General features: G+C 52.6%; 1 protein-coding gene across 11 annotated transcripts; it reads right to left on the reverse strand.

Moving 5' to 3' along the window:
- Positions 1-27,660: 27,660 nt before the first annotated feature.
- ARHGEF10L (Rho guanine nucleotide exchange factor 10 like) lies at positions 27,661-185,930 on the reverse strand. 11 transcript variants are annotated; one of them, XM_055353810.2, is made up of 28 exons: positions 185,690-185,930; positions 144,541-144,620; positions 137,545-137,730; positions 136,711-136,744; positions 122,956-123,047; positions 121,581-121,664; positions 117,202-117,374; positions 112,007-112,123; positions 108,978-109,086; positions 105,730-105,836; positions 103,209-103,286; positions 101,974-102,153; positions 100,645-100,761; positions 99,100-99,192; positions 97,645-97,818; positions 92,826-92,971; positions 90,295-90,476; positions 87,292-87,407; positions 86,606-86,733; positions 84,996-85,096; positions 76,650-76,771; positions 70,615-70,701; positions 69,287-69,510; positions 68,681-68,835; positions 60,793-60,941; positions 37,795-37,969; positions 30,245-30,367; positions 27,661-28,682 (listed from the first exon to the last, which is right to left on the reverse strand). In XM_055353810.2, exons 2-28 carry the CDS (start codon positions 144,575-144,577, stop codon positions 28,150-28,152), a joined length of 3,822 nt encoding a protein of 1,273 aa, XP_055209785.1. In that variant the 5' UTR covers positions 144,578-144,620; positions 185,690-185,930; the 3' UTR covers positions 27,661-28,149. The 11 variants fall into 11 exon arrangements, with proteins under 11 accessions (XP_055209785.1, XP_030867720.1, XP_030867716.1 ...); XM_031011860.3 differs by having other exon boundaries at positions 117,202-117,371; positions 185,694-185,929; XM_031011856.3 differs by having other exon boundaries at positions 185,694-185,929.
- Between the last annotated feature and the right edge of the window lie 85,494 nt (positions 185,931-271,424).

Raw genomic sequence — 271,424 nt, forward strand, 5'->3', positions numbered from 1 at the left:
TTAGGCTGGGGCCTAGTAGATAGTGAGAGCTCAAAGAATTCAGCTAAGTCTGTATGTGGACATTGTATACTGTTACTTCTCTAGGGTCAGAGGAGGCATTATTATACCTGTTGTTCAGATACAAAGCCCAAAACCAGAGAAGATAAGGAACTTCTTCAAAACCACAAACCTGGAAATGGGTAGAGCTGGGATTCAAACCCAGGTCTGTGCGACTCCAAAGTTTATCTTCGGAACACGATGGCAGACTTTCCCTTCTCACTCAAACTGGTCCTTTTTTTTTTTTTTTTCTGAGACAGAGTTTTGCTCTTGTTGGCCAGGCTGAAGTGCAATGGCACGATCTCAGCTCACTGCAACCTCCACCTCCTGGGTTCAAGCAATTCTCCTGCCTCAGCCTCCTGAGTAGTTAGATTACAGGCACCCGCTACCAGGCCCAGCCAATTTTTGTATTTTTAGTAGAGACAGGGTTTCGCCATGTTGGCCAGGCTGGTCTCGAACTCCTGGCCTCAGGTGATCCACCCACCTCAGCCTCCCAAAGTGATGGGATTAGAGGTGTGAGCCACCTTGCCCAGCCTCAAACAGGTCCTTTAAAAAGAATCCCTACAGAAAGCTTTCCTGGATTCATTAGCAAAGAGCTAAGCCCTTGTCCCCTCTTCACCTCCAACCTCATAACCCAAACTCTGGCCTCATTCCCCAAAGGACCCTGTCAGTGCTAGAAGTCTAAGAGCAGGGACCACACCTCCTATTCACGCCCCCTAATGGAGTGAGATGAGCATGAGTCGGGGAGGTTCAACCCCACGCTGCCCCTCTCACTGGCTATGTGACAGGGGTAAGTGTCTTCACCTCTCTGAGGCTGTTTTCTCAACTGTTTAAGGTGAATCATCACATAGGGCTGGTGGGAAGATCCGATGAGATGGCATATAGAGAGAGAACACAACAGTAGGTGCTCAGGATTCCACCCCGCACCTCGGACAGGAGTGGGGCTGGATGTAGGGGTGGAAGGAGGCTGGATTTCCCAGCCCCACCATGGAAGGAGCTAGCTAGCCTCCAAGGCCCCCATGCAAAATGCATCTGCTGCAAGAAGCCTCAAGGTGGATCATTCAGCAACTCCACAGGCAGAGCCAAGGTCAAGGCCAGTGGGCTCGAGATTTAGTTGCTGCAGCAGAACATTGGCCCATGAACTTCTCAGAGTGGCTCAGCCCTTTCCAGGTGCAGGCAGTTCACAGCAGCAGGGAGCAGGAAAGGGGGCTGACCCTGAACTTCTTTCCTCCTCCAGACCAGCTCTGAGCCCCCAAACCTCTCCAGCCCCGCTCTCAGCACCAACACCCCTCACGGCCCCTGCTGGCCATGGGAGAGAATGATTGGGAGCAGAAAGTGTGGAACTGGACTGCCTAGGTTCAAAGCCCCGTCCTACCGTTCCCAGCTGTGTGGCCTTGGATGAGTGATTCCCCTATCTGTGCTTTAGTTTCTTCCACTATCAAAGAAGGTTTCACAACAAATAACTGAGCAAATCCATGTAAATCAGTTAGAATAGGGTCTGGCACCTAGCAAATGCTCAATAAATACTAGCTGTTCTTATTTGGGGTTCTAACCAAGGTTTCTCCAGAGTCGTCTTCGTGTACCACCCCACCCCCAAAAAGTTCAGGCAGCTGGGGCATTCTGTGCTAACTGCCTAGCTTCTGACACAGGCAGAAGATGTGGAAGAAATCAGGAGGTTCGTTTAAAAGCAATGGTTATTACCACAAGCCAGCTAAGGAATCCCCAGACCTCCATGAAAGCGTGGGGATCTGAGACAGAGGGAGTCTATGCTGCCAATCCCAAAGGAAGCAAGGAGACCCCAAAGTCCCTGCGTCAGCACAGCATGAGAGCAGAAGAAAAGACTGCCTGACCGCCTGTGGGGTCCACGCAGAGGGCCTGACTGCCTGCCACATTCTCACAACCCAGACAGAGAATGTTTTCTATACACAGAGAACCGTGGGACCAGAAGAGCCTTTAGGATCAGGAATGGAGAGGCACAGGCGGTGGCCAAACGGATCAAAGACTGACAACCACACCACACCAAGAACCTCATAGGTGCCAGTGCAAGATGCAGTCCAAAGGGGGAAATGTGGTGGGGGTCCCTGAGCTGACAGAGACTAGGTTTTTGCCACTTGGTCATCTCAGAGTCTTGAAATAAAAATTAAACTCAGTTCTAGAACAATAAAGAGGGTTACATTTTTCTTACACATGGCAGTTGGCAGACTGAGATGGATACTAATGACATGTAAGCATAAAAAATCAAGATCACGGTGGTGCCAGGTTCTCCCCGCTACGAGTAACACAGCCGTGGACGGCTTTCTATATCATTCAATGTCCATCTCTCCCATTATCTGAACATGAATTCCTGGAAATAAAATTTCTGGAAGTCAAAGGGTACAAAATGCTCAAGACTCTTAAAACAATGTAGAAGCTCTCGCTTCCAGAAAGCTCAAATTAATTTCTATGTTATCAGGCAGGAATAAACAACCTGCATCACTCCACACTCCCCAGCATCAAGAAACATGGTTTGTTGTTTGTTTGTTTATTTGTTTGTTTGTTTGTTTTTGAGACGGAGTTTCACTCTTGTTGCCCAGGCTGGAGTGCAATGGCATGATCACGGCTCACTGCAACCTCCGCCTCCTGGGTTCAAGCGATTCTCGTACCTCAGCCTCCCGAGTATCTGGGATTACAGGCATGCGCCACCATGCCAGGCTAATTTTTGTATTATTAGTAGAGACAAGGTTTCTCCATGTTGGTCAGGCTGGTCTCGAACTCCCAACCTCAGGTAATCCACCCACCTCAGCCTCCCAAAGTGCTGGAATTACAGGCGTGAGCCATCACACACAGCCCAAGAAACATGGTTTTATTCACCTTTGCCAATTTGAGGGGCAAAAATTAGCCTCATCTCCATTTGTATTCTTTGGTTTCCAGAGTGAGGTACAACAGTGGATTTGGGGAAAGAAGTATGAAGACTGTGTGTGCCTTGTTCAGCGTATGTGTACACACAGGATTTTTGCTGTAAGAAACCCACAATGGCAAGCTGGATCTCCTCTCCAGGGAACACACCCTCCCCCAGCAGAAAACGCCATCCTGTTTCCTGGCTGCTCTGATCGTCAGTTTCCTCCTCCATGAAATGGGGGGAATAATATCTCTCTCGTAGGAAGAAAGGAGTGGGTATTTATTTGTCATTTGCCTCCTTGATATTCTCTTTTCTTTTCCTTCTTCCTCCCCTTGTCCTAAATTTCTTGCCCATGCACTTTGGCCTTGAGAGTGCTTGACTGGCTTAGACCAATCAGTGTCTCCCACCTCTTCAGCCACAGTGATTGGCTCAGGAATGGGCTTGTGTCCCTAGTCTGACCAACCATAGGTCAAATCCTGAAACTGGGATTTGAGTTATTGGGTGGAATAGACGCTCTCATTTACTCACAGATGTGGAGGAGGAAGCTGCTGGTGACTCTCTTGGAGGCAGGAGGGACATGCCTGCTGTGAATGATGCTGACACTGAGGAAGCAGAGCCTAGAAATGGAGAAAAAGAAAACTCACTGGTCCTATTCATACCAATCAATGCATTAGCAGCTGGATCAATCCTTGCCTGAAGCAGACACGACCTGTTTTTCAGTTATGTAAGCCAGTGAATTCTCTTTATTATTTAAGTCCTTTGAATTGGATTTTCTGACATTTGCAACTAAAACTGCAGTAATCGGGATGGGTATTAATGCAGAAAACAGGGCCCGGTTTGGCACAGAAATGTCATTTGGAAGATCACAGACTTGTGCACAGAGGGATAGAGCAGGCAAACTAAGAGCATGGGCCTCCATATCAGGCAGATCTGGGTTCAAAGCTCAGTTCCATCTGCTCTGTGCTCTGCTGTGAGAACCTGGGCAAGGGACTTTACCTCTCTGAGGCTCAGTTTGCCTAGCTGTAACTTAAGGATAATAACATCTGTCTTCTCATGGTTTGTAAGAATTAAAATAAAATCCATGTAAAGCTCTTTACATTTCCTAGCCTGTAATAAATACTCAATATTTAGTAATTATTAAAGATGTTGTGACCGTAATTTTATTAAAGATGTTGTTTCCTATCTCCCATGCTTGGCTATGAGCTCCTTGGGGGTAGGGGAGGGTTTGAGTTGCCTTCTGTGTCTACCACACCAATCTGAATTATCACTTAATTGTCAACTGTGTTTTGTGTTTTGCCTCCTTGAACCCAGGAGCAAGTTCTCTAAGGACAGGAGTGAGGACACATGGCTTAGCTCTGCAGTGGGCAGATGGGTCACGTGCCCCACGCTCTCCTAGATGCGTGAATCATAAGCCCTGCTGCGTCTAAGAAGCATAACACCCAGCAGGAGGCCATCACCATGCTCCAGTTTTGACCAATGAAGAAACTAAGGCCTGGTATGGGGAGGTCAAAGGCCCCAGGGCCACCGTGGCAGGTGCCAGGACCCGCATCAGAGCCCAAGTCTGTCTGACACCAGGGTCCAGGCTCTCTACACAGGCCTGAGCTGGCATTCAAGACGGTGAGGGGCATCGGTGAGCTGGTGATTCACCCAATGGGAGAAGTGACAAAGGCAACCCCCGAGCAGACAGGACTGAGGATTCAGGAGCAAACATCGACTTCATTATGGTTATTGTTGGCGTGATTGATATACAGTTAGACCTCAGTTCTGGTTGCTGCAGCTTGAGAGAAAGAAATGGTGGAGCCGATGAAGAGTAAATGGCCAAGAGGATTGGTGAGGAGGAGGCCTAGGCAGGTGGGGGAGAAAAGGCTGAGGAGTCGAGGCCTCTCAGTCTGGGGTTCCGGCCTCTAGCTCCTGGGAAGCTGGACAGGAGGGTGAGGAGCCTCTGCCCCTGACTTCACATCCTCCCCTCGAGGCAGTTCCTTTAGGTCCAGTAGGAGCCCCCTCCCAACTCCCACACAGGCTGTGAGCACACAGTGGGGGCAGTGGCTAAGGGCCTAAAAAGGCCTAGAAAGACCTAGAATATTCCAGAAATTGATCCAAAAAGAGATATGGGGGGGATTCCCTCACCTCGGACACCAGAAAACAGGCTTCCTGGTGACTCAGCAAAACCACTGCAGAAACTGGGTCTCTGAGAATTGTGTGGCTCACCCAAGGCCCCACAGCTGGGCAGAGAAAGCCAATTAGACTTAGAGTCCACGCTCTTTCCTGGCACCAGGAGCCTCCTTCTCAGAGGACATAGGCAGCTGCGCACCCCTCTGCCCGCCCTCCCTCAAAGGCCCTGCCCAATGGGGACCAGGGCTGCCTACACTGAGTCAGGCAGTGTTTGGCACCCACATTTGTCTCTGAGGCCTGAGATGGGAAATCCTGGTCTCCTACCCCCTCTGCAAGGCCAGGGCAGGCCTGAGAGGCTTAGCATAGCCATTGGACGGATGAGGAAACTGAGGCTTATAGAGGAGCATGATATGTTCTTGTTCCTCAGCCAGCAGGAGGCGCTGTAGAAGTTAGATTCCAGGTCTGTTCCCACCTTCTGGTCTCCCCAGGCAGCTCTGAGCTTCTGCTGCAAAGCCCGAGGCTGGAAGCCCCTCCCAGCAGAGCCTGTGTCTGACAAGGTGGGGAGGGTCTGGAGCTTCCAGGCGGTGAGTTTCTCAGGATGCGGAAACACCAAGGTGAGGAAGCCAGACACTCTCTCTCCTCCGAGGAGGCTATCGGAGGCAGAGGCGACAATTTACAAGCACCTTGGGATGATGGGGGAACCATCTCTGCAGACACCCAGCACCTCTAAAAGCAATTTAACTTTGCGTCCCTTCCCCTCCTCAGCCTTCCTCTCTCCCCACAACTATCGATCCCCCAGGGTCTCCTCTGTTCCTCCCAGCAACATATCCAGCCCCCGGCTCAGCCACCAACCAGCCACACCACCAGCAGCACCTTCACCTCTGCAACCCCGCCTCCTCATCTGAAACTGCAGATGACAATGGCTGCACCCCACAGGACTGTTTTTAGGGTGGCTCCTGGCACTTCGCAAACACTTGGTAATGTGGGTTTCTTTTTTTATTATTTTTTAAATTTATTTATTTATTTATTTATTTTGTTGTTGCTTACTCTTTTTTATTTTTTTTAATTTTTTATTTCCATAGGGTTTTGGGGAACAGGTGGTATTTGGTTACATGAATAACTTCTTTAAGTAATGTTGGCTTCTTTCCTGGCCAGAAGCAGCCACAGGCTCAGGCCCTGCAGCACCCCAGGCCTGTGCATCCCTCCCCTCTCCCTGTGGCTCCAGAGAGACCCTCGCTGTGCCTCTGGTACTTGTCTTCCCTCCCTGCCTTCCCAGAACCCAGGGTCACACATGTCCATTTTCTTGGGAGTCATTTCCCCCAGCCTTGCTCCCTGCTGTCCAACCAGGGCCTGGAGCAGGGCCCAGCCTGTTCTCAGAGCTCAGTGAATAACTGTCTAGCGACTGACCAACCAACAGGGAACACCAAATCCAGCAAGTTGCTGCCAAGAACCCCCTCCTCCAGGAAGACCTCCCTGACCTCCACCCGGGCCAGGTTAGGGGCTCCTCATACAAGATTCCGTGACGCCCAGAACTGTAAAATAGTTATAAAGTGTAGGTTCTGCAGTCCAAGTCTCAGCTGTCACTGATTAGTTGTCTTTGGGCGAGTGGCATAACCTCCCTGTGCTTCCATGTCCTCACCTGTAAAATAAGAAAAACAATACCAGTGTCTGCCAGAGAGCATCCTCATGAGGCGTCACGGGACACGTATAACACGCAGAATGAGACCCAGTGCATTCCGAACACTCACAGGCGTGAGCGGTGTGTGTGGTCGTGGGGAGGGCGCTGTATTGTCTCATTTATTTGACTGCCTTCTGCCACCTGCCTGTGAATCCGTCAGCACCTGTAGCTGAGCCCGTCAGGTGTTGCTTCCCATCCCATTGCCGTCCCTGTGAGCCTGGCTACTGACCTCAGCCTCCCCTCCAGTGGCTGCATCTGCAACTCTTCAGCAGCCCCCACCACCACCGTGCCCACATCTCAGGGAGCTGAGCTGTGTGGGAGTCGACACCCCAAAGCCTGGCCCTTGGCCAATGACTGACAGGCCCCCGAGTCAGGACCAACTCCAGAGTGCCCTATGGTATGAGGCTGAGGCCACTCTCTCTGGGGCTTTTCTGGAAATCACACCCTGGCTTGGCTGCTCCCACCTCCCCAGCACCTCCCCCACTTCCCCTACTCCCTTGCTCTTTCTCCTGGGAGCACCGATTGTACCCAAATCTTTATGCCCCGTTGCAGCCACCTAAGACAGTGACTAACATCTGTTCACTTCTATCTCATGCCTAGCAGTGCCCAGATATGGACTTGGACAGTGTGAACAGAGCAATGTCATCAGGAATAAGACTGAGGGAGTCAGCCTCAGCCAAGGGAGGAATCCTAAGAGGAAGAAGTGGAGGCTGAGAGCTGGTGGCCTCCCCGTTCCAGCCACCTCACCCTAAGCATGTGCAGCCCCCTCCCTTGCCTGCACGGAGGAGCCATTTGCAGCCATAAATGTTCAATGGAGCACGTGGTCTTTAGTGCACGGGCCTCGAGCTGCATAAACAAGGTTGTAAAATTTAAAGGCAAACCAGGCTGGGATCCCATGGGCAGCCACGCTGACATCACAGACGGAGGTGGGGCTTGCGTGGAGGAGCAGGAGGCAGCCATGGCAGCACTAAGGCTGGGACAGAAAGAAGCGGCATCTGGCCCCACCTGATGGCGGCTCACGTTTATTCGTTTTTTCGCCGTTGGCCCGAATGGAAGCAGGCCCTCCGTGAGACTGTGCCACAGTTCCAGGGATGTAGATAGATCATCTTTTCCAAAGAGAATCAATGCTCCTCTCTGCTGGTGAACCAGCGACCCAGCACGGAATTGTACATGTTGGGGATGAACCAGCAACTCAGCACGGGATTGTACATGCTGGGGCTTCAGCTTCAAGTGAACAAGATGAAGTTCTTGCCCGCCTGGAGCTTACATTCTAGAGGAAGGGGGAAAAAAAAAACACGCAAGTAAAAAAAAAAAAAGTAAACCAAGAGAGTCATGATAATTTTAATACCAATCAGTGATAGAAAAATGAGATGTAGGCCAGGCATGGTGGCTCATGCCTGTAATCTCAGCACTTTGGGAGGCTGAGGCGGGCAGATCACTTGAGGCCAGGAGTTCGAGACCAGCCTAGGCAACATGGCAAAATGCTGTCTCTACTAAAAATACAAAAATTAGCCGGACGTGGTAGCACACGCCCGTAATTCCAGCTGTTCGGGAGTCTTGAGTCAGGAGAATCGCTTGAACCCGGGAGGTGGAGGTTGCAGTGAGCCAAAATTGCACCACTGCACTCCATCCTGGGCAACAGAGCAAGATGAAAGAAAGAGAGAACGAAGGAAGGAAGGAAGGAAGGAATGAAGGAAGGAAGGAAAAGGAAAGGAAAGGAAGGAAGGAATGAAGGAAGGAAGGAAAAGGAAAGGAAAGGAAAGGAAGGAAGAGAGAAAGATGGGATTGGGAGGGAAGCCTACTTCAGATGGGAGAATCACAGTGGAATGAGACTCCAGTAACATTTGTGGGACTTCTGGCCTCCTGAGTCCTCAGGAAGGAGGCGTTGGCCACAGAGTTCTTTGCTGCTGAGCAGAGGCCAGGTACTCTATCAGCAGGCTGTTCCATCAGCAGCCCACTCCAGCCTTCTTCCCTGCCTCCCTTCACTGCAAATCAGGCAGCTGTTTACAGATCAGGCCCATCTTTTCTTTTTTTTTTTTTTTTTCTCTAGTGTCAGGATCTCATTCAGTCACTCAGGCCATAGTGCAGTGGCATGATCGATCGTAGCTCACTGCAGCCTCAAACTTCCTGGGCTCAAGCAGTCCTCCCACCTCAGCCTCCTGAGGATCTGGGACTAAAGGCACATGCCACCATGCCCAGCTAATTTTTTAAATTATTTCTAGAGACAGGGTCTCAATATGTTGCCCAGGCTGGTCTTGAACTCCTGGGCTCAAGTGATCCTCTTGCCTCTGCCTCTGCCTCCTGCCTCCCAAAGTGCTGGGATTATAGGCATGAGCCACTGTGTCTGACCTGGGCCCATCTTACGGAGCATCGCTGAGTTGGGAGTTCTCCTGGTAGAAGCCCAGCTTCTGGACTCCCCACATCATCACTGGTTATGCATGTGGACTCTGGAGCCACGGTCCAGGGTTCCATTCCCACCTCTGCCACTTACTATCTGTGTGCCCCTGGGCAAGACACTTCCCTTCCCTGAGCCTCATTCCCTGCACTGTCAAATGGAAATAATGACAGTACTCACCTGGGAGAATTCAGTGAGGCAGGGCACGGTGCGTACTCAGCCTGCCACAGAGCTATTGTTTTTGCTGTCATTATTCACTCCTTCCTGTGACCAGGGACGGCTCTACCGCCAACATAAGCTGATCCAGCAGGCTGGGAGAAGGGGTGAAGGCAAAGAGTGGGGGACTCAGGGGTGCCAGCTGCAAGAGTCTGGCTGAGTGAGGAAGAGAAGCACCCAGTCGAGTGGGGATGGAAGTAGCTGGCATGGTGAGGAAGGGGCTTGGGCAGAGAGGCGAGGCCCTGAGTGCTTGAGGATCAGGACAAGAATGAACATGGAGCCAGGTGGGGGCTGCATGGCCTCATTCAAGAGATACCACAGCAGATTCTGCAGGCAGGGAGGACAGTCCCTTCCAACTCTGGGGTGCCTGTTGAAAGTTACCCCAATTTGTGAGATGAAGGAGGCAGCAAAGGGGGACAAACGTGTCCGATAGGCCTGGGCCAAATCCTGGCTGCAGGGTCGTGTGAACTTGGCCAAAGTAACTTGCTCTCCTTAGGCCTCAATGGCATCATCTGTAAAATGGGGACAATCCTAGGATCCATCACACAGTCATTGCGAGGACTGAGGGAGACGATGCATGAGGTCTGTGCTCACTGGGTGCAAGTTAATAACAGTCACAGTGAAGAGTCTCTGGTTTTAAGATTGGGTGAAACCAAGACTCAAAATTTTAAGATTCTAAGTGAGAAGTTTAAGCCTAAATTCTTACTAGAATGTTGGGTCTGTGAAGACAGGGGTTTGGTCTGTTTTGTTCATGGCTTTATGAACGGTACTTGGCACCCACGGCCTGGCATACAATAGGTGGGCATATGTGTGTGTATTCACATGTGTATTTGGTGAGTGAGTGAATGAGTGAATGAATGAATGAATGAATTGGCAAGGCTGACCACTCTCTGTCCAGTTGCTCAAGCCGGAAATGAGGCTACCTGCACCCCATCCCCCACTCCTCCTAAGGAGCAGGCCTCCCGGCAGCTCCCTGTCTTCCTTCCCGTAATGACAGCCACCCTCGCTCACCTGGAGCCGCCACAGCTCTGTATTGGCCTCTCAACTTTCAGTCTCGCCTGTCTTCTCCTCCCATCTTAAAAATCTCATTTACAGAAAGAAAAGAAGTTCATTTACCAAATTGGGGGCATTCTGCTGCAGGGCTGAGCCATTAGCAGGCACAAAAGAAAGTCATATCTCAGTCACTTACAAAATTAACAAGGAGGAGCTTGGAGCAAGGAATCTGTCTGTGCTAGAATAAAAAGGCCTCCCAGGTACTGCAGGTCGCAGCACATCCGCCTGCTCAAGAAGTCCTGGAGTGATAAACTGGCACCTGGCAAAGTGAGGACTTTGGCAGGGGGAAGGAGGAAATGACCAGCGGTGATCATTCACAGCCCTGAACAGGGGCGGAGCGGGAAGCCCACAGCAGTCACAGTCACGCTGACAGCTCCACTCTCCTCCACTCCAGGACACTTGGAACCTGAGTCCAGCCACTCCTGCCTTATTAAGCAGCCTGCACAGGGCCCTGGGAAATGTCCTCATTAGGTGGCCACACTGGCTTGTGTAAATTAATTTGATAAAGATAATGAAGTTCATCAGAGCAGAGCTGACCGCGTTTCCAGGAGCGACTGTCCTGAGGGCTGAGCTCTGAGGACCAGGAGCCAGGAAGTGGTGAATGGGCTTTGGCAGCAGTGCCTCCAGGGCACACTGTCCCCCCAGCCCAGAAGCATTTTATCCTCAGCAGGCTGAAGGACCCAGGGAATCCATGTTGTCCTAATGGTTTCTGGAAACAAGCGGGTCTTCAGTCTTGGCTTTGCCATGTGCCACGGGTGTCTAGTCACCTGGTTTCTGACAGCCTCAGTTTTCTCAGCTGTAAAATGAGCATAACAGTCCTGCCTCCCAGCACTAGTTAAGCAAGAAAACACACATAGGCCAGGTGCAGTGGCTCACGCCTATAATCCTAGCACTTTGGGAGGCTGAGGCGGGTGGATCACCTGAGGTCGGGAGTTCGAGACCAGCCTGGCCAACATGGCGAAACCCCATCTCTACTAAAAATACAAAAAGTAGCCGGGTGTGGTGGCGAGCACCTATAATCCTAGCTACCTGGGAGGCTGAGGTAGGAGAATTGCTTGAACCTAGGGGGCGGAAGTTGCAGTGAGCTGAGATCACGCCACTGCACTCTGGCCTGGGCAAAAGAGCAAGACTCCATCTCAAAAAAAAAAAAAAAAAAAAAAAAAACAGAAAACACACATAAAGCATTTGGCACCTGCCTGGAGTACATAGTGGGCCCTCGATACATCAGAGCAGTTATTTTCGTCACTGAAGTGAAACAATGGAAGCCCCCCTCTCTGAGCCTGTGGCGTCCATTTGGAAAGTGGCTCTTTTAGCTAAACCTTTCAAGCCTGGTTTTCGTAAGCCTCTCTCATGCTGCTCTGCTCCTTTTGGGGTTCAAAGCGTTGATGAATTTGGCCAAGGTCACACAGCTGGTAAGTAGCAGATGTAACATTTGAACCCAGATCTTCCGACCCCACAGAAAGGCCCATGAATATGCTAAGAAGGGCAGCGTGCAGATGTGTGGGCCTGCAGATAACGGGTAGAGCCAGCGCCTGTACATGTTGGATGATTCTGTTTCCTCTCTGATCCGGATTTACCAACATGGTCAGCTGCAGAGGAGATTTAAACAACCTTGAGGTCGCATTGGCCACACACAGTGGGTGGAAAGACTGTCAGCTTAGGGGTCAGGAGAGCTGGGGTTCAGGCATAGGTCAGTCACAACCAACTGTGGCACCTTAACCAAGTTGTATCCCTCTCTGAGCCTCAGTTTCCCCCATCTATAAAAGAGAAGGAAGGTTTCTGACCCTGAACAGCTCCCAGCCTGATTCCTTCCACAGATTCTCCTCTGAGCCACCTGGTCTTTGGGTTGGAGTACCTGAAATTTGTCACCATGCATCCTGCATCCTGGCACGGTGTCATCCCATGGGGCTGAGTTCACTGGAGCCATCTGCATTCCATCTCCTCAGAGAGCAGCCAGAAGACCTAAGGGTAGACATCAGGGGTTCCCTGATTCTAAACAGTCTAGTATTGCAGGGATGAAGGATCCTGAAACTGAAGTTCTCCTTGGGATGTAAAATCCAAGGAGAGCTGGGGTGACAACTGCTGCTCAGCAAGGAAGAATAACAATGATAGTGCAAAGCATTTGTTTCCCTTGCTGTAAATGAAAGCGATGAATTGGGTGTCTAATTAGCAAAATATTCGATAATTGGTGTAATCTGGTACTATTCCCTTTCTGACAGCCTCTGCCGTGTTGTCCCATTTCAAGCTTGAGCTGCCGGTAATATCGGGCAGATAATTGTAATACTGAAAATGAAAAATCAAATCAGAGTCATCGGAGGCTCCCATTAAATTGATTTAGGACTGGAAAAATTAATGGGATTCCCTTTCCTCCCCCCTCCTCCCCCGCCCAGTCTCTGCTTCATTCTGTCCCAGTGCAGGGACACCGTACCTTGAGAGGGAATCGGGGGCATCCTGAACCGCAGATCCCACCTCAATGGGTCTCTGCCTCTCAGCCTCTGATCTGCCACCATCTTACCCTGAAAAACAGTCAGGAGGCACCTCCCTGGAAGGCAGCGGTGAGCGTTTGGTAAGAGGAAAGAGGAAAGCACCCAGCACTGGGGCCTATGACAGAGCACGTGTACATTTCCTTTCCTTCCCCATGAGAACTGAGCCTCTGAGACAGAGAACAGCACAGCCCGTGCTATTTCTAGCTAGATAAGGAGAAGAACAGAATTGGCATGAAATGGATCCCATCAGTTGCAGTGACAGAAATCAACTCAAACTAACTTAAGGAAAAAAGAACATTTATTGGCTCATGAAACTGGGAAGTCCAGAGGGAGAACTGGCCCAGAGACGCAAAGAGCCCAAAGGTGTCACCACCACTGCTCTGTCTCTGTTTTGGCCCCCTTCCCTCTCATGTGGCTGGGACTGCTCCATACTGAGCGGGGGTGGGAATGGAGTGGGGGACATGACCACACCGATTCAGGGTTTACATCTTCCCAATTTAGCAATCCCAGAAAAATCTGAGTGCTTCTCTCACCCAGCATCAACATGTGAAAGCCAGAGAAGGGCCCTGATTGGTTCCTTTTGGGTCACATGCCCATCTCTGGACCAATCACTATTGCCAGGGGTGAGTCATTTTACTGATCAGGCCTGGGTCCCACATCCACTCCTGTGGGGGAAGGGACAGTGTATGTTTTTTATTGGCATCCCCACCAGGTTAGCAGGTGAGGGGGGATTTCAAAAGGATGCTTTTACTACCAAAAGAGGAGAGATGAGTTCACACAGAACAAACCACCCCAAAACTGAGCATCTTAAAACAGCAAGCTTTGTAATGATCTCATGATTCTGTGCTCAGCTGGGCAGTTCTTCTGCTAGACAAGATGGCGTCTGGGCACTTGACCAGGCAGCAGTGTCTGAGATGACTCCCCAGTGTGTGCTGCCTGGGTGAGGCCAACTGGGGGTGCCAGGCCTCTCTCTCAGGTCCTCTGTGTCTCCATGAGTATGCCCACATGATTTCTCCGTCAGGGTACCTAGACTTCTTTTGGGATCAGGGTTCCTAAAAGCATGAAAGCAGAAGCTGCCAGGCCCAGAACTGGCACAGCACTCCTTCCATCATATTCCACAGTTCAAGCAAAGACTAACTCAGATTCAAGGGGAAGGAAAATAAACTCCACTTCGCAATGTGGGGAAGTGGCAAAAAACCTTCCACCACATTTAACTTACCCTGGGAGGGTTCGGCACATCAAGAAGCACCTATGGAGGTCCTGCTTGGGGCCAGGCCTTGTATTGGGGGCTGGGGCTGAAGTTCCTTCCCTCAAAGGACACAGGATCTCTTAAAGGACACAGGATGTTCTCATAACGAGCTGCCCCACCACCCTGCCACATTGCCATGGAAACCTGGAGGTTCAGGGGCTCCTACTGTTCCTGCCTTCCTTGTACCTGAGGCAATCCAGTGAAACAGAAGAAGAGAAGTCCTTTTTCTGGGAAAGAAGGGAGGTTCAGGAGGTTCTGAGGAAGGCATGGAGGCCACTGCACCCATGGCTCCTGGGACTGCCAGAGGTTGGGTTTCTTACTCTCCTAAATCAAGACAGTAAAGTTCTGGAACCAAATCGACCTGTGTTTGAGTCTAGGGCCTCCAAAGACCAGTCACATGGCCTTGGATAGGTCACTTTGGGTCTCTGAACCTCAGTTTGCTGATCTCTAAAATGGATTTGAAAGCAGCACACATCTAAGTCTCTGAGGAGACAATGGGCTAACTGACAGAGCAGGCGCGTCACCGTGTTTGACAAACACCACTATTTTAAGTTCACCTTGATTTAAAAACTGCCCAAATCCGGCCCCAAAACATCAGCCTAATAGCTAATGTCAGCATAACCAGAAACATTCCAATCCTAAGATAAACCCCCCTCCAACGAGAAACACACCAACCCCAAGATAGCCTCCGCTCCGACCAGAGACATTCCAACATCTCAATCAACTTTCCCCCACATAGAAACATTCTGAGCCTGCACTAAGCTCTCCCCTTCCTAAACCCTTAAATGTCCTTAGTCTGTAAGAGAGAATGCTCCTGACCAAAATCGGCCAGAAGCCCCTCTCAGATTTACTCTCCAAAATAAAGCTGTCTTTGACTGTTGAGCTGCTTTTTGTGTTTCTTTCCTCTTTCTTTAACTGTTACACTAACATTCCTGAAGACTCTGGTGCAGTGCCTGGCACATAGTAGGTGCTGAACAACCAGGGCCTATTAGAACAGGTGCCACCATACCCCGTCTACACCTGTCTGCAATTCTGAGGTCTGTGCTGGGCAGCTGAGGATGCCCTGTGCTGTGGTTTCATCTCAGCTTCTTTAGCTCCTTTGCACCCAGCTGCCCAAAGCTCCCCTTTCCCCCGGTCCAGAGTTACACAGGAAAGAGCTGACCCCGGGGTCCCTCCCTGCTCTAACCATCCTTTGGGGACCACCCAACCCTCTGAGCTCCTCCATCCCTGCCTGTGCAGTTCAGGCCAGCTAAGAAGGGTAGACTCAACACACTTATTTTGTTTTACACACTTTGAGTTTGGGCCTCTTGAACCTCACACCCACAGAAACATGCAAATAGGATGTAAATAGGCCCTCTGGTGTATGCAAAACAGTCTATAAATGCATGGCCCTCAGAAAGGAAAAATGAAGCAAAACAAGAAAAGATAAATAAATGAAATAAATGCACGGCCCTGGATTTGCCAAAAAAAAATGCCTGGTCATCCAATTTAGCATAAATAACAGGAGAAGAAGACTGTATCTCCTCCTTAGAGTTAGGTTCAGACCAGAAAGAACTCACAACACCTTCTGGAAGGGAGCTGAGGGATCCCTGGCGACCCTGGGTCACAGCACTCCCCTGACAGCCCAGTTCCTGAAGCTACAAGCCCCCAGCCCTGGGTTTGAGAACAGAGTCCAGCCTCACAATGGTGCCCAATTCCCCTGCAGCCGAGCACCTGGATCTCTCCACCTTCCAGATGGGGTCCTCACAGAGGATGGTCCCCAGCCCCAGGCTCAGTCCCATCATACCAGCCCCACCCACACACAACCATACACTCACAACAGGTCAGGCCCACCATTAATGTTATTACCATTAAAAATAGTTGCTGTTCTTTGGGAGGCCGAGATGGGCAGATCATGAGGTCAGGAGATAGAGACCATCATGGCTAACACGGTGAAACCCCGTCTCTACTAAAAATACAAAAAATTAGATGGGCGTGGTGGTGGGCACCTGTAATCCCAGCTACTTGGGAGACTGAGGCAGGAGAATGGCGTGAACCCAGGAGGCAGAGCTTGCAGTGAGTGGAGATTGCGCCACTGCACTCCAGCCTGGGCAACAGAGCGAGACTCCATCTCAAATACATACGTAAATAAATAAATAAATAAATAAATATAAAAAAATAGTTGCCATTGATGGCACACCTCCCCTTCACCAGGCCCTGTGCTAAGCACTGTGTACACATCATCTCCTCTAATCCCAGCAGCAGCCCAGGATAAGTCCTGTTACCACCATCTTACAGAGGGGGAAACTAAGGCCAGTAGAGGGTAGAGCCCCAGGAGTGGAGCCAAGTGGGAGACTCCAGATCTGTGAGGCCCCAAAGCCACCAGCATTCTCTTCCCTGAACTCTTTTTTTTTTCATTATTTTTTTCTTTCTTTCTTTCTTTTTTTTATTTGTTTGTTTGTTTGTTTTGAGACAGGATTTCACTTTGTCCCCCAGACTGGAGTGCAATGGCACAATCACAACTCACTGCAGTCTTAACCTCCTGGGCCCAGGTGATCCTCCAATCTCAGCATCCGAGTAGCTGCACCACAGGCATGCGCCACCACCCCCAGCTAACTTTTTAATTTTGTATAGAGACAACGGTCTCCCTGTGTTGGCCAGGCTGGTCTCAAACTCCTGGGCTCAAGCAGTCCTCCCACCTCGGCCTCCCAAAGTGCTGGGATTACAAGTGTGAACCACTGTGCCCAACCAAACTTTTTCTTTTCAAGCCTGTCTTACCTATGAAGCTAGAGGCTCAGATCCAGGAAGGTAGGGCTGTGTCTGTCCTCCACTGCCCAGGTGCCAGAGCCCAGCCCAGAGCCCGGCACACAGTGGCCAGCAGTAGACATTTGCTGAATGAATAGGTAGCACTTACCCAAACCCAACTGGGTTTTCTGCAAATTCGCACCACCCACTCTCTAGACCACTGTATGGGCCATGATGGGATGTGTATTTGACAGTACACTGCCTACTATAGTTTGTCCTTGTATTCTAAAAATGCTTGGTGAGTGGCATCAGTGTTTGTATGCCCTAAGCCAGCAGAATGGAAAGAAGTTTCTACACAGACAGCGGCGCTTTCCAGCAAGCTTAAGGGGGACTGTGCCACTCTTAAGAAGGTGCTAAGGGCGGCCGGGCATGGTGGCTCATGCCTGTAATCCCAGCACTTTGGGAAGTCGAGGCAGGAGGATCACTTGAGATCAGAAGTTTGAGACCAGCCTGGCCAATATGGTGAAACCCCGACTCTATTAAAAATACAAAAATCAGCCGGGCATGGTGGCGGGTGCCTGTAATCCCAGCCACTCAGCAGGCTGAGGCAGGAGAATCGCTTGAACCCAGGAGGCAGAGGTTTCAGTGAGCCAGGATCACACCACTGCACTCCTGCCTGGGCAACAGAGTGAGACTGTCAGGAAAAAAAAAAAAAAAGAAGGTGCTAAGGGCTCAGCAAGATGCCTATGCCTGGGTGTGTGACCCTCCAAAGAGGGGCCTCTCAGAATACAGGTAGACACCTGGCAGACCCTGCGCGAGACGGTGATAATCAAGTTAACGAGGGCCCACTAGAGGCCGGGAGCTGAGTATTTTACATGAGTTAATTCATTTCATCCTTGAAACAGCCCCTGCAGTGAATGCTGTGAAAAGCCCCATGTTCTGGAAGAGGAAACTGAGGCCCAGGGTTTGCAAGCATTCTGCAGCTTGTATTGACACGTCACCTGTTCTCACACAGGGTCCTCACACAGCAAAGTGTTGGAGGGTTGGGGGTTGCTGGGAAACAGGCTTTGTTTTCTGACTGAGGATAGGGGCAGCAGCTGGGGCACGGTTAAAGCTATGGTATTGAGTCCATAGCCCTGGGTCCGCTTCTGTTCTGTGTGACCCCGGGCAAGTGACTTCACCTCCCTGACCTCCGTTTCCTCTGTAAGGTGGGGACAATAATAGCACCTCCCCCTGGGCGTGGTTGTGAAGACTCCTGTCATGGAAGGTGGAATACACGCATCCCAGTGCCGGAACCCAGCCAGAGTGCAGCACATCTGGACAGGATTGGGCTCACAGAGGATCACCCAGCAAACCGGTGACAGAGCCAGAACTCGAACCCAGGTCTCCCGACTCCAGGACCCTCTGGAACCTACAAGCCCGGCACCTGGAAGGGCCCATGATGCAGAGGGGGTGCCTCAGTTCCCTGCCTCAGGCGGAGAGCCCAGAATGACCGCTACTCACCAGGAAAGGTTTTGTGGTTTCTGTGGAGATTAAGAGTTGACAAGAAATAGCTCGGGTAATTATATTAATTTTCCTCAATTTACACATTCTTGCTACTTGCCATTTCCCCAGGAACGTGTAAATGAGGAGTTTAGAGCGGTTGGCAATGCCGTAATTAGGTCTGCATTGTTAAAAAGTGTCTGTTGCATGTCTTATTATTGGGTCTCTTTCACGGTTGGGCGACCTGTCTCCCATTCAGACTGGGAGCTCACCAAGGGCACAGGGTTTATCTTCCACTTCAGCCCGGAGATCGGATTGGAGCATCCTCTGAGGACAGGGAAATATCTCCCCCAGCAGCTTAGAGTCTCCCCCTGGGCAGAAATTAGATCTTCCCCCATGGGAGAGCAGGGTCAGGGCTCCCTAGCAGACTTGTGGCTTCCCCATCAAACCCGGTGATAGGAGCTGTGCGTCCTCCAGCAGCCTGGGAGCTCCCTAAGAACAAGGCCATCTCCCCCAGCAGGTGGGGAACATCCCGGGTCAGTGGCTCTGTATCACCCATCAGAGTGGTAGGACTGTGAAGACTAAAGCTCAGACCTCATCCTCCTGTGACCACCCGACCACCCCATGGCCTCCTGCATGAACACACAGGCTTGTGCTTTGGAGTCTAAAGAAAGCAGGCATGGAGGCTGGAAGCGGTGGCTCATGTAATCCCAGCATGGTGGGAGGCTGAGGTGGCAGATTGCTTGAGCCCAGGAGTTCAAGATCGGCCTGACCAACATGGCGAGATCCCGTCTCAACAAAAGATTGGAAAAACTAGCCAGGCATGGTGGCATGTGCCTGTGGTCCCAGCTACTCAGGAGGCTGAGGCAGAAGGATCTTTTGGGCTTGAGCAACACAGCAAGACACTGTCTCAATAAAAAAAAAAAAAAAAAGCAGGCACTGGGCCCTTCAGAAGGCATGCTTCAGAGGCTCCATTACCCCCAGGGAACCGCAGGGAAGCTCCTGGGCTTTTACAGGGCTGGAGCCAGCTGGGGGGCCACACAGAACAAATTGGTGGCAGGAGGGCCAGTTCCACTCTGAAAGGGCAACAGACCTGTGGCCAGGAGCCTGACATGGCTCTGGCCCCAGAGAGTGATGGCTGGGGTCTCCTCCTGAGCCCAGGTTTAGAAACAGATCACACCAGCTTGGAGTGAAACATAGCCTGAAGCCCCAGCCTCAGCCCTCCCAGGACCAGATCTCCCCAGCACCTCTTCAGTCCTCCCTTCCCCAGCCCCAGCTCTAGCCCCAGCCCCAGCTCATGGCCCAGCCCCAGCCCCAACCCCAGCCCATGGCCCAGCCCCAGCCCCAGCCCCAGCCCTCCCCAGGGCCTCCCTCAGTCCTCCTTCCCTCACCCCCAAGCCTGTGAGCACTCCAGCAGGCCACTGCATCCTCCGAGGCTTCATTTCATCTGTCTCCCTTTCTGGTTAATTTTGAGGATTCCCAGAGATAATGCTTGTAGAAGCAGCGGCAGGGCCTGGAGACGCACTAGAAACCGCTCACACCTGAGGCCCCCTAGGTGCTCACAGCTACCCCTTAAGGAAGCCCTCAAAAGCCCATTTGTTCAGCTGAGGACATAGAAGCCCAGGAGGTAGCACTCGTCTAAGGCCACACAGTCAATATGTAACAGAGCCAAGATCCAAACTCAAATCTGCTCCAACGCCTACATCTGCTGTGCTACACCTCCCTGCCTCCAGGAAGCCTTCCTTGGTTGACTCTCCTTGGCACCAGCATCCTGCCTATTGGACTACATGTTCAGAGAGGACAGGGACACTCTTACATCCTCAGTACCTCTAGCCTAATGTCAGGTACAGCAAAGGTGCTTAGTTGTGTAGTGGGGGTGATTTGTTGCAGACATAGCCTGAAGTTTATGTTTATCCTTTATTGTATGAGTCCTTTCTCACAGTGCTATAAAGAAATTCCTGAGACTGGGTAATTTATAAATAAAGGAGGTTTGATTGACTTACAATTCCCCATGGCTGGGGAGGCCTCAGGAAACTTACAATCATGGTGGAAGGGGAAGTAGGCACCTTCTTCCAAGGCAGCAGGAGAGCATCTGAGAGCAGGGAGGCCGGGCGCGGTGGCTCATGCCTGTAATCCCAGCACTTTGGGAGGCCGAGGCATGTAGGTCACAAGGTCAGGAGATCGAGACCATCCTGGCTAACACGGTGAAAGCCGGTCTCTACTAAAAATACAAAAAAATTAGCCGGGCGTGGTGGTGGGCACCTGTGGTCCCAGCTACTCAGGAGGCTAAGGCAGGAGAATGGCATGAACCCTGGAGGCAGAGCCTGCAGTGAGCCGAGATCACACCACTGCACTCCAGCCTGGGCAACAGAGAGAAACTCTGTCTCAAAAAAAAAAAAAGAAAGAAGAAGGGCAGGGAAAGCTGATCTCGAGAACCATCAGATCTCACGAGAACTCACTATCACGAGAACAGCATGGGGCAAACTGCCCCCATAATCCAATCACTTCCCACCAGGTCTCTCCCTAAACACCTGGTCTTACCACTCAAGATAAGATTTGGGTGAGGACACAAAGCCTAACCATATCACTTAGAAATCTTGATGAGTTGATGTTTCCCCACCTCCACCTCACTGAGTCGGTGCCATTTATTACATGTTGTGGGGTGAGGGGTAGGAAGAGTGTTATGGCCTTAACATTTGTGTCCCCTCAAAGTTCATGTGTTGATGTTCTAAACCCCAATGTGATGATATTTGGAGGTGGGGCCATTGGGAGTTGATTATGTCACGAGGGTAGAGCCCCCATGATGGGGTTCACACCTTTATAAAAAGAAGAAAGAGGCCGGGCATGGTGGCTCACACCTGTAATCCCAGCACCAGCACTTTAGGAGGCCGAAGTGGGCGGCTCACCTCAGGTCAGGAGTTTGAGACCAGCCTGACCAACATGGTAAAACCCTGTCTCTACTAAAAATACAAAAATTAAGCAGGTGTGGTGGTGTGCACCTGTGATCCCAGCTACTCAGGAGGCTGAGACAGAAGAATTGCTTGAACCCAAGAGGCAGAGGTTGCAGTGAGCCGGGCTCGCACCACTGCACTCCAGCCTGGGTGACAGAGCAAGACTCCGTCTCAAAAAAAAAAAAAAAAAGGAGAAAGAGAGACCAGAGCTTACACTCTCTGCCACGTGAGGACACTACAAAAAAGCAGCTGCCTGCCACCTGGGAGGAGCCTCCCAGACACTGAATCTGCCAGCTCCTTGCTCTTGCACTTCCAGCCTGCCGAACTGTGAGAATGTTTGTTGTTTAAGACGCCTGGCAAGTGGTATTTTGTTAGAACGGCGTGAGCTGAGACAGGGGGATATAACCTAGAACAAACAACCAACTTTGAGTTCCAAATTCCACATGTTTGTGTCCACAGCAAGACTATCCTCTTGAAAGTCTGGCTTTGTTGGGATGGAAAAAATTTTAAATGATAAAAGCCACAGCTTGCTACGGGCACTTGCTATAGCGCACGGGCAAGCCTGCCGGCTCTCTCCACCTTAGTCCCCTCTCTGGCTAACAAGGAAGCAGACAGAACTGACAGGGACTCACGCCTCCAGGGGCAGCTCAGCCAGGCACCCAGCTGGTGGGGGTCAGAGGAGAAAGCTCTGCACCGTCTCCCAGAGCCCCTCAGCAGACTTGAGCCCGAGGTACCCACTTAGTAACATGTTCAATGCCTCCCCCGGCACTGGCTGCCTTCTCTTCCCCATTTCGTGCCCCCATCAGGGTTCCCTGGTCTCCCCTCCCAAATAAATGACCTGAATCAAAATCCTTGTCTCAGGCTCTGCTTCCTTTTACAAAGCAAGAACAGAGCTCAGCGCCTGAGCACACAGCTCCTACAGGCCGAAGGGCAGCTTTCTTTTTTTTTTTTTTTTTTTTTTTTTTGAGACGGAGTCTTGCTTTGTCGCCCAGGCTGGAGTGCAGTGGCGCGATCTCGGCTCACTGCAAGCTCCACCTCCCGGGTTCACGCCATTCTCCTGCCTCAGCCTCCCGAGTAGCTGGGACTACAGGCGCCCGCTACCACGCCCGGCTAATTTTTTGTATTTTTAGTAGAGACGGGGTTTCACCGTGTTAGCCAGGATGGTCTCGATCTCCTGACCTCGTGATCCACCCGCCTCAGCCTCCCAAAGTGCTGGGATTACAGGCGTGAGCCACCGCGCCCGGCTAAGGGCAGCTTTCTCATTAGGAAATCCCTTTGTAAGCAGCAAGTTGGCAACGGGATGGACTGGAGGGACCTGCCTGAGGTTGGACTCACCTGGCCTCTAGGAGTCAATCAGAAAGGTTGAAGGGAGCACGAGAGCCCACGGGCAGAGGTCTGATCCCCAACATGCCCCCCAGGGTGGGGATAGCAGGGCAGAGGAGGGGTCTGGGGTACACAGGTCTGTGAGTGTCCTGGGGGTGGAGGCTGGTGGGGGTGTGGAAAGGTTAAGGGGGACTGAGATAGGGTTGGGGGGTACAGAAGGTGAGGTGCCCAAGACCAGAGACAGGCAGCACTGATGATGCCAGCCTGACACCAAGGATGCCAGCCTGACCTCCATGGCAGGGGACCGAAGGGCATGGAGACCAAAAGAAGCCAGAATAGAGAGTAGGGACATCTCCAATGCCTCTGCCACTGTGCAGACACCTGCACCCTGGTTACTACCACTGCATCCTATTAGTGTCCCCCGGGTTCATACGCCAGGCGGGGGACAGAAGGGAAGGAAGGGGAAGGAGATGGGCCTAAAAGACTGTCAGTTCACCCCAAATAGACTGTGTTAGCCCCAAGAAGCAGCTTAAGCCCCAGAAATGACTATGTCACCTTTAATGAAGAATTAGAGGCCAGGCACAGTGGCTCACGCCTGTAATCCCAGCGCTTTGAGAGGCTGAGGTGGGTGGATCACCTGAGGTCAGGAGTTCGAGACCAGCCTGGCCAACATGAAAAACCCTGTCTCTACTAAAAACACAAAAATTAGCTGGGTGCGGTGGCCGGCACCTGGAACCCCAGCTACTTGGGAGGCTGAGGCAGGAGAATTGCTTGAACTCGGGAGGAGGTTGCAGTGAGCCAAGATGGCGCCACTGCACTCCAGCCTGGGCGAGAGTGAGACTCCGTCTCGAAAAAAAAAAAGAATTAGAGTTTTCTGCTATGGGGTGTCCAAACTACGGTAAGGTCAGTTATCGGAACACAGTGAGAGGGCCATTTCTGTGCCCCCCACCACAGGCAGTCAGGCTCCAAGGAAGGGGACTGCTCAGATGCTGGATGAGGACAGCCTCTGCTTCCCTCCCACCTTTAGAGTTCATGGCTCAGGGCCAGAAGTGCCCAAAGAACAACCCCCACCTCCATCTGAGAGATGGGGGTGTCAGGCCTTGACCTCCCCAGGCCTGAGCACAGAGACAGGAACAGAGGCCTTTGGCAGTAACCCAGCATGGCAGGCTGGGCTCCCCCTGGGGTGGGGTTGGGGCAACCTGTCACCAGCCGGAGATTCTCAATCAGCCGCTGCTCAGGATTCCTGCTGGGAGACCGGCCTGGCTCACAGCTGCCTCCTGATAACTGGGCTTGTCTGCAGCCTCGGCCTGCTCACCAGGGGTAGAGAAAGTGATTCTCCCCCTTGGGCAAGGGCAAGGGGATGAAGGCCCATGAACTGATAAACTCTGGGCCCTCTGAGCTGTGGCTTGCATGGCTGGGGCATCTGTCATGGCCCCTCCTTCCCTCTACCCAATCACTGGGGCCTGAGAACCACCCAGGACCCCGCTGCTCACATGCTCCTCTCCCAGACCCTCCCTCCGCATCCTCAGGCTTCCCCGCCACCACTTCTGTCCACATACCTCTCGTAAGGGCACAGAAGGCCTCCGTGTGGCTAAATCCGAGGTAGGCCTCAGGCTCCTCCTTAACCTCAGCAGCATTCAGCACAGATCACCCCCTCCCCTTCCAACCCTCACCCTGCCCTTCCGGTCTTCCACCTTCATCCAGGCATCTCAGCCTCCCCCGTGCTTCCTGATCAGCTCCTGGACCTCCCGACACTGGCCTTCCCTGGACTCTGTCCTCACACCTCCTCCGTCCACTCCGCTCCCTTGGAGGCTGCATCCGGGCTCAGGCACCCCTGGCATGGACCTCTCTGCTGACTCCAAATTCACACAGTCAACTGTCCTCCCTACGTCTCTGCCCAGATGCTCAAAGGCAACTTAAATGTAGCCGATCCAAACCCCATTCCCGCTCTTCCTGTGGAAAAGCTGCCCCTCACAGCCACCCTGCCAGGGAAGCTGGCAGCTCTGACCTTCCAGTCGCCAGGCCAGACCTCAGGGGCATGCTTGACTCCTCTCTTTCCTTCCCAGCCCATCTATCTGCAAACCCAGTGGGCTCTGGGACATCAGAATCCACCCGGAAGCTGACCGCTCTCTATTGCTGCCCCCCACCTCGCAAACCTGGCTGACTACAACAGCTCTCAACAAGGGGGCTCCTGGCTCCCACACTGCTGTCCCCCTCTCCATGGATTATTCTTAATTTAGCAGCCAAACGTGATTGTTTGAAAACATCAGACAGATGGTGTCATTCTTCTGCTCGAAACCATCCAGTGATTTCCCACTGCCCACTGCCTCCCCTCCCCCGCCCGCACCTGCTCCAGCCACACTCCTGCCCCCACACTTTGCTCCTGCACTTGCCCTCAGCCCGAAATGTTCTACCACCCGATGTCTGCTCCACCTTCAGGTCTTAGCTCGGACGTCATCTCCTCAGTGAGGCCTCTTGACCACCTTCTTTGACATCATGAGCCCCCTCCCCAGCCCTTCCCATCCCCCTTCTCCAGAGCACAAATATCATCTGACATATTTTTCTCCCGGTCTGTTCCCTCCTGACCCTGCCAGTAGAATAGACAGCGAGGTGTGCCTGGGATTTGTCTTTTTCACTACGCCCTACCCAGTGTCTACTTGAAAACGGGTCCGGGCACGTAATCGGCGTTCAATGAATACTGAATGACTGATGGTCCGTTCCCATGGCAGGGACTCCCTGAGACACAGATTAAGGCACTTGCCTGACGTCCGCCAGCTGGTAAGTGAGGAGAGCACAGTAGCAACTCTGCTCTGTTTGTCTCCAAAGTTTTGCTCTGGTGGGCGAGTAGTCTGGTGGTTAAGAGCCGTCTTGGTGGCAGACAGACCACAGTCCCGGGCCTGACTTTTAGGCTCTGAGGCTTCCTAGGCAGGTTGCTTAGATCCTTGAGCCTCAGACCCCTCACCTACAAAACGAGGCAAACAAAAGCAGCCTCAGAGAGCAGTTGTACCGACGAAAGGAGCTCAGGCACCCGGAGCGCTCTGGGTATTATTACTCTTATCAATATCTAAGGCCAGGCCTCCACTCACATGCGATGCACGTCCTCAGTGGGTCTCGGGAGCCGTTCACGGCGCCCCCGACCCTCCCTCGCTCTGTTGTCGGAGGCACGGGAGATGAGCTGGTGACTGATGTGATAATTTCACTGAAGTAGCAAAGTCAGTCGTTTTCTCCGTGACGTGATTTAACGGGCTCCATTCGATCTCCCAGGTCCCTTTTAGCTGAGCGATCTGTAGGTCTAGGATCTAACAGGCCCACAGAGATCCCAGATGCCAGCTCCAGCACCAGAGGAGACTCCTCAGTAAGAACCACTGGCCTCAAATCGTTTGGAGCGAGGATATAAGGAACCATCACCAAAAATGCCACCGGAGGGCTGTTCCAGATGCTTTCTGTGGTTCTGGTACATCGAACTCTGTGACACATCATCCCCTCCGTTCTAGAGATACGGAAATGGAGGGACGTGCTGGGAGCCATGGAGGGACGTGCTGGGAGCCACACAGACACGTTTTGGTGGGGCTGGACTTGATCACAGGCCTGCCAGACCCTAGAGTCCAGGCTTACTGCTTGTCCCAGGCAGCCTCGACTCACTGGTCTCTGTCTCAGGAAGTCTTGGTTGACATTTGATTGATGGGATAAACACACCCCCTGGGAGTCCCATCCAGACAGAGTATTTATTCAATAATCCACTTGTGCAATAAAAATGGAACCAGCGTACTTTATTCTCTTCCAAGAGAGATGGACAGGGCAGTGATGGTTCTTTTGATACAAAATGGGATCCTGAGGCCCAAAGGAGGTGGACATGTCTGAGCCGTAGTCAGTGTGGGAGCCAGACCTTCAGGTGTACTGGTTCCTCTGGACCAGCTTCCTTTCTCCCCTTCCTGGGGACCCACACTGGCTACCTCCCTCTGGGAATAGCCAAACTCTGTCCACCCTCCACCTGAGCACGGGCTGCTCCTCCATCCCCCTTCCTCCTCCGCAGCACCCTCGATCTCCCCAAGCCTTCGCTCGCTGGTATTTATGCTTGCCTTCCCCGCTACATCATGCACTTCCTGTGGGCATGGACGGCTGCAGTCTTGTCCACATAGCCCAGTGCCCAGCAAATAGCAGGAACTCAAGGGGTTTGCAAAACGAGTGAATGAATGACTTCTCTAGTGGGCGAGAACCTATCATGAGGTTAGAACCCGGCTGGAATGTCCACTCCTTGGTGGATTTTCCACTGGGTTCCCAGAACTTCAGTGGAAAGATCTCAATGCAAGTACCGGTGGGTGGTGGGTAGACAGATGACAGAGAGGTAGAGGGTGGAGAGATGGAGGAAACACTTCCCTTTTGGGTGGCGGCTTTTGATTTTGATTTTCTTTCCTGCAAGCAGCTCTAGAAATCTGAGGACGAACTGAGACAGAAGAGAGGAGCCAGGGCCAGAGGCAGCCCCACCCGCCCATCCCACCTGCAGCCTGGGCTCTGCTCCTGCAGCTGATGGACCTCACCTGAAGCCCACCCTGTCCTCCCTCTGACCCCAAGTCCTGGGACATGGCTGCCAGCCTGCAGAGAAGCCCCTCATCTTCCCCTCGCTGCTGGCTTGCACTGTTAGACACCAAGGCCTTCTGCCCCCATGCTACTCCAGACCTGGGGTGAACCAGTCTTTTTTCCAAAACATATTCACAAAAGAAGCTCCCAGAGCCCCTTCTGGAGCAGAAGTGAGCTTTCTTCTATGGTAGAAATGGTCATATCTGTGCCGTCTCATCCTTCACCACTCACCACTCAAGCCACATCTGAAATGTGGCTACGATGACTGAGAGATTGAATGTTTGATTTTTCATTAATTTGAAAATTAATTAGCCACCTGTGGCTAATGGTGACCAGATTGGACTGTGAAGTTCTAGAGCTGATTCCCGTAGCAGCTCCACCCTCCCACCAAGCCTAAGAGTGGCTCCTGGGTCCCAAATAAACCCTCTCAACCAATAGCTGCTCTCTCTATCTCTTTCCCATCATGCTTTAAAAAAACACAACAAAACCTCAATCCAAGTCCAGATGTAACTCTTGTCTTTTATTCCAGCATCTCCCAGAGCTCCAATATGTACAGACTTTATTTATACACATATAATATACACCATATATACGTATTTATAGATATTCACACACCAGCCCACACACTCGCACACACTCACACGCACACACCCTTCCAGGAGGGGCGTGTGGCTGCCTTGGAGTCCCGCTAGGGCCCAAACAAGTGATATTGGGCTTGCCAGGCAGTTGTGAGGTTTTGTGTTTTTTGCTTTTAAAAAGAAGGCCATTTCCTCCAGATGTGTCCTCCCTCTCCCCAAGCCCTAAAACTCCTCCCCAAAACACTCTGAAAAAAATTTTTTTAAAAGAAGAGGTTTTCCTTTGCTCTGCCCAAGTAGTTTCTGGAGAGTCCAGGCCCATCCACACGTCCCGTGCAGGTCCTAGAGCACGAGAGCCGGGCGTGGCCTTGGTCAGGGCTGCAGCTGTGCCCTCTGAGGGGAGAGGGGAGGCGCTATAGCATCAAGGGCACCTGCCAGATGAGGAGGGTGCTGTCCGTCTCCCCACACGGGGCCTGCCTCCCACTGCTGCCCAGAGTGCTGCCAAAGTTGCGGTAGCCCTGCCCGCCGGAGATGATGGCCACAGAGCAAATCTCCTTGCGGTGGGCGTCGCGGGCGCAGGGCCGGCTGCGCACCCAGACGTCGGGGTCGTCGGCCATCTCGTAAATGGAGCCGTCCTCTTCGCTGTGCTCCAGAGCTGCGCCATCAGCAGGCGCCGGCTCCCGCATGGAGAGCAGCGGGCCCGGGAGGTGTGCGGTGGAACGCAGGCGGTACTGCAAGAGGATGCCCTTCTTGCGGGTCAGCTCTCGGCCCACGTGGCTGTCGGGCATGGGCTCGTGTGCCTGCCCGTCTGGCTTGTCCTCCTCAGCCCGGGGCCCCTCAGCCTCCTCCTGGTCACTCCGCAGGATGTCAGGGGCCAGGATGCTGGTAGCCACAGCCAGGAAGGCCACAGGCCCACAGTGCCCGTTGAGTGAGACCATGCCTTTCCCTGCAGAAAATGGGGCGAGAGAGAAAGGGGCCCAAAGGCCCAGCGCATTAAGGGAAGCACCTGAGTCTCTCTCCTGGAGAACATTCTGGGTGGGTATTTGGGGGGGTCACTTCTGTCTATGTTGGCACCTCCCCCGAAGGCCACGGGGTCTGGCTATCCCGCGCTCCTGCACAACTTCCTCAGGGGAGCAGAACAGGAACCACCTTATACACCACACGGGGGAGCCTCAGTGTGAAATTCCAAGAATTTCCTGAGCCTTTGCCAAGCAGCTGCCTCTGCCTAGAAATCCTTTCCTGTCTACTTGATTCTGCAACTCTTTCGGCAAGGCCCAGCTCAAACTCCTCACTGTGAATCCCTCCTGAATTCATGCATGGGGAGCTGCTCGCCCCAGTCTCTGTGTCCCCAGCCCCCGGAGCACCCTCATCCCAGCACCTGTCACCCAAGCTATGATGACCCCCAGGAGACCATCAGCTTGTTGAGAGCAGGGTCTCTGCCCGATTTCATCCCCGCATCCCAGGATTCCACCTGGAAATATACCCTCCACAAATGCCCCCTGGATGGACAAAATGCCCTATTTGAGGAAACCTTGAAAATAGAAAATCTCAGAATTTAGAAGCAACTTTTTTTTTTTTTTTTTTGAAATGGTGTCTCACTCTGTCCCCCAGGCTGGAGTGCAATGGCACAATCTTGGCTCACTGCAACCTCCACCTCCCGGGTTCAAGAAATTCTCTTGCCTCAGCTTCCCAAGTAACTGGGATTACAGGCACACACCGCCATGCCCAGCTAATTTTTTTATTTTTATTTTTAGTAGAGATGGGGTTTCACTGTGTTGCCCAGGCTGGTCTCAAACTCCTGAGCTCAGGCAATCCACCCACCTCGGCCTCCCAAAGTGCTAGGATTACAGGTGTGAGCCACCGTGCCCAGCCAAAGCAATTCTTCTTTATCAGAAGGACTTGAGGTCTGCGCAGGGAGCCGGCCCATCCCCAGGGCTTCCTATCGGCCCTGCTCCCTTGCTGGAAAAGACCACAGTCATCATTCTCAGGGTGGTGGCAGAGGGGGCCCCGGAGCTCCACGCATCCAAGTGTGGGGTTATTCTCTGATCCTGCCCTTGTTCTCCTGGGCCCAGTAGTGCAGATCAGAGCAGACCTTCCTCTGATCTATGTGAACACATTCATTTGCACATGGACCCCACGAGCAGGCTGGGCCTGGCCCCAGAAGCACCAGTTATTTCTCTCTCTGGAGCCTGGACATCTTGAAACTGCTATGGGAAGAAGCAGAAAGGGCCAGTGGAGCCCCTGCCATTAGGCAGGTGTCTCAGCCAGGCCCCAAGCCACTCTTGTGTCCATCTGCCAGATTAGGAAACTGACACTCAGAAAGGTGGGAGACTGGGGCCAGGACGATTCAGTTCTACTGGCCACCATGCCACCTGAGATGAGAGGAAGCTGGAGACTGGAACTCCATCCCTATACCGATGAGGGCATAATACACCCTCCCCGCCAAGCCCCACCGGCCACCTGCAGCTGACCCCCTGGTCCTGCCAACACCAGCTCCCAAAGCCTCACCTGTGATCTTGGGGATGCCTTCCAGCCGCGGCACAGGCAGCAGGACGATGACACCCTGGTCAGTGCCCACCCAGAGCAGACCCTGGCAGATCAGGAGGCTGGTGACACACAAGTGCTTCTGGCCTGCAGAAAGAGAGGGCAGCTGAGCAGTGCCCTCCTGGGGAGACGGCATGGGCTCTGGGTGTCACCACGAGGTGAAGGCCTGGCACAGCGGGCTCCTCCCCTGAAACCAGCAAGAAGTTGGGCAGCGGGGTGGGTAAGAGCTGGGGCTTTGGAGGCTGACCTGCCTGGGGTCTGGCCACGAGGTCCTGCAGCTGAGCACTCCCCTAACCAGCCTCAGTTTCCGCCTGTGTAAAGTGGGGCTGCCATGCGGATGCACTGGGGGACACAGCGCCTGGTCTGTGTGCGCTCTCAATACACGGCGGCCAGGTCATCTGGCACAAAGGGTTGTACAAGGGCCATCCATGCAGGGATCCAGCCAGCCAGCTATGAGCAAAACCAGGGAAGACTGGGGAGGTGCAAGCTTCTCATCGGCGTTGGTGCAGATGGAAGGCATAAGTAGGGCCGGGTGGGGCTCGAGAGGCATCGAGGTGGGTCTGCTGCAGCCCCTCAGGGCCTGCCCGTGTGGGTGCTTCTTCAGATGAGGTCACAGCACACCCTGCAGGCCCTGGGCCCAAGAGTGAAGCACAAAACTCGCTGGTGGGAAGCAGCATGTTTCTGATGCCAGTCCAGATTCGTTCTTTTTAGCTCTCCCCTCAGCTCTGTCTCTTCATTTTAGCAAGAATAGCAATATCAGGGAGGGCATGGGGGCAGTCCCCTGCCCCTAACAGAGAGGATGCCAGGTGTGGGCTGCCCAGCACGGTGGCTGAGAAGAGGGCTCCAGAGCCAGGCGCGGGACTCACACCTTGGCTCTGCCACTCTCCAGCTACACGACCTGGGCCCATCCTAAACTCCTCTGGGCCATGGTGTCCTCACTTGTAAAAGGGGCCAAGGATAATACAGTCACATGTCACATAATGACCTTTCAGTCAACAACAGACCGTGTATATAATGGCAGTCCTATAGGACCGTATTTTTACTGTCCCTTTTTGATGTTTGGAACACAGATACTCTCCATTGGGTTAAATGAATGAACGTAAAACAACCCCGTGCCTGCACATGGCAAAATGGGCGCTACCTGCTGTCATCGCTGCTGCTGCACTGTTGCCAACAATTCTAGCAATGGGAATGGGCACAAGGGAGAGGCTGGGAGTGCAGGGGGCAGGAGGCTTTCTGAGAGGGCTGAGAGGCGTGGGGTACAGGCTGCCGGCTCAGGGACAGACCCCCCACCATGTCACACACAGGGTGGACGGCTCTGCCACACTTCCTTAGGCTTCACTGGGCACCTGCCTTTCTAAAGGGCTGTCTCCTTCTTGCCCTAATCCTGCTGCCCTCTGGGAGAGGCTTAGGCTGCATTCCAGAAGTTTCCCACTTTCTGCTGCTTCTGGTCCATGGATCACACTTGAAAAACACAGCTTTGGAGTTTCCAAAGCACTCGTATACCTGCTCTCATCTGACACAAGCCTTGCAACAGCCAAGACGTATGCAAGACACAAATGCCGGCCCCATTTTCCAGGCACGGATGTTAAGGCTCAAAGAGGTCCCCCACCTGGTGAGTGCAGGGTGGGGTGGAGTTGAGGTCTGCTGCTCACCACTGCCCAGTGCTTCCATCACATCTCCCTCCTTGGGCATGACACTTCAACTCCATACATGTGGGTGTATGTGCTTCCTCTGCAGTGCAGGCACAGAGAGAAATGGTGTGGCTCTCTCACCCCAAAAGGCAGGTTACCGACTCAGGGTACACCCAGCGTTGCCTGACACAGTGTGCCATCCCTTCACCAACCCATTTACCTCCCAGATGCCTACTGCATGGCAGACCCCACACTAGGTGCTGGGGGCACAGCTGGGACCATGTACATAGAGTCCTGTCTTAAGGAACAGACACTCAAGAACTTTCTTTGATGATGGACATGTTCCCTACCGTGCTGTCCAATTTGACAGCCATCAGCCACATGTGGCTTCCGAGCACTGGAAATATAGCTAGTGGCAGAGGGACTGAATGTGTTATTTTCTTTCATTGTAATAATGGCTACTGTATTAGACACAGAGGTGCAGAGAGGAGATACAGGAACAAAAACAGAAACAAGGGATGTAAATGCCAGGCAGAGGATTGAAACAGGGCGACGGGGCAGAGCCAGTGGAGGATTCCCGGGTCTTCAGGCCTCCCTCTACTTCCTGGAAGGATAGGGAGGCAGGCGTGAGGCTGCCAGGTGACAAGGCGGAGGTGGCCACACCAAGACCTGAGCCAAGGCCCAGGAGATAGGGCATGCAAAGGCCCTGTGACAGGAATGAGCTCAGCCAGTCCGCCAAGCAGAGTGAAGCCAGTGCACCTGGGGCACAGAAGGCAGACTCCAGATGGTCAGAAGAGGGGATGTGTCAGGGCCAGGACTGGGGCTCGTAATTCTGGCTGCAGTGAAAAGCTACCGGAAGGCCTAGGCAGGGGAGTGGCGTGACCTGATTTGAGTGGAACGTTCTAGCTACAGTTGTGGAGGGTGGGAGTGGGAGGAGCAAGGAGCCCAGCAGGGGCTCCCGCAGCTGCCCAGGTGGGAAGGGCGGCGGCAGTGAGGTGAGGAGAGCCCAACCTGTTTGAGACCTGTTTGGAGCAGAGCGACAGAGCTGCTGGGAGAGGGGAGCAGGGGTGGAGCGGAGGAAGGAACCCAGGATAGCGCTGAGGCTCCTCTGCCTGGAGCAGCTGGGTGCATAGCAGTGCCATGGACTGGGATGGCAAAGGAGCAGGTTTGGGGGTTGAAGCCCAGAGCTCCTGGTTGGATGTGTGGTCTGAGACACAAATTAGACACACCCGAGTGGAGCTATCAAGCAGGCGGTGGGATTCGAGTCTGGCAACATGATGCAAACTCAAAAAATCACATTCATAGCGTCCATGCAATGTGGAAATGCAAACTAGGCTGAAAAAAAAAGCCCACTAGTGACTTACAGGCTTGGCCAACAGGGACTATTTCACAAACAGTACCTGGGTGTCTGTGGAGCTGGGACTATTTCCCATACCTAAATCCATTCCAAAAGTGAAGGCTCAGAACTATGATGGCAGCCTCCGGTCCAGGGTCAGGCCCCCAGCCCTCCTGGAGGTGGCCAACAGGGGAGGCTCAGGCCATGAGCCCCTTTCAACAGCTGACTTCTCTTCTTAGCCCTGGTCAAGGTCTGTGATGACCTTATTTTGCTATTTGTTTACTTATGACAAGCTTTGTGAGGGCAGTGACTTATCTGTGTGCTCATGGTTAACTCCCCAACTCCTGGCCAAGTACCGTGGCTCATGGTAGACTCTCAAGAAGTATCTGTGAGTGAATGAGTAAATGGATGGACGGATGGACAGATGGATGGATGAAGGAAAGGAGAAAACTTGGAAAAATCATTTCTCTCATCCATCAATGAGTACTACAAACCGGCCTTGCTCAACTTTATAATTATTAGAAATATTAAATATATACACACATATATATATACATATAATATATATACACAATTGAGCAGAGCTCTTAGTCCATAGTATACAATCAATAAATAGAGGCTATTAGGATAATGTTTATGATTATTAAAAGGATCTGGATGCTAATGTCTTAAGATCAGCTCCATCAGAGCCATAAACCCACAAGAACAATTAAGCCAAGAGAGGGGACAGTGGTGAATTTTTCATTCCACAAGCCTCATCGCCTCCCTCTCCAAGACCCCCAGGGCATGGAGACCGGCAGGAGACCATTTCCCGCTGCCCTGCATCCTCCCAGCCCCCACTGGACGGCAAAACCGACAAATGGGAGGAAGGCAAGCAAGAAACCGAAAGAGATGCCGGAACTGAGAAATGACTTCATCTGCAGACCTCATTCTGGGGCCTTCCCCCTCCCCCTCCACCTCAAGGAAAAGAGCAAGACACTTCACAAACAGTCCGAAAGAAAAAAAAAATTCTAATGGTGAATAAATATTTTATCACAGAGACTTAATGCAGCAGTGTTCAACTCACCCAAGCCATCTATCTGGAGATATACAACTTTAAAAAGCTCAGGCTCTCGGAGAACATTTTATTAATGACCTGTCTGGTTAAAAGGAGGAGGGAGTTTAGGTTAAAAAATGCATTAATACCAGTCGAGTACTCGAGTGGAAGAAAGGGGTCAGGGGAAGGAAGTGTGATAAATTTTTAACACACCCTAAAAAAATCCACACTTAGTAGAGGAACAAATTTATTACTAATTATGCAATTATTTCATTTGCTGGTATGGGGGAAGAAAAAAATACTTAAAAGCCTTTTTAAAATATCTCTAATAAAGAATTTAAGAATCCTGCTGTGTTGCGCTTCTGCAAAGGCACAACGTGGGGTGGATCTGCAGCTGCCCCCCACGCTCTGGTCCCCAGCATGGTGGCTGGGGCTGGCTCTGGCTCAGCTTGGAGCTCAGGGAGCCACTCTCAGATATGAGGGGTCAGGAGGAACTGGTCTGGCAGGGCCCCAGGCTCCACTGGGTTACTGATTGGGAAAGTTCAGGCCTGAGGGAAGAGGGAACCTTCGGGAAACCCCACACTCTGGAATCTCAGCCTACATCCAGCCTTCTCCAGGGTTCAGCCTCAGGGAGGTCTGCCAAGAGAGGGGTCACCTCTGTCTGCACTGATGCAGCTGATGCGACAGGAATGGCACACTGACCTGGATGGTCTTAGGAGGGGCAAGGAGCCCTCGTAGGAGATGCAGGGAGGTGATGCCGTAAAGACGATGACGGCAAATGTCACCATCATGGACCGCTGCTGGCTTGAGACAGGGACTGTGGGCACTGTCCTCACACTGTCTCACACAACACCTACACCTGCCCTGCGGGGTAGGGACCGAGGATGGGAAGCGGGTGCTCCGAGTGCTCCCAGTCAGAGCTGGAAGACAGGGGAGGAGGGATTCCAGGAGGAATTCTGGCTCCAGGCTCTGGTATACCCCACCCAGCATGGCCAAGATGACCCAAATCTCAGCCCTTTGTTGTATGAATGGGGAAACTGAGGCCCAGGACAGGGACACAACCGCCCAAGGCTACACAGTAAGTGTGAGGAAGCTCTAACGAGAGTCCGTGGGGCTGCTCCTGGCTCTGTCCACATCAGCACTGCGATAGCAGACCGATCATTTCACCTCCTGAGCCCCAGTTTACCTGGCCCTCAAATCATCATCATAACAACGAATGCCCTTCCTTCCTTAAAGGGTAACTGCAAAGAGTAAGTAAAACAATGGGCGTGAAGGTGCGTGTGAAACACAGTAAAGTCAGGGTTGTACAGGCAGGAGCGGCTGTTCTAACTACAGCCAGGTCTGTCCACACATCCTGCCTCCCACCACTTGATCAGCTTGACTCTCTCTCACTCTCCTCTGCGCCGACAAGATGAGATTCCAAAGATTTTTAAAAGCCCATGAGATTATCCATTTCTTCATTGTTCCACTAACTTGAAATAATTTAGCTATCAGAGGAAATGTGGAGATAGTTTTGTGATACAGAGACATTTTTATCATAGTTAAAATGGATTGAACTTGTATAATGGCTAAATACTATGAAACAAGAAAGGGAGGAAGGAGGGAGGGAGGAAGGAGGGAGGGAGGGAAGAAGAGAGGGAGGGAGGGAAGAAGAGAGGGAGGGAAGGAGGAAGGGAGGGAAGAAGAGAGGGAGGGAGGGAGGCAGGGAGGGAGAGAGGGAGGGAGGGAAGAAGAGAGGGAGGGAAGGAGGAAGGGAGGGAAGAAGAGAGGGAGGGAGGGAGGCAGGGAGGGAGAGAGGGAGGGGGAAGGAGGCAACCCAAACACAGGTCCCACCAAGCCTCTCACACACCCCAGGAGAACGTGAGTGAAGGGTTCAGTCTCATCGGGCACCTGCCACCCTGCCGGCCCAGGACAGCCACCTTCCCAGCCCACCAGCATTTATCCTCATAACAGTCCCTGAGCTGGGACCTACATCCCATCTTACAGAGGGATGAGGGGCTCCGGGAGATTAAGGGACTTGTCTGATACTATGTGTTGGCCAAGCCAGGCCTCAAGCCAACTCTCTTTCTCCATTACATACAGTAGGATGCTGGACTGAGTCCGGCCTGATGTGACTGTGGTCCTGCCTCTGGTCTACTGCATGACCACGAGCAAGACGCCTGGCCTGCTGAACCAATCTCAGTGTCTGCATCTGTAATGTGGGGACAATCCCCAGCTCGCAGGGTTAGGGTGAAATGAGATCCTGTACATAAGCACTTGGGGCCTCATTACCTCAGGCCCAGGCAGGGTGGCAGTTATTACACCATTGTGACTGCCGTGGACTGTGTTGTTAGTAACCGCCATCCCCGTGTGATCAGTTCAGACTCAAGGACCATCGTGACTGGCTAGAGGGAAGCAGAAACCAGGGTGATTTCCAGGGCCTCGGGAGGGAGTTAGGGACCGGGCCCCTGGGGTAGGCAGAGGTCCCTAAGGCTCCTGCAGTGCTGGCTAACATGCCTGCCCTCAGTATGGCCCCAGAAGACAGGATGCTCAACTCTGCTGGGCATATGGCCACTCCCAGCCTCTGCCATGGCCCATCTGCCAGGTCCTGTGACAATCAGCTCCAGGCCCCCACCTGCCACACGGGCTGTGTTTCCCTGGCCCGAGGGCCCTTTGGCTCTCCCAGCTGCTGAACCCAGCCCTGCCTGGGGCACTGGGACAAGATAGAGCCACTGCACCCTCCCACACTGGCCGCAGGTCAGTCTCTCTGGGGGAAGCTGGGCCAAGGAGGGAAGCAAGGTTAGCTGATGCCTGCTGGCCCCGTGGTCTGCTCTGAAGCCAGCTGGGGTGAGGATGGGCATGGTGCCTGCATCTTGGGCAGCAGATGGTAAGGAAAGGCTGAGAGCCAATTCCATGGAGGCCTTGGGGGGCATTTGGTGAGCTCCAGCCTTAATCCTTCGCCGCCATTCCCCTCCACCATCAATCCTGTCCACTTCATCTACACACAGCTACGCAGGAGGGGCCCCAGCCACAGCAGATGCCATCCAAACCCACAGACTAGAAGGCCCAAGAGGGGAATTTGCCTTTCTCAGAAAAAACTCCAAGGACAGAGACCACCCGTTGGCTTTCTCACTTTCCCATCACCTCATCCTACAGGGGATTTGAGGCAGAATTGGGTGTTTGGTCAACCTGGGGAGTGGGGCAGAATGAAAGGCCTGGGTTCCTGCCCAGCTTGGCCTTTCCTTAGCAGCTGCCTGACTTTGGAGGGTCCACTGGGCTGGGGGCCATTTCCTGAGCGCCCCAGGCTGCTGTGATGCGGTGGCTGGGCACAGTGACAGGCAGGGGCTTTGAGATGACAGTCCTAGGTGTGAATCCCAACCCCACCACTTCCTGGGGAGTGCCTCAAATTAAAGCCCCAGTTTTCAGGGCTGATGAGGGAAAATGGGATGGGCTGCCCAAGTCACACCGCTACCTGGCCGTGGAAGGTGCTCTGTGACTGTCAGCTCCCCACTGTCCGCGGCAGCCTCACCTGGCAGGAGGAAGGTGGTCCTGGTGGCGATGTTGATCTCTTGCAGATGCTCCAGGGTCTCGGTGTGGAAGAGGCGGATGGAGGTGCCGGAGGAGAAGGCCATCCAGACGCCGCTGCCCGCCTTCACCATATGTGTCACGCTCACCGCCTCGTCCTGGTGCGCCTCGAAGCTTTGCTGTGGCACAAAGGGAGGAGTGTCGATGCTGGCTGGGCCTGCCAGCTGAGCCTCCCTACAAGCCCCCACCCCTGGGCCAGCCATTCTCACATTCTTCAAAAGCACAAGCTACTCAGGGAACCTTAGAAGCCCAGCTATGAGGTTGGCCAAAGTTAAACAACTGGAATCTTGGAAGCCCAGCTGTGCTGTGTTGGCCAAAGTTTAACAACTGGCAGGGAATCCTGGTTTGCAGGGTTTGCCAATTTCCGTGGTGTAAACATTCTAACGTGGCCAGTCGCAAACTACCAGCATGATATCACCGAGTGAGGAGCAGGAAAGACATGCACATGCTCACTCACAAGCAGACAGGACCAGGCATGGTCCCAGTGGCCCCTCAGAGCTTTACCTTATGGAAGGGAAAGATGGAGCCGAAAATCATGAAAGAAGTTGTGGTTTGTGTAAATGATTTAAAGTGACAAAGGCAACCGAGAGAATGACCGGGGAAGGAACGGGGGTAATATGGGCCAAATCCTCATCTTTCACAGCAAGGAGACAACAGGTAATGTCCCAAAATTGATACATCAAGAAGCAGCAGAGTGAACAAGTTTGGGTCCTGAGGAAAGTGCCGGGTGGATTAAGAAAAGAACAGGTGAAGAGCATTCTCTTGCGAAAAGCAGGACTGAGATGTGCAGTGTGGACGAGCCTTTCAGGATAAACCACTCCATGCTTTTTTTTTTTTTTCTTGCAAGTGTATGTACCATTTTGATCTTAAAACAAATAAAAACTTTTTTTAAAAAGAAGATACAAATGATCAGGCTTCCCATCCACTGCAGGAGAAAGTCCAAGTTCCTTAGCTCAGCATTCGGGGCCCCAGCGCTGCCCCCACTCCTGCCCTTCCTTGTGGGCTCCCTACGTTTCAGGCCAGCCAATGCTCAGGATGTACCACACAGCCGCACCCCTGCCCTCGCCATGACTTGCACACAGCACGCACCGCCCCCCCCCGACAACTGTCCTCCTCCAACATCTGAAGACTCCACTTCAGGGTGGCGTCCTCAGTCCAGGAGGCAGGCCCCACCCCGCCACGGACCAGCCGCTTCCTTCTGAATGGCGTGCTCTGCTGTCTAGCCTGGAATACCTACACCATTCTGTGGTTCTACTTGGCCACTTCCCACATAAGACTGTGGACTCCAAGGACAGAGCCTGGGCCTCATGCCCTTTAGTGCCCGTCACCTGCTTGGTACAGGGCCCAGCACAGTAAAATTTGGTCAAAAAAATGAATGGATGGACACTTGAATTCTATCTACAACACTCAGATGTCACTAACTCAGGCACATCAGACTGGAAACAACCCAAATCCCCAAGCCTTGGGGACAGTCAGGTAACTCTGTGTATCCAGCTCTGTACTGTCCTCCCTGCATTTAAACTCACACTTACAGACACTGCATGACGGACACAGAAAAATGTGAATGCTATAGAAAATGCAAAAAAAAAAGAAAAAAAGAAAAACAAAACAAAACAAACACACCAAAAGCTGGGGGAAGAAGCGGGACAGGGGAGGGAGAGCTGCACCCTGAGGCTTACTCCAGGAACAGGATGGGGTGATTTTCCTCTTTTCCAGTTTTCTGGCTTTTCTCCTTTTTCCATAAAGAATTTGTCCTGGGAGGAAGCCCAAGACTGCAGGAGGATCCTGGATGGGGCATTTATTTGAGATCCAACCTGCTATTAAATCTGACTTCCTTGGCAGCTTCACAGGCCCAGGCCTCAGTTTCCTCAATTGTAAGTACAGGCTGCTATGAGGATTACAGGGACCTAGGTGAGGAGAGCTTGGCACAGGCCCAGTGCCTAGTAGGGTCTCATTTATTCAGCAGATGTTCTTGAGTCCCTACTATGTGCCTGGTGTGGGTGTAAGTGCTGGAAATGTCGTGATGACTGCAAGACCCACTCTTGTGAGGCAAACGTTCCCAGGACAGGAGGCAATTAAAACAAAGAAAGATTACATCAGATAGTGAGAAGCACTGCACAGAAAAAATACTGAAAGCCATTAAGACTGGGGTCAGGGAAGGTGTCTCTAGGAGGTGACATTTAGTGAGAGACCTGAATAATGGGGAGGAAACAGCCCCTCAATGATTGGGAGGAGGGGGAAGAGCATTCTAGGCAGAGGGCACAGCAGTGCAAAGGCCCGGAGGCAGGAATGAGAAGCAGAGGGACCCGTGGTGGGGGGCACAGCAATGGGACAGGCCAGAGCAGGTAGGGCCAGATTGCACCAGGCCACCTTGGAATCCATGGGGAACAGTTTAGATTTTATTTGCCCACTGGAGGGGGTTGAGCTGGTAAGTGACAGAGGCAGTTTTACTTTTAAAGAAGCTCAGTCTGACAACAGTGTGGGGAAGGCTGGCTTCTTGGTCCAGCCCCGGAAGACCTCGCGTGGGCTTAGCAAGTGGAGAGGGAGGGACAGGACTCAGCTTATTTTGCCCTGGAGGATGGCCCCAGCTCCTCCCCAGCTCAAATCACTAAGCAGTTTCCCACTGAGTTAAGGAAGCTTGTGAGGGGCGGGGGTCCCCATGGGGAGCTAAGCCAGTGAGCTCCAGGCTCATTCCTGATCAGAGTGTGGGGACCAGGAGGGCAAGACTGTGAGCTGTCCAAGGAAATTGCTTTTTCTGAGCCAATCCCTGATGGCTGAGCTGCGAGTAGCAAGGGAGGCAGGGGTAGCAGGAAAGGCCAGGCTCCCCAGAGGAGGGGAGGGGAGGGGAGAAGAGACAGCAGCATGGTTCCTCTCCCCAGGGTCAGGCTGCTCTTGGAACAGGGGTTCTACTGCACAGCCCACCCCTGACCAGGGGGATGCCCCCAGAGCAAAAGCTGTAGTTTCCTCAGACCGAAAGTTCACCAAAGGCAGGGGTGCGGTGTCTCCATTGGGTGGGGGCCCCCCAGGAGCCAGGACAGAATCTTGTATCAAGCTGGGCATGCTCAGAGGAAGCGAACTGCCTCCTATCTCAGATTGGGGGCTCAGGCTAAGGGCTCCAGAGGTATCGGGGGTCTCTTCCTCTTTTCTTAGCCACCCACTCCCGGCCCTCAGAGAAGGCCCAGGTGCAAGAGGCTCAGAGCCTCTGATTTTTGGAAGGAGGCCACGCCTCCTCACAGCCTGTGCAAAGTCAGGTTTAGTAGTCCATGCTGTGTAGGGGAGAGACCATGCCCCCATCTCTCTAGCCCTCCGCCCATATCTGCTGCCCACAGCCCGGGCCGTCCTGGCTCTCAGTTCTCTCTTCCTGCGATGTAAGTTCCTTCAAGGAAACATGCAGAATGATTTTGTTTTGCCGAACCAGCCTGTAGGAGGAATCCAGGAGGGAGGAAACCTCCCATGAGGCCTTGCTGGGAAAAGCCAGCTGAGGCAGCATCAGCCCAAATCACAGATGAGGACACTGAGGCCAAGGAGACCCCTTCGGCACCTGCTGTCGGCGAGCAGTGGGGCAAATGGATGGGGTAGCAGGAGAGTCAGTGACACCCAACATGCTTTGTCTGCAGGCTTTTCCAAAACACAGCACGCAGCTCCTTGCTCACGGATGCACAAACATGCACACACTGAGAGAGGTATCTGCATGCTCACACGCATGCAGCCAGCCTCCAGCTCGACTCCCGAAGAAAGGTCAGAAGTATTTTCAGCCTCCGAAAAAGCCAGGCGCACTGAAACCCAGAGGCCTGGGACCAAGGAAAGCTGCACCTGAATCTGCAGCCAGCCAACCCTGTGTGCTGCTGTCAGAATCTAATTAAAAGAGAAGTCGGTGGTAGAAATCCAGGCTCATTTCTCCAGTGGCATAACAAGTCTGTCTCCAGGCCCGGAGGGCTTTGCGGAAGGCTTGTGCAAACCTGCCGAGCCCAAAGGCGGGAGGCGGACGGGGGAAAGGGCAGGAATGAATAGGAAGAATGGCACAGCACCTCCAGCCCCAGCCCCAGCCCCAGCCCCAGCCCGGCATGTCTCAGCTACCTCTGGGCTCCTGGGTCCCCTTCTCACACCACGAGCCTGGAGTCCTGCCTGAGCCTCCTGGGCCCACAGGGCAGGGAGTAGGTGGAGCTAGAGAGACATGCCAGGATCACGGGTCCCAGAGGGGGCTGAGGGACTGAGCCTGGCACCCAAGTGAGAGCAGGGTACAGTGAGCACCCTGGTGAGAGCAGGGGGCAGTGAGCACCCGGGTGAGAGCAGGGGGCAGTGAGCACCCCGGTGAGAGCAGGGGGCAGTGAGCACCCCGGTGAGAGCAGGGGGCAGTGAGCACCCCGGTGAGAGCAGGGGGCAGTGAGCACCCCGATGAGAGCAGGGGAGAAGCCCCCGCTGCCCACTGGTCTTGCTGCTGCCAGGCCATGCAGCTCATTTCATTTTCCAAATACAAGGTATCCATGTATCCTGAGAGAGCTCAGAATTCATTGCCAGGGGAGGCTGTCAGCTCATCAAACTCTGCTCTCCTCCCAACCTGGAAAGGGTGAAACCCTGCTAACCCAGCACCCCAACCCCAGGCCACGCACCTCCAGACCTGTGCCCTCATCCTTGGATGGTCTGGGAGGCCCAGAAGTGTGGGGTTGGTGGGGTCAGGGGCTGTCCTACTCTCTAAGAGGCCTCTATCCCCCTTATCCCTGAAAAAGGCCACCTGCCCACCCACCACCAGGAATGCCCAGTGCTTCCTGCCCCCTCAGCCTCCATGATCCAGACACAGCTATTTACTGGGTGAGCGCTCACCCTGCACCAGAAACCGTGCTGTTAGGTTTATACACTAGAGCAGCCATCTGCAAACAATGCCCCTCAGGCTACAACCAGCCTGCACCAGTTTTGGTAAATGAAGCTTTATTGGAACACAGTCACACCCGCATAGAAAAGAACCCATTCAAGTAGCTCAGGATCATGGCATTCCAACTGTACACCCCTGTTCCCTGCTGAAGGATAAAATGATCTGCAAGGGAAACCTCAACTTCCTTGGCAGGCTTGGAGGTAGTGGGGCAGGCACAGTGATTCTGAACCTATGCAGTGGGACTGAGATACACTGATGTTATTGGGAACCAGGGTTTGCACAGAGAGAAGAGAGTCCGGTGTGGAATGGAAGAGACGAGGGTAGACTCCAGGATCTCAAATCTAAATCAGAGGTATCAAAACGAACCCCAGCTCGAGAGTTCTTCCCTGGCCCTGTCCACTGAAAGAGCCTGAAGGCAGTGACTCTAGCCAGGGTGCCCTGGAGAAATGCCTAGAACTTCTCACAGATGAAAAGCAAGGAAGGGCTCAAAGAACAATGGGGATGTGTCCAAAGGACCTAGGAGCCAACACGAAGGGGTCCCCGCTGGCCAAATTCAAGACAATGTGAACATCAAAAATAATGATGGTCCTGATTAGAGCATGCTGGATTTTTTTTTTTTTTAATCCAGGAATTTGTAGTGATAGTAAGGGCAGGGTGTGGAGTGGGGTCAGGTGAATCTCTGTAACTAGTGACAACTAGTCAATGCAGAAGGCAAGGCAGAATTAGACAATGGTGAATTAGCAATCACCAAGGATCACCCATGGATGACAAAGCCCCAGGGGGAAAGTTTGTGGAGGAACTGGATATTCACATAGTCTCCAAGAATCACCCAAAAGTGACTGAGTAATCACAAAGGGAAACCAGCACCTTTAGAAGGAGAGATCCAGCCGACGCTACCCTAACCAAGTGATCAGGATGGGGCCAGCTGCTCTTCTTCCTCCCCGAGGACTGCTGTGGGAGGTGCAGGGCTCCCCTGACCCCCAGCCCCGCAGCACCTGGCCGAACACTGGCACCTCATTGGGAGGAAATAACCAGGCAATTCCAGACTGTGGAACTTCTATGAGACGCTGGCTTGGACTTGTCAACAAAGTCAATATCATGAAGAAAACGAAAAAGCAAAGGGATTATTCTAGATTAAAAGGAGACTTAAGAGACATGAAAACCAAAGGCTGCCTGTGATTTCAGGCTGGATCCTGGATGGCATTTGGGGGAGTAGCTCTGAAAGATATTTTGGGGACAACTGGGAAAACCTGCACCTGGACAGTATTTAGATAGCATCAGTGCATAGACCTAAATTCCTGGGTGTGATATGCCATGCAGTTACGTTGGAGAGACATGCCGAAGTATTTAGGGGTAAAGGGTAATGATGCCTGCAACTGACTTTTTTAAAAGTGGGTGTATGTCTCTGTGCATGTATAATATGGGGGAAGATTGTAGCAACATGTTAACAGTTACCTGGGTGAAGAATATCTGTGTATTGTATTATTCTCTCACCTTTCCTGTAGTTTGAAATTTTTCGAAGTAAAAAGTTATGGGGGACCAGGCGTAGTGGCTCACGCCTATAATCCCAGCACTTTGGGAGGCTAAGATGGGTGGATCACTTGAGGTCAGCAGTTCAAGACCAGCCTGGCCAACATGTCTCTACTAAAATTACAAAACTTATCTGGGCATGGTGGTGGGCACTTGTAATCCCAGCTACTTGGGAGGCTGAAGCAGGAGAATCACTTGAACCCGGGAGGCAGAAATTGCAGTGAGCCGAGATCACGCCACTGCAATTCAGCCTGAGCAACAGAGTGAAACTCCGTCTCCAAAAAAAAAAAAAAAAAAAAAAGTTATGGGAGAAAAGGCAAAGTAATTTAAAAAAAAAAAAAAGCTGGCAGTTGGAGGGGAGGGGTCGTGCCTGCCTCCTCCAGCTCCCAGATCCCCACTACCCAGTGACTCAGTCTCCTCTGTCATCTGTACACGGGGACAAAAAGAGAACACGCCTCTGGGGCACGGTGAGGATTCCAGGGAGAGCATTGGCGCACTGTGACCTGGAATGAACCCAGGTGAGCTGAGACAAACCCGTGTGTCCTGCGCCTGCCCACGGAGCCCCTCCCTGCAGCCCCCCATCCACCCGCTGCAGGCACCCACACAGTCAGTTTCAGGTGGGTGATACTGCTCCAAATAGTGCTGACACAGCCCAACCTCCAGTCCTACAATATTTATGTGTCTCCAGGTGACGCTTCTGTGCATGGTTTCCATAAATTCCCAGGGTGAGCAGCTCAGCACTCAAAGTCATTAGAGCTGAGATGTCGCCAAGGGGCCGGAAGGCTCGCTGGGCACAGGGGCTCTCAGGGATTGCCAGCTCCTGAGGAAACAGCAGGATGCTGGTGGGGCTTCTACTTCACAGGTACCCACCGTGTGTCAGGACTTTCCAATGCCTGACTGGGCACTGTGCGTGCAGTGTCCCACCTCACAGAGACTCTAAGAAAAGAGAGCGAACCAACCCCGGGTGGCCCAGATGGGCAGGGGCAGGGCGGGGCAGGGGCAGGATGGGGCAAGGCGGGGCAGGGCGGGGAAAGGTGGGGCAGGGTAGGGCGGGGGCAGGGCAGGGGCGTGCACCTCACTTCAAGCTCACATGCTGTCCTCTGAGGGTCTCATGGGCAACTCTCAATGCTGAGCACCAGAGCTGAATGTGAGCATGAAGGGGCTGTGCCACCCATTCCCGGCCCGGTCACCACCGAGCTGGCCCTGCGAGACACAGTCGTGGGCCCAGAGATCACCCACGATCACCTGCCAGCACCTCACCAACTCTGCCTCCCTTTAATCCCCACAGACACCTGGGAGGTGGGTGCCACCATTCCATCCTCATCCCATAGCTAGGACACAAGAAATGACCTGTGCAGGGCCACCCCACCAGCAAAGGGCACGGCTGCGAATTCAGACCCGGGGTCACATCCGCTCTGCACGGCTGCACTGAGCATGTGGAAGGGCCATCTTCTACAGGCAATTAGCACAACTCCCTTTCCTGTCTTTATCTCATTCTTATCAACACTTTACAGCTGAGGAAACAAACTGACAGGCTAAATGATGTGCAAAGTCGCGCTGCTTAGGACATGGGAGGAAAGCCAAATTCAAACCTACGGTGACCAGTCCTACCCGGTTTGCCCAGGACTGTCCAGGCTGCGGCACTGGAAGCCCCAAACCCCAGGAAATTCCTCAATCCTGGGCAAACCAAGACACTTGGTCACCCTAACGGGACTCCAGTGCCAATACTCAGCCTCCAAGCCATGGATGGATCCCTCTCTGTGGGCTTTGTCTGATTCCCCAACACTCCTGCCCTCAGAGTCTGACCTGGTTGAGGCCAAGAGGTTGTGCACCAGGAGCAGATCTGCCCTGCCTGACGCTTTTCTCAGGGAGGCTCCAGGTGCAACGACCAGTTCACCTCTTCCCAGCAAACTGGTTAAGGTCTCTGGGTCTCTGTTCGTTCATCTGTAAGGTGGGTGTGAGGTCATCCTTTGGAGCAGAGACTTCACTGGATGCTGGACTCTCCTAGCTCAGGGCCATCACGGGAGCCTGCAAGGGATGGAGGGATGGATGTCCCTGCCAGCTCCAAGACTGGTAGCCAGACCCCAAATTTCCTTTAACAATCCATTTTGGAATTGATTGTACAAAATTTGGTATTTTTGGTGTGTCTTTCTAGAAAGATCATTAACTATTTTTACTAGCATTTCAAAGAGGTCTATAAATCACCCTTGCCTACCTCCAAAAAAGTTAACAATTCTTACAGTAAGGCCTACTTGTTACTAAGCACACAAGAAGGTGGACACAGATGTTGGGGTCAACTCAACAACCCAGACCAAGGCATACAGAAAGTGCCACTGCAGAGAACACTGTCCTGACCTGGCTGTGCCAAAATTTTGCCTTTAAAAACAAAACTAAACTAAAATCCAGCCGGGTGCGGTGGCTCATGCCTGCAATCCCAGCACTTTGGGAAGCTGAGGTGGGCAGATCACCTGAGGTCAGGGGTTCGAAATCATCCTGGCCAACGTGGTGAAACCTCATCTCTACTAAAAATACAAAATTAGCCAGGGGTGGTGGCGCATGCCTGTAATCCCAGCTACTTGGGAGGCTGAGACAGGAGAATCGCCTGAACCTGGGAGGCGGAGGTTGCAGTGAGCCGAGATCACACCATTGCACTCTAGCCTGTTCAACAAGAAGAAAACTCCATCTCAAAAAAAAAAAAAAAAAAAAAAAACCTGAAATCTATCAGTGCACCTGGCTATTCTGGAGGAAGTGGAATAGAAAAAGCATCTTGAAGTATGGGCTATTGATATTCTCCTCATTAGTCCTGTTTAATTTCCTTTTGTTTTCTTCAATTATGACAGCCAGCCTAGCGTTTCTTCTCCAGCATCGACACTTTAGGACGGAGGGTTGGGCAGCCAGCCACCTGGGCCATCTGGGCCACCTGGGTCACCTGGGGCCAGCAACCACCTTTGCTGCGAGTCTTACCCTTGGCAGCTACTCCAACCTTGCCCTGTACAAGCAGGTGCCAGGGCTGAGCTAGTGCCTGTGCCTGCCCACCACCCTGGGGACCCAGTGAAGACTGAGCCATAGAGAGGGGGCCAGGCATCTTCCGGCTCCTGCACGTGCTGGGCTGCCCACAGCTCAGCTCAGCTCAGCTCAGCTCACCTGCAGCCCCCATGAGGAAGGAGGGACCACCGAGCCTCTAGTCAGAGAGGACAGGGAGGCCCAGCAGGGGAGTGACCAGTGCAGGCAGTGATGGCGCCCAGCCTGGGTCTGCATGACATTCACCGTGGCCTGGGATTGTCTTGTTATCTGTTTGCTATTTGCAAGAAGCAATAAACCCACAGGCCCAGAGGCAGACCTACAGGGTTCAGCTCCTGACCCCACCACTTCCTGCCTTGGTTTCTTCCATTTTAAAGTGGGTGTGATAATATTAATAGTACCTACTGCACAGAGCTGCCGTAAGATGACTCAAGTTGCTGCTAATGGAGAGCTCAAAGCAGCCTCTGGGACCCATGAGTCTTAATACAGATTAAGTGGGTGGTGGTGGTATCTCCCCCCATGATCTCCCTCCCCTACCATGCCCATATCAGACAGGCAGCTCCATGAGGGCAGGGGCTGCTGCCGGAACCCAGTGCCAAGCACAGGGACTAAAGCTCCAGCCAGTGCCCATCCTGGGCCAGAGGGCCTGGAAGAGCCGGGGCGGCACCGATCGAAGGAGACACCGATACAGAGATAGAAGCTGAGATCAGCAGAGAGTGAGCGTGCAAACCAGACCATCAGGGAGGAAGAGACGAGTGAGTGCTGAAAGAGAGACAGACAGACAGAGGTAAGGCAGAAGAAAGAATGCCTGTGCGTGCACGAGGGTGCAGGTGAGCAGGTGCAGTCAGGGTTGTTTCTCTGGATTCATTTAACATCTAGAAAGTGAAGCACTGAAGGCAAAATCAGGTCCCTGGCTGAGCCCCCGGCACACAGTAGGAGTCAAAATTCCTATTGGCTCCTTGCCTGACGTAAAGGGATTTCCTATGCCCTGCTGATCGCAGGCAAGTGACTGCCTCTGCCCATCTCCTTTCCTTGGTCCTGCTCGCTCACTCAGCAAACCTCATGGAGCGTCCGTGCCTGCCGGGCCCTGAGGACACAGCATGGCCAGGGAGATGCACAGAGTCCTGTTTACGGCCCAGTGCAGAGAGTGCAATGGAGGAGGGAGTGAGGACTAAGGGAGCCCAGAGGAGAACTAGTGGAGGCAGTTGGGCTCCATGGAGAAAGGGGCAGGAAGTCAGAGTGACCACGAAGATTCTGTCCAATCAGAAGACAGCCTGAGAGTCCCAGCAGGGAGAGCAGTGGGTGCAAAGGCCTGGGGGAACAGAGTGCTCAGGCAGAGCCTTTGGGGGACTGGGACCTGTCCAGTGGCTGGAGAAGGGGAACCCAAGGGATAGCGACCAAGTGCAGCCTGGGGGGCCTTGACTTTGGGCCACAGGCAGCCTGGATAGTTCTGATGCAGGGTCAGATGTGATAGGAGCTTTGTTCTATCACGTCTGCCTCATAGCAGTCAAGCCTCAGCATGAGGCCCAGAAAGCGCCCCCAGGCACTGGCTGTAGCTGCCCTGCTCTGCTCTGAGCTCTGCATAGGGGAGCCACGTGGAGCCTGCAGGCCTCGCCTGCATGATATTGAATGGTGGAATCCAGACACCTCACCTGGCCCTCCACCACCCCACACCTGCACCCACACCCGCACCCATGCCTGCACCTACACATGAACGTACACCTGTACCCACACCTGCATCTACACCTGCACCCACACCTGCACCCACACCTGCACCCACACCTGCACCCACACATGAACATACACCTGTACCCACACCTGCACCTATGCCTGCACCTACACCTGCACCCACACCTGCACCCACGCCTGCACCTACACCTGCACCCACACCTGCACCCACGCCTGCACCTACACCTGCACCTACACCTGCACCCACGCCTGCACCCATGCCTGCACCTACACATGAACATACACCTGTACCCACACCTGCATCTACACCTGCACCCACACCTGCACCCACACCTGCACCCACACCTGCACCCACACATGAACATACACCTGTACCCACACCTGCACCCATGCCTGCACCTACACCTGCACCCACACCTGCACCCACGCCTGCACCTACACATGAACACACACCTGTACCGACACCTGCACCTACACCTGCACCCATGCCTGCACCTACACCTGCACCCATACCTGCACACATACCTGCATCCACACCTGCACCCACACCTGCACACACCTGCACCCACACTTGCACACACACCTGCACACACACCTGTACCCATGACTGCACACAAACCTGTACCCACACTTGCACACAAACCTTTACCCATGCCTGCACCTATACCTGCACCCACACCTGTACCCACACCTGAACACACACCTGTACCCACACCTGCACCCACACCTGAACACACACCTGTACCCACACCTGCACCCATGCCTGTACCTACACCTGAACACACCTGCACCCACACCTGCACCCAGGCCTGCACCTACACTTGAACACACCTGTACCCACACGTGCACCCACACCTGCACCCATGCCTGCACCAACACCTGCACACAGACCTATCCCCACACTTGCACACAAACCTGTACCCACACCTGCACACATCCCTGCATCCACACCTGCACACACACCTGCATGCACACCTGCACCCATACCTGCACCCACACATGCACACAAACCTGTACCCACACACCTGCACACACACCTGCACCCACACCTGCACCCACACCTACACCCACACCTGCACCCATACGTGCACAGTATCTGCTCAGCACCCATTTGCCCGTGCTTAGCCAGAGGGGGCATCACCAACATCTTGAGGCTGAGACTCTAAGTTCCCCTTGGTGACAGTGCGGGGAGGTGGGGAGGCCACAGGGTGGGATGGCTCAGCCAAGGCGGTTGCCCTGCTTCCCACATAGGCTGTGAGAACTGCAGGGAAGGGTGGTTCTGTTTCCACATGTAAATCCACATCCAAGACTGCTGGGCGGTGGTGGGCATGAAAGGTCAGAATTGATGCGACCAACACAAAGCTGGGACCAACCCAGAACAGGTAGGGCTGGGGAGGGGGAGCGGGAGAGTTGGGGTTTCCAGGCTTGATCAGACCCCCAGCTCCCAACTGGACACTGCTCAAAAGACTCAAGCCACAGTCAAGAACTTATATGATACAGCCACGTGTTGCTTAACGACAGGAATAATGCCGTTCTGAGAAAGGCATCATTAGGCAATTTTGTCATGTGATCATAGAGTGACCTTACACAGATCTAGGCGGTAAAGCTGACTGCACACCTAAGTCATGCTGTACAGTCTGTTGCTCCTAGGCCTCACACCCGTACAGCATGAGACGGTACTGAACACTGCAGGCAACTGTAACACAATGGTATTTGTGAATCCGAACATATCTAAACATAGAAAAGGTACAGTAAAATACGGTATTGTAATCGTATAGGACCATCATAATATGTGTGGTCTGTTGTTGACTGAAAGTCACTATGCAGCACGTGACTATGTTAATATAACTGACCAGTTTCCCTCCCTCTCACAGGCATGCACAGGCATCAGCTCACGCTTCTCAGGGGCCCTCCCACTAAATGCCCTCCAGAGAGCCTGGCCCACCCCGCTCTCACTCCCCTCTCTCGCTCCCCTCCTGGGTTCCTTCCTGGGCTCCTCAGATCAGTGGCAGGTATGTCTGCCTCACGGCTGGGCATGTGTATGGGGCTGACCCGCATCCTCTCCTGTGGGTGAGACTCCCTCATTGGGGCACCTGCTCTGCAGGACCTGTGCTGTCACTGGGCTGGTGTCACCACCCACTCTATGAAGCTCGCTTCTCTCCCCAGGTACCTGGGAGGAGCCAAGAGGCCGGTCTTCACCTGTGGTCAGCAGCCCCCATCAGGGCCCACTAGTCATGTAAACACCATGGACCAAGGGTCCCAGGGGTAACTGGAGCCCTGGAAGGCTCAGAGTCAGGCAGAAGGGAACAGCTGGCGTGGGAAAAAAGGGGAGATTTGGGGGAGAAAGAAAGCAAAGGAGAGAGAGAAGCCAAGTCAATGCCTGTACTTGCACTGCAGGACAATACGGAGAGAATAAGACACTGGCCCTGCTCACAGATATTTTGCCATCTGGAGGGAGGATGGTGTGGGCATACGCACCCACAAGACCCAATGGAACACGGGGCTGATGGGGCAGAGGATGGCAGACCAGGTGGGGGTTTCAGAATCAGAGGCACCCTGAGATCCTGGCTCCACCAACGAGTGTGTGGTCCCGGGCACCCTGAGCAAGTCCTGTGACCACAATGACACAACAACTGACACGTGGTGCTTCCTCCCACCAGGCACAGCCCTGGGACCTGCATGTACACGGAGCTGCTTAGTCCTGGGGCAGGTTCTATAATTATCCCCCATTTTACAGGAAGGAAACTGAGGCCATCAGTGGGAAGGCCAGCCAACCCAGCCCCTGAGCCCACAATGACCACCATCCAAGCCCATTCAGACAAGGCATGCAGGGGCAGCCGGGAATGCCTCCTGCAGAGGTTGCCTGCTGTGGACCTTCCCTGCTGCCCCGCTGCCAGACTCACAGTGGACCTTTGCGTAGTGGCCACTCTGCCTGAGTGTGCATTAGGCACTAGCCTACACCCTCTGCACATGTGACCTCATTCATTCTTCCCAACCACCCAGGGAGGGAGCCTCCCTAATTACACCCAGGGCCTGACCTCCACTGCATTAAGCCCTCAGCCTAGCAGCTGACATTCAGCGGATCCATGTCCATGGCTCTATTTGTTCCTTGCCAAGTTCCAAAAGGACTGGGCAGCTGCCCCTTGGGCATCTGCCCTCCCCCTCTCCCTGCTGCCGGGCTCAGAGGGGAGGGGGATGTGGAAGAGACACACAGAGTGGAGGGGAGGCGAGGATCGGGGGCTGGCTGCTGCCAGCTAAGACTGGGGGGTGGCTCACAAGGACAGGACTGCCCCTGCCGTGCCAGCGCCCCTTCCTCACCTCCCGTCCCATATGTCCTCTCCACGATGTCTGTTCATCTGCCTTCCCTGTACCGGTTCCCTTTTTCCTCCAGGTTCTCTCCTGCTCCAGGTCAGGCTTCACCAAGCCTGTTCCCTGAGCCATCAGCTCCCAACTTCTTTTTAAAATCATGAAATCTTTTCATCACCTAAATCTTCTGGTTGGGGGGAAACCAAGTGCTAGACACAGGAAAGATCTGAGCTCCTCCAGGTGAGGAGAGAGGGGCCTGGAGGCCTGACCCTAAGCCATCTACTGTCCCACAAGACATGCCTTGAGATGCTCTTCACCCCCTCCAGGCCTGAGTTTGCAACCAGCCAACTTATTTCTGACCCTCCACATAAGAAGGCCCTATGGGGTCCCAAACCCACCCCTACCTCCCATGCCTCACAAACTTCCTGAAAGGGAGTCCTTCTGAACATCTAACTTCAAGCCTTCCTGATGCTGGAAAACGCTCATCTTCCTTGTGAACTTGTTCTTGTCAGAGCCTCCTGGGAAGTCTCCACAATCTTTAGAAAATCCATTTCTCAAGTTTTGCTTGCCAACTTTTAATTTAAAAAACATAACAGGGTGACAACCACAATGACACACACATTAACAAAAAAAATTAAGACAAACTGCCGAGCAGAGCCGACTCCGTGCAGTGATAGGACGCGAGACCCTGCATGCTCTGGCAGTGGCTCAGACACCGGGCGCTCCTCCTCGGCAGCTCCTGGGTGCTGGGAGGGCCTGGTGCATCTTTTCACCCTCACGCCAATTTGCATACCATTACCCAAGAAGCCCTGCGCCTGAATTTCTCTTTTGCAAATTCCCACCCGTTTCATGTCATAAATAAGATAGGAGACAGAAAACTAATACAGCCCAGTGATGCATTATTCATGCCGCGTCACACTCGTATGATAGATTTACAACAGCTAATACATGCAAACTAAGTTTAGGCACTAAACATGAAAATTAAGGGTGGGGAAGGCGGCTGGGGCGGGGGGTGGGCAGGGGAAATCAAGGGGCTGTTGGTGTCCAGGAGCCCAGAGAAGTTTCTTCTCTGTCCTGCTTAGGGACAAAAAGCATGAGAGCCGGTATGAGAGGCCAGTGCAGAGGTACCGGCAGGAGGCGTCAGATGCAGAGCAGATTGCTGACAGCAACGCACTTCAGGAAGCACCTTCATGCTCCGAAGCTGGTTAAAACCAAGCCTCGGTCAGCTGCTCTGCAATGCCCCCACCACACTTGGGGAAACATCACAGACAGAGCCCATCTCCCTGAGGGGCTTCTGGCTTTAACCACCCTTTACTGAGCACCTGCTCTGCGTCAGGCCTGGCCTTGGGCCATGGGGATAGGATGGTAACAATGGGAGCCAGCCAGGCCCAGTCCCACCCTACTCAGCTTCAGTCTGGTTAATCCCATAACCGGCCCCAGGATGTCAGCATGTAGCTGTGGTGTGTGTAGGAGGTGAAATGGTCCAGACAGGCTTCTCCAAGGATGGGAAGCCCGGGTCTAGTGGGGGAGGGGCTGACCCAGTTAACCCCACCACAGCCCCCTAAGGCAGGAACCGGGCCTGGGGTCCAAATGCTGATGCCACTTGCCCTGAGTTCCAGCACTTTCCAGGCAGGACCCAGGCCTGTGCTTCTTGCAACTGCACCAGGGAGGCTGAAAATCTGCTTGGGGGAAGGGGGTTGCCATAGAAACACCGCAAGGCTGGTGCGGGGGCAGGTCCAGGCAGGGTTCTCACCCTTGAGTGACACTGTTGTCCATCTGTCCCCGGCTGCCATCCAGGCAGGGACTATCCCCACTGGCCACAGACCCTCTCGACAAGCCCCTTCTGCGAATTCCTCCCTCCCTTCTCTTGGGAGGGGCCTCCCTGCCCTACTTCCTTGAAGGCACAGTTCTTCCCAGGACACTTCCCTAACTGCCCCAGCGCAGAAAGAATGCCTAACCCCCCGAATCTCACCTTCCTGCAGAGTCCTGCAAGGGCCCTGTGACCGCCCTGCACAGGCAGCTCCGCCGTGGAGGAGGAAGGTGCCGGCACACTCACCCCTAACTGGCTGAGAGGCTGCGCCGTGCCTGGCCCTGGGACTCACTGGTTAACAAGGCAGTGAGGCGCCGGTGCAGACGGACAACTGCACTCAAGGAGATAATTGCAGAAAGTGACCAACACTCTGAAGGCAATAAAGCCGGGTGATGTGCTGAGACCATGAAGGGGTAGGGATGACTTGGCTGGACCAGTCAGGGTGGCTTCACTGAGGAGGCGGCAGTTAAGCCGAGACCCAAGCTCTGCGAACGGTGCTCCAGGCAGAGGGAACAAGAGGTGAAGGCCTGGTGGTGGGAAGGGGCCAGCACGGCTGCACACTGCAAGCCAAAGGGTCTGGCTTCTAGTCCACATCCCCATCTGTAAAATGGGCCCAGCGGGTCACTCCTCAGCCTTGCGGAGATCCAATAGCATAATGTGTATTCACAGCCCCGCCGGGTCCCCAACGCCCCACGCTGTCACTACTGTTGTCCTCCCACAAGCCAGGGTGGCAGAGACGCCAGCTCACACCTTGTAAGGGAGCAGCCTTGCAGGGCACTGGCCCTCCATGCAGCCGAGCACACCTCATGTGCCGCAGGCCTGCTATCAGCCTGTTCCCAATAAGTTTTTTTAAATTAAGATGCAACAATCATTCCACAGCCAGCTTCCCCCTCCAGCGATCGGTTAAAATGAACTCCAGACGACTGGATTAGACTTTGAAGGCGGTGCGATCTAGATCATGAACGCGGAGGACACGGTGTTGACACGGGCCCCGGTGAGCGACATTATTATTTAACAGGCCTTGCTTCTGCCTCTGCTGGGATCAAGGAGCTGAACAAGCAGTTGGTGGGCAAGCGTAAAACCCAGAGACAGACCACGGGTGCCAGCTCTGCAGGGAATGGTGGCACAAAACAGGTCAAGGCGGCCCAGCAGGGACCAGCTGGACAAGGCACAGAGTCCAGGCCATGTGGGCCTCAGGGAGGCAGTCCTCAGCTCAGGCGCCCCACCCCTGGAGGCCTTCTGGCCACTCGAGGGCTGCCTCTGGCCTGGGCGTGGCTCGCGGTGGGTGCTTTCTTCTGGCCAGAACATCACTTCCCCTCTTCCTTCATAGTCACACACCAACTCACCCGCATAGCCGAGCTCGGGGATCCTGGCCTCCAGACAACTGTCTCCTGCTCCTGTCCTGCGTCCGGCTGGGTCTGGCACCCCTCTCGCCTCCTCTGGGATCCCGCCTCCCCTGGGCTTTCCCTGTCCCTGGTCTCATAACACTGGGCGGAAGCTGACAGTCCCAGCTCTGTCTCTGCACACTGGACTCCGAGCTCCTGGACTGCTGAGCCCACCTTGCTCATTTCTGTGCCTCCAGCACCTCATACAGAGAGCCTGGAATTGGGAGCCCCTGCTAGGTGCCAGTGATCCAGGCACTGTGGAAACAAAGATGAACACAACACAGTCCTCGGCCCGGAAGGCGTGCTCATGGAAACAAGAGGAGCTCCCGGGAGTTACATCTGACGCAGACAGAAAGCTTTGGGGGGCCCAGGCAGCCCAAAGGAAACTGAGCCTTCTGCCCACCAAGGTGGGTGGGTTAAGCACAGGGGTTAAGACTCAGAATGCCTGTGTTCAAATCCCAACCCTGCCTCTTCTAGCTGTGTGACCTTGGGCAAGTTACTTAACCTCTCTGTGCCTCTGTTTCCTCATCTGTAAAGTGGGAATAATCGTATTCATCTCAAAGCGTGATTTGAGGATTAAATGAGATCCTATAGGTAAAGTGCAAAACTCATTTCTGGTCCAAAGGAATCGCTCAATATACATTGGTTTACTTCCTGAGGGTGGGAGGAGTCAGAAAAAGCCCCTTAGAGGTAACACAGTCCTAGATTAAGCCCCTGTGTTTTCACATTTGGTCCTGGGCCATGCTAGCCACAACCTCAGCCAAAGCACATGCCTGGGTCTCCTGGCTTGGAGCATTGAACGGCTCTAAGAATCTCAAACCCCATAGGGGGTTTTCTCAAGCCTGGGGCAGATTCTGCCACATGGCTGCCAGCAAGGAATGCCCTTCCTCTGAAGGCAGGCGTTCTGCTGCAGACATCACACGTGAGGCACAGCCCACAGATGCTGAGCCCTAGGCACACATACGAGACCACAGCCAGTGAGAGAGCAGCAGCAGCCCCGGCTCCAGGCGGCTCCGCAAGGCCTGGCTGGCCATGCAGTGGCCACTGTGGTGAGCGTGGAGCCGGGCAGCCCAGGAGCAGGTCAAGCAGTCGTTAGCAGCAACCAGACGGAGCCATTTCCAGATCTCCAGCGCCAAGGTGGAACCGGCTTCCCCTGTATTCCAAGCAGCAGGAGCATGGCTTTATTAAATATGCATAGCGATCACCTTGTTACTGTGCCGAATGGTTGTATGTACTGAGGGCAAGCTGCCCGCACCGCGCAGCGAACAGAAACTTTTCCATTTCCCTGGCTGCACACGGGGGCGTGTGCTCCCTCTGGCCCCTGCTGCAGAGGCTCCCTGGCCACCCCTTCCTCCATCTCGCCTCCCTCCAGCCAGCAGCCCTCCTGATGCCCCCCGAAGTGTGCAAAGCAGGTGAAAGGCCATATTGATCCCCTTCTTTACAGCAGCTGGTCCAGAACTAATCTTAAATCATCACAGCCTCGTGCTGTAGCCTGGTGGCCACTGGGGCCCCAGGGATGGTCGCGCCAGAGCTGAGCTCTGTGGGCTGGGAGTTGACTGCACTACGGCTGGCAAGGGGCAAAAACAGGTGAGAGCCAGGCAGGGCCTGACCCGGGCCCCTGTCCTTCCTTTGGCCATCCGTCCCATGCTCCTGGACGGCTGTTGGCAGGAGGAAGGCTGTCTTCCAGTAAGGCGAGAGGATGGCAGACCTGCAGTGTGGGCTTCATGCCCCACACCCACTGACAACACCGACCCCGGGAGCAGCTTGATTTTCCAAATAAACGACATATACAGCCATGCGGATTTAAGATAGGTAAATTATCACAATGACAGCAAATAATGTTCACCCTCGCCACGTGCCAAGACCGTGTGAAACGGCCCTTTCGCTTGAATGTTCTCGGTTTGTCCTCCTGCTAACTCCCCACTGGTACTGTTATCATTCCATTTTACAGATAAAGTAACTGAGGCCCAGGAAGGCTCCATGACTTATCCAAGGTTGCCTAGCTTGGCAGAGGCACAGCTACGGTCCCGTCTGAAGCAGCCTGCTCTCCAACTGCACACCGCCAAGGAGGTAGGGTGCCAGCTCCCCGGAGTTGGAGGTGGCCGGGACACGGGCAAGGGCTGCTGTCTTCAATGATGCCTCCCCAGTCCTACCCCCTCCTGAAGTCTCAAGTGCTCCTGAGCTGCCAGAAGAGCCTGGGAGGAGCCCCACAGGCCCAGCTCACAGGGGCAGCTCTGTGCCCTGGGGCCGTGCCACTCACACCTCCCCTGCCAGCAGCCGGCAGCCACTTCTCTGCTCTCGCAGGCCCCTGCCTATAGTTTCTGGCTTCCCCTCCCCCCAGACCCCTTCATTAAAAGATTCTTCCTTGGAAACCCCTCTCAGTTCACCCTGCCTCCTGTTTCCTGAGCTGCCTCCTACCTGGTGTGTCCCAATTCTCCTACTGGCAGCACTGAGAGAATGTCCTCTGACCAAAAACAGGGGGCTGAGGGCCTGCACCCTCCCATCCCATTCTCTCTCTGTTCTGGGCTTCTTCCTGTCTCGGGCCCCACTCCCCCCATATTGAGAACAGGGGCTGGGTCTCCCTCATCAGACTAGAGGCCCTCAAAGGGCAGGCTGTGCCTCCTCCGTTAGACTGGAGGCCCTCCAAGGGCAGGCTGTGTCTCTCTCCACAGACTGAAGCCCCCACCTCCAAAGACAGGCTGTGTCTTCCACATCAGACTGAAGGTTGCCCCAAGGGCTGGGTCTCCCCCAGCAGATTGGAGACCCCCAGAGCAGGCTGGGCCTCCTTTCCTCCTCACACCACTGCCCTGAATGGGCACCCAGCACACTAGGCCTACAGGCCGAGCACCTGTCCACCAGTATACTCCTGGGCTGAGTCAGACGCTGTGCTAGGGTGTCTGCAGGAGACCGCTTGCAGAGCAGTCACACCTGCTGTGAGGACAGTGCTCAGACACTCGGGGGCTACTGGGAGAGGCAGGCCAAGGGGTCAGACATGTCCTTCTTCCTGGCTTGAGACCCAGATGGGTCAGGGGACCCGAAAGGGCCTGGGAAAGCTAGTGCTCCTCGCTCACCTTCCTCTCAGAAGGCCGAGGAAGCGCAAGGCCCTTGGAGGAAAGAGATGGGGTGGGGTGGGCTGGGGTGATAGCAGGGAAGCCCCCAGCATGAACCAGGGGCTGGGAAGGGATGGGGTGGGTTGGGCTGGGGGGATAGCAGGGAAGCCCCCAGCATGAACCAGGGGCTGGGAAGGGAGTCTGCAGCTGCAGTTGCTCCAGCTGTTCTTGGGGGAGAAAGGGGACCGAGGAACCGGGAGTGCTAAGGCAGGAGTTTCCCTCCTGTTGGTGTCTCACTGTCCCTTGGCCCAGCCCAGTAGCACCAGTGAGGTTAAAGGTCCTCACTGCCAGGTCCTGGCATGAGTCCAGGACATGAGGTTGGAGCTCATGCTGCCCATGAAGGGTGCCCAGCCCAAGAGTCACCATCAGCCCCCAGGCCCCTGCTCCTCAAAGGAGCAAAAGCTCACCCACTGGTCCTGCACATGGCACTGCCTCTCCCTTCTGTCTAAGGAGCTGGGCTGGGTAACTCCACCTCCCCTTCCCAGCACCCAGGAAGAGTTGCTGATCAATTATCTCCTGGGCTGGCACTGGCCAGGTACCATGGCTTCCAAGCATCATCTCACTCCATGAGAGATGGTTAATTTTATGTGTCGACTGGGCCACGAGGAGCCCAGATATTTGGTTAAACGTGGCTCTGAGTGTGTCTGTGAGGGTGTCTCCAGATGAGATTAGCATCTGAATGGTAGGCTTAGTCATGCACATGGCCTTCCCAGTGTGGGTGGGCCTCACCCAATCTGCTGAAGCCTGAATGGAAAAGGCTGGGAGGGAAGAATTCGCTCCCTGCCTGACTACCTTCCACTGGTTCTTTCCTGCCTTCAGAATCACACTGAAGCATCAGCTCTTTTGGGGTCTCAGGTCTGCCAGCTTTTGAACTGGAAGGCACACCACCGGCTCACAGGTTCCCAGGCCTCCGTATTCACACTGAACTATGCCGGCAGCTCGCCTGGGTCTCCAGCTTGCTGTCCACAGATGCTGGGGCTTCACAGCCTCCACCACCCCATGAGCCGACTCTTTATAATAAGTCTCTTCCTATATACGTGTGTATACATATACATGCGCATACACACACTCACATACGTCCCATTGGTTCTGTTCCTCTGGACAACCCTGACTGATACAGTAAGGAAAAGGATTCCAGGAACGGGACACTTATTCCCATTACAGACTGGAAGCCTCGTGCTCCCACAGGAGCCAGCACAGAGGCGCCCAGATGGAAGTGGCGGAACTGAAAGACGGTCTGGTAGGTCCGGCTCCAACGACAACACCTCTGTGCTGCTACAACACCAGAAAAGCAAGCCAGGGAGAGGGGCGGACCGCATCCCCCAGACTCAGCCCCCAGTCTCAGAGCTCATCCATAAGGCCCCGTGCCTCAGTTTCCCCCTTTGTCAAATGAGAGTTGTGTCATCTGGAGCCCAGCCCTGATCATCTGTGCTCTTAAGATCCCAGGACTCCACTTAGTGTTTCTGCCAGGCTGTTGAGCAGCTGATTTACAGCTGCATGAGAGAGAACTAGGCAGGCGAATGAAGACCGCCCCTCATGAGGAAGCGCCCTGGGAGAGCTCCACTCCAGGCCAGGTGGCGACTCATTGCAATCGATAATCCAAACAAATCAAATATCACCAAAATACCTCTTGGGGAACCATGCTGAGTCTCCCGCCCAGGATGGACTGCAGGTGTGGTAAGGTGAGCGGGCAGTGCTATTGGTCAGAGACAGGCACGGGCCTAGGCTGAGCCAGGGACGAGCCCCCCAGACCAGTCCCTCATCCTGGGGGCCAAGGCATGGGCAGTGCTGGAACCAGGGCAAGGCAGGACCCAGGCAGCCTCTCCCTCCATGTGGTTTGAAGAGCCCAGCGGATGGCTGCATCCACCCTGGCCACACCCTCAGCATTGCCCGGGCTCTGTGGGTACAAGTCCTGGGTACCAGTCCAAGGACAGGGACCCCAATCCCACTTCCACAGGCAGCAACCGACACAACTCAGGATCCAGGCCACAGTGCAGTGCGGCTGGGCACTTTCTGCTCTTGGTAGCCTTGGCGATGTGTGGCAGAGGAAGAGGTCAGGCCCAATAGGGACCTTGGGCCCCCTCTGCTTCCGGACAAACTCTGCCCAATCAATCCCTGGGATGCCACTGGGAGCTGAAAGCGGTGCCGGGGTGGACATAAGAAAGGGTCAGCAAAAGGAAGGCAGGCCTCCAGGGCCACAAGCCAAAGGATAGTGCAGTACCTGAGGCTGCAGGGTGGTGGCTTCCAGGACAGTGACCCGGGGCCCACAGCTGGCCCACACGGCATCCTCCAGGCTCAACAGGGTGCGGACAGGCCCGGGCCCCACAGTCAGGCACACGGGAGGGCTCTCCAGGTCCCACAGGACACCTCCTGCAGGGAGAGAGGGGAGGCAGGTCAGGGGCCAGGAGCGGCAAGCAGGTCCCCTGGGAACACAGGCCAGCAGCAGGGGGCTCAGCGGGGCCCCCCACACCCTCTCCCCACTCTCCAGGGCCTTTCTCTCTCCATCAGCTGAGTGGTGGCTGTCCCCATCTGCCTCCAACTCCCACCATTCATGTCCCACACACAGCCACCCCTACTCTCAGATTCGTCCCTTCCTTCCTCCCTCCATTCTCTTTCCCCCTTCCCTTCCCTGCCTCTCTCTCTCTTTCCCTCTCTCCCATTCATTCATTCCGCACACATGTAGTAAGCACCTACTCCACCCATGCCATGCACTGGGTGCTGGGAAGACAGAAAGGAATCAGACACAGGCCCCGCCCTCAAGGAAGCCCCACTGGTCAGAGCAACCAACAGGTTAATCAACAGTTATCACATGACACGCCAAGCACAAATGAGCAGGCATGCACAAGGGCCTTGAGAACTGCTGAGATGGAAGGAACTAACTCTGCACTGGGGGAAATCCAGGGAGGCTTCTCAGAAGAGGCAGCATGATATGGCGGAAAGTGTCCTGGACCCGGAATCGGGAGACTTGGGGTCTGGCCCTGGTTCTGCTACTACTAACTTGCTAAGGACCTTGAGCACATCTCTACCCTTCACGAGGCCTCAGTTTCCCCATCTGTAAAATGGGGTGGGGAGCTGACAAGATTGTCTCTGAGGACTTTTCTGATGCTGTAGCTTATCTAGACTGAATCTTGATTTCTCATGAATCTTCTGGCCGACTCTAAGGCACTTCTGTCAAATTTACCAAGATCTCTTTCTCCTCCAGAAACACCACTGCTGCCACGTGAGGTGGAGGGTGGTTTGTTTGTTTGTTTGCTTTCTTTGAGACAGAGTCTCGCTCTGTCTCCCAGGCTGGATTGCAGTGGCACAGTCTTGGCTCACTGCAACCTCTGCCTCCCCGGGTTCCAGCGATTCTCTTGCCTCAGCCTCCGAAGTAGCTGAGATTATAGGCGCCCGCCACCACACCCGGTTAATTTTTTGTATTTTTAGTAGAAACGGGGTTTTGCCATGTTGGCCAGGCTGGTCTCGAACTCCTGACCTCAAGTGATCCACCAGCCTCGGCCTCCCAAAGTTCTGGGATTACAGGCATGAGCCACCGTGCCTGATCCAGAGGATGTTCTGAGAGGCAATGAATCCCCAGTCTGCCATTCCTGAAAACCAAACAGACCTAGGAGCCTGGCCCAAGCAAGGTCCTCCCCTCCCCTGGGATGATCAGCGCACCCAAGAACCATTTTCTCCGGCATCCAAGCGGCGCGCGCCAAGATTGTTTCTTCTCAGAAGTCACACCTGATGCCACACAGAACCCTGGTGGCTGCCCTGTCTTGTCAGGGTGCCAGGTGGGAAAGGGGGGTTGAAGAGGAAGCTGGGTCCCAGCCTGGAGCAGCCTGGGCCATGGCACGCTCTGGAGAGACAGGCAGCAGTGGCGGGGGACTGGAAGGCAGGACACAGCTAGCTGTGAGCTTGTCAGTGCCCTGATACCCCACCTGCCCTCCACTGGGTCCCTGGTAAGAGTACAGAGCAGCCCATCACAGGCAGACCCTTCCCCTCTGAGCCAGCTGCTTGGTGGCACGATGGGGCACAGTGGTCTCCAAAGCCGGAAGGGCCCCAGGGTACATGATGGAAGCCACTGCTGGGGTGTGGTCACAAGAGCCAAACTAGACTCCCACCCCCTCCCCATCCTTCCCTACCATACATACCCTGGCCTATCCCATGCTCTGCCTGGCCCAGTTTTCCCTCCCTCCCCACCTCTTTCCCATCTATAAAACAGGTTCCCCTTCTGCCCTTATGCCCTACTTAAAATGGGCAGACTCCAAGCTCCGCAAAGAAGCAGGGGAACAGGGACTCCCCTCGACCTCCAGGCACACAGAGCGCTCTGCCCGGCCAGCCAGCGTGAGCACCAAGGGAAGCAGGCAGAGCAGGGCAGTCCTCGGCCTCAGAACTTCTGTGTGAACTTAGACGGGGGCTTCGCCTCTCTGGACCTCAGTTTCCCCTATCTGCACACTGGGCATGATAACCACGCCTGCCCTTCTCCGGATGTTGCAGGGAGTCAATACAATATGCAAGAATATTTATCTGGGCACACAGTCAGGGTCTTGACAGCGGTTGTTACGCAGCGTTCTGTGTCCACACACCAGGCCCTCCTTCCTTGAATTATTTCCTTAACTCCCAACAAGCATGTGTGGTAGATACTATTATTATCCCTGTTCATAACTGAGACAACCGAGACACAGCGAGTTTAAATAACTACCCCAATTCACTCAGCTACAGAGGAGTCTGTGTCCGTGGCTCTTACTGATTGATGCCATTTGCCACAACACAACAGTGTGTGGAAGCAAGTGTTGACTTCACTTAACCAACGTGACAACGGCGACCCATGGAGCTAAGGCCTTGCACAAAGACACCCAAGGGGTGACAAGCCAGACGGGTTTTGAACTCGGCTCTGTCTGACTCTGGGCCTGGCCTGCTTCTCCAACCCCACTGCCCTCTCAGGTTTCTGAAGGCCTCTGCAGCTGAGCCTGGTGTCCAGGAGGGGCGAGTGACCCGAAGGCGGCCAGGCCTCCGGATGCTGGCCCACAGCAGGAGGCTGGAGCCAAGAAAATGCAAGGCTTTGAGCGCCCCCCAGTGGCCAGAGGTGAGTAGTGTTCGTGGCTGGAAGCTGGAGTCTAATTAGGCTGCTATGGCTGACATGGGGGCTGGGACCCCTCCCAGGGAAAAAGCAGCTAGGGATGCTGAGAAAACACCCCCCCAAAACTGGAAAGTGGGGCTGTATCCAACAGTGATAGCCACCGGAGCCCTTGCATCCACTCCCCTGGAACAGAGCCTCGCTGTGGCAGCCTAGGGTAGGAGCTAGGGTCTAAAACCCTAAGGACTGCATGAATGCCATTCCTGCATTTGCTGGGAGTCTCCAGAAATCCTCTAAGAAGTCGACTCCAGGGCAGAATGATGAACTGTGATCAAATTTAATAATGCTAATACTGATAGATCAAAAAACTCATAAAGGCCGGGTACGGTGGCTCACGCCTGTAATCCCAACACTTTGGGAGGCAGGGGCGGGCGGATCACCTGAGGTTGGGAGTTCGAGACCAGCCTGGCCAACATGGTGAAACCCCTTCTCTACTAAAAATACAAAAATTAGCTGGGTGTGGTGGTGTGCGCCTGTAATCCCAGCTACTCGGGAGGCTGAGGCAGGAGAATCACTTGAACCCGGGAGGCCGAGGTTGCAGTGGAGTGCCACTGCACTCCAGCCTGGGTGACAGAGTGAGACTCTGTCTCAAAAAAAAGCTCATAAGAGACACTGGACAGGAGTCCCTGAGTAGAGGGCCCATGGTGGGATCCTGAACAAGAGACTTCCCCTTGCTGGGACTCAGTTTTCCTGTCTGCACCATGAGGACAAAACTCTGTCCTCTGAGATTATTTCCAGCTCTCACACACCGTGATTCTGAGATCCTAAACCCAATTGCTGTGAGCTCTGGTGAGAGCCGCCCCTGCCTGATGGGAGCCCCGCCCTTTCCACCCCCTCCTCACCTTACCCTCCAGTGGCTGTGGGGAAGCACGCACATGTTCTGGAAAACAGACCCACACACACAAGCCAGCCCCTGTATGACAGCCCATTCCTCTGGGCCTGGCACCAGCTCTGGCGGCCAGCGCCAGGGAGATGAAGGCCCTGTCTCAGCAAAGGCACCTTCAGGAGGCTGGCATCCCTCCTCCCCCAGCCAGCAGTGGAGAAAGCCCCTGGGTCTCCCTCAGGGGTCGAGATTGGGCTGGAGCCAGAGAGCAGGTCCCAGAGTGAAAGTCATCACGGCTGAGAGGGGCCCAAAGGGCAGCCCCTGCCTGGTGACAGTAAATAGCGACTGTGATGATGATGACTGTGATAAAGGGACACGTGGGAGGTGCCAATCCTCCAGGCTGTGTCGTGGCACTCGTGGGAATTGCCGTGTCTACCCTTCACAACCATTCTATGAAGTGGGGCTGTCCACACCCCCATTTCACGGGTGAGGAAACTGAGGATTAGAGGGGCAAAGCAAAGGCCCAAGCTCTCACAGTGGGGACTCAATCCCGGCAGCCTGATGCCCAACCCATCCCTTACCCATTACACCATCTGCCTCCTCAAGGGGGGACTCCGAACGACAGCCCCAGCGCCCAACCAGGGATACTCCCGCATCCCCACCCAAGGCGTGGCAATGCCCCTGTGCCTTCTCAGAGGCAGGGGAGAACCCGGGTAGCACGCAAGCAAGGACAGTGGCCAGCTGTCTCAGCTCCGGGCCCCAGCACCCTGCTGCATGCCTGACACCTCAGGGGCACTGGCTTCTTGAGCAAATGAAGGAGTGAATGAATGAATGAGAACAAGCAGATGCTCCTGAGGACAGCAGAGTGACTGCCATGGCCACATTGTCTTGGCCTCAGTTTCCCTGTCTCTCAGCTGCAGGTGGGACTCTGAGGCCGCTCCAGCTCTGCCAGTCCATTCCTCCATGTGGCCTGGTCACCCTGGAGTCTGGACAGTCAACTCTCAGCTGCTGGTTCTGTGGGATCTGTCCTACAGACCTATATGTGTCTGGTCCTGTCCTTCTCCAATAAGCCAAAGCATGGCCAGGAATGTCAGTTTTAGCAGGAATGCCAGTCTTGGTCTCAGCCTAACCCGGCAGGACAGTGAACATGTCACTTCAAACACCAGCAAATATTTCATGGAGTGCCTGCTTCTAGATGAAGATGAGGGGTCTAGATTTTCACAATCCGTGGACCCTCCACACCAGCAGGGCCACCATGGTGGGTTCTGAGGTTGATACAGAGCCTGCGAGGTTGATGCCGGGTGCAGTTCCAAGCCCTGGCTCTGCTGCTGGGATGGGTGGGGGTATCTGAGGGGTATCTAAGGCCTCAGTGAATCTGGACGAGGGCCAAGCTGATGCCAGTCCCACAGCTGGTCATGGACCAGGTGGATGATTCAAGACCCGGCCGCATGTAATCCAGGTGGAAGGTGATGGGGGTGAATCCCGCCCACCACATACCATGTAGCAGGTCCTGAGAACACAGCTGCCTGCTTGGGCCACCTCTGAAAGATACCACTGGGTACGGGTGGGGATACCAGGTAAGGCAAGCCCCTTCTCAGGGGCCTCCTTGGCCACAGCCAAACTGGACACCCAGAGAGTAGGTTCACTGGGAGAGCGTGACCACCAAATTCACCTGCCCAGGTGGTGCCTCAGCCTCCCAGCCAGCCAACCTGCCTCCCCTCCTGTCTACCAGCCAGAGGGAGCCCAGTGCTTGGCCACCTCTAATAGCCTCTCTACTCCCTGACACACTGAGACAAGTTGGAGCCCTCGCAAACAGCTCTGTCTGCCCCCGGGTCATACCCAGTGCCACTTTCTCTTCCAGCTGTCCAGCAAAACAGCTTCCTCTCCGGGTTCCCCCACCAAATCAAGCATTCTCCTGCCTCCGGGCCTTTGCGTGTACTGTTCCCTCTACCAAGAACACCATTCCCCCAACTCTCCACTTGCCTGGCTTCTTAAGATCTCAGCCCCAGGATCCCCCTCCTCAGGGAGGCCTTTGCAGCACACCCCGCCCCACACTTGGGTAGTGAGGCTCTCACACAACACTCTTTCCTTTCCGTAGGAGCCCTCGGCATCATGTATAATCTTATACTTCTGTTTGTTTACTAACCGATTCCCTCTCCCTCTATAGACTGTAAGCTCCATGAGAGCAGGCGGCCTGTCCATTTTGCTCACCACTGTGTCCATCGCATATAGTACGTGCTCAGTAAGCGTTTGGTGCACACGTTTGCAAGGCAGGAAAGCTAGTAGAACATCTCAGCCTTCAGACCCCATGGCCTCCACTCTACCTGGACAAGCCAAAGCCCCCTCACGTCTGCAGAGAGCTCAGCCTGGGAGGCAGGGTACTGGGTGCAGGTTCAGCTCAGTCAGGGGGCTCTGGACAGTCTGCTCCCATCCAGAAAATGAGGGCGTGGGGTTCAATGGCCCCAGTGGCTCCTTTGGTCCTGACTAACAGGCTCCAACCCCAGACTAGAAGCCAATGGGTGGACCCCAAACCCCATGTTTTGGGGTGAACTGTGCCTCCTCATCTGTATGTTGAGGTCCCAGCCCCCAGTACCTCAGAATATGACCTCCTTGGGAAGTAAGGTCATTGCAGATGTAATTAGTTCAGATGAGTTCATACTGGAGAGGGACAGGTCCCTAATCCAATATGATTTGTGTCCTCATAAAAAAGTGAAATTTGCACACAGACACACAGCCAGGGAAAACACCATGCAGAGGCTGGAGTTCTGCTGCCACAGGCAAGGAAACACCTGAAGCAGCTGGGAGTAAGGCCCTTCCCTAGTGCCTTCTGAGGGCACGTGACCCATCCAAACACGGACCCCAGGCTTCCAACCTCTAGGATATGCGACGCTACATGTCTGCCGTTTGTGGTCCTTGTCAGGGCAGCCTCACCTCCTTCCAACCCAGGTGCCCAAACTGGTGAATCGAGCAGTAAGAGGGAATGGGCCAAAGCCAACCCAAGCTGGGGACCAGAGCGCCAGGGTGGCACAGGCCGGGCTCACAGTGTTCTGTGGGAGCCGGTTGGGAGTGGTCGCTCTAGAACTCCCCATGAGTCTCTGCAGATCTGAGCCCATATTTACATTCACACGCACGCTGTCTGACGGTGAGAAGGGTTTTTTCCCTCCCTCTTCCCCCTTTAATTAAAAACTATAAATGCCTTATCAAAAGCTAATTAAAAATACCAACACAGTGCCAAGTGGCAAAAAAAAAAAAAAATTAGCTCAGTACAAATATCCGTTTATAACCCTGTAACAGGCTGTGATGACACGGCAATCACAGCCTGGCTGGCGGAAAAGGCAGGGGAGAAGAGACGCTGCGGGCCCTTCAGGCTCCTCTGCCCCTTCTAGGGGACTGGGGGCTGGCTACACTCTCTACTCAGCCCCCTTCATCAAATCGGGGCTGAACAAGCCCAGAGGATGGGGACCACAGCACTCCACATGGCTGGGGAGAAGATGCGTCTGGTCTCCAGTCAGCATCATCTCAGTAAAGCAAAGGAAATTCTCAAGGGGTGCATGAGAATTAAGATAACACACATGCATTAAGCACTTTACCCCTGCCCTGGAGCACAGCAGTCCAAACACGGTTAGCCCTGCCCTCCTGCCCTCCTGCCCTCCTGACATCGTAACCTGTGCTAGGGATGGCTCAATAAAACAACCCAGATGGAAATACTTGACTCCACTGAGCCCTTGGCCTGGCCCTGTGCTTTGCCCTCATGGAGTTGTCTAACCCTCCAGGACCCAAGAGTGGTGGGCACTGCCCTTATTCTCATGAAGAGTCCCAGGCACCAAAGAAGGGAGGCCACGCAACAAGGGATACAGCTGTCATCGGGCAAAGCCTGAATGGGAAGCCAGGTCTCTCCAACCTGCGAGTACCTCTCTTATCCACTAGAGTCTCCTGCCAACAGGTTCCACTGCCCACATGGTAGTGAGCACCCTATTCCAGCAGGTATTCACATATGGGGGACCACCCATTGAACCCCAGTGGGGCTCAGGGATCTCCAAATGCCCTCAGCACTGAGATTTCCCAATTCATTCCTGCCCAGCCTCCTGTATCCTCTCTTGGTAGAGAATCTGGCACCCAGCTGGCATCCAGGACTGCCCCCCTTCCCCCATTCCCCCCAGTCCTCACCGCTGGTCCGAGGGTAAGCAGCAAGGGTCCCATCCTGCAGGCCAGCGAGCAGGTGGAAGGGGCTGTGTCGCAGGCAGAGCACAGGCTGCAGACCTGGGGTCCTGCAGCTCGCCAGGCACTGGGTGCCAGTGTCCACACTGCTGTAGAGGAGGATGCTGCGGGGAGAGGTTGGAGAAGCGGTCATGACACACTGAGCACTCCCACCCACTCACTGCCCCCATGCCCTCCTAGGGAGAGGGCCCCAGGTTGCTGATCCCTCTCAGCCACGCCTTTCGGCTGTGTGGCCAGGCCATAGCTCCACCATGCGGGAGCTCACTTTTCCATGGTTTTCTGGGATGGTACCCTCCCTGACACCTCTGTCACGAAGAGGACTCAGGGAGGCTCCAGAGCCAGCCATTCTGCCTGGGAGGAGCCAGGCAACTGCACTGCAGGCAGCTCCCGACACTTTGGCTCCCACACTGGGCAGCTCTGGTGCCCACCTTCCTGGAGACCAGGGGCAGAGAATGTTAGTGGGCAACAGGCAGATCCGGAAGGCTACAGGGACAGCCCCCACCCACTGCCCAGCCCTGCAGAGGTTGCTCTCACCCCTCCTTCCGGGCCCCTCACCTGCCATCCTGGAGCCCGAGGCAGATGGTTGGATGCACTGTGGCCGAGGGGTCAGCAGCTGTCGGGCTCTCGTCTCTGCTCTCCGCCTCCTCCTCCAGCTCCGGGACATACTCCATGCAGAGCACAGGGGCTGCCAGTGGGAAGGACTTGACGGTGCGGGGCGAGGGCCGGTTCAAGGAAAAGATTTCCACCTGGCCCCCTGCGCCTTCCTGTCCGCCCCCGACCTGAGAGCAGAGACCCAGAGAGGCCATCAGGTGGGAACCACAGGAGGGAGCAGAGGAGGACCTCAGCCCCTGCTTTCCCAAGGACCCCATCCCCTGAGAGAAGCATCCCTTCTCCTGCCCACACACATCCTGCCTTCACAAAGGTCATTTATCCCCAGCTGCCATGGCAACAAATAAGCTTACAGGTAAGGAGCTAAGGTGGACTAAATACTCAGTCAGCTTTCTATTTCCTCCTCTGCAGGGTGCATTTCAACCAATATAAAGTAAACATCTACTCCATCCCTTTAAAATGCCCTTCTCTGTGTTGACCATTGTTTTACCTCTGTGTCTAGCATATGATAGATACATACTCAATATATTCTTGTTGGATGGATGGATGGATGGGTGGACAGATGATAGACAGATAGATGGAAGGATGTATCGGTGAATGAATGGATGGGTGGGCGGGTGGATGGATGGACAGATAAATAAATGGATGGATTAAATATATATTCTTGTTGGATGGATAAATGGATAGGTAGGTGGGTGGGTGGATGGATAGATGGATAGGTGGGTGGATAGATGGATGGATGATGGATGGATGGATATACCATGTGCTAGATCATGGGAAATGATGAGGAACAAATCACTCTCAGAAGGGAAGCAGCAATGACAGGGCACAATTTGCAGCACAAGGAACATAGTGGAGGGTACCTCACTTGAATCAAGGGAGGCTTTGCCAGGAAGCCCAAGGATAGAAAGGTGGGCTGGAATGTCTGCATGAGTAGGGCACTAGCCAGCCCTGCCTCCTGACTCCAGGGGTGAAGATCCTGAGACCCAGGTCCTCTGCACAGCTCCCCCTTTCACTTCCTTCTCAGCCCTGTCACCATTTGCAAAAGGCACACTCTCTTATTAGCTCCCTGGTTTTCTGTTGCCCCAGATGAGATTGCACCTGCCAACTCCAAATGCAGTGCCTGGCACCAGAGGTGCCCAGGAAGACCTTGCTGGATGAAGCTGCATGAGATGAGGCAGGCAGCTGCTGTCTCCAGCACCCCCTCCCAGGTGCCGCTCTCCCTACTCCTGTCCTGAGGCCAGAATGCCCAGCTGGGCAGGGCGGTGACTCACCCAGAGGTAGCCCTGTGGAAGGGAGGTGCTGACGGCTGAGAAACCCAGCAGGGGACAGTTGACAGGACTGTGGACCAGGGCCCCAAGCTGCAGAGACAGAGACGGTACATGTGAGGTTAATCATCAAGGTGCCCAGATGCCAATATTTGGCAGATTCCTGGGCCCCATCCAACTCTCCCTGGATTAGAATCCCTGTGGGTGGGGGCCAGGAAAGCAACATGCTTCACAAGTGCCTGCTTCTCCAGGCAGTTCCTACACGCTCACATTTGTTCTTCCTTTCCTAGAACCTTCCGGCTAGAAGAGGCCTGCAGGAGGCTCTGTATCAGCCCAGGGTCTCTGGAAGTGAGCAGCTTCCAGATAAGATTTCTTGAAAGCCACCCACACCTCCTTATTTTACAAACAGGGAAATGAGGGTCACAGAGGGCAGGTGACTGCCCTAGACCACAGAGGAGGTGAGTGGCAGGGCTGGGCGGCTTGTGAGGGCCACGCACAGAAACCAGGGCTCAGCCTGTCGCCGCTGTCACCAGTAACCACCTTCCGCCTGCTCCCCCCTGAATCAGCTGCCGCAGACCCCATGTTGGGTGGCCTCTCTCTGAGGCCTGTCTCCTGAGCTAGACCTCGTCAGTCCCTCTCTCTGGCCAGGACAGCAATTCTAGGAAATGGCCTGGCCCACTCATGGGCCACACTGAAGGAGAAGACAGAGTAGAGACTGCTCTTGGCTGGAGGGAGGATGCAGCCGACCACTGGGCCCTTTTCCAGGTAGCTGCTGCCCTCTGCTGGTGCTGAAGGCCCCAGCCGTCCCTGGACCCATTGTTAGAATATTCTAACAAAATTTCTAATGGCCATGGGCGAGGGCCCTAAGAGGTCACCTCATCCAGCCTCCTCATTGCGCAGATGCCAACTTGAAGGTCAGAGGGAGGCGTGCCTGGCTCAATGTCACACAGCATGTTAGTGGCAGAGTGAGGGCTAGAATTCAAACCTTCAACATCTGGTTCAGGGCTCTTTCTATTCTGGTTGAATTTTACCCCAGAAGCCTGGCTGCACACCAGAGGCCTTGGCACTCTGGGGCCCCAGTTCTGCCTGCTGAAAAATGTGTCCTCACATTCAGAGCAGGGGGCTTCACTAAGCCCGGCCTCTGGGCTCCCTGTCTTCTCTGCTTCCTGGTGGCAGCATCTAGTTGAGGGTGCACGCCCTTTCTGCTGGGCTGATGCTCTCTCTGCTCCCTTGGTGGAGAGGAGGCCACGGCAGCCCCTGCTGAGGCATTTCCATGGCAACTCCAGTGGGTCCTGATGTCAGCTGAGTCAACAGAGCCGGGTCGAAGATGGTGGAAAATACTCAAATGGCTCCTCTCCTTCACAGGCAAGGCCCTAGCCCCTAAATGTCTTGCCTGTGCCAGGAAACTGGGAAGTCAAGGCACCCTATGCAGAAGAGAGGAGGGGAGCAAGAAGCTGTGAAGGGAAGCAGCTTTAGGTACAGCCAACACGGCTCCAGCCCCAGCTCAGTGGTTACCATCTGGATGGTACTGAACAAATCAGGTCCTCACCTACAGAGCAGAGACCCTGAAATCTCTCAGGGTGGCCGTGGGGACTGGAGAGGGAAAGTGTAAAGCACCCGGCCCAGGGCCAGTTACCCAGTACCCTGCAGCTGCTAAGGCTTACCAAAGGCCTCTCATGGGATATTCTAGCACTTCACACACCTTAGCTCATTTCATCATCAGAGCAAGGCTATGAGGGCGGAGCCATCACGGATGAGCAGGAGACAGGGTACACGGCCAACAGCAGTTCTGCCTGAGGTCGGTGAAGGTCAAGACACAGCCCAATGAACTGGTGAGCTTTGGCCTAAGCAAGCCTGGCCACAGACCCCCTGTGGGTCTGGGCTACACCCATTAGGCTCCCAAGGTGCTCGAGTCTTAAAGCATCTCAGAGCAGGCAGCACCCCCAGCCCCATCCCCAAGGCCCTGTCCCCAGGTAGGCTCTGAGACTGACCATCAGGGAAATGGGTTTGCGCTGAACCCTCCCTGCCCTCCTGCCACCCCTCCAGAGACAGCATTCCCCCTTGGATGGAGCCAGGGGTCCAAGAAGAACCTTCGACACCATAGTAGTCAGGCGTTCAGAAATGCCACAGAATAGACTCCGGTGTCCTCACCTTCCTGGGGACCAGGGTGTCCTCAGGTGTTTGCTTCCATTTCTTGACCCCTGAGCGCACCCCATGCAACTGGCTAAGCACTTGACCCAAATCATATCCTTTAATCCTCAAGGTGACCCAGTCAGGAAGGTGCTGTGACCACCCTAGTTTAAGAGACCATGAGCTGAGGCAGCATTCCTGATGTCACACTGTTGGGACTCAACCCAAGGCAGGTGGCCCCTGCTGATGCTCCTTCACACTCCCAGCTGATTCCCTTGAGTCAGAAGGCCTTGGTGTGGCCCAGCATGGGCAGGGGCCACTGTCAGCACAGACAAGAGACCTACTGCTGCCTCCTGCCCCAACACCCCTGATCCCTTGAAGGAAAGAAACCAACACATCCTCATCCACTGGTACAGAGTGCCGACCCTGTCTACACTGTGGCCAGCAACTCCCTCTGCCCAGCCCAAGCCCTCCCTAGACAAATAGTCTGGGCCACTGCTTGCCATGAGGCCAGCCAGAGCTGGAGTCACCCCCTGCCCCAGGACCACCTGGAAACGTGGTGAGCTGGAAGGGGGCCTGGGCAGAGGTTCACACAGTCACATCTGCTTCTGCAGTAATTGGACAGGGCCTTGGTACTCCCAGGCCCTAATTCACCAGGCTGCCAGCACACAGCTGATGGGGCACATTTGTCTGGACTGGTGGTGGGGTGAGGTAGGGTGTGGGCAGAGGGGGACGGCGATTTGAGGCCTAGCTAGTGCGGCCAGGCAGGCTCTGCTCTGGCTTCTGGGAGCTCCACAGGCCCCTTACCACAGAGAGTCACTCGCCTCCCTCCACTAGCCCTGGCGCTCCTAAGGAGACGGTGAGCCGGGGCCAGCAGGACTGAGGATGCTTCTGGCCTACATATTCCTGGGCCCTGAGAGCTCGCACTGAGGAGGTTCGTGGGCCCTGGTTCCCCAGGTTCGAGGTGGCAGAGGCTCCCCACCTGGATGGGGGTTTCTTTTGGGGAGGCCTTGGAGGCAGTGGCCAGTTCTGTGACTCCACCACTGGGGTCTGATCTGTCAGGGCTCAGCCTGCATCCTGTGCTCTCAAGAGACCCAAGGCCCTGGGGGAGACAGGAGAATCCAACGCCCACCATAAAGTCACCCAGGGCCAGCCTTCTGCAGGGATGCGCTAAGGCCAAGCTGGTCGCAGGCACAGTGGGTCCTGATACTCCCTACTCCATGGTCGCTGCCTCCAGCCCAAGGCCCCGGGGCCCACAGGTAACCCCCCATCTGGCATACGCCATCTATCACCAGTTAAGCCTGTCCCACCCCAACACATCTCCAATGTGTCCACCTCCCTTGCCCACGGCCTCCACCAGGGCCAGGACTAGGGTGATAGACTGGGGCACCTAGCTTGGGTACAAAATTTAAAAGGGCACCAAAAACTCAGTCACAAAAATATATATAGAGAGAGAGAGTAAGGCAACTTTAAAAAAATCAATATTAATGCAAAAAATCCACACTGAATAGTTATTTAAAAGTTTAAATACAGACAAAACCTCACCCTACACTTGAACGACCCTGGCTCACTCGCCTCACCCTAATCCTGGCCCTTTATGTATCAAGAGACAAAAAGAGTGGCCAAACCACAAGGAAAAATTTGCTGATTTGATTATATTTACGCACTGCATTAAAATAGTATTTATTGTAATTATTGAGATTTTTGACATCAGCTGAAATTTTGTGCCTGAGGCAAAGGCGCCTTACTCCAGTCACAGCCCTGGCCTCCGCCCACATCAAGTCTTGCCACGTCTCAGCAGGACCCTGAGCTGAGCTCTGAGCTGCTCCCTCCAGGTCCTTTTTTTTTTTTTTTTTTTTTTTTGAGACAGGGTCTTACTCTGTCACCCAGGCTGGAATGCAGTGGCATGATTTCGGCTCACTGCAACCTCCGCCTCCCGGGTTCAAGTGTTTTTTCCACCTCAGCGTCTCCAGTAGCTAGGACTACAGATGTGCACCATCAAGCTCAGCTAATTTTTGTATTTTTGGTAGAAACAGGGTTTCACCATGTTGGCCAGGCTGGTCTCAAACTCCTGACCTCAAGTGATCCACCTGCCTTGGCCTCCCAAAATGCTGGGATTACAGACGTGAGCTACCTCACCCAGCCGACATCCATTCCTTTTGTATTATTTACTTATTTATTTGAGACAGGGTCTCACTCTGTCCCCTAGGCTGGAGTGCAGTGGTACAATCACAGCTCACTGCAGCCTCAACCTCCTGGGCTCAAGCGATCCTCCCACCTCAGCCTCTCAAGTAGCTGGGACTATAGGCTCATGGCACACCTGGCTAATTTTTTTTTATTTTTATTTTGTAGAGATGGGGATCTTACTATGTTGCCCAGGCTGGTCTCGATCTCCTGGACTCAAGTGACCCTCCCACCTCAGCCTCCCAAAGTGCTGGGATTACAGGCATGAGCCACCACGCTCAGTCCCGGTATCCATTCTTATCTGCAATTCACTCTCACACACCAGCCAGAAGGATCCAAAAAATGCAAACTATATATCAAATCGTGCTAGTCCCTAGCTTGGGAAACATCTGTTTCCAAGGCTTTTCACTGCTCTGAGAACAAAATCCAAAGCTGACCCAGCCTGCAAGGCTGGCGTGGTCCAGCTCACCCACCAGCGGACCTCGGGGCCCACCCTCTCTCCTCCTGCCTCGCCTGGCTTCCCCCACTGTTCCTGCTGCATCCTCTGTGTGGGTTTGTCTACTGGGAATATTGTTCCCATCCCTGGGCTGAATCCTTCTCGCCATTCAGTTCTCAGTTTAAATGCCACCTCCTCCAAGAGGCCATCTCTGAACCTCAACCCACCCACGTATCTATGTGGCCCCGATGTCTTTATTACACACCTCACTCTTTTCTATTTCCTTTGGCTTGCTGGGGTTTTGCCTCTCTCTCTCCCTGCTAGGATTCAAAGCTACATAAGGGTTGGGACCTTCTATGTCTTAGTCACCACTGTATTCCCAGGGTCTAGCACACAACAGGTGCTCAGAAAATTGCATGACAAGTGAACAAATGAACTCATATCTCAAGGATTTGTTCTTTCAGCTGTTTAGATCCCCAGTCTACAGCCCAATCGGCGCATCTCTTGGGGCTCACCAATCTGGGCCTGGGTCCCCAACTGGTGCTCCCATCCCTGGAGCTGAGATGACCTCATCTCCCTGGGAAAGGGGAGGCAGTAATTGCTCCAGATGGAGGGCGAGCTAGGACAGGGTATAAGGGCAGGTAACCCGTGAGGGCTGAACATCCTCATGGTTAAGACCCTGGGTGTTGTGATCAGGCAGGGCAAGGTTCAAATTCTTACCAGCTATGTCCTTTTTGGAAAATCATAGCACCTGTCTTAGCCTTAGTTTCCTTATCTGTGAAATGGATAGAGAAACATCTAATCCCAAGGTTCTTATAGATATCAAAATAAGAGAATAGCAGGAAAGAACCAGGGGGCACAGCAGGTGCTTAATACACGGGAGGCCTGATGGCGCTGGAGCATTCCATGATGAGGGCAATCCCTGCGCCAAAGCCGGCTCCTGCCTGGTGGACCACAAAGCACCCAACCCACAGTGGCTGGCACAGCCGCTTCGGCATGATCTGGAGCCATGCCATCAACAGATGAGATCACTGCTGTTTATTATCTCAAAATAATGGAATTTTCCATTCACTTGACCCACAGTGGTTGTTCGCCTCCATTTTTTTGGTGGGAAAGCTGATTCCCGAAGCAACAAAAAGGCTTGACCAAATCTGTCAGTAAGAATTTAGAAGCCACAGCTGGAACCTGAGCCTTCCCTGCTGTGGGCGCTCCCTGGAAACTCTGGTTCTCCCAGGCGAGGGGGAGCCGCAGCCACCTTCGAGGTCGGCTCAGCAAGATCCACTCCACTCACCTGCAGGCTGAGTGCCCGGGAGGAGAAGGCAGGGATGCAGCAGGCCAGGATCGGGCACCAGAACGGGGCTTTGCTCTTCTTGTCCTCATCCGGGCATAGCCAGCCTGGCTGGTTCTCCTCCCCTACAGCGAGAGGAAGGAGGTGGGTAGAGCTGGTCAGAGTCCAAGGACCAACTGGGCCATGAGGAGCCCTCCAAGCCCCAGGGAGCCACTGCAGGCCCCAGAAGCCTGGCCCCATCCAGTCACTCCCCACCCTACTCCTGCCGGACTGAGATGAAATCCAGCCTCAGGAGTGATGCCGTGGCCAGGGTCTCAGGCAGGGAGCTGAAAAACAAGGTCCCAGCTTGACCACCCTACTGCTGAACAACCCTGTGCAAGTCACCCCAACTCTCTGAGCCTCAATTTCTTTGCCTAGAAAATAGGAATGCTAGAAATGCCTTGGTCCTGTGGTTGTTGTGAGGATCAAATGAAATAATAGATGTAAAAGGGTTTTTAAAAAATGTTAAGATGCTGAACAGAGTCCAGACCCCTGTTGCCTTGAATTTCTGTTGCAGAGTAGGAGACAGACCATGAATGATCAGAGGACAGGAGGTCGCCATTGCGGCACTCGCACTTGACCATGGTGGTGATGGAAATGCAGAAGAATCACGCTCCTGCTTCCTTCAAGACAACCCTGAAATTAGGAAGCCGCCTGCCTCCAGTTCACCCACCCTAGCTGTGCCCCAAAGCTCCCAGGGACCTGTTACAAGTACAGATGCCTAACCCGATCCCAGACCCAGGACTCACCACGGGAGGTCACCATGCTAAAGAGTGTCTGCTAAACCTCGTTCTCTGTGGAGGCTCCTTTACATGGCTCGGGGCTCTGCTCACATGTCCCCTCCTCCGAGAAGTCCTCCCTGACCACCCTGACTACAGTGGCCCCTTCTCTCAGGAATCACTCTAAAGACCCTGTCTTACTTTCCTCGCAGCCTTCATGATGATCTAAAATCATCTGTGGTCCATTTCCATAAGTCTCTAATATCAAAGCTGTAGTCAGTGGGGGTCTGCACTGTCTCATTCACCACTGTCCCCTGACACCCAGCACACTGCAAGGCACATAGCGAGTGCTCGGAAAACATGGCTGGAAAGAATGAATGAAAGGAAGGAGGGAGGAATAAACCACCGTCCGTCCTGAAGAATTCTCCCTGCGAAGGATCCCTTCCTTCTTTACACTCCCTATGAGGACTCCCTTCCAGGAAGCCCACAGCAGGGATGAGCGTGATGAAGACACCACCTACTATGCACCCACACATCAGGCACCACACTGAGCGCCACCGTCTATGCCCTGGTTAGTCTTCACAATCGCTGAGCACAGTCAGAATCATTATTTTCACTCCACAGAGGATGACACTGGCACTTAGGGATTTAGTAATGTGGCCAGGCCACAGCCATGGCTAGGGGGCAGCACCCAGATTCAGGCCTAGATGTGACACCCAAGACTGAATTCTCTGGACTAAACCAGGCAGCCTTCAGCAACCGCACCCACTGATGCTCCGTCGCAAAGGCCTGTGGGCAAGGTGATGCTAGAGTAGCTCTGTCGCAGGCAGCCAGAGCCTGCCCCTCCCCTAGGAGGGGCCAGGTCAGCCGGAGAGTTCCCGCCAGCCACACTGGGGCCCCCTGACACTACAGTCATCTTTGCTCGGCAGCCAGGCTCATCCTGCTAAAACTTACACCTGGCCTCGCCGTTCCCCTGCTTGGAAACATCAGTGGAGTCCCAGTCCGCCCAGAATAAGATCCAAACTCTCCTGGAAGAGCTGCGAAGGTCCCTTCCCTCCCCAGCCTCCTCCCTCGGCCACCGGCTCCACCGCGCTGGACTGTGCTCAGCAACCTCGCCGGGACGGGCCCAGAGGTTCCCGCTGTCCGGAATGCCGCCCCTCAGCTCCCCAGGGCTGGCTCCTCTCCTTCTCAGAGAGGCCTGCACCGCCCATGTCTCCATGCCCTGGCCTCCACCACCTGTCGTCTCAGCCCATTGGAGGGTATCACACCTCTCACAGCTACTCCCTGTTCCTCCACCAGTGTGGCTCTTCTTCCTTTGTTGTGTGCACATGTGCACGTGTGCACGCGTGCGTGTGTGTGCACATGGAGGTAGGGGCTCCCCCACCATGCCAGTGTTCTATGAAGGCCGAAACCTCCCACCCTATTCCCTCCTACACCTCACCCAACCCACCCACGCAGGGCTAGACCCACCACAGACCATCACTACATTCAGGGACATGAACAAAAAGTCTCTTTTCTCAGAGCCTCATTTTCCAGGTTTGTCAGATGTACCCACGACATGAACGTTAATCTGACTCGCTTTCATCAAAGAGACCCTGCCGGGTCAGAGAGAAGGGCTGGACATGAGTGAGGAAGGACCACCCTGAGAGCAGCCCTCATGCCGTCACTGCTCAAGAGAGGTGGCACCTGAATGCTGGCACAGCAAGAGGAGCTGGGATGAGGTGGCAGGTGAGGATGCTATTTGAGAAGTGAAAGACATTCCCAAATGTCAGGCTTGATGATGTGAAGGCGCCAGCACCCGGCGGGCTCACACCCTCCGGCCTGAGTCACTGAGCGGTGAACTCATTCCCGAAATGGGCCCAGAGGCATCCTCCATGTCTGGTCCTCTACCCTGCTGGGCCCTGGAAACAGAGTCATGTAAGACCTGATCCCTGCCACCAGGGAGGAAAGGCCTACATGAGAGACCCTCAGGGAAAGGGCACGACCACACAGGGCACGCGCGTTGCCATAACAGACACCTCTACATGCCCCGCACCTCACAGTTTCCACACTGCCTCACTGCATCCTCACAGCCATCACGGGAGATACGTCCTTCCATCCGCACTCCACGCTGGCCAGCAGAGGAAAGGGGAAAGCAGGGGAAGATCCAGATGCCAAGGAACTAACCCACGGGGGCGCCTTGCACGGTGCCTGCGACGCACCTTGTCCCGGGGCAGCACGGCTCTCCTAGCCTCTGCTAGTGTGCCAGGGCTCGCCATGCTGCCTCTTGGACAAGCCCCTGGGCAGCAAATAAAGATAGGCCAGATTTGAGAGCTTGTCCCTGCTCTCAAGGAACTTACAATCAAGCAGACCCTCACCTCTACCAGCCAAGAGCTCTGGTCTGGACCCCCAATTCCTCACCCCACAACCTGCAGGAGCTGGGTGAGCGAGCATCTCCCCGCCCTAGCCCCCGTCACCAGGGCGCCCAGAGCTCAGCTCCTCTCTTTCCTCCCCGAACACCCACAGCCCATCAAGTCCTGGCAATTTATTCATACGTATTTTTTTTAATGATCTGACCTTCTCCTTCCAGATGGTGCCTTCCCTGCCTGCGACTGGGGACGTTACAAGAAAATGGAGTCGTTGCTCCCCATCTGCCACTGCCATTGTTCCCGTCACAAAACCAGAGTGGCGGAGACCAAATTAGAAGGCTGCTGTCGCTGAAAATTGAAAGCCCGCTTGGGATAAGTGACATTAAGAACTGGCACCGACTGCAGAGCCGCGATTTCCAGTTGACGCTAAGTGGGGGCTTATTTAGCACCCGGCTCTGTTTGCCAACACCCCCTGGGCATGAGAGCTCCCCATGGGACACAGGGAGCAGCTCCAGGGTTGCAGATCCCCCGCCACCCTCAGAACAATCCCCTCTGATCTGCTAGAAGGGCCTGGGCAGATCCCACCTCAGTCTCCAACTCACTATGTGACACGGAGCCAAGTACTTACCCTCTCTGAGCCTGTGGCCTCATCTAGAAAATGGGGGAAGGAACGCCAACCATCTGGAGTTGTGAGCACTGGAAATCATATATATCATGACCAGCAGACACCAGGCACTCCGGAAATAGCAGCCATGGTGGTCACTGTCCTCGCTGCTCATGGTCTGACTGTTGCTATTACTGAGGGCAGCTGAGCCCACCGCAGGCCCTGCCCTGCTTCTCCAGCCCGACCTGCCTCCCAGACTCCTATTGGGCTCAGTCCCAGTATCGTGCCTTTACTGCTCTTCCCGAACTTCCCAAACTTAAAGCCACCTTCAAGATACCGCTCACACCTCCCCAGCACCATGGAGATGCTGCTGGCCACAGCCACAGATGTCAGGATGGGCTGGACCTCAGCAGGCATCTCATCCAACCACCTGTCCCCTACAGAGAGGGCCACTGGTGTCCAGGGAGGCCAAGCAAGCAGCCACAGTCTCCCAGCTGGGGTAAAACCAGGGTCGGACTCCAAGGCCACGCCCTCAGCCCTACTCCTGGAGAGGAGACCCATCCCTTCCAGCTGCAGGGTGTGGGCAGATCCCAGCACCAGCCTGTGGGCCAGCAGTGAGGGTTCAAGGACATGATGAGGTCTGGAACACACTTCACACTCTGCCAGGGCTGTGCTCAGACCCAGCAGCTGGAGTCATCCCGGAAGGAATACTGGCGTCAGTGTGATGACTATGGGCCAGAAAACTAAACCAAATGAGAGGCAGCAAGGGAGGGCCCAGCCCTGCGCTCAGGCTCATTGCCTCAGGCCACCTGGTTATGTCCCTGTGAGTTTGGCATTAGCCATGGCCTGCTGGGCCCATGTCCCCTTGAGAGGTGGGAATGAGGAGGGCCATGGGTGGGAGGAGCTCCAAGGGCCCGGGGAGGGTAAGAGGCAGCAATGCAGCTTTGTGAGCAGAGCAGGTGGTGGCGGCGGAGGGTACAGGAGGGAAATGAGGGAGCCCCCTACCTCACCTCTTCATTCTCTGGGACCTTCCATCTGCAGCCCTGTTCTGGAGCTTTTACCAACAAGAGCCTAACCGGTAGAAAGAGGTAGGAAGATATCCTGGCCCTGTACTAAATCGCGTGTGACCTCAGAAAGGCCATTCCCCATCTGAAATGCAGACACTCCTTGACCTAGGAGCCCCTCTCACAGCTCCTATGTGCCAAGGGCTGGCTGTCTAGGCATCTTCCATGCACCATCTCCCCACATTTTCACGAGAGCCCTGTGCAGGGGGCACTGGCATTTTCCCCGTTTTCTGGTGGAAAATCCAAGGCATCTCAGAGTTAGTTTGCTGGGATCACAGAGCTGGTCAGCGGCAGAGCTGGGAACGGAACCCACAGGGTCTGGTTCCATTTCCCATGGTGCTGAGGACCACCCCTTACTGCCTCTCAAACCTTCCTGTGTGCCAAAGAATGCAACAGGGCCCTTGGAGATCTAGTCCAACTCACAAATAGGAAAACTGGGTCTCAGGATGGAGTCTGCCTTTCCCAGGACCACAAGGCATGGTGGTGGCCATGCTGGGGTTTCAACGGGGTCCCCAGATTCCCCAGGGTTCCCTGCCCCTCCAAGGGGCAGAGCTGATCCCCTCTCCCAGATCGCAGGCTCCCCCACCACATCCCTCTCCTTTCTCAATCTTCAGATTATGATCCTGACACACTGTAGTCAGGGAGGGAGGAAGATATAGAAAATAAAATAAAGGAATAACAGCCTTTGTGAATAAATGTTTTTAACATATTCTATTTCTAACAGGCTCATATTATCGTCCCCTCCCAAACCAGCCACTGCAGATAAAAAAAAAAAATACTGGCAAAATAAAAGAAACAAATTATTCAAGCCCCAGGGGAACCCAGGCATTCAAATAAGATTTCAAATGACTCTTCTTCCATTAAAACTTTTGCTGCAGTGAAGCTGTGTGGAGATAAGGCAGCCCAGCATCTTCACAGGCTGCCAAGAGCTGGGGCTGTCCGAATCGCCGTCTCCCATCCCTCCAGCACCAAGCCCCATGCAGCAAAGCACATGCAGTTCAAACAGGACATTCATCTGCCTTTAAAGCAGGTGTAACATGGGGCTCAGGCACTTCTCAGGATGGAAGTGATGCATGGGGTGGGGAGGGGAGCGCATGGCCCAAGGGGCAGGGAAGCCACATTAGCCTTTCTGAGGGCCAGGATTCCCAAAGTCTTCTGCCAGGGACAGGACAGCTTCTGCTTAAAACACTTTCTGCACCCTCCAAAGGCCTTCTGGTCACCAAGAAACATCCAGCTGAGGTCAGAGCAATATCAGCACTGGATCCAAGAAGGGATGGGCTGAGTAGAAGCCTCTGGTCCAGGTTCCTCCACAGGCAACCCCTCCCATTCCTGCCCCCACCTCCACACCTGCCCCTCCCATGCCCTCTCCCCACAGCAGCCAGAATGACCCACTTAAATGAAAATCAGATCGGGACATTATCCAGCTCTCAATGCTATAATGCACAGCTTCCCATCATGCCCAGAACAAATCCCATACGGCTCTCCCCGGCTTCCCAGAAAACCTGCCCACAACACACCCCCCTACCTCCCTCCCCTTCATCTGCCAGTGCTGGCCACTCTGGGCTTCCTTCTGTCCCTACCTCAGGGCCTTTGCACTTGCTGTCCCCATACCTGGATCACTCTGACCAGATCTTTGTGCAGCTTCTGAGGTCCCCGCCTCAGGGGTCCCCCAGATGGCAGCCCCAGCCCAGCTCTATGCCCTGCACAGCATAACACCTGCTTGCAGATTTGCTCCCCATTTAATGTCCACCTGCCTGCCCCTCATAAATCTAAGTTCCTTGAGAGCAGAGATCTCTCTGTTTTTGTCATTATTCTTCCCCCATGCCCAAAACTATGTAGAGTCTCAACAGTTTTTTCAATTAATGAAAACCAGTGACATAGGTCCTAACTTCTTTTTTTTTTTTTCTTTTTTGAGACGGAGTCTCACTCTCTCACTCAGGCTGGAGTACAGTGGCACGATCTTGGCTCACTGCAACCTCTACCTCCTAGGTTCAAGTGATTCTCCTGCCTCAACCTCTCGAGTAGCTGGGACTACAGACATGCGCCACCATGTCTGGCTAATTTTTTTTGTATTTTTAGTAGAGATGGGGTTTCACCATGTTGGCCAGGATGGTCTCGAACTCCTGACCTCAGGTGATCTGCCCGCCTCGGCCTCCCAAAGTGCTAGGATTACAGGCGTGAGCCACCGCGCCCAGCCAAAGGTCCTGACTTCTTTCCAGAAATGTCTTTTTGTTTGTTTTGTTTTGCTTTGTTTTGTTTTTGAGATGGAGTCTGGCTCTGTTGCCCAGGCTGGAGTGCAGTGGCATGATCTTGGCTCACCGCAAACTCGAACTCCCGGATTCAAGCAATTCTCCTGCTTTGGCCTCCCGAGTAGCTGGGACTACAGGCGTGTGCCAGGCTAATTTTTTGTATTTTTAGTAGAAACAGGGTTTCACCATGTTAGCCAGGATGATCTCGATCTCCTGACCTCGTGATCCACCCGCCTCAGCCTCCCAAAGTGCTGGGATTACAGGCGTGAGCCACCGCGCCCGGCCTTCCATAAATGTGTTAAAACCTATTGAAAATGTATGCTTCTCTATAGAAAGATCATACCAGAAACAAAAATAAAAAAACATTCCTGCTATTGGCTGGCATCAGCAAATGGGAACTGTAGTACATCACAGGGAATAATAGCTCTGTCTGGAGGGGACATAAGCCTCTCACCAACTCAAAAAATGGACAAGTAAAGTAATCATAACTTAATGAATGCAGTCTGCAGACAGACTCTTGCCAAGCCAAGGAAGCAGAATGGATGGGGATCGAGACTGGGCTTTGGAGTCAGGCCACCCAGGGTCTGCAGCCCAGATCTGCCCCTTCCTTCTGTGTGACCTCAGGCAACTCCCCGCACATCTCTGTGCCTTAGAATCCTCAATGCAAAAAGAGATTCTCAACAGACCTAACTCTTAAGTCTACTGTGAATGTGAAATGAAAAAGATGCACAAAAAATACTCAGAAAAGTGCATGTAAATATCCGTTTATGTATCTGTATTCATACCATGGGGTGCACAGGAAGAAAAACATAGTAACGAGGTCTTTGGTCTTTGAGAATCAGTATAGTCCAACCTGCATCATTTTTCTGGGTAACAGCTTTATTGAGATATAATCCAGTTACCATAAAACGCATCCTTTTAAAGTGCACACGCCACTGATTTTTGGTGTAGTCACAGAGTTGAGCAATCACCACCATCTAATTTTAGAACATTTTCATCACCTCTACCAAAAAACCCTTAGCAGTCATTCTCCATTACCCTCTCCTCTCAGGTCCCTAGCAACCACTAATTTACTTTCTGTCAAGTTGCATCAATTCCTAGATGGGGAAGCTGAGGCTCAGAGAGGGGAAGTGACTTGTCTAGGGTCACAAAGCAGAGCCTCCGGCTCTGGCCCCAGCTGTTTCTCCACCGCACCGCCTCCCTCCCACTCAGAAGCCTCCCTGCCCCCCGCTGACCCTGAACACCCATCCTGTACCCTCACTCACCCCAAACCTCCCCGTTCCACACCACTGCCCCCTGAGGCACTCTCCCTGGGGCTATACTCACGGAGTCCGATTTTGGCCAAATGTAACCTGTTGACCCAGGAAATCTTGCTCAGGGGGTTAGGGGTGATGAAAACCACCATGAAGCTGATGGGGCGGCCGGACCTGTGGTGAGAAGGGTTAGAGTGGATGTGTGAGTACCCACACAAGGGCCAGGCTCCCCCAGCTGTCACGTAGTACTTCCTTCAACCCACACGCCCTGGAGATCAAGGAGGTCTGGTCAGAGCATCCCCAAAACGTGGCCAAAGAGGTCAGTGGCTTGGCAAAGCCTCGGTCCCCTGGGGGAGGAATCCCTCCGCCCACAACGGCCCCCAGAGGGAGGTACCTGGCCAGGGTGGCCGAGCCACGCTCCCCAGCCTGGCTCCAGGAGCCTCTGGCTTTGTGCCCGGCAGAGCCTCTGCAGGCTGCGACTCCACCTGGTCAGCGGTCAGCTGTCCACAGGTCTTAGACACCTTACATGTCTGACCACGTGCCTCTAGAGGGAGGAATGGGTCTCACTTGGGTCTGTTCCCAGCACCTGGCATGGGGCAGTTGCTCAGTAAATGTTTGCTGAGTGGACACAGGAATGAATGAAGAAATGAATGAATCGGGTTAAGCACCAGTTTGGGGCAACCAGAGGTTGCTGTTGTCACCACGCTGTCCTCTCACCTCAGAACAGTGGGGGCCTTCTCAGCCCTTTGGGAGGTGGGCAGGGCAGTGTCACAAGCCTCTAGGGTGCACATGGAGAATGAGAGGCAGAGAGAAGGGAGATGGAAGAAGGGAGATGGACAGGCCACTCAACAGGGAGGCAGCAGATTCAAAGCTGCTGACTCCTGCACATGGTCCCCTGGGGGACTGAGCCCATGGTCCTACCTCAAATGATAGTGCTCCAACCTTCTCTTCCTTGCAGCCACTGTGCTTGTGACACTCTATCCCCACCTTCACCCCACCCTGGAGGCCAAAACCTGGGCATTGAGCCCCCTCATTGCACTGGCCTGGGCTTCAGAGTCAGACCTCATCAGGACCCAGCTCTGTCTCTCACGATGTGGCCTTCAGCCTCTCCTGAAACTCTCTGAGCCTCACCTTCCTCATCTGTAAAATGGAAATAAAAAGACCCAACTTACAAAGCCTCAGGAGGACCAGAAAGATCCCGTTCCCTGTCTCTGCCAGGCCGAGCAGCTATGTCTGTCATCAGTTCCACAAACCTCAGTTGGGGTCTACTGTGCACAGCTCCGGTGGTGGGCATTCTGGGGCTAAGGTGGTGCTGGGGGGAGGCTGGGTCCAGAGAGAGGAAACCCAGGGCCTGGCCTGGGGGCCTAGATAGGCTGAAGTGACTGAAAAGGACACAGCGCAAATGGAACTGACCAATGGCAGAGTGTCTGAGTATCCTAACAGTGGGCCAGGCTTATCCAGGACATGACCAGGGTGTTCATTCATTCATTCATTCCACAGTCTTTTCATGAGCACCTACTACGTGCCAGGTGCTATCCCAGACATGGCCCACGATGCCTACATATCCACTCCCACCACGGCATCTCGACAAATAAGAGGGCTCCAGGTACCCTCTCCGGATCCCCTGCTCCACTGGAAGCCCAGCAGAGGCAGCAGCCCTCCCTCCAAGACCCCTCCTCTCACTTGTCGGGTTTCCCAGGAAGCAGGAGCCTGAGACGGCACTTGTTGGCCGAGTGGATCTCTTCCTCCTTCACCCGCATCAGCCTCTGCAGGGCCAGGCACCAGTCTTGAGCCACAGTCATGTTCAGGTTCTAGGGTTCAGGAGGCCAATGAGGTCACCACACAGCCCACTGGCTCCCCAGAAGCCACACCAGATCCTACAGGAATCACAGCACCCCAGAGGAAGAGAAACTGAAGAAGTCCTGGAGCCTTACTGAGGCTGCACATTTAGCCCCACGCAGGAGGCCAACTCGCCATGCCCCAGGCTTCCCAGCCCTGGGCTCAGATCCCACCTGGAGCCCTCCTCTGAGAGGGACATGCCGTCGCAGCCAGCTTCCCCTCCACGCTGGGTAGAGGCCCAGGAGGGGCCACATAACGGAATGGCCACTGTGCAGAGAACAAACAAAGGCCCCACAGCCAGGCTCCACTCAACCCAAACCAGAGGATGCGCCCGAACCAGCGGCCGCAAAAGAGACTTCCAGGCAGGGACATGGAGCTTCAGCAGTGACAGTTGCCAACAGGAGCTCAGAAACTAGGAGCACATTGGGGACATGGGCCAGGAGAGGAGCCCCTCCCTACTCAGCTTTCTGAATCCAGGCACTGCCCACACTGGGGAGCTCAGGCCAAAAAGGTCAGGCCAGGCCACGTACCTGGTAGGTGCCGTGCAGCGTGCTGATGAGAAGCGTGATCTGCTCCACCACGGCCAGGTCCTTCTGCAGGTCCTGCAGCTCCTGGAAGAGGCGTGGGGGGCCAAGGTACACCTTATCTGGGCAGAGAAGAGACCAACTCAGGCACAGGTGAAGGCGCTAACAAGAAGCCAAGCATCTGCTCACAACAAAAAAGATCCAGAGGCCGGGCGCGGTGGCTCACGCCTGTAATCCCAGCACTTTGGGAGGCCGAGGCAGGCAGATCACGAGGTCAGGAGATCGAGACCATCCTGGCTAATACGGTGAAACCCTGTCTGTACTAAAAAATACAAAGAAAAAAATTAGCCGGGCATGGTGGCGGGCACCTGTAGTACCAGCTACTCAGGAGGCTGAGGCAGGAGAATGAGGTGAACCTGGGAGGCAGAGCTTGCAGTGAGCCGAGATCACGCCACTGCACTCCAGCCTGGGTGACAGAGCAAGACTCCAACCCAAAAAAAACAGAAAGAGTTCCAGAAAGTAACATCCAGTTCCTACCCTGACCAGAGCACCCAGACTAGCTGGGAAGCCAGATCCTTTCAAGAGTAAAGTCTAACACCTGAGATCCAGGCCACAGTCAGTCTGTACAAAGGGCTGTATGAGACCATAAGACCAAGAGCAAGCTGTGCCTGGGAGAGAGGAGGGGCCCGCATGGGGCTGGAAGTGTGGTGGGCACTGCCAGGAGAGAAAGACAAGAGCGTGTGCAAAGGCACTGTGGCTTGAGGCAGCCCATAAACAGCAAGTTGTTCAAAGACATCCTGAGGACCTATCGTGTGCCAGGTTCCATGCTAGAGACTGGAGACAGCAGTACACAAGACAGCGTCCTCATTCTTCCGGAGCTTATGACCTTGGCAGGACAAGTGGCGGAGGAAGCAGTCAGTTAACGATTGTGGGTGGGAGGAGGTGGTCGGGAGAAAGATATCAGTGTGATGGGACAGTGATGGGGTGAGGGGGCCCAGATCACCAGTGATGATACAGATGGAGTAAGGGTGAGATGGGGGTAGGGGGTGGCAGGTAGAGATAGAGCAGGAGGGTCCAGGAGGACCAGATGGGGAAGGCCTTGAACGCTAGGCCCCTGGGCTAGGAATTTGGACTGTATTCTCTAGGCCGTGGTTTTGCACACTGAGGTCTTATGAAGCCCCAGGGGAGTGGAGGGGAAGCCTTATTTGGGGTTTTCATTTAGATAATTATCTGAAAAACAGGTGCGTATCCTGAGTCACCTGTGTGGAATGAGTTTAAAGCCACACTCTGGTGCCTGGTATCAAGGCTTCCATGGACTATGGCACCTGAATGGTCACCTGGTAACAAGCAAAGAGCATGGCGAGCTTGGGACGTGGACAATGCGCTCACATCAGAGGGGCTCTGCAGTGACCCAAACTGGGGAGCTCATGGGAAATGCAGATCCCCACAGGGCACCCTGTGGCACAGGCACGAAAGCGCAGAGGAACCTGCTCTACCAGGGCCTGTGCCACATCCACACTGTGAGCAAATTGGTTTCAGCAAAACAACATCATCCATCACATTACATTAATGCTGTTAATTTGAATGTTATGGTTTTGTAGCTTTATTTTTATTCGATTTGTGATTTGGTTTTGGTTTTATGGTTCTTCAAGGGCTATAAGCAGAAGGAGTTGATTACAGGGAGTTTTGCGTTTGTATATATTTGAATAACAATATAATGAACGGTTCCACAAGAACTTCTTTCCCCTTTCGAAGGGGTCTGGCAGTACGTGACTCTGGTTTGAGGAATGCAGCCACAGACACATCATTGTCACCGAAGGAGGGATCCCCTAAGCGTCCCTGGAGTGCATGAAGGATGCTAGACCGCATGACCAGCAGAAAGGAACCCTGTGCCCCAAGCGGCGGGGAAGGAGTGCAGTTAAGCCAGGGCAGAAGGTGCCTCCGAGGAAGGCACGTGGGGCAGAGGACTCTTCCTACCCAGCAGAGCTGAGGAAAGAGACAGCATCTGGAAGTGGGCACAGCTGTCCCGGACCAGCACCCAGACAGCAAGAGTAGGTGGTGCAATCACTCCCTCAGAATTTCCAGAATTGTGGGTGGCCCATGAGGCAGCCTCCTGGGTCAGACAGCAGACAGAGGGGGAAGTGAAACCCCAGTGCCTTTCTCACCCACAGAAGATGCCTCGGGCACCAGAGTTCCTTTCTGCTGCAATTTAGCATCCTGCATGCATTCAAGGAACACTTATTAATGCCCACCGTACCCTAGGCTCCTGGACAGGGCTGCAGCCAGGCTGAGAGGAGAGACATCAACCGATCGATCACCCATAAAGGGGAAAATGTACCAGAGGTCTCGAGAGCACAGGAGGGGCGAACTGGCCCAGCATGAGGGCATAAGAAAAGGCTTCTCTGAGGAAGTGCCATTTGAGCCAAGAGCAGATGAGACAAAAACAGGATGGCAGGAGAGTACTTGGCAAAAGGCACAGGCTGGAGAGGGCATGGTGGGAGGGAGCGTGGCCCATCCAGGAGCCCAGAGGGGCTGGCATGACTGCAGCAGAGAGAAGGGGCAGAGGGAGGTGTGTGAGGCAGGTGGGACACCCTCAGGACCGGCAATGGGAAGCCACTGGGGCAGGATGACGTGCACTGATCTGACCTGCATTTGGAAGAATCAGCCCTGGGGATGGGCAGAGGATGGACAGGGAGGGGGCCCAGGTAGGAGGAGGGAGGAAGAGCAGCCAGGTAGCTGGCACAGCAGGACAGAGTGTGCGGCAGCCAATGTGAAGGTGGAGCAAAGTGTGTGGATTGGGAGATGCACCTGCGCACACCCAGGTGAGGCCATGGCTCTGCATTTTGGTCCAGGGTGGGGCTGCAAAACCAGCAAGAGCTTCCTGGCCAAGCCACCCATCAGCCTGTGTAGGGGTCCCCAAGACAGGGCCAAGCCTGGGTAGGAGCAGCCCAGGCTGTGGCTGGTGAGGGCGAGGGTGACGAACGCAGGGCACAGAGAGGGGGTACTCACTCTGAGCCTGCCCTGAGGCGGAGGCCTTCTTGGCGCCTGAGTGCTGGATGAGCACATTGTCCTTGTCATAGGTGCCACCGTCCTGGCCCACCTCCACCACCTGCACCTGGGGCAGTGCCGTGTTCCACTTCACAACGTACTTGGGCCCCAGGGGCACCAGGCTGCTGATCTCCAGCTGGCCCCTGTTGGAACAGAGAGGACAAGGCCCTGGAGAGGCCGCAGCCACCCTGCCCCAGGGCTGGCCCAGGGCATTGCTCCTCCACACCAGCTCAGCCAGGCTTCACGCAGCCCCAGCACAAGACCTCAGACCAAAACCAAGCCAGGCAGAGCAGGGAGCCCTCGCCAGGGTAGAAGCACCAGGCGCCTAGGCCCCAGCCCCATATCCAGAATCACATGCCACCAGAGCCCCAGAGCCCCAGAGCCCCGGAGCCCCCTGAACCACGTACCTGTGGTTGGCAGGCCTGGGAAAAAAGACAAGAAGGAAAGGGAGGTTGTTATTACAATGGAGTGGCTAATCTGGGGGCTGTGACCCCGCTGGGGGCCAGCCATGGGGCTGGGCATCGGGAATAGAAGGAGAGACAGCCTCTTGCGGGGAGTGAGGGCATCAGAGGCCAGGTGTGGACAGAAGCGGGCCTTCCTCCATCTCTGGGTCTCACAACAGCCCCGCTAGGAAGCTTAGATGATCCCAGACAAGGACACTGATCCTCAGTCAAGTGAAGTGACTCAGCCCAAATCACCCAAACTGATTCCCCAAAACCGAGCCACTAGCGCCCCGCTTTGCACTTTGCGCTGGAGCAACATGAAGGCAGAGAGGGTATTCATCACACCGCCGGCACCACACGGTGCCCAGGATATAAACGGGACTGAAGAATTACCCTCTTTGATTGAGTGAGTGAGTAAATGAATGAATGGGTCAGCCATAAGCCCTGCCCAGACCCATCTGTGACAGAGGCTTCCTTGCCTGAGTCCCCATCCAGGCCCTGAGCTCCCGGAGGCAGGGGCTGGATCTCATTCTAGGTGTGAACTGGCACAGAGCCAGGTCTCGGTCTACATTCAATGGATTCATAGACGGGCGGACAAATGGGTGGATGGTGAATGAGTGCACAGGTCCTGAAACAGCCCTGCTTGTCCCCTTCCAGGACTCGTGATCGGTAACCACGGAAAATCCCCAAACCTACTCTGTGGCCAAACCCAGGAAGGCCCAAGCTGACTCGGTACAGAGCCTAGAACTGATTCAGCTGGGAGGCGGGAGAGCTATGCTGGGATTCACATTCCACTGAGGTGACTGTTTCCCTCCTGGATTTCGGTGATTGTAGCCATACTATTGCTTCTGTGATGCTTTTTAAAGTGGTGTCGAGGCGGGGCACGGTGGCTTACACCTGTAATCCCAGCACTTTGGGAGGCCGAGGCAGGCCGATCACCTGAGGTCAGGAGTTTGAGACCAGCCTGGCCAACATGGTGAAACCCCTCTCTAATAAAAATACAATAAAAAAAAAAATCAGCCAGGTATGGTGGCACATGCCTATAATCCCAGCTACTCGGGAGGCTGAGGCAAAAGAATCACTTAAACCTAGGAGGCAGAGGTTGCAGTGAACCGAGATCATGCCATTGCACTCCAGCCTGGGAGACAGAGCAAGATTCCATCTCAAAAAATAATAAAATAAAATAAAGTCTTGTCAAATATTGAGAGCAGAGGTTCTCCTAAGAGCCTGGCTAGAAAAACCACAGCTGAAGTTCTCAGGGAGCATTTGATACAGGGTCCCCTGCAGGACCAAGCAGGGGATGCGAGCGGGTGAGCCGGGCAAGGCAGGAAGGCTGGAGAATGGCAGGGCCCAAGCCCCAGTGCCAGGCCCACGTGGCATTGGGCAGCCAGGCCCCAGAATGTCAGATCTCTCCTATGTCTCACCCACGGTGTGGGCTCCCTGTGTTACTAAAACATAAGATACCCAGGAGCCTAAAGCAACTGATGGGCCACATCTTCAGGCTCTGGCCTAAAGCCTCACCCTCACCCCACATCAGGGCTCCGGCTCCCAGGCACAGCCCAGCAGCCAGGCTCTGGGCATTTCCACAATCCCCGGCCCAGAACCAGCAAACCAGGCTCCTCTGGGCCGATGAGGATGCTCCGGTCTGTGGGGGAAAGGCAAAGGCTCACATTGAGAAATTCTGTGATCTGGCCAGAGCAAAACAGATTTGAGTTAAAGCCACAGGGATCTGGGGTAGACACAAGGAAGAATCTCTTGAATTTCAATGTGGACAAAACCACTGTTTAGTCACCAACTGCAGAGTTCCAAAACAAACAACTCTGTACCATGGACAGCTGTGTGCCCGAGGCTGAGGGCTGCCCCCGTTGACTGCTCCAGGTACTTCCCAGCGTTGGGGACCAGTGGCAGAGGGATGGGAGAGGAATATTGGAAGTCTAAACCAAGCTCACATGGGGTCCCACTGTAGAGCGGCCAGCCAAGAGACTGGAGTAGGGCGGGATGGGGTCTCCAGGGAGGGGTGATTGCCCCCTCCAACCCAGGCCCACTTACTTGAAGTTGATGTTGGCGCAGACAAGCATGTCGTTGAGCAGGAAGACCCGACGCTCCTTGGACTTAATTAGCTGCCCGCGGTCACCGTACACGGTCTCTGTCAACGTCTCACACAGGAGCAGCTGCCGCTGGCCTGAGGTCAACAGCTGGAGGAGGGGCAGGGAAGGTCAGCATCAGCATCGCGGCCCGGCAGCTTTACCATGCCGGAGACCCAGAATCCTCCCATGGTGCAGAAAGGGAGACTGAGGCTAGGAGAGGTGGAGGAGATGAAGCCACTCCCTCCATCCCTGGGTGACAAGATGCACTGGGGAGGAAGACCAGAGGACCACACATCAGGGCCTCCTCTCGGAGGCCATGGGGAGACTGAGCATTCACCAGCACCCGTGTGGGCCCACCAGCCAGTGCCCCCTTCTCAGGTGAGCCAGCCATTGCCAGCCCCTCTCTGTAGGGATTCTGCCTGATTGCCACTGCCAGGGACACAGCTCTGGAGTTACAGAGGTGGCTCTGCCCCCGTCCCCACTCCTGCTGTGAAGCCCTCGGGCAGGTCACTTCGCATGTCCAAGCCTTAGTTTACTCAGCTACAAAGTGGGGGCAGATACCTCTACTGCTCAGATCACACAAGGTAATGAACATGTGACCGGGTCTGGCTACGTGATTCTTGGGGTCCAGGGCAAAATGAAAACACAGGCTCTTGTTCAAAGTGACTACGAATTTCAAGATGGCCGTGGCAGAACATGAAAGCAAGCATGGGGCCCTTCTGGGCACCAGCCATGTATGATGGCACAGGTCATGTGTGATGGCACAGGTCACGTGTGACGACACGGGTCATGTGTGATGACACAGGTCATGGCCTGAGAGGCCAGCCCTTTATGTGTGCTCCATAGACAGCTACTGTCTGTGATAGTCTTCACAGTGGAGCAGGCATGGCCTTGTGCAGGGGACCCCATCCTGCACCCCAACCTGTTGAAAGCCTTGGCCTGTCTCGCCTCTTAGGTGGCCTCATGACAGAGTTGGAACAGACCTGCCAATCAATAACACCACCCTCTGAGGACAAAGACTTTCACACCCCAGGCATCCAAGCAGGCATTTGCCAACCTCAGGCTGGATGTCAAGACCCCCGCTGCTAGTGTCAGGGCCACCAACCCATCCACGGACCCCTGGGAAAACGTCTTTTTTCTAAAGGGGATTTTTTTTCTGGGAGGGAGGGAGGATATTCAGCAAAATTCATTCCCAAAACCCGTGACTCTGACGACAACCATTACTCTCCCCTTCCTTCCCCATCCTGTCTGGGAAAAGGACAGATCACCCCGAGCCTCCCCGGGACAGAAAAGGACAGATCACCATGAGCCTCCCCAAAGAGAAAAAGACAGATCACCCCCAGGCATCCCCAGGACAGAAAAGGACAGATCACCCTGAGCCTCCTCAGGAGAGAATGCTGCTCTTCTCCAAAGCATCATCTTTCTCAAGTCGGCACACAACCAAAAGTCCCAGTGGGACCAAATGCCCAGGGTGTGCCAGGCACTGAGGATGCCGCTTAATATTCCACATCTCATTGAATCAGCTCAGCGGTCCTTGAGGCCATCCCCATTGCCCAGGTGAGGAAACTGAGATTCCAGGGGTAAAGTGACTTGCTGAGACTCACCCACTGTTGATTGACAGCACAGCACAGAGCCAGGCCACATTCAGCATTCCCTGCATTGAGCAGCTAGTGCACAGTGTGACAGGAGCCAGGGGAGGCCCCACCACTCCTAACATGCAGGAGGACTTGGGGTCCCCCACAGCTGCTAAGGCCAAGCTCCGCCTCACTATTTCCACAAGGAAACCAAACGCCAACTCAAGAGACCACTACTCAGACCTTGAAGACAGCAGGGCCCCCCACCCCAAGGGCTGCCAAATGTGCCACGACCTAAAACTTGGAAGAGGAAAGTCCCGTGGGCTCTGGCAGTCAGCGCTGCCCCCTTGGCAGATGAAAACCAACAAAAAGAAAAAGAAAACCAGGATATTGCACAAACGGCCCTCTGGAGGCTCCTGCCTAGGCTATTTTGAAACAGCTGGCATGGTTCCGTTTCGGGTTACACCCAGTTTCGTTTCTGCTTCTCCCTGGGTGATGGTGATAGGGACATCACTGAACAGGTCACAGAACTGGCCAGGACTGTCCAGGGAGGGCCCTGGAGGGGGAAGCCCAGGGTGCGGCCTCCACCACACTCTTCCTAACATCTCATATGGTCCAACCCATCCTCACCCGGCAAATGGAGACATGGAAGCTTAGAGCCTCTAGTCCTTTGCCCAGCATCAAAGAGGTCTCCCTTACCTCCAGCCAGGGCCCACCTCACAGAGCAGGAGAGGGCAGAACGGCTCTTCCCAACCACTACAGAATTTATTTCCTCCTCCCAAGAGGCCTCTCCCCACTGTGGCTGCACAGGTGTATGAGGCAAAGCAAGAGAAAGCCTCTTGGTCACCGAAGAGGGAGCCGAAGGTGGGGAGAGGAGAAGATTCCTGAGCGCAAAGGCCAGCACAGGTGGCCATGGCGGGGCTGAAGGCTTTTTCTCCCGAGACATTCCAAACTCGAGGCTTGTGTGGGGGATGGCTGAGTTAGTCCTGCCTGGAACCAGGGGGTGGAGAGTGACCCTGCCCCTCATGCCCAACCTGAGCCACGTGGATGGGGACATCCCCAGGAGAGGGCGCTGTCCCCTGCCCATCTCGTCTTCCCCAGCCCAATCCTCCTGGAGCAGGTAAAATAAACTCAGATGCCTTAGGGGCCAGCAGGTAACATCAGTGGGAAAGGTGGGTAGGAACCAAGGGGAAGTGGGCAGCTGCCACTCGGGGGGCTGGTGCCACGTGGGAAGGTGGGTCGGTGAGCCAGCTCTTCCTACCCTCCCAGGAGACCCACAAGTCTGAATTTTATAGGATCTCTCTCAATTTTTAAATGTTGGCAACTACTGCCATGTTCTTAAAAATACTGTGTGGGCCAGGCACCGTGGCTCATGCCTGTAATCCCAACACTTTGGGAGGCTGAGGCAGGAGGATCACTTGATCCCAGGAGTTTGAGACCAGCCTGGGCATCATAGTGAGACCCCATCTCTACAAAAAAAAAAAAAATTAATTAGCTGGGTGTGGTAGCTCGTGCTTGTAGTCCCAGCTACTCAAGAGGCTGAGGCAGGAGGCTCACTTGAGCCCAGGAGCTCAAGGCTGCAGTGAGCCGTTATTGTACCACTGTACTCCAGCCTGGGCAACAGCATGAGGCCCTGTCTCAAAATAAAATTAAATTAAATAGAATAAAATACTGTGTGGACCACAACACAACCTGCAACCTGAATTTGGCCTGAAGCAAGAGAGTCCTAAGATGTGGGTTGCCTGAAGCTTGGCACTGCAGGGGACCCTACAAGACGCCTTGTCCCCGCCCCACTTCACAGGCATGGGGTGGAAAGCAAAGATGCTGATGCAGGTTAGACAGCGTTCTATACTGTAAAGTGTAGCGCACATGGAAAGGGCCACTGTCCCTCTGGGCACTCCTTCCTGGACTCTTAGAAAGGTCTTCCCCATGCTGCTGAAACCTCCCTCCTGGGAACGGCCAGCCATAGGCCTTAGTTCTGCTTCTAGGACCCCACAGAGCCAAGAGGCTCCCAGTTTATTCCCCAGAAAATTTGAACCTCTCCCTATGACCTCACACAGTATCCGTTCTCCAAAGAACAGTCCTGCAATGTGCCCAGGGCCTGGGCACCCCAGCCTGAACTATCCCAGACCTCCCCTACCCTCCAGTAGGTGAACAGGGGGGCTGGGGTGTGGGACCTCCCAGAGACCCCAGCACAGAGCCAGGTAGTTCATGTCATGTGCTGAGAGGGAAGAAGAGGGACTCCAGTGACCAACAGGTGACTCTGTGAGGTGACCTTGTGCTTTAAAAACAGGCTCCTCTACAGACTTATTTGCAAGTCTTTTGGTTTTTTGTTTTTTTTTTTTTTTCCTTTAGAGACAGAGTCTCCCTCTGTCACCCAGGCTGGAGTACAGTGGCACAATCTCGGTTCACTGCAACTTCTGCCTCCTGAGTTCAAGTGATTCTCCTTCCTCAGCCTTCCGGGATTACAGGCATGTGCCACCATGCCTGGCTAATTTTTATATTTTTAGTAGAGACAAGGTTTCACCATGTTGGCCAGGCTGGTCTCGAACTCCTGACCTCAGGTGATCTGCCTGCCTCAGCCTCCCAAAGTGCTGGGACTACAGGCGTGAGCTACCACGCCCAGCCCAATTTTCTTTTTTTTTTTTTTAATAGCATGTTCCTAAGCGGCAACCGCAAAACGTGGCATGGACTTTTCATCTTTCTTCTTGTGTTAAGGACAATCACGAAGCCGCTTTGCCAGCTCCCTCTTTTGTGGCAGCAGCCCTGGGGCTCCGGTGCTATTAAATGCTCCTCGTTTCAAAGGGAGCAAGTGAGGTTCAGAGAGGGTGGGTGATTCCCTTGAGGGCACACAGCAAGCACCTGTGGCAAAATCTGGATCTAAACCCAGATTCTGACTCTCCAGAGCCTGCTCATTTAACTAGGCTTTGATTTCTGGAGACTTTACTGGAAATCACACTGATGCACAAAATGAACTTTTATCCTAAAATAACATGAACAGGAATGAACGTGGGGGTCCCGCTGAGGATCCAGTCCCCAAGGTCACATCCTTGGAAGAGCAAGACCTCCCCTCCCTCAGAGAACACTGCCACCTAGTGGGTGGCGTGGGGCAGGGGCATGGGCAGGAGCACAGGTGAGGGCAGGCAGGTGAGGGCAGGCAGGTGAGGGCAGGCAGGTGAGGGCAGGCAGGTGGGAGGCCCAGCTCACCTTGTTGAGGCTGCTGCGGTCACTGACGCTCTTGGTCAGCTGCTGGATCTCAGCCACCTGGTCAGCCAGCCGCTTCTGCTCGTTCAGCTTCTCAGCCAGCGTCTCCAGCTCTGTGAGGGCCAGCTGCAGCGACAGCCTGTCTGGATGGCCCCTGGGGGTGTTCTTCAGCATGTCCTGCCAGGTCAGAGCAGAGACTGAGCAGCCCACCCGTGACCAACTCTACCCCAGCCTGGGGCAAAGCCTCACCCTGCGCAACCCCCTACACACACTGGGTCTGCAAAGGGCCCGGCCTGAGGCCAGGACAGATGGCACCAGATGCAGAACAAGACCTCAAGAAACAGCTAATGCATGAAAAAGAAAACAAAAGCATGGATCTTTCTAGGAATAGACCCACATGAACTGAAAGCGGGGTCTCAAACAGATATTTGTCCAGCCATGTTCATAGCAGCATTAGCCACAGTCGCCAAAATGTGGAGGCAAAAATGTCCGTCGACAGACGAACGGGTAAACAAAATGTGGTCTCTCCATACAATGGCGTATTATTCAGCCTTGAAAAGGAAGGAAATTCAGACACATGCTAGGACACGATGAATCTTGAAGACCTCATGTTAAGGAAAACAAGCCAGTCACAAAAAGAAAAACATTGTATGATTCCATGTATACGTGTTTTCCTAGAGCAGTCAGAGTCATAGAGACACAGGGTAGAATGGTGGTTGCCAGAGGCTGTGGGGAGGGAGAATCGGGAGTTGTTGAATGGGCAGAGTTTTGGTTTGGGATGATGAGAAAGTTCTGCGATGGGTGATGGTGATGGTTGCAGAACAATGTGAATGCACTTAGAAATGGTTATGATGGTAAATAAATAAACTTATAGATCAATCACTGATCAATTGATAAATGGTATGGTTACATAAGAGCCCACTCCCACAGGCCAGCAGCACTGAGAGTGGATAGGAATGTGCCACCGGACCCCTCAGCCTGGTAGCCACCCTCTCAGCTCCCTGATGAGGGCCAGCCCCTGCCCAAGGACCCTCAGTGGTTGGGACAGTGTCCCAAGCTCTCCAGGACCCTGTGTGGGGCTAATGTCCCTTAGGAATCCCCTGTTCTGAAGCTCGAATCTGAAATGGACAAGCTCAGCATGTTTACTGAGCATCTCCTCCATGCCAGGAGCCCTGCGGGTCCCGGGATTCCCTGTGCCTTCACTCCCTTCCTGCAACCCAGGCTCAGGTCACCAGCAGTCCCTCAGCGTCCCCCACAGACGGGCGTGCAAACTGAGCTGTCAGTTACAATCGATTTCACTCTAGAAGTGGAGAAAGATGAGGCCAGAGTCCCACAGCAGGTTGGGTGGGTTATGGATCACGGACAAGAGCCCGGACCTCCTCCCTCCCACCCCAGGAGGCACCTCCCAGCCCACAGGCAAACCCTGTGGGTTGAAGCTGCTGGAATCCTGAGCAGTACCTGAAGCAGGAGGATGAACTGTGGGAACCTCTGGATGGGCTTGACCATCAGCCCGTAGAGGGTGACACGGTCTGGGCTGCACACCTGCCGTCGCTGGTGGAGACAAGGTTCTGTCATTCGCTGACCCCCTGCAGAGAGGGCCCAGCGCCCCAGAGTCCAGACACTGTCCCCATTCTGGGCTCCTCTCCCCAGGCCCTAAGACCCTGCCCATCCCTGGGCTTGCAAGAAGAGCTGAGAGAGGTCCCTGGTTCTGCAGCCAGGGATCCCTCTCCCACCAGTGCCCCTGCATGGCCGCGCACCCTCAGGAGACTAAAGCAGTCATCTTAAGGTCTCTGAACTAAAGGCATAACTGGGAAACTCAGCAATTTATTCAAGATGTCAGACTTCTAGAAGTGGCCAAGGCAACCATTCCCTCCACTTAAACTAAACGCAGACAGGTTTGGGCTAGGGTAAGGGGCGGGGCACAGGGGGACCTTCTGTCCTGTCTCTTGCATCCATCCCCCACTCCATCCACACACCTGCTACCTGGTCCTGGCCCCCATATGCTGCAATCCCACAGTTTCTCCACCTGCCTCCACTTCCATCTGCCCCAGCTCAAAATCCTTCAATGGCTCCCCATTACCTGAAATATTACATCCTAGGCCCTGGGCCTGGAGGTCTAGAACCACCCAACTGAACTCAGCCGCCTCTTAGTGTGCACACTCAGGCCTTCTCTCCTGGGACTCCCCAACAGGCATCAGTGCTCCCAGAATCCAAACAGACCTGCCCATCCCTCTCCTCCTGCCTCTAACTTTTGCTCCACTATCCTTACACCTGATATAGGCTCTCCTCTGTCTTTACTTGGCACAATCCCACCATCCTCCGCCAGGGCCCATGTCAGATGGCGGCTCCTACTGATCCCCTGTTCTCTTCGATGGGGACAGTGGGTTCCTCCACCGAGGCCGTGGCATCTAACCTGTGCTGCCGGCACATGTGTGCGTGTCCTGGCACCTAGCCCAGCTGCATCCTCTGCCAGCCAGCAGGCTCCCTACAGGCAGGGGCTCTGACTCACCAGACTACGCTCCCAAAGAAATCAGCGGAGGCTGGGCACATGAGAACTCAGAAGCTTTTCGAAGCCTTTAACCTTTACTCTCCCAAGCAATGCCCAAGATACCCCTTTAAGGAATTTCCTCACCCTTTTATAAATGAGGAAAAGGAACCAGCTTAGCAACCCCGGAGCCACAGCCCACCACAGGGCCAGCCAGGCAGACCCACCCACTCACCAGGGCACAGGAGGCAAAGGGTCAGCAAGATGACACAGGTCTCCCCTCCACCCTGCCAAAGCTCCAGGATCCCAACTGCTTACAGACACTTGGCTACGCTCCTCCCAGGGGCAGGAGGGAACGATTTTCTTACCATGGGACTGGGCTGCCCCAAAAGAAAGAGGGGAGCTGTCCAGGCCAAAGCTATGATGTCATACCCAAAGCTGGGGCCAAAATGCTCCCTTCCTCCTGAGCAACCTCCCTGCCCACCCTGACCAGGCACGGTACCACCGTGGAGGCCCACCTTGAGGAACTCGAGGAAGGCAGGCTTGGTGAGGCAGGCCTTCTTGATGATGGACATGGCACTGGTGAAGTTGTTCACGTAGTCACTGTACACATCTAGCACCATGGACTTGGAAAACTGAAACAAGGCAGGTGTGGGCCAGGGAGGCCACCTCAATGCAGGGAGCAGAAGGAAACGAGGCAGGTGTGGGCCAGGGAGTCCGCCTCAATGCAGGGAGCAGAAGGGCAGCCTGCACTCACCCCACACTCCCTTGGGGCCTTGAGCTGTGCAAATCCATCACCCCCACTGGGGTGTGGACATGGAGCTCAGAGAGGTAGAGAGGCTGGCCTGAGGTCACAGGTGGGATGGGGTGGTGCCACAGGAGAGCCCAGGGGGCCTTCGCCTCCCAGGTCTCCATCCCCAGTGCAGCAGCCCAAGCCCACAGGTGGAGGGAGGAGAAGGGCGGGGGGAACACCCCTTCTACTGCATTCACGTTCAGGAAATCGAATGCCCCTTGCCCTCCACCTTTAAGGAAAGTGCTCCTGGCCTCTCACCGGGCAGTGTGCCCAGAGTTGAGTTACCAAGGGAGGGATGGTCGGCCTGGAGTCAACCAACTCTCTCTCCAGAGCCCCTTGATATACACCCGGAACATCAGATCTATTCAGTGACTCTATCGAGCACTGTGGCTTTCAAAAAAAAGTTTTTTTCTTTTAGCAAAACCTAGTTACCTAAAACACATTAAAGTAGAGTGCTACCAACTTGACCTTCCCTCACCCCATGAACATCTGGGGTCCGCAGACTTCAGCTAGAAAAGCCAGAAATCCAGTGCACCCCTCATTCCACAGATGGGAAGCCTGGGCTCAGAGTGGGCCCTGGACCTGCCCTAGGTTGCAGAACTGAGCTGGGACCACAACCAGGTCCCCCAGATCGTGAGCCAGTGCCCTTTCCCCAGCACTGCGGCACATCCTCTCCGAGCCAAAGTTGTGGTCTTTCACAGCATTTCACACTGGCTTGAAACCCCTCAAGTGCTCGGTAAGAGAGCTTGTGACCGGCCAGGTGGCTGCCCACAGTGACTGGGAGGCCAGGGGGTGCTGCCACCTGGGAGGAGCCAGGACAGCCACCTAGCTTCATCAGCACCATGGCCTGCCAGGTATATCCAAGGACACCCTGGCCACTTCAAGGTGTCACACTCACCCCTAGATCAGGCCCAGAAGACCCTGCCACCCTCTAATCCCACTGACTTGAACAAGGCAAGCAGGCAGAGGCAGGAGGCTGGACTGCATGGCCCCAGGGTCAGACTGGTTGTGGTTTTACCTTGGTGGGCTGGGGAAAAAGTTTGGGGACACTTACCGAGGCCACGAAGAGGTCCCCGATCTTCTCGGTGGAATCCCACTCAGCCACGCGGGAGGACAGGGCGATCTGGAACATGGAGTGGCAGTGCAGGATCTCCTTCACACGGAAGAACACCACCTGGCACTTGCGGGCGCTCAGTGCCTTGGGCTCCATCTCCATCAGGGGGTTGCGGTAGTCCTGCCAGGGAGGGCGGGGTGAGGCCACAGGCCAGGCCGCAGCCTCTCTCCCTACCTGCCCTCATGCAGAACTTGGCCAGCCATGAATGGGCCTTCCCGTGGCACGGGGGGGAGGCACTCATCCCTCACTCCTCATGTGTCCTTCCGGAAGGATCTCCATCACCATAACACCCCTGGCCTCACTGGCCACACACAACACCCCCATGCTTCTGTGTTAATTGGTCGGGAGGAAGAGGGTCTTTTTATGCGCCATCTGCCTGCAAGGAGCTCCTTGGAGGCCGGCCTGAGGGCGAAGCTCTGCCTGTCACTGAGCCCGTGAGTGGTAAGGTCACTACAAGCTCCCTTGGCTCCCACACCCCACGTTACTCTCCAATCAGCTTTGTCAGAGACAGGTGATATATTCATCTCTACCTGCCTGATGCCTAGGATCCCTCTCTGAGGATCCAAACTCAAGAGGGGAAGAGAGGGTATCATTAGCAACAATTCCCTGCCCTGGTGGCCTTACTCTGGTAGCCCACAACCTCCTGGAAAAGTCACTGTCTCAGGGATTCAAACACTGTCTCAGGGATTCTCAGGTTGGCACATACTAGTCACTTCATGCAAGCATCTGCTCAGCAACCCCTGGGCCTCCTGATGCAAAAAAGAGGACTCAATCCTACTCCTCTCGATGCAAGAAGGAGGACTCCATCTTACACATCTTCCCAACTAAGGATCCCAGGAGGATGGGAAGACATGGCCCAAGCCCCAGGAGCTTCCAGAGTGGCAGGAGGACACAGTGCCTTCCAGTCATAAATGGGAGTATATGCCCTCAGCTGTCCAGGAGTCATTTCAAAGAATCCCATTTTGTTCACAAAGAAGTCACTCCCGTGAACACCAGGGCATCAGGAATTCTTGCTGCCTACATTTGGAGGTTCTACTGTCCCCATAAAGCAGTGCTGGCTTATGGTCCTGTCCCCTTAAAACTGCCCACAGTCCCCAAACACTCCGTATAAAGTTACCCTCCAGGGCCCTCCCTGCTTCTCCCCAGAGACCCTTGAGAACTCCCTGAAGTCGCACCTGGAGTATCCGCTTCAGAGACTCCACGTAGCTGCCTTCGCTCTGCACGATGGAGCCCAGGATATGCCTCCGGACCACCTGCTCAGGCCAAAAAGCACGGTCAGCGCACATGACACCTGCTGCACAGGGCCAGTGCCTGCTGTGGCCCAAGTGACAGGAAGGGGAGCTGACAACTACAGGACAGAGAAACCCATCCCTCCCAGGTCCCACCTGGGACCACTGGGCCTGGTGGCCGCTCTTCCTTCGAGAGCCCCTGCCAACTCTAAATAAATGCCCTGCTGCCTGGCTGCAGAATGGAGGAGGAAGGGCACATCCCAGGGAAAGCCCCTCTGTGCACATACATCTGGGGTTGGGGTAATCACCACGCTCCTCCATGGTGGCGGGTGACCACCTCCATCTTTGGACAACTCTAATAGAAAATCCTAGGCCAGGCAAGGTGGCTCATGCCTGTAATCCCAGCACTTTGGGAGGCAGAGATGGGCAAATCACCTGAAGTCAGGAGTTCGAAACCAGCCTGGCCAACATGGTGAAACCCTGTCTCTAGTAAAAATACAAAAATCAGCTGGGCGTGGTGGCACGCGCCTATAGTCCCAGCTACTTTGGAGGCTGAGGCAAGAGAATTGCTGGAACCTGGGAGGCAGAGGTTGCAGTGGGCCAAGATCGCGCCACTGCACTCCAGCCTGGGCAACAGGGCAAGACTCCATCTCAAAAAAAAAGAAAAGAAAATTCTGTCTTAGCATTAGCGTGAACCGAATCTCAGCTCCCTTCACTTGCGAATGAAATCCTTGAGCTATCCCTCTTCCACAAGACAGGCCTTGGGGTACCGTCCCCCCACAAGGGTGGTCTCTGCTTCTGGCTAAACATCCCCAGTCCCTTCTCCTTTCCCTTCCACCATCACCCTAACCCTCCAGAAGCCTGGCCCACGGAGCGGATCACAACCCCTCAGCTGCAGCCTGCAGTACCCCATCGAGCATGGTGTGGCTTGCACCTCCCTCAGCTGAGGATCTTTCCAACACAGTCACCTGGCTCCCACCCCAGACCTTCTGAAGTTCTACTGTCCTCTGAACAAGGTGGAACCTGGATACCAGGGACTTTGAAATCTTCCCAGGTGGCTCTATTGTGCAGCAAAGTTAGGACGGTGCTCACAGGAGGTGTCACATGTGACAGGGGTCCGAGGGGGAGCCCATCCCTCTCGATCTCAGGTTGGGAGGTGACTGACCCCCTACTCTACCCCCACAGCTGTCCTGAGCGTCCATCAGGAGCCCACCACCACCAGAACCGCCGGCTCCCTGCCCTATTCCCTCTGCTGCCTCCTCCTGCCTCCAGCAGGCTCTTCTCCCATCTTCCTACTGCCCTGCCTGCAGCCAGGCCTGGCCATGGCCTGGCCACACAGTCCCAGCAGATGGCAAGACCACTGTCCCATTGTTGATCCATTGTCAACAATCCCCAGGTACTCAAGTGGCACCCAGAGCAGAGCACAAGGACATCTGGGGCCAAGTAACTCCCCGTAGTGGGGCTGTCCCGTGCCTCGTAGGATGTTCAGCAGCTTCCCTGGTCTCTACCCACCATCCTACAACACATCCTGCTCAGTGGCCTCACAGCCAGAGGAACCAGGGATCTCGCACCCTGTTTCATGGCTGGCAAAACACAGATAGTGAAGGGACAACATGACTGGGCTGAGATCCCAGAGCAAAGCTGCCCGACCTCAGCACGATGCTTTACAAGAAGGAAGCCATTTTTTTTTTTTTTTTTTTTTTTTTTGAGACAGAGTCTCGCTCGCTGTGTCACCAGGCTGGAGTGCAGTGGCGCGATCTCGGCTCACTGCAACCTCTGCCTCCCAGGTTCAAGTGATTCTCCTGCCTCAGCCTCCCGAATAGCTGAGACTACAAGCGTGTACCACCATGCACATCTAATTTTTTTTGTTTATTTTTTGTATTTTTAGTAGAGATGGGGTTTCACCATGTTGGCCAGGATGGTCTCGAACTCCTGACCTCAGCTGACCCACCTGCTTCACCCTCCCAAAGTGCTGGGGTTACAGGCATGAGCCACCGCACCCAGCCAAGGAAGCCATTCTTAAAGAGCCTCACTTCCTGGTGGGAGCTTGTGGCAGCTCTGAGGCCCAGGGTGAGGACAGGTGGACAGATGGCAGGGACTGGGCACCTACACACCTGCAGCCTCACCTGAGTCTGGATCCCATCTCATTCTTCAAATGACACCTTAGTCAGAAACAGCCAACGGGACCGCTCTGCATGCCATGGAGTTGGGGGAGGCAAGCGTTCTAGATGCCGGGAGCCCACCCCCCAAAACCAACAGCACAGAGCACGCGGGGTAGAAAGTGGAAAGCCTGTTCAATAGCTGAGGAGAGAACCTAGGAGGCCCCTATCCAGCTGGGCTCTGCCAAGAGCCCCCAGTCATCATATCCCCTGTGAGATCCAGACCAGCGTGGCCCCAGAGAACAGGCTGGAACCCCCAAGCCACCCCTTCCCCTACAGACCCCCACCTGCCCCACTCCCCCACAGACCTGCTGAGGGCTCAGGCCCTCTGGCATGGGGCCCAGCTCTGGGGCTGGGGGCTTGATGTCCGAAACGCTGACCTCCAGGAGCCCCATGTCCTCCTCCTCCGAGTCACCTGGAAAGTCAGATGGGCCGATGACACAGCTAAGGCAGGGACAGCACACCCTGCTCAGGCCTCAGGAGCTGAGAGCCCCCCTAGACCAGCCTTGGACCCAGGTCCTAGGGTGCAAGCAGCTCCTGGGGCCCCGTGGGGTTAGAGCCGCCCGGTAGCTCCTTCTCAGGAGTTCCCTGCTACGTCCCAGGGCCTGGAACAGTCCATCAGTGAATAACTGTGAGCAAGTGAGCGAGAGGGTGAATAGGCAGAAATCAAAGCCGCGTCCTGTGGGGCCTGGGTTCTCGGCATCCATGCTGCCAGAAGCCACTGTCCCTGCTCAGGCCCGCCCGCTCTGGCCTGGCGAAGGCTAGCCGCCCATGTCCCCATCACTAGGAACTAAAAATAGTTTTCTTCTGGAAGTCTAAAAGGGGGAAGAAAATAAGCCCCGAGAAGAACAGGGCAGCGTGGTTTGGCACTTTCATTTTGAAATAAAAAATGCAGAGCTAAAGGGAAAAAGTTCAACAGGAGCCTGACATGGAATCCCAGGCGTGAGTGGAGCTGGACCTCAGACGGAGGACGGAATGAGATGCACAGAGGCCCAAGCCTCTGAGAGTGGGAGGAGGTCAGATAGTGAGGGAGGCTCTGGAGAGGGTTCCAGCCCCCACCAGAGCAAAGTACAGGTGCTGGGAGAGGGGATCCCAGCTGCTGAATGGCTCTGACTCCAGCGGTGGCTGTGGGCAGCAGGAAATGGGAGCTGTGGGGAAGCTGGGGAGGAAAGAAGAAGCGGCAGCAACCCCAAGGGTGGGAGGGGGTAGAGACACCCCAGTAGGCCCTTACCTGAGCAGGAGACAGAGGAGGAGGAGGAGGAGGGACAGCGGATGATGGCGTGGGGGTGGGGGTGGTGCAGGCCCTCCTGCCGGGCCCACATCACGCCCCGGGCATCACTCCGCACCCACCCCAGCCGGCCTCGCAGCTTCCTCTTCCCCCACGAGCTGCTGGGTAACATTCTTGGCCTGTGATTCGAGCCCTGCCACGGCTATTAATATCGCCTCTGTGGGGAGGGTCACTTCAGGAAGGCGCTGGACTTGTGGGCGGGGTGGGGAGGCCTGAGGAGAGCCCTAGCCAGCCTGTGGTTGGGAGAGTGACCCAGGAAGAGTTCCCAGCCAGCTGGCCTGGCCACGTTGTCCTGTCTTCAGACCATCTCAGTGAGTTTAGAATGGCCACTTGGCCTGCTCCCTCCATCATCAGGGGTTAGTGCTCCCCAAAATGCAGAGGGAACATTGGACATTCACTGAGCACCCAGCCTGTGCCAGGCCTGTGCACACCTACCCTGGCTTAGCACTGCACCAAGTGCACGGGTGGGGCTCAACCCATTTTACAGATGAAAACCCATTTATGGTCTGCCGCCCCAAGAGGGGAAAAAGTGCAAGGTGACACAGCCAGAAAGCCGCAGAGCCAGGGTCTGAACAGGCCAGCACGAGGCCGTCCTGGCACCAAATGCCTCCATTTAGGGACTGACCGCCCACCAAGAATAACGTCTGCTACATGGGGCTCTCTCTCCTCGTACTACCTCGGACATCCTCACCACAGCCGTACAAGACAGACAGCCACCCCACTGTACGGATGAGGAAACTGAGGCACAGGGAGATTAAACTACAGAATTTTCTAGGATGACACAGGCTCTCAAAGTCCTGCCTGGCTCGAGGCCTGTGTTCCTTCTGCTGCATCAGGCCATGTGCCGAGGGCAGGCAGCAGACAAAGCCTCCTTCCTTCCAAAGAGAACTGGCACCCCAGAATTCCATCAGCTGTGAGCCCACTGTACTGGGATTCCTTGTCTCCTTGTCTGTCACCTCTAAAGATGTGAGATGGGCAGCAGGGGCCGGTCTTACTTGACCCTGTCCCACCAATGCCTGGGAACACATCAGGGGCCCTGACCTAGACATTCTCCAGAGGAATGGACTGGAGCCTGGTGGGGACCAGGAGCAAGGGTAGGCACCTGAAGGGGGGTTCAGGGGAACAGGGGCAGGACTCATGTTCACAGCTGTGTCCCAACGCTTTAGGACAGTTCCTAGCACATAGTAGATGCTTAATAAAACTTGTCGCATGAATGATCAATTGATCAAATCTGACCATGGGACGCTTCTGCGTAAAACCCTCTAATGGGGTTTATGCAGCGTCCTTAAGACCAAAGGCAAATGCCCAGCAAGGCTGACAGAGCCTGTACTGACCGGACCCTGGCCTATCATGCCCGCCCTCACTTCTGCCACCTGAGGCTTCCTGTATCCCTTCCAGGCCTGTGTGTCCTCAGCCCTGTCACAACCTCTCTGTGCCTATTCCCTCATTTGCTGCGTGGGAATGTGAGAGTTCTGTGCGCCTTGTGTGGTGAGGATAAGGATGAAGTGAGGAACTGTAGGCTCATAGGGCAGCACCTGGCACACAATAAATACTCAATCAGTGCTGACTAAGAGCATCTCTGGAACATCTCGTACTTTCCCACATCCGGGGCTCTGCACACCCGCTCGCTCCTCTTCCCAGAGCACCCACTCCGCTCTGCCTGGTGACCTGTGCCTCCTCCTTCCCTGACCTTTCATCCCCCAAGTCCATCCTCATTTCCTCCATGCCCCCCAGGGCACCCCAGTGGACCACTTGTCAACCTGTCCTGTCATTTCCCATGCCTGTGCCTGTCTCCCACGCTGTGCCAACAGCTGGCCCCGGAGGCACTGCTGATACACGCATCGTGGGTCCCTGCATGCAGCACAGGCTGTGGCGCTTAGTAGGATTCAGTAAATGTCAGCTGGTTGGAGAGATGGGTGGGTAGATAAAGGAAGGAGGGAACAGGAACAAAAAAGATGAGGACAGGTGAGCCAGACAGCGCAGGGGGCAGGAGGCCAAGACGGCCGTGACAAAAGCAGGAGCAGGGACGCTGAAGGAAGAGGCCCAGCTCTCCCAGAAGGGACAGGCCATGCCTGCCAGAGGAGGGGGAGGCACACTGGGACCTACCAGGATATTTGGGACTCAGCCCCCAACCCCCACCACCAGAGGAACCAGACGCCAAGTGGTACCCACCCAGCATGACCTCTGGGGTGTAAAGCAAAATCCCACCCTCCCCGACCCCCAGCCCAGAGCTGGGCACCAGACCCTCCTACTCGGGCAGCGCCTCACCGAGGACGTCCTTCCTGTGCAGGAAGGAGACTTTGCGCATCACAGCCATCCGCGTCTTCTCCAGCCCATCCTTGGTCCCGCTCTTGGCGGCCTTCATGAGCTGGGTCATCTGAGCAAAGGTAGAGAGGCTCATCAGGGAAGGGACGGCCTGGGATGCCTGCTACCGAGGGCCACCCGCCTCCCCAGGCCTCGGCCTGCAGAGATCAGAACCACCCAGACCCTTCCCTCCCAGGTCCATGAGCAAAGGCCAAGGACAACAGTGGGGGTGAGAAGGTGCGTTCATGCCCGGGGATCTCCCTCTTTAGGGGCAACAGGAGGCTGTAACCGATTTTTTTCCCTTCAGGGCAGACTATGTGAGCAGATTTCTAATCCAGGAGATGATGTGACCTGGTGAGGAGGGGGCCGAGGGGTGCTGGAGACCTGGAGCCCTGGGCCACCCACCAATGGCATGACTCTGGGCACGTCACTGAACGTCACTGAGCCTCCATTTCCCCAGGCAAAACTGAGGAACAGCAATACCGATCCTTGCCAGGGTCTGTGAGCACCAAACATTCCGGGTCTGGGAAAGCTCCCTGAGCAGAAAAATGCGCTCCACGAATGTTGAACATGACCTTAGGAGCGACTAAAGGAGGTGTGTGCACACCCCCATCCCATCCGCCAAACCCAGGTGAGGGACCCATCCCTTGCCTCCCCCGAAACAGCCAGGTTTCTTACTGAGCCACCGTCTGGGAAAAGGAGAAAAGGCTGAAGTTGCCAGAAAGAAGAGGCAGCTTCCTCTGGCAGTGGGGAGGGGATCCACGGACACGAGCGTAGCAAGCTAAGCAGAACATGAGACGTAAGGAGACCGCGTGCCCAGAAGAGGGAAGTGGGCATCCGAGGTGCTGGGGGAACCCAGGCCTGACAGAGCTGCTGTCCCCTCAGCCAGTCCTTTGTCCTCCCAAGCCCCAGCCCTAGCACCCGCATCTTCTCCAGCATACAGCAGCACCAGCCAAGAGAAGGCTCTGCAACGACAGAAACACTCTGTAACTGCCCTGTCCAAAATGCGAGCCACGGGCCACAGGCGACTATTGAGCACTTGAAATGTGCTGGTGCGAGGAAGCACCCAAATTTCTGATTATATTTACTTTTAGTTAATTTCCATTTAAAGAGCCACACAGCTATCATAATGGACAGTGCAGTCCTAAGAAAACCTTCTCCTTCCTAAAACTCTCTGCTGAAGGTGGGGAGCACTAATCTGCGGGGTGGGGTTGTCTCTGGTCTCTGCTCTATCACCTCCAATAACCCTTTGGTCCCCACTTAAGTATCCAAGCACTTCTTGGGGGTCTGGGCAAGGAAGGGTTGCTGAACAGCCACCAGGTGCTGCGCATGGGGAAGCAGGGGTGGTGGCTTTTAAGGAACAAGGCTGACTTTCTGGAAGGAACCAGCAGCAGGGAAAAAGAAGGAAGTTCCCTGCCTGCCCTGCATTTCTACGGGACAATCCTAGAGAAGTTGTGCTTGGCCTTTTCTGGGGTTGGGCAAGGGGAGTGATCATAGAGGCCTTTGAGAATCTAATGAAAGGGATGGCACGGACGCTCATCTTCTTCTTGTTGGGGGGCGGGAGGAGGGGGTCACACCCTCAGAGATCTGAAACCTCTGTTCCAGAATCCAGTTCCTGTCCTGGCAGAAAGCCATCAGTGGTGCTGTCCTGTGAGCTCCCAAAGTGGTCTTTCAAGGGATCATCTGAGGCCCTTCTCTTGGCATTTTCCTGGGCAAAAAAGAACAGGCCAACACCCTAGAAGGTGTCCCCGAGTACACCTGCCGAATCCACCCATTCCCACAGTGTGTGGCCGAAGCGGGGGAAAGGCCCAGTCTTAGACTCTGCCCTTCGCTAGCTCTGGGCCCCTCTCTAAGCCTTGGCTTCCTGAGAGGTTAGCCCCGCCCCCACCCTGGGTTGCAGGCCTCTCGCGGGTATCTGTGAAAGGTCTCGTAAACTGTAAAGGGTCTGCTCTCCTCCTCCTGGAAGGCTTCACATTCCAATAAAGTGGGCAGCACTGCAGGATGGAGGACGTCTGAGCTCTGGCACACCGCAGACCCAAGTTGGAATCCCAGCTCTGTCGTGAACCACTGCTGTGGCCACTAGCCGGGTACTTGACACTAAAAGATGCAGAAAGGCAGCTACTGCCCAGAGTGCCACAAGGACAGGGTGGTCAGGCGTGTAGATAACGACAGCCACTGTCCACTGGGCTCCTAGACCCAGCACAGCCCCATACACCCAACAGGCCTGATCGTTGACCGTCAAAGCCACCCTGGGGGCCGGTACTGTGAATTCCCCCATTTCAAAGGCAAGGAAACCGAGGCTCAGAGAGGCCAAGGGGCCTGCTCAGGATCACACCATGAGGAAGTGGTGAGATTGGGATTCAAACCAGGCCCACAGACCTCGAAAGTCCATGCCTTTAGCCAAGACACAGAGCTGGTGCTCAGTTAATGGAAGCTACTGTTGTCGATAACATCATCCAAAAGTTTAAGCAAGTACTGTGATTTCTCCTGCAGACTTCCTTATCTTGGATTCCTCTGAATAGTGTGGAGAGACAGGAACATCCAATGTCACCAACACTCACGTTTTTCAATGTGTAACACCAACTGTGCAGATTATGAAATGTGCAGATTCCTGAGCCTTGTCCCGGACCTACGTAAGTGGCACCCTTGGGGCTGGAACTCAGGAACCTGCATTTCTAACACAGCACCCCAGGTGATTGCAAGGGTCCTAAAGTTTGAAAACCCTCCTGGGAATTCTTGTGGACTATCAGGGTTTCACTTGCAGGTGGGGAGAAAGATAGGGGTGAGAACATGGAAGGGAACATGTGGCTTAAGGCATCTGCCAGTTCCAGCACAGATGCAAGGGTGGCCAGGGTCCAGGTCTCAGGACAGCCCTGGGACTCAAGGGTGGGCCCGGGAGGCTTCGTGGTACCAGGGCAGCAGGAAAACCCCTGGAGGTAGCTGCAGCTGGAAACAGCCCCCATCCAGGGCTTGAGGGGACAGACAGACAATACCTTACAATCGTACTTGTGCTTCAGCTCCTGCATGTCTCTCCCCCCAACTCTCAAAGCCAAGATGTCTCTCTTAGTCCTGGCGTATCTCTCCTTTAGCCTAGTCAGGTCTGGAGAAAGCTGGAGCCCCAAGCAGCCAGGCAGAAGGAAAGCAGGTGAGAGGAGCAGGCGGGACAGGAAGGAGACAAAACACAGACAACAGGGGAGAAAGGAGACTCAGGTAAAGTGCGGACGGACAGCTCGGGCAGGCGGGATGCGGCACCCCAGGTCCCAGGCAGCAGTCCAGCCAGATCCTGGCCGGAATCTGCTCCGGCTGTGTCCAACCCCACCATGCCAGGCAGCTGGGGGCCGGGTCTCTGCAGCAGGGAATCTGGGCTGCTGGGGCGGAGAGGCGGGAGGGGAGTAAATCGAGGTCTCCTGTCTTAGGGAAAAGGGAAAATGCTCTGAGGGCAAGAACTGTGTCTTCTCCCCGGCCCTGTGGCCCAGCACAGGGCTTGTAACATAGGAGCTTCTCTGTAAGTTTGTGAGATAGACAGATGGCAGGTGGATGGATGGATGGAATGAGGTCGGGGGATAAATGGATAAGTGGGTAAATCCACAGAAAGATGAATGGAAGGGTAGAAGAAGCGTTTGGCAGATGGATGGGCAACAGACAGGCAGGTGGATGGGTAGACGAACAGGCTCACAGAGGGATGGATGGATGAATAAATAAATGGATGAATGAATAGATGCACAGATAAATAGATGGATGAGCAAATTGATAAATTTGGTTAGGTGACTATATAGCTGGGCAAATGGACAGATGGATGGATGAAGAGACAGTCAGATGAAGGAATAAGAGGACGGATGGACGGATAGGAGAATGGATTCAGGCAGTGCTGTGCTGGCAAATATTTAACAACCAGTTCTCCAGGAAAAAGGGCCCTGCTTTGAAGCATTTCCATGGTGTGAATACTTCCACCAATTCCAAGCTACCAAAGTGACATCACTGAATGGGAATTTGTAAAGAGATGCTCATAACTGGCTCCTGAGTTCTTGTGAGCTGACACTAGCTGCCTCTGGCACACTGCTGGAGAATGAATGGAGGGAGGATGGGTGAAGGGTAAAAGGGAGGGAGGGGGATGGGCAACTGGATGGAAGAATGGATGCTCAGCTTACAGACTATCTGGAGGATGGATGGATGGATGGATGGATGGATGGATGGACAACAGATGGGAGAACAGGTAGATGGACAGAAGAACAGATAGATATTCAAATGCACGAACCATATGAGCAACAGTGATATTTGGTAAAGTACACAAAAGACCAAGACAGGTGCTACTTCTAGAGAAGTAGACAGAAGGATCAAGAGTGTGAGTTCTGGAGGCATGTAGGCTCCTGCTCAAATCATGGCTCCCTGCTTACTAGCTGGAGAAGTCTCTTTACCTGAGCTGCAGCTTCCTCACTGGTAAAGTGGCCATAATAGTAGCTACTGCATAGGGTTGTTGAGAAAATTAAATGTACATGCAAAGCCCAGAGCTTATTAAGTATTCAAAAAATGGAAGCCATTATTATCTTTTAAATTGCAAGTGCTCAATATTTGTTGGATGGGTGAATGGATGAGTGGATGGGTGGATGGATGGATGGATGGATGGATGGATGGATGGAAGGATATACAGACAGATGAGGCACCTGTGATATTGCATTCTACATCATTTAAGTCTCTCTGAGCTTCACACAGGTTTTCTGATCAACAAAATGAGAATCTTAAGGACAATAATACTGACCACTTAGGGTACTGGGAAAATTAAATGACACTGCTTTGTAAAGTGTACCATTCTAGGCAAATGTTCAATATTGTTATGCAAAGAAGTATGCATGCAGGACAGGTGTCCCTCTGAGAGCTACCCAGACTCCCAAAAAACTGAGGAGTTTGGGGTTTGACCTGAGTCCTGTTCATCCATAAAATAGTTTCACATAATAAAACCATAAAGCCCCTGGGCCTTCTGGTGCTCCATTACTTCTCTCAGGGTCAGAAGAACTAGGAAATGTTAGGATCAGAGGCCACTTGCTGAGTTGGCCAGATCAGAGCAGTGGGTAGACCAGGCTGGGCCAGGGCTGGCGTTTCTGTAATGAATCTATGAGTACTGCCCAGTCCCCGTCCAGCTGGATCAGAGACCTTGATTTCAAAGAGGTCACCACTGGAGAGTGGGAGAGTTCAATGCAATCCATCCCACAACTGGAAAAAAAAACCCACAGATCCTGGATTGGCACCAGCAGGACCACTTGTTCACATAACAGGATGAGACAGCTGCTTCTACTTGGGTCCGTGCCCCTCTACAGACCCCATGGTCACTTTTTTTGGCAAGAGTCCACCTGCCTAGGGACGGCCTCTTCGGATCTCTGAAGAAGGGGTTCCATTAGTTCTCTTGCAGCTGGGCAGGGTGCCTGGCCATGGTCAGACTCCAAGAACAGGACAAAACACATCCCCAGACCCCTGCTGTCAGCTTGTGCCCACAGCACACACAGCACATAGCCAAGCAGCAGTGGCCCTAAAACATGCAGCTGCTGCAATGCCAGCGGGTGAGCAGGTGCGCCCCAAGCAGCTCAGGAGGGTGAAGCACCACAGGCAGGCTCAGTAGAGTCCCTGGCAGAAGTGGGTACCAGAGGAAAAGCCCTCTGCAACCTCCTGTCTCCCTAGGAGCCTGCTGATCAGCGAGCAGGTGGGCCTTGGCCACGGCCAGAGAAAAACTCCAAGTGGTTAGAAATCCCAACAACTGTGCCACATAGTTTTTCTACTGAGGAAGGGTCCAAAGCCCCCAGCCTGAGAGTGTGAGGGACACGAGCTCACAGGCAGCCCCCAGAGGTCCCAGGGCCAGGCCATGGTGAGTGCAGCCCAGCATTTCTTGGAGTGCTCTGTGGGCCCCTTATACCCCCTGGGGGCAGAGAGCTGCTTAAAAGGCAGATTACTGGGCCCCACCCAACCCCTGAATCAGAGTCCCTGGTGAGGCCCTGGCATCTGTGATTCAATCAGTTACCCATGTGGTTCTGATGCCCGTGGAAGCATGGGGACCACCGCTGGAAAGCCTGAATTCAGCATTGTCATCCCTCCTTCCCTCTGAGAGACACGCATGGTTTCCTCCCAGTCCCAGCAAGAGGGCCGGGGACAACATGGGAGAGGAGGAGGAACGCCAGAGGCTGAGGCTAAAAGGCTGGGCCAGGACTCGAGAGCCCCATCTGGTCACACTGCCCAGAGCAGGGCTGGGACGCACGGGTCCTGCCATATGGAGAGGCTACTGGGGGGAGTGGGGGCTTCATAACCAAAGCCCCCTTCCCTAAAGCAGTGCATGCTGCCCCTTCTGAACTGCAGGAAGCAGCAACGAGCTGTTCCTGGGCTTCTGCCTGGGCCGCTCCTCCAGCCTGGATCACCTGTCCTGTCTCCTCTGGCTCCTAAGCCCAGCTCCAACTCACCGCTCTCAGAGGCGTCTCTGATTGGTCTCATCAGTCCCTACCCCTATCAGGCACACAGCCAGGCTGGACACAGGCTGATGTTTACGTAAAGGCATTTTTGTCTTCATTATGTTTTGAAGGGCATGATAGTTTAGCTTTGAAAATTGTACCACACTGATCATGATGACCAGCATTTTGTCTTCATTTTTGACAAACTGTTTCCCATTCAGTGTCTCCTACGGACCGTAAAGGTTCACTGAGCACAGATTAGGTCTTCCTGTTCCAATGTATCCCGTCCCACAACTGAAGATATGGACTACGCACACAGTAGGTGTTGTAAATGCTTCGCTTTTTGGCTAGCAAGACATTAAGGCTGTTTTCCACAGCTCACCCCTGGAGGCCCATCCCTGGAAACAGCAGGCTGAGAGAGACCTGCTCAGTCCCAGGCTTGCTCAGGACTCAGGGAGCCCATCTTGGTCTGAGGAATGGCTGCCTGAGGACTCAGGTGTGGCTGTTCCTCCAGCCAGCATGCCTCTCCCAGAGTGGATCCCCCAAGCCCAGAAAAGGTGGGAGGCACTGGGAAAGTCCCCTCTCTTGTCCCCACCCTGCCCATGCAGGAATGGCCCCAGGTGGAGCTCTCCTGCCCCGCTACATCTTTTAAAAGGAGCTTGAGGCTGGGCATGGTGGCTCACACCTGTAATCCCAGTACTTTAGGAGGCCGAGGCAGGTGGATCACTTGAGGCCAGGAGTTTGAGACCAGCCTGGGCAACATGACGAAACCCCATCTCTACAAAAATACAAAAATTAGCCAGGCATGATAGTGCACGCCTGTAATCCCAGCTACCTGGGAGGCTGAAGCAGAAAATTGCTTGAACCCAGGAAACAGAGGGTACAGTGAGCCGAGATAGGGCCACTGTACTCCAGCCTGGGCGAAAGAGTGAGACTCTGCCTCAAAAGAATAATTAATAAAAATAAAAATAAAAGTAGCCTGAGAGGGACGCCGTCCCCTCTGCTCAGTCAGGGCCTGTAAGAAGCTGTCCCCATGAAACTGCAAATCTCAGCACGGACAGACACTGCCTCTTGGTGGCTTCTGCAGAACAACAGGGAAGGAGCATGGGAACCAGATGACCTATCCTCCTCGCAGCCTCAGGGGCTCCCTTTCAGGAAATAAGCAGAATGGCCTCTACTCCAGGCAGAAACACGAGGAAAGCTGAATGCATGGATGGCACCGTGTGAGGCCCTGGAGAGAAGCCTTCCAGGCCGCTCTGGCTTAGCCACAGCAGCCCCCACTCTCCACTGCCCCAGAGCAGAGAGGACTGCGTGGGCTGAGGCCTGGTCTGAGCATCGGTCCCAGAAGGCGGGGAGAGCAAGTGGATCTGATCCAGGCTCCACCTCTAAGCAAGTGGCTGGGCTACCTGGAGTGCGGCGTTGAGAGGACTCTGAAGCCCAGTCTGAGCCCGTGAGCATCAGGATCAATCGACCAGGTCTGCCATAGCAAGGGGGTGGGGGGGAACACCTGTGCCAGGTACCAGCCATGCCCATCCCGGGCTTAGGGCTGCCAACAGCAATGTCTACGAGTCACCTCCTGTTTCGGGATGACCTGGGCTTCTGGCTCCCCTCTCACCACACATTCCCGGGAATCCCTGGGACCCAGACGTGAGTCCTAGGCCTGGCCCTCACTACCCTGCTCCCTCCCTCCCTCCCTCCCTCCCTCCCTGAAGGGGTCTCCGTGCCCTGACTGAGGTGAGCGACACCCCCGGTCCCCTCACCTTGGGCTGGAAGGACACTCGGTGCTTGGTGGGCTCGACCTCCGGCTTGGCCTCCTCCCCCGAGTCCTCGCTGTAGCTCTCGAACTCACTGGAGCTCCAGCCTAGGTCCTCCGCCTGCCGAGGGGCCCCAGCCCGGTGCGCATCCTCGTAGAGCAGGTTCCTCTCTGCCCCTGCTGGCCAAGCGGCAGCCGGTGAGCCCAGGCCCTGAGGCCAAGCCTACCAGACTTCCAGCCTCAGACCCAATTTCTGAACCCAGGTGGGGCGAGGGGGGGTCAGGGAGAACGTGGGGGCCCTGGGGCTCCAGCTCTACCTCCTCAACCATGAAACGAAGATGATAATACATCTTCCCCCTCGTAGGGCAAGGAGGGCCTGAGAAAATGGGGAAAACCCAAGAAATGGGTCAGACGTGCACAAGCCCGCTCACTTCCTTTTGCTCCCAGCACTGCTTTTGTATGGTCTCAGCGCTCATTCTGAGCCTCCTTGGCAATTTTGTTTGAGACAGGGTCTCATTGTCTCGCCCAGGCTGGAGTGCAGTGGTACAATCATAGCTCACTGTGGCCTCAAACTCCTGGGCTCAAGAGATCCTCCCATCTCAGCTTCCCAGGTAGCCGGGACTACAGGTGTGCACCATCACACCCAGCTAATTTTTTAATTTTTTGTAGAGACGGAGTCTTGTTATGTTGCCCATGCTGGTCTTGAGCGCCTGGACTCAAGTGATCCTCTTGCCACGGCCTCCCAAAGTGCCAGGGTTACAGGCGTGAGCCACCACACCCAGCCGAGCCACCACACGTGGCCTGTTTCTTACTGGAAAAGAGAAGACCCGGAGCCAAGTCCTGGCTCAGGCCCTTAGCATCCTCAGGAATGAAACAGAGATTGTTGGGGCCTCAGGGCTCCTCACCCCAAATCTGAGTTCACGTGCAGCCTGGGATCTTCCAGTAGGGGGCGCAGCTGGCCCAGAGTCCAGGAGCTCCTTTCCTTCCTAAGCCTGCGGGAAATGCCTTGGACTGAAAACTTGGGGACAAAAAGCTAAGAGTCTGGAGGGACAGGTCCCACAAGGGCCAGGGCACTCGTGGGGCCCATTCAACTGGGCTATGAGATGCCGCTTGAAGCCTGAGGTGGGAAAGCCACTGTCCCGAGGCCGGAACACAGGGTCCCAGCCCCAGCTCCGTCACTGGGGGATCTTGGGCAAGGCCCTTTGCTCCACTGGGTTTCATTTCTTCATGTTACCTGGAGAACTGCAGACCTCACGAAAGTGGGGTCAGACGCCAAAAAGTACATGAAGATGAAAATGCTTTTGTCATCACAGAAGAAATATAGCATTGGGAAGGGTTTTTTTGTTTTTGTTTTTGTTTTTTTTAAAAAAAGGAATCTGACTGGTCACAGTGGCTCACACCTGTAATCCCACCACTTTGGGAGGCTGAGATGGGTGGATCGCCTGAGGTCAGGAGTTCAAGACCAGCCTGGCCAACATGATGAAACCCCATCTCTACTAAAAATACAAAAACTAGCCGGGTGTGGTGGCACGCACCTGTAGTCCCAGCTACACAGGAGGCTGAGGCAGGAGAATTGCTTGAACCCGGGAGGCGGAGGCTGCAGTGAGCCGAGACCGTGCCACTGAACTCCAGCCTGGGTGACAGAGAGAGCCAACATCTCAAAAAAAAAAAAAAAAAAGAAGAAGAAGAAGAAGAAAAGAAATCTGCTCAGAAACAACCGTGCCGAAAAACTGCGAGCTTTGGTCATCAGAGACCTCTCTGCAAAATGCGGCTAATAATAAGTGGACGAGTTGAGTAAATAAAACAGGCACGGAGCTCTTGGCAAAGTGCCTGACACATAGCACGCACTCGGCTGAGAGCAGTAGGCCGTCACTTATGGTGGCTCTGGGGGAGCTTGGGTATCAGTCCATAGACCCAGGGCCCCCCAGCTTCACCCCACAGGAAAGGTGGGGTGCGAGAGGTTGGGGGCAAGAGCGTCAGCCAAAGAACAAAACAGATGTGCCAAAGCTTAGTGGGAGACGGGTCCCAGAACCAGGAGGGAACATGAGGCTATTTTTAAGCAAAAGATAATGGTAACTAATGTCTTTAGAGAGTGGAGCAGCTGCGACCTTCAGAAGGCCAGGCTGATTGTCCTGTTACTGCAGTGGAGGCCCCTCAACTAGTGGCCAAAGAGGCAGAGTTCTCAGGGTAGCCCTGAGGAGGAACCCTGGCAGCATGTGGCAGGTCCATGCCTCCACAGGGCTGAGCCGTGCACCCAACCACCTCCATCCTCGGTGTGCCACGGCTCCCAGCAGCCCTGTGCAGACAGCAGGGTGCGAATGATCACTCCTCCTATTAGACAGATGGGAGAGATGTGGCTGGCCACAGTAAGACAGCGAGTGGGGTCAGGGTTCTGCACCACCTTCCGTTGAAGTCCCCGCCATCTACACATATAGAAATATCCTCTCCAGTGGAGACAGAGTCACAGAACTCTTGTGCCTGTGTGCAGCCCGAGGGCCAACTCCTCAGCTTTCAGGGACCACATAAGGGTCCCCTCATGCTTCCTGCTCAGTGTCCTCATCAATTACCTCATGGAATCCACGCTACCACCCTAGGACTGGCTATTATTGCCCCAGTTCTACAGATGGGTCAACTGAGGCCCAGAGACATTGGTCAGGACCCCGTGTGACCCTCCCCAAAGGCCTGTGAGCTGGGGATTTTCCTGCTTTATGTGAAGAAGCCAAGGCACAAAGGCACAAAGCCCTGTGCCCAAATCAATGGCAGAGCTGGCCCGAGCTCCTCTCCAAGCTCCTGCTGAGCCCACATCAGCCCCAGGCAGGCCAGTGCTGGGACCCTCGGCAGGCATAACACTAACAACAACAACAACAGCGGCCCTGTGTGAAAAGCATCTCCAAAAGTCCGCCCTGCACTGAGCTCTGTGCAGCCTTGTGGCAATTGATCCTCCCACAGCCCAGCATAGGGGGATCCTGGGGTGGGTACTGTGGTCCTCATTTGCAGGCTCAGAGCTAGGGTGCAAACACAGGCTGTGTGACACCCAGGCCATGAACATGCCACATCCTCCCAGAACCTGAGGACAGTGAAGACAGAAGCCAGGGACTTAGTGACTTGATTGAATTCAGGTGGGAAATAGGCCAAATGGGTTAAACAACAACTGAGGCCCCTCAGCCGCTCAGACCTCCCAGCTCTGGGACTTTTCTGAGACTCGTTTGCCTCCTAATACAGTGGGAATCCATTGCTCCCTGGACTCAAGTGAGCTACAAACAGGAAAATGTGCTCCAAGCACATCCCAGGCTTGCTAAAAGGATAAGCATATCCTTGGCCCAGGTGTCCCCGTTCCCGAGACAGGAGTCAGGAGTGTGGCTCTGGGGCCCTCAGGCCTTGCCGTGTTGTCTGTGTCTCTCCCATTGCGCTCTGTGCTGCTCAAGGATGGTTAGAGCTGCCCCATCAGACTCGGAGCTCCTCAAAAGCAGGGGCTGTGCTTCCCCATTGGACGGAGAGCCCCTGAAAACAGGAAGAATCGCATAGTAGGAAAAGAAGTCGTCTGTTCAAATCCTGGCTGTGTACTCTGGGGCTGGTGATTTAACCTCTTCATCATGGGAGCCATAAATAAGCCTGGCCCTGCTGACCTCACCGGGTCGTGGGATCAGTGGGATCAAATGTGCCTCATCTGTCATAAAATGCCACAGAAATCCTCCTGGGGTAGGGGACAGAGCATTGAACTTGGGGTCAGAATGACCCACATTCAAATCCTAGCCCTGCCTCTGCCGTTCCCTTGTCTGTAAAATGAGAAGGTAACATCCCAAAGTCTTGAAGCCATTACATGATTGAAAATATGCTTGGCCTAACGTGTCCAAGCAAAGACGGCTCTTCCTGTTAATTGCCAATGAACAGTCCTCTCTCCCATCAGGTGAGTTCCAGCAAGACTCGCCCCAGGCCCGCCCCATCTCCCTTCTGCGGCCACAATCGCCTGCCTGCCTGCCCACCTCAGCCCTCAACCCAGAGCAGGGCGCAGGGCTTTGCAAAGCTTTATCTGCTTCACCCTTTGAGTGTAACACTCTGTCATCTTCCCCAAAAGCCCCGGAAAGCCTGGAGTATGGCCCCATTTTCCTGAGGGAGGAACCAAGGCTTAGAAAGGTGATTACCTGCCCGGGGACCCACAGCCGGAGCATGGCCCTGCCCATGATGCCCAAGCCCTGCCCGGCCCCGGTGGCCACGCCCTCAGCCATCTCCAGATTCTCCCCGATGACTACAGTTGTTTCTAAAGACAAGAAGGAGGGGCACTTGGCCAGGTGGGGACAGAAGGAAACAGAAAGAGACAACCCTCCCCGGTCCCAGCCTCCCTCCCCTGTCCCCAAGAGAAACAGGGAAGCACTGCAGACACCATACCGGGCTGATGCGCATCTGGGCTCTCGCAGGGGACGTCGTCATAAATCACATCCTCTTCCAGGGCGGGGAAAGTGAACCGGTCAACTGGGAGGGAAGGGGGGAGAGAGAGAGCACCAACGTGGGCTGTGGCAGCCTGGCCAGAGGTGCTGCAGATGACATCAGGACTGCACCAGCTGGTGGCACGCAGCACCCTCCTTTCTGATAGCCCAGCCCAGCCCTTAGCTCCACCAGCTGCTCTCAGGGGATGCCGGCTCCCTCGCTTCTCCCCGCCCCCCACCCCCTCCAAGGCGCCCTCCCAGTGACCGCACAGACCCCACCTGGCTCCCTGCTGCCCGCAGGCCTGCCCATCTGGCTAATGGACAGCTGCTTCCGGCCCCTGCAGGGAGCATGACGCAGTCCAGCACCTGTGCCCTGGCCCTAGCATCCTCAGTCACCCAGGACCCCGGGGCTAGACCCTCGTCACTGAGCAGTGCTAGGACTTGGAAAACTAGCCCCCACCCCTGATGGGAGCCGGTCCTTGACCCACAGGCCTTCCAGGAAGAAGTCACGAGACCCACTGGCCTGTGATGCTTCCCTAGGTCCTGGGCCCCTAGAGCCCTGTCAGAGCCCCCTCTTCCTCCCCACACCAGCTCCCAGGCCTGCCCACCTCTCTCTAGACCCCTAATTCCCACCCTCAGACTTCCTGTCCTACAAGACCACGATAGCCTCCAAGCAGGCTCCACCCTTCCCCACCTGGTTTCCTACACTGCCCCCACCCCAGCGCAACAGGACTGAAAGGCAAAGGCAGCCACATCACTGGCCTTCCTTCTGTGGCTTCCTATTGCCTTGAGAACCTTAAGCACTGCCTCTGGGGCCCTGAGGAGCTGCAGGGCCCGCAGCCACACCTCACCCCATAACGCTGCCCCACACCCCACAGATGAGGCCCTTGCTGCTTCCCGGGAGTCAGGGGTCCTCCTGCCCTCAGGCCCTTGTACAAGTTGGCCCCTCTGTCTGGGACCCTCTTTCCCGAACCCCTGCTGCCTCCCTCTCTTTCTGCAGGGCTCATCTGGGCAGGCACCTTCCCATGGCAAGGTGTCTGGTTCTGTTAACAGAGGGACCTCATTCTGGTCCCCAGGGCACTCCCACCACTGGGCCGCCCTGGCCTGTTGTGGGAACTTCGTAAGTATTTGAGGAGCAGATGAAAAACCGGGTGTGTCAACTGATCCTGGACCTTGGCTCTTGGGGGCGGTGGTTGGTCCTCCAGGGCCGCAGAAGCCCCCGGTTAGGATGAACCCTGGGCTCACAGGAGCCCACATCAGCTCTCTTGGGTTAGGAAGACTAGAATATCCTGGAGCTTGCTACCTGGGGTGGGCGGTGGGCCGGAGGGGAGACTTACTGCGACGGGAACTCTTCCGCTTCCAGCTGGAGTGCCGGGCCCCGGAGAAGGCTGCGTCCGCTGCATCCCCATTGCTCACCCAGGCTGGCACCCTGCAGGCAAGAGATGGCACTGCAGAGGTGTCCAGAGGTGGCTCCCAGAAGCCTCTGGCAGCCCCTCACCTGGTCAGCGGGACATGATGGGCAAAAGTGGGCTGAGGGCCAGGCTGCTGGGGAGACCTGAGGTGGAGTTGGCCTCAGACAAGCCCCCAGGCTCCTCATCTTTAGAAGGCGTGCACAAGGTTGGGCTGGAACTTCACGAGAGCATGAAGATCAACCTTGTTCACAGTGATAAGCACCAAGCACTCTCCACAAGGGGGCTGTCTCGTCTCTCCCCCGTGCAGACTCAAAGGGAACCTCCACCTCTCCACTCTCCCACATACAACAGAAGGGGCAGGCTGGGGGATCCCTGCCTCTTGAAAGAAACAAGGACTTGGCTGGGCATGGTAGCTCATGCCTGTAATCACAGCACTTTGGGAGGCCAAGGCATGTGGATCACTTGAGGTCAGGAGTTCAAGACCAGCCTGGCCAACATGGTGGAACTCCGTCTCTACTAAAAATACAAAAATTAGCCAGGCGTGGTGGTGCATGCCTGTAGCCCCAGCTACTCAGGAGGCTGGTGCATAAGAATCACTTGAACCCAGAAGAGGGAGGTTGCAGTGACCCAAGATCATGCCACTACACTCCAGCCTGGATGACAAAACGACACTCCATCAAAAAAAGGAAAAAGAAACAAGACTTGCAAAGCTTCAAAAGACTATAAGTGGGAGGTAGAGCTTAGTCCCTCATGCACACTTGAGGATGGGCTGGCCCAGTGAGTCCCTTCCACAGAGCAGACATGCAAATGGGAAACAGCAGAGAAGCCCAGCAGACACGTCCCGAACCAAGAGACCCAGGTGAGCATCTGTAGAGACGCCACGCAGGTGCCATGTGTCCTGATAAGACGTCATAAAATGGGTACTTCACCTCCATGGTGTTTTTATCCAAAACCCATAACCCCAGTCTAATCACAGAGAAGACACCAGACAAAACCGGAGTGGGGAACATTGTACTGAATACCTGGCATTACTCCTCAAGACTCTTTTGTTTTTTTAGTGGTTTTTTTTTTTTTTTTTTTTTTTTGAGACAGAGTCTCGCTCTGTTGCCCAGGCTTCAGGGCAGTGGTGCGATCTCGGCTCACTGCAACCTCTGCCTCCTGGGTTCAAGCAATCCTCCCACCTCAGTCTCCCAAGTAGCTGATATTACAGGCATGCGCCACCACACCCAGCTAATTTTTGCACTTTTGGTAGAGATGAGGTTTCACCATGTTGGCCAGGTTGGTCTCAAACTCCTGAACTCAAGTGATCCACCCACCTCAGCCTCCCAAAGTGCTGAGACTACAGGAGTGAGTCACCGCACCTAAACATCACTCCTCAATATTCTCAAGGTCTTGGAAATCAAGGAAAGACTGAGAAACTGCCACGGGCTGGAGCAGGCTACAGAGACATGACAGTTAAGTGCGATGTGGGATCCCAGATTGGATCCTGGGTCAAAATATAAACATAAGTAGGAAAACTGATGAAATCCACACAAAATCTGTTTAGTGAATGGTAATGTGCCAACGTAGGTCTCAGCTTTGACAACTGTGCCAAGGCCATGTGAGATGCTCACAGCAGGGAACCTGGATGAGGGGTATGTGGAGCTCTATGTACCATCTTCAGAACATCTCTGAAAATCTAAAGCTATTCTAACGTGAATTTTTTTTAAGTCCAGGTTCAAAAAAACAAAACAAAGACCAAAGACCACTTATGCCAATCTAGAGGGCAGAGGCCTTAGACTGTCAAGAGAACAGCATCGTTGCCAAAGAATCAACTTTAACTTCCCTTCCTGGCACCGGAGCCTGTAGCAGATGAAGAGTAGGACAGGGCAGGGGAAGAGGGAGGGGAGGAGGCTTCGAGGAGGGATCTCCGCTGTTGAGCACCTCCTGTGAGCCAGGCCCTCTGCCTCACCTTCCCAGCACCACACAGGATCCTGGCATCTTCCGCATTCTGCAGGGAAGTAGAAGAACCTGCCCAAGATCACTCTGCCAGGGAGTGGCAGGGCCAGACCATGAGGCCAGCTTGTCTAGCTCCCAAGCTGGGCTCTGAGTGGCGCCCTCCACTGTCTCTCAGATAATAAGCAGAGCGGTGGTGGTGGCGAGAATGCTCCTGCCTGTCCTATCCGGTGCAGCAGCCACCAGCCACGTGGCTATTGAGCACTTGACATGTGGCTAGTGGCACTGAGGAACTTAATTTTTAACTCTATTTGATTTCAAGTAATTTAATTTTAAATAGCTACACATGACTAGTGGCCACTGGACCGGGTGGTGCAGGTCTAAGTCACCTGCCCTACTAGAGGAGCAAGTGTCAGCTCACATTTCACTGCCAGAAGTCAGCAGTGTCACCCCAGGGCAAGGAAGGCAGCGCATTTGGTCCTGGGGAGACACTTTCCACCAATGACAGGAAGTAAAGGCCAAGAGAGGACAGGGCTTCTCTGGACCAGGAAGGTGGGTGATGGGCTGATGGGAGCCACCTGAACCCCGATTTCTAACAGCTGCTTCGCTGAGCCGCCACCTCCTCAACACAGAAACATCCTGAAGGCGCCACATCAGCTGCTCGGAATTGCTCAGACAGAACCAAACTGTTCCGGCTGGAACAGACGTGAGCTTAGAAGAGGTTGGCTGGACAGTCTCCTGGCCACAGGTCCTCTTTGCTCTGATATGTGGCCATGACAGTGACCGTGACAAAGCATCCGCCATGCACTGCTTGCTCTGCTTTACATGTAATTGCACGTTTTTTTTTCTTTTTCTTTTTCTTTTTTTTTTTTTTGACAGTCTCACTTGGTCACCGAGGCTGGAGTGCAGCAGCACGATCTCAGCTCACTGCAACCTCTACCTCCCGGATTTAAGCAATTCTCCCATCTTAGCCTTCCAAGTAGCTGGGACTATAGGCACGCGCCACTATGCCCACCTAATTTTTGTATTTTTAGTAGAGATGGGGTTTCGCCACGTTGGCCAGGCTGGTCTCGAACTCCCTACCTCAGGTGATCTGCCCACCTTGGCCTCCCAAAGTGCTGGGAGTGAGCCAACAAGCCCGGCCTGCACATTTAATTTTGCAGGAACACACCGGAGGCAGGTGTTGTTACCCCTATTCTACAGGTGGGGAAACTGAGCCTCACAAAGTTTCAATTACCCAGAAATCACTCAGCTAATTAGTGGGAGCTGGGATCTTACACTACGTCTACCTGCAAAGCTTCTATTGTTTCAACCAGACCACCTAGAAGTCGAGAACTTGCATGTAGACATTCACCTACATCACAGGCTTGCTGTGGCATATGGTTACCTCAGCTCTTGCCTGTTTAGCTACCATTTTATAAAAAAAAAAAAAAGAGAGAGAGAGCAGTAGCCCTCGGCACACTCAGAGGCGCAAGTTCAAGTCTCCATCTGCTATGGTATGAATGTCTGTGTTCCCCTGACAAAAAAAGTCCATGTGTTAAAATCCTCACCCCCAAGGTGATAGTATTTGGCGGTGGGGCCTTTGCAGAGGTGATTAGGTCATAAGAGCAGAGCCCCCATGGGTGGGATTAGTGCCCATATAAAGGAGGCCCTAGAGAGCTCCTCTGCCCTTTCCACCATGTAAGGACAGTGAGAAGGTGTCATCTATGATCAGGAAATGAGCCCTCATCAGACACTGAATCTGCTGGCACCCTGATCTTGGACCTCCCAGCCTTGTGAACTGTGAGAAATAAGTCTCTTAGGCAGAGTGTGGTGGTTCACGCCTCTAATCCCTGAACTTCGGAAGGTTAAGGTGGGTAGATCACTGGAGGTCAGGAGTTTGAGACCAGCCTGGCCAATATGGTGAAACCCTGTCTCTACCAAAAATACAAAAATTAGCCAGGCATGGTGGTACATGCCTGTAATCCCAGCTACTCAGGAGGCTGAGATGGGAGAATCGCTTGAACCCGGAAAGCGGAGGTTGCAGTGAGCTGAGATCGTGCCACTGCACTCCAGCCTGAGAGACAGGGCAAAACTCCATCTCAAAAAAAAAAAAAAAAAAAAGTTTCTCTTGTTTATAAGCCACCCAATCTATGGCACTGTCTTACAGCAGCCCAAATGAACTCAGACACTGTCCAAGAGAAAGCGCAACACCCAGCTCAAAGGCTGCAGCAAGCTTTAACCGAAAGAATGCAGTTTAACCAAGAGAACACCAGAGAAAGCCCCACGTAAACTGTAAAGGTGACGTGGAGGTGGGCAGAGGCATCACTGGGTGAGGTCAGGCAACTTCAGGAGGGATCTGGAAACACCTGATGAGCTGACTTATAGGCAGGGGGAGGCTTCTCCTCGCTGCACCTTATCAAAACCCAGTGAGCGACCAGCCCAGGTACTGGCTCTGGTGTACTGGGCTGGGGAATGGGGGTCCCCACAGCATAGAGAGGTCACTTCCTGCCCACCCCCACTACCCAAGTCACCTGACCAGCAAGTGGCACAGCGGCAGTTTGAACCCCAGTGATCTGTCTGCAAAGCCTTGCTCTCAGGACCACCTCTGCTGCCTCCCTAGACTGGAGCAGGTGTTCCTCGGGCCAATGAGATGGGGAAAGGGCCTTCCCAGGCAGGGGAAGAGGAATAAAGTTGGGGGAGCAGGGACACGAGCAACGTTCCAGCTCAAGACACACATGCAAAGAGGGCACGGCAAGAAATGAGGCTGGGGGCGTCTCCTGTACCCGTGACCCTCCCTGCTGCCTGCCAAGGCCCTGGACCCACCCTATACCCACCCGGAGCAGCCTCTCCCAGCCGCTGTCCATGGAAGCCATGCAGGGCTGCCGTGTCTAATTCTCCCTGTGAACAAACACTCCTTCAGGGGCCTCCGGGTCATAAAAGAGCCATAAAAACCAGTAAGAGGCAATTATCTCACCCTTATCTGAGCTTCCTGCTCTCCTAATGCCTCTCAGCTTGCAAATGGGAGTAAGGCCAGCAACCTGAATGCAAAGGAAAGAAGCTGAATCCATGGTCCATGGTGAGGGGCGGGAGATGGGGAGGAAAAGGCAGACAGATGCAGAGGCAGGGAAGAGAGGAAAGGACCCCTCCCAGCACCCCCAAGCAGCAACCTACATTGCCGGCAGAGGAGTTCAAGTGCACCAGAAGGCCACCTGGTGTATTTCTGGTCCACAGAGCTCCAAGCACCTTTGTGCCCCACCTCTTCTCTCTCCAAAGAGCAGCAGGGCAGGGAGGGGTAGGTCCCCGTGTGCCACCACGCCCATCTACTTTTTTTTGTATTTTTAGCTGAGACAGGGTTTCGTCATGTTGGCCAGGCTGGTCTTGAACTCCTGACCTCAGGTGACCCACCTGCCTCAGATCCGCCTAGTACTCCCAAAGTACTGGGATTACAGGCATGAGCCACCGCGCCGGGCCCCCAGCCTGTTTTAAAGATAAGAAGCCCCACTCCAGAGAATGGCACCCACCACCCCTGCAGGGGCTGGTACAGGCCCCAGTTTCTCAGTGAACCTCCAAGGGTCCCTTCCCAGAGGCTGCACCATGTGGGTGGTCGGGGAGGAGACCCCCAAAACCAGAACAAGCTAAGGACTCCTGGCCAGCATGGTCCGCACGCACAAGCATTCTGGGGCCCTTGCCAGGACAAGGCATAACAAATATGAGAAACGAAAGAACTTCACCTTTGGGGATGGGACTAGAAAGGACTGGAATGACATTTGCCTTATAAGGCCTCAAGGAAAACCCAAGCTGCAGCACAGGGAGGGACAGGACAGGAGAGTTTGTGTAGGACAGCCCCACACAGTGTCACCGCCCGCCTCGGAAACTCCCCCCAGCATGATGGCCCGATCAAGAGACACGAAGGAAAGGGAAGAACACGCAGCCCAGGTTCAGCCTGCTGCCGGGTCCCTTTTTGGCCCTGGCCACTTGACCTGGTTGTACAGCATGTCAAAGCTGAGGACCTTAGAGAGCATCTGGCTTGGCAGCCCACTAGAGTCAGCAGGGCGCCCCTAGAAGATGTGGGTGCCAGGGCCCCCGCCCCAGAGACTCTGACTGTTGGTCAGGGGTAAGCTCCCTGCAGGCTGCAGCATGCAGCCAGGGTTGAGAACCAGGGCTCCCAGGCGTGAGGGGGGAAGAAGTAAGCACCCCGGGGCCACGACCTGGGATATGACTGTGGCTCAGCCACTTGGCTGTGTGCACCAGGACAAGTTACTGAATGTGAACCAGGGTGAAGTATCAGTCCTACTTCCAGCTGTGAGGATTCAGTGAGATGATGCAGATAAAGCACTTAGCATTTCTCCGTGCCTCAGTTTCCATATCTGTAAAATGAGGCAATGCTACCTCCCTCGCAGGGTTCTGGTACGGAGTAAATAAAGAAGGCATGTAAATCCTCTGGCACAGGGGCTGGCACGTGGTATGGCCTCGTGTGTGCTGCTTCCCCGCCCCCTCCTTCCCTCCACCTCTCCTCCAGGCACCGGGGCCTTACCTGCATATGTTCCCTCTTCCCTCTGTGGCCGCCCATCCTGTGCACAGAGGGCTTCCAGGACCCCATGTGTCTCTCCTGTGCCACCCCACACATGGTCACAGATCCCCTTACTGGATGAGTAGAGAGCAGTGAGAAGCCCCCCATGGGAAGTCTCAGAGCAGCCCTCAGGTGGCATCATATCACAGACCTCAGCAGGGAGTGAGCATCGAGGCCTCTGGGGAGCCATCTCTGTACAGGTGGCCCCCCACACACATGCTGGGCCAAAGCCCAGCCTCTGGCCTCCTGCTCTGTGGCATATGCACCTCCCTCCCTGACATCTCAGGGGCCCCAGGGCTCGGTCAGACATGGAGAAGCCCTGCACCCCTGGCAAGAATGTATCGAGAGCCATGTGGGTTGTTGCAAAACAATACAAGTTCCCCCGGGGAAATGCTCATGATATGTAATTAGCTTTAAAAAAAAAAAAAAAAAAAGGTGAGCCACGAAACAGCATGTGCAATAAACCACAGTTCTATAAAAACAATCATGCATACTTGCACACATGCCTAGCAAAGAAGCTGGACAGAAACACACCATGGTAGGATTAAAAGTTGCTTTTAGTCTATCATTTTCTGTACTTTCTAATTTTTCTACAACAAACTGTATTTTTTTTAAAAAGGAAGAGAGGGGAGGAGGTAGGGAGAAGGGATGGACTGAAGAGCATCTCAGGTAATGCTAAGCAATGCATAGGCCAGGGAGGGGTCCCTTGTGCCTGCAGTCAGCCCCAGACAGATCCACACCCTTTGGAGAGAGTGACAATGAGCAGCTCACCGAGTAAGCACCTAATCTCTCCCATCTCATTTCATCCCCACCAACAGTGCCATCCGGTGAGTCTCATCACCCTGCTTTACAGAGATTAGCAACTGAGGGGGCCGGGTACGGTGGCTCACACCTATAATCCTAGCACTTTGGGAAGCCAAGGCAAGCAGATCACTTGAGGTCAGGAGTTTGAAACCAGCCTGGCCAACATGGTGAGGCCCCGTTTCTACTAAAAATAGAAAAAAATTAGCCGGGCATGGTGGCGGGTGCCTGTAATCCCAGCTACTCGGGAGGCCGAGGCAGAAGAAGCACTTGAACCCAGGAGGCAGAGCAGAGGTTGGAGTGAGCCAAGATCACGCCACTGCACTCCAGCCTGGGCGACAGAGACTCCATCTCAAAAAAAGAAAAAGAAAGAAAAGAAAAGAAACTGAGGGTTAGGCAGAGAAGCCAAAGAGCATGTCCCGGGTCATGCAGCTAACATGTAGGGCAGGCGGGATCCAAACCAGCTCTGTGTGGGAGACGGTTGCGCCAGACGGATTAGAACACAGGTTCTGGAAGCCAGCTGGGGTTAACTCTGGCTCTGCCAATCTTTCTCTGTGACCTTGGGCTGATGTCATGTCCTCTCTGTGCCAGTTCCCACATCTCTAGAATGCAGATTATATCAGCGCCTGTCCTGTGAGAGTGTTGCAAGGATGAATGGCACTGGGGAGGGAAAGCTCTCAGAGCGCAGCATGTAAGAAGTGCTGGGTACATTCAGGCCATTATGATCTGGCCCTAGAGCCAAATACACACACAGGCACATAAAAATAACACGGCCTGGCAGAGCATGTCAGCCCCCATCGCAGTCACTCAGTAAAGAGGTGCTGGGTGAAAGGACAGGAAGACGCAAGGGAAGGGCAGGGGAATACCGGCCAGTCAGCAGAGCACCATCCTAGATGCACAGAGAGGGCCATAGAGGAAGAGCAAACAGAGCCCCTGGCCTGAGGCTTTGAGCCCAAGCACCATGCCTGCCAGCCCAGCCCCACAGACAAGTGACGCCCTCTCCCAGGTCTGGTCTGCAAAATGGTGCCCACGATAATTTCCTCTTTCCGGGGCTGTCGTGTTAGTTTCCTATGGCTGCTGTAACAGATGACCACCAACTTAGTGACTTACAACACAAATCTGTTCTCACAGGTGTGGAAGTCAGAAGGCCATCAAGGGGTTCGCAGGGCTAAAAGCGAGGTTTCGGCAGGGCTGTGCTCTCACTAAAAGCGAGGTTTCAGCAGGGGCAGCTCCAGGGGAGAAGCCATCCCCCACCTTTTCCAGCCTCGAGAAGCCACCTGCATTCCTTGGTCACAATCCAATCCTCCATTTCCAAGGCCAGGAGCGTGGCATCTTCCCACCTCTTTCTGACTCTGGCCCTCCTGTCTCCCTCTTGTCACAACCCTTGTGGTGCCACTGGGCCCACGGATAACCCAGGATCATCTCCCCATCTCAAAACCCTTCACTTAATCACATCTGCCAAGTCCCTTTGCCACGCAACGTCACAGATTCACAGGTGCTGGGGATGAAGACGCAGAAATCTCCAAGGGGTGGAAGGGCCATGATTCTGCCTCCCACAGTTGTGAGAATCAAAATGAGATGTAAACTGTAAAGTCCGTGCACGTGTAGGCTGTTAGTATTGTTGCACCCTCTCTGCCAGGCACTGGGATAAAAAACGAGTGAGGCAGAGTCCCACTGCTGCAGGGATACAGGGAGGAACGTCACAGGATTCCTTGAAGGCATATTTATACCATGAAGAGATGCGCCAACCAGGTACCCTGCATGTGCCTTTTTCAATGCAGAGGCGGTGTGGGTCCTCAAGGCGCCTGGGATCCAAAGGTCCTGGCTCTGATTGGAAACTGGGAGCCCTTGTTTCTACCCTCGGAGGAGGAAAAGAAGGAAAGAAAACACAAAAACCAGCTTTTCCAATTTATGGATTTGGCAAGGGACCTTTAAAGAAAGATTTTTAATGGAAAGAAAGACCTGGTCCCCATAACCCTCCCATGGGGGACTCCATGGGCGGAGAGCCGGTATCTGCCATGCCTCACGTCCCGCATGGACCCTGCGGGACAGGACACAGGAGGCTCAAATGTTCCGGATTTGGGAAACAGCACATGTAAGGAGAAGCCCAGGATTCCAAACAACTCCAGACTAGGTCTGCGGCAACCTGGAAAATCTTGAAGATTTCCTCCAGACGCTGCGGACCCACTCCAGCCTTGCTGACCTGCCCTTCCCATGAGCCCCTATGTCCCCCACACCTAGCAGTCTCAGAAGCCACAGGCCACGAGCGCCCTGTTTCCATCCTGTGCCAATACTGCTTTGCTGAGCCTGGTCTCCTCTTGGCCTGATCCTCTCAGCCCCGATACATCCAGGGAGGATGAGTCTCCCTGTCCTCTCCCAGAATACGGCTGCCCCATCCCTTCCCCTGGCTCCAGGCCCCAATGAGAGACACTAGCCAACAGGCAGTACAACTATCTTATCCAGAAAAGCCCAGGAAGGGGTAGGCCAGGTACCTTCAGGGAGCCCATGAGAATCCCTGCGACCAGGGCCAGGAGCCAAAACCCTGACCCACAGAAAAGTGCTGAGGTCACAGGGGGATAAAGGCAAAACTAAACAGGAAAAGCAAACAACTCCAGAGGGGGCCGGAGTCCATGGGGCTATTGCACTCAGAGGTGAGGGGTGCAGGCCTGAGTCCAGGAAAAACACAGGAAGCCAGCGATCTGTGGCGCTCACGTTTCCCAAGCACTGCTGGGTACTCAGGGCTGCTCTTTCAACCACGACTCCCCCAGCGAGAGCTCAGGGTGGAGATGAGTGCACGTGCTTCAGAGTCCACCAGGAGAAGCAAACCCTGTGGGCCTCGGTAGACAGCTCTGAGGACAGACAGGCCTAGTCCCAGCCCTGCCATTTACTAGCTCCATGAGATGTGGGTAAATTACTTCAGTTCTCTAAGCCTCAGCTGCTCATCTGCAAAATGGGCATATTCAATAGTCCCTGTCTTCTAGGGCTCCTAGGGGTACAAGTAATAAGATAATACGGGCCAGATGCAGTGGTTCATGCCTGTAATCCCAGCACTTTGGGACACCAAGGCAGGAGGATTGCTTGAGCCAAGAGTTCAAGACCAGCCTGGGCAACAGAGTGAGACCTCCATCTCTACAAAAAATATGAAAGTTAGGCCGGGCGCGGTGGCTCACGCCTATAATCCCTGCACTTTGGGAGGCCAAGGTGGGTGGATCACCTGAGGTCAGGAGCTCAAGACCAGCCTGGCCAACATGATGAAACACCATCTCTACTAAAAATACAAAAAATTAGCTCGGCGTGGTGGCACACACCTGTAATCCCAGCTACTCAGGAGGCTGGGCAGGAGAATCACTTGAACCCAGGAGGCGAAGGTTGCAGTGAGCCGAGATGGCGCCACTGCACTCCAGCCTGGGCAACAAGAGCAAAACTGTCTCAGAAAAAAAAAAAAAAAAAATAGCCAGGCGTGGTGGCACATGCCTGTAGTCCCAGCTACTCGGGAGGCTAAGGCAGGAGAATCGCTCAAGCCTGGAAGGTCAAGGATGCAGTGAGCCGTGATCACACCACTGCACTCCAGCCTGGGCAAGAGTGAGACCCTGTTTCAAACAACAACAAAAAGAGATAATGTACACAGAGCACTTAGCACAGCCTGTGGCTCAGCACAGCACCATCAGCACCAGTGAGGTCAGGTGGCTCTAGCCATGTGGCCTTGGGCCACACAACTACTCTGCGCTTCCTTTCCCTGGCCTCTGTCTTGGCCTCTCAGCTGCCAGAGTCAGAATCCAATAGAAACCCTATTGACATGCCATTCGTTTGGGGGTAGGGGAGTGGGGTGGTATTCTTTGGTTGGTTTTGTTTGTTTGTTTGTTTGTTTTTGAGACAGAGTCTCACTTTGTCACACAGGCTGGAGTGAAATGGCGCAACCTCGCCTCACTGCAACCTCCACCTCCCAGGTTCAAGCGATTCTCCTGCCTCAGCCTCCCCAGTAGCTGGAATTACAGGCACCGTTCACCAGGACCGGCTAATTTTTGTATTTTTTGTAGAGACGGGGTTTCACCATGTTGGCCAGCCTGGGTCTTGAACTCCTGACCTCAGTGGTCCATCCACCTTGACTTCCCAAAGTGCTGGGATTACAGGCGTGAGCCACTTCACCAGGTCTGACATGCTGTTTGCTTTCTCCTTGCTTCCATGGAACACAGACCCTCCTTGTCCTTCTGTCCATCATTCGTTCAACAAGGACGTCTTTGGCACTTACCCCGTGCCTGCCACTCTGCTAAGCCATGAGGTTTGGCAGCAAACAAAACATCCCCCTCCAAAAAATCAAAAAGTCCCTGTCCCCATAGAGGCAACTGCTGGTGGAGAGACACACCTGCACACCCCTCCGCCCTCACAAGATCTCCGTGTTGGGGGAGTGAAGAGCCGGCTCTTTTTGCTCTGCTCTCATGTCAAGGGAAGGGACCTCATCAGGAATCACACACCAGGCACTGCCGCACAAGCCTCCCCAGGAGAGACCTATGGAACATTCCACCGACTGCTTAGACGCCACTCTCCCAAGAGCTCAGAGATCATCTCTGAGTGGGCAAAAATCTTTCCTCAAAAAATGTACACACAATCAGATCATTCCTATGAAGCCAGCCACACCCTCTCATCAGGGACCAGCGCAAGAGCTCCTGGAGGCAGAGAAGCACGGTGGCCCAGCGCCTGGCCTCGGTGTCAGAGGGGCCTTGGTCTCTCTTCTGAATGAGCATCTACTTATCTACATGGAACCCTGAGCACATCACCTAACTCCTGGGGTCTCCAGGAGGGTAGCTTGAAGGAAGTGAGTGTGCTGACCACCCTGTGTGCCAGCCCTGTACCTCTGCTCAAGGGCTTCCTCAGCAGGCACTCCCCCTGCCCCTCTGCCATCCTGAATGGAGAATTTCCATTCACTTGCTGAGCCAGGACCTGGCTCAGAAGTCTTCCCTGACGGCCCCATCCTTGCTCCCCTCCAGTCAGTGTCCCAGCTCCCTGGGCGTCCGTCTGTCCCACTCTGATGCATCTGCATCTCCCACCAGACTGAGTTTCTCCACAACTTCACCCCTGGCCCACCCTGGAGATATAAACCCTTGGAAGACTGCAGCCATCACGGCCCTTCCCAGCCCAGGTGCAGGACGAATGGCTGCTGATTCATTTTAGGTCCCTAATCAGGAAGGAGAGGCTGGCCCCTAATTCTGACCTTAATTACATAGTAGCAAGCTCAGGAGAAACCCTCCCCAAGTCCACCCACTCTGGACAGCAAATGAGCACATGAAGGACTTCTCCTCTGGGGGCCTGGGCCTGCAACCTGCATCTCTGAAACCTCCCGTTGGGTGACACCACCCTGAGAATTAGCCCCTCTTGCTCAGTTTGGGGCACCCCAGGAAGACAAAGCAGGGCTCAGACATGCCTCCCCTCACCAGGGTAGTGAGGATTTAAACTCAGGGTTCCAGATGCTTGGGCCATTCATTTGGAGCCTAGACCCCTCCACTGCTTAGGCAAGGAGGCTCTAAGCACCTGGTCCTGAGAGGCCTCAGCTCCCACCACCTCCAGTTGCCCAATTACCCTTCCAACCCAGACCTGACCTGCAGAAGACAAAGAAGAACTGTGATAAAAAGCAAATGCCTTGATTAGGCACCTACCACGAGGCTGGGCATCTTACCCGATGGCCCATTTTACAGATGAGAAAACCAAAGGGGGACTTGACTGACATGAGGACCTGTGGCCAGTGTGGGGGCCACAGCCAAGACGCAGGCCCTCACCCCAACATCCAGGCTCCTAACCACTAGGCTACACTGCCTCTGACAGGCTCCCAGGCACTGAGGGCAGGGTCCCTAATAGCAACTGTCATAGGAATGGGAATGATATTAACAAGACAAATGGCAACTGCAAAAATAATTACAATGGGCTGCACCCCCCCACCATCAAACCCCCCCAACCTCCCCCACTACACACACACACACACACACACACACACACACACACACACACAGACACTGGGGACCCTCCAGCCGTTCACTTCTCAAAGACCAACCCAACAGAGGGGGTGCTCTCATTGTTTCCCTTTCAGCCGCAAACAGACTGACACTTGGAGAGTTTCTGTGACTCCTCCAAGGCCACACAGCTAGGAAGGGACAGAGGTAGGGTTTGGAGCCAGGCCTGCCTCCTGCGGTTTCAGAGGTTTGTGGGCAAAATAAAGGAAAAAGTACCATGAGTTTCTGGAACTGACCTCTTCCCCCAGGGCACAGGGCCTCAGTGAAATGCTTTCCTCCTTAGCCAAAGACCAGTCGGGTCCCCTGGGCCTCAGCTCCACCCCATCCCCACCCACTGCCCGGTGTCTCCCTGTTTCCAACCGCCAAAGCAAAGGAGCAAGGTTCACTTACCCTGTGCCGGGTGGAGCAGCCGCTGGGTCTGGGTCTGCAAAAGAAGAGCAGACAGAGAGCCTGTCAGGCCAGAGGCTGGCCCCAAGCACTCAGGCCTTCCCCGCCCCTTTCCCAGCCTCCCCAGGGGCGCCGCAGACAGGGCCCGGCCAGTCTGGGTGCCTGCTGAGCCCCGCCTCCCTCCCCCAGCCCTGGATCAGTCATCAGCTCCCCTACCTGGCCTGCACCACCCCCACCCACCCCGTGGCCCACTTCCCAACTCCAGCCAGAACCCGTGGCAGCCACCCTGCCTGCTCTGGGCCTGCCCTCCACCCCCAGCTGCTCCAGGAGCCCGCTGTCCCCAAGCCTGCAGGAAGTTCCAGCTGGTCCAGTCCCCAGATTCTCTCTCTCGGATAACAGACTCTAAGAGCCCAGAAGCTGCCATTTAACACCAGCTTATCAGGGCCCTCCTGCCCCCCAGGGTTGCCAGCTCCCCAAGGCAGACAGGAGAGGGGACCTCTGGGAGGCTGCTCTTCTGGCTGGTGTGGATTCTTTAGGAGAAGCTGCAGGGAGGACTTCAGAGACACAAGCTCTGGGCAGCAACTGTCTCCAAAGCAAAACTCAGGCCAACCACTTCCATTTACAATGTGCCAAAGTGCGCCAGATGTTGCAGGAATGCTAGGAATTTCCAATTCGCAAGGGAAGCCATAGACTGCAGCTTCTTCCCACTGGCTTTTCCCTTCCTGCTTTCTGGGGACAGCGGAGGGGCCACCAGGCATCCCTGAGAGCCTGGAGCTTCCGCCCAGTTCTCCATGCTCCCTGTAGCCCCAGGACCGGAAGTTCCCAGAAACATCTTACCAGTGACAGGGATGGAGTCCAAGTGGATCAGTGGGGGGTCTGTGTCCCTCTCAGGAGCAAGGCTGGGGACGCCCAGGGCTGCGCTGGTGTCCTCTTCATCATCACTGTCGTCAAACTCAAAGGCCTCTCCTGGGTCATCCTCTGCCTCGGAGGAGGGGCCTGGGACTCCTGGAACCAGCTGATCTCCTGGAAGAGAGAAGGAGTTGGCCAGGCTGCAGGATCTCTGAGGTTTGGTCAATGGAGAGATGGCTGGGGTAGGTGGGCATGGCTGGAACTGGGTGAGCACCCCAGGTCTCAGCCAGGGAATGAGAGCCATCAAACTCAAGCCACAGGGCCCTACAGTGCTGGTAAGGCCAGGGGGAGGGGGTTGGGTTAGGTCTCTAAGCAAGTGGCAATTGAGGGAGGGAAGGGAGTGTGCTCCTAGGGCGAGCCTGTGCACCTCAGTACTTCAATGTATATCTTTCCTCTTCTTATTTCGTGTTTCCCTGTTTTGTGAGCAAGGGGTCTTTTTAAATGTGTGTTTATGTGTGAGCACAAGCTTATTGTATGTTTGTGTGTTGATGTGTCTGTGTGCTTTGTGTGTGCAAATGAGCACAGATAGCGCATCCTTCTCACTGCACTTTATTTGGTATGTGCAGCAGCATGAAACACAGCTGCCTGGGAATGCCTGGACTTGGAGGCAGCCAGCTTGCAGGTACTAGGGCACAGACTGGCTGGGGCAGGGGAAGGCACCAAGCTCCCAGCATGGAGGTCAGCTTGCTAGGCCTCATTCCCTGCTTTTACCCTCCTGGGGAACCCCCTTCGTGACTCTGAACTCCTGTCCTCCTCTCCCATTAAAGCTCAACTCAAGCAGAGAGACCGTCCCCGCCTACCCTACTACAGGAGGTGTGGCCTCTCCTTCTCTGCCCCTGCCCCTTGTTTGTACTCCCCACCAAGCTCGGATCCCTGAGAGCAGACATCTCACCTGTCTGTCACCTCTACTGTCTGGTCCTGGACCGGCCCAGACCAGGAGCTCAGCGGCTTTTGTTACATGAGTGAAGGGATGAATTCTCTATCCTAGAGAGCATGAGAAGCCATTTCCAGCCATTTCACCACATGGAGGTTCCCCAGTCCTCTTCCTAGAAGACTTCCTTCCTAAACTCTGGGCTGAATGGAACTTCAGGAGTTCAATAACTCCATCCCCTACCTTATGCAAACCATTGCAAAACCAATGGGCAGTTAGGTTCTGTTTTTAAACATCTGCCAAGCTGACCGCCCTAAGCAGCCCTCTTGTGGGCACATGCCACACAGCTTAGGCATGAGCTCTGCACTCACATGGCCCTGTCTGAGCTCCCTGCTAGCTGTGTGGTTCTGAGCAAGTCACTTTGCCTCTCTGAATCTTGGTTTCCTCTGCAAACTGGAGAATAAAAACAGCACTGTCCCCATAAGGCTGACATGAACATCAGCTGAGCTGCAGCTTAGGGTTTCTCAACCTTGGTACAATTGATACTTGGGACTGGATAATTCTTTTTGTGGGTGGAGAGGGGGGCTATCCTGTGCATTGTAGGACGATTAGCAGCATCCCTGGCTTCTACACCCTACAGGCCCAGGGGACCCTCCAGCTGTGACAACCAAAAATGTCTCCACGCATTGCCATATGTCCCCCTGGAGGGTAAAATCACCACTATCAGAGAACCACTGGGTAGGAGTAGCCCTCGGCACAGTGCCTGTATATGTAAGGATTATGACAACAACAGCCACAGACCCTTGAGGACAAACAGGATTTTCTAGCCCATGGGTCTGCGGACCCAGCCGTAGCAAATGCTCAATAAACATTAGATGGATGGATGAGTGATGGGTGAGGAGGTGGCTGGAACAGAGAGATGGACAGATGGTCCAGCAGATGAACAGATGGACAGATGGACATATCTGATTCCAACAGTCTCTTGGACTAGAAAAATCCAGTCACTCCCCTACAATGACCTGGAGGTTCCCAGAGCATAATATTTTGGGGGCAGATGTAGGAAACCCCTTCTTCAGCTGCTCAACTGCAATGGAAGCCCAGAGTACGCCCTCCCTCCCCAGAATGAGAAGTACCCAACTTCCTCTGAGGCCACAGAGGAGGAGACACAGCCACTCCTCCTGGGGCTTTGGGGATCCCACAGGCCAGGTCAGCAGGGGTGGACTCTGGGCAGCGATGTGGCCTGTAGAGCAAACTCCTTCCCCAGGTGTCAAGAAACAAGTCCTGAGAGAGCCCGAGCTGTGCCCCAGGCAGCTTCCTGATCCAGCCTCAGGATCACCTCCATTTACCCAAGACCCCAGAGACAGAAGCAAAGCAATGTGCCCACAGTCAGCAGCTAAGAGGATGGGGATGGACTGGAACCCAGCTCCATTCACCCTCCATACTCTTCTACTAAGCCCTCAGACATTCTGCCCTGCGCTGACATAAAGGGCTTGGGTGGGAGCTGGATCTGTGGTTTTCGGATGCAGTTCCCAACCCCTGGTAGCTCATAAATTTAATTAGGGGATTCCCAATCAGCATTGTATTTGGTGTTTGGATTGATAGCTTGTTTTGTTTCAGATGTTTCTGAACATTGTATTCTAATATTAATAAAATCATATGGGGTATCTTTTTGATATTATAATACCAAATAAAATACATTTGGTATTGAATTATTTCAGATGTTTAAAAAATAATGTATTGTGATACTAATGAATTCACCTTGGTATAATTTCAATATTGGTTTTGACACTTCTGTTTCAGTTACATATACACATTGGGTAGGGGTGTGTGTGTGTGTGTGTGTGCACGCACACGCGCACATGTGCGTAGAATCTTCTGCTCATCCCTTGCTCCCTCCACTCCAGCCACACTGATCTCCTTCCTGTACCACAAATGTGCCAGGCATGCTCCTGCCTCAGGACCTTTGCACCCGCAGCCCCAGGGCCTAGCACGTTCTTCCTTCGAGTATCTTCTCCTGCTCTGCCCTCCTTCAGATCTTTACTGCGCATCATCTCTCTGCATGCTGCGGCATCTCTACTGCACGCTGCCATAGAGACCTGCTGAGACTCCCAGTTTGCCCTGCCTACTTTACCTTTCTCTATGGCTGTTGTCAGCATATGATGCTATATGCTATTTGTGTTGCTGTCTGTCTCCTCTACTCGAATATAAGCTTCACGAGGGCAGGTATTTTTGTCTGTTTTGTTTGCTGTTGCATCCTCAGCATCTAGTGTAATGTCCAGCATATAGGAGGCATGTGATAAGCATTTGTCCCCCTGTAGTCATGTCTATGGGTGGTAATTTTCAAAGTTTAAAACATAGGCTGGGTGCTGTGGCTCACGCCTGTAATCCCAGCACTTTGGGAGCCTGGGGCAGGAGGATGGCTTCAGCTCAAAAGCTTGTGACCAGCCCAGGTAACATGGTAAGACCTTGTCTCTACTAAAAATGAGAAAATTAGCCGGGTGTAGTAGCATACACCTGTAGTCCCAGCTACTTGGGAGGCTGAGGTGGAGGGATCACTTGAACCCAGGAGTTCAAGGCTGCACTGAGCCATGATTGTGCCACTGCACCCCAGCCTGGGTGACAAAGCGAGACTCTGTCTCAAAAAAAAATAAACAAAAGTAAAAATTTTTTAATAATTTTAAAATCAGCTGGGTGTGGTGGTATGTGCCTGCAGTCTCAGCTACTCAGGAGGTTGAAGCAGGAGAATGGCTTGAGCCCAGGAGTTTGAGGCTGCAGTGAGCCATGATCACACCATTGTACTCCAGCCTGGGTAACAGAGCAAAATCCTGTCTCAAAAAAAAATTTGTTTAAATACTGGAATAAATGACCACAAAGTCCCTACCCACTATTTTGGGGGTACCAGCTACAGGCCCATCCTGACTTATGCAGGGTTTTCTTAGCCTCTCAGTGCCCACTGGTCCTTGCCTAAGTGAATCTGCTGGGCAGGGAGTGGGGGTGGGGGTCTCCCTTTATATGTGGATGGTGTCACTGCAGTGACTAAGGTTTTAGAGTCAGACCATCTGGGTTCAGCTCAGACTCCAGCTCACCCAGGTACCAGCTGGATGAGTGTCGGGTTATCTGACCCCCTCCTAGTTTCCTGATCTGTAAAATGAGGACAATAACAGCAACTACCTCACAGGGTTGTTAGGAGGAGGGAATGAATGAACATAAATAAAGCACCTGGTGCAGGGTGCGTGCTCACCAAATGTTAGCTTTTCTAACGATGATGATTCTGCTTATTATTATCACCATCGTTACATCATCACTGTCATATTATTACCACCATTATCACTGTTATTATTATGATTACAGCCTTGTCATAGCCCAGTCCCTGCTGCTGGGTAAGAAGGGCAGTCCTCTCCAACTCACAGGCAAGACCCGGCCTCAGGCAACCCTGCCCCCAGCCGTGTCCAGGGACTCAGGTCATTTCTACACCTTTTTTTTTTTTTTTTTTTTAAATGAAGCTCACTCTGTCACCCAAGCTGGAGGGCAGTGGTGCGATCATGGCTCACTGCAGCCTCAACCTCCTGGGCTCAAGTGATCCTCCTACTTCAGACTCCCAGGTAGCATCACCATGTCCAGCTTTTTTTTTTTTTTCATTTTTTGTAGAGACAGGTTCCACTGTGTTGTCCAGACTGGTCTCAAACTCTGGAGCTCAAGCAAGGTTTCTCAAAGTGATAGGATTATAGGCATGAGCCACTGTGCCTGGCCTGCACCTCCTCCCTTTAAGAGTACAAATAGCTTCAGTTATCCATGCATGCAGTGAGCAGCTCCCAGCATCCAGTGGGCAGGGAGGGGGAAGGAAAGGTAAGACACAGTCCTGGGGTTTGGGGTAGGTGACTGTGAGCTCCCCTCCGGAGCTCACTGTGAGGCTGACAGGACAGAGCCAGCAGGAGAAAACCTAAAACCTCAGAGACTGAGACGGTGCCAAGAGGAAGGGGCTGGGGCTCTCTGGGGCTTCAGGAAGGGCTCCGAGGATGAGGCTGCCCTTGTGCTGAGACTTAAAGGATGAGAAAAGGCCTGACAAGCTCCAACTAAGGCGTGGATTCCAGGCAGAGGCCACAGCAAAGACAGAGAACACCAAGTGCCCCGGGGGTGCTGAAGACACGCGCAGGAATGAAGGTCATTAGACAGTTGACAAGGTGCGTGGGGAATCCCCTACTCAGGAATTTGAATTTAATTTGGGAAGGTAATGGGAAGCTCTCAGAGAATGAGAAAATGGCAAAGAGCTGGGTTCACCCAGATGATACTAGCCAGCAATATTAGAAAGAGCTGGAACAACAAATATTTGTCAAATGTTTGCTGAACAGAACAGAATTGACTTAGTCATAAATTTTTTTTTCTCACTCCCCATGTTCCGATTCAGGCCTCTTGGTGGGGAGAGGAAAGGGAACAGGTGCCCATGGCAGCAGGGGCGGGATCGGGCAAGGCCAGGCATGCTGGGACCCAAATCCCAGTCATGAATTGGGAGGTGAGATGTGCTTGTCTCCAAGGCCGCCTTCTATCCTCCCCCCGGCAATCAGGCACTGCTCCTTATCAGAAGGAAAACTCAGGAGGCCCATCCCAGCACAGCTGAGAGCTGAAGGAAGCCCTTCCTAATAGCCTGCACAGGTGGCACAGCCAGAGCTGGTCACTCATGCCTCTGATGTTCCTGGACAGACCCGGTCCTTGTGAGAACCAATACAAGCGAGTCCAGGAGGTGAGGGACCCTAGGAAGCCACCCATTGCCACAGAGAAGACAGGTCTGCTGGGCTGCTCCCCACCCCCAGCCCAAGAAGAACCCCGAGGCTCAGGGAGGAGGAGATGCATCATTTGGCTCTCCCAGGGGTGCAGGGCATGGCACACGCTGTCTGTCCTGCTGACACCCACGATGATAAGCACTCCCGTCAGTGAGCAATTGATTACCCCATGCCTATGCCTGACATATATTTAAACCTTGCAACAGCCCAGGAGAGGGTATCATTGTCCCCATGTTTACTGATGATGAAACTAAGCCACAGAGACAACATGTCACTTAAGCAGCCCCACAGTCTAAGTGGCAGGGTCAGGATTCAAACTCAGATGGGGCTGATGACAAAGCCCTCACTCATTACCATCTGCAATTCTGCCTCTCTCATAGTGATACAAGAGGACAGGAAGCTGCCGCCGTGGGTGAAACAGCCCTGGGCCCAGTTCCTCCCGGGCGGGGCCTGGATTCCACCTGCAGTGTCTGAGGCCCCAGTGCCAGGGTTGCCAAATAAAATACAGGACACAGACTTGAATTTCAGATAAACGATGAATAATTTTGTTAGTATAAGTATGTATTTTTCTTTTTCTTTTTTTCTTTTTTTTTTTTTTGAGACAGTCTTGCTCTGTCACCCAGGCTGGAGTGCAGTGGTGTGATCTTGGCTCACTGCAACCTCCATCTCCCAGGTTCAAACAATTCTCCTGCCTCAGCCTCTCAAGTAGCTGAGATTACAAGTGCCACACCATACCCAGCTAATTTTTGTATTTTTGTAGAGATGGGATTTCACCATGTTGGCCAGGCTGGTCCCAAACTCGTGACCTCAAGTGATCTGCCCGCCTCGGCCTCCCAAAGTGCTGGGATTACAGGCATGAGACACCATGCCTGGCTGTATTTTTCTTTTACTTTCTCTTTTTTTCACTAAATGCGGCAATGCTACCACTGTTCAATGGCCTGACCCTATGGCGCAACCCTCTCCCCCAACCTCAGTTCCTCATCCCTGACTTATAAGCTTCAGCCTGAGACCCCCGTGTGTTCACCTCTCCGGCGGATCTCAGGGAGACAGGAAAAGGATTGACCCTTGCCCAGAGCCTCCTCCATGAGCAGAAAGTTACTTCTATTTTGTAGACAAGGAACGTGAGATAGAGGATGCGGCCCAGGCAGGGCCAGCAGCCAGCAGAGCAGACTTCCCACCCGGCGCCATGCTGCTCCAGAGCAAGGCCCTCCGCCGGCCCCCGGCGGCCCCCTTCTAAGAAAGGATGAGAGGGACAGGAAGCCCTGGGTACGGTACCTATGGCAGGCTGTGGAGGAGGGTTGGAGGAAGCCATCAGACAAGGTCCAGCTCAGACCAGCACCGTCCCAGCTACACACCTGTGGAAAGAAGACCAGAAATCGCATTAGCTGGAGTCAGGGCTGCAGTTTCAGCTACTGAGACAAGTCACTGGCTCACAACCTGTGCTTCAGCCCAGTGGCTCTCAGAGCACAGGGCAGCCCCAGAAAGGCCCCAGCCTCCAGCCTTCATAAATCATTAACCCATAGAAACACCAGCAGCTGTGCAGCTGAAATCCTTCTTCCCAGAAAACCCTGCAGCCACAGACCTTCCTGTTGCCAGTGCCAAGGGACCTGCAGGGACCTGCTGGGTGTCCGTCCTCATCTGCTGGGTGTCCGTCCTCATCCCCTCTGGCTTACAGGTGAAATCTGGCCCCAGAGTCCAGGGTCATGCTCAGCCCCCAACCTTCCAGGAATCGGATCACACCTGACTGTCATAAATGGGGCTGGATACTTCCTCTTCCTGGCTGCCCAGGAAGCATGGGCTCCCTTAGGTCTGCCCACTCCTGTCAGTCCCTTCCGGTAGCCCTGCTGAAGGCCACTCTGACTCTGCCTCTTCCTGTCCCGCCCCATGGGTTGACCAGCAGGCAGGAGGTAACCTGGCCTTGGCACATGGGTGTGAGGAAAGCGATGGCTCCAGAGGCCAATGGCATAAGACAGGGACAGAATCCCAAATGCTCAGCGTGGGGGCACCGTTCCTCCTGGCCCAAGGTGGCACCGCCCTCCCCTCACAGTGGGAGCTCACATAAGGAAAAGGCTGATGCCTCCGGTGGGCTTCCTGGGCCCTGGAGCCAACCCTGCCCCCGCTCCCTACTGTCACCTTCAATTGTGCACTGGGGGCTGTCCTCCTAGACATCTTGTGGAGGAGAGAATGCACCCTGGAGGGAAAGCACCCAGCCCTCTGGTCTAATCTGCCCAGGCCACAAACTGGCTGTGTTCCTGTTTTCCTTTCCATTCCTAAAGGCTTTATTTTTATTAAACTGGCTTACTAAACAAAAATGAAATGCAGGTTAATGGCAATATTAGTAACAGTAGACATTCTTGCATTGCCAACGATATCTCAGACATAATTTTAAGCACTTTACAAATATTAACATCTATTAGTCCAAATTATAAATGAGAAAATGAGACCAAGAATGGTTAAGTAACTTGCCCAAGATCACACAGCTAGGAAGAGCCAGGGTTCGAACCCAGGCCATGGGGCTCTGGAGTCTGTGCTCAGAAGCAGCTACTACACTCTAGCACCTTTCAAGACTCAAACGATACAACAGGTAGACAATGAAAAGTTAGTCTCCGAGCCGGGCACAGTGTCTCACGCCTGTATCTCAGCACTTTGGGAGGCCGAGGTGGGCGGATCACTTCAGGTCAGGAGTTCGAGAACAGCCTGGCCAACATGGTGAAACTCCATCTCTACTAAAAATACAAAAATTAGCTGGGCATGGTGGCACACGCCTTTAATCCCAGCTACTCAGTAGGCTGAGGCAGGAGAATCACTTGAACGTGGGAGGCGGAGGTTGCAGTGAGCCAAGACCGTGCCATCGCACTCCAGTCTGGGAAACAGAGCAAGACTCTGTCTCAAAAAATTAAAAAAAAAAAAGTTAGTCAACCTCCCACCCTGGTTGCCCTAATCCCCCAGTCCCCCAGAAGAGATGACTGTAACTGACTTCTCAAGAATCCTTCCAGAACTCTCCCATGCATGGGCCAACTTGCATATCTGCAGATATGCCTTGTTTCATACAGAAGGAGCACACAGCACTCACAGTGCTGCAACTGCCTTTTTAACCTAAATCTCAGTGATGATTTCAGAATAGTACTAATACATAGAAATCAACCCCACTTTTTTTAACAGCTGCGTAGTAGGTTTGGTTTTGTTTTGAGGTAGGTGTTTTTTGTGGGGGTATAATTTATATAGCCCCCATCGATAGGTACTGAGGCTGCTTTGGTCTCGATTTCCCAGGCTGGAGTGCAGTGGCACAATCATGGCTCACTGTAGCCTGGAACTCCTGGGTCAAGTGATCCTCTCGCCTCAGCCTCCCCAGTAGCTGGGACTACAGGCACACACCACCATGCCTGGCTAATTTTTTAAAGTTTTTTCTAGAGATAGGGTCTTACTCTGTTGCCCAGGCTGGTCCCAAACTCCTGGGCTCAAGCCATCCTCCCTTGTTGACCTCAACAAGTGCTGGGATCACAGATGTGAACCCTGACACCTGCCTGCATTTCTCACTGTGACTGATGATACCAGTTACTCTCTGCTAAGCGTGTGACTGTGCCTTTTAGACCCACGCTGAAAACTCTCAGGACTAAACTTTTACTTCAGCAAAGGATTTTGGAAAACAAACCTGTAGCTGCACGGCACTCCTGCTACAGGGCCCCCTCCCAGTGGGCTCATTCAGAACCTCTGAGGTCTGCTCAGCCTTTCTCTGAGGGCTCTGGTGCCCCAAGAGTTCCAGGAGGGAAGCAGCAGAAAGACCTATACCCATTTTACAGAAGGAAAAAGGGAGGCACTTTGCCCAGCCTCCTGTCCAAATTGCTCCTTAAATACAATTTGTTGATGATACAGAAAGAGGCTGCTACTTTACCCTGGGGCCAAAACCCAGGATCCTTCCCTTCCAGGGCAGAAAGTCCAATGTCCTCCCCTTTCTTCACCCTTCGGGACTGATTCCTGCCCTCCCCTCCAAAGCCCAAGGCTTTCCCCAGAAAGGAAGAGAGACACCAACATGTATGGAGCCTGACACTTTATTAGCATTATTCTATCTAATTCTCATAACACCCCAGCTTACGGATGAGAAAACAGAGGCTCAGAGAAGCAAATATTTGCCCCAGGTCACAGAAGCAAGAGGACAAGGTGACCACACTAGGATTCCAGCCAGTGAGCACTGACCCTAAAGCCTAATCTCAATCCTCTAATCGCGCTGCCTCCCTAGCCTTTGGGGCTGGAATCTGGAAGGTGTTTGCTACAGGCTAATGCGGGGCTCTGAAGTGTCGGGACAAGGACGCAGCCCAGCAAGCCCTGCCCATACCCATAGGCCTATGGCCACCATTTTGCACACACAGGCCGCTAGTCTCAGAAGGATGTGGACAAGAGAGTGGGGATGGCTCACAGCAGCCCCCTGCCACCACTACAGATCCTCACGGGGTTAGAAAAGAGTTCAGGTTCCCCAATACCACCTGGGTTCCACTCAGCAGCTATGAGACCTTGGATGAGTTAATCCTATCTCTGGGCCTCAGTTTACTCATCTGCAAAATGGGGATTAAAAAGTACCCACTTCAGGCCAGTCATGGTGGCTCATGCCTGTAATCCCAGCACTTTGGGAGGCCGGGGCAGGCAGATCACTTGAGGTCAGGAGTTCGAAACCAGCCTGGCCAACATGGTGAAACCCCATCTCTACTAAAAATACAAAAAATTAGCCAGCCGTGGTGGCACATGCCTGTAGTCCCAGCTACTAGAGAAGCTGAAGCAGGAGAATCACTTGAACCTGGGAGGTGGATGTTGCAGTGAGCCAAGATCACACCACTGCCACTCCAGCCTAGGCGACAGAGCAAGACTGTCTCAAAAAAAATAAATAAATAAACAATAACCATTCTCATCTTTAAAAAGAGAACTAATACAAAAGCATGGCATGTCAGAACCAGAAAGTAGCTCCAAGAGGGCAGTGTTGCTCTTGCTTTACAGATGTGGAAACTGAGTCCAAAGGAGGAGGGCACTGCCCACAGCACGGTGACTCTCCAGGGGTGACACCAAAGGCCATGTTTAGAGGATAGGATTTGGTGCCAGGATGATTCAGGTTCAAATCCCAGCTCTGCCACTTGCCACAGCAGCGGTTAATTCCTCTCTCACTGGGGCGCTGGGAGTAAGACCAGCACCTGCCTCCTGAGCGTCCTGTGCTGATGAAATGAGGACCCAGCAGTGGGTGTGATGAATTCTACCCTCCGTGCCCTCCACGGAGTAAGCTCTGGGTAGACAGGGGCCTCTGTTACCATGGGGACCCTATCCAGGCTATGCTTGGGTGGTGGAGTTATAGGAGATTGTCTTCTCTTGGAGGTCACCTTTTTAACAATGACCACCAAACCCAAGGGACAGGCGGACACTGAACAGCTCCCCTTCCTGCTACTGTGTGGAATGGCTGAGGAGGAGGCAGTGCTCAGACAAGGGAGGAAGAGGGGAGGCCCCAGCTCCCGGCTATGGGGTGTGCCCACCAGAGGCCCGGAGCAGGTTAGGCTCAGCGACGGGACCACCCAGAGCAGCCCGGTATTGGCACCTCCCTCTGCCCTCAGCTGCCCAGCTCATCACAGCAGGTGTCTTCCTGGCTTGGCTAATTTAGTCAGTGCTTATTAGTTCCCCTCCCACTAGGGTTCAAAGTCCATCTGCCCAGAGGCCCCACTAGGAAACCCTCCTCCTGCCTGCCCCTGTCCCACCCCGGGCCCCCCAAGACCATCTCCCACCCCTCACACATCAAGCTGCCCCATCCCTCTTCCACCTGAATGAGGCCTGGAGGAAGAAAACACGTGGGGGCCCTGAAAGTCTGGAAGGCTGCACAAGTCGTGCCTTGAGGACAGGGAAGGCCGGCCTCTTTCTCCAACAAGGTCCAGGCAGAAGCGGGGGAAGCAGCAGCTGGGCTGCTGGGATGAGCTGGGCAGCGGCCACCCAGCCCTGCCCAGAGAGAAGCAAGGAATCGGTTCTGGCCCAAGCACCCTTGTCAAGCTCTGGCCTCAGAGGCCCTCTGCAGGGCCCACCTCCTGAAGCAGAAAGAAGATGGGGAATGGGGGGAAAGACCAGGTGCTTGGGCTGGTCAGGACCAGAGCTCCTCCACGTAGCTGTGTTCTCTGAGAGGTCTCTCTGGCTTTCAGCTCTCATTAGACACACGCTAGGCCAACCCACCTGCCACCTCCGCTGCCACAGAGACACTCCGCAAACACATCTGTCACATCACCTTATTGCTTCAAACCCTTCCCCATCACTGTCAGAATGGAGCCTGGGTCCTAAGCAAGGCCCTCCAAGATTCGCCCCCTCCACCGACCTCTCAGATCTCATCAGCTCCGGGCCTGGCCTGGAACTCTGCTCTGGCTCTCACGAATGGCTTTCAGCCCCATGACCGTGCCACCTGACCTGTTTCACATCTCCAGGCCTTTGCTTAAGCTGTCTGTTCCCTCCACATGGAATTCTCTCTCACAACCAGCAAGCAAATTCCTATTCAGTCGTCAAAACCCAGACCCCATTTCTCCTCTACAAAGCTTCCTTAGACCCATTTCACACAGTGGTTTCCAGTTGTGAAGCTTTTTAAAAATATTTATGTCCCAGGCCCACACCCGGAGATTCTGATTCAGTGGCTCAGAGGTGCAGCTGATAGGGGGCCAACAGGCTGTTTTCAAAGAGCATGGGTGGTGCTGGGACACGTACATGCCTGCAGACACAGCCCCATTATAACTGTTGCCCTCCCCAAGAGCCTGTGACCTCTCTGGGGGCACTGGGCTTCTTTCCATCTCAGCATGGGTAGCACTGGGTCTGGCCCGGGGTACACACTAGATAACAGCTGTGACCTTCCCCTGCTTGGGACCCACCCAGCATGGAACCAAAGGGCACAGACCAGGAACCCATGAGGCTGGGACATCCCTGGACCTGGGGAGCTGCTTGTGTGGGGCTTCGGCCCAGAGGAGGGGAGAACAGATGGAAGGTGAGGTACAAGCCCTCCTGGTGTCCTCCGCCTGTCCTGAAAGCCCAGGGCCCGGAAGGAAGAGAAGGGGACGCAAACCGCACAATGGAGCTGGAACAGGAAGTGGGGTGCGGTCTCCTGACGGAGAAGAGGGCCCACGGCTCCCCCACGCAGGGCAAGATGCCCACAGCTCTTCTCAGCGCGAAGGGCCACCTGGTGGAGAGTCCGGGATGGGGAGAGAGGAGCTGCCTTCAAGAAAACACAGGCAGAGCTATAGCAGGAGGGGCGCAGGCAGAAGAGAAGGATGAGGTATGTGGACAGGAACCCAGCCTCGGTATGAAGCCAGCCCAGACAACGCTCATCCTCTGCTCTCCAGCAGCCCCACTCCAGAGCAGGCAGCCCTCTGCGCCTCCTGTGCTTACCTGTCAGGTGCAGGTGTAAATAAGATGACATTGGACAACGTTGGTAGGTTTGTAATGAATGTCGGTTTCCTTCCCAGGGTTCCTGCCAGTCCCTGAGGATCAACAGCATTTTCTCCTTTTACAGACTGCTAAACTAAGTCCAAGACAAACCTATTCCACCGGAACACCAGGCCTGAGATCACAAAATTTGAAATGACAATAGCTGACGCCTCCGAGCACTGTGTGCACCGGGCCCCATACTGAACATTTTAGTTTGCATCTCATTTGATTCCCATAGCAGATGAGGAAAATGAGGCTGACAGAGACTGAGGGGCATCCCCAAGGCCACACAGCTACTGAGCCCCTGGGAACAAGAGGGCAGGACCCTCAGCCTGGTCCCAGGCCCAGGGTGGAAGGGGGAGTAGGGGAGTGGGTGGGTCAGGGAGCGTCCTCCCAGACCCTCCTCAACCCTGCAGGTGCCAGAGCTGCAGAATCTGGCAAGGGACCACACACCCCAGCTCCTCCCTCACCCACCTGATGGACACTCAAAGGGCTTCCCAAGGTGGGGGCGACTCCAACTTCCTTTCCTCTTCACCAGGGAGGGGGAGGGGAGCTCTGAGAAGGGGGCCTGCCTCACTGGGGCAGGGGCCAAGTTTGGTCAATGGCTGGAGCCTCAGACAATGGAGACTGTCCTGAGCCCAGAGTCAGTGGCACCCACCCTCCCGCACTGACCTCCTAGGGAGCCCCTGGTGAGGATCCGCAGGCAGGAAGAGTGGGGAGCACTGGAGAGGGGGCCCTGGGAGTAGGTCTCTGTGGGAAGGAGCCGAACCTGAGGCCAGGCCAGAGGGGACCCCTGGGGGCTGTTGCCTGGGAAACCAGAGCCAGCCTGGAGAAGTGGCTGGACAGCGTGGGAGGGGGCGGCCCCGGACTCTGTCTCCAGCCCCCCCTCCTCCACCTCCTCCTCCTGCTCTTCCTCCTTCCCTCCCAGCCCCCAGACACATTAACCCCTTTGTCCCCGGCGATCCAGCCCAGCAGGAGTGAAGAAGCTGAAGTGCTGGAGGAAGCCACCTGCCATCAGCTGAACTGACCCCCCTCTTCTCCAGAGAACCCCAGACCCTCGGCCCCACATCAGGGGTGTCCCTGCGATGGGGCACCATGGCTCCCACCTGGAAGCCAGAGAGGGGACAGCAGCTGGCATGACACATACTGTGTGCCATCACCTCGCCCATCAGAGCCTCAGCTTCCCCACCTACAACAGGGATGCCCGCCTCCCAGCTGCTGGGCGTCCTCACTGCTGGGCCCTCGCCACTTAGCATGAGAGTGTGTTTAGGCTGCAGGCAGCCTGAGAGGTGGGTTTCCTCACCTCCTTTTTAGACACAGGGAAGCTGAGGCTCAGATGGGAAGGGACCTACCCAAAGCCCCCTAGGAGGATGAGGCAGGCCGGGAAAGGGAGGTCCATGTGCGTCCCTGCAACCCAGCAGGTGTACAGACGGAAGAATGGCAGGAAAGAGCTGGAGCTCAGGGAGGGGCACTGCCAAGGGAGACAGTAGGATTTGGGGGCACACACGGGGGTGTCTACCACTCCCCAGGCATCAGGGTGGAGCCAAAGGGAGGGGCAGGGTTGCTCCTGCTACACCTCAGGGCTGAACTAAAGCCTCCAGGGGGCCAAGCTGAGGTAAAACCTTTGGGGAATCTGTGACCCCAGTTCACCCTCCTTACCTACAGGGGTCAGGCTCACCTCCTCCAGCTTTCACAAAGTAAGCCGCTCATCCCGTCACTCCCTTCCCAACTCAGCCAACTTCTCACTGCGCACCTACTGCCTGCCAGGCCCCAGCTTGGCACTGGGGACAAAGAAACAAAAGAGAGTTCCGGGTTCCTGTCCTCAGGCAGCAGCCACAGGAGGCCAGCGGGTACATACCCAAGGCAGGGGAGGGCACAGTGCCCCACTTCCAGATCAGAGCCAGGGCAGGGGCTAGGGGATCAGGCGTGTTCTGATCCTGGCTCCACCACTGGCTTAGGCTTCTTAGACTCACTTAGCTATGTAAGTAAAAGGGGGGAGTGTGCAAGGAGGTGAGGCTCTCTCCAGTTCAGATGAGGAAGAAGTAAGGTAATAAACTTGGCCCAGCCCTGGGCAGGAACTCACCTAAAGCACAACAGAGGGACAGCAGGAAGGGGCCCACAGCACGCTCTCCATCGGTCGCAGGTGGGAGCTAACCCACAGCTAAACTCTCCATGCCTGCAGAGTTTTCTACCCTGATATTCCCACAAGGCCCCATGGAGCAGGGGGCTGAGGAGGGCGTCCCGGTCTCCCAAAATGGACCCAGTACAAGGCGTTCTCCTCTGCCGGTGCCCTGGTGGTCTCTCCCAGGCCGCACCCTCCCACATCGGGTGGATTGACCCCCGCAAGCAAAGAATTCGGGCTGGGTCAGGGAGATGGTTGGGCACAGCTGGATCTCAGAATTGCTGCCCATCCGTGGCCCCTGCCTTTCTGAGCGGAATTACCTGCAGGGGTCCCCTGCCCATCCCATCACTGGTCCACAGGTCTGCAGATGGGCAACTGGAGGAGCCCCCCCAGACTGGCCTCTGAGCTGATGCCAGAAATGAGATGGGTTAAGGAGGGAAGGGAGGAGTGTTTTGCATGGTACAAGGACGTCTTTCTAGGGTAGAAGCCGAGGCCACCAAGAGACACAGCTCCTCTCTACTGGATCCTTCCCAGCAAATAGAAATACGTGGCCAGACCTGGTGGTTCATGCCTATAATCCCAGCACTTTGGGAGGCCAAAGCTGGTGCGTCACTTGAGCTCAGAGGTCCAAGACCAGCCTGGCCAAGGTGGTGAAACCCTATCTCTACTAAAAATACAAAAATTAGCCGGGAGTGGTGGCAGGCACCTGTAATCCCAGTTACTCGGGAGGCTGAGGCAGGAGAGTCACTTGAACCCAGGAGGCAGAGGTTGCAGTGAGCCAAGATCGCACTACTGCACTCCAGCTGGGGCGACAGAACAAGACTCCATCTCAAAAATATCATAATAAATAAATGAATAAATACGCTGCATTACTGCTCATCTGATCCCATACCCTCTCCACCCACTACCCCATTTCTCTGCTCCCCTTTACAAGACTTCCCCGAGGAGTGCCCATGCTCCGTCTCCTGTCCCTGTCTCCCATTCTGTGCTGAGCTACCTATCCCCAACCAAGTGTGTGCCCACCGCTTTGCCAGCCAGCTCACGAGGTCACCTGCGGCCTCCACTACACCGGTTCTGATGGACCGGGATGGGGAGAGAGGAGCATCTCGGTCCCCATTCTGCCTGACCTGCCAGCTGCTCCCTTCTTTCACCTCTCGCTCCAGCTCCCCTTCCTCCGCTCCTCCTTCCTCCCTCCAGGTTGGCAGTTCCCAGGTTCAGGCTACACCGCGGCTCCTCCCTGGGCCACCTGGGTCACCTGGCTCACTTCGTGGGTCCTAAGCCATGGCCATAGTGATGCCTCCAGCCTGTCCTGCCCTTGAACTCCAGGCTCTGCCCCTCTGCCTGCTCTGTGTCTTCACTCAGTGACTGATCGGGCATCTCAGCCTTAACGCGCCCATACCCACCTCCTGATCACCACGCTGCCAGAACAAAGAACCCTGCTCCTCCCAGTCTTCCTATCCCGCTTGCTAGCTCCATCCCACCAGCTGCTAAGGCCAAAACCTTGGAGTCATCCTTGACACCTCTGTCTCACACCCAGGGCCCGCCCTTCAGCAAACCTGCTGGCTCTACCTTCAACATACGCCCAGAATCCGAGCGCATCTCACCCCCTCCACAGTACCACCATGGCCCAAAGCACCATCATCTCTCACCTGGGCTATTCAAAACGCCTCCTGACCAGTCCCTCTGCTCTCACCTCTACCCCTGCCCTGACATGTTGTTCTCAACACAGCGGCCAAGTTCATCCTCCGCTCAGAGCCTGGAATGTTTTCTTACCTCATTTAAGGAAGACCCAAGTCCTCATCTTGGTCTCTGAGGCCCCACGTGTCACAGCCCCCACCACCTCCCTGACTTCATGTCCTACCTCTCTCCACACAGCTCACTCTAGTCACTACCACCTTCCAGCTCCCTGAATGCCCCAAGCACGTTTCTGCCTCAGGGCCTTTGCACTTGCTGTTCCCACTGCCTGAAATGCTGTTCCCCCAGATACCCACACACTGCTGCCCTCACCTTCAGGGCTCTGCTCCAAGGTCGCTGTATCAGAGGCCTTCTCCTGACAGCCCACACACATCCCCTGACCCAGTGTCCCCATCCTCACAGGATTTAACACCTCTGGCAACTACAAATTTTAGTTATTTATCAGTTTCCTCCTACAAGAATGTGGACTCCATGAAGGCAGGACTGTGACCACTGTTCACCGCTCTTATCTGCACCCATGGCACAGGCCTGACACACAGGCGACCCAAGGCACAGTTGCCAAAGGAATGCAAAAATCCCTCCTCCCAAGTCGGGCCCCTGGGGAGGAGGCGGCCACAGCTGGGCCCCTCCCTTCTGAAACCAGCCTGCACCCAGGACAGCTCCTCCCCAGTAAGGTTCACAAACAGATTCACAGCCAAGTTGCAAAGGGGCAGTTCCCCAAAACCAGAGTGGAAAGAGGTCTGGGGCTGATGCCAGGAAATGGTCAGAAGGGGAGGAGTGGGACAGGGCCAGAGAAGGACTTGGACTATTTTTAAAAACTCTCTCCCAAAAAGACCACATTCTTCCTCTGATGAGTCAGAAGCATGTGGCCGGCAAAGGGGACAGGATCCGCGAGCCTCCGCGGCTGCCACCGTCACCAGGCAGGCACATACCCCAGCCTTTCCCACGGGGCAGGTGTGAGACCCTGGCATCTATTCAGTTTCCCAGGGAAGGAGCAAGGCTGGGCACCGGTGTCCCAGGTTGGCAGGCCACAGAGAGCAAACCAGGCCTCCCTTTCAAAGCCCACAGGGTCCCATCTGGCTCCAAGCTCTTTCTTCAGGCCCAATCTCTGTCTGGCAGGGAGGGGCCTGTTCACTCTGTCCCACGAGGGAGCTCTGGGCAGGAAAGAAACAGCCTTTGCAAAGCTTAGAGCTAAAAACAGCTCAACCCACCCAACAGCGGCAGGGCAAGCAGGCCAGCAGCATCTGAGGTCTCCTGAAATACAAGCCCAGCATGGAGCCCCAGGACCCCCGGGGGCCCTCAGCCACACAGCCCAGGATAGCTCTGGCTGAATTCAGAGCAGCCAGCACTTATGATTCAAACCACACCCCTCAGTGATGTGCTGTCCTCCCCAGAGAAGGGTGTGAGTGCAGTTCCAGCTGTTCTGGGGCACCTCTGGAGGGAGTTGGCTCTGAGCACTGCTCCAGGCCAGGGGATGTCTGGTGCCTCCCCTAATCCTCCCACCAGTTCCTCCAGGGGCAGAGCCAACCCACGAATGGCAGGCACCTGACCCCGTTTTACAGAGGAGGAAACTGAGGCTCAGAGAGGGAGAGAGATTTGTTCAAAGCCAAGAATCTGATCAAAGGTGGATCCATGATTAGACCCAAGGTCTTTCAGCTGTGACTGGAAAGATCCATCAGGATCAGGCCAATGGGTCCATCCCACTCCCTTGCAATTAACTTCACAATCTGAGAAGATGCGGACTGGGGCTGTGGGAAGGGGACAGGGAAGACTGGGCTGGAGGTGTTGGAGGAGGGAGAGCAGGGAGGGATGGCTTCAGTCATTAAAAGGATTTGCCCTGAGTCCTGTTGTCCTGAGTTGAAGTCAAATCCGGGACCAAGATCCCCCAAGAGAACTGTTCCCAAACACCCGTCCTCTTTCCCTATCAGCTTTAACAAGAGCTGAACTGCTGCTGACCAACCCTGTGGTGCGACTTACGAAGAACCAGACAATGCGGATGCCGCCCACAGCCTGGTCCTAAACTCCCCGTAGTATTCCTTCCGCCTTGGCATGGAAGACACACTGGGTGTAATGAGCTTCAAGCACCCCCCGACATCCTACAGGCAGAGACACCACTGCTTGCCCAGTGAAAAACGGGACCACTCTACTCCAGGTCATTTCTGCTCTGAAGCAATCTCTGGTCCTGCCAGTGTGCCCCCCAGGTTCCCCTTTTTGCCATGTCACCATCATGCCCTGGGTATGGATTTTTAGGAGACTGAGCTCTGTGCTCAATCCCAGCTGAGGCCAACTGTGACACAGATGCCATCCACTGCTCCGATCCCTGGTTTCCTCTTCCATACAATGACAACTATAAGAATCACCATGCACAGGGCTGTTCTAATGATTAAATGAGATAATAATTCTCAGAAAGTGCTTCACTGAGAGCCTGGAACATAGTAAGTGCTCAATAAATGTTTGTTGAATGAATCAATGACTGCCTCCTGCTAAATGAACAGCAGCACCGGCCTACAAGAAGGGGTGATGTCCCAGGCTAGAGCTGAAGGGTCCCAGAGCTCCCCATCACTGCCCTCCAGGAAGGCACTGCCTGCCTGGATGGTGAAGGCAAGGCTTAGGGGGTAGCCCCTCTAGCAGCATCTGACCATGCAGTACCTGCCCTCACTGAAGTGCTACAGGAAGCCATCAGCTTGGCCCAATGCTGAGCACCCAAAAGCCTGCACCCAGCCCCTTCCTCTTTTAAAGTCAAGATTCCAGGGAAGAGGGTCAAGGACAGGAAGGGGGAGGATCCAAAAATGAGACAGCAAGGCCAGAGTTGCCTTAGTTGGTGCGAAATGCAGCAATGACCAAGCTCTGTGCATGGTGCCAAAGAGACATTCCAATTCCCTGCATCCGCACAGTCAGCACAGGGCCAGCTTGGAGCCATCTGCAGACATGGCCCCTTCAAGCAAAGCACGCCAGCTGGAGAATCAGCCCCGGGAACTCAGGTTCCACTTCCTGACTGGATCTCAAAAAATATTCTGCTAGGCTGGTCACAGTGGTTCACGCCTGTAATCCCAGCACTTTGGGAGGCCAAGACAGGTGGATCACTTGAGGTCAGGAGTTTGAGACCAGTCTGACCAACATGGTAAAACCCTGTCTCTACTAAAAATACAAAAAAGGAGCTGGGCATGGTGGCACATGCCTGTAATCCCAGCTACTCAAGAGGCTGAAGCAGGAGCATCGCTTGAACCTGGGAGGCAAAGATTACAGTGAGCCGAGATCGCGCCATTGTACTCCAGCCTGGGCGACAGAGTGAGACTACATCTCAAAAAAAAAAATTCTGCTCAATTTAGGGACAGCAAACCCCTCCAGGCAGCAAACCTTCAATGATCCACCAGCATGTCCCCAATGTCACTTGACACAGGAGCATACCAAGTAACCAGCAGAAAGAGGACAGTGGCCTGGGAAGGTGGGATCAAGGGCTCGCTTCTTGCAGACTGCCAGCAAGCATAACAGGTGCCCAAAAATGCTAGCTGGAGGGGCGGATGCACGGATGGCCACCTGGACACTGCCTGCCAACACTGAGCCTTTGCCAGGTCTATCCAAGGTCGTCCTGTGGCCCAGTTCTTTGTCAGAGGACAGGGACACGGGGACACCATCTGCTTCCAGATCAGGGTGCAAAGCAGGAAGAGAGTGATGGCAGTCACATCTTCCACACGTGCTTTGTCAGAGCCAAGGTCTCCAGACCCCGCTCCCTCACTCTGGGGACTTTTAAGTTCAACGGCATTCGAGAAGGTGACAGAAAAGCCAGTCTGCATCCCTTGGCATCCCTCTGCCATCCAACAACCCCCCCTTGCTCATTCAGCAAATCTTTATTGTGCCCCAGGAAGCACTCGAGGTTATGGGGTTTGCTGATGAGCACCTGGTCCCCTGGTCATAGGTGCTGTGAGGTGAGGGAGAATACCGGGGCTGAACTGAGATTCAAGAGGACAGTTGAACATCTGGACTCAACTCTCCCAGGTCTGATACTGGCCCTGCGTACTCCATGTGGCCATGTGATGATCGGCCCAACACTGCATCCACACAGAACAGGGCACATGAACACCTGGCAATGATCCAGTTCATTCCACCAGGGGCCCTGCTTCTCTGTGGCCTGGGCAAGGTGCACAGCTACTCTGGCCTCCAAGGGTCCCTCCACATCCCAGAAGATGTTTGCATTTTATGCCAAACCAGATCACTGATGCTCCCAAGGTACATGGGATGTTGGGGAGGGAGACAGTATTGGATTTCAAAATTTCCATCCCACCTTGATTTATAGTTACAGCTTTACAGATCTATGGGAGGCCATGGTTCTCAACCAGGGGCTGTTGTGTCCCCCAAGGGACATTTGGCAATGGCAGGAGACACTTTGATTGCCACACTAGGTGGGGAGGGGGGACACTACTGGCATCTGGTGGGTGGAAGCCAGGGAAGCCGCTAAACATCCTTTAGGGCACAGGACAGCCCCAACACAAAGAATGATCCAGCCCAAATGTCAAAGGATCGAGGTTGGGAAACCCAGATCAGAGGGCATTGGTGAAGTCCTCTGGGGATCTATAGTAGACGCTGGCCTGTTAATGCAGGGTTGTGTCACCGTTACTAGTCACAGGAATACAAAGACCAAAGCCATTGCCACTGGTTTCCATGGCAGACAAACACCAGGCTACAAGTATCTAAAGAAACTGCATTCTGCTACAGTACTTGTTTTTGTGCCTCTCCCCGCTAGACTGTGGGGGCAGAGACCACGACCTACTTGTGTCTGCGTCTGCACCACCTGGCCCAGCATCCGCAATACAGGAGGTGGGGAGAGGAGGCAGCCAGGGAGGGAGGGGGAATATGTACAGCCGCCTCTTTAAGGTGGGACTGCATCTTTTGCCTCTCCATGTCCTCAGTGCCCAGCCACGGTCCTGGTACCCGAGTTAGTAAATAAACAACCAGACTGCGAGCTCTCCGAGGCCAGGAGCTGCACCCTCCTGCCCTGTGTCCCGGAGCCTAGCGCATGGCTCAACCCTCTATGCATATTCATCAAGTATCCCCTGCTGTGGTGAGAAAGACACAGCCACTGGCGGTCCAGAAGGGGAAGGAGAACTGAACAGTATTGACAATAGCAGCTGGGCTTCCCTTCGGGAGACCTGGGGGCTGCAGAAACTCCTGAGAGCAGACTTGAGCCTAGATTCAGGCAATGAGGAGTTGGAGGCGGGCCGTCCATCAGTTAGCGCTCCTTGAAAGGGTGACCAAAAGCATGGATAATTCGTCTGCAATGCCTCGGATGCAGCAGCAAGGAGCAAATGTTAAGCAGGAGGGAGAAGGGAAGAAGGTAGAAATGAGGGCTTCCAGGGCCTGTGCCTTGAGCCCCACAGTATTTGCATGTTTTTATCCCCCTAAAATTCCTATGCGGAAACCTCACCCCCAAGGTGATGGATTAGGCAGTGGGGCTTTGGGGAGGTAATCAGGTCATGAGGGTAGAGCCCTCGTGAATAGGATTAGTATCCTGTAAACAAGGCCCCGGCTAGGCCCTCCCACCACACAGGGACACAGTGAGAAGGTGCCAGGGACACAGTGAGAAGGTGCTGTCTATAAGGAACAGGCCCTCACCAGACACCGAATCTGCTGTTGCCTTGATCATGGGCTTCCAGCCTTCAGAACTTTGCGAAATAACTGCCTGTTGCTGGTAAGAGTCACGGCATTTCATTACAGCTGCCCAAATGGGGCCTTGGGTGGGAGTGAAGTGCCCGGGTGCTGCCTTTGCTCTTCTTGTCCCTGCTGACCTGGCCCATTCATGACAAGCATTACTGAGGAAGTGGAATCCAGGTGCCAGCCCAGGGCACAGAAGAAATGCAGTGGCTCCTTGGGTTGCCCAATGTCAGTGCCAAAATCAGCATCAGACACCGAACACGTGTTAACTGCGTGTTAAGGGCCCAGTGCTAATCCAAGCCCTTTACTCCTACAGCTCCTATAATTTCCTCCTAAAAACCCTCTGAGACAGGGGCCACTCTCATTCCCTTTTACAGATTAGGAAATAGAGGCATAGAGAGTTTCAGAAAATTGCTCGAGGTCACATAGTCAATAAATGAGAGCGCTGGCCTTTGAACCCAGGCCACGTGGCTGCAGAGCCTGTGTCTTGAGCCCCTACAGTATTTGCAGGTTAAAACCTCAGCCACGAGCCAGCCACCAGTCAGCTGGGCTCCTGAGCTGCTGGGGTACACTCAGGTGGGACCATGAAGCCTCCACCCATGGGAGCAAGTAGGACAGGGCCCCAGTGGGACAGCACATCAGGAGGAGAACTTGGGGGACTCAGATCAAGTGCCCAAGACCAGTGGCCCCCCTGAAGTGTTGCAGCGGCACTGCCCCTAACAGAGCCTCTCAAAGCAGCCCCCCTCCAAGTCTCTCTGGGTCCCAGCCCCAAGCTCCTGGGCATTCTGGTCCAGAATCACCTGGGTGCTGAGAGCAGGCACATGTGCCCGTGAACACCTGGGATTCACCCAGGCCATCTAGCCACCACCCTGGAGATGCAGCCAGGCAGGGGTGACCTGAGACACGGGCCCCACTGTGCAGGCCAGAGCAAGCACTATGTGCCAGCTGTGCCAGAGCCAGCACCCTCCCGCTCTGTGGCTGAGGATAACGATGATGTCAGACCAAGCCTGGAAGGGCCTCCTTGGGGCTGGCAGCATCCATCTCTCTCCCAACCTGGCTCCTTGAAAGGGCACCCACTGATCAGAACAGGAGTTAGTGGCAGGAGCCATCTGCTGTCACTTGCAGCACTGACCCAGCTGTTGTCTGGGTCATTTTGTTTCTTCCCACAATCAGACGCTCTCAGATGACGGAGGGGTCTTTGAGAGGTTGAAATCCAACCTGTCAGCCACAGAAAGAATTCCTCCTTGAGGATCCTAATAGATGGGTGGGTCTGTGCACCGGCTCTGGAGTCAGACAGTGGGGACTCCAAATCCCAGCTCTACAACCTAGCAAATGTGCAACTTAACCTCCCTAAGCCTCAGTTTATTCATCTGCAAACTGGGTGTCATGACACTCCTGAGACCCAATTAGGTAATATTCATTCATTCATCCAATCATTCATTCATTCAACCCACATTTATTAAGCACCTCCATGAGCCAAGTCCTGTTCTGAGTACTTGGGACACATCAGTGAACAAACAGAAAAGAGAAAGGGGCTGGGCACGGTGGCTCATGCCTGTAATTCCAGCACTTTGGGAGGCTGAGACAGGCAGATTGCTTGAGCTCAGGAGTTCAAGACCATCCCGGGCAACATGGGGAAACCCCATGTCTACAAAAAATACAAAAATTAGCCGGGCACGGTGGTACACGCCTGTAGTCCCAGCTACTCAGGAGGCTAAAGTGGGAGGATCACTTGAGCCTGGGAGGTCGAGGGTGCAGTGAGCCAAGATGGCGCCACTGCGCTCCACCTTGGGCAATGGAACGAGACCCTGTCTCAAAAAAAAAAAAAAAGAAGAAGGCTCTCTGACAAAGCTTACAGATCCTAGCCCTGTGCCTGGCACAGTGTGGGTATTCCATAAATGCCTCCCACTCTAAGCCCGAATCACTGACCCACATCATACCCCCATACTGAAATTCTTCCTTTGGCAGAAGATTCATCGTCCCCCAGGAGAAGAGTCTAAATCTGCCTCCTCCCTACATCCAGCCCTCCTCTCATCCTCGAGTTTCTCGGAATGAGGCCTCTCCTCCTGCACAGGCCAGTCCTCAACTTCCCCTCCTATCCCAGGGCCCCTCTTGCCCTGGTCAGATGGTCCCATGGCCACCTGCTGTGGCTCCCAGACCCCCGGCTCCCACGTCAATCACACTGCTAGGATGTGCCCCAGCTTGCCACTGCCTCTCCTATTAGTTCAACAAACACCTCTTGGGTGCCCAGCATGGGCCAGGAGTGGACTGCCCTAGGACAGGGCACCACATGGGCTGCACTTCCTCCTTCAAAGGTCTGGGCACACATGGGAACATGGCAGCCTCAGCTCACAACCAGGGACTAGCTCACCTCGCCAATGTATACAAAAAATCAACACAGTACCAGCAGAAGCAGCCTCCGCACTTTCCTGCTAACAAGTATGAAATCAAAGTGACAATGATTCACCTGAAATCTCAGCACTGCTCTCACTAGCCGGGAATAAATGAATGCTCACTGTCATTTCTGAGACTCTACTAAAACCAGGAACCATATGCAGTGCTTTATGTGTTATTTCGCGTGATCCTCACAACACTATGAGGTGGATATCCAGGGCCCCACTTGACTCCCCACTCTCTTTTTGTTTGTTTGTTTGAGACAAGGTCTCACTCTGTTGCACAGGCTGGAGTGCAGTGGCACTATTATGGTTCACTGCAGCCTCTACTACCCAGGCTCAAATGATCCTCCCACTTCAGCCTCCTGAGTAGCTAGGACTACAGGTGTACGCCACCACGCCCAGCCAATTTTTTGTATTTTTTTGTAGAGACGGGGTCTCATCATGCTGCCCAGGCTGGTCTCCAAGTCCTAGGATCAAGTGATCCACCCACTTCAGCCTCCCAAAGTGCTGGGATTACAGGTGTGAGCCACTACACCCAACCCCGACTCAATCTTGAGGCTCCCAGGGGAGCTGCTCCACCTGCAATGGCTAATATCATACTGGGCACTAACAAGTCTTCAATAAATGTTGGTTGGATTGAACTGAATCTGAAAACTGAGGCTGAGAGTGGCAAAGCGACTTGTCCAAGGTCACATAGCTAGGGAGTGGGTCAGCCAAGCTATGGCCCAGGTCTGTGCAGCTCTGATGCCTTTGCTCAGCCTCCCTTGGAACCTTCCCGATTGAGCAGCTGTGGTCGACAGCTAACAGGAGCTCTGCCAGGACAGGCTTTCCAGGGCAAAAGGCACTGCCATCTCAGAGCCCCAAGAAAGGAGAAGCAAGGGCCACAGGAGACCGTATTAGGGAAAAGTAAAAGAAAGGAAAACAAAAAGTGGAAGGGCCAGCCTTGTGAGTCATGTGCCCCAGAATATTCCTTCATAGCTGGCTCCAGGGCAGGCCAGGGAGGCCAGGGCACCCGACAGCCCCAGGGACCTACGCCAAGGAGCTAGGAGTGCAGCATCGGGATTGGGTGGGCCTCAGGCTGGGGGTCAGCCTGGCTCTGCCACCAGCGCCCATCGACGCTGGGCAAGTCACTTCTGCTGTCAGGGTTTGTGAGTTTCCCCCTCTGCGAGACAGGAGAGGAAGGCACTCAGAACTGCAGAGGGCTCGTTGGGGCTGCCTCTGACTGCAAGGCTGCAGCGGGCAGGACCAAGGAAAAACCAGCATCTCCCTCTCCTCCCAGTCAAGCCTGGCCCAACTCCCAGTGCCCCCACTGTGGAGCTGACGCCCGCTTCTGCCCCATCTCCAGCTGCCCACAGAACCGTGAGAGACTGCTCCCGGGCTGCCAGCATGATGGGCGGCGGGGGAGGTGCAGGGCAGGGGAAGCAGCCCTCAATCGCCTTTGAGGCCCACTGGTTGCTCTCAGACTTAGAAGACAGTCATCTGAGGTTCTGGGCAGGGGAAACCACCTTACTGAGCACCTACTACGTGCTGGGAGCTTTGCAGACACCATCTCACTTTAGCCTCTCAATGCACTCTGAAGTAAGGCTTGTTATTCCCATCTTTGGAGGGAGCCCCAAAGGCTGAGCAAGGCAAAGGCACCTGCCCAAGACCACACAGCTACTAAGACCCAAGATTCAAACCCAGTCCTGGAGCCCCTAAACCTGTGTTCTCACTCTTGCTCACGTGTCAGCTCCGAGAGGACAGAAACTGTGGCTCCTCCCTGGGTGTCCCCACAGTGCCTCCTGGGGGGTCTTCAAGAGATGCTTGAGGGCCAGGCGCAGTGGCTCACGCCTGTAATCCCAGCACTTTGGGAGGCCAAGGTGGGCAGATCACCTGAGATCGGGAGTTCGAGACCAGCCTGACCAACATGGAGAAACCCCACCTCTACTAAAAATACAAAATTAGCTGGGTGTGGTGGCGCATGCCTGTAATCCCAGCTATTCAGGAGGCTGAAGCAGGAAAATCTATTGAACCCAGAAGGCAGAGGTTGTGGTGAGCCGAGATCGCGCCATTGTACTCCAGCCTGGGCAACAAGAGTGAAACTCCGTCTCAAAAAAAAAAAAAAGAAAAAGAAAAAGATCCTTGTTTAGCTGGCCGGGTGGTTACTCCCAAATCCCAGCCCAGGCCCCATTACTGCACTCAAGTGTCCTGGGCTGGTTCCTGCCTATCAGGGACCCCAAACCAGCCTGGCCCCACTTCACAAAAGGGGCATTTGAGGCCCAGGCAAAGTGGAGCCAGAAAGCAAACCTCAGGTGCCTCTGATACACACAGCATTGCCTTGTGACCCTAACAGCAATGAGACAGCTGGAGATCCAGGTGGGGAAAGTGTGGACTTTGCAGGGAGGCACTCCTGGGTTCTAGCCATAGGCCCATTTCTCATTAACTGTGTAAACTGAGCTGGCCTCCTCCTGATGTCTTGGTTTCCTCCTCTGCTGTAAAATAGATACAGCAGCCCCTGCCCCCGGACAGTGGTGCGAATTCAGTACAATCACCTGGCACAAAGCAGGTGACCTCGTTCCCCTGGAGGGCACCTGCTTACCTTGGCCATCAGCTGGGGGAAGAGGGGGACACTCGGAGCCTAGCCGTCCCCCAAGAAGCCAGCCCAAACAGGTTTGCATTTGGAGCTATGCGTGTGGGTTAATATTTACCTGCTTGTGAACCAAATCTTGTAGGGCATCAGGCATGCCTGAGTCACCCAACCCTGAGAATTCAAATCAAGCAGGAACATGAGGTGTGGAGGGACAGGAGTGCTGAACCCAGGGCAGGCACCAGAAACCTCAGTCTCTCCCAGGCACCCAGACCCAGTGTGGCTGGAGGAGGACAGTCACCCTCCCCAGCACTCCTGCAAATGAAATGGCACCAGCCTGACCCTCTGCCCCTGTAGCACCTTGTTCTGAAGACCCTGGGCCCCAGTCACATGACGGTCCCTTTCCTTAGGAACCTGCAACAGTGAGGGCAACTAAGGGAAAAGGCCAGGGCCAAGAGAGGTGGCCCTACAGACCCCACAGACTGACCCCCAGGCATGGCCATCCAGGCCACCCTAGCAAATGAAGATTTCACTCCTCCTGTTTAGAGTTTTCCTACCTCAATCATAAGCCCAATGCAGAGAATGAGCCATCAGACCCAGTGACTCCTCCCAGCGGCCCTGGGGGTTGTCGATCCCCTATTCACAGATGACAAATCTGAGCTCAGAGCATTGAATCAGCCTGCCAAGGTCTCTACAATCAGTCAGAGGTAGGGGTGGGATTCCAAGCAGGTCTTCTGGCTCCAACGCTAATAAATACCCAGCCCCTTCTAGTGTCCCACCCCTGTGACAGGGCTGCCTCCAAAGCTCCACACCAAAGCTGCCTTGTGTCGATACTTACCATGTACCAGGATTGCACTAAGTGCTTTACCAGAAATAACTCCTAATCGTCCCAACAGCCATATGAGATAGGAACTGATATTATCCCCAACTGAATAACTGAACTGAAACAGAAAGGTTGAGACACTTGCCCCAGGACACACAGCTGACAAATGGCAGAAGTGAGACTCCACATCAGGCAGTCTGATTCCAGAGGCCAAGGCTCTTAGCTGCCGCAGCATCCACCACTCTCCCCACATCGCTCTGCTCCCCCCACACCCCAACTGAGGCCGGGCCCTGTGGGTTGCAGGAAATTCACTGGTGGGAAGGAGTCATCAGCTTTCATGAATGCAAAGGCTCCAATCTACTCAAGAAAAGAGCTGAAAGCCGAGGAAGCTGGGGAAGGGCCCCTCAGCCCTCCCCACCATTCTCCCTGCCCAGCCCAGGGAGCCTGTGGCACAGTGTTGTCCCCTGCCTGGACCCTATCTGTGGCCCCACAGAGCCACAGTTCCTCAGTGAGGTTCACAGGGCATCCTTTCTGACTCATCTCCCCATTCACTGACAACTCATGTTGGGTAAGCATCTACTGAGGCCCAGACCTTGTGGGGCCACTTGAAAAACCAAAGAGAACCTGAGTGTCAAGAGAGGAAAAGGTCCCCACCTGCCCCAGCCATGATGACCTGCCTTCCCAAAGGCAAGACCCTTCCGGGGTCCTGAAAGCCATTACCCACCTCATCTGCCTGGGCCACTCCCAAATACACTTTGCTTAGCACATGCAGCTGGCATCAGAGCAATCTCCCATGATGACAACTGGGACAGACAGCTGGCCAGTTGTCCCTCTGGGCACCTAACACTCTGGACTGGAGTCATTTGCTTAGTTTTCTGACAGCCCACTAGACTGTGAGTTCCTTGAAGGCAAGAATAATGCCTTTCATTTCTGTCTCTCCAATACCCAGGGCAGTCCTTAGCATGCCGAAGAGATTCAAGAGATGATGGGTGGATGAGTGGGTGAATAAATGGGTGGGTGGGTGGATGGATAGATGAATGAATGAGTAGGTGGATGAGTAGATAAACGGATGAATGGATGGGCAGGCGGATGGGCGGATGGATGGATGGATGGATGGATGGATGGATGGATGGATGGATGGATGAATGGATGAATGGATGAGTGAATGGATGGATGGATGGATGGACAAACGGGTAGACAGACGGACAGATGGATGGGTGGACAAACGGGTAGACAGACGGACAGATGGACGGATGGATGCATGGTTGGGTGGGTAAATGAATGGACAGATGAATGAATGGGCGAGTGGGTGGATGGGGGGTAGGGAGAGTAGATGGATGACAGGAGAATGTAAGTAGTGGCCAGAGAACACTGTGCCCAGGGTTCTATTTCAATGTGGAATTGACTGGAGCTCAGCAACCCAGGAATCCTAGCTTTGCCCCAAGTATTTAGTCTGACCCAACCATTTTCTTGCTACGTGTTTCCCCAGCCTGGCCAAGCATCCCTATGTAATCACCATCTGTCTCCTTCACCAAGCCATAGAGCAGGTGACATAATGTCCGAGACTGTGTCTGGCCTTACAATTACATGAGTCCTTCCCTGGACCTAGGCCATCTTCCCCTGGGCCTAGGCCATTCCATCACAGGCCTCGAGACATACTTGTCGAACGAATGATAAACAAATTAACAAAAGACCTGAGAAGCTTTTCAAACATAGGGATTCCTCGGTCCCAGCCAAGATGTGCTGCTTCAGAATCTCTAAGGATGAGGCTCCGGAATTCCTATTTTGTTCAAAAGCTTCCTGGCAATTCTGACGATCAGCCAGGTTTGGGACACACCAGTGTGTGGGAAGAGGAGTCACCAGCTCTTGAAGGCTGATACTGCAGGTGAGGGCATCCAACACAGAGCCCGTCACCAACCCCAAAAGGTTAGCATGTTCCTACGCATTTTCTTTTTGTTTTTTTTGTTTTTTTTTTTTTTTTTTTTTTGAGATGGAGTCTGGCTGTGTCACCCAGGCTGGAGTGCAATGGCACAATCTTGGCTCACTGCAACCTCCCCCTCCTGGGTTCAAGCAATTCTCCTGCCTCAGCCTCCTGAGTAGCTGGGATTACAGGTGCATGCCACCACACCCAGCTAATTTTCGTATTTTTAGTAGAGACAAGGTTTCACCATGTTGCCCAGGCTGGTCTCAAACTCCTGATCTCAAGTGATCCATCCACCTCAGCGTCCCAAAGTGCTGGGATTATAGGCCTGAGCCACTGCACTTGGCCACATTTTCTTTTCTTTTTTTTTTAAGAGATGGGGTCTTGCTATGTTGTCCGAACTGGAGGGCAGTAGCTATTCACAAGCACAATCACAGCATATTGCACCTCTTACTCCTGGACTCAAGTGATCCTCCTGCATTAGCCTCCTGATTAGCTGGGACTATAGGCAAGTGCCGCTGTGCCCAGCCTTTCCTAAGGCTCAAAGAGTCTAACAGCCTTTTTCAAAAAGTGGTCCTTGAACTACCGACTTCAGAGTCACCTGAGTGAAGGGGAGGCTTCTTTTAAATGCAGACGCTAAGCTCCTGATACCAACCTATAATACCAGAGTCTCTTGGGATGAGGCCCAAGAATCTGCCTTCTTAGCAGGCTTGTCTGGGTGACCCTGGCTCACATTAACATATGAGAATGACTGGCTCTCGGTTCCCAGGGTGCTTAGGCCACCTGCCAGTCTCCAGCATCTTCGCACACACTGCGCCTTCTGAGAGAGAAAAGTTCCTGATGGGGGAAGCCTTGGTGGACCCCAAGAAACCCAGCAAACCGGGGTGTGGCCAAAAGGTACGAAATGTACCTATTCCTCCATTACTCAGTTCACAGAACATCAGCCCTGAAGGGAACCGACAAATCACTAAGCCCAGGCCTTCATTTCACAGATGAGGAAACTGAGGCCCAGAGAGGACTGTGCCTCGCCCAAGGTCATAAAAGGGTGAATGACAGAGCCAAGCTTACCCCCATGCTCCCAGGCCCACCCCCATGCTCCCAGGCTCACCCACGTGCTCCCAGGCCCCCCCCGTGCTCCCAGGCACCCCCCCGTGCTCCCAGGCCCCCCTGTGCTCCCAGGCCCACCCCCGTGCTCCCAGGCTCACCCCCGTGCTCCCAGCCTCCCCCTGTGCTCCCAGGCCCCTCTCCATGCTCCCAGCCTCTCCCCATGCTCCCAGGCCCCCCTGTGTTTCCAGCGCCCCCCCCCCCATGCTCCCGGGCTCACCCCTGTGTTCCCAGGCCCACCCCGGTGCTCCCAGACTCACCTCCGTGCTCCAAGCTCCCCTCCGTGCTCCCAGGCTCACCCCCATGCTCCCAGGCCCCCCGACCATGCTCCCAGGCTGCCCTGACCTAATTGGGAGTGTCTGCTCCTCCCTCACCATCCTCCTTGCCTCCAAATATGCTCCCAGGTGAGCCAGCGTCCCTGGGAAGAGCCTTTGTAGGGCAGCTGCTGCTGCCCAAGACATCTCAGCCAGTCTTCCTGCCCCACAAAGGCAGGTGGCTCCAATTACAGGAGCCTGACCTTCCTCCCAGGAAGGCTCCTGCTGTAAAGCAATGGGTGCTCCAGGGTAGAAGGGACATGAGAGAAAGAAGCAAGAACAGACACGGGTGGGGCGTGGTTATGGTGCTGCTGACCCCAGAGGGAAGTTGACTGTCACAGCTCAGTAGATGTGTCCCCCAAAACTCCATAATCAGTCCACAGTGTCTGAGTTTAAAAGCTTAAACAGGCCAGGCATGGTGGCTCACACCTGTAATCCCAGCACTTTGGGAGGCCAAGGTGGGTGGATCACCTGAGGTCAGGAGTTCAAGACCAGCCTGACCAACATGGAGAAACCCCGTCTCTACTAAAAATACAAAGTTATCTGGGCATGGTGGTGTGCACCTGTAATCCCAGCTGCTTGAGAGGCTAAGAAAGCACTTAATCCAGGAGGCAGAGGTTGCAATGAGCTGAGATCATGCCATTACACTCCAACCTAGGAGACAGAGCAAGACTATCTCAAAAAAAAAAAAAAAAAAAAGTAGTTTAAACGGTCCTGAGAAACCACTGACACCAGTGTTGTCAATCTGTATATTTGGGGAAACATCTGTGTCCTGAAATATGTCAATAGGTGCTCATTGGGAGAAAAAAAAAAAAAGCATTCAATACTCAAAGAACAATGGAAAACCACAGCAGAAGTCTCCCTGCTGGAGAATAACAATACTCCACATGTTAAAGGCACTGAGAAGTGCTGCAATTTCAGAATCTGCTTAAACCATGACACAGCTAAAGGAACTTGGAGGCTAAGAGGAGTTACGTGCCTTGCCCAGAGTCATCCACCTAGGAAGAGGAGGAGGTGGGACTTGGGTACAGTCTACCCATATTGGCAACACACATGCTTAGGATTTAGCAAGATGATTCCTTTATTATTGTTGCTGTTTGTTCTTGTTCTCCTGATTGGAGAAAGAGAAGGCAAACAGCATAGTGCCTGGTCAGAAAGTCATGCCCATGAAATTGGCCAGGGTCGGGCACAGTGGCTCATGCCTTTAATCCAGGCACTTTGGGAGGCCAAGGCAGAAAGACCGCTTGAACGCAGGAGTTTGAGACCAGCCCGGGCAACGTGGCAAAACCCCATCTCTACAAAAAAATGCAAAAACTAGCTTAGCATGTTGGCATGTGCCTGTAGCTCCAGTTACTCGGTACGCTGAGGTGGGTTGAAGGATCACCTGAGCCCAGGAAATCGAGGCTGCAGTGAGCTGTGATCATGCCACTGTGTTCCAGCCTGGGCGGCAGAGCAAGACCCTGTCAAAAAAAAAAAAAGGAAGGAAGGAAAGGAGGGAGGGAGGGAGGCTGAGGATTCAGCCTCCCAAAATCCCCTTCTATTGCTGGGTCTGGCACCATGGGCTGTGTGACCTAGGGTAAGTCCCAGCCCCTCTCTGGGACTGAGATGTCCTATGTGTGGACTGGATGATCCCTGAAAACTCTTCTAGCTCTGCTGTCTGACCCTCAGCTCCTCTGTCTCCCTCCCTGCCAGCCGCATCCTCTCCCTGCTCCCAAGTCCCCTTCTCTGTAAATAGCTGAGGCCTGCCCCCTGGGCTGGGCTCCTTGGCAAGGCTGAGCTCTGGCCAATGGTGGGCTAAGCACTGTTCCTCCCTGCCCAGCCCCTCACCATCCTCACTGTGACTCACCCACTTAGTGTTTTCAGATCTGACTCAACATCATTTCTCAAAGGCGGATGAACTGGGTGGATTTTTGCATCTGGGGCCCGGGAGAACGGGTTTTGCAGAGAGCTCCAAGTGATGGGACGTGAGGTAGAGAGGCCGTACCCACCCCCACAAGGAAGCACCTAGCAAACGTATCCTCTGCACTTCCTCTGGTCTTTGAAGTCCAGCTTTCATATACAGGTAATGCAATCACTTGACCCTTGGGAAAGTTAGCTAAACGTTTTGTGTCTCAGTTCTCACATTTAACATGGAGCTAATCATACTCGCCTCCCTGTTGAGTAGGCAAAAAAATAACACATGACGCAGCCAGCACAGTGCCTGGCACCCAGTGGTACTCAAGTGATAGTCGTCATCATATGCTGCTATTAAGCTATATATTTTTTATTTTTTAGAGACAGGATCTCATTCTGCTGCCCAGGCTGGAGTGCAGTGGTGCCATCATAGTTCACTGCAGCCTCAACCTCCTGGGCTCAAGCCGTCTTTCCGCCTCAGCCTCCTGAGTAGCTGGGACTACAGGTGCCCACCACCATGCCTGGCTAATTTTTGTTTTTTGGCTTTTTTTTAAAGATGGGGTCTCACTATGTTGCCCAGGCTGGTCTTGAACTCCAGGGCTCAAGCGACACTCCCACCTCAGCCTCCCAAAGTGCTGGGATTACAGGCATGAGCCACCACCCTCAAACTACAGTGTATCAAACTATAGAGGGTTCACTGAATTGTTTTCTCATCTCAATCTCCCCGAGTCCCACAGGCAATAGAGGACAGGAAGTAGAAAAAGGTGGCAAATGTTTGACTCTTACAGATTCCTAGAAACCTGAAATCTTACACTTACGAATTATTAGAATTGGTAGAGACTCTAGATTCTCAATCTACCCATCTCACAGAAGAGGAAACTGAGGCTTAGGGTAAAGGCAGGGGGCAAAGTGAAATGTTGCCCAAGCTCTTCTGGCTGGTCCAAGGAAGAAGTGGGATTAGAACCCAGGCAACTGGCTCCCAGTCCAGTCCCCCTCTGAGGCCCTGGAGGAGTGAAAAGAGCAGAAGGCCAGGAGTCTGGGATGCTGGGGTTCTGGTCCCAGGTCTGCCCCACTTGGCTGAAAGATGATGAGCCAGGGGCTGAGGCCCACTGGAGCTCCAAGGCTTCGTGATAAAACTTAAAGGGTTGTAGGGATTGGGGTGTCCCAAAGTCAAGTGGGCAGAATGCTAGTGCCCCACAGGATCCTATTAAGTGATTTGCCAAGGAAGGGACTCATGCTCAGCTGAACAAAGTTTGACGGGGACCACAGGGATTTCAGGGGAGGGCTCCAGAGTTAGAGGGTCAGGTTCAAATTCTGCCATTTACTAGCTGTGTGACCTGGGACAAAATATCTACCCTTTCTGTTCCTTAGCTTTGCCATCTATAAAATGAAGATAATGACCATCCATACCTCACAAGATGACAAGGTATTGAAACAAGAGGCTGGACACAGTAGCTCACGCCTGTAACCCCAGCACTTTGGGAGGCTGAGGGGAGCAGATCACTGGAGGTCAGGAGTTTGAGACCAGCCTGGCTGATACGGTGAAACCCTGTATCTACTAAAAAAAAAAAAAAAAAAAAAATGAAAATTAGCCAGCTGTGGTAGCACACACCTGTAGTCCCAGCTACTTGGGAGGCTGAGGCAGGAGAATCACTTGAACCTGGGAAGCAGAGGTTGCAGTGAGCCAAGATCATGCCACTGCACTGCAGCCAGGTGACAGAGTGAGATTCTATCTCAAAAGAAAAAAAAAAAGATAGATTGAAACAAGATCATGCGTGGTACCTGGCACACTTCAGGCCTACAGTGGACACTGGTTATTACTTCAGTCCTATTGGTCACGTCTCATATTATCTCTACTTTACAGGCGAGGGAACCAAGACTGCAGAGAGGTGAGAAACCTGCCCAAAGTGACAGAGCTCATAGCACAGGGCTCTGGGAAGTGCTCCCCATCTCCCCCTCCCCTCGCCCTCTGCCTGGCATCTGCCCTCACCAGCGGGGACTGCCTCCCTCACTGGCCTCACGTGACCTGTTAATCGAATCCTGCACCAGCCCCGTGGAGTTTTCCCATCACTCACTGGGGAGGAAGCAGATGCCCAGGAAACTGCTTAAATAACCCGTGCAGCTCTGGGAAAGCCCCAGCCCTGGCTCCCAGCAGCAGCCCAGCTCCTCCTGCCCAGAAGCACCAACTGTTCTCTGAGACTGCAAAAAGGCAATGTTTAAAGCCACACGGGGACTGTGGACGGTGACCTTCAACTCAAGCCTCCAGTGAGCCCCTCCCTGGGGTTACTCACCATCCGCTTCCACCCCTGGGACTGTGGTTGTTTTAGTTAGGAGACCAGTCCCAGCCTGGATGCCCTGGCACGCTGTGAGACCTCAGGCAAGTTGCTTAACCTCTCTGACTCGGAAATCTTTTTGGAAAAGAAAAATGAGCAGAATTTGGGAAGAAGTAAGGAAGCAGCAGGGTTCAGAGAATGACCTAGGAATCAGAGAGCCTTTTAACAGCCTTGAAAGCTCTCCCTGGTAACTCTCCTGTCCCTTGCAGCCCAATCTCTACCCCGAACAAAAAGTTCTAATCCTGACCCCCCTGCACCCTCCCTGACATGGCCCTGCTATTCCCTCCCCTGAGCCTCGGCACATGCCTAGATGCCTCCTGCTTCCTGACCTAACTCTGCCTTTTCCACTGCTTGGCTTGGACACTCCCCTGGGAAGCCTCCTCGGAGTCCCTCCACCTGCATCAGGCACCGCCCACCCTTCAGCTGTTGCCCATCCGCCTCCCTCACCAGATTAAGGGGTGCCACACCTTACTCATCTTGGAATCTCCAGTTCCTTGCCCAGTGCACAGCATTCAGTAGGTGCTTAGTAAATATGTGTTGGGAGGAGAGGAATGCAAGGACAGACAAATGAAAACAAATTAACAAAACCACAAGCTTTGGAGTCCTCCTCTGCAACACGGGAATGCCATGGGCAAAGGAGGTGGACTGCCCCCCTTGGTGTGAATCCTCACTCCCCACGCAGTCGTGCACCTGCTGGCAGGTGCACTGGGTCATCTCTGGGCCTCCTTCTGCTTCGATAAGGTGAGACGCATAATAGCACCTGCACCTCACAGACTTATTGTGAGGACCAGGGACCGATCCTCCCCAAGTGTTTAGTTCAGCACCTGGCACTAAAGGTAAGTTCCTTGCACCCATCTTCCCCTAGCTCCCAGGCTGCCTGCCCTGGCTCCTCCTCCTCCACCAGACTATAAATATAAGAGCTCCCAGAGCTCACCTCCCTGTGGAGGGATCTCTCCTCCGAATTGTCCCTCTGGGTGGTCACACCTGTCCCCTTTATATGTTAAGGATGCCCAAGTTTGCATCTCCAGCCCAGAGGCCCTCACTACCCCCTTGGACTTCTTTGGGGTTTTTTGGCTTTTTTTTTTTTTCTTTTTTGAGATGGAGTTTTGCTCTTGTTGCCCACACTATACTGCAATGGCACAGTCTCAGCTCACTGCAACCTCCACCCTCCTGGGTTCGAGCAATTCTCCTGCCTCAGCCCCTGAGTAGCTGGGATTACAGGCGCCCACCACCACACCTGGCTAATTTTTGTATTTTCAGTAGAGATGGGGTTTCACCATGTTGCCCAGGCTGGTCTCGAACTCCCGACCTCAAGTGATCCTCCCGCCTTGGCCTCCCAAAGTGCTGGGATTACAGGCGTGAGCCACTGTGCCCGGCCTACCCCCTTGGACTTCTAACCAGCCTCTCAATGTGAACCTGCCCCAAACCTAACCCTTGGTTTCTCCAAAAGCCATGCTCCTCACTCCCTCTTAACCATCTCCTTTCATGACACCACCACTCACTCAGATACTCAAAAGAAGAATCTAGAAGTCATGCTCAGTTCTTCTCTCTCCCTCACCCCTGTGTACAATCCACCAGAAATTCCAGTTGATTCCAGCTGATATATAACCCAAACCCAACACTTTTCTCCTATTCCACTGCCAAATGGGAACCTTTCCTTGCCTTTCCTCTGGTTCCCAGCTCCACCCCTCCACCCTGGCTCTCTACAGCCAATTCTCCTCCCAGCAGACATGGGATCTCTTGCAAGGGTAAATCAGTCCCTCCCTGCCCTTGACCCTGCGAATGTTCGTAGTCTTGTTTGCTGGACCATGGGTTATTGGAGCGTAAAACTTCACCATATCTTTGTACCCATCCATCACCCCACAGCACTGAGTCAAGTGCTTCCACATCATAGGCACTTGGTAAATTATTTTTGAATAAGTTATTGGAAAAAGGTGAATTTCTTAACAGAGTTTTTACTAGCTGGAATCTTGGAACTATGTTTCATTAGTAAAGGTATTTATGGGAAGTAGAAAATAAACCTCCGATGGTTTCCTTTTGCACCTAGAGTAACAATCCTAACTAACATGGCCTCTTCCACACCCTCCTAAACAGGCCAAGTTCATCTGGCCTCAGGGCTTTTGCATTTGCTGTAGCTCCTACCCGGGATACTTTTCCCTCAGATCCTTGCAGGGGGAGCTCCTGCTTGTCATTCAGGTCTGGCTTAAATGTCTCTCTTCAGAGAGGCCTCCCTGACCACCTGCACCTAACGAATCCTGTACCCCCACCCCCACATACCCCCTCTCTACCCCTCATCCCCAGTTATCACCATCACACCAGTCTGTTTCCTTCACAGGACTTAATGCATAACATGTGGTTACTTTATAAATTTGATGTGTTTGATTTTTGTCTCCTCCACCATCATATAAGACTCACGAGGCTGGGCACCGTGGCTCACACCTGTAATCCCAGCACTTTGGGAGGCTGAGGTGGGAGAATCACTTGAGGTCAGGAGTTCGAGACCAGCCTGGCCAACATAGTGAAACCCCATCTCTACTAAAAATACAAAATTTAGCCAGGTATAGTGGCAGGCGCCTGTAATCCCATCTACTCAGGAGGCTGAGGCTGGAGAATTGCTCGAACCCAGGATGCAGAGGATGCAGTGAGCCAAGATCATGCCATCACACTCCAGCCTGGGTGACAGAGCAACACTCCATCTCAAAAACAAAAACAAAAACAAAACCACCAGGGCAAGGTTAATGTCAGCTTGCTCACTGGTGTAACTGAAAAGGATCAGAATATGCCATCCCAGGGCCAGAAGTGGTGGTTCACACCTATAGTCCCAGCACTTTGGGAGGCTGAGGCAGGAGAATCATTTGAGGTCAGGAGTTCGAGACCAGCCTGGCCAACATGGTGAAACCCTGTCTCTACTAAAAATACAAAAATTAGCTGAGTGTGGTGGTGCGCACCTGTAATCCCATCTACTCAGGAGGCTGAGGCTGGAGAATTGCTTGAACCCAGGAGGCAGAGGATGCAGTGAGCCAAGACCATTGCACTCCAGCCTGGGCAACAGAGCAAGATGCTGTCTCAAAAAAAAAAAAAAAAAAAAGAATTATTTTAAGCTCAAGGTACTTGAGCAGCAGCAGATACAGGAAGAGCTCTTTGCCTCCCCTTTTCTGCCTAAAAGCAGGGCACACATTTCCCTTTGTAAAGGTGACATAAATTTCCATTTGCAAAGCTGTACCCCTCTACCTTACTTTATCTGCATAACAAACCTTACTAAACCACCCTTATCTACCATACATTTCCTAGTCACTTTCCTGAAATTTACTGCCCCCCTAAGAGTCCAATCCTTTTCTTTTGTCTCCTCACTTCTCCACAATTTATCGCCCTTTGTTAAAATGTTACGTAAGCTCCTGGGTCTAACTGCCTCTTTGGATTTTCATTTCTTTTCTATGGAGACCCCTTACAGTAAAAAAATACATATATATAGTAACATTAAATAAAATCTATATGCCTTTTCTCCTATTAATCTGTCTTTTGTCAGTTTAATTCATAGGCTCTATCACAGAACCTAACAGGGTAGAAGAAAAGATATTCCTCCCCTACATGACAAAAGCCAACATTACTAAGCTTTGACCTGGGCCATGCACTATCATGAGCATCCTACCTGCCCTTTCTTGTCAAATCTCCATGCCTTATGACACAGCTACTAGTGTTATCCCTATTCCACAGATGAGAAAACAGATAGGAGAAGGGTCAAGTGAGTTGCCCAAGGCCCAACATAGAAAGAGCCCTAGCAGGGAGCAGGGTACCCCTCTACTCCCAGCGTCTACTCCCAGAACCCAACACAGCCTCTCCCTTTGTGGGCCCTAAATAGATACTTGGCAAATGAGTAAATGAATCACTGAATACATGAATGATATGCACCACAATATTGAGAGAGGCTGTTTTTAGGTGGCAAAATGATTTCCATTTTCTTCTCTCTGTATTTTCTCTGTGTTTTCTTCAGTGGTCATGCGATACATGTATAACTTAAAGTAAAACAAATGCCTGTTTTAAAAGAAATTCAAAGGTTGTGGGTAATGTCTAGGTTCAGGAATATTTTTCTTCAATTTCGGGAGACTGTTATTTTCCTACTTAATTTAACCATTGTTTTTCTAGGGAAATTGAATAAAAAGCCCACATTTCCAAAGCTCACTCCAAGTCTGCCCACTTCAAACAATGAAGAGAGGGGAGTAATGAGAGCTGGCTCCCGCCTTGTATGCTAATGGCCGGGATTCTGGGATGCATACCAATCAGCCAGCGACTAGAACCAGGACTTTTACAGAGAGGAGGGCACTCTGGGGCCAGGCTCTCAAGGAGAAAGAGGGGTTCCAAAACTCAGAAATGCCACCTCATCTTGGGCCCAACATGCCAACATGGGCTGGCACCATCACAAACCACCTGCACTGCCCTGGACTGGGGATGTATCTGCAAGAAGGTGGTGTTGGGGCCTGGTCTGACACCACCCTCTCAACCAACAGGCCAGTGGGAAGATGAACCCCATGGCAGGGAGCTCAGTGCTGGCTCTAACCAAGAGGTGGGCAGACCCTGGGCCTGTGGCCAAGTGGTCAACTAACCTTCCCCATTTTCCATAGCATATGGGCACTGCTGCTAGGGGCTGTCAAAGGCACAGCCAGGCCAGACCCTGGGAGGGTTGGCGCTGCTCAAGGAAAGACGCAGAGTGGAGAGGCAGGACTCTGGGGCGAGCAGAATGTGGTGCTTCTAACTCTTGGTTGCACAACCCTGGGCAAGTTCAACGGAGGCAAAACAGAGATAATGATGCACCCCACCTCTTGGAGTAGCTGAGAACTGAGAAAGCTCCCACGAGCCATGCACTACCAAGGTGCCTGCCACTCTGCAATTATGAGCCATTAGTATTAGCTCTTTCCTGACACCAGGCCTAGGGGGCCCGTGTGGGTACCAGAATTCTATTTTTATCCTTGCCCCTGAGCCACAAGGTAACAAACCCAGCTATGACCAGACTGGGCCTTGCCAACACTGAATTAAAAAAACACACATTAACTCCGAACTAAGAAAGGCAAAGTGTGCTGAGATTCCAGGCATGTGATGAATCTCTCCCTCCCCTCCTCAAAGGGAAAAGGAAAACCGCATAAAGGAGGGGAGCACGGGACTGCAGAAAGATCTCAGGGCCTGCCGGCTTCAAATCCTGCCACTTACAAACACAGTGCCCTTGGATAAGTCTCTGAGACTCAATTCCCTCATCGATAAGATGGGAAAATAGGACCTACTTGCAGGATCAGCATGGAAATTAAATGAATTGATGCATGAAAAATATCTGGCACATATAGGCATAAAGTCAAAATCAGTTGCCCTTAAGCAAAGAAGTTCTCAATTATCTGCCTAAATGAAGGACAGACGCAGCTTTTCTGGTATCAATTAGCAATGGGGGGAGAATAGGAGACCCCTCTTCCCAATTAAGTTTTGTGCTTGATATTAACATGGATTTTTTTTGAGAATCCACCAGCCACAGATGCAGGGGCTGGAAGAGCAGCAAGCTTTAGGGACAGCAGGAAACTACCAAGAAACCTTAAAGATTTTCAGGGAAGCAGGGTGATCCACACAGCACAAGGCCCCTGACAGGTGAGGTTTGTCAGATTTCCTTTGCTGGCACCCAGATGATGCTGTGCCTCCTGACTTGAGGAAGGTTCAAAGCTTCCCCTACTCTGTTTCAAGCCCTGCAGACTTTTGATTCACCTGACACCAGAGCCAGACTGAACTCTCAATAATTCATGCCTCTGAGCCTTTGCACATGCCATTCCTTCTGGGTAGAAAAAACACACATTAACTCCCCTGGGTAGAAGGAGCAGCATGTGCAAAAGTTCAGAGGCATGAATTGTTTCCCTCTCCCTACCCCATTCCCCTGCTACACTCCGCACATCCCTCCACTGTATGTAACTGTGCACATGTCCATCTCCCAACCAGAGATCACAGGATGTACAAGAGCAACCGTCTGCCTCTACTCTCTCATGCAGGTCCTGAATCCATATGGACAGGTCATGCCCACTGTTGCCTATGTCAGCTCTAGCCACCCATGTCCTGGACTTCACAACTCCACAAGCCCCAAGCTACTTAACTTGTCCACGGTCTGTCCTCAGACGCCACTGCTGCTTTTCCTCCCAGATGCCTGAGTCATCCTGAATAGGGTTACTCAATGGCAAAGTCAGCTCTCAATTAACTGAATCTCCTCCTTGTCCCATTTCCTCTCTTCCTGGTGCATGGTAGCAACTCACGTGCTGGAATGGAGAGCTCCTGTGATTTGAGGGCAATTTACAACCTCTATCACCAAAGCAGGCCCTGCCCTGCAGCTGCCCCTCAGCAATGAGGACACTAAGATCAGTCCTGGAGCGCCATCACACCAAAATGTAAGTTCAAAGGGAGGGACTGAGTTGCTCATTGCTGGATTCCCAGTGGTGTGCTGGTAAACAGGCTCTTCAGGGGAAAAGATTCTGATTTGCAGTGTTTGCCAATTTCTGTGATATAAATACTCTCACTCTGGCCAATTTCAAGCTGCCAACGTGACATCACTGAATGGAGTTGAGATATGCAGTAGCACACCACTACGTACATTACACACACACCCACACCCACACTCACACCCCTTGATATGGTTTGGCTGCATCCCCACCCAAATCTCATCTTGAATTGTAGCTCCCATAATCCCTGCATGTCATGGGAGGGACGTGGTGGGAGGTAATTGAATCACAGGGGTAGGTTTTCCCCATGCTGTTCTCATGATAGTGAATAAGTCTCCCAAGACCTGAAGGTTTTATAAAGGACAGTTCCCCTACACAGGCTCTCTTGCCTGCCACCATGTAAGATGTGCCTTTGCTCCTCCTTCGCCTTCTACCATGATTGTGAGGCCTCCCCAGCCATGTGGAACTGTGAGTCCATTAAATCTCTTTTTCTTTACAAATTACCTAGTCTCGGGTATTTCTTCATAGCAGTATGAAAATAGCAGTATGAAAAAGAACTAATACACTCCCCAACGCACACACACACAAAGCAGCAAATAACCACAAAAGCACAGGTAATAATAGAATAAAATAATTAGGAAAAAAATTGAGTATTTATTACTTTATAAATATAATTTACAGGCTGGGCATGGTGGCTCACGCCTGCAATCCCAGCACTTTGGGAGGCTGAGGTGGGCAGATCACCTGAGGTCAGGAGTTTGAGACCAGCCTGGCCAACATGATGAAACCCCGTCTCTACTAAAAATACAAAAATTAGCCGGGAGTAGTGGTGCACGCCTGTAGTCCCAGCTACTCGGGAGGCTGAGGCATGAGAATCGCTTGAACGTGCGTGGGAGGCAGAGGTTGTAGTGAGCCGAGATCATGCCATTGCACTCCAGCCTGAGCAACAAGAGCCAAAACTCCATCTCAAAAAAAAATTATTTTATATATATATATACACACACATATATATGTATAAAATTTATGTCCAGTCACAGTGGCTCATAATTGTAATTCCAGCACTTTGAGAGGCTGAGGCAGGTGGACCACCTGAGGTCAGGAGTTCAAGACCAGCCTGGCCAACATGATGAAACCCCGTCTCTACTAAAAATACAAAAATTAGCCGGGAGTAGTGGTGCACGCCTGTAGTCCCAGCTACTCGGGAGGCTGAGGCATGAGAATCGCTTGAACGTGCGTGGGAGGCAGAGGTTGTAGTGAGCCGAGATCATGCCATTGCACTCCAGCCTGAGCAACAAGAGCCAAAACTCCATCTCAAAAAAAAAATTATTTTTCATATATATATATATATATATATACACACACATATATATGTATAAAATTTATGGCCAGTCACAGTGGCTCATAATTGTAATTCCAGCACTTTGAGAGGCTGAGGCAGGTGGACCACCTGAGGTCAGGAGTTCAAGACCAGCCTGGCCAACATAGTGAAACCCCATCTCTACTAAAATACAAAAAATTAGCCAGGTGTGGTGGCGGGCACCTGTAATCCCAGCTACTGTAATCCCAGAGGCTGAGGCAGGAGAATCACTTGAACCCAGGAGGTGGAGGTTGCAGTGAGCAGAGATCACGCCACTGCATTCCAGCCTGAGCAACAAGAGTGAAACTCCATCTCAAAAATATATAATAATAGCCAGGCGCGGTGGCTCATGCCTGTAATCCCAGCACTTTGGGAGGCTGAGGCAGGTGGATCACCTGAGGTCAGGAGTTTGAGACCAGCCTGGCCAACATGGTAAAACCCCATCTCTACTAAAAATACAAAAATTAGCCGGGCATGGTGGCAGGCACCTGTAATTCCAGCTACTGAGGGGGCTGAGGCAGGAGAATCACTTGAAACCAGGGGGCGGTGGTTGCAGTGAGCTAAGATTGTACCATTTCACTCCAGCCTGGGCAAAAGAGCGAGACTCCATCTCAAAAAACAAACAAACAAACAAACTATATATATATATATATATATATATATATATATATATATATATATATATAATTTACTTAATGATGAATGTATATACTCAAAAAAAAAATTTTTTTTTTTTGAGACGGAGTTTTACTCTTGTCCCCCAGGCTGGAGTACAATGGCACAACCTCGGCTCACTGCAACCTCCGCCTCCTGGGTTCAAGCAATTCTCCTGCCTCAGACTCCCGAGTAGCTGGGATTACAGGCATGGGCCACCACACCCAGCTAATTTTTGTATTTTTAGTAGAGATGGGGTTTCACCATGTTGGCCAGGCTAGTCTCGAACTCCCGACCTCAGGGGATCTGCCTGCCTTGGCCTCCCAAAGTGCTGGGATTACATGCATGAGCCATCGCTCCTGGCCTCAGAATTTTTTATAATGGCTGTGTTTAACAACCGGCTCATGAAATTCCTAAAAAAAATTTAGCAATCAGCTCTTATGTGTAGGTGTGAGCTGGCTCCCAACTCACCACTGCCCAGGACCCGGCAGAGGCTCTGTAAGGACCAGTCACTCCTGGGAATGTCATCAGACCAGGGTCCTGAATGAAAATGGCTCTGATGCCCTCCACTGAGGTAGAGAGAAGAAGAACCCTCTGGGACACTGCAAGGAAGGGGCTGAGCTGGGCCCAAGGTGGCACCGTGGGGCGGAACAACTCTGGCACACTCAGTTGTTAAAAAGCCTGATTCTCTCCTGGACTTTAGACCCCTTGAGGGCAAGAACAGTGGCCCATTCACCCTTGTCTAGCTGGGTGACAGGAATACAAAAGGCACTAGAGACAGTTGTGCAGGAGAAAGCAAGGACTGAGTGGCCAGGGAGTCCCAGGCTGAGTGCTGGCGCCTTCGCTGACTCGCTTCAGCAGTGACCTTCGGCAGTCACTTAAATGCTGTATGCTCAGCTTCCTCATCTGTAAGATGGATATGAACCCATCTCCCTGCCTAACTACTAGGGTGTTGTCAAAACAAAGAGATAGCAGATATGAAAGTGCAATATAAATCCACGTTATTATCTTATCATGGCATATATATCATTTACTTTATCTTTTCAAAATTAATCATAGAAGATTACATGTATTCTTTCCACTCTGTTCCTTCTCAGTGTGTAAGAGGTACATGCTTAAAGCATCTAGCCCAACACCTGGCACTCAGCATATACTATAAATGTCTGTTAATTAATATACTATTTCCCCAAGTAACAGTACACTTTCCTCATATATATATTTAAGACAGGGTCTCCCTCTGTCACTTAAGCTGTAGTACGGTGGCACAGTCACAGCTCACTGCAGCCTCGAACTTCCAGGCTCAAGTGATCCTCCCATCTCAGCCTCCTGAGTAGCTGGGACTACAGGCGTGCACCAGCACATCCAACTAATTTTTAAAATTGTTTGTAGAGACGTGGTCTCTTGTGTTGCCCAGGCTGGTCCCGAACACCTGCGCTCAAGTGATCCTCCCACCTGAGGCTCCTAAAGTGCTGGGATTACAAGCATGAGCCACCATGCTCAATCTTCTTCTTTTCTTTTTTTTTTTCTTTTGAGATAGAATCTCATTCTGTTACCCAGGCTGGAGTGCAGTGGCACAATCTTGGTTCACTGTAACCTCCGCCTCCCGGGTTCAAGCGACCCTCCCACCTCAGCCTCCCAAATAGCTGGGATTACAGACGTGCACCACCACACCCAGCTAATTTCTGTTTTTGTTTTTGTTTTGAAATGGAGTTTCGCTCTTGTCACCCAAGCTGGAGTGCAATGGTGCGATCTTGGCTCACTGCAACCTGCACTTCCCGGGTTCAAGCGATTCTCCTGCTTCAGCCTCCCGAGTAGCTGGGACTACAGGCATGCACCACTATGCCCAGCTAATTTTATATTTTTAGTAGAGATGGGGTTTCACCATGTTGGCCAGGCTAGTCCTGAACTCCTGACCTCAGGTAATCCGCCCACCTCAGCCTCCCAAAGTGCTGGGATTACAGACATGAGCTACTGAGCCTGGCGATAATTTTTGCATTTTTAGTAAAGACAGGGTTTCACCATGTTGGCCAAGCTGATCCCGAACTCCTGACCTCAAGTGATCCACCCAACTTGGCCTCCCAAAGTGCTGGGATTACAAGGGTGAGCCAGCACACCCAACCTCCTCTTAAACTAACCTGGTACCTGGGCCCCAGAGCAGTACACCAGCTTTCGCCCCTCCCCAGACTCCTCCAGAGTTAAAACTTGAAACAGAATTTGGGAACCATTAGTTATTGGACATTCATTTATTCAGCAACTATGTGTAGAGCACCCACTATGCACCAGGCACTGTTCTGAGCTGTGATCAAGGACAGACATGGCCCCTGCTCCACTGGAAGACTGAAAAAAGCCCCCCGCCCCCACAACTGGGGCAGGAACCCTCAGAGCACTGGGGCTACCCTGGCTCACTGGAGAGGAAGTAGCTCCCGAGTGAGAAATCAAAGAGGTGAAGGATGGGACCCACTTCCTGGATAGAGAGAACAGCCCACAGAGGCGCTTTGGTGGAAGGGGAAGGGACAGGGGGCCTCAGGAAGGCAAGCGCCTGGGGACAGAGCGAGCATCAGATTCGGGCACCCCAGGAAGCCTTCCTTACAGGAGGGTTCTGCGCTTCAGCCTGAGGGCCCGATGAAGGGGAAGGGCAGTCCCCAGCCCACAGTCACAGGGAGCTTGGAGATTTCCGGAGGCTGACCTGCTTTCTAGTCTGTGTGTCCGGGGCCTGAACACCGTGGGGGGCACAGTGCTGGGCGGATGCTGGGAAGAGCTATGCATTTTAATGAGCCCGCACAACCTGCCCTCTCTCCCCAGAATCCGAGGAGGAGCAGATGGGGCTCCCGGCAGGTGGGGCGTGGCTTCCCAGTAGCATCCTTAAGGGAGGCCAAGGACTCTGGGGCAGAAACTGAGCTCCAAAGCCAGTGGGAAAGTGCAGCCCACCAGCCACCACCTCTCTACTTGGCACTGATGCAACGCAGGGCCTCCTGGCTTTCAGGGCCAAAGGAAGATTCGAGACCCCCGCCCCAGGGCCCCGCTTTGGGAGAGGGAGGAAGAATTGTCCCCATGCCCCCTACAGTCAGGCCTGCTCTCCCTCTCAGAGGCCATCCCAGGGACTCCAGGGGGGCTGGTCTTCATCTAGGGCCCTCCCTGACATATATCCCTGTTCCAGGGAGGATCCGGGACTGGCGGCTCCGCAGCCACGGCCTCCGGCTGACCCGGCATCCTCTCCTCCCACAGTCTCCTCCTGCAGGAGGCCGTCCCGTTCCGCCTCTGGGCGGGGGTCCAGGGTGGGAGAGGCTGACTCACCACAGAGGCGACGGGGGCACTCCCTGACTTCACCCGATCCCAGGGACCCCCAAGGTCAGCGCAGGAAGAAGTGGACCACAGGGGAAAGTGAGGCACAGGGTGGGGGTGGGGGTTCCCAAACTGTCCTGACTCCAGCCGGCTGGAGGCCACACACACACACAAGCTGAAGCACAAAGGCCACTCGCCCTAGTAACACCAGAACTCCAGTGACACAAGGAGAGACCCACACAGAGGGGAGACGCGGGCTCGGGGCTCTCACACCCAGACACAGGGACACAGCGGCGGACACGGCCCCCGCCCGCCCACGGCGACACGCCCAGGACACCCGGAGGACCCTGGCGCCTGGAGCGCCTCCCGCGCACTCGCAGACTCCGGCACACGCGAGGATCCCGCGCAGGCAGGGCCCCCGCGCTCACTCACCCACCTCGGCTGCCCGGGCCCGCGCCTTTGTCCGCGCCGCTCACAAAGGCGCCCGGCGGCCGGCGCCGCGCCTCCAGCTCCGCAGGCCGCCGCGGGCGCCCATGGCCGGGACGGCGCCCCCACCGCCGCAGCCGCCGCCACCCGAGCCAATGGCCGCGCCGCCCGCCCGCCCGCGAGGTCCGGGCCCGCCGGGACTGCGCCCGCGCCCGCCGCGCTCCGAGGCCTGGTCCCGCCGCCGCCGCCGTGCGCGACGCGGCGCCGCCCCCGCCCGCCCGGTCCCGGGGCGCCGCGGCTGAGGTCACCGCTTAACCCCTGGTGGCCGGGGCAGCGGCCGCCGCGCCCCCTCCCTGCTCCCAGCGCGCCGCGAGGGAGACGTGGCCTCCCCCGACCCGCTGCGAGCCCCCAGCGGTCCCGGCAGCCCACCGGCCCCCCACAGTACAGGGGGGAAACTGAGGCCCGCGGGGATGGGGCCCGGCCCCGGCCACACGGCGACCTCCTCGCTCCTTCACCTACCCCGGGGTCCCCACTTCCCGCCTCCCGGTTCTCCTTCCCCGGTTCTCCGCGGGGAGACCCCGCAGGCGCGCAGGGTGCTGGCTTCTCCTCCCCCACTTCAACGTTTTGCCCTGAGGTTCCCCCAAAAGGGTGAGAATCCTGGGCCGGCCCCAGGGGAAACCCTAGACTTATGACCTGCCCCTCAACCAGTCTTGGCGGCCCCGTATTGCCCCCCACCCCCGCCATGGCAACATGGGGAACCTTGCAGCCCTGCAGCCTAACCTCCAAGAACAACCCTGGCGGGTTCAGGCATTGGCGGCTTTGAGACCGGCAACACCCCAGTGATGTAGCCCCATTTTCCCCAGGAGAAAACTGAGGCTCAGAACTGAGAGTAACTTGGCAAAGCTCACTGAGCAGCAAAGTGCTGAGACTGAGATCCTAGCATTCCCCTGCCTTTGCAGCTCCAAAGCTGCCAAACACTAGGTACTCCCTCCTGAAATTCCAAAGAGGGCCTCTGGATATGATGCAATTAATTACAGTTATCAGGTCATTAATTAAGATTATCCGCGTTGTTGTTAAACACTCCCCCGCTACCTCTCTATTTGCAAGGAAATTCACACGCGGGCTTATCAGAAATTACTCCTGGGTTGATAATGATAAGTTCTGCAGCCTCCAAAGGGTACAGGTGCACGTAGGTTGAAATAATTTTCAGCTTGTGTTCCTTACAGCCCACAGCCGGCAAAAACTTTTTTTTTTTTTTTTTTTTTTTTTTTTAACTACTCCCTATTTGTCAAGCACCAGCCTCAGGGGCTACCAGTGAGACAAGGAACCAGACAGACCCCAGCCCCGCCCCCTCGGAGCTCATAGGCTTAGGAGAAGACACAAATAAACAAACGGCTACAGTACAGTGAGACAAGCCACACAGGCCACGCACTGAAATCATCTTATTCACCGACTTGTTGGTTTGTTTATTGTCCCTCTCGACACAAGAACATAAGCACCACAGAGTTGTCCTGAGCCCCAGACTAGGGCAACACTGGCTCATAGTTTAAGTAGGCAGGAGATATTCTTTGAGCATTTTTGCTCTGTTCCAGACATCGTTCTAGGCACGCAGGAGACACCAGTGAACACAACAGGCACGGCCCCTGCCCTGCTGTGAATAAATGATGGCAGGACAGCAGACAGGAGAGGTTTGGGGATGCTAGCAAAGCAGGAAGAAGACTTCAGATGTCCATTGAGTGACCTCAGGCTCATGGCATTAAGCTTTGGACCAGAAATGGACTTTTGAGTCCTGCCATCATAGCCAGAGCCAAGTACACGTCCCAGACCAGCATCGCGGTCTTTCACAATGTACTCCAACCCCTTCCTTGGCTATGTTTGTTTTCTTTCTTTGTTTTTTTTTTTAAGAGACTGGGTCTTGCCCTGTGGCTCAGGCTGGCACAATCAGCTCACCGTAACCTCAAACTCCTAGGCTCAAGCAATCCTCCTGCCTCAGCCTGCAAGTAGCTGGCACTACAGGTGCGGGCATGGTGGTGCCTGTAGTGCCTATATTGCCAGGTAGCCATGCCTGGCTCATTTTTTTTTCCTTTTATTTTTTTATTTATTTATTTTTTTTTTTTGTAGAGATGGTGGTCTTACTATGTTGTCCAGGCTGGTCTTGAACTCCTGGGCTCAAGAGATCATCCCATCTTGGCCTCCCAAAGTGCTGGGATTACAGGTGTGAATCACCGTGCCCGGCCTTCTTTATTGTCTTATTTCCCATCTGATCCTGAAATGTCTGACACCTCCAGCTCAGGATGCCCCTTACCTTCTTTGGTTGTACTAAGTCTTACCCTCCTGTCTGAGAACCTACACAAGGCCCAGAGTCTCCAGGAGGCCTTTTCACATGGCCTCCTCCATTCCCTGACCTCTCCCTCCTCTGAGCTCTATAGCACCTAGTCCTTTTGTTGTAAGTTGGCTCTGGGTGCATAACTGATTTGACCCATCTAGCTTGAGGGCAGCTATGATACAGCCTTGAGGGCAGGGGTCATGTCCCAGACCCCCGTTGTGCCCTCAGAGCCCAGCACAAGTTAGGGGCACACTCTTTAAAGGATCGTAATGGATTCTAAAGGACACCCTAGAACCCTTATCAATAGAACCCTCTGGGTCTAGGGTTCCAAACCACCTGCTCATAAAACAAATCGAGTCTGCAGAAGCATTTTGTTTTGCCCACAGTGGTTTTGTTGTTGTTAGTTGCCATCATTTAATCATTGGGAGATTTCCCATAAAAAGTCAGATTGCAGCCAGGAGCAGTGGCTCATGCCTGTAATCCCAGCACTTTAGGAGGCCAAGGCAAGAGGATTGCTTGAGGCCAGGCATTTTAGACCAGCCTGGGCAACATAGGGAGACCCCTGTCTCCACAAAAATAAAATAAAATAAAAATCTAGCCAGATGCAGTAGTGCATGCCTATAGTCCCAGCTACTCAGGTGGCTGAGGTGGGAGGATCACTTGAGCCCAGGAGTTTGAGGCTGCAGTGAGCCATGATCCCACCACTGCACCCCAGCCTAGGCAAGAGCATGACCCTGTCTCTGAAAAAAAAAAATTAAAAGCCAGATTTCTAGCTTCTCTTAACAAATCCGAAGATCTGATAATGCCAGGTCCACATTCCCCCAGGGCCACACTCTGCAGGGCCCCAGGAGTGGTGGCCCTTTAGACACAGCTGTGCTCTCCACTTGTCACTCCCAGCCCTCTGTCACTCCTCTGATTTAAGGCCCCTCCTCTGTGATTTAGTGTTTTGATTTCATTTTCCCTCTACTCTCCACTCTGGCGAGAAAGAGTGACATCACAAAACATATGCTGGAAAATAAATAAACCTGCAGCCCTCACAGTCCAGGCCAGCCCTCAGCAGGCCACATCTTCACGTATTCTTGCCCTCTTGACATGCACCCGCCTCTTCACTCTCCCTTCCCCAGAAGCACATTCTTTTTTTTCTTTTTTGGTGATAGAGTCTTGCTCTGTCACTGAGGCCAGTGTGCAATGATGTGATCTCGGCTCACTGCAACCTCCGCCTCCCAGGCTTAAGTGACCCCCCACTACAGCCTCCTAACTGAGACTACAGGTGTGCATCATCATGCCCCGCTAATTTTTGTCTTTTTTTGCAGAGATGGGGTTTCACCATGTTGCCCAGGCTGGACTTGAACTCCTGGGCTCAAGTGATTCTCCTGCTCCGGCCTCCCAAAGTGCCGGGATTACAGGTGTGAGCCATTGTGCCCTGCCCCAGCTGCACACTCTAAGCTCCACAGCACAAATGAATGCACAGGTGTTTCTCTGAGCCTTTGCCCTCAGCTTGAATGCCCCGACTACTCCATCCCCCAGACACTATGGTTAACTGCTTTTTAGTGCTGTCAACATAAACAGCACCTTCTCAGGGAGCTCCTTCCAAGGACGGCCACACTGGGCCCCAGGCCCCTACCTGCAGCCTGCATTCCCTGGTCAGTGTGCCCAACCTACCACACGTGGTGGCATGTTTGCCCCATGTCTCCCCCCGGACTGTGAGTCCATGGAGGCTGGACTCTGTTGTCTCATTCTGGGTGGTATCCCCAGCACCTGCTCCAGAACCTGGTGCAGCATAGACACGAGACAAATATGTGCTGAATAGATGAGTGGATGGGTTTCAATAGCCACAAAAGGAACAAAAAGGATTTCTGGGAACATTTCCATGTCCCAGAACATTCAATTAACCAGAATTACCCACTCACTGAGCACTCTGGTGAGGGCAGGATTTATTGTGTAAGCAAAATCATCAATGATACATTACATCTGGATGGGACTCAGGAGTCTGTCCTTGTCTCCGCTGCTGACCTGGGAAAGAGAGAATGAGGGCATACAGGGGTGGTATTTCCCTGGTCAGAGAGGTTAGGTGACTTGTCCAAGATTGCTCAGCAATCTGGTGGCAAAGCCAAGATGGGGACCCAGGGCCCCCGCCGCTGCCTCCCAGTCTGGCCCCGCTCCCACCAGTCAGCTCCATAGTGCAGGGGTCCCCAACCCCCAGACCATGGATCAGAACCAGCCTGTGGCCTGTTAGGAACCAGGTCACACAGCAGGAGGGGAGTGGCAGGTAAGCAAGCTTCATCTCTATGTATAGCCATGCCCATCACTCACATTACCACCTGAGCTCTGCTTCCTATCAGATCAGCAATGGTGGCATTAGATTCTCAGAGGACCACAAGCCCTGATGTAAACTGTGCATGTGAGGGATCTAGACTGCATGCCCCTTATGAGAATCTAATGCCTGATGACCTGTCACTGTCTCCCATCACCCCCAGATGGGACCATCTGGTTGCAGGAAAACAAGCTCAGGGCTTCCACTGATTCTACATTATGGTGAGTTGTATAATTATTTCATTATATATTACAATATAATAATAGAAATAAAGTGCACAATAAATGTAATGCGTTTGAATCATCCCAAAACCATCCCCCCACCCCATCCATGGAAAAATTGTCTTCCACATCCACGAAACCAGTTCCTGAGGCCAAAAAGTTTGAGGGCCTCTGCCATAGTAGATCAAACAGAAAGTGGCCCGGCATGGTGGCTCACACCTGTAATCTTAGCACTTTGGGATGCCAAGGCAGATGGACCATCTGAGGTCAGGAGTTTGAGACCAGACTGGCCAACATGGCGAAACCCTGTCTCCACTAAAAATACAAAATTAGCCAGGCATGGTGGCACATGCCTGCAATCCCAGCTACTAGGGAGGCTGAGGCAGGAGAATCACTTGAACCCAGGAGGCAGAGGTTGCAGTGAGCTGAGATTGTGCCACTGCACTCCAGCCTGGGCAACAGAGCAAGACTCCTTCTCAAAAAAAAAAAAAAATCAGAAAATGGGTGGGCCAGGCATGGTGGCTGGCCAGGCACCATGACTCATGCCTGTAATCCCAGCACTTTGGGAGTCCGAGGTGGGTGGATCACTTGAGGTCAGGAGTTCGAGACCAGCCTGGCCAACATGCCAAAACCCCGTCTCTACTAAAAATACAAAAATTAGCAGCCAAGCGCAGTGGTTCACACCTGTAATCCCAGAACTTTGAGAGGCCGAGGTGGGGCAGATCACGAGGTCAGGAGCTCGAGACCATCCTGGCTAACATGGTGAAACCCCGTCTCTACTAAAAATACAAAAAATTAGCCGGGCGTGGTGGCGGGCGCCTGTAGTCCCAGCTACTTCGGAGGCTGAGGCAGGAGAATGGTGTGAACCCAGGAGGCGGAGCTTGCAGTGAGCTGAAATCACACCACTGTACTCCAGCCTGGGTGACAAAGCGAGACTCTGTCTCAAAAAAAAAAAAAATTAGCTAGGTGTGGTGGCAGCTGCTTGTAATCCCAGCTACCCAGGAAGCTGAGGCAGGAGAATCTCTTAAACCCAGAAGGCAGAGGTTGCAGTGAGCCAAGATCACGCCACTGCACTCCAGCCTGAGAGACATAGCAAGACTCCGTCTCAAGAAAAAAAAAAAAGAAGAAGAAAGTGGGTGAATGGGAATGTGGACTTCCCGAGTCTGGATACCGGCCTCGCACAGGCAGTATGAATGGAGAGTGCCCAGCCAGCAGCCAGTCTTTGTTACATACTACATCATCAAGCCAATCTTGAACAGGCTAGTATCAAAGAGAGACTAGGTCATGTTTTGCTTACAAATAAGGATGATAGAGTCGGTCTCATCAAGATGAAACCCTCCTTCCATAACATTCCTGCCCCTGTTCAATAGGACAGGCATTTTGACGGGGGCTGGGATGCACGGAGCAACACCTCAAGCCTTCTAGGTTCTTCATAACCCAAGACCTGCATCTGGAGGGGAAGCAAGCTAAGGTCAAAGACAGCCACAGGTGTCCTGGGGGATCAGGTCGAAGGACGCCTCACTTCCCTGAGCTGCTCCTTTATGGGACTTAGTATCAGGAGAGACTAGTCTGAATAGCCCATTCTCCTGGGGATGTAGTGTCAAAATCACCACAGCAAGCCGGCACAGTGGCTCACGCTTATAATCTCAGCATTTTGGGAGGGCAAGGTGGGAGGATTGCTTGAGGCCAAGAGTTCACGACCAGCCTGGGCAACATAGCAAGACCCCATCTGTACAAAAATAATGATAAGATAATAATAGCAAATGTTTAATAGCACTCTCTAAACACCAGGTTCTGTTTAAACACTTCACATGTATTAGCTCATTTAATCCTCACAGTAACCCTATAAAGTGGATACTTTTATCCCCATTTTACCGATGAGGAAACTGAGGCACAAAGACACTCTGTCCTAGCCTTGAATGTTCGTCAAGAAGACCTGTTCTTACTCAGCACCTTCACTTGAGCCACTTGAGTGGATTTTTATTTCTTGAAAGCCAAGAAGCCTGTGATGAGAGGAGAGATGAATATTCAGGTGGTACTGTCTGTCCCTGGCCACTGTCTTGGTGCAGGATGAAGGGGGCATTCCTGAGTCCTTTGCAAAGAGAGGGACAAGTTAAGGCACAAGGTATCCCCAGCACCGTGCTTTAGCCTTCCTGTATCTCCTAAAACAGAAAAGGTCAAGGGGGGGGTGGTGGGTGCAGTGGCTCACACTTGTAACCCCAACACTTTGGGAGGCCGAGGCAGGCAGATCACCTGAGGTCAGGAGTTCGAGACGAGCCTGGCCAATATAGGGAAACCCCGTCTCTACTAAAAATACAAAAATTAGCTGGGTGTGGTGGTCTGCGCCTGTAGTCCCAGCTACTCGGGAGGCTGAGGCAGGAGAATAGCTTGAACCTGGGGGACGGAGGTTGCAGTAAGCCGAGATCACGCCACTGCACTCCAGCCTGGGCAACAGAGCAAGACTCCATCTCAAAAAAAAAAAAAAAGAAAGAAAAAAAAAAAGATCAAGGGTGAAGGGACAAAGGACAAAGCCTTAGCACAGGGTAAATGTGGGCTGGGGTATCAGAGGCAGCTGCAAACACATACAGCTCCTCTACCCAGCAGGCCAAACCCCACAGGCCCAGGGGGCCACCTACTCCTCGGGGGTATCTGCAGCCTACTCTACGGATAACAGGCAGAGCACTTGGGGCTGTCTGCTGAGCCAAGGGGAGGTCGGATTTCTCAGCTTGGGGCCTGGCCAAGGAGCCAGAAAGGACAAGGAGACAAGGTCTTTGCTTCCTGGCATCAGATTACTGCTCCAACCCAGGGATCAGAGCACCAGGCCAGGCTCCCAGGCCTAAGAGTTGCTGGTCAGCTGACGGCAGACAGGGCCGAGGGCCTGTTCTAGAAGTTACCATGAAGAGAGAGGGGATGTGTCGGTGGCTGCTGAGGAGAGGGAGCAGGGAGAGAGCCCAGGGGACACAGCGAGCCTCCAGCCTTGCCAAGCAGACCTGGCTGGAGACTGCGGGCCAGGGCAAGAGGTCCTCAGGAGGGCAGGGCCTGGGCCTGGGCCTAGAGAGAGACTTCAGTGACACTTGGCTGGTGGGTGGTAGGGGGGGTGCTCAGCTCCCACTGGCTGGCCTAGGCTGTGGCAGGAGGGCCTGGCCATGGCTGCAGCCTGGCACCAGCCCCAGAAACCTTCATCATCTCACAGTTTCACTGCCCAGGGCGGGGAGGCTCCATAAGCTCCCTGGTCTCCCAGATGAAAGACGCTTTCTAAGAGTCATAAAACCATCCCCACTCAGAACAATGGGCTCTTATCCGGCTGTGTCCTTCACATAAACTCCCATGAGCAACACACCAGAAGCTGCAGGCAGGGGTTTTATAGACTGGCTTTTTGGACCAGCCCCAGAGCTCATTAACATCTACTCCCTCGCCCTCTGTGGAGGCTGTATGGAGGCCGCATGGAATCACACCCATCTCTCCCGTTTACAGAGGCCCACTGTGTGCTAAGCCTCCAGGCTACCGCAGGGAAGGTGGCTCTATCCTGCTTTATGAATAAATAGGCCCAGAGAGGTTAAGTGACTTGTCCAAGGTCACACGGTGGGAGAGTGAAAGAGCTGGGATTTAAATCCAGAGTCCATGCTCCTTCCCCCAGACCATGTGACCTTCGGATAAGATTACCCAAGTCTTCCCCCAAGAACTCAAGAGGTTAAGCTCCCAGATATGACATCTTCTGAGACCCGAAAGCCTTTACCAGGATGGTCATGTTGACCCACCTAGTGGGTCAGCAGAGGCACAGGGGTGGGTCAGTTTGGAAGGGAGACTCAGCACGTCAGGGACATGACATGAAAGAGGCCCCGAGCCCCTTCCCTCCGCCGAAACCCTGAGTCCCCACTGTATCCCACATTCACCCTTCCAAAGACCTTTCACCCCACTCCTCCTCTGAAGGCCACGTGTGCTGATGATGCCCCCACTTTTACTGTGCATCTATTTACATTTACCATACGCCAGGCTCTGCAGTCTTCATGCATGATCCCATTGACTCTTGCAAGAACTCTGTAGGATGGCTGCCTTCTTTTTTTCTTTTTTTTATGTATTTTTTTTTTTTTTGAGATGGAATCTTGCTGTGTCACCCAGGCTGGAGTGCAGTGGCACGATCTCGGCTCATTGCAACCTCTGCCTCCCGTGTTCAAGCAATTCTCTTGCTTCAGCCTCCCAAGTAGCTGGGATTATAGGAGCCTGCCACCACGCCCGGCTAATTTTTGAATTCGGGGTTTTCACCATGTTGGCCAGGCTGGTTTCGAACTCCTAACCTCAAGTGATCCACCCACCTCAGCCTCCCCAATGCTAGGATTACAGGCGTGAGCCACCACGCCCAACCAGAATGGCTGCTTTCAAGATCCTCTTTTTCATACAAGAAACTGAGGTCCGGAAAGGTAAGCAGCCTGCCTGAGGTCACACAGCAAGTAAACAACAGATCCCAGGTCTATGTGACTCTCCCCCACCACATTGCCCCAAAACTTCACAATGTCCAGCAGGCACTCTATCCCCACCTTCTCAATCCCACAGTACTGGCTCATAACCCTAGGTGTCACCACAGATGCATGGATAATGACAATAACAGCTGATCCTTTGTGGGTACCTTCTGAGAGCTAACCTCACCCCCTGCACCATCTCCTATCTACACAACAACCCTCAATGTTGATATTGCAATTCCTATTCTGCAGATGAGGAAACTGAGGCTCAGAAAGGGAAAATGTCCTACCCATTGTCCCACAGAGCTGATTAAGTGGGGGTGCCAGGGTTTGAACCCTCTTCTCTCTGGTTCCAGAACCACTGTTCCTTACAGGTAAGCCAGCATGATAGTTAGACCAAACCATCCCAATAGAGACTTGGCATGCATTCAACAAACATCCCAGGTGCCTAGGGTGTGCCCAGCACCATTCCAGGAGCTGCCAGTAAAGGAAACAAGACTGCTGTGTGGCCAGGTGCGGTGGCTCACATCTGTAATCTCAGCACTTTGGAATGCCGAAGTGAGTGGATCACCTGAGGTCAGGAGTTCAAGACCAGCCTGGCCAACATGGTGAAACCCCATCTCTACTAAAAATACAAAAATTAGCCAGGCATGGTGGCAGGCGACTGTAATCCCAGCTACTCGGGAGCCTGAGGCAGGAGAATTGCTTGAACCTGGGAGGTGGAGGTCACAGTGAGCCGAGATCGTCACACTGCACTCCAGCCTAGGCAACAAGAGCAAGATTGCGTCTCAAAAAAAAAAAAAAAAAATACTGATGTGTTCCTGGCCCCATGGCCCCATAAGCCCCATGGGAGGTTACCAGGGACCCCCTGATCGTTCCTGGCTGCTCTGCTTAGAGCTCCACCTATAGCTGCCTCCTGTCATCCTCCAGTGCCACCTGCCTCCTCTGAGCTCCCAGGAACTTCCCAGATAGCCTGCCCCAGCCCCTGCAAAGGCAGTTCACAGCTTGTCATTCATGGGTCATTTTGCCCTCAGATGCTTCTCAACCAGCTCCTAATTGGGCAAACCAGATAGGCAGCTGTGGTGGCCCAGGCTTCCCCGAAGAACCCCTTAGACCCAGCCCAGAAGGCACGGCTAGCATCCACAGCACCTGTGTGGAGGTGATTTGCTCATAGCCTTCCCCACCCTGAGAAGCTCGCTTGGGGTCTGCCCTATGTCACCATCCCCTCTACTGTCTGTGGCTGCCAAGGACAAGCCAACTGCCCAGAACAACTCATGGATACATCTGGTTAACTAGTTAATGCCAGACACTGTGTTAAATGATCTTAATTGGCCAGATGTGGTGACTCATGCCTGTAAACCCAGCACATTGGGAGGCCGAGGAAGGTGGATCACTTGAGGTCAGGAGTTCAAGACTAGCCTGGCCAACATGGTGAAACCCTGTTTCTACTAAAAATACAAAAATTAGCTGGGTGTGGTGGTGCATGCCTGTAGTCCTAGCTACTTGGGAGGCTGAGGCAGGAGATCGCTTGAACCCAGGAGGTAGAGGTTGCAGTGAGCCAAGATCACGCCACTGTACTCCAGCCTGGGCAACAGAGTGAGACTCCATCTCAAAAAACAAAACAAAACAAAATGATCTTAATCATCATGATCTATATCACCATCCTCACAACCATCATCATCAACATGGCTAACATTTATTGAGCATTTGCTACACGACAAGACCTGAGCCAGCCCTTTACCGTATTATCCCATGGAAACACAATAATCCCATGAAGTACTGGAACCATCCCATGCAACAGATGAGCACACTGATAAGCACACATGTTAAGCCTAGCACCAAGTACTATAGTGCTTGTTAAATTGTCTGTTACCCTGCTATACTATTATCCCCCGAGGGCAGGATCATGTATCCGGTGCACAGAGTTGTGTCTCCAGAATGCAGTGTCTGGCACAGAAGAGGAATTCAATAAACAGTCTTCAGATGAATGAATGGATGGAGGATGGATGGATGGATGAAAATTATGGGTGGTGGACAAATGGATGGATGGAGGATGGATGGCTGGATGGATGGATGGAGGATGGATGGATGGATGGAGGATGGATGGCTGGATGGATGGATGGATAGACGGATGGATGGATGGATGGATGGGTGGATGGATGAATACAACTGAAAACCAAAAGGAGGCCGAGCACAGTGGCTCATGCCTATAACACTTTAAGAGGTCGAGGTGGGAGGATCACTTGGGCCCAGAAATTCAAGACCAGCCTGGGCAACATAGTGAGACCCTGTCTCTACAAAAAGTAAAAATAAATTATACAGGCATAGTGGTGTATGCCTGTGGTCCCAGCTACTTGGAAGGCTAAAGTGGGAGGATCACTTGAGCCCGGGAGTTCAGTGAGCTGTGATCACGCCACTGTACTCCAGCCTGGGGGACAGAGCAAGACTCTGTTTCAAATAAATAAATAAACTAATAAAGAAAGAAAATAATTATCTTAATGAATTTTTTCAAAGTAAAGAAAACCAAGAGGAAAAGGGACGGGCGCAGTGGCTCATACCTACAATCCTAGCACTTTGGGAGACCAAGGCAGGTGGATCACTTGAGTCCAGGAGTTTGAGACCAACATGGCAAAACCTCATCTCTACTAAAAATACAAAAATTAGCCAGGTATGGTGGCTCATGCCTGTGGTCCCAGCCACTCAGGAGACTGAGGCAGGAGAATCGCTTGAACCCAGGAGGCGGAGGTCGCAGTGAGCCGAGATCGTGCCACTGCATTCCAGCTTGGGTGACCGAGTGAGACTCTATCTCAAAAAAAAAAAAAAAGAAAAAAAGAAAGAAAGAAAAGCAAAAGGAAAAGCACTAGAGGGCAATAACCCTCGCCTCCCAGTCACCCACCCCCTCAGTGAATAGGTCGGAAACTGGATGCAGTTTTTCTGCTATCTGGAAAATCCCCTGGCAAGATTCCAGGCAAAGCAGAGAAGAGTATGTTGATGTTTTAGGCGTAGAAAAAAAAAAAAGGAGTGTCCTGGGGGTGATGAACTTTGAGAGCTCAGTAAAGACAGCAGTGCACAGAGTCTGATCAAGCATTTTCCCAGAAGCCACCAGGGAATTTAACCTGCTCAATCCCAAACTACAGGTCTCTGGATCGGCTCCGGGTGAGGGGTACGGGTGGTGCCATAAAATGTCTCCAATGTAGTGAGTTCCCTGCCCTGTGGCTCCAGGGTGGGGCCTGGGAACAGAGCCGTGCCAGCCTCTCAAGTTCTGGTCGGAGTCAATCCCAACCCATTCCCTGGGTGCTGTCTCAGAATTGTGTGTGGAGCACCCGCCAGGAGCCTAGAGCTTTAGGGAGATTATTCTCTGGTGTATTAAAAGATCTCATGCTGACCTACAAATCCTCCGACCACATGAATTCTGATCAGCGGCGTCAGCCAGCCACCCGGTTCTGGGGTGAGATCAGTGTGAAGCAGGTTGCCCCCTTCCCCCACCCCTGCATTCCCTGATCAGAGCCCAGGGTTTCTAGTTTCCTTTGGGAGAAGCAAGACTCAGAGATGAAACAAGTCGGTAGTCCCAGGAGAGCAGGCATGGAGGCCTGTGGCCCAGTTTTGTAGTTTCCAGAACAACTTTTCAAGAAAATGAAGAAGAGAAAAAGGCTAGAAAGCAGAGTGGGATCCCTGCCCCACTTAGAGACATCCGCCCGCCTGAATGGAACAAGTCATTGCCATCCAAGACAGCACAACGAGGCATCCTGCCATCCCTGAGCCTTGTCTTTTTTTTTTTTTTTTTTCTTTTGGAGACAGGGTCTCACTCTCTTGTCCAGGCTGGAGTGCAGTGGTGTGATATTGGCTCACTGCAAACTCTGCCTCACAGGCTCAAGCGATTCTCATGCTTCAGCCCCTAAGTAGCTGAGACTACAGGCACACACCACCATGTCTGACTAATTTTCATATTTTCAGTAGAGACGGGGTTTCGCCATGTTGCCCAGGCTGGTCTCAAACTCCTGGGCTCAAGCAATCCGCCCACCTCGGCTTCCCCAAGTGCTGGGATTACAGGTGTGAGTGACTGTGCCTGGCCAGCCTTGTCTATTTGTCAGAAACAGGGAGTTGGGGCAACCCTGGTGCCAAGACATGGCCTTCCTTTCATTGAGCATTTGCTGTGCAGCAGGTTTAGTGATCTGCCTGGGATGACTCATAACCCTCTCAACATCTCAGTGAGACCAAGTGACTCATCCAAGTTCACACCATCAGAAGGGACAGAGCTGAGATCTGAACCCAAGTCTGACCAAAAAGTCCAAATTTTTCCACTAATAAGGTGGAAAGGACTTAGGAGGCCTCTTCTCCCGCAAACATTGGCATCCCAGGTTTATTCCAAAAATTGGCCACACAGACTAGGGGCAGGTTTTTACAGAGATCACTCCAGTCTTGGCCAGTCCCCTGAATATCGGAAGCAATAAGAACCTCCCCTGCATTCCTGTGCTCCCTGGGCTTTGCAGCCACACAGGGAGGAAGGAGAGGGAGCACTGGCAGGGAACCCAGAGAGGGCACTGGGGAGCCATCCATTCGAGCAATTCAGAGACTTTCAGAGCTGGAAGAGCCCTGAGGAATAGGGGGTGGGAGATGGGGAGTGGGGGAGTTATTGCCCTCTAGTTCTTTTCCTCTTGGTTTTCTTTACTTTTTTTTTTTTTTTTTTTTTGAGACAGAGTCTCACTCTATCACCCAGGCTAGGGTGCAGTGGCGGGATCTCAGCTCACTGCAACCTCCACCTGCGTGGAGGATTCAAGCGATTCTCCCATCTCGGCTTCCCAAGTGGCTGGGACACAGGCGCATGCCACCACACCTGGCTAATTTTTGTATTTTTAGCAGAGACGGGGTTTTACCATGTTGGCCAGGCTGGTTTCAGACTCCCAATCTCAAGTGATCTGCCCATCTCAGCCTCCCAAAGTGCCACAGCACCCAGCCTCTTTACTTAAAAAAAAAATTATTAAAAGAATGATTTTATTTATTTATTTATTTATTTATTTGGAAAGGAGTCTCGCTCTGTTGCCCAGGCTGGAGTGCAGTGGTGTCATCACAGCTCACTGCAGCCTTGAACTTCTGGACTCAGGCGATCCTTCCATCTCAGCCTCCCGAGTAGCTGGGACCACAGGCGTGTGCCACCAGGAACAAGACTAGAACCCATGGCTCAAGCCAACATCCTCCTTTCCTGGAGAAAAACTGAGGCCCTAAGAGGGCAAGCATTTGCTCAAGGTCATGCAGGGCATGAAGAATGGCGTGGGGAGCAGAGGCAGCCTCCTGGCTCCCAGCCTAGGGTCCCATCCCCCACCCCAGTTGGCTCAAACCAACCATGACATTGGGACCTTTTTTATCAGATAGAACGGATGCTTATCAGATTTAATTATAACATTGCTCAGGGGGAGAGACAGGGTAGACTAAGATGCGGAGGGAGAAGGTGGGCAGGGGCACTACTTAACCCCACTGGCTCACTCCCTCGCCTCCCTCCCCATGCTGGGGTATTGGATGTCTCTACAGTAGCTGAGCTGGGTTTGGCTGGGCCAGGAGGAAGGACCAGGGTTACCTGCAGAGCAGGTCACAGTGTGGTCCAGAGAGCTCCCTGGTTTCTTGGTTCCCCTTGAAACAAAGTCTGCCTCTGTTTCTGAGACAAGGAAGGATGGGGGAAGGGGATCTCTGTCATTCTGCTGAAGGAAAAAATGGGAGCAGGCCTGAGCAGGGGAGAAGAGGACTTACTTGGTGGCAGCTCCAGGCCACCTCCCTCAGACCTACCTGCTAAGCTCCTAAACCTTGTTCCTATAAGACTGGCCACCTGGAATCCAAGGAGTCCATGCTCCAGACTTGTTCACTGCTTCTCGCCTGAGTACCCTGGGAGAGTCCCATTTTCCGGGGAGCTGCCTCTCAACATGATGGGAGGTGCTTACTTCTGGAGACATGAAGAGCAGACCAAGTTCAAATCCTTGGTTCCCCATCTCCTGGTTTTGTGACCTTGAGTGAGTGAGTTCATGTCCCTGAGTCTCAGCTTCCCCACAATAGAACATGGTTGTGTTCCTGCATCCCAAGGTCATTTTATATGTACACATATATAAAATTTTCTTTGAGACAGGGTCTCACTGTGCTGCCCAGGGTGGAGTGCAGTGGTGCCATCTTGGCTCACTGCAGCCTCGACCTCCTGGGCTCAAGCGATCCTCCTACCTCACCCTCCTGAGTAGCTGGGACTACAGGCGAGCCACCACACCAGGCTAATTGTGTGTGTGTGTGTGTGTGTGTGTGTGTGTGTGTGTGTGTGTGTGTGTGTGTGTGTGTGTGTGTGTAGAGACGGGGTTTTATTATGTTGCCCAGGCTGATTCAAGGTCTTTCTTTTTTTTTTCTTGAGACGGAGTCTCGCTCTGTCACCCAAGCTGGAGTGCAGTGACACCATCTCAGCTCACTGCAATCTCAGCTCACTGCAACCTCCACCTCCCAGGTTCAAGCAATTGTCCTGCCTCAGCCTCTTGGGTAGCTGGAACTACAGGTGCACAACACCATGCCCAGCTAATTTTTGTATTTTAGTAGAGATGAGGTTTCACCATGTTCACCAGGCTGGTCTCGAACTCCTGACCTCATGTGATCCACCTGCCTCAGCCTCCCAAAGTGCTGGGATTATAGGCATGAGCCACCATATCCGGAGGTCCAAGTTCATTCTTATGATTAAATATCAAAGCTTTCACAGTCACAGAAGAGACTGGAGACATGGCTTGGGCAATTATCTCTCTTCATACTAACTCTCTGTGTGCATGTGCCAATGTTTCAAAGGCATTCCCAGCCATAACTATTACTCACAGGGAATAAATCACCAGCCCCTGCACTCAGATGGTGTGACCCAGGCCACCAGAGATTGAGTGGCTTGTTTAATGTCCTGTAAAGGCAGAAACAACTCTAGAACCCATGGCTCAAAAGTCCCACTGTAGCCCAACCCAAAGGCACTGAGTGGGAAGAGCAGGAAATCAGGATTCAGCCAAGCCAGGCTCTAGTCTTGGCTGTGCCATGAACAGTGTATGACCTTGGGTGGTGACTCTGGGTGAAGTGCGCTTTCAACTTTCTGACTGATGATTTCAGTGTCATTGACCAGCTATGTGACCCAGGGCAAGTGACTTCATCTTTCTGGACTTCAGCTTCCTCATCTGTGAAATGGGGTTGCCAGGAGGGATCAATGAGCCATGGCCTGCAGGATGCCTGGCACAGAGCTTGGTATACGGTGGGTGCCCAATAAATGAAAATGTAGCAATGGTGGGCCGGGCACGGTGGCTCACGCCTGTAACCCCAGCACTTTAGGAGGCCAAGGCGAGCTGATTACTTGAGGCCAAAAGTTCGAGACCAGCCTGGCCAACATGGTGAAACCCCATCTCTACTGAGAATACAAAAATTAGCAGGGCGTGGTGGTGGTGGGCGCCTATAGTCCCAGCTACTTGGGAGGCTGAGGCAGGAGAATCACTTGAACTCAGGAGGCGGACGTTGCAGTGAGCCAAGATCACACCGCTACACTCCAGTGTGGGCAACAGAGCTAGACTCCATCTCAGAAAAAAAAAAAGGAAAACAAATAAAAAGAAAATGGAGCAATGGCAATCACAGTTCACTGCAGCCTCAAACTTCTGGGCTCAGGAGATCCTTCCATCTCAGCTTCCCGAGTAGCTGGGACCACAGACATGTGCCACCAGGAACATGACTAGTATTAGTAGTCAATATTGCTGTGATTAGTATTATCATTAGGAGAGGGAGAAGACAGGATGGGATCAACTTAAGAATCTCTTGTTCCCATGACTGCCCTGGAGAGGAAGTCCTGGAAGAAGATATCGGGGACCCTTCTTTCACCTTCCAGCGGGGAGGGATGTGAATGGAGCCAGGCCAGTCACCCCCCTGAAAGTCCCAAAGTCTCATTAACTGAAGAGATCCAGCCAGAAGGACTGCTGGCATCACACTCAGAGCAAGCCTTTGTGGGCACAGAAGAGAGGGGTAGCCCCCAGCCACCTCAGGAGACTCTAATTTAGGGGCCAAAAGCCAGGGAGGCAGCCCTGCCTCAGCAGCCCTGACACTTCTGCCTCCGACAAGGATTTCTCTGGAGGAAAAACCACCGAGAGGAGGAGCCAGCTTTGGTGTGGCGCATGCTCTGTTAGAAGCCAGGGGTCGGGGGGTTGGGGAGGCAGGATCTGACTCTGCTCCATCACTTAGCTGTGTGGCCCCAGGCAGCTCACCTGACGTCTCTGAGCCTCTATCCCTCAACTATGAGCATCATCACAATTCCTGCCCTTCCCAGCTCCCCAGGCTGTTGTGAGCACCCTTCAGGACGGCATTGGCTGGCTTTGTAAACTGTCCAACACCTTAGGATGAGGCGCTGCCCTCATTAACCACCAAGCTCCCCTAAATAGACGGGCAAGGTGGGGTGGACAGGCAGCACGTGAGGTGCCACTCCAGGAGGCCGAAATGTTGATAAAGAAACAGACGCAGGGCCCAGGCCCCTCCCACCCCTCTGCCACGCCCACTCTCACCTCCTGCCTCCTTTGCCCGGGACACTCCAAGGAAACCCTGACAGTGGTATCGAAGATCCTGGGCCACGGCTTTCAACCCTCCCTCTGTTGTTGCACACAACCGTCCTGGGGGTCATCAGCCATTGGTCCTGGACTCTGGTAGCTGGGGGCTACATAAGGATAGGGTAATTTGCCAAGGAGGCAAAGCAGGTGACAAGAGAAGAGCTTGGATAGTGACATTTCAGCCCCAGGAGGCCAATCAGCCAGAGCGTCACACAGTCACCTAAATGTCCCCCTTCCAACCTCAGCTTCACCATGACAAGCAGGACCACCTCCCTAGGAAGCCCCATTCTCCTATGGCAGCAGCCAAGTACAGCAGCTAAGAGCTTGGCTGAGCACTAGAACCACACTCCCTGGGTTCAAAGCTCGGCTCCTCCTTCTCAAGCTGTGAAATCTTCAGTAAGTTACTTAACCTCTCTGTGCCTGTTTCCTCCACTATAAAATAAGAGTGATAACAACAACACCTCATTGGGGTGTCGGGAATGAAAGGCATTTACACACCTACTGTGCTTTGTTAGCAAAGTGCTCGCCATGAAGTAAGTGCCCAGTAATTTGCCAGACAGTGGCCATGCAAATGAAAGAGGCTGCCTCCAAAAACATTGAGCTCTATGCCTGCAATCCCAGCACTTTGGGAGGCCGAGGCGGGCAGATCAGCTGAGGTCGGGAGTTTGAGACCAGCCTGACCAACATGGAGAAACCCCGTCTCTACTAAAAATACAAAATTAGCCGGACGTGGTGGCGCATGCCTGTAATTCCAGCTACTCGGGAGGCTGAGGCAGGAGAATCGCTTGAGCCTGGGAGGTGGAGGTTGTGGTAAGCCCAGATCATGCCATTGCACTCTAGCCTGGGCAACAAGAGTGAAACTCTGTCTCAAAAAAACAAAACAAAACAAAACAAAACAGTGAGCTCTCCATTCCCGGAGATAGTCAAGCTGTGGCTAAACAGCCACCTGTCAGAGGTTCATGGCCTGGATGACCTTCAAAATGCCTTCCAAATGTGAGCCCATAAAATCCCCCTGTGAAATGGCTCCCACCAGCTGCATTCCTCCTCCCTGCTGAGGCCCGGATGGCATGGGAGAGAGCCAAGTGGAAAAGCAGGGGGAAACAGCCTGGAACAGGCGTGGAGGACCAAGGAAGGAGCCCTGGGCGGGGAGTCGGCCAGTCTGCCTTCCAACCCCAGTTCCACCACCAATGCATCAGTCCACCTCAGTTACTCCCTCTCCTCCAAGCCTCAGTTTTCCCAGCTGTAAAATGATGCCATTGAACTGAAGCCATCTCAAGCTGCGTCCCTCACTCTGTGACCCTAAGAAGGAAGTGAGGGAAGTCCCCCCTACACATGCCCTTGCAGTCCACCTCTGCCGTTCTCACTCCAGGTTGCCGTGACCTGCCCTGCTAGGTGGCTGTAGGATCGGGGTCACACCCATAGAGGCACCCAGCACGGTTCTCCTCACAGAGTCCATCCCAAGGTGTCCCCAAGCTCCAGCACCTGCTGGGAGGGAGTAGGGTGTCCCAGGGCCTGACGAACAAGGGTGTCAATGACAGCTGGGACCCCTCCTCCACGACCTCCAAAAGATTCTCCTCCAATTTAGCGGGGGGCAGAGATGGTTAAAAAGAGAAAGGAAACTGACCTTAATCCTGTGCAGTCCAATCGCAGTCCTCCGGGAAGGGAGCACAAGTGACAGGGGCAGCCCCCTTCTACTGGGAAGGGTCCCGTCTGTCGGTTGAAGTAGCAGGCAGGAGCCCAGAGGGTGAGTACGCTGGATCCCCGGGCTGGGCCCACACAGAGCCCAGGTGTGTGAGTCACTCACTTGCCCGACCTGCTGGGCGGGCAAGGGTGGTAAGCAGGAGGACAGGAGGCAGCCCTGGCAGTCCACGAGGAAAAGCTAGACTGAGTCAAGCCAGCTGGGGCTGAGCCATCCATCAGCCAGCCTGGGAGGACCAGGAAGCTGGCCTGGGTGAGGAAGGGAGGGGCAAGAACCAAGATGGGGCCTCCAGAGGGGGGTGCCAAGCAGTAGGGCTGAGCTCCGACCACTGCCCGCTGGCCTGGGAAGGCACACAGGGCCCGGGTACAGGGCAGGGTTGGAGGGTCACCCATGGGCTGCACACCTTTTAGCCAGAGAAGGAGGAAAGGAATATGCTTTGAAGTCAGAAAGATCCAAGTGCCAATCCCTGCCCTCTCCAGCCATGTGACATCATGCAACCAGCCTTGTCTCTCTGAGCCTCAGTTTCCTCCTTTTTTTTTTTTTTTTGAGATGGAGTCCCTGGTCATCGCCCAGGCTGGAGTAAAATGGTGCGATCTGGGCTCACTGCATCGCTGCAACCTCCGCCTCCCAGGTTCAAGTGATTCTCCTGCCTCAGCCTCCCGAGTAGCTGGGATTACAGGCACCCACCACCACGCCCAGCTAATTTTTGTATTTTAGCAGAGATGGGGTTTCACCAGGTTGGCCATGCTGGAGTTTCCTCCTTTTTTTTCATTTTCTTTTTTTGAGGCAAGGGCTTTCTCTGTCACACAGTGGCGGGATGATCAGATCACGGCTCACTACAGCCTCAAACTCCCGGGCTCTGGTGATCCTCCCACCTCAGCCTCCCAAGTAGCTGGGACCACAGGTGCATGCCACCACTCCTGGTTAATTTTTGTATTTTTTGTCAAGACAGGGTTTCACCATATTGCCCAGACTGGCCTCGAACTCCTGGGTTCAAGTGATCCTCCTGCCTAGGCCTCCCAAAGTGCTGGGATTATAGCTGTGAGCCACGTGCCCATCCAGTTTCCTCCTTCTTAACCTGGGGTGATTATAATAGTCCCTACCTGATGGGGTTTTTGTGAGAATTAAATGAGACTGTGTAGGGAAAGGGCTCCGGCTCCGAGAGAATTGGCCCTAATGGTGGCTCTGATTATGCTGATGCCTTTTTTTTTTTTTAGACAGAGTTTCACTCTTGTTGCCCAGGCTGGAGTGCAATAGTTCGATCTTGGCTCACCGCAACCTCCGCCTCCCGGGTTCAAGTGATTCTCCTGCCTCAGTCTCCCGAGTAGCTGGCATTACAGGCATGCGCCACCCGACCCAGCTAATTTTGTATTTTTAGTAGAGACGGGGTTTCTCCATGTTGGTCAGGCTGGTCTCGAACTCCCAGCCTCAGGTGATCCACCCGCCTCGGCCTCCCAAAGTGCTGGGATTACCAGTGTGAGCCACTGCACCTGGCGCTGATGCTGCTTAAGGGCAGAGGGACCAGCACACTGAGTTCTTCTTCTTTTTTCTTTCTTTTTTTTTTTTTTTTTGAGACGGAATCTTGCTCTATTACCCAGGCTGGAATGCAGTGGGTTCCACTTGGAACAATCTTGGCTCACCGCAACCTCCGCCCCCCAGGTTCAAGTGATTCTCCTGCCTCAGCCTCCCAAGTAACTGGGACTACAGGTGTGCACCACTATGCCCAGCTAATTTTTGCATTTTTAATAGAGATGGGGTTTCACCATTTTGGCTAGGCTGGTCTCAAACTCCTGACCTCAGGTGATCTGCCCGCCTCAGCCTCCCAAAGTGCTGGGATTATAGGCTTGAGCCACTGCGCCTGGCCTCACTGAGTTCTTATTGTCAGTTTTGATTACCCCCAGATCTTAGCCAACATCTTCTGGGATCATTAAGAGCACAAGTATCTAGACATCAGGAACAAGTCATTTAACCACACACACTTGCTCTGCCCTTCTCATGTGCTCCTGAGAACCCAGGATGGGGTCTCAAAGGTAATCAACCCCTGCCCTCAACACACTCACAGATCAGCAGTCTGCACACAGATGTGTGAATTTCACACCAAAGCCCAGCCCCACTTTCTGCTCAGACACCAGCAATAGAGGCCTCAGGGTCCTAGACTGGGGTCCAGCAAACTATGGCCCATGGGCCAAATCCAGCCCATCACTTCTTTTGGTAAGTAAAGTTTTATGGAAATACAGCCACACCCATTTGCTAATTTACCATATTGTCCATAGGTACTCTGGAGACACAGCAACACATTTGATCAGTGACAGAGACTGAAGGACCCATAAAGCCAAAAATATTTACAATCAGGCCCTTTACAGAGAAGTTTACTGGCCCCTGGCTTAGATGATGAAAATAATAATAATGAGGGCCGCGCGCTGTGGCTCACGCCTATAATTCCAACACTTTTGGGAGGCCGAGGTGGTTGGATCACCTGAGCTCAGGAGTTCGAGAACAGCCTGGCCAACATGGTGAAACCCCATCTCTACTAAAAATACAAAAAATTAGCCAACCTTGGAGGTGGGCACCTGTAATTCCAGCTACTCAGGAGGCTGAGGCAGGAGAATTGCTTGAACCCCAGAGGTGGAGGTTGCAGTGAGCCAAGATCGTGCCATTGCACTCCAGCCTGGGCGACAGAGGGAGACTCCATCTCAAAAAGAAAGAAAGAAAAGAATAATAATGATAATCCTGGCTATTGGCTCTTACATGTGTTATATACTCTAAAAACCTTTGACGGTGGCTCACACCTATAATCTTAGCACTTTGGGAGGCCAAGGTGGGCAGATCACTTGAGGCCAGGAGTTTGAGACCAGCCTGGGCAACATGGCAAAACTCTCTCTACAAAAACTAGCCAGGCATGGTGGCGCGCACCTGTAGTCCTAGCTACTCAGGAGGCTGAGACACGAGAATCACTGAACCTGGAAGTTGCAGTGAGCTGAGATCGCGCCACTGCGCACTCCAGCCTGGGCGACAGACCGAGACTTGGTCTCAAAAACAAATAATAATAATAAAAAAACACCTCTCCATACATAATTTCATATAAGCTTCACAACAAAATTTCCCCTTTTTTATAAAGAGGGAAACTGAGGATTCTCAGAGCTAAAGTAACTTGCCCAAGGTCACACTGAAAGTCTGTAGTACACGGATGTTTTGAATGAAGGGCTGACCAAATCCAAAGTCTCTGGCTCTCCTGGTTATCCAAATGAGGAAGTCCCTGTTGGATTGAAAAGTCCTGGAGCACGGGAAAGTAAACACGTGCCTGGTTGACTGGGTTCCCTCCTGGGAGGCTGCCGACCCTTGCACCAGAGTCAGACTGCCCAGATTGGAGTCCTGGCTCTGATTATGAAATAGGAATACAACCATGCAGGAGAATTAAATGCAGGTTTGCCTATACAGCACCAAGAGCAGCGTCCACCAGGCAGAAAGCCTTCTGCCACTGTGAGAGCTTTGTGGTCCTTATGTGAAGGCTTGGAGTGTAACAGAAGAGGAGGGAAGGTGGAAACCGGCTGCTCCACCTGCAGAAGTAATAGCGTGGAGACCTCTTCGTTGGCGGGGACCTGGCCAGAGATGGGAGGGGCGATTGCAGGTTCCCTTGTTCTGGGGTTTTGCAGGGGATGATGCTGCCCCCTCCCACCCCCTAGCCTTGATTCCTGCACTTTCCTTAACCCTGGCAAGGAGGAGGTTGCAGCAGTTGGGAGGATGCATTCTCATTCCCAGGGCTCCACCTGGGAAGGGCTGCCTTCCCATCTCACCCACCCGGAAGGCTGACCCGAGCCTTCCACTCCCACAGCAGCAGCAGCAGCAGAGGTCAGGGGACAGGGATGGGGAGTGTGGAGCTGCCAGAGCTGGCCTTTGTGTGTTCACTTGAAACCCTGGACCAGCCCCTATCTGCTGAAGGGTACAAAGGTCTCTGGAATCTCCTCTCTGGCCCTGTAAAGGGGAGGGATCTTCTCTACTCTTGCCCCTCTTCACCCCACCCACACCCCCAGCGGGCCCTGGAAAGGCCCAAGGAGGGCAAAGGAGGGGCTGAATATTAGGGAAGGAACCATGAGTTCAGAGAAAAACAAATCAGTAAATCCACTTCCACTTTTTTTTCCCCAAACTGTCGGTCACTCCAAGAGGTGAGGGGAGGCTTGCTTTTCCCCACTGGTAGCATAATGAGTTTCCTAAGCCACGCTCCACTCAGCAAGGCTGCCGGGCAACCGGCTCCCCCAGCACACTGGAAGCAGCCCTTGCCAGCAGCAGCTGTGCCCACCTACAGTCACTTAGTCACTGAAACAGTACCCCAAGGAGCCCCTCACCAAGCCTTTAGTCTTCTCTGCCATCTGTACAGGGCCTCAAAGCAGTACCATGCTGGGCTCACCATTAATTGAGGCTAAACTTTGATTTAGAAGCAGTATCTGGGCAGGTGCAGTGGCTCACACCTGTAATCCCAGCCTTTGACTCAGGCGGGCAGATCTCTTGAGTCCAGGAGTTCAAGACCAGGCTGGGCCACATGCAGAACGCTGTCTCTACTAAAAGTGCAAAAGTTAGCCGGGCATGGTGGCGCACACCTGTTCTCCCAGTTACTCAGGAGGCTGAGGTGGGAGGATCTCTTGAGCCCAGGAGGCATAGGTTGCAATGAACCATGATTGTATCACTGTACCCTAGCTTGGGTGACAGAGCAAGACCCTGTCTCAAAAAAAAGAAAAGAAAAAAAGAAAAGAAAAATAAATAGTATCTGGCAAGGCACGGTGGCTTCAGCCTGTAATCCCAGCACTTTGGGAGGCCGAGGCAGGAGGATCCCCTGAGGTCAAGAGTTCAAGACCAGCCTGGCCAACATGGTGAAACCCCATCTCTACTAAAAATAAAAATACAAAAATTAGCCGGGCATGGTGGCCCACGCCTATAATCCCAGCTACTCCAGAGGCTGAGGCAGGAGAATCACTTGAACCTAGAAGGCAGAGGTTGCAGTGAGCCGAGATCGCACCACTGCACTCCAGCCTGGGCAGCACAGTGAGACTCTGTCTCAAAAAAAAAAAAAAAAAAAAGAGAGAGAGAAAGAAATAATATCTAAGTGCCCACCATGTACCCTGGCCTCCCCTACAAGATGCCAGGAGCACCCTCTCCCACACTTCTGTCAGCCAAAAATGTCTGCAGACGTTGCCTAATGTCCCCTTCCCCAGGACAAGTTGCCCCCCATTGAGGACGCTTGTTCACAACCATCAATTTCATGTGATTCCCGCACCAACTTTCTGAAGAAAGCAGGCTGGGCATTTTATCCATAGGAAAGCAGAGGCTTGGTGCTATCAAGAGGGTGTCCCATTTCAAATAGTCAGCGGCTCATGCTCCACAAAGAGAAGCTGGAAAGGGAACAAGTCGCTCCCTCAAGGGGCCGGAAGGACAAGAGGTGCCGGGCCGAGGTGGGCTGGACGGGGCCGCTGGCACGAGAGGCTCAGAGGCTGCAGCTGGGGCTCCCTCCTCCCCCACCTCCAGCCAACTGGCCTCCAAGCTGAGTAGGTCCCCAGGCCAGGTCAATGTGGTGGCCTAACCAGGGCCCAGGATGACTTTTAGAGGTCCCCCCGATGCACACACCTCAAAAGCAATAAGCCAGAAGACACAAAAGATGTATGTAAGGCAAAATGAAAATAGCATCTTTCTAAACCTTCTGATTGAAAATTCCCAGATGATTTCATCAGAGTGGAAGTGATTCCATAGAGGGGTGTCCCAATTCATTTCTTATTGAGGAGGAGGTTGCTCAATCCCAAACAACCCTCCCATTTCCTTCCTGAGAAGCATGCTCCACTCCCAAGGATGGATCCCAGCAGGCATAGTGATACCATGCGATCCATGCCATGGCTTGCCCACTCGACAGTCACATTCTCTGCCTCAGAAATTTGGAACTGGCAGGTCGGGTGCAGTGGCTCACGCCTGTAATCCCAGGACTTTGGGAGGCTGAGGCAGGTGGATCACTTGAGATCAGGAGTTCAAGACCAGCCTGGCCAACATGGCAAAACCCTGTCTCTACTAAAAATACAAAAATTAGCTGGGCGTGGTGACAGGCGCCTGTAATCTCAGCTACTCGGGAGGCTGAGGCAGGAGAACCATTTAAACTCGAGAGGCGGGGTTGCAGTAAGCTGAGATCATGCCACTGTACTCCAGCCTGGGCAACGGAGCGAGACTCTGTCAAAAAAAAAAAAAAAAAGAGGCTGGGCGAGGTGGCTCACACCTGTAATCCCAGCACTTTGGGAGGCCGAGGCAGGCAGATCACCTGAGGTCAGGAGTTCAAGACCAGCCTGACCAACATGGAGAAACCCTGTCTCTACTAAAAGTACAAAATTAGCTGGGCATGGTGGTGCATGCCTGTAATCCCAGCTACTCAGGAGGCTGAGGCAGGAGAATCGCTTGAACCCGGGAGGCGGAGGTTGCGGTGAGCTGAGACTGGACTGAGCTGAGATTGTGTCATTGCACTCCAGTCTGGACAACAAAAGAGCGAAACTCCGTCTCAAAAAAAGAAAAAAGAAAGAGAAAAAAAGAAAGAATTTCCACGTAACATCTGGGGACAGTTGTTTCTGGAAGAGCATCACCCTCTGCCCAAGGTCAGCCCTCCAAAATTAATACCTCCAATTGGATACCCCAGATTTCTCTTTCTGACCCATGCGAGAATCATCCTCCAAACATTTTTGATTGTGAAATTGCTTAGTGCAGCTCTATGGCCCTCCATGGTTGAAAACCTTTCTCTACCCTCCCCAACCTGCATTTTGTTTCCATTTGTCCTTGTCAGTATTTCCCAGCTCAAATTTTCACCTGAAGTCAGCAGTCTTGGGTCCAAAGGATTTCTTGCTAATTCCAAACACCAGACTGACCCTTGGAGAATGAATGCACTCTCCACTGAATACATTCCAAGCTGTGCCCAGGCTCTGAAGACATTTCCAAGAGCAAAGTTCCCAGGAGTGTCAGGGTTCAGGTGTGTCACTGGAGGAAGTAGAGCCTTCTAACTGTAACTGCTATAAAGGGACAATAGTCTCTTACATGGATAAGCACTGCTGTGGTTAGAACAAAATCACAGAAAAAATGTTTACGGGTTACATCCTGTTTTTCCATGGCAGTTGGGGAAATGCTGCCAATACCCCACGTTCCTGGAAGAATAGGATTTGACTTGATCAAGGCAGTATGATCACCCAGAAACCGGGCAAAGTCATTTACACAAGCCATCTGGTTTACTCCCAAACAGCCTGAGCTGCAGATCTTTTTAATTTTTTAATTAATTTATTATTATTATTATTATTATTATTATTATTATTATTATTATTTTGGAGACAGAGTCTTGCTCTGTCACCCAGCCTGGAGTACAGTGGCACGATCTCAGCTTACTGCAAACTCCACCTCCCGGGTTCAAACAATTCTCCTGCCTCAGCCTCCCAAGCAGCTGGGATTACAGGCGCCCGCCACCACACCCAGCTAATTTTCATATTTTTAGTAGAGACAGGATTTTGCCATGTTGGCCAGGCTGGTCTCCAACTCCTGGCCTCAAGTGATCTGCCTGCCTTGGCCTCCCAAAGTGCTGGGATTACAGGCATGAGCCACTGCACCCAGCCTGCAGATCTTATTATGCCCATTTGAAAGATGAGGGGCTGAGCACTGTGGCTCACACCTGTAATCCCAGCACCTTGGGAGGCCAAGGTGGAAGGACTCCTTGAAGCCAGGAATTCAAGACCAACCAGGGTGACATAGCCAGGATCCCATCTCTACAAAAATAAAAAAATTAGCCAGGCATCATAGTGTGTGCCTGTAGTCCCAGCTACTCGGGAGGCTGAGGCAGGGGGATCACTTGAACCCAGGAGGTCGAGGCTGCAGTAAGCTGAGATCATGCCACTGAACTCCAGCATGAGCAAGAGAGCAAGGCCCTGTCTCAAAAAAATTAAATGTAGGCTGGGCGCAGTGGCTCAGCCTTGTAATATCAGCACTTTGGGAGGCCAAAGCAGGTGTATCACTTGAAGTCAGGAGTTCGCGACCATCCTAGCCAACATGGTATAACCCTGTCTCTACTAAAAATATTTAAAAATTAGCTGGGCATGGTGGCAGGTGCCTGTAATCCCAGCTACTCAGGAGGCTGAGGCAGGAGAATCACTTGAACCCGGGAGGCAGAGGTTACAATGAGCCAAGATCACACCACTGCACTCCAGCCTGGGTGACAGCGAGACTCTGTCTCAAAAAAAAAAAAAATTTTTAATTTAAAAATGAAAAATGAAAGATGAGGAAACTGAGGCTAACAGAGGTTAAATAATTTAACAAGTCATACAGCTATTAAGTGAGAGTACTGGTATTTAAATCTAGGTTCTTTAATTTCCAGGGCCCAGGCTCTTAACCAAGGGGAGAAATGGATTGAGGCAGCCGGTGGCAGGTGGTACCAGAAACAGGGAGTCCAGATTCTGGGCTCGAGGTTCTCCAATTGGCTCCCAACCTCCTAAGCCACCCGCCCGCAGCCTTGACAGTGTAAGAAGTCAAGGCCACGTGACAAAGTGGGCCTCGCATGCTGCATGAATGCAGAACGGGAACTCTTATCCGCACCCCTCATCCTCATCCCACTTTTGCAAACAAGGTTGAGGCCAGATGCCCATTTTCAGGGTCAACCTCTTAGAGACAGATGCCATTTGCTCCCTTTCGCTGTGGGACATATTGCTGGGTTGGGCCTTGACTTTAGCAACTTCTAGCTCAGATGGGAGGGCCTCACCCCAGGTGAGGGGATGTGATCTACTTGCCCCTTTCTGAGTTGCTCTCTCCCAAGCCTCCAGCCACACAGCCTCAAGAGCTCCCAACTGAGATGGAGACGCAGCAACAAATACTGTAGGCCTGTAATTACAACAGGGAGGGATCAAACAAACCCAAGTTTGAATCCAGCTTCATCAGCAAGCCCTGTGACTTTGGGAAAGCCACTTGACCCCTTGACCTCCATATGCCCGCCTGTAAAATGGGGATAAAGACACTCAACTATAAAGGCTGGCGTAAGGAGTAAATGAGCTCATTTGTATAAAGCACTTAGACTGTAGGCTTAGCAGGTCATTCATTATGCAGGGAGCATGGGGGCACTTATGGTTTTTTATTCTATTATCCTAAAAAAACCTTCAGACTTCATGGGGCTGAAACTTACCTTTGTATCATTTAAGTTTTAATAAACAAATTAGTTTGTTTCTTCCAAAGCATTTATTGCAATCACTAATGAGGTGATATATCTGTTGGCTTAGATTTTATCTATGCCCTCAACTGGGTCATAAAGTCCGTGGAAATCAGAGTCTGCCAGCCTGATTCACTGGTGTACCTACTGCCTAACCCAGTGTTGAGCGCATAGTAGGGGGCTGATAAGCATGTATTGAAGAAATGAATAAATTTAAGAAAGCAAAAGTGAACACCGTGGAAGCCCCACATACACTCACGATGGCCAGGATAACAGCAAATGCTTCTTATCTGTCATTTAAACAGATCTACTGAAAACCTCCACTGCACCAAATCAATTCATCAAAAATGCAGAGGAGAGATTAAACTCTCGCCTTGGTGCTCAGGATTTCAGCTGCCCCATCTATGCTAGACTGTCCTGAGTTGAGGGGCAGGAGTAGGTAAGGTCTAGGGGGAACAGAAGTGGGGAAGCCTTACCTAAACGGCTAGGGCTCTGAGGGGAAGAGAATTTGGCAGCTAAGGACAGGCACGGCGGCTCACACCTGTCATCCCAGCTACTTGGTGAGGCTGAGGCAGGAGAATCACTTGAACCCAGGAGCTGGAGGATGCAGTGAACCGAGATCACGCCACTGCATTCCAGCCTGGGCAACAGAGCAAGACTATGTCTCAAAGAAAAAAAAAAAAAAAGAATTTGACAGCTGGCATTTTCTGGGTACCTGCTCCATCCCCACCACTGAGCCACCTTACCTGGTTCCGCCAAGATTCACCCCACCTATTTGTAATAGGTTTATTATTATCCCCATTTTTTAGAGGTGGGGTCTCACTGTGTTGCCCAGGCTGGTCTCGAAATCCTGGGCTCAAGTGATTCTCCTGCCTCTGCCTCCCAAAGAGCTAGGATTACTGGTGTGAGCCACCGTGCCTGGCCATTATCCCCATTTTGTAGATGAGAACATTGAGATTCGAAGAGATTTAAGCGTCTTGTCCAATCATCACAAAGAGAGAAAGAGGCAGAGTTGGGATGTGGAGCTTCTTCTTCCTTCTTCTTCTAATTTGGGCCCAGTTTGGGCAAATGTCAGCCCATCAGCGGCTGTCCCAAGTTGGAGTCCTGAGAGCAGCATCCAGGCAGCCACATTCCTCAGTGTCAGGGGCTGATGCCACCGCAATGTGGAGATATCCCTCCAGCTGCCTTGGCCAGGGAAGGAGGATCCCTATGGGGTCCCTCCTACTGCAAGAGATGGGCAGAGTATAGGGCCCAGCCCAGGGAAACCAAGGCAGGCAGTCAGGTGCCTGGCACAGGTAGGGCAAGGTAGGCCATGGAGGGCCCTTTCTCCTCCTCGTTGGTAGGCAAAGCCCGCACAGGCCAGGCCAGCACTGGCAGTTGGAGGTGACAGAGCCTTAGTCCTACCACATCGTACAACTCGAGAGGTGCCTTCACAGCCTGGGGACGGTGCCCCCAGAGTCATGCAGTGCTCCGCCCTGACATCAGGCACCTGGACTGCACCAAAGGCAAGGCTGCCCCGAGTCCTGGGCAACGTAAAGGCTGATTCACTGAAAATCGGTCCCTTCCAGAGGCCCCACAAGCCTCAGGAAAGGCTTCACTTTCCCCTCTCCCCTGCCCCTCTGAAGCCAGTGAGTTCCCAGGCTTTCAACATTGAATGCAGCAGCTTTCTCAAAGACTTCCTGAGGCCTAAGTCATTAGGCCTCAGGATCACCGGTGAAACCGGGAGGAAGGAACTTTTTAAAGTTAAGTGATTTCTGGCAGGGCACAGTGGCTCACACCTGTAATCCTAGCACTTTGGGAGACCGAGGCAGACAGATCATCTGAGGTCAGGAGTTCGAGACCAGCCTGGCCAACATGCCGAAACCCTGTCTCTACTAAAAATACAAAAATTAGCTGGGCATGGTGGCAGGCACTTGTAATCCCAGCTACTCAGGAGGCTGAGGCAGGAGAATTGCTCGAACCTGAGAGGCGGAGGTTGCAGTGAGCTGAGATTGTGCCACTGCACTCCAACCTGGGTGACAGAGCAAGACTCTGTCTCAAAAAATAATAATAATGATGAAAATAAATTAAGTGATCTCTATTGCCAATAAAGCTCCTCAGTGGGGCCCCTGATGAGACCCCACCCCCACTTTCCAGACAAGTGTCAGCCAGCCAAGGACAACTGTGGAAGTCATTGCTCATTGGGGCTGGCACCATCCATGACTGGGGGGAGGAGGGCATGGAGAGGTAGGGGGAGGAAGGGATGGGAGAGGAAAAGGATGGGGTGCCAGCCGGGGTGGATGGGCAGCCATGGGGCTTGGCACTGGGAGGCAAAGGGGCAGGAAAGAGGGCAGGACAGGGCTGGGCACAGTGGCTCACACCTGTAATCCTAGCACTTTTGGAGGCTGAGGCAGGCAGATCACTTGAGTTCAGGAGTTCAAGACCAGCCTGGCCAACATGGTGAAACCCCATCTCTACTAAAAATACAAAAACTAGCCAGGCATGGTGGTGCGCACCTGTGCTCTCAGCTACTCAGGAGGCTGAGACAGGAGAATTGTTTGAACCCAGGAGGTGGAGGTTGCAGTGAGCCGAGATCACACCACTGCACTCCCGCCTGGGTGACAGAGCAAGACTCCATCTCAAAAAAAAAAAAAAAACAGAGGTCAGGACAGGTGCTCAGGGGCCCATGTTGAGATGAGCTGAACATGGAACTCACGTGGAACAGAGCAGGGAGGAGCAGCAAGTCAGCTAGAAAGCCTGTGCGGCCTCAACCTCTGCATCCCAAAATAGGTGGGAAAGGGTCACCGTGAACAAAGGCCACGAGGAGCAGAGGATGGAGTGTTTGGTGCCCAGTAGCTGCCTGTGCCTAGAAGGGGCTGCTGCTGTTGTTCCTGTGGCATGTCACCAGTCACATTCCTTTTTCCCAGAGAGCAGTGTCTCCAGTGCGCCAGGCCCCGACGCCCACCTGCAGCCCAGCATGGCCTCCCACAGCACATCAGGAGGCCCAGGGCAGAGGCTCTGAGATCAGTCCATTCTGTACAGATGGAAGCATCTCCAGAGACCTGTCTCCCCTTGCCTATGTAACCACCGGAGGCTGCTCCTGGAACTGCACCCAGGAGCTGTGATGGACAAGGCAACCATCCACACTCTCTCCCCAACCTCCCAGCAGATCCATGAGGACCAGTGGCTCATAAACTTACTTCCCTGGGTTCAGGGGGCACCTGCAGCAAAGCAGGAAGGCAAGAAGCTGTCATTAACCACCCACCAAGTGCCAGGTGCTTTCATGAGCCTTTCTACCTCCCAACAAGCTCCTGAGGTGGGTGCCATTGTCACACCCATGTTCCAGATGAGGATGCTGAGGCCCACAGTGGAACAGTGCCTTGCCAGAGTCAAAAAGACATGATCTGGCCGGGCGCAGTGGCTCACACCTGTAATCCCAGCCCTTTAGGAGGCCGAGGCAGGAGGATCACTTGAGGTCAGGAGTTCCAGACTAGCCTGGCCAACATGGTGAAACCCTGTCTCTACTGAAAATTCAAAAATTAGCCTGGCGTGGTGGTGTATGCCTGTAGTCCCAGCTAATCGGGAGATTGAGAGGAGAAGATGGCTTCAGCACAGAAGGTGCAGGTGGTAGTGACTACAGGCGCCCACCACCACACCCGGCTAATTTTTGCATTTTTAGTAGAGACAGGGTTTCACCATGCTGGCCAGGCTGGTCTCAAACTCCTGACCTCAAGTGATCCGCTGCCTTGGCCTCCCAAAGTTCTGGGATTACAGGTGTGAGCCACGGCACCCAGCCAGGACACTGGATTTGAACCAGGTGACCAGTCTGTGACCTTGAACATGTCCCAGAGCCTCGGATACCATGTTTGTAGAGTTGGAGTCATAATAACTGCTTGAGTGTGTGTGTGTGTGCATGTGGTGGAAGGTGCCTAGGGGAGATCAGATGAGCTCAAGAGCTCAAGAATGTAAGAACCCTTTATAGCTTAAGGTTAGAGGTGAAGACGTGGGGCGAGGCTGCCTGAGTTCCAATTCTGGTTCCTTACCAGCTGTAGGACCTCGGACAGGACATGCACCTCTCTGTGCATGTGTTCCCACTTGTATAACATGGGGATAATAACAGAGGGTTTGGGGAGCTTTCAATAAGAAAACATATGTATACATATGTAACTAACCTGTACATTGTGCACATGTACCCTAAAACTTAAAGTATAATAATAATAATAATAATAAAAGTGGAAAAAAATAAATAAATAAAAAATAAAGTTAAATTGTTATCAATTAAAAAAAAAAAGAAAAAAAGAAAATGCTCACAAAGCCCTTGGCATAGTGTGGGTAGACGGTGCCAGTGCAGTCAACACAGACTATTGTTATGAACGGCTGTGTGAGGTGAGGAGCCACCGTCAGTCTGATGGGCTAAGGAGGCCCTGTGCCTCTTGGCTACCTCAGCCTACACTGGAATTCCTCAAAGGAATTTATAGCACAAAACTGGAAGGATCGGGGGAGTGAAGGTGCAAAACCAGACAGTTCTTGGCTGATTTCTTTTCTTTTCAGAGATGGCGGTCTCACTATTTTACCCAAGCTGGTCTTGAACCCCTGGCCTCAGGGGATTCTCCCACCTCAGCCTCCCAAAGTGCTGGGATTACAGGCATGAGCCGCTGTACTTGACCTATTCTTTGCTGATTCCTGATCATAACTGACAGGAGTCCAGATGGACCAGTTCAGTCGATGGACAGCCTGGTCTGGCTCCTTGCCTAATCTCTGGGACACCTTGGTCAGCCTTTGGGGAGCATTAAAAAGGGGTCACAGCCGGGCGCAGTGGCTCACACCTATAATCCCAGCACTTTGGGAGGCCGAGGCAGGCAGATCACCTGAGGTCAGGAGTTCGAGACCAGCCTGACCAACATGGAGAAACCCTGTCTCTACTAAAAATACAAAATTAGCCGAGCATGGTGGCGCATGCCTGTAATCCCAGCTACTCGGGAGGCTTAGGCAGGAGAATCGCTTGAACCCAGGAGGCGGAAGGTGTGGTAAGACGATATCGGGCCATCGCACTCCAGTCTGGGCAACAAGAGCAAAACTCCGTCTCAAAAAAATAGAGTCCTGGATCCAAATCCTTGCTCTGCCACAAACCTGGCAATGCCAGGCAGGTCCCTTACACTCTCTGAGCCTCATCCTGCTTTAAAAGGGGGATAATAAGATTGATCTAACAGGGTTCTTGTAAGGATTCAATGACACAGATAAAAGGCCTGTCCCTGTGCTGGCATACAGTAGGTACTCAATACGTGGAGCCGCTATTATGCTATTGTGATTTCTATTACCGTTGCTTCCAGCCGGGTGCAGTGGCTCATGCCTGAAATCCCAGCACTTTAGGAGGCCGAGGTGGGTGTATTGCTTGAGCTCAGGAGTTCGAGATCACCCTGGGCAACATGGTGAAACCCATCTCTACCAAAAATACAAAAATTAGCTGGGCGTGGTGGAGGGCACCTGTAATCCCAGCTACCCGGGAGGCTGAGGCAGGAGAATTACTGGAACCTGGGAGGCAGAGGCTTCAGTGAGCCAAGATCACACCACTGCACTCCAGGCTGGGTGACAAAGTGAGACCCTGTCTCAAAAAGACAAAACAAAACAATATTGCTTCTTTTTATTTTCACTTTACTACTCTCCCAACTTGAGGACTCAAGCAGAAAGCAATACCTAACACTCATTCGCTGCTCATATGAAGTTGTAAATGTTGTTCACCAAATACTTCCAGCTCTCCCCTTCTAGAAAGAAGGATGGGCCCTTTGGGTGGGTGGGGCTGATGAGTCCTGAACTCCCTCCTGAGCTCCTCTTTTCTCTCTGGGGCAGTGGCCAGAAAAGTAATGAGATGAAGAACATCACCAGCCCTGGACTCTACGTGACCATAATGCTCACAGCTCCTGGTCCACCTACTGCAGACATGTAACAAGGGCAAGAAATAGACGCTTGCTGTTTTGTTGTTGTTGTTGCTTGAGATGGAGTCTCACTCTGTTGCCCAGGCTGGAATGCAATGGCACGATCTCGGCTCATTGCAACCTCTGCCTCCTGGATTCAAGCAATTCTCCTGACTCAGCCTCCCGAGTAGCTGGAAATACAGGCGCCCGCCACCATGCCTGGCTAATTTTTTTGTGCATGTGTGTATTTTTAGTAGAGTCGGGGTTTCACCGTGTTAGCAAGGATGGTCTTGATCTCCTGACCTTATGATCTGCCCACCTCAGCCTCTCAAAGTGCTGAGATTACAGGCATGAGCCACCCCGCCCGGACTTTTTTTTTTTTTTTTGAAACGGAGTCTTGCTCTGTCGCCCAGGCTGGAGTGCAGTGACACGATCTCGGCTCACTGCAACCTCCGCCTCCTGGGTTCAAGCGATTCTCCTGCCTCAGCCTCCCTAGTAACTGAGATTGCAGGCGCGTGCCACCATGCCCAGATAATTTTTGTATTTTTATTTTTTTCCAAGACGGAGTCTTGCTCTGTCACCGAGGCTTGAGTGCAGTGGCGTGATCTCGGCTCACTGCAACCTCTGTCTCCTGGGTTCAAGCAATTCTCCTGCCTCCGCCTCCCGAGTAGCTGGGATTACAGGCGCCTGCCAACATACCTGGCTAATTTTTGTATTTTTAGTAGAGACGGAGTTTAACCCATGTTGGCCAGGCTGGTCTCAAACTGCTGACCTCGTGATCTGCCCACCTCTGCCTCCCAAAGTGCTGGGATTATAGGCGTGAGCCACTGCGCCCAGCTAATTTTTGTATTTTTATTAGCGATGGGGTTTTACCACATTGGCCAGGCTGGTCTCGAACTCCTGACCTCGTGATTTGCCCGCCTCCGCCTCCCAAAGTTCTAGGATTACAGGTGTGAGCCACCAGAACCGGCTGACCTTTGCTGTTTAAAGTCACTAATATTTGGGATTGCTAATTTTTTTTTTTTTTTTTTTTTTTTTTTTTTTTGAGATGGAGTCTTGCTCTGTCACACAGGCTGGAGTGCAGTGGCATGATTTTGGCTCACTGAAGCCGCCGCCTCCCGAGTTCCAGCGATTCTCCTGCCTCAGCTCCCCGGGTAGCTGGGACTACAGGCGAGCACCACTACTCCCGGCTAATTTTTGTATTTTTAGTACAGACAGGGTTTCACCATGTTGGCCAGGCTCGTCTCAAACTCCTGATCTCAGGTGATCCACCTGCCTCAGCCTCCCAAAGTGCTGGGATTACAGGCATGAGCCACTGCGCACAGCCTAGGGTTGCTAATTATGGCAGCACCACCAGGCCCGTTCCAGCTGATATTCTCCATGTCAGACACTGTGCGAAGAATCTTACGAACATTTAACTTATTCCTCATATTGCTTCTCTGGGACAGAAACTACTATCATATAGCGTTACCTGTTTCACAGATAAAGAAATTGAGGCAGCTGGGCGCGGTGGCTCACACCTGTAATCCCAGCACTTTGGGAGGCCGAGGCGGGTGGATCACGAGGTCAGGAGATCGAGACCATCCTGACTAACACAGTGAAACCCCGTCTTTACTAAAAATGCAAAAAAATTAGCCAGGCGTGGTGGCAGGCGCCTGTAGTCCCAGCTACTAGGGAGGCTGAGGCAGGAGAACAGCATGAACCTGGGAGTCAGAGCTTGCAGTGAGCCGAGATCATGCCACTGCACTCCAACCTGGGCAATGAAGCGAGACTCCGTCTCAAAAAAAAAAAAAAAAAGAAAGAAATTGAGGCTGACAGGAGTATGCAAATGTACCATGACCATTTCACTGTAATTGGCCATATCATTTAATTGTTGCTGCATAATAAACTAATCTAAATGGAATGACTTACAGAGTGATAAGCCTCTATTACAGTTCAGGATCTACAGGTTCGCCGTGTGGTTTTGCTGGCCAGGGTTGAGCTAGGTTGAACTCAACTGGACTTGGCTTTCTCATGAATCTGCTGTCAGCTGGCAGGCCCGATGGGGACAGGCTGGTCTAGGATGGCCTTGCTTGGGACACTCTCCTCCTCATGGTCTCTCATCCCCCTGCACTCTAACCCAGGCTCATATCACACCAAGGTCCGAGAGAGAGAATGTGGAAGTGGGCAAGACCTCTTGAGGGCCTGGCTTGGAAGCCACAAGTCCTCACTTCCATCACTTTGTATTGGTCCAAAAGAAGTGGAAAAATATGCCTCAGCGATGGGAGAAATGAAGCATGGTGGCCATTTTGACACGCACACAGTGGTTGGCTCAGGACTGGAACACAGACCCGTCGCTTCACTATTATGTCATCCTGACCCTAGTTCCAGCTCAAATTGCCAACAGGCACCTTGTTGAGGATGGAACTTGCACTTCTTCCCTTTCCAGCTCAGGCCCATAAACATTCTTCTGAGGATGAGTTACCCCACAGAGAGCTTCAGAGGCACAACTTTTTTACTTATTTATACCTATTTGCCTGGCCACCCATGCATTTATGAGATTCCTATTGCAGGAATTAAATTCACAGCACAGGCAGCTGGGGCACAGGCAAGACATCACAGAAAGGAAAGCAAGTACGAGGAGGCCTTGGATCACATGGCTTGGCAGGGGCCCAGTCCCCAAAGGCCCAGTCATGAGTATCATGGATCATTCCCATTTATAATGCTGTCCTCACGAAACCATCTCCGCAGAAATCAGTCGAAGAAGGCAGCAGCTGCAGCCCCAAGGGCTGGGAAACCACAGAGGGTTCTTCGATGCGCATGGCGCCTCCTGGCGTCGTGCACTGAGCAGCACCTCCAGGACTGCGGGGACTGTATGAAGGGCATGATCCTGTGCCCCTTACCCCGCCCCATAAGCAGCCTCTGGGCTTGCAGGTGTGGACCTTGAACCAGTCACTCAGTGTTCTGGAGCCTCAGTTTTCTTGTCCACTAATCAGGATTATGATGCTACCTCTCATCCTGGCTCCGAGGAATGAATGAAATAAAAGGTTAGTGCCTGGTGGTGGCCACAGAGCATCTTTTCCTCCATCCAGAGGTCAGTAGCTCCACCTCCCCAATCAGAAACAGAAACATAGCCAGGTGTGGTGGCTCACGCCTGTAATCCCAGCACTTTGGGAGGCTGAGGCAGGAGGATCACAAGGTCAGGAGTTCGAGACCAGCCTGACCAACATGGTGAAACCCTGTCTCTACTAAAAATACAAAAATTAGCCAGGCATGGTGGTGGGAGCCTGTAATCCCAGCTACTTGAGAGGCTGAGGCAGGAAAATTGCTTGAACCCAGGAGGTGGAGGTTACAGTGAGCCAAGATCGTGCCACTGCACTCCAGCCTGGGTGACAGAGCGAGACTCCGTCTCAAAAAAAAAAAAAAAAAGACAAAAATTAACTGGGCATAGTGGCTCATGCCTGTAGTCCCAGCTACTCAGGAGGCTGAGGCAGGAGAATCACTTGAACCCAGGAGGCGGAGGTTGAAGTGAGCTGAGATCACGCCACTGCACTCCAGCCTGGCAACAGAGTGAGACTCCATCTCAAAAAAAAAAAAGAAAAAAAATCCTAAAATTCATATTGAACCAAAAAAGACCCCAAATAGCCAAAGTAATCCTAAGCAAAAAGAACAAATCTGGAGGCATCACATTACCTGACTTTGAATTATACAAGGCTATAGTTATCAAAACATCATGATACTGGTATAAAAGCAGACACATAGGCCAACAGAACACAATAGAGAACCCAGAAATAAAGCCAAATACTTAAAACCAACTGATCTTCAACAAAGTATACAAAAACATAAATTGGGGAAAGGACACCCTATTTAATAAACGGTGCTGGGAAAACTGGCCACATGTAGAGGAATGAAACTGGGCCAGGTCCAGTGGCTCACGCCTGTAATCCTAGCACTTTGGGAGGCCGAAGTGGGTGGACCACCTGAGGTCAGGAGTTCGAAATTAGCCTGGCCAACGTGGTGAAACCTCATCTCTACTAAAAATACAAAAATTAGACGGGCATGGTGGCAGGCGCTGTAATCCCAGCTACTGGGGAGGCTGAGGCAGGAGAATTGCTTGAATCCAGGAGGTGGAGGTTGCAGTGAGCCGAGATTGTACCACTGCACTCCAGCCTGGGCCACAAAGCGAGACGTCATCTGAAAAAAAAAAAAAAAAAAGAAGAAGAATGAAACTGGATTCCTATCTATCTCTCACCTCATACAAAAATCAACTCGAGATGGATCAAAGACTTAAATCTAAGGCCTGAAACAATAACAATTCTAGAAGACAACATTGGAAAAACTCTTCTGGGCATTGGCTTAGGCAAAGAATTTATGACTAAGAACCCAAAAGCAAATACAACAAAAACAAAGATAAAAATGGGACCTAATTAAACTAAAAAGCTTCTGTACAGTGAAAGAAATAATCATCAAACAGACAACCCACAGAATGGCAGAAAATATTTACAAACTATGCACCCGACAAAGGACTAATATCCAGAATCTATAAGGAACTCAAACAAGTCAGCAAGAAAAAAACAAATAATCTCATCAAAAAGTGGGCAAAGGACATGAATAGATATTCCTCAAAAGAAAATATACAAACAGCCAACAAACAAATGAAAAAATGCTCAACATCACTAATCATCAGGGAAATGCAAATTAAAACCACAGTGAGATACTACCTCACCCCTGCAAGAATGGCCATTATTAAAAAGTCAAAAAACAATAGATATTGGCATGGATGTGGTAAAAAGGGAACACTTATACACTGCTGGTGAGAACGTAGATTCTCACCAACAGTGTATAATCTGTTGTACAGATTATACAGATTCCACAGAATGTACAACCTCTGTGGAAAAGAGTATGGAGATTTCTTAAAGAACTAAATGCTGGGTCTGTCCTGCAGACCCTGGCTGATGGATGAAATGAGTACTCAGACACAGGTATGCAGAGTAAGAGCAACTAGGTGGCTGCCTGGTTCTCGTGGCCAGAGAGCAGTCCCAAGAAGCCGGAGCCGCTTGCTTTTATCCAGTGCAGGCACAATGCCAAAAACCTGGAGCCAACACAACCTGTAAGTAATTAACATTAATTGTTCCCCTTTCAGCAAACTCACACGTGTGTGAGGATGATCAAAGGTCAGTTCCTGGTCAACATAAGTAAACAAGCCTGTTGAAGATAAATTCCTCTACACTCCCTTCTACCTACTCCTTGCCCTCTGCCTGAGGGTTATAGAACAGTTGCCTTCAGCTATTCTGTCCCGGGGCTCTGCAGAACCTTCCGACCTCTCAGAATATTTGCGTCCTTTCCCTGCAGTTTTTCCCACCACTCTGACCCATCCCCCACAACTAAAAGTAGATCTACCATTCAATGCAGCAATCCCACTACTGGGTATCTATCCAAAGGGAAAGTAGTGATTAGGCTGGGTGCTGTGGCTCACACCTGTAATCCCAGCATTTTGGGAGGCCAAGGCATGCGGATCACCTAAGGTCAGGAGTTCAAGACCAGCCTGGCCAACGTGGTGAAACCCTGTCTCTACTACAAATACAAAAAAGCCTGTAATCCCAGTTACTCAGGAGGTTGAGACAGGAGAATTGCTTGACCCCAGGCGGCAGAAGTTGCAGTGAGCCAAGATTGTGCCACTTCACTCTACACAGAGCAAGACTCTTATCTCAAAAAAAAAAAAAAAAAAAAGATACCTATATGCATGTATTTATTACAGCACACTTCACAATTGCAAACATATGGAACCAACTTCAGTGCCCATTGACCAATAGGTGGATAAAGAAAATGTGGTATGTATACACCATGGAACATTACTTGGGCATAAAAAAGAATGAAACAATGTCTTTTGTAGCAACTTGGATGGAGCTGGAGGCCATTATTTGAAGGTCATTATTCTAAGCAAAGTAACTCAGGAATGGGAAACCAAATACTGTATGTCCTCACTTATAAGTGGGAGGTAAGCTATGGGTATGCAAAGGCATATAGAGTGGTATAATGGACTTTGGAGACTCAGAAGAGGGAGGATGGGAGGGGATAAAAAAAGAGGGTCTCATTGTACATACTGGGTACAATGTGCATTACTTGGGTGACAGGTGCACTAGAATCTCAGACTTCATCACTGTACAATTCATCCATGTCACCAAAACACACTCGTACCCCAAAAGCTATCAAGAAAAGATTTTTGAAAAGAAGAAACACGGCTGGGTGCGGCAGCTCACACCTGTAATCCTAACACTTCAGGAGGCCGAGGCAGATGGATTGCCTGAGTTCAGGAGTTCGAGACCAGCCTGGGCAACATGGTGAAACCCTGTCTCTACTAAAATACAAAAAATTAGCCCGGCATGGTGGCATGCAGCTGTAGTACCAGCTACTCGGGAGACTGAGGCAGGAGAATTGCTTGAACCCAGGAGGCAGAAATTGCAGTGAGCCAAGATGGCGCCACTGCACTTCAGCCTGGGCAACAGAACAACACTCCGTTTCAAAAAAAAAAAAAAGAAACAGGTAGCCAGGCACGGTGGCTCACAACTGTAAACCCAGCACTTTGGGAGCCCGAGGTGGGTGAATTGCTTGAGCCCAGGAGTTCAAGACCTATCTGGGCGACATGGCAAAACCCTGTCTCTACTAAAATATAAAAAATTAGGCCGATGTGGCAGCACGCACTTGTAGTCCCAGCAACTCCCGAGGCTGAGACATGAGAATTGCTTGAACCCAGGAGGTGGAGGTGGCAGTGAGCCGAGATTGTGCCACTGCACTCCAGCCTGGGTGATAGAGTGAGGCATGGTCTCCAGAAGAAAAAAAGAAGAAGAAGAAGAAACAGGTAAATTTGTGTACTTTTCTGCTTTGATTTGATGAAGAGTAGGCAGTTGTGAAGAAGTATAATTGGAGAACGAAAGAGTCTGATCTAATGATAATAGACAGGGGGCGGGGAGGGGTGGCAGGACGGTGGAAACGGGACTTAGTGAGGCCCGATTGTTCAGATTCTTCTTGGCATCTCTGTGTCTTTGGCTCATTTCCTTTGGGAATAGAGAGGGCACCTCCCCAGTGAAAGCTTTATGGTCTGATCAGGGAAGAAGGGAGAGGCAAAGGTGAGAGACTGCCCATCTGCTTCTGCTGTTTTCTCCAATGTTAAGATGCCATGGCCCAGGTGCCGTGGCTTACGCCTGTAATCCCAGCACTTTGGGAGGCCGAGGCAGGCGGATTACCTGAGGTCAGGATTTCAAGACCAGCCTGACCAACATGGAGAAATCCCATCTCTACTCAAAATACAAAAATTAGCTGGGCGTGGTGGCGCATGCCTATAATCCCAGCTACTCAGGAGGCTGAGGCTGGAGAATCGATTGAACCCGGTAGGCGGAGGTTGCGGTGAGCTGAGATCATACCATTGCACTCCAGCCTAGGCAACAAGAGCAAAACTCTGTCTCAAAAAAAAAAAAAAAAAAAAAAGACTGAGTGGGCACAGTGGCTCACGCCTGTAATCTCAATGCTTTAGGAGGCTGAGGGAGGAGGATGGCTTGAGTTCAGGAGTCCGAGACCAGCCTGGGCAACATGGCAAGACCCTGTCTCTACAAAAAAATTTAAAAATCAGGCCAGGCACAGTGGCTCACACCTGTAATCCCAGCACTTTGGGAGACTGAGGCAGGCAGATCACCTGAGGTCAGGAGTTTGAAACCAGCCTGGCCAACATGGCGAAACCCTGTCTCTACTAAAAATACAAAAATTAGCCAGGCGTAGTGGCAGGCGCCTGTAACCCAGCTACTCGGGAGGCTGAGGCAGGAGAATTGCTTGAAACTGGGAGGCAGAGGTTGCAGTGAGCCAAGATTGCGCCACTGTACTCTCCATCCCAGGCAACAGAGCGAGACTCCATCTAAAAAAAAAAGCTGGGCGTGGTGGCTCATGCCTGTAACCCCAGCACTTTGGGAGGCCGAGGCGAGCGGATCACCTGAGGAGTTCAAGACTAGCCTGGTCCAACATGGTGAAACCCTGTCTCTACTAAAAATACAAAAATTAGCTGGGCATGGTGGTGGGCACCTGTAATCCTAAGTACTCGGGAGGCTGGAGCAGGAGAATCGCTTGAACCCAGGAGCTGGAGGTTGCAGTGAGCCGAGATCTTGCCACTGCACTCCAGCCTGGGTAACAGAGCGAGACTCCATCTCAGATTAAAAAAAAAAAAAAAGTCCAGGCATGGTGGCTCACGCCTGTAATCCCAGCACTTTGGGAGGCTGAGGCAGGCAGATCATGAGGTCAGGAGTTTGAAACCAGCTTGACCAACATGGTGACACCCCATCTCTACTAAAACTACAAAAATTAGTAGGGCGTGGTGGCAGGCACCTGTAATCCCAGCTACTTGGGAGGCTGAGGCAAGAGAATTGCTTGAACCCAGGAGGCAGAGGTTGCAATGAGCCAAGATCGCGCCACTGCACTCCAGCCTGGGCAACAGAGCAAGACTCTGTTTAAAAAAAAAAAAAAAAAAAAAAAAAAAAAGGTGTCACAGCCTCTACCCTGGAGTCATCATGGGTGCAACATGGCAGGTGAAAGTCGGAGCTGGGCCATTCTCTCATCAACCAGCAATGATAATAAAGGGAAATGATAACACAGCCCTGGCCATGTGCCTGACACTCTGCTTCATGTTTTATAGAATAACTCATTTAATTGTCCCAACAGCCCTATGAGGTGGTTACAATTATCCCCATTTTGCAGGCGAGGAAACTGAGGCACAGAGAGGCAAAATCACTAGTCCATGGTTACCCAGCTAGCAAGCAGTGCCTCTAAGCTCAGCACTGCACTGATGATTTTATTAGCTCACAAACTCCCCAAGGTAATACAGCCAATTTATAGATGAGAAAATCAAGGGTCAGATGGGAAAGTCACAGACTCCAAGATCACGCAGCTAGCAGTGTCTGCACCCAAGGCCTGGGCACTTTGTTCTCAGAGAACAAAGGAGGTCTCCCCTCTGTCCTGAAGCCTCCTGAGGACAAGGAGGTTGGCTGTGGCCCCACTGGAGGCTGGACCCACCTGGGCAGAATCGCGGTGCGGAGGCGCCCTCTGTTGGCAGCAGGGAAAAGACCAGCAAAAGGAGCCTTCCTTTCCTCCCTTTGCTTCTGGCCTAGAGCAGGTTCCTGAGCACCTCCTCTGGGCCTTGCCTGGCACTGGGGATGCTGAAATGGATGAGTCATCATCCCTCTCTTATCCCCTCGGAGGAAATGAACCATTTTGAAAGGGTTATCAGCAGAGGGCCGGGGAGAAACACCTGACCTAGCCTGGGCAGTCTGAGAGGGCTTCCTGGAGGAGGTGATCTGCATTGAATGAAAGGTAGCCTGATTCAGTTCAAGTCTCTGGGACCAAAACAATTTAGGCTTCATTGGCCAGGGTAGTTGTCACAGGCCACCCTGACCATGATATCAAGAAAACCCAAGAGCCAGACGCAGTGGCTCATGCCTGTAATCCCAACTCTTTGGGAGGCCAAGGAGGGAGGATCGCTTGAGCCAAGGAGTTTGAGACCAGACTGAGCAACATAGAAAGACACCCACTCTACAAAAAAAAGTTAAAAAATTAGCCAGGCATGATGGCACACACCTGTGGTCCCAGCTACTTGAAAAGCTGAGGTGGGAGAATCCCTTGAGCCCCGGACATCAAGGCTGCCATGAGCTGTGATGGTGCCACTGCACACCAGCCTGGGTGACAGAGCAAAACCCCATCTCAAAAAAAAGAAAAAAGAAAACCCACAGAAGTGAAATGTAAATGAGGGCTCTAATGAGCCAAGGAATTTCAGGAGGAAGTGCCTTCCAGGCAAAAGGAACAGAGAGGGCAAAGGCTCTGAACACATAAGGTGAGACAGACTAAGGAACGGCAAGGGGGCAGGTGTGGCTGGATCAGAGTGAGCAGAGGGGAAGGAAAAGAGTTAGGGAAGGGAGCTAATAGAAAAATTATGACTTTACGTGTGGGTGTGCTGCCTAATTCACCCAATCCACCTTTCATTGTCTTTTTTTTTTGAAACAGTCTCGCTCTATTGCCCAGGCTGGAGTGCAGTGGTACAATCTCAGCTCACTGCAACCTCTGCCTCTTGGGTTCAAGTGATTCTCCTGCCTCAGCCTCCCAAGTAGGTGGGATTACAGGCACTCACCACCATGCCCGGCTAATTTTTTGTATTTTTAGTAGAGATGGGGTTTCACTATGCTGGCCAGGCTGGTCTCAAACTCCTGACCTCGTGATCCACCCACCTCGGCTTCCCAAAGTGCTGGGATTATAGGCGTGAGCCACAGTGCCTGGCAAATTTGGTTACTTCTATGGTTTACAATACCTTAGCATAATAGCCATAATTATAATTGATAGCATATACTTAGACATTGGAATTTTAGAAATCCCATACCATTTTGGAATATATATTAGTACTATTCACAAAAATATAACCTAAAGAAGATTGACTGCCTGGCCGCTGCACTGTCTGCGAAGTGAGGAGCGCCTCTGCCTGGTCGCCGTGCAACCCTCCAGGTGTGAAGTGGCAGCCTTGTGTGTGATCTTTCTGCCCTCCCCAAGTTTGCATTTCTGACAGTAAAGTTTACTTTTAAATTAAAAGATTTAAATTGGGGAAGATTAAAAAAAAAAAGAAGATTGAGCATCATTTTGGCAAGCTCATGTACCTAAACATGTTGAATAATCCTGTTTACCTCCTTTCTGGATGTTTTCAGGGGCCCTCTGATCCATCCAAAAAGCCAGGCATTAGGAAAGACAATTTTGAAACTGAAGTTTGATTTTGGAATTCCAGATTACCGTAAGTTCTTTATTTTGCCAAAACGATGACTCAGAAATTTTAAAGAAGCAAAAACTTTGTATAACCCTTTTGAATTTAGTCAATATGTTCACACAGAGAACCTCTTCTGCAAATTAATTTTGACAATTCTTCTACCACTTCTTTGAACCTTCAGCTTTTTCTATCTAACTCAAAACAATCATTTAACCCTAGGCAAAATTTACATTTCCATGCCTTCTTATAAACTTTTACAAAAAAAAAAAAAAAAAAAAACACATTTTACTGTTCTTATACACCTTGCATGTAAATCTATTTGCAGAAGTCTCGCTCTGTCACCCAGGCTGGAATGCAGTGGTATGATATCAGCTCACAGAAACTTCCGCCTCCCGGGTTCAAGCAATTCTCCTGCCTCAGCCTCCCCAGTAGCTGGGATTATAGGTGTGTACCAACATGCCCAGCTAATCCTTATATTTTTAGCAGAGAGGGGGTTTCACCATGTTGGCCAGGCTGGTTTCGAACTCCTGACCTCAGGCGATCCAGCTGCCTCAGCCTCCCAAATTGCTGGGATTAGAGGTGTGAGCCACCATGCCCAGCCATATTTCCAGTAGTCTTGATTGCATGTTACAATGGTGACTCTTTGGCAATTTTAACTGTAATGTAAAACCTGGTAAGTTATGTTCTGATAAGATTTGACTGTTTTCAGCATAGCTAGGGCATTGCCAATTCCACATGTCCCCAGGCCTTACCTAGCTGGAAAGCAGGCAAGTAAAACAATTGCCATGAATTAAGAATATTCGCATGGGCTGGGCACAGTGACTCACACCTGTAATCCCAACACTGGGAGGTGGAAGCGGGTGGATCACCTGAGATCAGGAGTTGGACACCAGCCTGGCCAACATGGTGAAACCTCGTCTCTATTACAAATACAAAATTAGCCAAGTATGATGATGGACGCCTGTAGTCCCAGCTACTTGGGAGGCTGAGGCAGGAGAATCACTTGAACTTGGGAGACAGAGGTTACAGTGAGCCGAGATCATGCCACAGCACTCCAGCCTGGGCAACAGAGAGAGACTCCACCTCAAAAAAAAAAAACAAAAAAGGCCAGGCGCAGCAGCTCATGCCTGTAATCCTAGCACTCTGGGAGGCCGAGACGGGCAGATTGCCTGAGCTCAGGAGTTTGAGACCAGCCTGGGCAACGTGGTGAAACCCTGTCTGTACTAAAAAGAACTAAAAATCAGCTGGGCGTGGTGGTGGGTGCCTGTAATCCAGCTACTAAGGAGGCTGAGGCACGAGAATTGCTTGAACCCGGGAGGCGGAGGTTGCAGTGAGCCAAGTTCTTGCCAATGCACTCAGCCTGGGCAGCAAAGCAAAACTCTGTCTCAAAACAAAAAAATTTGCTGGGCATGGTAGTGGATGCCTGTAACCCCAGGTAGTCGGGAGGCTGAGGCAGGAGAATCACCTGAACTCAGGAGGTGGAGGTTGTAGTGAGCAAAGATTGCACTCCAGCCTGGGTGACAGAGCGAGACTCTGTCTCAAAAAAAAAAAAAAAGAAATGCAAAAACTTGAAAAGACATCATCTCAAAAGACCAATCTTAGGTTCTACCATAGTGATGTTCTCTGCAAGAGTAATTAGGGAAGTTGCAAATCTTAGAACCTCTGGAATAACGTCTGGGAATTATTATTAATTCAGGCCCCTCTCATTCTCCTAATTTGGTGGCTTTTCATTAGTTTTATGTGAACGGTTTTGGGGGAAGGGCTATTATCATTTAAACTAAAAGGTAAATTTCTCCCAAAGTTAGCTTGGCCCACGGCCAGAAATGAGCAAAGGCAGGCAAACTCTGAGGCTAGAAGCAAGATGGAGTCAGCCATGTCAGTTCTCTTACTGCAGAGTTTTTGTTTTGTTTTGTTTTGTTTTGTTTTGGGACGGAGTTTCGCTCTTGTTGCCCAGGCTGGAGTGCAATGGCACGATCTCGGCTCACCACAGCCTCTGCCTCCCAGGTTCAAGCAATTCTCCTGCCTCAGCCTCCTGAGAAGCTGAGATTACAGGTATGCACCACCTCGCCCGGCTAATTTTGTACTTAGTAGAGACGGGGTTTCTCCATGTTGAGGCTGGTCTCAAACTCCTGACCTCAGGTGATCCGCCTGCCTCAGCCTCCCGAAGTGCTGGGATTACAGGCGTGAGCCACAGCGCCCGGCCACTGCATAGTTTACAAAGGTGTTTTCAGCACTAGAAATCAAGAGCACACAATTTAGGCCGGGCGAAGTGGTGCGTGCCCGTAATCCCAGCACTTAGGGAAACCAAGGTGGGCGGCTCACTTGAGACCAGGAGTTCAAGACCAGCCTGGCCAACGTGGCAAAACCCTGTCTCTACAAAATTTAGCCAGGCATGGTGGTGCAGTCCTGTAATCCCAGCTACTCAGAAAGCTGAGGCAGGAAAACCACTTGAACCCAGGAGACAAAGGTTGCAGTGAGCGGAGATTGCGCCGCTGCACTCCAGCCTGGTGACACAGCAAGACCCTGTCTCAAAACAAAACAGCTGGATGTGGTGGCTCACGCCTATAATCCCAGCACATTGGAGGCCAAGGTGGGCGGATCACGAGGTCAGGAGTTCAAGACTAGCCTGGCCAACATAGTGAAACCCCGTCTCTACCAAGAATACAAAAATATAGCTGAGCGTGGTGGCGGGTGCCTGTAATCCCAGCTACTCGGGAGGCTGAGAATCGCTTGAACCCGGGAGGCGGAGGTTGCAGGTTGCAGTGAGCAGAGATTGCACCACTGTACTCCAGCCTGGGTGACTGTGCGAGACTCCATCTCCAAAAAAATAAAAAATAAGACCCACAGAATTTAGTAGTTAAACCTCCTTTCTGCAAAAGCCAACATGTGTGTGTACGTCTGTACGTTTGTGTTTTTCTTTAAATCAACCCCAGGAGAAACATCAAATTTTCTAAGAACATTTGAGCCAGTGCAGCACAAATCAAAAAGCTATTAAATGACCTCTCAGACTCCCTTCTAACCTTTTGATTTTTGTACTTTCTGGAAACAGACACCAGCTGACCACTGGGTGGACAGATGATCTTCACGTTTGGTTTTGTTTTTCCAGGAAGCTCAACATCATGAAGCTATTAGGAAACTTTTGCTGCAATTGTGCCCAGAATCATGGTCCAGGGCAGCAATGACGAATTTGCATTTACTAGGCAGGCCAATTGCAGGCCATACATTCTACTAGGCACCTTCCCATCTCTGGGTACATTTGATCCTCCTAACCCAGAGAAACCAAGTCACTTGCCTGAGGTCACACAGTCATGTAGACCTGGGACAGGATCCAATCCCAGATTCACCCTTCTCTTTCCCTCCATAGAATGAGACCTTTCTTCATTAACCAAGACATCACTTACTGTCATCACTTTTCACTGTAAGCAAGTGAGCCTGGAAATGCTGTCCTCAGAATCCTCCCCCATCCCCAGGACAGTTTACAAATGCGGTAGGGTGAAGAAGTCAGTCTCTGAGGCCCCATGGAGATATAAAACACACATGGCTGTAAAGTCGGCTTGAGTGTTACAATCAAAGCTACACATCTGGTTCTGGCCACCTTCCCCTGTACAGGCCCCATGCCAGCACCCCAGCTCTGACCACCACAGCTGAAAACAATTCTTTCCAGTAACTCAGTGATTCTTAACTGGGAGAGGGATGGTGATTTGGCCCCCAGGGAACATCTGTCAATGTCCAGGAAATATTTTTTATTTTTGTAACTGGAAGAGGCGGGTGCTTCGGCATCTAGTATGAAGCCAGGGATGCGGCTAAACAACCTCCTGGCCGGGCACAGTGGTCCATACCTGTAATCCCAGCACTTAGGGAGGCCGAGGCAAGCAGATCACCTGAGGTCAGGAGTTCGAGACCAGCCTGGGCAACATGGCGAAACCCTGTCTCTACTAAAAAATACAAAAATTAGCCAGGCATGGTGGTGGGCCCCTGTAGTCCCAGCTACTCAGGAGCCTGAGGCAGGAGAATTGCTTGAACCCAGGAGGCAGAGGTTGCAGCAAGCCAAGATCACGCCACTACACTCCAGCCTGGGTGACAGAGCAAGACCCTGTTTCAAAAAAAAAAAAAAAAAGCCACTGAGTTAGGAGGCTGAGAGGTGCCAGAATTCTAAATAATTCTCAGCCATTATTTCAGAGGTCCTAAGGTTTGCAACTTCCCCAATTACTCTTGCAGAGAACATCACTATGGTAGAACCTACCACTGATCTTTTCTTCTTTTTTTTGAGACGGAGTTTCACTCTTGTTTCCCAGGCTGGAGTGTAGTGGTGCGATCTCGGCTTGCTGCAACCTCCACCTGCCGGGTTCAAGCAATTCTCCTGCCTCAGCCTCCTGAGTAGCTGGGGCTATAGGCATGTGCCACCATGCCCGGCTAATTTTATAATTTTACTAGAGATGGGGTTTCTCCATGTTGGTCAGGCTGGTCTCAAACTCCCGACCTCAAGTGATCCACCCGCCTCGGCCTCCCAAAGTGCTGGGATTACAGGCATGAGCCTCCGCGGCCAGCCCCATTGATCTTTTCAAATGTCTTTTCAAGTTTTTACATTTCTGACAACCAGCTGGCCCCACCTGGACCCTCCAACTAGTCTGTGGTCCCCACCCAGGAACTGACTCAGCACAAGAGAACAGTTTTCATTCCCTGTGAGTTCATCTTCAACCCAACCAATCAGCACGCCCCCTACCCTGGCTCCCTGCCCACCAAACTATCTTTGAAAAACCCCTAGCCTAGGCCGGGCGTGGTGGCTCACGCCTATAATCCCAGCACTTTGGGAGGCCGAGGCGGGTGGATCACCTGAGGTCAGGAGTTTGAGACCAGCCTAGCCAACATGGCGAAACCCCGTCTCTACTAAAAATACAAAAGTTAGCAAGGCATGGTGGCATGCGCCTATAATCCCAGCTACTTGGGAGGCTGAGGCAGAAGAATCACTTGAACCTGGGAGATGGAGGTTGCAGCGAGCCAAGATCACACCACTGCACTCCAGCCTGGGCAACAAGAGTGAAACTCCATCTCCAGAAAAAAAGAAAGAAAGGCCAGGTGGGGTGGCTCATGCCTGTAATCCCAGCACTTTGAGAGGCCAAGGAGGCCGAGACGGGCAGATTGCCTGAGCTCAGGAGTTTGAGACCCATCTGGGCAACACGGTGAAACCCCATCTCTACAAAAAATACAAAAAATTAGCTGGGCATGGCAGCTTGCGCCTGTAAGCCCAGCTACTCGGGAGGCTGAGGCAGGAGAATCGCTTGAACCCAGGAGGCGGAGGTTGCAGTGAGCCAAGATTGCGCCACTGCACTCGAGCCTGGGTGACAGCGTGAGACTTCGTTTCAAAAAAAAAAAAGCAAAAATCAGCCTAGTGTGGTGGTGCACGCCTGTAGTCCCAACTACTCAGGAGGTTGCGGTGGGAGGACAGCTTGAGCCTGGAAGGCAGAGGTTGCAGTGAGCCAAGATCTCGCCACTACACTCCAGTCTGGGTGTAAGAGCTAGATCTTGTCTCAAAAAGAAAAAAAAAAGAAAAGCAATAACAAACTGGGTGTGGGAATGGGTGCTGGTCTTGCCAACAAGGTCTTATTCCTAACTTTGTCATCACCCGGATACGTGACCTGGGACCAGCATCTTAATCAGCCCAGTTATAATCGACTCTGCTATAACAAAATACCATAGACAACAGAAATTTATTTCTCACCGTTCCGGCGAAAAGTCCAAGATCAAGGCATTGGTAGGTTCGGTGTCTGCCAAGGGCCCCTCTTCTGGTTGATAGATGGCGCTTCCTCTGTGTGTCCTCACATGGCAGAAGGGTGAGCAAGCTCTCGGGAGCAGCAAAGTTCTCTTATAAGGGCACTGATCTCATTCATGAGGGCTGTGACATAATCGTCTCCCAAAGCCACACCTTCTAATACCGTCCCCTTGTGGGGTACGTTTCAACATACGAATTTTGCAGGGACGAAACATATAGCGGCGGTCCCCAGTGTTTTTGGCACCAGGAACCGGTTTCATGGAGGATAATTTTTCCACAGACTGAGTCGGGGGAGGAAGAAAGGATGGCTTCTGGACGATTCAAGTGCTTGACATTTATCATTAGATTCTCATAAGGAGTGAGCAACCTAGATCCCTCACATGTGCGGTTCACAATAGGGTTCGCGCTTCTGTGAGAATCTAATGCTGCCATTGATCTGATAGGAGGACGAGCTCAGCTTCGCTAGAGCCAACCGCTCACCTCCTGCTGTGCGGCCAGGTTCCTAACAGGCCGCAGACAGGTTGGGGACTCCTGATCTATAGCAATAAATAACCTCCCCTCTCTGGGCTTCTATTAATACTTTTTTTTCCCCCCCTGTGAAATGTGAGCCTTGGATTGGAGGAGCTGCAGGGCGCCTTCTAGTGCCAGGGATTCTACCTCTCTGAGGATCCCATGCACTTCAAGGCTTTATGTGGTCTGCCTCCCTGAGGTGGATAGACTCCCATATTTCTTTTTTTCTTTTCTTTTCTTTTTTTTTTGAGACGGACTCTCGCTTCCTGGCCAGGCTGGATGGAGTGCAGTGGTGTGATTTTGGCTCACTGCAACCTCTGCCTCCCCGGTTCAAGCGATTCTCCTATCTCAGCCTCCCAAGTAACTGGTATTACAGGCACGCACCACCACGCCTGGCTAATTTTTGTATTTTTAGTAGAGACGGGGCTTCACCATGTTGGCCAGGATGGTCTCGATCTCTTGGCCTTGTGATCTGCCCGCCTTGGCCTCCCAAAGTGCTGGGATTACAGACATGAGCCACCACGCCCGGCCAGACTCCCGTATTTCTATCTCCAGGCCAGACCTCTCCAGATTCAGAGAGCCAACTGCTTATGCAGCACCTCCACCAGGATGCTGACAGCATCTTGTGTCCTTGTGTCCTGGACATAGCTCCCAACTGCACACTCCAACCTGCTCCCCACACCATTGGTCCATCCATCTTCTTCTCTCCATTAATGGCCATGACTCCAGGCTTCCAGCAGCTTAGGGTAAATCCACACCCAACAACCAGTGAATCCTAATGGCTCCTCCTTCAAAATAGATCTCAAACGCAACCATGTTTGACCACCTTGCCTTCCTGCCAACATCCTGAGCAAACCGTGCTCACCTCTCCCTTGGATTTTCACAGTGGTCGCCAACCCACCTCCCTGCTACCAGCAGGGGGCAAGCACAGCATACCATCATTCCTTCTCGACATAGCAAGCACGGCATTCCATTAAAAAATAAGATAAGTCGGCCACGCACGGTGGCTCACGCCTGAAATCCCAGCACTTTGGGAGGCCAAGGCAGGCAGATCACGAGTCAGGAGTTTGAGACCAGCGTGGCCAACACAGCAAACCCCCATCTCTACTAAAAATACAAAAATTAGCCAGATGGAGGCCGGGCGCGGTGGCTCACGCCTGTAATCCTAGCACTTTGGGAGGCCGAGGCGGGAGGATCACAAGGTCAAGAGTTCGAGACCATCCTGGCTAACACAGTGAAACCCTGTCTCTACTGAAAATAGAAAAAAATTAGCCGGGCGTGGTGGCAGGCGCGTGTAGTCCCAGCTACTCGGGAGGCTGAGGCAGGAGAATGACGTAAACCCAGAAGGCAGAGTTTGCAGTGAGCCGAGATCACGCCACTGCACTCCAGCCTGGGTGACAGAGCGAGACTCCGTCTCAAAAAAAAAAAAAAAAAAAAAATTAGCCAGATGGGCCGAGCACAGTGGCTTACGCCTGTAATCCCAGCACTTTGGGAGGCCGAGGCGGGTAGATCATGAAGTCAAGAGATCGAGACCATCCTGGCCAACATGGTGAAACCCCGTTTCTACTAAAAACACAAAAAATTAGCCGGGCGTGGTGGCAGGTGCCTGTAGTCCCAGCTACTCAGGAGGCTGAGGCAGGAGAATGGTGTAAACCCAGAAGGCGGAGCTTGCAGTGAGCTGAGATTGCACCATTGCACTCCAGCCTGGTGATGGAGTGAGACTCTGTCTCAAAAAAAAAAAAAAAAAAAAATTAGCCGGGCATGGTGGCAGGCACCTGTAGTCCCAGCTACTTGGGAGGCTAAGGCAGGAGAATCGCTTGAACCCAGGAGACGGAGGTTGCAGTGAGCCGAGATTGTGCCATTGCACTCCAGCTGGGCTACACAGCGAGACTCTGTCTCGATCAATCAATCAATAATAAATAAGACAAGTCATGTCCCCTCCATTCAGTGCATTCCACAGGTAAAAACTCCTGCACCCTGCACCCCTTACCTCTCCCTTTTCATCTCCTCCCCATCACTTCTCTCCTCACTCCACTCCAGTCACACCAGCTCCCTTGCCTGTGTAGCCTCAACACAATAGGCACACTCCTGCCCCAGAGCCTTTGCACCTGCTGGCCTCCTGAATGCTTCTTTCCCAGTGAAATCTTCTCTGCCCACATCCACACCTGCAGTTGCAACCTTTCCCTGCAATGGAGGTCTTCCCTCACAGACCCCACCGTTCATTCTCTGTTTCGTTCAATGACTGCTTCCCCACATTAGAATGGAAGCCCTGGGAGGGCAGGATCTTTATTGGAATTGGTCACTGCTGTATTCCCAGTGCCTAAAGCCATCAGAGGAATATCTGTACTTCCAGCAAGTGGCTTTTGGAAAATGTCATGCTGGAGCATGTGCCTGTGGAAAACAAGGTCAACTGGGCACAGTGGCTCATGCCTGTAATCCTAGCACTTTGGGAGGCCAAGACAGGATTGCTTGAGTTCAGGAGTTCAAGATCAGCCTAGGCAATATGGTGAAACTCTGTCTCTACAAAAAAAGAATTAGGCTGCGCACAGTGGCTCACGCCTGTAATCCCAACACTTTGGGAGGCGAGGCGGGCAGATCACGAGGTCAAGAGATGGAGACAATCCTGGACAACATGGTGAAACCCCATCTCTACTAAAAATACAAAAATTAGCTGGGAGTGGTGGCACTCGCCTGTAGTCCTAACTACTCAGGAGGCTGAGGCAACAGAATTGCTTGAACCCGGGAGGTGGAGGTGGCAGTGAGCCAAGATCATGCCACTACACTCCAGCCTGGCGACAGAGCAAAACTCTGTCTCAAAAAAAAAAAAGAATTAGCCTGGCGTGGTGGCACACATCTGTGGTCCCACCTACTTGGGAGGCTGAGGTGGGAGGATCACTTGAGCCAGGGAGGCAGAGGTTGCAGTGAGCCGAGATTCCACCACTGCACTCCAGCCTGGGTGACAGAATGAGAGTTCATCTCAAAAAAAAAAAAAAAAAAAGGAAAACAAGGTTCAATTAATTCTGAGACATTTGCCCTAACTCTGAAAAAGTGCTTTCCTTTTCATTTTGCCCCTCACCTGCCCCTCCTCCTGTCTCCAGGTCCCAGCTCCCTCCCATCAAAATAATTTACAAATGGGGCCACCTGTATTAATCTGTTCTCATGCTGCTATGAAGAAAACTCAAGACTGGGTAATTTATAAAGAAAAGAGGTTCAACTGACTCAGTTCCACATGTCTGGAAAGGCCGCAGGAAACTTACAATCATGGCGGAAGAGGAAGCAGACACATGCTTCTTCACAGGGTGGCAGGAGAGGCTGGGCACAGTGGCTCACACTTGTAATCCCAGCACTTTGGGAGGCTGATGAGGGTGGATCACTTGAGGTAGGGAGTTTGAGACCAGCCTGGCCAACATGGTGAAACCCTGTCTCTACTAAAAATACAAAATTAGCCAGGCGTGGTGGTGCATGCCTCTAATCCCAGCTACTCGGGAGGCTGAGGCAGGAGAATCGCTTGAACCTGGGAGGCAGAAATTGCGGTGAGCCGAAATCGTGCCATTTGCACTCCAGCCTGGGCAATAAGAGAGAAATTCCGTCTCAAAAAAAAAAAAAAAAAAATACAGATCTCCCAGCATTTTGGGAGGCTGAGGCAGGCGGATCACGAGGTCAGGGGTTCAAGACCAACCTGGCCAATATGTGAAACCCAGTCTCTACTGAAAAATACAAAAATTAGTCGGGCGTGGTGGTGAGCGCCTGTAATCCCAGCTACTTGGGAGCTGAGGCAGGAGAATCGCTTGAACCCCGGAGGCAGAGGTTGCAGTGAGCTGAGATCAAGCCACTGCACTCCAGCCTGAGTGACAGAGCAAGACTCCCTCTCAAAACAAAACAAAAGGCTGAGCGCGGTGGCTCACACCTGTAATCTCAGCACTTTGGGAGGCTGAGGTGGGCAGATCATGAGGTCAGGAGTTCAAGACGAGCCTGGCCAAGAGACCAGCCTGGGGTCAACATGGTGAAACCACGTCTCTACCAAAAATACAAAAATTAGCCAGGTGTGGTGGTGGGCGCCTGTAATTTCAGCTACTCGGGAGGCTGAGGCAGGATAATTGCCTGAACCCGGGAGGCGGAGGTTGCAGTGAGCCAAGATCATGCCATTACACTCCAGCCTGGGCGACAGACCGAGACTCTGTCTCAAAAAAACACAAGGCAGCAGGAGAGAGAAGGAATGCCAGCAGGAGAAATGCTAGACGCTTACAAAACCATCAGACCTCCTGAGACTCACTCATTATCACGAGAACAGCATGGGGGAAACCACCCCCATGATTCAATTACCTCCACCTGGTCCCTCCCACAACATGTGGGGATTATGGGAACTACAATTCAAGATGAGATTTGAGTGGGGACACAGCCAAACCATATCACCACCCCTTCCCTAATTTGCAAAAAAATGTGCCAGGTCTGGCCGGGCCCGGTGGCTCACGCCTGTAATCCCAGCACTTTGGGAGTCCGAGGCGGGCGGATCACCTGAGGTCGGGAGTTCGAGACAAGCCTGATGAACATGGAGAAACCCCGTCTCTACTAAAAATACAAAAAAATTAATTGGGCATGGTGGCCCATGCTTGTAATCCCAGCTACTCGGGAGGCTGAGGCAGGAGAATCGCTTGAACCCAGAAGGCAGAGGTTGTGGTGAGCTGAGATCGAGCCATTGCACCCCAGCCAGGACAACAAAAGCGAAACTCTGTCTCAAAAAAAAAAAAAAAAGTGCCAGGTCTATCTCCCAGATCTGGGCTCTGGGAGTGAATAAACATCATGAATAAATCAGGTGAGCCCTTGCTTCCCCTCCTGACAGGGGCACTGTTAAAATAAAATTATTCACCTCCCTCACTCTGCCCCTTGGCTAGGTAGAGTGGCAAAATATGTCACGCCAAAACATCAACTTTGGCATAAGGATCATGTTGAGCTGAAGCCAATTAAGAAGCAGATACGAGAAAAGCTCTCTGCCCTTCCCCTAGTTGACAAAAAGCAAGATGTAAATTTACAAAGGTGGCCGGGCACGGTGGCTCACGCCTGTAATCCTAGCACTTTGGGAGGCCAAGCTGGGTGGATCACCTGAGGTCAGGAGTTCGAGACCAGCCTGACCAACATGGTGAAACCCCGTTTCTACTGAAACTAAAAAAATTTGCCAGGCATGGTGGCGTGCACCGGTAGTCCCAGCTACTCAGGAGGCTGCAGCAGAAGAATCGCTTGAACCTGAGGGACAGAGGTTGCAGTGAGCTGAGATCGCACCACTGCATTCCAGGCTAGGTGACAGAGCAAGAAGACTCCGTCTCTAAATAAATAAATAGATAAATAAATTTACTAAGGTACCCACCTCAAGACCACTAGAAAGGACTGAAGTTAATCCCAGAGACAGCTGTAGATTCTTATCTGCCTGGAATGGCACTGGAGGAGTCTACATAACTAACTCGACCAACTAGCCCTCATCTTCCATTCATTCCCCCATATATGACCCTCTCATGATTTGCTGCACTAGAAACTCAAAGTTCTTTCCCTTCATCTTGTCTAAAAATACTTCTTTAAAAATGTATTACTCGCCGGACATGGTGGCTCACGCCTGTAATCCCAGCACTTTGGGAGGCTGAGGCGGGCGGATCACGAGGTCAGGAGTTCAAGACCAGCCTGGCCAATATGGTGAAACCCCATCTCTACTAAAAGTACAAAACTTAGCCGGGCGTGGTGGCGTGCGCCTGTAGTCCCAGCCACTCAGGAGGCTGAGGCAGAAGACTCGCTTGAACCTGGGAGGCAGAGGTTGCAGTGAGCCAAGATTGCGCCACTGCACTGTGACAGAGCAAGACTCCTTCTCAAAAAAATAAATAAATAAAATAAAAATGTATTACTCTTGACCAGGAGTGGTGGCTCATGCCTGTAATCCCAGCACTTTGGAAAGTTGAGGTGGGCAGATCCCCTGAGGTCAGGAGTTCAAGACCAGCCTGGCCAACATGGTGAAACCCCGTCTTTACTAAAAATACAAAAATCAGCTGGACATGGTGGCAGGTGCCTGTAATCCCAACTACTGGGGAAGCTGAGGCAGGAGAATCACTTGAGCCCGGGAGGCAGACGTTGCAGTGAGCTGAGACCGCACCATTGCACTCCAACCTGAGCAATAAGAGTGAAACTCCGTCTCAAACAAACAAACAAACAAAAAAAAGTATTACTCTTTTGTTAAGCTGCTATATAAGCCCCAGTTCTTTTTTTTTTTTTTCTTTCTTTCTTTCTTTTTCTTTTTTCAGACAGGGACTCACTCTGTCCCCGAGGCTGGATGCAGTAGCATGATCTTGGCTCACTGCAACCTCCACCTCCTGGGCTCAAGTGATCCTCCCACCTCAGCCTGAGTAGCTGGGACTACAGGCGTGGTGGTGCCACCATGCCTGGCTAATTTTTGTATTTTTTGTAGAGACAGGATTTCACCATGTTCCCCAGGCTCATCTCAAACTCCTGGGGCAAAGTGATCCACCCTCTTCGGCCTCCCAAAGCTTTGGAATTACAGGTATGAGCCACCACGCCTGGTCTCCCCGTTCTAATTGCCCTCCTGAGTTACTTATCTCTGGGTTTTCCCACGTGTATGTGTAATGCACATGTTAACAAAACCATCTGTTTGTTTTTCTCTGTTAATCTGTCTTTTGTCAGCCCCATTTACAAGGCCCCAGCCATAGAACCTATGATGGCTAGTTAGGAAAAAAATTTTCCACCGCTATGGCTATAAATCCCCAGCTGTCTGTGCTGTATTCATAGTTGAGTTCAATCTCTCTCCACCACTGTAATAGACTTGAATAAAGTATTGCTTGCCATTTTTAACAAGTTTCCAATGCAACTTTTTCCCTTTACTAGCACACATCATCATGGTTGTTTTTTGTTTTTTCCTTTTTTTTTGAGACGGAGTCTTGCTCTGTCGCCCAGGCTGGAGTGCAGAGGCACAATCTTGGCTCACTGCAACCTCTGCCTTCTGGGTTCAAGCGATTCTCCTGCCTCTGCCTCCCAAGTAGCTGGGATTACAGGTGCCTGCCACCATGCCTGGCTAATTTCTGTATTTTTAGTAGAGACAGGGTTTTGCCATATTGGCCAGGCTGGTATCGAATTCCTGGCCTCAAGTGATCCACCTGCCTGAACCCAGGAGGCGGAAGTTGCAGTTAGCCAAGATAGTCTCATTGCACTCTAGCCTGGATGACAGATCGAGACTCCATCTCAAAAAAGAAAAAAAATAGTGCTGTCAACCATATATAACAAAATTCGGAAACTATGATTAAGTACAGAGTTTATTCCAACTCAGAGCTTCAGGACGGCCACCCAGGAGCATAGATTTCAGGCTGCTCTAAATACACAATCTGATTCACAGTAGTTAAAGTGGGTTTTTGGCCGGGCGCGGTGGCTCATGCCTGTAATCCCAGCACTTTGGGAGGTCGAGGCGGGCTGATCATCTGAGGTCGGGAGTTCGAGACCAGCCTGACCAACATGAAGAAACCCCATCTCTACTAAAAATACAAAATTAGCCGGGCGTGGTGGCACATGCCTGTAATCCCAGCTACTAGGGAGCTTGAGGCAAGAGAATCGCTTGAACCTGGGAGGCAGAGGTTGCGGTGAGCTGAGATCATGCCATTGCACTCCAGCCTGGGCAACAAGAGGGAAACTCCGCCTCAAAAAATAAATAAATAAAATAAATAAAGTGGGTTTTTCGCCGGGTGCAGTGGCTCACGCCTGTAATCCCAGCATTTTGGGAGTCCAAGGCAGATCACAAGGTCAGGAGTTCAAGACCAGCCTGGCCAATATGGTGAAACCCCATCTCTACTAAAAAATACAGAAATTAGCCGGGCGTGGTGGTATGCACCTATAGTCCCAGCTACTTGGGAGCTGAGGCAGGAGAATTGCTTGAACCCAGGAGGCGGAGGTTGCAGTGAGCTGAAATCCTGCCATTGCACTCAAGCCTGGGCAACAAGAGCAAAACTCCATCCCCTCCCCCACCCCACAAAAAAAGAAAGAAAAAGAAAAAGCACAAGGCCAGGCACGGTGGCTCATGCCTGTAATACCAGCACTTTGGAAGGCCGAGGCGGGCTGATCACATGAGGTCAGCAGTTCGAGACCAACCTGGCCAACATGGTGAAACCCTGTCTCTACTAAAAATACAAAGATTAGCTGGGCATGGTGGTGCATGCCTGTAATCCCAGCTACTCGGGAGGCTGAGGCAGGAGAATCGCTTGAACCCAGGAGGTGAAGGTTGTAGTGAGCCAAGATCATGCCACTGCACTCCAGCCTGGGCAACAGGAACGAAACTCTGTCTCAAAAAAAAAAAAAAGAAAAAAAAAGAAAAAGAAACCCTGTCTCTACTAAAAAATACAAAAATTAGCCGGGTGTGTTGGTGCATGCCTGTTATCCCAGCTACTCGGGAGACAGAAGCAGGAGAATCACTTGAACCTAGGACGTGGAGGTTGCAGTGAGCCGAGATCACACCACTGCATTCCAGCCTGGGCAACAGAGCAAGACCCTGTCCTAAAAAACAAGAAAAATCAAGGCCACCAAAGCAAAACATGCCCACGCTGAGTCCATGCTCAGGCCCTGCAAGGAAATGCAGAGCAGCAGAGAAACACAACTGCGGTTCCTGAGGGCAGAGTCAGCGGGTTTCAAGGCTGAAAAGGGAGTCAGTTGCACTCTGCGAATGAGGCCTGGAAAACCAGTGCCCAGGAGAGGAACGAATGGGTCCACAGGTCTGAACACAGTTGGTCCTGTTGTTCATTGATCAGAAAAACTTCCATTAGTATCTGCTGAGATCCTGGCCATTCCAACTTCAGGATCTTTTATCAGCTTCAGCTCACTAGAGCCCCTTGTGGTGAAATACAACACTTAGGTTTGAAGGCTCCTAGAAAGTGCTGCTATAAATGGAAAAAATAATTTACAAAGTGAAGCGTCAATGGACAACCTTTCTTCTCCCTCAACCTCCTTTTCTGTAATTTTTTTTTTTTTTTTTTTTTTTTTTTGAGACGGAGTCTCACTCTGTCACCCAGGCTGGAGTGCAGTAGGGCAATCTTGGCTCACTGCAACCTCCACCTCCTGAGTTCACGAGATTCTCCTGCCTCAGCCTCCTGAGCAGCTGGGACTACAGGCACACGCCACCACGCCCAGCTAGTTTTTGTATTTTTTAGTAGAGATGGGGTTTCACCATATTGGCCAGGATGGTCTCAACATCTTGACCTCGTGATCCACCTGCCTCAGCCTCCCAAAGTGCTGGGATTACAGGTGTGAGCCACCGTGCCCAGTCAACCTTTTCTGTATTTTTCTACTTTCCCTTCAGTGATCCTCTGTATTATTTTAATATTTACAAGAGACAGCAGGGCGTGATATCTCACACCTGTAATGCCAGCACTTTGGGAGGCCGAAGTGGGCAGATGATTTGAGGTCAGGAGTTTGAGACCAGCCTGGCCAACATGGTGAAACCCCATCACTACTAAAAATACAAAAATTATCCAGGCGTGGTGGCATGCACTTCTGGTCCCAGCTACTCAGGAGGCTGAGGCAGGAGAATCGCTTGAACAGGGGAAGCGGAAGCAGAGGTTGCAGTGAGCCGAGATTGTGCCACTGCACTCCAGCCTGAGGGAGTGAGACCTTGTCTCAAAAACAAAAAAATTTACAACAGACTTTCAAGAAACATCAGTTGCCAGGCACGGTGGCTCACACCTATAATCCCAGCACTTTGGGAGGCCGCGGCAGGCAGATCACCTGAGGTCAGGAATTCGAGACCAGCCTGGACAACATGGTGAAACTTCATCTCTACAATAACACAAAAAATTAGCCAGGCATGGTGGCGTGTGCCTGTAATCCCAGATACTCAGGAGGCTGAGACAGGAGAATAGCTTGAATCCATGAGGTGGAGGTTGCAGTGAGCCTAGATCACACCACTGCACTCCAGCTTGGGCGACAAGAGCAAAAGACTCTGTCAAAAAAGAAAAAAAAAAAAGAAACAGCATCTCAGTGAGGAGGGTGACCTTCACTTACAGCCATGCTGTAATTCGTACCCCACAAGCCCTCTTATCTTAAGAAACCATTAAACTGGACAAAAGCCGTGAATGCCGGTCTTCAGGCACTGAACCACAGGCAGCACAAGCCTACGACCCCCGAGTGGAGGGAAACTCACAAGGTGAGACTTCACCCTCTGCCCCTCTCCCTACCCTCTTCCTGGGGACAGTTTTGTAATCACTGCACGGTGAGCTGGAGTCCAGGCAGAACTTAGTGTCCTGCTGAGCTGAGAAGGTGCAGTTAGCATTTGGGGCAGTGGAAATGGCTAGAAATGGTGGGACATGGTGCCAGAGAGGAGGAGTCTGTGCAGAAGGAGGCTCCGAGGTCTGGCAGGGGAGAGAAGGAATGTCCACTAAAAATCCTTGACTAAGGGCTGGCTGAACATGCATGGGGGAAGATGACGCCAGGCCTCCAGATAGCATCTTCTGCAGGGTATAAGTGAAACAGGCTGGGCATAGTGACTCACACCTGTAATCGCAGATTCTCTCTTGCTCTGTCACTCAAGCTAGAGTGCTGCAATTACACAATCACAGGCCTCTGCTGCCTCAACATCCTAGGCTCCAGTAGCCCTCCCACCTCAGCCTCCTGAGTAGTTGGGACTGCAGGCATGTGCCACCATGTCCAGCTACTGTATTAATTTGTGTGTGTGTGTGTAGAGATGGGGCCCCACTATGTTGGACAGCCTGGTTTTGAACTGTTTCTTTTATTTTTTTGGAGACAGATCTTCGCTCTTTTTGCCCAGGCTGGAGTGCAATGGTGCGATCTCGGCTCACTGCAACCTCCGCCTCCCAGGTTCAAGCGATTCTTCTGCCTCAGCCTCCCAAGTAGCTGGGATTACAGGCACATGCCACCATGCCCAGCTAATTTTTTCTATTTTTGGTAGAGATGGGTTTCACCATGTTGGCCAGGCTGGTCTTGAACTCCTGACCTCAGGTGATCCACTTGCCTCGGCCTCCCAAAGTGTTGGGATTACAGGCAAGAGCCACCACGCCCAGCTCTGAACTCTTAAACTCAAGTAATCCTCTCACCGCAGGCTCCCAAAGTGCTGGAATTAGAGGCATGAGCCGCCCCACCCAGCCTGGAAAATGTATAGCTTTCAATGGTTATAATAGCAAAGAATGGTTACATTGGAGATGGTTATATTAAGAATCTAAGAGAACAACAGAAAATTAAACCCAAAGTAAGTAGAAGAAAATGTATAGCTTGCAATGGTTATAATAGCAAAGAATGGTTATATTGGAGATGGTTATATAAAGAACCTAAGAGAACAACAGAAAATTAAACCCAAAGTAAGTAGAAGAAAAGAAACAATAAGGCTGGGCGCGGTGGCTCATGCCTGTAATCCTAGCTCTTTGGGAGGCCGAGGTGGGCGGATCACGAGGTCAGAGTTCAAGACCAGCCTGGCCAATATGGTGAAACTCCCTCTCTATTAAAAAATACAAAAATTAGTGGGGCTCTGTGACGCGCACCTGTAGTCCCAGCTACTCGAGAGGCTGAGGCAGGAGAATCGCTGGAACCCGGGAGGTGGAGGTTGCAGTGAGCCAAGATCACGCCACTGCACTCCAGCCTGGGCAACAGAGCGACACTCCATCTCAAAAAAAAAAAAAAGGAAAGAAAGAAAGAAGAAAGATCAGAAATCAATGAATTAGAAAAAAGAAGAAAATAGAAAAAAATTATCGAAAACAAAAGTTGGGCCAGGTGAGGTGGCTCATGCTTGTAATCCCAGCTACTTGGGAGGCTGAGGCAGGAGAACCACTTGAACCTAAGAGGCAGAGGTTGCAGCGAGCTGAGATCCTGCCACTACATTCCAGCCTGGGTGACAGAGCGAGACTCTGTCTCAAAACAAACAAACAAACAAACCCACAACAGTTGGTTATTTGAAAAGATTCACAAAATTGATAAACCTCAAGCAAGACTAATCAAGAATACAAAAGTAAATTAGCCAGGCGTGGTGACACATGCCTATAATTCCAGCTACTCAGAGACTGACGCTAGTGAATCGCTTGAACCTGAGAGGTGGAGGTTGCAGTGAGGCAAAATTGCACCATTGCACTACAGCCTGGGTGACAGAGCAACACTCTGTCTCAAAAAACAAAAATAAAAAAAATTAAAAGTAGGCCCGGCATGGTGGCACACGCCTGTAATCCCAGCACTTTAGGAGGCCGAGGCGGGTGGATCACAAGTCAGGAGTTCGAGACCAGCCTGGCCAATATGGTGAAATCCCATCTGTACTGAAAATACAAAAATTAGCTGGGCATGGTGGCATGCACATGTAGTCCCAGCTGCTTGGGAAACTGAGGCAGGAGAATGGCTTGAACCCAGGAGGCGGGGGTTGCAGTGAGCCGAGATTGCGCCATTGCACTCCAGCCTGGGGGACAAGAGCGAGACTTCGCCTCAAAAATAAATAAATAAATAAATAAATATAAAAAAATAAAAAAGTAAAAACACAAATTCTTAATATCAGGAATGAAAGGATATCGTTATAGATCCTAACACATAAAAAAATTTGTGCCAGCAGACATGGTGGCTCACATCTGTAATCGCAACACTTCAGGTGGCCATGACAGCAGGAGGATCAGTTGAGGTCAGGAGTTCAAGACTGGCCTGGGCAACATAGCCAGACCCCATCTCTACAAAAAAAACAAAATTAACGGGGCGTGTTGGTGTGTCCTACAATCCCAGAGACTGTAGTGACCACAGGCACACATGACCAGAGTTGGCTAATTTAAAAAAAATTTTTTTTTTTTTTAAGACGCAGTCTCGTTCTGTCGCCCAGGCTGGAGTGCAGTGGTGCGATCTCGGCTCACTGCAAGCTCTGCCTCCCAGGTTCATGCCATTCTCCTGCCTCAGCCTCCTGAGTAGCTGGGATTACAGGCGCCCGCCACCATGCCTGGCTAATTTTTGTATATTTAGTAGAGATGAGGTTTCACCATGTTCACCAGGCTGGTCTTGAACTTCTGACCTCAGGTGATCCACCTGCCTCAGCCTCCCAAAGTGCTAGGATTACAGGCATGAGCCACCACGCCCAGCCTCAGAATAATATTTGACCAAAGTTCTTGTTACCGGAAAGGGGTCCTGATGCAGACCCCAAGTTCCTGGATCTATCCCAAGAAAGAATTCAGGGCGAGTCCGTACAGTAAAATGAAAGCAAATTTATTAGAAAAGTAAAGGAACAAAGAATAGGTACTCCATAGGCAAAGCAGCCCTGAGGGTTGCTGGTTGCCCATTTTGATGGTTATTTATTAATTATGTGCTAAACAAGAGGTGGATTATTCATGTTTCTCCTTTTTAGACTTTATACAGTAACTGCCTGTCGTTGCCATGGCATTTGTAAACTGTCATGTCACTGGTGGGAGTGTAGCAGTGAGGACGACCAGAGGTCATTCTTATCGCCATCTTGCTTTTGGTGGGTTTTAGCTGGCTCCTTTACTGCAAACCTGTTTTATCAGTAAGGTCTTTATGACCTGTATCTTGTGCCAATCTCCTATCTCATGCTGTGACTTAGAATGCCTTAAACGGGCCAGGTGCTGTGGCTCAGCCTGGCCAACACCGTGAAACCCCGTCTCTAGTGAAAATACAAAAATTAGCCAGGTGTAGTGATGTATGCCTGTAGTCCCAGCTACATGGGGGGCTGAGCACAAGAATTGCTTGATCCCGGGACATGGAGATCATGCCACTGCACTCCAGCCTGGGCAACAGAGAGAGACTCTGTCTCAAAGAAAAAAAAAATGCCTTGGCCAGGCGCGGTGGCTCACGCCTGTAATCCCAGCACTTTGAGAGGCCGAGGCAGGTGAATCACCTGAGGTCAGGAGTTCAACACCAGCTTGGCCATTGTGGGGAAACCCTGTCTTTACAAAAAATATAAAAATTAGCCAGGCATGGTGGTGAGCGCCTGTAGTCCCAGCTACTCGGGAGGCTGAGGCAGGAGAATGGTGTGAACCCGGGAGGCGGAGCTTGCAGTGAGCTGAGATTGTGCCACTGCACTACAGCCTGGGCAACAGAGCTAGACTCGGTCTCAAAATAATAATAATAATAATAATAATAATAATAATAATAAAATAATTAACCTGGACTCTTATTTCACACCTTACACAAAAACAGAATTTTTTTTTTTTTTTTTTGAGACGGAGTTTCCCTCTGTTGCCCAGGCTGGAGTGCAGTGGCACGATGTCGGCTCACTGCAACCTCTGCCTCTTGGGTTCCAGCAGTTCTTCTGCCTCAGCCTCCCAAGTAGCTGGAACTACAGGCATGCGCCACCATGCCCAGCTAATTTTTGTATTTTTAGTAGAGACAGGGTTTCACCATCATGGTCAGGCTGGTCTGGTCTTGAACTCCTGACCTTGTCATCTGCCCATCTCGGCCTCCCAAAGTGCTGGGATTACAGGTGCGAGCCACCATGCCTGGCCGAATTCTTTTTTTAAAAAAAATAGTGTCTCCACCAGGCACAATGGCTCACACGTATAATCCCAGCACTTTGGGAAGGTGAGGATTGCTTGAGCCCAGGAGTTTGAGACCAGTGTGGGCAACATGCCAAAGTCACATCTTATAAAAAATACAAAAATTAGATGGGTGTGGTGGCACATGCCTGAAATCCCAGCTTCTAGGGAGGCTGTGGTGGGAGGTTTGCTTGAGCCCAGGAGGTCAAGGCCGCAGTGAGCTATGATCGTGTGACAGAGTGAGACTCCATGTCCGAAAAAAAGAAAAAAAGAAATGAGGGTCTTGCTCTGTTGCCCAGGCTAGACTGCAGTGGTGCAATCATAGGTCACTGCAGCCTTGAGTTCCTGGGCTAAAACAATCCTATGAACTCAGCCTCTTGAGTAGCTGAGACTACAGACGACCACCACCATGCCTGGCTAATTTTTAAATGTTTTGTAGAGACTAGGTCTCACTATGTTGCCTAGGCTGGTCTGGAACTCCTGGTCTCAAGTGATCCTCCCTTCTTGGCATCCCAAAGTGCTGGGATTATAGGCATGAGCCACCACACCCAGCCCCATTTTTTTAAATGGGCAATACACTTGAACAGACATTTCACAAAACAAAGTAGATGAGTATGCCATAAGTACAGGAAAAGATGTTCTATATCATTAGTTATCAAGGAAATGCAAATTAAATCACAATGATCAAATTAAAATCAAAATCACTTCTACTAGAATGGTTATAATTTAAAACATTTTGCCAAAACACCATGACTCACGCCTGTAATCTCAGCCCTTTGGCAGGCCAAGGCCAGAGGATTGCTTGAGCCCAGGAGTTCAAGACCAGCCTAGGCAACACAGTGAGACTCTGTCTCTACAAAAAATTAAAAAAAAAAAAAAAAAATTAGCCAACCATAGTGGTGCACACCTGTAGTCCCAGCTGCTCTGGAGGCTGAGGTGGGAGGATCACTTGAGCCCTGGAGGTTGAAGCTGCAGTGAGCCGAGACTGTGCCACTGTACTCCAGCCTAGGTGACAGTGGGAGATTCTGACTGAAAAAAAAAAAAAAAAAAAACAGATTTACAGTATCAAGTGTTGTAGAGGATTAGGAGCAAATAGAACATTCATAATTTGCTGGTGAGGATGCAATATAGTACAACCTCTTTGGAAATAGTTTGTCAATTTCCAATACACACACTTACCGTAAGACTCACCAATCTCACTCCTAGATATTTATATGAGAATTGATACCATGTGGCTACACAGGACTTTTACCTGAATATTCATCGCTGCTGTGTGCATAAGAGCCCCAAACTGGAAAGAATCCGGATGTCTATCAACAGGAGAATGGATAAACAAATCGTGGTTTATCTGTACAGCGTGGAAAACTTGCGGGAGGCCAGAAATACGCCACCCCAAAATAAAACTGCGGGAGACCAGAATATGCCACCCCAAAATATGCCTCATTGGCATAAGGATTATTTAGAGCTGATTATTTTGAGAAACTGCAGACACAAGAGAAGCTCTAAAAACAGAGTAGGAGTTACTCTTTTGTAAGGGAAATTTGCATCTCTAAAGGAAACCTCCATTTGAAAGGGTATCTCCCTCTCCATATCAGGAAGAGAAGAATGACTCTAAATTACTAGAAACTCTTATCAATGGAGAAAGCATCAGTTCAATCTGCATAACAAACCCTTGTTCGCTGAGCTTTTTCTGGTCATCGCTCCATAGCTGCCCTCCACTTCCACATACCTTTCTTTCTTTTTTTTCTTTCTTTTTTTTTTTTTGAGAAGGAATCCCGCTCTGTCTCCCAAGCTAGAGTGTAGTGGCGTGATCTCGACTCACTGCAACCTCCGCCCCACCTCCCAGGTTCAAGCAATTCTCCTGCCTCTGCCTCCCGAGTAGCTGGGATTATAGGCGCCCACCACCACACCCGGCTAATTTTTGTATTTTTAGTAGAGACAGAGTTTCGCCATGTTGGCCAGGCTCCTGACCTCAGGTGACCCACCCGCCTCGGCCTCCCAAAGTGCTAGGATTACAGGCGTGAGCCAATGCGCCATGCCTCTTTTTTTTTTTTTTTGAGGAGTCTGGCTCTGTCGCCAGGCTGGAGTGCAGTGGCTTGATCTCGGCTCACTGTCTCTGCCTCCTGGGTTCAAGCAATTCTCCTGCCTCAGCGTCCCAAGTAACTGGGATTACAGGTGCCCGCCACCATGCTTGGCTAATTTTTGTATTTTTAGTAGTGATGGAGTTTCACCATGTTGGCCAAGCTGGTCTAGAACCCCTGACATCAGGTGATCTGCTCACCTCCGTCTCCCAAAGTGCAGGGACTAGGGGCCTGAGCCACCGCGCCCGGCCCCCACCCCAACCACCCCCACACCTTTCTTCATGTTAGTTGAAGATAGTATTTAAGCCAACAAAGCAAAGCCACTTCTTGGAGATTTCCCCTTTTCTCTGGGCTTCCCCCACGTATACATAAGGTAAACATCTTAATCAACTTGTGTTGTTTTTCTCTATTTAACCTGCCTCTTGTTACAGGAGAGGCCTCCAGCTTCCTTCCCTGTCCTGTGCACCGTGAAAAACTTCTCATCAATAAAAAGGAGTGGATTCGGCATAGTGTGGTGGCTCACGTCTGTAATCCCAGCACTTTGAGAGGCCAAGGCGGGCGGATCACCTGAGGTCAGGAGTCCGAGACCAGGCTGGCCACCAGGGAGAAACCCCATATCTACTAAAAATACAAAAATTAGCTGGGCGTGGTGGCACATGCCTGTAATCCCAACTATCCTGGAGGCTGAGGCATGAGAACGGCTTGAACCCGGGAGGCAGAGGTTGCAGTAAATTGAGGTCATGCCACTGCACTCCAGCCTGGGCAGATAGTGAGACAGTGAGATCCGATCTCAAAAAAATAAATAAGGGCAGGCACAGTGGCTCATGCCTGTAATCCCAGCATTTTGAGAGGCCAAGGTGGGTGGGTCACTTGAGCTCAGGAGTTACAGACCAGCATGGCCAACATGGTGAAACCCGGTCTCTACCAAAAGATACAAAAAATAGCTAGGCATTGTGACGCGTACCTGTAATCCCAGCTGCTCAGGAGGCTGAGGCAGGAGAATTGCTTGAAGCTGGGAGGCGGAGGTTGCAGTGAGCTGAGATAGTGCCACTGCACTCCAGCCTAGGTGACAGAGTGAGACTCTGCCTCAAAATAAATAAATAAATAAATAAAGTTTTAGGACAGGCAAAACTGAGCCAGTTTTGCCACATGTGGACATGCTCCACATATGACAGTTAGATGAATGCTCATATTTCTCAAGAGTCATGGCAGAGTGTGGTGGCTTATGCCTGAGGTCCCAGCACTGTGGGAGGCTGAGGCGGGCAGGTCATTTGCGGTCAGGAGTTCGAGACCAGAGTGGCCAACGTGGTGAGACCTCATCTCTATTAAAAATACAGAAATTAGCTGAGCGTGGTGGGGGCATGCCTGTAGTTCCAGCTATTGGGGAGGCTGAGGCAGGAGAATCGCTTGAACCTGGGAGGTGAAGGTTGTGGTGAGCGGAGATCACGCCACTACACTCCAGCCTGGGCAGCAGAGAGAGACTCCGTGTCAAAAAAAAAAAAAAATGAATCATGAACTGTACACTTAAAATGTGTGCATGCATTTTATGAGTAAATCATGCCTCAACATTTAAAAGAATGAAGAAACAAGGCCGGGCATGGTGGCTCATGCCTGTAACCCCAGCCCTTGGGAGGCTGAGGCGGGTGGATCACCTGAAAGTCAGGAGTTCGAGACCAGGATGGACAACCTGGTGAGACCCCGTCTCTACTAAAAATACAAAAAATTAGCCGGGCGTGGTGATGCACGCCTGTAATACCAGCTACTCGAGAGGCTGAGGCAGGAGAATCACTTGAACCTAGGAGGCAGAGATTGTAGTGAGCGGAGATTGTACCACTGCACTCCAGCCTGGGCAACAGAGTGTGAGTCCCTCTGTCTCAAAAAAAAAAAAGAAGAAGAAATGTCATATCAGTATGTAACATAGCAGAGGCATTCTGTTTTTGTTTTTTTACAATAAAGTGTGCTCACAAGATGCCAGGAAAACCAAACATATCTGCTTTGAGAGTACTGTTGGCAAGTTTTCTCACAGGTTGGAGGAGCTGGTTATGGAATTTACAAAGGGATACATGAATGGGTTCTTGTGTGCCAGGCAGGCTGCCTGAGAAGTGCATTACAGATATTACTTAATACTTAAAGCCAGGCATGGTGGCTGATGCCTGTAGTCTCATCAGTTTGGGAGGCTGAGGCAGGTGGATTGCTTGAGGTCAGGAGTTCGAGACTAGCCTGGGCAACATGAAGAAACCCCGTCTCTATTCTTAAAAAATTATTATTATTATTTATTATTATTATTATTATTATTATTATTTTTTTTTTTGAGATTGAGTCTCACTCTGTTGCCCAGGCTGGAGTGCAGTGGCGGGATCTCAGCTCAGTGCAACCTCCACCTCCCGGCTTCAAGCAATTATCCTGCCTCAGCCTCCCAAGTAGCTGGGATTACAGGTGTGCACCACCACACCCAGCTAATTTTTGTATTTTTAGTAGAGACGGGATTTCACCATGTTGGCCAGGCTGGTCTCGATCTCGCGTCCTCAGGTGATCCACCCGCCTCTGCCTCCCAAAGTGTTAGGATTACAGGCATGAGCCACTGCGCCTGGCAAAAATTTAAAAATAAAAAAAAAATTATTTAATACTTAGGAGACTGAGGTCAAGAATTTGTCATTCCCATTTTACAGAAGGGGAAAATAAGGCACAGAAGTTCAGTAGCTCAGTGTAGCTCAGAAATGGGAGCCAGGGCCAGGTGCAGTGGCCCATGCCTATAATCCCAGCACTTTAGGAGGCCAAGGCAGGCAGATCATCTAAGGTCAGAAGTTCGAGACCAGCCTGGCCAACATGGCGAAACCCCATCTGTACTTAAAAATACAACAATTAGCTGGGCGTGGTGGTGCACACCCGTAGTCCCAGCTGCTTGGGAGGCTGAGGCATGAGAATTGCCTGAACCTTGGAGGCAGAGGTTGCAGTAAGTGGAGATCATGACACTGCACTCCAGGCTAAGTGACAGAGCAGGACTCTGTCCCAAAGAAAAAAAAAAAAAAAAAGATTGGACTGGGCCCTTGAGTCAGGAATAGTGGGAGGAAGATTCCAGCAAGGCAGAGGATGACATCTTGAAGACGGGACAGCGCTCCCTACCCCTGTACCTGAGCAAATCCACTTTCCCTCCCGAATCCCACCCACCTGTTCTGGGCCCCGCCTCTCAGATTCCTTTGAAGGTTGACAGATACAATAGCCCAAAACATGCCACTTTGCAATGAGGATCCTGTTGAGCTGAAAGCAACTGAGAAGAAGCAGATAGAAGAAAAGCTCTCTCTGCCAGGGTCGGTGGCTCCCACCTGTAATCCCAGCACTTTGGGATACCAAGGCGGGTGGATCACCTGAGGTCAGGAGTTTGAGACCAGCCTGACCAACATGGAGTAATCCCGTCTCTACTAAAAATACAAAATTAGCCGGGCGTGGTGGCACATGCCTGTAATCCCAGCTACTCGAGAGGCTGAGGTAGGAGAATCGCTTGAACCCTGGAGGAGAAGGTTGCAGTGAGCCGAGATAGCACCATTGCACTCCAGTGTGGGCAACAAGAGCAAAACTTGTCTCAAAAAAAAAAAAAAAAAAAGAAAGAAAGAAAAAGAAAGAAAAGCAGGCCAGACGCAGTGGCTCACGATGTATGAGAGGCTTGGCCAGGGACAGTATAAGAACAGGCACAGGTCAGGTGCAATGGCTCATGCCTGTAATCCCAGCACTTTGGGAGGCCGAGGCGGGTGGATCAGAAAGTCAGGAGTTAGAGACCCGCCTGGCCAACATGGTGAAAACCCATCTCTACTAAAAATACAAATATGAGCCGGGCGTGGTGGCACGGGTCTGTAATCCCAGCTACTCAGGAGGCTGAGGCAGGAGAACTGCTTGAACCCAGGAGGTGGAGGTTGCAGTGAGCTGAGATTGCACCATTGCACTCCAGCCTGGGCGACAAGAGCAAGATTCCATCTCAAAAAAAAAAAAAGAAGAAGAAGAAGAAAAGCTCTCTGCCCTTCCCGTAGCTGCCAAAAAGCAAGACATAAATTTATAAATGTGCCCACCCCCGAAAAAAAACCACCAGGAAGGACAAAAGTTGATCCCAGAGACACCTCTAGACCCTAAACTGCCTGGGGCCCAGAGGAGTAGACTTAACCGACTCCACTCCCAGCTCCCATCTTCCATTCATCCCCCATATATTGACCCTCTCACGATTTGCTGCCCTAGAAATTCAGTGCTTTCCCTTCCTCTTTTCACTTCACTAAAATGTATTCTTCTTTTGTTAAGATGCTACATAAACCCCAGTTCTAACCACCCTCTTGAGTCACTTACCTCTGAGTACTCCCATGTACAAGTGTCATAATCAACTTCTGTTTATTTTTCTCTTGCCAATCTCTTTTGTTAGTCTAATGAATAGGGTCCCAGCCAAAGAATCTAAGATGGGTACATGCCCTACCCACCTTCCTTCTCTCTTCCTTAAGATTCCGAGCGCTCACTGCTATTTAATCATCTCTACCTGTGCCTGTTCTCTTTTTTTTTTTTTTGAGATGGAGTTTTGCTCTTGTTGCCCAGTTTGGAGCGCAGTGTTGTGATCTCAGCTCACTGCAACCTCCACCTCCCAGGTTCAAGCGATTCTCCTGCCTCAGCCTCCCAAGTAGCTGGGATTACAGGTGCACAACACCATCCCCAGCTAATTTTTGTATTTTTAGTAGAGACAGGGTTTCACCATGTTGGCCAAGCTGGTCTTGAACTCCTGACCTCGGGTGATCCACCCACCTTGGCTTCCCAAAGTGCTGGGATGACAGGCGTGAGCCACCGCACCTGGCCTGTGCCTGTTCTTATACTGTCCCTGGCCAAGCCTCTCATACTCCACCATAGTTTCCTCATCTGTGAAACGGGAATTTCAGGAGTACCCACTTCCTGGGCACATATGTGAGGCATGAGGACTAAACTCTGATTTTTTGTTTTTGTTTTTTTTTGAGACGTTGTCTGGCTCTGTCACCCAGGCTGGAGTGCAGTGGCACAATCTCAGCTCACTGCAAGCTCCACCTCCCGGGTTCACACCATTCTCCTGCCTCAGCCTCCCGAGTAGCTGGGATTACAGGTGCCCGCCACCACGCCCGGCTAATTTTTTGTATTTTTAGTAGAGACAGGGTTTCACCATGTTAGCCAGGATGGTCTCGATCTCCTGACCTCGTGATCTGCTTGCCTCGGCCTCCCAAAGTGCTGGGATTACAGGCATGAGCCACGATGCCCGGCCTAAACTCTGATTTTTATCTTGCCCAAATTCCTATCTAAGGGGTCTGGGGAGCCATGCCCTACAAATCATAAATTCTCTTCAGATGGGTTTTATTTAACGCTAGGTATTGTGACTGACTTTCCAACCTGACTGACTCTGGCATAACATTATAAGACAAGGAAGAACATCAAAATATTTTACCCCAAAACATGTTTCTTTGTCATATTTTGAAATGTCCCTACAAAACTGTTCCTTGCTAGGGAAAATTTGCATCTGTAAAGAATCTCTATTAACATAGCTAGATCTTTTTCTTCCAGACCCTCGCAATCCTATAGAGATTAACTAAGATCTGAATAGGAGACATTTGCCATTTATTGCCTCTAAAAGCAGCCGCTATAAGACTTCAAAAGAACTTTGGTGTCCACAATATTTATCTTTTTTTCTTTTTTTTTCTGAGATGGAGTTTTGCTCTTGCTGCCCAGGCTGGAGTGCAATGGCATCATCTCGGCTCACCGCAACCTCCACCTCCCGAGTTCAAGCCATTCTCCTGCCTCAGCCTCTCAAGTAGCTGGGATTACAGGCGTGTAACACCACACCCGGCTAATTTTGTATTTTTAGTAGAGACAGGGTTTCTCCCTGTTGGTCAGGCTGGTCTCAAACTCCTGACCTCAGGTAATCTGCCTGCCTTGGCCTCCCAAAGTGCTGGGATTGGGCCACTGTGCCTGGGCTCACAATATTTATCTTAACCTGAACATTCCCTTTCTATGAATCCCAGGTCTTTGGACAAATTCAACCAATTGTCAACCAGAAAGTGTTTAAATTCACCTATAGCCTGGAAGGAACCCCGCCCTGCTTCGAGTTGTCCTAACTTTCTAGACCAAGCCAATGTAGTTCTTAAATGTATTTAATTGGTGTCTCATGTCTCTCAAAAATGTATAAAAACAACTTGCACTCCAGCCACCTTGGGCACACATCTCAGGACCTCCTGAGGGCTTTTGTCACGGGCCATGGTCACTCATATTTGGCTCAGAATAAATCTCTTCAAATATTTTACAGGGTTTGATTCTTTGTTGGCATGCATATATAAAGAAGTTTGTCGGGCGCTGTGGCTCACGCCTGTAATCCCAGCACTTTGAAAGGCCGAGGTGGGTAGATCACCTGAGGTCAGGAGTTTGAGACCAGCCTGGCCAGCATGGCGAAACCCTATCTCTACTAAGAATACAAAAATTAGCCAGGTGTGGTGCCATGTACCCGTAATCCCAGCTACTCGGGAGGCTGAGAGAGGAGACTGGCTTGAACCCAGGAGGCAGAGGTTGCCAGTGAGCCTAGATCACACCACTGTACTCCAGCCTGGGTGACAGAATGAAACTCCAGCCTAGGTGACAGAATGAAACTCCATCTCAAAACCAACAAACAAACAAAGTTAAAGTTAAGATATGCAAAAGGGGGCCTGGCATGGGGCTGACATCTGTATTCCTAGCACTTTGGGAAGCCAAGGTGCGAGAATTGCTTGAGCCCAGGAGTTCAAGACCAACCTGGGCAACAAGGTGAAACCTCGTCTCTACAAAAATGTGTAAAAATTAGGTGTGGTGGCGTGTGCCTGTGGTTCCAACTACTGAGCCAGGAGGCCAGGAGGTCAAGGCTGCACAGTAAGCCATGATTGCAACACTGTACTCCAGCCTGGGTGACAGAAGGAGACGCTGTCTCAAAAAGAAAAATCACAACAAACCCTTCTTCCTTTTGTGTGTTCAATAAAGATGTGCTGAGTGTACTTATATACAGGGTGGTTTGTGTTAGAAATTTTATTTATTTATTTATTTAGAGCCTCACTCTGTAGCCCAGGCTGGAGTGCAGTGGTGCAATCTCGGCTCATTGCAACCTCTGCCTTCTGGGTTCAAGTGATTCTCCTGCGTTAGCCTCCTGGGTAGTTGGAATTGTAGGCACCCGCTACCATGCCTGGCTAATTTTTTTTTTTTTTTTTTTGAGACAGAGTCTCGCTCTGTTGCCCAGGCTGGAGTGCAGTGGTGCGATCTTGGCTCACTGCAACCTCCGCCTCCCGGGTTCACGCCATTCTCCTGCCTCAGCCTCCCGAGTAGCTGGGACTACAGGCGCCCGCCACCACAGCCAGCTAATTTTTGGTATTTTTAGTAGAGTCAGGGTTTCACCGTGTTAGCCAGGATGGTCTCGATCTCCTGACCTCGTGATCCGCCCGCCTCAGCCTCCCAAAGTGCTGTGATTACAGGCGTGAGCCACCGCCCCCGGCCCACGCCTGGCTAATTTTTGTATTTTTAGTAGAGATGGGCTCTCACCATGTTGGCCAGACTGCTCTCGAACTCGTGACCTCAAGTGATCTGCTGCCTCGGCCTCCCAAAGTGCTGGAATTAAAGGCATGAACCACCGCACCTGGACAGGTGTTAGGAATTTTAAATGCAACACTGATGTCAGGACCTGAGAGGGTCCTGCTGTGCACTGCTTTAGACAGGTAGGAAGCACCACCTGCTCTTTGGGTGTGCAATTTGCATCAAGAGTCTTAAAAATAGTCATGTCCGTGGCCGAGCGTAGTGGCTCACACCTGTAATCCCATCACTTTGGGAGGCCAAGGTGGGCTGATCATGAGGTCAGGAGTTCGAGACCAGCTTGGCCAATATGGTGAAACCCATCTCTACCAAAGATACAAAAAATTAGCCGAGCGTGGTGATGTGCGCCTGTAATCCCAGCTACTCCAGAGGCTGAGGCAGGAGAATCGCTCGAACCTGGGAGGTGGAGGTTGCAGTGAGCCGAGATGGTGCCACTGAACTCCAGGCTGGGCGACCGGGCAAGACGCCGTCTTAAAATAAATAAATAAATAAAATTTAAAAAGTCATGCCCTTTACCCCAGAAATTCTACTTTGGGGAATCTAGCCTGAAAAAAAAAAGTAGTAACTACTGAAAAGTCCTGTGATTTGTTTAGTCATCAATTCAGACTTTTCTTTCTTTCATTTTTTTTTTTTTTTTTGAGATGGAGTCTCACTCTGTCACCCAGGCTGGAGTGCAGTGGCGCAATCTTGGCTCGCTGCAAGCTCCATCTCCCAGGCTAACGCCATTCTCCTGCCTCAGCCTCCGGGGTAGCTGGGACTACAGGCGCCCGCCACCATGCCTGGAGAATTTTTTGTATTTTTAGTGGAGACGGGGTTTCACCGTGTTAGCCAGGATGGTCTCAATCTCCCGACCTCGTGATCCACCCGCCTCAGCCTCCCAAAGTGCTCGGATTACAGGCATGAGCCACTGTGCCTGGCCTTCTTTCTCTTTCTTTCTTTTTTTTTTTTGAGATGGAGTCTCACTCTGTTGTCACCCAGGCTGGAGTGCAGTGGCGCCATCTCGGCTCACTGCAATCTCCACCTCCAGGGTTCAAGCGATTCTCCTGCCTCAGCTTCCTGAGTAGCTGGGATTATAGGCACCTGCCACCACGCCCAGCTAATTTTTGTATTTTTAGTAGAGACGGGGTTTCACCATGCTGACCAGGCTGGTCTGGAACTCCCGACCTCAGGCGATCCGGCGTGAGCCACCGTGCCCTGCCCAGAAATGGTTTTTAACACACACATGAAATGGTTTGGAAAGGAGCCTTTCTCTAATGCAAGGTGTGGCAAGGATTCACGGCCAGGTTGAATGAGGTCTGTATTTCAGGTTGAGGTTTCTGCTTTGAGGCACTCCCGAGGACTTGAAGGTTTTTCTTTTTTCTCTGAGCAGAGTTGCTTGGCTGAAGAGCTCCGATGTCCCCTCCCTAGGGTACATGCCTGTCACCTGCCACCCTGGAGGAGCCCTGGGAAGCCAGCATCTTGCATGTGGGGATTTTGCCTGAAGCATCCTCCTTGGCCCCTGGCATGGCCAGGCTGGCATCTGGAGAGTCCGGGCTGCCTAGCTGAGGGTCATGCCAGGCAAAGCAGGTTTGAACTTGGTGTATGATCAGAGGCTCCTCCTCCCACTCACTATCACGCCACTGCCTGCACATCCTTCAGATGCCAGGCGCCGGAGCACCCTGCACTGAGCTGGGCAGGAGGAAGGTGGCGGCTCTGAGGAATCCAATTGGGATGCAGAGAAGGAGGCAACTCCAGAACCCACCCTCTGGATGGCGGAGGACTCCAGGGAATGAATCACACCCAGAGAACTTGGGTTTCACTGGGTCCTTAGAGGAAGATGTGACACAGCGAAGGGAAGGGCATAGGCTCTGGGATTCCACAAGCCTGGGTTGAATCCAGCTCTGCCGCTTTCCCGTGTGTCACTTCTGGGAACTTAGGTCATCTCTCTGAGCACGTATAAAATAGCAATGGTAAAAACAGGCCGGGCACAGTGGCTCACACCTATTGGCCCAGCACTTTGGGAGGCCGAGGCGGGTGGATCACCTGAGGTCAGGAGTTCAAGACCAGCCTGGTCAACATGGTGAAACCCCATCTCTACTAAAAATACAAAAAGTAGCTGGGCATGGTGGCGCACACCTGTGGTCCCAGCTACTGGGGAGGCTGAGGCAGGAGAATCTCTTGAACCTGGGAGGTGGAGGTTGCAGTGAGCTGAGATCACACCATTGCACTCCAGCCTGGGCGACAGAGCGAGACTGTCTCCGAAAAATAAAAATTAGCCAGGCATGGTGACCCACGCCTGTAATCCCAGCAACTTGAGAGGCTGAGGCAGGAGAATAGTGTGAACCCGGGAGGCAGAGGTTGCCGTGAGCCGAGATTACGCCATTGCACTCCAGCCTCCAGCCTGGGAGACAAGAGCGAAACTCCACCTCAAAAAAAAAAAAAAAAAGCTATGATAACAATAATAATACCTGCCCCAAGGTATTATACCCATTACCCAGACTTGGCTGTTATGAAGATTTCATGACATTGTAATTTATGAAGCACATGATAGGGAATCAAAACTTTTTTTTTCTTTCTGAGATGGAGTCTTGCTCAGTTGCCCAGGCTAGAATGCAGCGGCATGATCTCAGCTCACTGCAATCTCTTCCTCTCGGATTCAAGTGATTCTCCTACCTCAGCCTCCCGAATAGCTGGGATTACAGGCGCAAGCCACCACTCCAGGCTAATTGTTGTATTTTTAGCAGGGACAGTGTTTCACCATGTTGTCCAGGCTGCTCTCGAACTCCTGACCTCAGTTGACCTGCCAGCCCCAGCCTCCCAAAGTGCTGGGATTACAGACATAAGCCACTGTGCCCGGCCAGATTCAAAACTTGGAACACAGATGTGTGAAAATATTCCTCTGTTATGGCAGCAGTAGTGCGTGTGGCTGAGATCGCTGACTCTGATATCAGGAGGACCTGCATTCAAACCCTACATTACCTCTGTTCTAAAAAAAAAAAAAAAAAGTAGTTCAACCTTGGACTAGATACTTTACCTCTCTGGGCCTCAGTTTTCCATTCTGTGAACTGAGGTTTGTAACAATAATCCCTGCTCTATATCATCATCCCTATCCTCATTATTGGTAAGTCAGGGAAGGCTTCTGGGAAGCCTTGGAAAGGGCTTTGAAGGGTGAATAGGAGTCTGACAGATGGTGAGCATAGGTTCTAGACATGAAGCCTTGCCATGGGATGGCATTCTCTCTGGGGTATATGTTTGGTTGGTGTGGGGAAAGTTAACATTCAGGAGTGCCTGGATCCTAAGGTGGATGGCTGGGTGGTAGGAACATGGTGAAAAGTCTTGTGGAGGGTCTGAAGGTAATAGACACTGCCCACTGGAATGAAAGCCCCTCAAGGGCAGAGGGCAGATTCTTTTTTTTTTTTAAGTTGAAGTCTCTTGGGGAGAGGGGGAGGGATAGCATTAGGGGATATACCTAATGCTAAATGACGAGTTAATGGGTGCAGCACACCATCATGGCACATGTATACGTATGTAACGAACCTGCACGTTGTGCACATGTACCCTAAAACTTAAAGTAAAAAAAAAAAAAAAAGACGAAGTCTCGGCCGAGCGCGGTGGCTCACGCCTATAATCCCAGCACTTTGGGAGGCCAAGGTAGGGGGTGGATCACGAGGTCAGGAGTTCGAGACGAGCCTGACCAACATGGTGGAACCCCATCTCTACTACATACAAAAAATTAGCCAGGCATGGTGGTGCATGCCTGTAGTCCCAGCTACTCAGTAGGCTGAGGCAGGAGAATTGCTTGAACCCGGGAGGCGGAGGTTGCAGTGAGCCGAGATTGCACCATTGCACTCCAGCCTGGGCAACAAGAGCAAAAACTCTACCTAAAAAAAAAAAAAAAAAAAAAAGACGAAGTCTTGCTCTTGTCCCCCAGGCTGCAGTGCAATGGCACAATCTCGGCTCACTGCAACCTCGGCCTCCCGGGTTCAAACGATCCTCCTGCCTCAGCCTCCCGAGTAGCTGGGATTACAGGCGCCTGCCACCATGCCCAGCTAATTTTTGTATTTTTAGTAGAGACGGGGTTTCACCATGTTGGCCAGGCTGGTCTTGAACTCCTGACCTCAGGTGATCCGCCGACCTCAGCCTCCCAAAGTACTGGGATTATAGGTATGAGCCACCGCGCCCAGCCAGCAGAGGGCAGATTCTCTTTTTTTTTTTTTTAAACGTATTTTTGCTCTTGTTGCCCAGGCTGGAGTGCAATGGCGCCATCTCAGCTCACAGCAACCTCCGCCTCCCAGGTTCAAGCGATTCTCCTGCCTCAGCTTCCCGAGTAGCTGAGATTACAGGTATGCACCACCACACCCGGCTAATTTTGTATTTTTAGTAGAGACGGGGTTTCTCTATGTTGGTCAGGCTGGTCTTGAACTCCCGATCTCAGATGATCTGCCTGCCTCAGCCTCCCAAAGTGCCGCGAATACAGGCATGAGCCACCGCACCCAGCCTCTTTTTTTTTTTTTTTTTTTTTTAGACAGAGTCTCACTCTGTCACCCAGCCTGGAGTGTAGCGGTGTGATCTCGGCTCATTGCAACGTCCGCCTCCTGGGTTCAAGGGATTCTCCCACCTCAGCCTCCTGAGTAGCTGGAATTACAGGCATGCACCACCATGCCTGGCTAATTTTTGTATTTTCAGTAGAGATGGGGTTTTGCCATGTTGCCCAGGCTGGTCTCGAACTCTTGGCTTCAAGCAATCCACCCACCTAAGCCTCCCAAAATGCTGGGATTACAGGCACACACCACTGAACCTGGCCTGTGTTAAACTTTTCACTGAGGTATAATATATGGATGGATGAATAGATAGGTAGGTAGATAGATAGATAGATAGATAGATAGATAGATAGATAAAGCCCACATATCATACATGTACAGCAGAATAAATTTTCACAAATTTAATACCCCATGTAACTAGCACCCAGATCAAGAAACAAAACACAGACTGGGCAATAAGTGAGATCCTGTCTCTACAAAAAAATTTAAAAATTAGCTGGGCAGCCAGGCTCAGTGGCTCATGCCTGTAATCCCAGCACTTTGGGAGGCCAAAGCAGGCAGACCACTTGAGGTCAGGAGTTTGAGACCAGTCTGGCCAACATGCAAAACCCTGTCTCTACTAAAAATACAAAAATTAGCTGGGCATGGTGGTGCGTGCCTGTAATCCCAGCTATTCCTGAGGCAGGAGAATCCCTCGAACCCGGGAGGCAGAGGTTGCAGTGAGCTGAGATTGCGGCACTGCACTCTAGCCTGGGTGATAGAGTGAGACTCCATCTCTTAAATAAATAAATAAAAATTTGCGGGGCATGGTGGTGCATGCCTGTGGTCTCAGCTACCCAGGAGGCTGTGGCACGAGGATCTCTTGAGCACAGGATTTCAAGACTGCCGTGAGCCCTGATCACGCCACTGCACTATAGGCTGGGTGACAGAGTGAGACCCTACCTAAAAAAAAAAAAAAGAGTGGCTTGGCAGGCTTTTTCTGTAAAGGCCTGGAAAGGAAATATTTTAGTCTCTGTGAGCCAAGAGTCAAGCCCAAGGACATGGCTGTATGTGGGTACTCATATAATGAGAGAAAACAAATTTTTCACAAATGCTTCATTGTTTTTTGCTTTTTCTAATTTTTTCTTTTTTTTTTTTGAGGTGGAGTCTCGCTCAGTCACCCAGGCTGGAGTGCAGTGGTGCGATCTCAGCTCACTGCAACCTCCGCCTCCTGGGTTCACGACATTCTCCTGCCTCAGCCTCCCAAGTAGCTGGGACTACAGGCGCCCGCCACCACACCCGGCTAATTTTTTCGTATTTTTAGTAGAGATGGGGTTTCACCGTGTTAGCCAGGATGGTCTCGATCTCCTGACCTCGTGATCCACCCGTCTCGGCCTCCCAAAGTGCTGGGATTACAGGCATGAGCCACCACGCCTGGCATTTTTTCGTATTTTTTTAGAGATGGGGTTTTGCCATGCTGCCCAGGCTGGAGTGCAGTCGTGTGATCTCTGCTCATTGGAACCTCCGCTTCTTGGGTTCAAGTGTGATCTTCCCACCTTAGCCTCCCAAGTGACTGGGACTACAGGTGCGCACCACCACCTGGCCAATTTTTGTATTTCTAGTAAAGACAGGGTTTCACCACGTTGGCCAGGCTGGTCTTGACCTCCTGGGCTCAAGTGATCCACCCTCCTTGGCCTCCCAAAGTGCTGGGGTTATAAACATGAGCCACCACACCTGGCACAAATGCTTTATTGTTTTATAACGAATTCTAAAATAATAGTAGTAATTGAGTAGGATTTTTGTATCATCTGTCCACTGATGAGCAGAATGAAATTTGAATGGTTGGGAGATAACATTTTGCTTAACTGAGGTTCAAATGTAAAAACCATTCTTAACTCGAAGGTTGAATTTGGCCTCTCCTTTTCCTGAAGGTCTCAGAGCATTTATAACAAATTCCCTCCTATCATTTGTTGGTATTTGCTGGATCTTGTTCCAAGAAAAGAAGTGCCAGGGATGTTCACCCAAACTCTGCTACAGGTTAGTTTTATCATCTTGAGGATCACTGTAGCCATAACGGGTCCTTCGTCCAGTGCGTGGCAAGTTAAAACACTGAGACACCGGGTTGCAGCAGACAAAGAGGTTCAATCATAGGGCTGCTGAAGGAGGAGACGGGAGGAAACCTCAAATTCATCTCCTTGAGGAGTTTGGAGCTAGGGTTTTTTTTTTTTTTTTGAGACAGAGTCTTGCTCTGTCACCCAGGCTGGAGTGCAGGGCCTGATCTTGGCTCACTGCAACCTCCGCCTTCCGGGTTCAAGCGATTCTCCTGCCTCAGCCTCCCGAGTAGCTGGGATTACAGGCATCCGCCACCATGCCAGGCTAATTTTTGTATTTTTAGGAGAGACGGGGTTTCACCATTTGGCCAGGCTGGTCTTGAACTCCTGACCTTGTGATCCACCCGCCTCAGTCTCTCAAAGTGCTGGGATTACAGGCGTGAGCCACCTCGCCCGACCTTTTTTTTTTTTTGAGATGGAGTTTCGATCTTGTTGCCCAGGCTGGAGTGCAATGGTGCAATCTCGGCTCGACGCAATCTCGGCTCACTGCATTCTCGGCTCATCGCAGCCTCCGCCTCCCGGGTTTAAGCAATTCTCCTGCCTCAGCCTCCCGAGTAGCTGGGATTACAGGCATGCGCCACCACGCCAGGGTAATTTTGTATTTTTAGTAGAGACGTGGTTTCTCCATGTTGGTCAGGCTGGTCGCTCACTCCCGACCTCAGGTGATCCACCTGCCTCGGCCTCCCAAAATGCTGGCAAGCCACTGTGCCTGGCCTATTTATTTTTGAGACAAAGCCTTCTGTCACCCAGGCTGGAGTGCAGTGGCGCGATCTCAGCTCACTGAAACCCCGCCTCCCGGGTTCAAGTGATTCTCCTGCCTCAGCCTTCCAAGTAGCTGGGACTACAGGCACCTGCCACCACGGCCGGCTAATTTTTTTTTTGAGAGCGAGTCTTGCTCTGTTGCCCAGGCTGGAGTGCAGTGCAGTGGTAAAATCTCTGCTCACTGCAACTTCTGCCTCCTCCATTCAAGCGAATTTCCTGCTTCTGCCTCCCGAGTAGCTGGGACTGTAGGCGCCCGCCACCACGCCCAGCTAATTTTTTGTATTTTTCGTAGAGACAGGGTTTCATTGTGTTAGCCAGGATAGTCTCGATCTCCTGACCTCGTGATCCACCCGCCTCAACCTCCTAAAGTGCTAGGATTACAGGCATGAGCCACCGAGCCCAGCCTTTTCTCTCTTTTTTTTTTTGAGACAGAGTCTTGCTCTGTCATCCAGGCTGGAGTGCAGTGGCACTATCTTGGCTCATTGCAACCTCCGCCTCCCGGGGTCAAGTGATTCTCCTGCCTCAGCCTCCTGAGTAGCTGGAGTTACAGGTGCCCACCACCACCCCCGGCTAATCGTTGTATTTTTAGTAGAGACAGGGATTCAGCATGTTGGTCAGTCTGGTCTCGAACTCCTGACCTTGTGATCCGCCCACCTTGGCCTCCCAAAGCGCTGGGATTACAGGCATGAGCCACAGCGCCCGGCCTATTTATTTATTTATTTACTTAGAGACGAAGTCTCTGTTGCCCAGGCTGGAGTGCAGTGGCGTGATCTTGGCTTACTGCAAGCTCCGCCTCCCAGGTTGACGCCATTCTCCTGCCTCAGCCTCCCGAGTAGCTGGGACTACAGGCACCCGCCACCACGCCTGGCTAATTTTTTTTTTGTATTTTTAGTAGAGACGGGGTTTCACCATGTTAGCCAGGATGGTCTCGATCTCCTGACCTTCATGATCCGCCTGCCTCGGCCTCCCAAAGTGCTGGGATTACAGGTGTGACCCACCGCGTCTGACCTCATTTTGTACTTTTAAATTTTGTGTACAGACAGGGTCTCGCTATGTTGCCCAGGGTGGTCTCAAACTCCCGTTTTCAAGAGATGCTCCTGCCTTGGCCTTCCCAGGTTTTGGGATTACAAGAATGACCCACTGTGTCCCCCTGGCTGTAAACAATATTTAAACAAAATCCTTATGATTCTAATGTCAGAAATCCTATCTATAGAGGTCAGGTGTGGTGGCCCATGCCTCTAATCCCAGCACTTTGGGATGCCGAGGTGGGCGGATCACCTGAGGTCAGAAGTTCCACACCAGCCTGAGCAACGTGGCAAAACCCCCATCTCTACTGAAAATACAAAAATTAGCCAGGTGTGGTGGCATGTGTGTATAATCCCAACTACTCAGGAGGCTGAGGCACGAGGGTTGCTAGAACCCGGAAGGCAGAGGTTGCAGGGAGCTGAGATCATGCCACTGCACTCCAGCCTGGGCAACAGAGACTCCATCCAAAAAAAAAAAAAAAATTCCTATCTATAGGAATAATGGGGATACAAATAGTCAATATCTAATGCTAGGTGACTTCTGGTTATAAGGAAGTGGGTCAAAGTGAAGCCTGATTAATGCTTCGTTATAACATTCTTTCTGCCATGATTTCTTGTTAACTTATGAGAACAGCTTCATTACTACACTCATCTGCAGAATATTTGCTGAACAAATACTATGTTCTGGAAGCTGTGCTTGAGCCTGTGGACAGAGCAGGAAACAAGGTAAGTCTGAGCCCTCCCTCTCAAAGCTTCAAGTCTAATAAAGAGAGAGAGAAAAGTTAAAAGGTAAGACCCTTGACCTTTCTGAGTCTCAGTTTCCCATACTATAAAATGGGCATAATAATCTGTGACCCATGTCCTCACCAACTGGTCATGAGACCCAAGAGGGAAGATGAATGTGCTTTGTAAACTCGAAAGCATCTTACTGATGTGAGCCGGGACCTTCCTCATGTATTATTTTTAGCTGCTTTTTCTGGTCTAAAACAAGATTTTTTTTTTTTTTGAGACGGAGTCTCGCTCTGTCGCCCAGGCTTTAGTGCAGTGGTGCGATCTTGGTTCACTGCAACCTCCGCCTCCCAGGTTCAAGCAATTCTCTGCCTCAGCCTCTGGAGTAGCTGGGATTACAGGCATCCGCAACCACGCCCAGTTAATTTTTGTATTTTTAGTAGAGACGGGGTTTCATCATCTTGGCCAAGGTGGTCTTGAACTCCTGACCTCGTGATCCACCCACCTCAGCTTCCCAAAGTGCTTGATTACAGGCGTGAGCCACTGCGCCCGGTCGATTTTTTTTTTTTTTTTTTTTTGCGACAGAGTCTCTAGGTTGCCCAGGCTGGGGTGCAACGGCGCCATCTCAACTCACTGCAGTCTCTGCCTCCCAGGTTGAAGCGATTCTCCAGCTTCAGCCTCCCGAGTAGCTGGGACTACAGGCACAGGCCACCATGCCCAGCTAGTTTTGGTA

The sequence above is a fragment of the Gorilla gorilla genome, chromosome 1 (assembly GCF_029281585.2).
Source record: "Gorilla gorilla gorilla isolate KB3781 chromosome 1, NHGRI_mGorGor1-v2.1_pri, whole genome shotgun sequence".
NCBI lineage: Eukaryota > Metazoa > Chordata > Mammalia > Primates > Hominidae > Gorilla > Gorilla gorilla.

Coding starts and splice junctions, on each gene's coding strand:
- ARHGEF10L (XM_055353810.2), bottom strand. CDS start 144,577: ATGGCTTCCTCCAACCCTCCTCCACAGCCTGCCATAG. Junction 76,772..84,995: donor TTTGGCCAAAATCGGACTCC/GTGAGTATAGCC, acceptor CTCTCGCTGTAG/GGGAGGAGAACCAGCCAGGC. Junction 69,511..70,614: donor TTCCACAGGGCTACCTCTGG/GTGAGTCACCGC, acceptor CTCTGCTCTCAG/GTCGGGGGCGGACAGGAAGG.